General features: G+C 29.0%; 5 protein-coding genes and 1 long non-coding RNA gene across 7 annotated transcripts; 3 read left to right on the top strand and 3 right to left on the bottom strand.

The window, feature by feature from the left end:
• The first annotated feature begins 1,617 nt into the window (after positions 1-1,617).
• Positions 1,618-38,763, top strand: Rad23 (UV excision repair protein Rad23). Its single transcript, XM_067270899.1, has 8 exons — positions 1,618-1,816; positions 16,142-16,220; positions 24,583-24,662; positions 26,872-27,083; positions 30,931-31,114; positions 31,478-31,577; positions 35,351-35,688; positions 38,087-38,763. The coding sequence occupies exons 1-8, from the start codon at positions 1,751-1,753 to the stop codon at positions 38,195-38,197; spliced, it is 1,170 nt and encodes a 389-aa protein (XP_067127000.1). The 5' UTR covers positions 1,618-1,750; the 3' UTR covers positions 38,198-38,763.
• A 12,748-nt stretch (positions 38,764-51,511) lies between these two features.
• Coa7 (Cytochrome c oxidase assembly factor 7) lies at positions 51,512-55,390 on the bottom strand. Its single transcript, XM_067270951.1, has 3 exons — positions 55,167-55,390; positions 54,952-55,091; positions 51,512-52,046 (listed from the first exon to the last, which is right to left on the bottom strand). The coding sequence occupies exons 1-3, from the start codon at positions 55,264-55,266 to the stop codon at positions 51,558-51,560; spliced, it is 729 nt and encodes a 242-aa protein (XP_067127052.1). The 5' UTR covers positions 55,267-55,390; the 3' UTR covers positions 51,512-51,557.
• Positions 55,391-65,019: 9,629 nt separating this feature from the next.
• On the bottom strand, positions 65,020-65,956 carry LOC136975822 (uncharacterized). The gene is made up of 3 exons (XR_010880830.1): positions 65,900-65,956; positions 65,330-65,840; positions 65,020-65,256 (listed from the first exon to the last, which is right to left on the bottom strand). It is a non-coding gene; the product is annotated as an uncharacterized lncRNA (long non-coding RNA).
• A 4,490-nt stretch (positions 65,957-70,446) lies between these two features.
• On the top strand, positions 70,447-81,548 carry LOC136975823 (uncharacterized). 2 transcript variants are annotated; one of them, XM_067270969.1, is made up of 6 exons: positions 70,447-70,581; positions 70,758-70,875; positions 78,055-78,180; positions 78,286-78,340; positions 78,956-79,090; positions 80,853-81,548. In XM_067270969.1, the coding sequence occupies exons 1-6, from the start codon at positions 70,556-70,558 to the stop codon at positions 81,494-81,496; spliced, it is 1,104 nt and encodes a 367-aa protein (XP_067127070.1). In that variant the 5' UTR covers positions 70,447-70,555; the 3' UTR covers positions 81,497-81,548. The 2 variants fall into 2 exon arrangements, with proteins under 2 accessions (XP_067127070.1, XP_067127071.1); XM_067270970.1 differs by lacking the exons at positions 70,447-70,581; positions 70,758-70,875 and adding an exon at positions 77,869-77,926.
• Positions 81,549-83,841: 2,293 nt separating this feature from the next.
• On the top strand, positions 83,842-86,174 carry LOC136975764 (T-cell immunomodulatory protein). Its single transcript, XM_067270856.1, has one exon. The coding sequence runs from the start codon at positions 83,949-83,951 to the stop codon at positions 85,704-85,706; it is 1,758 nt and encodes a 585-aa protein (XP_067126957.1). The 5' UTR covers positions 83,842-83,948; the 3' UTR covers positions 85,707-86,174.
• A 6,257-nt stretch (positions 86,175-92,431) lies between these two features.
• On the bottom strand, positions 92,432-212,197 carry Cadps (calcium-dependent secretion activator 1). Its single transcript, XM_067270864.1, is given in 33 exon segments — positions 92,432-95,544; positions 97,319-97,464; positions 99,041-99,145; positions 100,674-100,799; positions 103,116-103,199; positions 105,816-105,890; positions 106,189-106,224; positions 106,310-106,427; positions 108,470-108,625; positions 111,809-111,950; positions 112,020-112,176; positions 119,096-119,113; positions 126,363-126,472; positions 127,925-127,948; positions 131,102-131,225; positions 132,994-133,057; positions 134,941-135,042; positions 141,945-141,983; positions 149,439-149,626; positions 149,957-150,093; positions 155,406-155,597; positions 157,498-157,606; positions 161,019-161,085; positions 162,395-162,534; positions 165,924-166,035; positions 167,373-167,494; positions 167,568-167,658; positions 170,187-170,306; positions 180,788-180,960; positions 181,077-181,157; positions 191,549-192,288; positions 192,291-192,586; positions 212,052-212,197. Coding segments are annotated over 32 exon segments (4,188 nt in total). The 5' UTR covers positions 192,385-192,586; positions 212,052-212,197; the 3' UTR covers positions 92,432-95,348.
• Positions 212,198-253,229: the final 41,032 nt, after the last annotated feature.

The raw sequence follows: 253,229 nt of genomic DNA on the forward strand, positions 1-253,229 counted from the left end.
TTCAGTAAATAAATATTTTTCTTCCACTTACTTAGATGACTCTGCATTTGAAAATATTCCTTAGGAATCTTTATTAGATATTTCTTATACTTATATAAATAAGAAATATCTTGTAATGAAGATTCCTGAGGAACACTTTCAAATAATTGTTGAAGACATTATATATATATATATATATATATATATATATAGACTATATATAGACTATAAAGACTATATATATAGTCTTTGTTTTTGCTTGTTGCTAACAAGAATGTTTTTAATATTAATAATAATAATAAAAAAAATAGAATATAACAGTAAATAAGAATGTAAAATACTTTCCTAAATATAAAATGCCATTTTACATTGGTTTTTATTAAACAATAAAGTCTGATTCTAAAAATATACTAGAAGGCATAAAATTAATATTGCATAATATAAATATTAAAAGCTGAAGCATGTTGGACAAATTCCAAAAACACTTAAATTTTTTAACTTATATTTAAACATATTTTTTCAATTTAGAAAAAAAAAAATTGAGCCCTTGTTTGCTTGTTGATATTTACTATATGCAAGATATTTATAAAAAGCAATATTATATCAAAACAATCCTTTCTTGCTGAAAATTTTCTTTAAATAACTGTTAATAAAAATAAACACACGTGAATTTGTGTGAGAAAAATTGGCTAAAATTATCCTCCTTTATAGATTTATCTATTTCCCAGGTATTGAAAACATTAAATTATAAACAAAGAATTTGAAAAGAAATCAAATCTAATGACAATTTAACTAATGCTGTAAATTAAACATGAATTTAATACTTTCTATATAATGTTTAGCATTCATTGCCTTGCCAATGATAAACATTATATAGAATTATTTAATATATTAAATAATATTTTAAATCTTTTAGATATATTCGCATATATCTAAAAAATTTAAAATATTATTAATAAAATAAACATATTTTTCACGAATTTCCATCGATGTAAACAGATCAAATTTTATTTTCACTCAAATATATAATTTTTAAAGCTCAAGCCATTTTGAGAATAAATTAATGCTGAAACGCAAAACAACTGAAAAAACAATGTTCCAAATCAGTCGGATAATTGAGTAATACTGGTTATTTCAGTGCCAGATTCACTAGAAATAGAAGTTGACTTATATATTGCAAGTTCATGCATTTTGCTAAATAAGCAAACGTAATTTCAGTAATTTTACTGTGCATATTTAAGCCTTAAAATGAAATGCGGAGATTATAATTCGAACCATTAAAAAAAAAAAAAAAAAAAAAGTGTAATTATGCAACGTTTTTTAAAAAGTAGCATAATTCCACCGGCCATTTCACAGAAACGAGAAACAAAAATTTATTATACAGATTTTAACACGTTTCGATCACGAAATGGATGACAAATGCTAACAATAGCTTGCTTTTCTCATACACGTGGTTTATCAAATTTAGAACACCTACCGGATGTGGCGTCACCGAAGACGAATTGTTTTTATTATAACGCATTAATTTACGAAAGTGTGAACGACGTTGAAAAAATTAAAATTATACATTATTATAAATAAGCGATATTATTATCGTTTAAAATTGAAAAAATCAATTGAAATTAATAAAATTAAATGGGACAAGAGCAGATGACGTCAGAACTTTCATGGCGACTATTCGTTGAAGTTGCTGACTTGTTATGAAGATAACGCTTTTAATTTGTTAACCCTCAATTAAGAAGTAGTCATCTATCAAAATTTGCAATACAAAATGATTATAACGTTAAAAACTTTACAACAACAAACTTTTAAGATTGAAATCGATGCTAGTGAAACGGTAAGTTACAATTTTATTCAAACTCCGGCTTAGGCTTAACTGTAGCATGCAAATACCATTTTATTTTCTCTATAATTTATGCATCTCGAGCGAAGTTATTACTCAGTTCTTAACGTCTCTTACGTATTATTCCAGTGTACGTTACACAAAAGAATATAAATAACGTTTATTTTTAGTCAGCAGCTCGATCAGATTGAATTTTTTTTCACAATACACACGAACGGCTTTTAAATAAACAAAATAATAAAAATCGCAGTTATTGATTAATCACTCTTAATTATACACGTTAATATAACGTAGTTTTACTTTATTTCCATTATATCTGGTGTGGTTACACAAAATACAATTATTTCCTTTTTTTCTGTGTATTTCAAATATTAATTTTTGGTATTCGTTCAGAATTACTGTGTAATAAATGAAATTTAATGAAGAATTACATACATTCCATCAATTTTTATGAAAGAAATCAAAAAGATTTATACGCTAGTCTTTCGATTACATCTTTTGTATCTAAAATTAAAATATACATTTTTTTTTCCCCTTCCTTAATTAAATAAACCGTAGTTTTTTCGGATAAAAAATTCATTGGGTTTAGATGTATGCCATTTTATAGTTCGACAGATAATGACTCTGCATATAAATTATTTAACAATCTTAATGCTGACAAAAAGGAATCCGTTAGATCAGAAATAATTTTGAAATTTGACGTTAATACCGAATGGAAATCTTGGCAATTATTATAAAAACTCGAAAACAAAATATGCTTTTATTACTGTTTGAATTGAATATAATATTTTTAACTCATCAAAACATTTTATGGTCTTCTTCATCTTTTCCCATGTTTATATGGGTTGGTGTTTCCTTCTCTAATGTGTTTCCTCTGTTTCTTCCTATCGAGGGTGGCTTCTCTTATAAGTCCCCTCTGATTTGAGTCTTCCTGCAACTTATCTTTCCAACTCGGCCTTGGTCTTCCTCTCTTTCCTTTCGCTACCAGTTCTCCGACCCTCTTTCTGACATAATCTTCGCTACTTCACTCTATGTGGCCAAACCACCTAGACCTGCATTCTTGAATCTTCCTGCTCAAGGGACTTACCTTAACAGTTTTTGTTATTCTTAGTACATAGTAATATTTTATAGTATTTTGGTAAAAAATGAATTTAAGTTGTAAAAAAACATTGTTAGTGAAATCTACTATATAAAACTGAAAAACTGGGCAGTCTCTATCACGGTATGCCAAAAACAGCCACTAGCTATTATTTAAATTAACAATAAATTCAGTTTTTTGCGTAACAATATGAAAATAACAATAAATGCAGTTTTTTGTGTAACAATATGAAAATAACAATAAATGCAGTTTTTTGTGTTTTTGACTGTTTTAGTAGTGTACGCCATGAGAGTGCATGTTAAGAAGGGATTTTTTAAAATTCTTCCCATGGGGGTGAGGGTTAAGGATTACCCTGAACTTGGCTTCTACTGTGCTATTTTAGGTGCAGTTTTTGTGTTTTCAACTGCATTTTAGTAGGGTACGTCATGAGAAATTCAGTATATCATTATTTTTATTTATTTTTATTTGTAATTTTTATTTTTAATATGAATTTATTATTTATACCACGGAATGGCACCGCTGCTGCTAGAACACCCACTAGGAGGTGTCCCGGGCTACTAGTAATCAAATAACTTTCATAAAATGAAAGTTATTTGAAGATATATAAATATAGAATTAACTACACAATTAAATTTGTAACACAATTAAAAATATTAGTATTAAAATACAGTGAAGAATTTTTGAGGCTGAATTTTAGTTTTTCAGTAGCTATTGCTTTGATTCTGATGGCATTATAACAAGTGGAAAAATATAAATTCTTTAAAGAAATCATTAAACTACCATTAATATAGTAAGAAAATTGAAAAATTTAGTTTTTTAAACTAATTATTAGAATTTATAATTAATAACGACATAGATATACAAATTAAATATGCATGCATATTTAACAGACATAATTATGTAATAAATAATGTACAGTACATATATACATACATTTTATTAAAAGAACATACATATATGTATTAAACAAGTCTTCATTCATTGTCATTAAACAGGTTTTTTTATTCAGCATAAAATAATGTTTGTTCAAATTGTAATGCTAACATTTCTGGTAGTTCCTTTACCTTTCTGATGTGTGCTTTTAAATTAAATTTGTTTAAATAACTAAAAATGTTTGAATTTAAAATTTGTTACATCACAATATATTTTAAAGAATATTTAAAATTAGATAGCTTTAAATTTCATCGAATGTCATATTTTTTAATGATGATATTATTTATCTAATTTCCAGTACAGTATTTGTTTATTTTTATTATTCTTAGTACATAGTAATATGAATTTAAGAGACTTATTGTGAGAGTTATGCTTTGATGAGTAAAAATTTGTTTTATTTTATGTTAAAGAGAGGCTTGCTTATTTAAATTAAACAGATGTATTTTTGTTCATTTATCATATTTATCTATTTATATAAATCAACATCCTTTCATACTTATCTTCAGTGTAAAATAAATGCACAGTAAAAATGCTTTATTGCAGCAAAAATATAAGAAAAAGTTCAAGTTTTTTTGCATATTGTATACTAATCATCAAGAATCAAAAAATTCCAAATGAAAAATAGCTATTTAAAGAATTGAACAGATTAAAATCTGTTGCTTTATTTTGAAAAATTATTCTTTACAAATAAACATAAATTAAAAATTAAAAAAAAAATTTTTTTAAATTTTTTAGAACATCATCTAAGGGTACAAACCCATTTAGAAATACAGTATTTGAATACTAAAATATTTAAAAATGGTTGAAAACACAATGTTTATAAATTTTGTGAATAAGAAGTAGGATAGTGATTTGCTTTTTGTCTTTGTTACAATATGAATCTAAATCATAAACCCAAATGTTTGTAGCAAAAAACTGCTTGTATTTTTGTAGACTCTTGTAAACCCACCAAATTGCAACAAATACAGTTGAAGAGGGACAGATAGCCTGTCTGAAATGCATATCACTGTCATAATAAACCCATGTCTACCGATATCTGTGCGATTATTTCGACAACGTCAATAGTTGTGATAAGTCTTCCATTGAACCAAAAACTTAGTGCTCATAGATTCATAAGAAGTAGGACAATAATTCAAGATGGATTGTGTTTTAAAATTTTTAAATTGAATTGTGAAGTTTTTTGAAAATTATGAATTGTTTAGCATTTTAATTAATATTTATTCAGTTTATTTTGAATTTGTAAACTGAATACAGGCAGTCCTCTACTTACGAACATTCGAAGTTACGAACAAAGCCGACAGATGGCGGGTTAAAGTGCAGTTGGTTATTTTTTATGTATAGTCAAGTTTATTTTTGAAGTTTTACATTAAAACATTTACAGTACATACATATGTACATTTGTAGTTGTTTTAAATGAGTAATTTTAATAAATAATGTACTGTACATGTGATTGATTTGAATTTATACTTCCCTTTAACAATCTTAATTCAACATTATTCAAGTAGCCTAAACATTACATAATTGTAAAAACAACGTTGTATTTGAGTTTTTGCGCCAAACATCATCTTTTCAACTTTGCAAACGACCGCTACGAATGGATTAAGTTTGTAAGTAGAGGACTTACTGTAATAGTTTTATTTTGTTATATTGAAATATACCATAAAACTAAAATTCTTTAAAACATTTTTGCCTGTGTATACGGGTTTTTTCATGTAGGTTAGAAAATAAATTTCAATACTTTAAAATCTGAATTATATTCAGAGCATTTTTCTGATTAATTGCTAGAACAAAAATACAGGATGTTCCATAAGTTCAGAATCATAGGAGTTATGTTGATCTGTGTTTATCCTTTTATATGTAAAGTGTGTGTTGAATAAGAAGAAACAAATGCAAATTATTTTGATGGTCTAGGACAGGGATGGGCAACCCGTGGCCCTCGGGCCGCATGCAGCCCATAGTAATATTTTTTGCGGCTTGCATAACATAAAATATGAATAAATATATCAATTTCCCAGCTTAATGAGATATTCAACAAAAATTCAAATGTTATTTTCTACAACTTATATTTGTGAATAGTTTTTTTGCAATGAATTTAGTAAAAATTAAAACAAGAAACCGACTAACAGACACATGGAAACGAATTTAAAACTAGCAGTGACTAATATTTGGCTAAATATTTCTGATATATTACGTTTAGATTAGTGCCAGAAGCTATATTAAGTATACCTATGCTAATTTATAATTATATATGAATAAAGAATTGCAATTTACCGACAGTACCTCCTCTTTTCTCTTGTGTGCAGCCCGCGTCAGTTCAAAAGTTTTGAAATGCGGCCCTTACGTAGAAAAAAGTTGCCCATCCCTGGTCTAGGACCTGCAGTCAACTTCAAGTCACAGAAGAGTTACAGGTTGCATCCAGACTTTCCATCATCACATCCAGAGGTCTGGATGTAATCTGTTAAGCTCTTCAACAATTTTACACTGACTATTGGTCCAATCAATAGTCCATCAAGGTAACTTGAATTTCCTTGTCCTTACTTAGTGCCATGCTTTACATGTTAAAGAATAAAAAAATCAACATAATTCCTATGGTTCCAGATTTAGGGAGACAGGTATTTTTTTAGTAAGCAGCAAATACTTTAAAAATTTCCAAATTGAAACAAATACCTCCATTACTAATCAGTTTGAATATGTAATGATTTTTCTATAGATTACTTCTATTGTTTTACTAAGATATTTTATTTCTCATTATGTGTTACTAGTAGTCAATACTAGTTGCTTTCAATAGTATTTTTTTTTCTTTAATCTAAAATTAATTTGTGATTATTTATCATAAATTGCTTGTTTTTTTGAAATTAAGAAATTTTAATTTAATAAATGTTAGCTTATATCTATAATGTAGTTTTTGGCAGGAATGTATCTATAGTGTAGTTGAGGAGTGAAATCTTTTTATGGGAGTCTGAGTCATTTTTAAAAATACCTAGTTGGGAGTTGTGTATTTTTCTGTCAACTCCCCATCCCTAGTTTTTGGTTTATTTTTTCACTAGTATAGAATAAAATTCTGATTGGTAAAATAACTTACTTAAATATACAAGGAACTTAATTTTTTTCAATACTTTACTACATAATAAAAACAAAGATTATCAATATAATTGAAATATGGATATAATTGCTAAGATCTTTAATAAATTTTCTTAAAAATTCCTGTAGTAAACCGAGGACTAATTTAATAGGAATTAATAAATGTAGATATTCCTGAATGTTTTTGGTTCAAAAGATCAATTTTTAGGAGTTTATAGCCTTATTAATTGTCTTTCTATACTTTAGTCTTATTTTAATATTATGAAGTATGGATTAATATATTATTTGTATTATAATAAATTTAGAGAATAAAAAAATAAAACAGAATGACTGTCTTATGATTGCATGATGTTTTTATGTTCTCATTTCAGAAATATTGTTTTTTTCATTTGGTTTTGCAAAGGAAACAAATAATATACAATTGTGATTTAAAACTTTTTTCTATATATATATATTGATGCTATGTTAACAGACAGATTAGGGTGCCTTTACTGGTGGATTATGAAACTTGGGTTGTCATGCAAGTACAGTGACTAAGAACACTTTTTGTAGATGGCCATGGCTTTAATGTTTATATGAAATATTAAATAAAATTAATTTACTAGTCCAATTAACAAGTCAAAATGATAATATACTTAAAATTCTAAATTTTGTGTTGATGTTTTAGAAATAGAAAAGTTTCTACTTTCAAATTTAAAATCTTTACTGAGGATTTCAATATTTGATTTTTAAAGCTTAAATTAATGAAATTAGGAATCCTTTAATTAATATTTTTAAAAATACTTGTTTTACTATATGTTAGTGGACATGGAAATTGCATTACTCGTAAATTTAAATTGCGGGTTTCATATTCATTCTACTTTTCATGCTTCTTGTCTTTAAGTGATAATACAGGATCAATTCTTTTTCTATAATAAATGAAACATAAGTAATACATATGCTTGACACTGCTATTTCTTCCTACATTTGTATATGTAATGCAAAATCTTATGATCATTAAATGATGATAAAATTTAAATTTTTCTAAATTTTTAAGTTAAAGTTTATCAGTAAATAACAATAGTTTTTCTACCATTTAATCAAGTCTGAATAAAGATCACCAGGAAAAGATTTTTGCTTCAACTTTTTCTGAGCTGCTATAGCAATTTTCCAATTCATTTAGAAGAGTGTTTACTGATATTTAACAACATTAACTCCAGGACAATACACTGTGAAATCCTATTTTAACATTTCTTAATTTAATGCTTACCCAAATTATATGTTCATTTTTATGGAACATTAGTTGAAATTACTAAAAAAAATTAACTTTGATTTCAACTTGGTTTAGGTGTTTCTTGATTTTAAATTAAATATCAATTTTCAGGAGTAAACTTTTTGGAACCACATAACAAAGGATATTATTTACAAGGTCTCAAATTTTTTAATTTTGCACCTTTCTCCGTCTCCATAAAACAATATAGAATGCAAATGCTTGTTCACACTTTTAGGATCTAATCTGCAAACCTATTCTTTTTTACTTTCCCAGCTGTTATATATAATAGATGAAAAGTATGGCAATCCAGCAAAAAATGACCCCCCCAAGATTTTTACATTTTTGGACTAGAATACTGTGAAACATCAAAAAATGCAAAAAAATTCAGGCATGTTTTTTCTGTATATATGAATGTTTGTGTGTGTGTGGGGTACAATTTTGTTCATCCTGTTTGAAGCTTAATAACTCCTGTGATTTTTGTTGGAAATTTCTGAAACTTTGCAGGGAGGATTGTTTATTAGAGGGATTGATGCTATTAAATTTTGGTGGTTAAAGGTCAAGGGGGTGGGGAGATAATGGAGATCATGTGTATTTTCAATAGGTTCGAACTTGACAATTTTACTCGTTATTAGCATTTACAATTTTTTATAAAACTCATCCCTACCCTCAAAATTAAGCTTTTGCCATTTTATAACAGTTAAAAATATAAAAACTTGTTTCAATAAAATATAACCGATGGCATCATCAAAAATTTTAAATGTTGCTGGGAAAGTTGAGCAACTCGTTGCTGGTTTATTTATAATTTCAAGTCGATTGATATTTAAGATTTTTAAAAGAAAAACAAAAAAACAATGTTTGGACCATAAATTTAAAGGATCTGATGCTAAAAAAGTTAAAAAGTACTGGTTGCTTTCTTAAATTTGATACTATAATTACTATATTTCATTATATACTGTACTTTTTAAAAATTGTTTTCACATGTATTCACTAATTGGGCTGCAGTTAGCAAGTAGACCTGTAAATTCCCACTGTTGCCCTAATCTGTCTTTCTCAAGAATGGAGTTAGATAGATGGAAGATTAGGTGCAGGAAGTTCTGATTAACTATATACAATCTTCTGATGCAAACCAGAAGTCATGTTATTTCAATTCAAAAATTTTTCCCTGAAAGGTGTTAGGTAGATGATTGGCATAACTCTATTGTTAGAGGACAAGTATGATGTAAGGAGCAAGTTACTACTAATTTGGAGAGCATATATTTCAAATTAAATAAATTAAAAATATGATTAAAAATTGCAGGCCGGCATTATGATGATGTCATAGTAAATAATTTCTTGTTGTAAATGTAATTGAAAAAGCCATCCGGATTATTATTATTATAGTATGAGTGAATCTTTTTGATGGAAATTTTTGCATTAAACAAAAATAGCATCTAAGTATGTATTAACTCTCTTATTTTCCTCCCCTCAATGAGAAGGTATTTTATCAAATATGTTTACCATAGATTGTCTTTGTCATGAGATTTTATCAAACATCCTCTTTAAATTATGAGTTTTGCTAGTTCTTAATTTTTCCTAATTATCTAATTTTTTTTCTCAGTAATTCCTACTTTTTCTACTTTTTAATCCTTGAAACACTAGGAGCACTGAAATCAAAATATTTTTTTTACAGACCTACAAAAAATTAGAAATATTGCATCATCTATAACAGGGGTATCCAACCTTTTTGTTCCTCTGGACCACATTGGAAGAAGTCATGGAGTTTTGGGCCACGAGTATATTATATATACTATATACAAAGCTCCATGACTTCATTGGGCCACGAGTATATTACAGGCTATATACTTGTGGCCCAATCCTTAAATATACAAGTATATTTAAGGATTAACATGTCTAGATTATAGTAATAAGTATTAAAACTTTATCACGAAAAAGGATATTTTTAAAAATTACTTCTATAGACACTCAATTTTTTACTTAGAAAAAAATTCATTTATAATAAAGGAGTATTTGGGTCTCTAATTAATAAAAAACCACGAAACACCATTTTAAAGTGCATTTTTATTCAACTAATATATTTATAAATAATATGTAGCTCAAAACGTAGCCAATGCACCAAATGATATTCTTTACGCCAAACTAAAAAAAGGGTAGCCAAATTTGGCGCAAAGTAGCTAAATCTTGCAACACTGGAAGGAATACTAAATTAAACTGGAGTTGGGACTCAAAGGATTATAGACCCAAATGTTGGGAAAGGAGAGAAAGGACAAAAAATAAAGAAGTGAGAAAGGTTGGGAAATTAAAGGTCAATATTTGCGTAACGGAAGGTCTATTTAACCTTCCTCAATACTTTTCATCTTTTGGCCTTTCTCTCCTCTCCCTGAATTTGGGTCTATAATCCTTTGAGTCACAACTCCAGCTTTATTTAGTATTCCTTCCTCATTTACACATTTCCAAGTGTTTGAAAATATTTCCTTTCCACTCAAAAATAAAATATGTATAAAGGTTTACAGCTTTGTGAAACTTCTTTTTTGAGTTTATGCTGTTGAATTAAATAAATAAATTTGTTGGTTTTGTTTACATGTTTATTGGGCCACATTGGAACTTGCCTTGGGCTGCGAGTTGTGGGTTGGACACCCCTGATCTATAACTTCATAAACAGGAACACTTCATTGGCTGATGAAGTCTATAATGTTCCTAGTGATTGTATCATCTGTTGGTGCCTATGAAAGATAACACTTTTCTTAAGCAAAATGAATAATTTCCAACTATTAATGTCTTGTAAAAAGTCCATAACTATTGCTTTGAATGCCAAAGGTTTATCCTCTTATAAAATTGCATAGAGAATGCATTTTCATCAGTGAACAATTACAAATTTGTTACATCAATGTGAATGTGAAAACACTTGAAAGAAAAACTGAATCAAGATTTAAATATATGAGAATGCTGTGCTAAGATAGGATTATAAACTGTCTCATCCTGCAAGAACACACTGCTAGTTTTTCTCTGCTGAAAGTAAAGTAGGAAGAGAGATAGATATAAAAGCAAGTGCATGAACTATGTTACATTCTGTGCAACATGGGTTTAAGAGCCCATTGTTTGTGTAAGAAGGCATTTTGCAGATAATGGCTTATCTGGACTAAACAGCATGTGGACTGATCTTGAAATGTAAGGTTTTTGGGATGAATCCAAATTTAACCTATGTGGATCTGACAGCAATCTCTGTTTGGCATAGAAAAGGTAAGATCTATAGCATACAATAAAGTTACTAGAGTAGGAATGCATATCTCTATTAGCAGAGTACACTTTATAAATGGGTCTGTGACTGTAGTGCTACAAAAACATCTTATCTAACAATCTTATTCAACAATCAACGAACAATTTTGTGACACAAAATCTTGCATCTTCCAGAACAAGTCTGTTATGTCACTGTGCTAAGATGGCAAATAATCTGTAATGTTGCCTTTCTCTATAGTTAATTAACTTTGTCACTTAAACTGATACACAAATTATTGTTTAAGTAAAAAAAATCTTACAACAAAACCTTGTCAGCTTAGGCAGATCTAATCTGACAACAGTTCTGAACTCAATCCTATTGAAAGTTGCAGAGAAAACAACCTGTGATTAGACAGCAATTGCATGAGTAGGCCTATAGTAGAAAAGTTTGTTTTAGGGTGCTAGTAGTAGGGAAGAGTTTGGAATGTACAAGCTTGGCCTAGAGTACTTGAAGAAACTCACCTCCTCTATGCCAGAGTGCAGCAGAGCCCTATGAGGTATTAGAATCCCATTCAAAGAAAATATAACTTATTTCCCTTCAGGAATACTTACATCAACCCTTTTTTTTTCCTTACTCCCATTACTGTGACAGTCCTCATCAACAGTATTGATGAGGCTGTAGTGTGAAACAACACTTAAGTTCAATGTAGCAATATAAGTAATAAACTTTTTTCTTCATATTTTATATATACTACATATGTTATAGATTATGATTACAGCTTAAATATGCTACTTTTCATATCTGTTGAATGCTTTTTGATACAAGTTATATTATAGGTGATACAATTTCCATGGCTACTACTGTATGTTTAACAGAAATATATAATCATCTTGATTTAATTTTTGCTCTAAATAATGCAGTTGATTTTTGTTAGATATTACAGTTTCAAAAGCTTTATCTAATAAGTTCATATATTAAATTTAATTTTGCATTTATATTATTGAAGAATATAAATAACACTATGAATATGATTAGAATATTTTCTAAATGTAAAATGAATATTTTAATATATTAATTCTTTTACAAATGTGTTCTGAAAGTAATGAGATTTCAGTTTTTTCTCTTCAATCAACAAAATATGTTCTTAAAATGAAACTTGTCTTTTTAATGACTTTTAATGTATCATTTTGATAAAATTTTAATCCCAATGTTCTAGCCACTTACCAAATGCCAATTTCAAATATCTTTTAACATGCTATTAAACATTTGTGTGTCAGTAAAACTAGAATCTGAGATCCATGAGTTGATTGATAAATTTAGAATAAAGTTGAAATTTGCAAAGTTATGAGAAATTAATTAAATATGTAATTTTTCAATTGTAACTTATGAAATTTGTTTCTGTTGAACTATTGCATTGTCAAGTGGAGCATCCAGCCATAGTCTTATATATTTTTTTTTCTTTCTTTTCCTTGGTTTTGGTTTGGAGAGACGTAAGAACATTGTAGCAATTTAATCATTATTTTGATTTGCAAAATGATTGCCTGTAAATAATTTTAAGGAAACAAATTTAAAATATCCTTTAGACCAGTTTTCAATGTTTCTCATGTCAGACTCCTAAAATCCCACACTGTGATGGACTGCAGACCTCTGGTTAAGAAATGCAGCTTTAGACCTGTGCTTCAAACTTTTTTGGACTACTGTCCCTTTTTTAGCACATGTATTTTATCAGTGTCTTCATAAAATCAGTTAAAAATAATTTATTAAAAATTAAATTTTAAGCATTATTTTATGAACAAAAAATAATTGTCCAAAAGTATTTTAAAGTAATTAATTAATGTAAAAATAAGTAACAAGAAGGATGGACCTGATGCAATGAGACTAATTTTTCCACATGTAGTGCAATATTAGTAAGCAGCATCCTTTTTCTCTTCATCATCATTACTCTCGTGCAAATTTTCTATAACCATATTATTACTAACTTTTTGTGATAAACTAACCAGTTATTTAAATTTTAGAGCTTACCAGTGAATATGATATTACAAAAAATTGTTTGTTTTATTTTATATCTAAATTTACACAAGTAAAACAGCAAAGCTATTCTTGGGACGAGACTGTCTCGGAGAGCGTGAGCAATGCATGTGCAAATCTCGCACTTGCACCAGTTTGTAGAAACAGTCTCAACATTTTGTATTTTATTTTGACCCGGTTCTCAGTCCCATGACTACCTACAAGTCTGGTTTATTTTGTGTGCATGATTTGGGCACCAAATTGAAACTCTGACATGTACTCCTTCATATCTCTAAGGTATGCAGCCGTTGACAGCAGTGTGATTTTAGAGACGAGACATAGTCTTGTTGAAAAGACTGAAGTATTTTTGCAATGATTGAATCTAAAATGTATACAATATACCCAAAATGCATTTCTGACTCTTTTGGAATCCCTCTTCAGTTGGTATTTATATAAAGATGATAAAGTAAAATATACATAAAAGTTACATTAAAAGGTTTAAATAGCCACAAAGACATTATAATTAAAGAAACTGATGCTATCTCATATGTGCTATACAATAGATTTAATCTTTTTTTTGTTTTTTCTATAATCAATCCAGTTGTGGACTGTGGTGCACACAATTAACAATAATTAATAACAAATTACATTTAGCATTAAGCAATAAAGGTAATGTGGACTTACTATTGATGCTTCTGAAGGATTGATTTAAACATAACACCAAAAACAATTGCTATGATATACACTTTTACAATCAGTTACCAGAGAAATAGCCATCACAGTTCAACAAATATTATGTTGCTAGATTCTTTGTGATGAAGAACATGGCATGAAGAAGAAATTGGCAACACTTTCATAATAATCTTAATAATCTTATTCAAAAGCTTTGTTGTCAAAGTTTTGTGGATATTGCATGTTTTAGTGTAATGTTTAAATATTGCCATCTTGCCCTAGCTTCCCCTATATGTTATTAATAAGATCACTCTGTTACTGAGTTTTAAACTGGTGAGTTTTATGAGCAATACTAATTTCTCTAATAATTTTATAATGAACTGATTACTTCTTCAATAGTTAGTTTCAAAATTCTACACAGAAAAAATATACTTATGAAATGTCTGGATGTGGTGGTGGTGGTAAATAACAATACAGGTATACCTCGTCTTACGTCGGTAATTGGTTCCAGGAGAGGCGACGTAAGTCGAATTTACTTGTGTAGTTATGACGTAAGTCGTAGTTTCGACTTACGTCGTAACTAAACGCCAATAATGAGCACTTAAAGACCGCTAAATAAGACGAAAACACAGGAACACAGATGTTTTCATGTTTTGTTCTCTACGATTTATGATGATTATATTAACATTTACTGTAAATATACATATTTTAATATGATTTTGTGTGCTTTTAACGCTTTTCTAGTGATATTACGACTTCAATGTTTGTGGCGGACGGATTTAAAGTCGAATAAACTGATTTAAACTTGATTTTTATTTTTCCATATACTTTTTTGACAAACGACGTATAATCGGGAACGACGTAACTCGAGGTATACCTGTACTTAGTAAACTCTCTTGCAGCTATTGCCTTTTGGAAAACATTGCAAAAAGTATGTAGTGGAAATAGTAATAAAAGCAGTAGTAAAAGCATACTGAATGAGACTTGATAGAATGTGCATGAGTATTTGTCACATTGTGCAAAGATTGTGCAAGTTTAGTCCTGTTCAGTTTACTCAGTTCATATGATTGCAACTTGTATATTTTCTCACCACATTTACAAAGAGAAACACTATTTTGATGCCTTCTAAGCATAAATCATATTCCTCAAAAATTGATTTTATAGTTTGTTTTAAATTTAGTAGTAAAATTTTTTGTTTTAAAAGAATTTTTATTTCTTATCCAGTTTAGACATGCTCAGCAGAGATAAATTTGTAATTTCTTTTATCTTTCAATGTACCTAATGTATCTTTACTTTCTAGCACCCCTACCTCCCTTCCCTCTTCGTGTCTGTCTAATTCAAAGTGATTCACTTTGGAAATTATTGCTTTAGACATTCTTTCCTCAAAAGCCACATGCATATTTAAATATGGTGGACTCTTGTTTGTGTTAACTATTGATTATAATCATCAGTTTTGGTATGTCAGCAGAAACCTACAAACTCTTAACACTGTCTAACCCTACACTAATGTCAACCCTATAGACTGTCCACTGGGTTTGATGCTAACAAGAGTCTACTGTATTTCTGTATGAAAAGAACATTGTTTTCAAATGTTTTTTTGATTAACCCAAATGTGTACTCTTATTTTTCTAAAATAAAATTTTAATAAAATTTTGTATTTAAATTCATGATAGATTTATATATATTTATAATCACATTAAAACTAGGAATTAGTGACTGACTAAATTAATACTTAGATATGATCTAAATCTTTCACACATAATATCAGAATAATTCTCTAAATTCTATTTTATGTAATCTGTCAATTGTTTTATAAATTTCTAAGTAAAAATTCTTATATTGTAAAATTTCAAGTTCTCCCTCCCCACACAAAAGTCCAGAATCCAACAAACATTTTGCTGGATTCTTGGTTTTTGGGTAGGCTAATTTATTACAATTTAATTAGCATTTGGCTATTGTCTATTTTTTTTTCATTTGCTTAATTATTAAAATTGGTATATTATTAGTATTTATATTTAAATGTAATCAAAATAAAATTTTATATATCTGTTTTTCCATCAGGTTAAAGCATTCAAAGAGAAAATTGAAACAGAAAAAGGAAAAGATTATCCAGCTGGTTGTCAGAAATTGATATATGCAGGTATGAAAAAATGGACTTTTAATAGAATTACAGTTTGTTTTTGACTTAATTAAATAATCTAAATTATTTAATTAAAATTATAACTATTAAATTTTATTACGAGATGACACCTAATGCCTCCATCTAGGGTCAAATTGTTCAGTAATCTATAATTAATGTAGTTGTTATATAGCCCAATGGCATATTGCAGTTGTTGGCTTTATGATAAATTTTAGTCTTCATTTATATGATTGATTGTGTAAACATTTCATATAATTCAAATGCATATTTATAATGAATTTTGCCATTTAAATTGAGGGTTAGGTGTAGTTTTTATCCCTCAAAGCATAAAACAAAATTTCTTCTATTTTTTTCACATTACTCTTCAAGAAAATATTTTAAATATTTAGGAACAATGAAGAATAAAATGACTTACACTATAAATTATACTTTAATGGCCTTATAATCATTAATTATCATATATAATTTTAGTTTTATGCTACTTACTAATTAAAATTACTGGCTTGTGTGTGTGTGTAAATATCAAAACATGAATTCATTACATGTTAATCTATTAAAGAGTTGTTCATAATCAACTTTTGTAAAATTTGATGGATTGGCAATGACAGCACATCACTTTTATCATTGAATTGTTTTTAGTTTGGTTTTACTCCATAAATAGCTGCTCTTATGTTGAAACAGAAAATTGTAAGAAATTTAAAGAATATAAGAATTGTCAGTATGTAGTGATACTATTGTGGAACCTTATTATACAGCTAAGACAATAATTTTAAAAATAAAAAAATGTACATTATTGTAGTTATATTTTAATATGAATGATTTGTCACACATTGAAGTTAAGCAATAAAAAGTAATAGCAACAAATCATTTTGTAATATGTGTTATCATTTTGAACTTTATTTTATGAATTACAGTATAAGAAAAATAGTAGTATATTCTCTTACAGCAGTGTTTTTCAACCTTTTTCATTGAGTGGCACCTCTGATTTGAAAAATAAAAAATCATGGCAGCCTTGACCGGCAGCGGATCTAGAATCTGGGAAAAAGGGGGCTAATGGAGGGGGCAGATGAATTTTTTGTGAAAATGAATATTATGCGAATGCTGGGGTGGGGTCCGGAGAGGGGACTACCTCCCCAGGAAGAAAAATTTAAAAAATTGACAGTTTTAAGTAGCATTTTTAATGCAAAAATAGTGTTTCTACATGTTCAAAATCAAAATTTAAGTCCATTGAATTTTGTCAAAATACTGATAATGAGTTATCTTGAACTACACTTAAGTAAATTTCCAAGAAAATGCCTAAAGGTCTTAAGCTTTGCGACACCCCAATCGTGGTGCCGTGGCACCCTGGTTGAAAAACACTGACTTACAGGTTTGTCTTCAATAATGCAGAACCTTGCTTAATCAGGAGTTGAATAATTTTGTTCTGCTGTATATTCTTCAAAATTCAGACTTATAGTCTGTATAGCTGTTTCATTACTATGAAGTGTATTTTTAAATCCATGGATATTAAGAATTTTACTTTTTTGTGCAGGTTTTATTATACTGTTTTAAAGTTATCAGAACCTTTATTTAACATTTTCTCAGACCAACAGATTTCAATCTAAAATCCTGGCAAAATTAGAATAGTGTTTTGGGAAAATGATAAAGAAATCAGTTGCAATGAGTGAAATTAATATTTACATCTCATCTAAATTGTTAATTTAGCTAAAAGATGGTGCCTAACATCTAATTCTAGTACCAAATTACCCTTAGTTTCTAATTATTAATTATATCATCATAATAGTCCAATTAATTACAGCAATCATTTAGCATAGTGTTATATTAGACGATGAGAATGAATGGAATGATGACAATAGTTATAGACAATAAATTTAATAGACAATAATAATAATAGTTTTAATCACAGAACAGAAGTTTTTTTATTATGGAAGTTTGTTATATTTTGAATAAATACGTAAGTTATGGCTAAAGTCCATGAATCAGATAAAACTACGATTAATTGACTAATGCTAGCTTTTTCCAAGTCTTTTGATTAAAGTAAATCAATCTATTAATTTTGAACTTTATTCATAAAGTATGCTTTATCCAAGTTACAAGCAGATAAAGCTGGCATTATCCAAAAATGGATGAACCAAGAACAATAATTGGACTTTATCTGGAAAATATAAAGTCTATCTACTACTGTGTGGATAGAATTAAATATAAGTGCTGCCATTCTTTGGGTATGAACATTTTTTATTGAAATGTTAAATATTTTCAACTAGTGATGGTTAATCCTGAAATGCATATCAGAATTTTAGGAATTCTACAAACGGGGTGATTCAGAAAGGATTTTACAACTTTGAAAGCAATGAAATTTTAATCAGACTTACAGAATTAGTTGAGATTTTAATTTATTGCAAACACAGTTTTATCTTGAACAGATGAAGTCATTTTGGTTCAATGTCAGCACCATTGATGACCATATCAGTTTCTGTCTGAATTCAGTTTCTTGCCAAACTCAAAACAACATAACTGCTGTCACTTTGATAACTACAACAGTGATTAAAGGTTTGACACAGTAAGATTTCTAGTTAAGGATGGAATAAACACTAAAAAACTTTAATCTTCCATCAAACCATGAACAAACTTAACCCGGTAGGGGTTGCATGTCCCATTCTGACCTGCACACCTTGTATTATGATTTGCTGAATTGTTAATAATTATGTTTTACTGATGTGACTCACAGTAGCTTCCTATATCCTTTGTTATTATCAGAACATATGGCCATTACTCACTTTTGCAGAATGCATTAAAAGATAATGGCTTTTTGGGGTCAGGGTTGACCCACAGCAACCCTTGACTTCTGCGTAAATTTGTATTATTAATGTAATGTAAATGTAATAAATATAATTTTTTTAAATCATGAAGTGACATACCTTTTCTATGATAAAAATAACTTTTATCATCACTAATTGTTTCGTGTTTTTTTTAAATAGTTGGAATTTTTTAGATACAGTAGAGCTTCGATTATTCGACTTGATTGGGGTTGGTTGGATAACTGAAAAAACGGATAACCGAAAAGTATGAAAAAATACATTATTAGTATATCCCATGTAATTTGTATAGGGCTATTAGTATATCGCTATTAACCTACTTTGCGTTGAATTTTCATCGATGTTAAGCCTAACAAAATTTTTTAAAAATAATAATCGTCGCTATTGTATCATTAAAAATGATTTCTTTATTTTCCACAAAATAAAGACAAAAATAAAAAAATTAAGCATGGTTTAAATACTGGCCTTCCTTTCATGGTCGAGCCAGTGTTGCCAGCTAAAACACGCAAAAATTTAACAAAAATAATATTAAAGTAGCCAAAACATAGCCAAATATTGTAGCGCCACATCGTTAGCGGACATTTGAATTTGCTGACTAGAACGCAGTCGGTTAACCGATGTGACGGATAATCGATGCTCTACTGTACTTATAAAAATTTTCTCCAAAATTTAACATGTAAATTCAAATGTTAATAAATAATTAACTAAGGCTTACAAAGTTAACATATATGTTTATTTAATTACTAAACAGAATGGAAAATAATATTTAGAAGAAAAAAGTGAAAAAAAGTTAAACTGTTAAGATATAAATTTATATTTAAAATGCAGTTTGAGGTGACACGCAGCAACCCCTATGAATTGTCAAATGATACGACCCCTACGGGTTAAAAACTAAATCATAAGTTTTGTACTGAACTGGAACTATTTAATATATATTTAGGCACACAATGACATCTTTTGTACTTATTCCAGCAACTTAATCCAGTTGCTGGAATAAGTACAAAAGGTGTCATTGTATGCATATATATAAAAACTAAATCTTTAATGAAATCCAGAAGAAAAAGTAGAGGTGTCAAATCTAGGAAAGAGGTGACTTTGCTATTGGTCCTGCTCATCAAATGGACTCTGGAAAAGTCTATTGAGGAAATCTTAAAGCACCTTTTCACTACTGTACAGATGTTATCTTGCTGAAAGGGCATGTCTTTTTGTGTCATTGTTGTTTAACTTAATAAACACTCACTTCGTTTAACCTTAATATCCGGTACTTCTTGATCGTCCAAACAAACGTTTTCGTCCTCTCCGAGGACTGGTTTTGGACGATCAAGAAGTACCGGATATTAAGGTTAAACGAAGTGAGTGTTTATTAAGTTAACCAGTATTTAAGTCAAGTAGATGTGTTGTTTAACTGTTGAATGAAAGACTTTTCTAACAAATCTAGATACACAGTATTGTCAATTTTTTCTCCCTCCCACTCATGAAAAAGAGAGGGTCATACATTTTATCTTTGTTAAGAACACAAAACACATTCACTTTTGAACTGACACAAGCATGTTCCACAGTTACTTGTGGACTTTTGAAGCCCCAAATTCTTCCATAGTAGGTGTTTATCACTGAGATGAAATGTCACCTCATCACCAAACATAATGTCTTTTCTTTCTCACTCCAAGGCATGAATTTTAACAAAGAATTTGTTATATCATTATATGCATATTAGTAACATTTTGTGGCATTGCAAATTTTTATAGTCTTAAGTGAAAATGTTTTTATAAAAATTACAAATAGTTATGAAATGTCAGTTTTGCATTTTACAAAATGATGTATTTTGCATTGATTTCCTAGGACTACAAACAAAACTCATCCTTACTTTTTTTTTCATAGTGGAATTAGAAACTCATAGGCAACTAGGGGGATTTGTCATAGCAAAAAGAACAACTAGGGTCAATGAAATTTCAGTATCAAGAGTAAATTGTAGATCTATTTAGAGGATCCCTACAATTTTTACTAATTGTGGATTTTGTTTTGTTGAAAAAAGACACACAGCAAATACATTCCAGACCAGTTTTGAAATGTACTGTACATCTCACTGACAGAATTTAGTATTATGGTACTAAGCAAGATAAATTTAATTTTTTTTGTAAATTAATGCCTCAAGTGATTCTGTAAATCTTCTGATTAAAAGTCTATATGCTTTTAAAGTTGTAAATCCCTTTTTGAATCCCTTTGTACATTTTTTCAAGTGACAATGTTTTATTCATGTTTGTTTTTCAATTGCCTAATTTAGTAATTATAATATATATACATAATAATAAATGTTTTATAAAAAATAAAATTATTATTATTATATCAGTTATTAGATTTTTGTTAATTCATTTACGATGATAGATTCATGAGTGTAATTAAAAGATTTTAATTGCAATAAACAATCCATTTGTTGTTCAATACATTTTTTTTATTGAAATAGTCTATATGAAATTCCTATACTATGTTGTTTATGAACAATTGTCTGAACATATGGCAATTTTTTAATTTGAGAAAAGGCATGTATGAAGTAATATTCATTTGCACACTAATATTAATGTTGTTTTTTAAAATAGATAACACCTTCAAACAATTGTCAAGAACTGTTTGAAAGTTTTTTTTTTATAAATTAAAATTTTAAATTTATATTGTATGAACAAAATTTGTTAGAAATTTAAAAATATTTTGGCAAACCATGAAAGTACCAATTTTTGAATATATATTGATGATTTGCCATCATTATGCTAAGAATATATGATGTATGAATATATACTAGTTTGATGAACAAAGCATTTTCGGCTTCTGTAAAAGTTGAAAAGCTTTGGTTATCAAACAGAACACTTAAAATTACATTTTTTTCAATACTAGAAAGAATCACAAACACATTTTAAAAAACTTTTAAAGTTCAGTAACCAAATTTTTAATGTAAAGAATTTTTTTGACAAATGTTTTCAACCCTAAGATCTCCCTCAAGTCTTTAATGATATTTCAAATTGGAATGTGCCAAATAGCTTTTCAAAATATTTTTTTAAAATTGAAACACAAACATAACAATATGTAATAACAAAAATTAAATGGTAGTAAATATAAATTTAACACCTATATAAAGTTACATATACTGTGTAAAAATTTTAGGCATAATGTAATACTAAATAATAAAAATTAAATTATGTTGGCACTCCCTGGGTTTATTGTAAAAGCATTGCCATGCATATGAGATTGTTTTTCTGTCCTTAAAGCTAATACATTTGCCAGTCAGGTCAGCCTTGTATATTTCTAAGGCTTCTATGTGATCTGTTAGATTGCCTTATTAATGTGGCATTTTGGAGATCGGCTCACACATCATGCTCAGTGGCGTAAATGGACAGGGTGGTGGTATACCTTTGTTCAAAATGTCATACTGATGTTCTTGCACTCTTTTTTTTTGTATTGAGCATTTGGTGGACCCAATGTACAGTACACTAAATTCCTTTGGAATCTGTTGTCCCTCACAGGAACACTGTACACCCCTGGAGCTCTACATTTATCAGCCTTGTCCTTCCCATTGCATAATAAATTTATACATCTTGGGAGCTCTCTTGTATGCAAGCTTGGTACCTGTATTGTCAGAAATTTTTTTATACAAGGTATGTAAATACTGGTTATATTCTATCACAGTGCACCTGGAGTTAGGATTGCATGTTTGACCTCTGTTGGGTGTTGGAATTGTTGCATGTGGCTTGCTGGTTGGAGTAGATGTGGGCTAAATTATGTACTAGGTCTCTTCTATACATATGTTTTATAGCTATGTCTTCCAGATGCTTAACTCTATTAACGTATCTTCTCAATTAGTATGGTGTGTATAGGCCCATCTTGTTATTGCATGGAAGGCAATCACTTCATATGAAATAGGGTCGGCTGAGTTTGCTGGAATAATTAATAGTAAGTAGCCGTGTTTGTAATAGATGCTTGTTTCTATGTGGCCCTTGTTGAAATGAATGTTAATATCTAAGAAATGAGTGCTAATACTAATTTAAGGGTTAGATCATAAGGATTATTATTCAAGTGTTGTGAGAAACCATTTATGACTGGCTCAGTTTTCCAGAGAACAAAAAGGTCATCAAGGTATCTCTTGTATACAACAATGTTCGATATGAAATCAGATATGACTTTTTCCTCCAATTGTCATACAACCAACTTGCATAGGTCACTTGAAATGGAGCTGCCCATGGGAACTCCACGTTTTTGTAAATATGTGCTGTTATTAAATTGGAATACCAAGGTATAACACATTAGGTGTGTGAGTTCTAAGATCGGTTTTTGGTGAGCATGTGCATTAACTCTCCAAGTAAAACATCCCTAAGAGCACAGAAGCACGGTTGCAGCTTTACCAAGGAGTATAAAGAAACAAAATCAAATATCATAATATACACTCTATCTGTTAACTCTACCTGCTGTAAAATATCTATCAGATCAGTGGGATTCTTGATAGTTAACATATAACCTTTCAAATGCTCTGATCTAAAGTTGTTTATTGCATTTTCTAGTAGAGGAATTGATCTTGCTTTATCCACATTGGGTCTAAAGGAAAGTGTTGGTTTATGCATTTTAGTGAAAGCAAATAACTTAGGAGTGTCTGGTGAGGCAACAACTGTCCTGCTTAATTACATTATCAATGGCCAGAGATGTGTGTGTAAACTTTGTGAACCTGTAACCTGTCTACATAACCACTGTCCACCGGTTCACAATCTATGCCAATGATGTATAGATGCATGAAAGATTGGTAAGTATCTTCTTGTAATAGAACGAGAGCTCTGCTTTATCACCTTTATATGGTGAAGTGTTCATCTGCCAACCATTTCTTGGTTTTATGAAAATTGTGCCAAAAACTGCTATCTTGAGTCTTGTTATTCATGGAACAAATTTTGGAGGAAGCTGTCCATCTATAGCATTCTTTGTAAACATACTTCATGTCGACAATGAATCTTTTGATATTAGGCATCACATGCTCTGGGTACAGTTTGGTAATACCAGGTGCATACGTCGGACCATATGCCATGGTGTTAACAACGTAATCTGGGGGTGAAAAGTTGTCCCAGCAAATTAACAGTGTAATGGGTACCACTTTTTTTATTTAGTTTTTCTTTTGTAATTTCCAATTTAAAATTTTCAGAAAAATTTTGGACGTGTTTTGTACAAGTATTTCTTGAAAAATTATAACCATTCTGTTCACCTCATATAGTAAACACGGACATTTTGCTCGAATAGAACATTTTCCAGATTAACCAATTTTTCGAGTTTAGAATACTTGTCTCTTCTTGATGTTTGTACAGCCTTTCATAAACATAATTTTCTTAGCCTTGGTAAAAAACACTTAAGAACAGTGATTCCAAGCAAATGCAATCATAATGGACTTGAAAGATGCTAAACAAAAATTAGACATTACATTTCATATTTGTTGAAGTCTTAATTTTTTTTCTATATATATATTAATGCTATTAGTTCAAAATCTAGTTTTACTATACATTAATTATTCTGTTTAATTTTAGGAAAGATACTTAGTGATGACACTCAAATTAGTGAATATAACATTGATGAAAAGAAGTTTGTTGTCATTATGGTAACCAAAGTAAGTATTAATGTTTGATTTTAGTAATAGTGATTATTTTTATATATTATGTTACAAATATTGTTAAAAAATAATTATGCTTTATAATTATATTTTTATTTATTTCACTGTAAAATAAATATTGGTTTTACATTAAAAATAACAAAATTACATTTCTGTAATATTTTTAGTTACTAATTAAATTTTTAATAATAAAAATTATCATTGACTCCTTCCATTTTATAAAAATTAAAATGTATGTTTAAATTTTTTGTAATTTTTCTTTAAAAAAAATCTGTTTTCCTTTCTCACTAGTTTTTTATGTAACAGACACTGAGGATGAAAAATTCCCTCAAAAAGACTTAATAAACCTAAGTTTTCAGTTTTAGTGAACTATATCTGTTGTTTTTGTTTATAATTTTATTAATATTTTGTTTTATATTTATAAATTTGGTAATTGGTTGAATAATTACAGTGAAATGATATAAAAATGAAAGGAAATTGAAAGTATGAGTATCTGTTTTCTTTACAACAACAGATTCTAGTGATTAAATTTTGAGTATTATTCTGAAAGTCTCTTCTTTTTTCCTATATAAATGTACATAATCAGCTTAATATTTTATAATAATTACTTTATAACATACTTAAATTATATTAATTTATAAAGTTTTTGCTTTGATCTTCTAATATTAAGATACCTTTTGTCATTTAAAAATATTAGAGAACAGTCCCAAATACAGATCACAAAATATGAATTATTACAATAGGAAATTTTAAATGTACTTCAAATGTCAAGACCATTTATAGGTGATCTCTATTACAAGTGCAATATAAATTTTAATCTATCATGTAATATGCAAAATCCATATTTTGACTATGTACACATGCATGCATAAACTAATTTTTTTAATAATTGCTTTAATATTAAAAAATTTATTATCAAACATCATTTTATTATTCAGTTAAATATTGCTGACAAAGATCAAATTATTATGATAAAATTCGAGAATTTTTTCTTCAGATTTATATTCTTTTAATTTTAAAAATTAAATATTTATTAAATTGCTAATTTTTTAAACATATTGCTTAATTTCAAATTTTCCACTGGTTTTCTTTAATAATTCTGTAATATTACTTAGCCAATAAATATCATTTCAGAACTGTTGTATAATCATGCATATGTAATAATTTTTCAAAGCTAAGTGTTTTAAATTTTTTAGAATAAAATGTTTCATATCTTACTCTGTAAGAGGATTTCAGTATGATGAATACTGCATTCCTTTCAAATATTATAATGTTTTTAAAAATACTGCAAAAAGTATTCTGTTATTGCTGATCAGTTTTTGACTAATTAGAAAAAATAAAGATAGCATAATTTATGTTAATATGCCTAGTCCTCTTTTTGTGTCGTGGATATGTTCCAAAGAACACCGTGTAATATCATGTAATGCACAGTATATACATCCTGTAGAAAAATGCTTGATAGGATGCATAGCTTCAACGGAATGAAAAAATAAGCAATTTACAAAAGAAACATGAGCTTTTTTATTCTAACAATATTTATCGTTAACATTATATGTACAGTACATTTATATAGTAAACACAAGTAGCAAAGGAAACATAATCAACACAGCAATCTCTGATGTTTATACAGTATTGTATTGTGCTTAAAAAAGATAAATGAACTCTTGATTTAGAAACATGTAATTTTAAAACCAGTCTTTCAACAAAGAGTTTCTTTTTAACAATAACACAATTTTAACAAAGTTAAATTTAAAAATTTTTACATTCCATCATTGGCCAAGTGGATAAAACCAGTAAACACTGGTAGTTAGTTGGTTGTGGGTTCACACTTCTCCAATAGGCTGGCCATATAGAAAGGTGTGAACCTAAAAATTTTCAAATAAACTGGTTTTATTATATATTTATTTTTTTTACATGAGGGAATTGATGGTGTGAAAAGAGGATTAGTTTTCTTTTGTCAACTGTGTTGTTTCAAAATTGCATGAAAAGAGGGATAGGTATACTTTGACTTATCATAAATAAATACTTATTAAACATTACACTAAACTTATCAATGTTTAATAGATAAATCAAAATTTGTTAATTTTAAATATTTAAAATGAACATTTTTAGGATATCACAACAACATGATTTATATTTCATACAGCATTTTTCTTCAGAATTTAACCTATAAATAAATGATTAATGATTTTATTTAATCATTTAGCCAAAATTAGGTACAGATTCAGGTGATACTACAAGTCACGAAGCCGCAGCTATACCAACTACTCCAGCAGTTGTTGCTGGAGCACCTCAGTTTTCTACTGCTACTACTTCTAGCACAACTGTAACAGAGAATAAAGCTGCTACTTCTGATAGAACAAGTGCAGAATCTAAACCAACTGAAAAAGAAGTAAATACAGAATCAGGCAATAATAGGTAAGCAATACAAAACTCAATCTGTTAAATAATAATAAAATCCAATTGTTAAAAAATTTGGATGTTTTGTGTGTGTAGTTTTTCACTTTTGGATCTGGACATAAGTTCAAAAAGTACAAAATTTAAATTAGGTTCAGTAAAGTTTATCGATTCTATCATGATAAGAGTAAAACATTTTAAAAGTATTTATCATTGTTTTAGTTTATTTTATTTAAATGTAATATTTAAAACTACAAATATATATAAATTTTTATTTATGTATTGTAATACAAAAAAAGCAAAGTGTTAAAGTTAAAGCAGCTCCTGAAATAAATTTTAAGAAGTAAAATTGTCAAAGTTAATTTTTGCTGTTTTTTTACTTTAAAATAAATTTTTATTTGAATTAAAATTACGATAATGATTTTTACATGTTTTATATCATTTAAAAGCAATTGCTGAAATTTAATGGATTATGATTGATTTTTTAATTAATGACTTTAAATCATTTAATCTAATTATAATTTAGTGAATATTGGCAATTAATTCATTTTGTGTTAATAAATTATAATGCTTTTTGTAATTGTAATTAATTTTAAATGTAAACGAATTAAATTGTTGTATTGGATTGAAACAAATTTTGGAATTTTATTTTATGATAATTATCAAAATATTTCACAAATTATCATCTGTCACAGGTTAATTAATAGTCTCATAAGCTGTAAGAAATGTTTTGTTATGTTATAGGTGATAAAGTTGATCCAGCTTATGCATACTCTATCATGGTATATTTTTATATAAGTAAAAAGTTTTAATGTATTCTTCTTAATGTTTTGGTTACACATAATGTCAAAATATTAGCTCTCTTAATTGCATTTCCTGCTTCTCTAATTGTTTAACTGTTAGCTGTTAGTCTAAAAATGTACAGTATGATCCATTTATTGCAATCATTTAGGACTTGTCCATGTTAATGATAACTGATGAATAACATTAAGTGAGGCTATAATTAATAGAAATTTTTGTTTTATTGATTGGCATTAAAAGGCATGTTAAAACAATTTAAAAATGTATAGAAAAGATTATTAATAAATAATAATTAATAATTCATCTAGTGCATAATTGAAATAATAAATGCTTAAAATTTAAATTGCTGTACTGTGAACAAATAGTGATTTGAAATGGTTAACATTGAATGTTTAAAGCTTTTGTTAACACTGTTGATAATAATTCATGTTAGACTGATTTTTAGTTGTAGCCATTGAAGTTGATAATGCAAAAAGCTTAATACATTTACCTATAATAACTAAAACTGAAACTTTTATAAAATTTCTTGTTATAGTCAGTGTATTTTAACTTAATATATTTTGGGGCTTTCTTTATATAAATTTATTCATGGAAATAATAAATTTTGAAAATCTTTTAATTACATGAATTAAAAGATTTTTTAAAACCATATTTATTGATTACTATTTGCTTTTAGATTTTGATATGTATGTATATGCAGGGTGTCTCAGACCACTTGTATACTCATTTTAAAGTAGAGTGAAATAAGTTTTTTGAAATGTCCCAAAAATTTTGATAAATAAATCGAGTATGCTATATTGAATGGTTTTATCTTGAACATCCTATACTGGCTAGAAATAGTCTACCCAAACCAACAGTTTAAGTTTATAAATAGAACAGAATATTTTTTATTTCAATGAAAGATTAAAAAATGGAAACATTTTGTTTCACATTTTTGTTGAAAATGTCTCCACTGACCATGACATAAGCAATATGGGTTTATGTTGTGGATTGTGTTAATGGTGGAATTAGTATTCAATGTGAGCACCATTGTCTGTGATACAAATTTCAACTCTAATTGGGAAGATAATTTTTAATTGAGGAATTTAATTTTCATTTAAGGATGGAAATGCCTCACCTATCCTGAGTATCATATCCTTATAATTGGACATTCACAGTAGACCAAATCTTTGATCTTTCCCCATAAATAGTAATCTATAATGGTCAGATCAAGTGATTTGGGTAGATAATTGATTGGACCATGTTTGGTGAGCCACTTGTTGGGAAAAATAGTGTTCAGTACTTCATGGACAACTGTTGATGTGAGTTGGATATTCATCTTGTTGAAACTAAATGTCCAGGCATAATTGCAGAGGAAGGTGTTCTAGTAAGATGGAAGATCTGTCTACAGCAGGACTGCATGTGAAGTACCACTCAGATTTCCTTCAAGGAAAATAGGACCTATGATCTCACTTTCAATAATGCTGCGCCAAACATTTACTTTTCAAACATGTTGTCAATTTCACTTTTCTAAACAAGTGAGAATTATGTCATGACCAGTAACATTAGTTTCGGGTATTGACAGATCAGTCACTTTTAAATGTACATTCATCAGAAAATACAATGAAAATCAGTTGGTTGTTGTTTAATCCAATTGCAAAAATGTAAGTTTCTGTTGACAGTCATCACAAATCAGTGCTTAGTGCAAGAATATTTTGTAAGAGTGAAACTTGGCATCTCTCAAGACATGCCAAATACTGGCATGAATATTATCAAAATCTTTTCAATGTCTGATGGAATCATGACAGTTAACTTCTACTGATGTAAGAATATCTACTAATCATTTCTAATTGGTTGAGTGATCTTTTTATTTCTGTTATGATGAGGCTGAACATCATTATCAGTTCTGATTCAGTTAGCCAAATGTGAAAAAAAAACATTCTACAAATGAGGAGTATGAGATGGATAATGTGCATAACATAACCTTTTGGCTACAGTGAATATACCTGGACACTCATAGTCAACAACATATTGTATGCCTCTTCATTCAAATAAGACATTGCTAGATTGGACAATCCCTGTGACAGTGATCTATCTTTAAACTGCAATGGAACTATAGTACCTTGCCACTCACTCAGATTAATACCAAGAAAAAGCAATATGTATGTGCATATTACTTATGTCATAGTCAGTCAGAGTTATTTTCAATAAAAATGTGCAACAAAATGTTTCCATTTTTTAATCTTTCATACCAAACTGAAATAAAAAATATTCTGTTCTATTTATAAACTTAAACTGTTGGTTTAGATGGCCAATTTCCAGCCAGTACAAGATGTTAAAGGTAAAATCATTTGATACAGCATACTTGATTTACTTATCAAAAGTTTTGGAAATTTCATAAAACTCAATTCACTTAATTTTAAAATTGTTATATGGGTGTCTGAGACACACACATAAAGGAAAGTGAAAACAAATTGAAACTCATTTTTCTCACATGATAATTACTCTGGGATATAGTAACTACAGTGTTGTTCAAAGAATTTCCCCATGGAATTCAATGCACTTCTGCCATCATTTCTACCAATCCTTGAAGACGTATTAGCCCATAATTTGAGACATTCTTCAGCAATGTCACTAATGCTTTGACTACTGCTGTTACTGCTGCACTAAAATGAAGTTACAAGAAATGGTTTCTTGTAACTTCATTTTAGTGATGAGAATAGAAGGCACAGGATTCTGGTTTGAGCTGTGAAGTGGATATGAAGTGCAGATGTGTTTTCTTGGTCAAAAATTCAGTCACAACATAGCAATGTGTGAGTGTGCATTGTCATTTTGTTGTTGGCAGGTTGTAAACAATACTTGCTCTACACTATGTAGCAGTCAAGAAAAGCATCGTATATCTGTTCAGTTTTTGGACAGATAAATTGATAACCCTTCTTCAATGATATAGATGGAGAATTTATTACTCCACTACTTTTGATAGGAAAAAAATTCATTTTCAATTTGTTTTTACTTGCCTGTGTACATACATAGAATTTGCTTGAATTTTAGGGAGTTATCATATAATTATGTGTATTTTTTTTTGCAGTGGTACACCAGATAATCCTACAGCTTTAGATTTAAGTGTTGCAGAATCTGCTCTTGTTTTGGGAGAAGACTATCAACAGATGGTTCAGCAAATTATGGAAATGGGTTATGAAAGAGAACAAGTAGAAAGAGCTTTAAGAGCAAGTTATAATAATCCTGATAGAGCTGTAGAGTATTTGATTTCTGTAAGTTCTACTAAATTTTACACTATATTTCATAAGTAATAACTTGCATAATAATATGCATAAGTCCAAGAAAGTCAATATAATACATTGTTTTCTAACTAAAAATATAAAACCAAAATAAGTTTACTGTAATAAAAACATATAGTAAAATTTCTCTAACTCAGACATCTGTAACTTGAATATTTCTTTAAACATACTGATTTCTGATTTACTCCTGATTATGAAGTCAACTAACAGTGCCCACTAAAATAATACTTTTGTTGATTTAATACATACTAAATTCATAAATTTTTATACTTAGTTATATAATTTACTGTCATATATTAACATTTTAAATATAATAAAAATACCTAACTATTTCAGGGAATTCCTACAACTTACCATGAACCACAAGGAGAAGAACAAGCCACACCTACTCAGACTCCAGCTAGTAATCCTAGTACAAATCCAAGTCAGTCAGAAGGTAATACTAAAAAATAATGATCACTTTAAATATTCTTATTATAGCATTAATAAAATATGCAAAACTTTTTAAAATTAAGTTTGAATATTTTGAATATGATATGTAACATTCCTATAAATTACTGTCCAGTAATGTAGAATATTTTAAAATTTATGTCAAACAAAAAGAATACAGAATTATTAATATTAATTCTATGTAATTTTTACTATTAACATCTTTCAGGGTCTAAATTCACCAACTTTTTTTCACTTAAATTTCTTGCTTTTATGAAAGTTTAAGTAATTATCAATAATATTATCTATAATTAATAATATAGCAAAAAAGAAGTAAAAAGATCTTAAATTTGTAAATTGTACTATTTATTATTATTTTTTATGTTGTGTTCACAAAGTTACTGTATCAGTTCAATAATGGAATTTATTCATTTTTGTTGACTAGTTGGACATTCAGTACTGAATTGTCCAGCTAGTTTTATAATACCACATTCTATCATGGAATGGTATTAAATTATTGGTTCTCTGTTCAAATTCACAACTTCTATTGTTGGAGTCATCAAAATTTTGTAAAACATAACTATAATTATAAAAATCTATTACTTTTTTAAAGTTTAGAAACCTTATAAAACTATCCTGCTTTTATCTGGTGGATACATTCCAAAGAACACCATGTAAAACAAAAATTGCATACATTACAGTACATCTTGTAGAAAAATGCTTCACAGAATCCACAACTTCAATGGAACAAAAAATAAGCAATTTACAAAAGAAACACAAGCTTTTTCTTATTCTAACATCATTTATCATTAACATTATTTGTATGTAAATGTACAAATACAAGGTAGCACAGGAAATATAAAATCAATATACAGTAAGTATTGTCTGATGTACTGTACATATAGTACTGTACTGTTCTTAAAAAAGGATAAATGAACTCTTGATTTCAACAAAAAGAATAACTTTTTTACAATAACACAATTTTAACAAAAAATTAAATTTTAAAAATTTTCAAATAAACTGCTTATACATATATATATACTGTGCGCGCGCACGCGCATATATATACAGTGGGTAATAGGTTAATGAATGGTTTAGACTGCAAATGAATCAGACACAGACAATGAACACACGTTTGAATAACAAACATCTGACAGAACAAATACAAGAAAAAAAGATGCATTTAAGATTTGTAGAACTATATTTTAATGGCATCTATACATGGTTTATGGAATGAGACTTTCACAGTTGTATACATAACCTGTTTTGCAATAGTTAGTTTCTGTTCTCTGAATTTTTGTAAGTGCTTTTCCAAACTTTTTATTTAAAAAACTGATAATAATTTGGGGCCTATAAAGAGTAGTGTCAAGAACAATGTTCACTATAGAAACTAAGCAAGAGATAATAGCCAAGGTAGAGTGGGCAGATGTCTGATGTTACTAGGCAGTATGGTTTCAACAGCTGTACAGTAGGCACAATCTTAGCTAAGAAAGATATAATAAAAAAGACTCAAGCAGATAAAGGAGTAATAAAAATTACATATGAGAAACAGAGATGTGCCATCCATGAAAAAATGAAGCCATCCTGAAAATTTCTTATGTAGTGAAATATCAGCTAAATTGGTATGAATTTCAGACTAATAAATCATACACAGGATGATCTGAAACATACATAAAATGATTAATACTTTCAGAATATAAAAATAACTCATTTAAACATCAATACTAGTTCAGTATTATAACAAGGTTTACTAATATGAACATTTTTGTCTGTTTAACTTGGTGTTTGAGTTAGTTTTCTTTATTAAGTATAACCAATTTATAGAATGGAGACTGCCTTTCAGAATTCCTTTTTTCTTTTTTAAAAATGTTAAAAAATTATTTCGTTTCTAATAAATGTATAGTGTGTACTGTTTTCCTCTCATTTAAGAATGAGTTGCTGGAAGTTCAACCAATTTTGTTGTGTAAGCCATTGTCAGAGAATTCCATGTTGCCTTTACTCTGGCAATTAACTTCTCTGTTTCCTGATTGTGACCTATTGAACACTATCTTGAAGCCCTATCCAGACATGCTCAATCATATTTAAGTCTGGTAAAATTCCAGGCCAATCCTTCCATACTTTTTTGAAAGATTCTCTCAATGAAAGAAATGATTTCTTTTGGTTTCTTGTAATATTGTCCATTGACAGTAGTCTTTTCATCAATTATATATGATAGCAGTCATGATCTTCAATGACATCTTTGGTCTAATTGGAGTGTGTACAGATATTGCCTGATCTTATTCTTTGGTTTGCTGATTAGATTGAGGATGAAGTTCAGTTGGACTTTCATCATTAAAAAGCACATGAACACTTATCATTCTCCCAGAAGTGTGTCTGCTGTATAACCTTCCTTCATCAAACATTGACCAAACTACTGATAATTTTTTTAAAGTTGGGAGTAGCATTATTGACTCTTTATATGCGGTTTTTTTCGCCCACTCTGGATTTCACTTAGTGACCAGCAGTGGTGTTACTTAACCTTATTCTGAAAATGTTCAGAGAAGTTCAACTTTTTGTGGCAGACTGAATTCCTATTATTGTCAGAAAGTACTTAATTAATTTTTCTTTTTCCACAGGTTAAACAGAGGATAATAGAAATCACCACCAAATGTGACACCTAAGCAGTGTAGAAAACAACTTGGCTGAGGTTTCTCAAAAAAAGACATACAGGACTAGCCAGTTATAATAAGAGAATGCAACTAATTTATTTTTTTGGAGAAAGCCTTAGCCAAGTTGTTTTCTATGCTGTTTTGGGTGTCACATTTGAGGGTGAGTTCTACTATTCGTATTATTTGATCTTTCTTTTGCCAATTTGTAGGTCATTTCTTTTATCCATGGAATCGTCTTGGTAGGATAACCACTTTTTATGATCTCAAACATATTCAGCATACTTTCTGGCCAATTTGAGTGGTTTTTGTCAACTCCTGAGCTTTTTTGAAATTGCATTTATGGAGAAGCCATTAGAAATCAAAGCTTGGATCTGAAATTGAATATGCATCTAATAGACATATCTGGAAATAATTGAATTTAAAATCAAGTTAAAAATCATTATCACCGAGTGATATATAATGATTTTAAAAATACAACTTTACAGTATGCATATCTAGAAATTAAGCATAGAAAAAAATTGCAGTAAAGTTCTTCTCCATGGGGAAAACTTAACCTACCATTTCTATACCAGAAAACTGCATGAAATTAAGTGATCACAGTAAGAAGCAAAGACAATATTCATCCATCCGTTTGCCATAAAATTTTCAAAAAATTATTAGCGATCTCTTGGTCTGTATAAAAGAGATATTAAGAAAAAGTAGTTTTTAAAATCAGCACTATAAAATAGATTCTTTAGTAAGCTAACACCACAACCAGAAAGGGATGGGAATTGTACCAATTGTACCAGCAGGAAGGAGTGTTACAAAGTGCATACAAAATATGAAACATGAAAATAACTAATAACAATAGAGGAATGCATTGATGTAGAGAGACTTTCCAATCACCCTGTATATTCAAAATAAATAAATATATACATTAAATGAACACTAAGTTTATAAAATTGAAATTTTATTAACAAATTATCCATTTAAATTATTAAAAAATGTCTAAAATGTGTATATATATATATACATTGGAGTAATTAAAAACAAATTCTGAAAATAATGTTTGTATTATTAAGTGATTTGATATTGTAATTATATTTAAACAAAATTTTTAAATAAAAATTATAATGGATATGGTACATTTTAGGTGATCCATTAGCATTTCTCCGTACTCAACCACAGTTTCAACAAATGAGGCAAGTTATTCAAGCAAATCCACAACTGCTAAATGCAGTTTTACAACAAATTGGTCAAAACAATCCACAATTGTTGCAATTAATTTCACAAAATCAAGAAGCATTTGTGAGGATGTTGAATGAACCATCATTAAGTAGTACTGGCAGTGGTGCTTCTGAGCAGACAACTGGTGGATCTGGTGGTGGTGGAAGTGGTCCTGGAAGTGGGGCTTTAGGACAGAGTGCTGGATTACCTTTCGAAGCATCCATGGGTCAAGTGACACCTCAAGATAAAGAAGCTATTGAACGGGTATGTGAAGTAATCTTTATTATATAAACATTTTGAAAATTAAATTGTAAATTTATCAATTATAAATCATTTTAATTATGAACAATTATGTTATTATTTACGTAAATTAAATTAAACAAATTTAAAAAATATATTTTTTTAAAAATTAAATTCAGTAAAAAATAACAAGATTACAGTTAAGAATAAAAGTTATCCTTTTTTGGAAATAAAATATCATAAGTTGAACATATAGTATCAAATAATTAATTATGTCTAATCATCTGATATTTACAAAGATTTGTGAGTAGAAACACAAGGAGTATTTGGCCCAACATAAATAACTGTCACTACTTAAGTATAACATTAGCTCACTATCATTTAAATTAAATGTGATAACTGGGAATTGCTTATATTATAGAATAGAGACATTTTTAAAGTGGAAAGAGACTAAATATTAAGGCCTTGGTTTATGTAAAAATATCTCAAACTTTTTATGCCCATAAAGGTATGTTTTAAAAACAAGTTATTTATGACAATTGCTGTATGAAAAAAATTCCAAGACACATGAGTGCACTTAGAAGTGAATACAACAAAATCTTTTAAGATATTAATCTTGAGACTGAATTATTTTAGTTTTCTTCTATGTAACTGCATAAAAGAATTAAATTTTGGCCTTATAAGTTAAGAATTATCTGTGAACTATTTTTGTTATTTAGTTTCAAATGGTCTTCCTCAAATTCAAAATAAATAATGTTCTTGGTTTTAAATATATTTTTTTCAATAGATAGCAGGTGAACACTAGAAAAAGCACTGCCTGCCAATTTACTGTCATCAACTCTGATTTGTGGTATTGCCAAACTCATCACACTACTCACAAATCTTTTTATTTAATTTCCTGATACAATTGTAATCTATAATTTTTAAACAGCTGTTGAATTCTATGAGAATAAAAATCTAATTTTTAATTTTTAGAAATATTTTTTTAGATTGATATATTAGGGGTTATATAGTTAAAAGACTGTACTAAAACTTTTCAATTGCATTTAGAATGATTTTTTTTTATCATGAAAGATTTGTCTTATTTTGAATTATGAAATGAATTAACTTAATATATTTGACTTTATCTATATTGAAAAAGCTACTGAAGATGGTCTTGTGTTATTGTTTAGTTTACTTATAATATTAAATAAATGAATGTTAGAATTTAAAACAAAGTTTATGTAAATTCAAATTGAAGAAACAGAAAATAATCTTTTTTTATTCTATAGTATTTTGTATATAATATGTTAATAGTCAATAACTAAGGTTATGGTATGATTTTAAAAACAAATGGCAGTTGATATTTACCTGACTATTAGTTTTTTTGGATTCTAAGAAATAAAGAAAATGTATCTGCTCTGACTACATAACTGTTCAAAATAATATTCATCATTTTTAATATAGAAGTGCATGTAGTGGTACTAATCACAGAAGCAATGAGACACTCTTTTTTGCAATGGCTTTGAAAACATGCTCCTCATAAGCAGCAATAGCCTCTTTAAGAATCCCAAAATTTTTTTAACATTTGGAATAGTCATATGAAGCCAGATCTGGGTTATTTAGTGAATGGCTAAGCAGTCTTACTTGAATAATGATTGTTTGCAATGCACTAGCCACAAATGTGGTTAATATGTTACTGCAGCACAGCAGCACAACAAGATTCCTCAGAATCTGGATTTCAGTTGCCTCTCCACAAGCATTTGAACAGTTATGAGCAACCAGTGGCCTTCAGGCCATGAGATCCTAATATGCAGTCACTTGGCTTCATCAACATACTTTTTTAAAGCTTTTAATTGGAAATGCTTTAGGCTCATTTCAGCCAACCTCAACCAAAAAGACATTACAAACTTTTATAATGTGACTTTTTAGACTTTCAGATTGTTATAAATTAACAGTCTGTTCCTTTTATTTAAATATTTGTTCTATTTGCACATTCATTTTATATTTATGTATGTTCTATTCTATATTCTAAAAGTTTGTAATATTTTTTTGGCAGAGATTGATTCAAATGAGCCTGAATTGTTTTCAATTAAAAATTTTAAATAATTTTTTGTTTCCTTAATTTCTTTAACAAGCAGGAAGAATAAACATGTTTAAAAAGTTGCCAAGTTTCAGAGACTGTATACATATTGGATAATTCTAAAGCTTCGAATGTGAAAAAGAAAAAAATTATAAAATATTTAAAAAAAAATTCATTTGACTATAGCTTTAAAGGTATACTGAGTTATTTTTTTTAATATTAATATATGTATTACAAATTAAAATTATCATCAAAGAAAACAAATTTTTGTTTCATTTTGTATTCTTAATGGTATGGATAATTAGTCTTTTCAAAATGTTATTTATGTCAATAATAATTTTTCTGTTTTCCTTTTTACAGTTGAAACAACTAGGTTTTCCAGAGTACCTCGTCATACAGGCATACTTTGCTTGTGATAAAAATGAAAACCTTGCTGCGAACTTCCTTTTGTCGCAGAATTTTGATGATTGACCTTAAGTGTTTCTTCATGTGTGCAACGTATATAAAAAAAAATTGAAATGAGAGAATAAAAATAGATTGTTTTTTTAATTGTTGCTCATTACAGGAAGAATATATTTAGGCTTAAATGTTCTTGCTGTGATCTGTCCACTGGTGATTATTGAAACACCAGTCTATGTAATATGCCTTAATTTTTGAAAGGCTACAAAGACTTGTTACATGAACACCAGGCCATTTGCTAACCACAGCTAGTAAGAGAACAGTGAGCTCAAAATTATAAAATAAATGCAAATTTTTTCCTCTAAGCTGAAGTAGAATTTAAAAAAAATTCTGTAGAAAATGAGATACTCTGGGGCTTTGTTAAATATAAACATATTTCAAAATTATTCTTGATCTTTTTATATTAAAATTGAAGATTTATTCCCATGTTTAAAATATAACTGTAGTTATATGCTTGCACCATTAATAACTTGTGTTGGGGTGGCTAAATAAGAGTTTTCACTGTTGTCATTTCTGCAGTGGAAAGTTAAATTTATGGTTTTTGTTGTCAAGCCTGCAATAAAAAATACATCAATGTATCTGCTTTGTTAATATGTCATTTCTCTTCTTAATGATACTTTATTTCAAAAATATATATTGTATTTTCCTTAGAAAAATAGCAAATTCTTTAATTCTTTTTTAAGCAAAGCAATTATACTGCTATTTATCAAACTTCCTATATTCTTTTCTTCTACATTTTTTTAATCTGACATTTTTATTTTGATATATTTTCTGTAGTATGAATTCATAAATATAAATAATCATTAAATTATTTCCTAAACATTAAGATGAATCTTTGAACTTCATTCTGACAAACAAACAAATTTCATTTTTATAATGTAAAATATTCATTATACAGACAATATGAAAGGCATTAGTTTACTGACCATCTTTTATTAATTTGTAATGAATGCCATATTTTGTTGATTAGAAAATTGATGGGTATATAAATAAAAACAGATATGTACTAGTTAAATGTGTAAATTTTATTTTCAGTAATTTTAAAGGGTTTAACATTAAATTGTTAAAATTATTTTTTTATGCTAAATTTAAAATTATACATACATAAGATTATATATCGAGTAACTATTAAATAGATTGAAAATTTTAGGCATTTTAATTTTGTTTATTAATAATCAGTAATAATCATAAAAATTTTGCTTGAGTATCTTTTCAGATAAAATTTTATTATTTTAATTAAGTCGTCATAAAATTAAATAGTCAAACCTTGATATAACACCCTGTTTAAATAGTACTATTTTCATAAAGTATTAATATATAATGAATGTCCTCTTTATAAATATTAGATAAAAGAACCCTTTAGGTAACTGTGAATTAATAAACATTCAATTTTATATTACAAGTACATTGTTATCACCGAATCATGTAACTTTCAATATACAATTTTCAATGTTGATTCTTGAATTTAGGGCTAATATCATACATAAACTGAAATTAGTGCTAAATCAAGGTTTGATTGTATTCTGTAAATTACTAATAGTAGTTTATTAGATACTGAAAAGAAATCAACCAATAATTATATACAATCAATTATATTGACTGTCAAAAAAATTGATTTTGAATACATTGTGATGATGAAAAGCATAAATAGAAAAATTGCAAAGAATGTTGTTAAATTTATAGATAAATAAGTTTAATGACCATTTGTTTTGCACGTTTTATATTTGTGCTTGAGTAAATTGAAAAATTTCAGTAATTTCGTAAAATTTACCATTTATAATAATAAAAATTTTGGCTCACAAATACTGTTCACTCAAAAATTATATTAGTTTATAAAATGTTATACTGAAAATCAAATATTTATTTATGTCAGTCAGTATTTGATGAAAAATATTTTAATAAAACAAATTTTGTGGGTTTAAAGCATTTTTAAAAATATTTTTACATTGCATATTAACATTCAAATAGTATGAAATAGTACATGCAAGTCTTACTATGGTAAATTTTTATTTTTCACATAAAGTACACATTGCATAAACTTTGATAACTATTTCAAATGCATATCAAAATTTTAAAACCATAATTATTTTAAAAAAATACATACGACTATAAATTATTTCTAACTTTTTGACTACTTAAGATGCTTTCTTTTGATACTATTTACTCCATCATTAACATTCAGACTTAAAACATAATCCTGCTAATAAAGTTTAAGAAATTGCCACTTATTATGATTAAATGTTTTTTAGAATGATATATAGTTTGTTTTCAGATCAAAATCAAATTGAACAAGTTTGATCTTATGATGAAACATACGTTGTCTCAAGAAATATTTAATTGTAATAAATGACTTCTTGAACTCTAAATAACTTTAAGACTACTAATAAACAAAATCAGTTTTGTGATTGAAAAAAATTAAGAATTAAAGCAGTGGTTTCCAACCTTTTTGTACCTGCGCCCCCTTTAAAAAAAATTGTTGTGCCCCCTTAATTTTTCTAACAATCTAATTTCATAAATACTCAAAGCGTGCTCGGCTCCAAACGCGAAAGCGAGATGTTCTCGTTCCAGCAAGAGTATGGATGGATGTTTTAGCATTTGTACCCAAAAAATTTGCGGCGAGGATTGTGGATTACGTATACCTATTTTGCTGATTCATTTTTTTGACACCTATTCGACTTTTTTTGGTTTGTATTCGAAAATGGTATTTTGGAAACAGCTGCATGCCCCCCTTGCAACAGTCTCGCGCCCCCCTAGGGGGCCCCCCCACAGGTTGGAAACCACTGAATTAAAGCATTTTCACTTATTGAAATAATTGATTATTCAATATTAATTAAAATCAAAAGTTTCTAAAATTCTAAGTTGAGGAAACCTATAGTTTTACTTGAAAAGTAATGTTTTCAGACCCATAGAACAATAAATGATAAAACTGGAAAATAAGTACAATTCGGTAACTTTGTCAGTACAGCAGAGTAAAAACTGCCATTCAAAAGTTTTTAGCCTACACCATAACTATAATTGACAGTTGAGTTTAGAATAGTATTTTAGATTTTAGAATACTGTCAATCAAATAAAACTATTTGTTTCCTCAACTTGGAACAAAGTTCAAAATTTAATAAATAAACTAATAAGTTTCAAGACAATTCTTCTTGGAACAATTAATAATGACATGACCTAAGATGACAATAGTGATACAGGAAGTCCTTGTTAATTTGAAATCCTGTTAGTTTGTAAATGTACTTTTGTCCCAGCTGGGGTATAGGGATTTATGTGTTAAGGAATTTGGTTAGTTCAAAATACAGCTGCTTTGTAATTTGAAGTGAAAATTCTGCTTGAACTGTGATATACATATGTTAATTCATTTATTTAGATCAAAGTGCTTCCATACTATAAGAAAACAATAGACCAAGAACAACTCTAATCTGATCAATATGGCTCTGCTCTTACAGTAACACATTTTCTGGTGTTACCTTACCCACGGACTACCTTTTTTTTTCTCTTTTCTCATAAAATACAGTTGATCTTTGGGATTGCAAGATTGGACTTTGACTAGCAGATTGAGATATTTGTGGGGCTATAGGCTACTACATTTGGGCAATTTACTACTTTTTGGACCACTTTAAAAATAATTTGGGCTACATTACAGGAATTCTGTTTTACTTTCTGTAAAATTATCTGGCAGCCTGAGAAGTTTGCACTGGACATGTGCTGTTTACCTGCAGTTTATTTATATTATTATTAATTAACGAAAATAGCATTGTGTATTTGTAGCTGTATTCCATTTGTTTAATAAATTACATTAGTTATGTGGCATTTGGCATATTGTACAGAAATATGTAAATTTTGGATATTTCAAAACTTAATAATTCAAAGTTGTGATTATTTTGTCCCTTGAATTTCAAACTAACAAGGATTTCCTGTAATACAAAATATTGATTGACCTTAATATTTATTATCTCATTACCATAATATACTATAATATATGGATGGTTTGGAAACTTCTCAAAATCACATAAAATAAAATGCAAAATGTGGTTGAATTGTTTGTTTTTTCGATATAATCTCTTAGAATAACACACTTATTCCAGCGGTTCCAATGTCTTCACTCTAGCAGAAAAAGCCAATTCATTCAGTTCTGCAAAATAGCTATTCACCTCAGCAATGACATCTTCATTTGTGTGAAATTTTTTACCTGCCAGTATTTTCTTCAGGTTTAGAAAGAAGTGAAAGTCACTAGGAGCCAAGTCAGGAGAATATGGGGGATGGGAAGGGATTTGGAAGTGAAGGTTGGCAAGTTTTTCCTGGGTAGATGAACAGAATGTGCTGGTGCATTGTCATGATGAGAAAGGATTTTCATCATGATAATGAGGCCTTTTCTGCAATAGCAGTCATCAATTTCTGTAACAGGTCACAATAACAAGTAGCCTTGATGGTCTTATTCTTTTCCAAGTAGTCAATAAGGATAATTTCCTTGGTATTCCAAAAATCCCCATAACTTTCTCTGATGAAGAAACCACTTTTGCCTTTTTTCAGAGATAGTTAAATTGTTGTTTAGTTTCAGGTGGAAACAAGAATCTTATGTTGTTTAGTTTCAAGGATATGGTAGTGGACCATGTCTTGTCTGTTATCACATACAAATGCAACATTTCCTGTGGATTTCTCTGGTAGATGGCCAAACACTCCTTGAAAGAATGTCCTTGTATACATTTTTGTTTGGCCATGAGCAAACACAGTACCCATCTCACAGAGACTTTAATCATGCCTTGTTCTTGGATTAGGATTTTGTACACTTGGTGAGCAGAGATGCCTATGACCTCAGCAATCTCTTGAACTTTCAAGTGAGGGTCAATCAACTGTATATTGTGGATTTTGTCTACATTTTCTGGGGTAGTAGTGGTGTGGGTTATCTGCTGCAACTATTTTTCACATGGTCTCAGCCAAGTTTGAAAAGCATCATCTGCTTGCTTACTATCAAATATTACAGGGTGGACTCCTTCAAAGCTTCATCTAAATTGGGTTTAATCTCAGTGACATTTAACTCTTTTATCAGGTACTTTATCATAGCACATATTTCTGTTTTCTCTATTTTCTTCTTTGTAATCCACATTCACTGCTTCCATCATTTTCCACAGCATTTTCTATTTCCTCTGTGTGACAAAATGTTGCATACACGACAAGTAGTGATGCTGGTTCCTGATTCCATCTGTTTCATGCGGATAAAATTGCCACCTATATGCAATTCCAAGAATTTTCCAAACCACTTATATATAGTTTACAAAGATATGCTGTTACCAGATAGCAATGGCAGGCTCAAAACAACCCAAAGAGGGGGCCAACTCAAAAATTAAAACTATTTGAATAATTATAAGTACCTTTTTATTAAGATGTGCAAGACAGTTGTATTGAAGATGGTCTGATATGCTATATTTTTCCATTAAAATGTTTTGGAGTTCAAACAAATAAGCCCTTCCCATGACTAAAAACGAAATTTAAGTTCCTGTAATCCTTTGATCTGCCCCTACCAGATAGTACTGTACGTGTTTAGGAATAAATGTACAAAAAGTATATTTATGAAATTAATGTTAAAATGTTACAAGTTAACTTGCTTTTTATTTATTTTCTTAATGACAAATTAGCAACAACATGGCAACAGACAACAAGAACATTATTTGAAGTTAATATTTCACATAAGAACTTTGAACTATTCATCTGTCTACAGTTGGAAAGAGATCAATTTTAATGAAAATTTTATATCACTGTTTTGTCTTGACTTTCATATCTAGCTATTAAAATACAAGTAAAAATTCAACTTGCATTTATAATATATATATATTAGTGAAAATTCTAAAATATATTTTCTTAATTCAAGAAATTATGATACAATATTTTTGTTATATTTATTTGGAAAATAAGAACTTCATGGAATTTAAGACACATCTATGTCCAGAATTTTAAATTTCCATTAGTTTAACATATGGATGAATTGCAGATATATTATTTCTAATATTCCTTATATATAAGAGAATTTAAATCAGTAGAATTGAATTTATTAATAATGATAATTTTATAAAGTAATGAAAGTTACAGGTACAGTAATTGTTTGACTCAATGTAGTCAGTTTATTCGAATGGTTTCCACACGAATTGGAAAAGCACAATGGTTCTTAAATGTATTTTTAACATATGTATTCATTTCTGGATAAGTATAAACTACTATAATTATGAAGAAATCTGAGAAAATAATAAGTATTTTCTCTATTTTTTACTATTTTGTATGTTTGAAGCAGTGTTTAATAGGTGGAGTTGTTAGATATGTGATTTGATTTACAACTATCATTTGGCATAAATCAGACTTACTGTATTACTATTTATCATAATGAAACATGCATTTGCTAATGTAGTCAAAATAATGGTTGCTGTTGTGTTTTTTGATGAAACACATTTTATAGTATTATTTTTCTTTATAAAACAAATTTATTCAAAATTATTCATTTCTATCATTATGAAATATTTAAAAAAACATTGTCAAGTAATGTAGCTTACGATGTAAATAGAGTATAAATTAAATATATAGTTTATAATACAAAATTTTGTCAAAATCACTTTTAAGAAAGTTGATTTTCAAATATACTATAAAAATTACCTTAAGAGATTACTGTAGAAATTAAGAGTTTTGTGATCTTGGTGCATTTTAAAATCATGTTATCTACTTATAAATTTTAAGTTAAATTCATATAATATAAATATCACGTAAGATACAGAAAATTTAAGGATTTATCAAAATTGAAAATGCAAAAAATACTTTTCAGGTAATGTCATATAAATACATTTATAAATTTGTTTACATAGTTCATTTTTATTGACATTTCCAAAGTTATTCTATATATTTAATACAGTAATAGCAAAGATTTTCTTTAACTTCAGTATTTATCTGTAAATATTAACCAGTATGGCAAAATTTGTTTTTGTTATTTAATATTTCTCTTAACAGACCAATTTCTTTGAACAGTTCAAATTAATTACCTTTATCAGTTTGTTCATTGTTCTTATAATAATTAATAAGTTTACATTTGTAGAGTGTGACTAAAAATACTTGTCAAGTAGCATGCTTATTGCTTTTATTGTGCTAATCATTTTTACTTGCTACTGTTTATACAAAAAATAAACTTAAGATTGTTTAAAAAAACAAATCAGTCCAATTCTCGTATAGTTTGATAATTTGAATACATCAGTTGAATTTTTGGTATTTTTATTTACAGTTTAGTTTTGAGAGTTAGACTTTAGTGGTTCTTTTTAAAACATATTGTGTAAAAACGGATCAATTGATTCACTAATATAACACGATAAACAATGTGAATGAATACACGACATTTTAATTTTCTCCAGTTATCTAACAAAATGTATTTAAGCCAATTGTTTTCTCACTAATGACTGAAAACTTTTATTTCCACTCCCAACATATAGATATTTTGATATCCATATAATCAAAGTAATGTATACATATTGTATATATGCCTTCTGTGGAAACTATACATGGCATTTCTTCAAATGGAATATTAGTCAAGTTTAGAGTAATATATTAAAAAATCAGAAGCTAAAAGTAAGTTTAAAAGATGTCATGATACATCTCCACCATTTCACAAACAAGAAAAAATAATAATCAAGATGTTAAAAAGATTCAAGAAAGTTTACTGTAAATTAAACAAAGATTTTTTTTTTGCTGATTGTTCTCTGGGCAGCAAATGTTTAGGATTGTTTTCATTGTCAACAGGTATACAAAATGACTGACATAAATGCATTTACTTTATCATGTTAATGTAGTTGTAATTAAAAGAATTCTTGTTTAGTTGAAATTTTGTTTTTAATAATTACTCTCATTATATCCTGGTCATCTGGAATGAGTAAGATATACATTTCAAAATGATTTTAAAAAGAAGTTATCTTAATCAAGAATTAATGGCTATTGCAAATTGACATTCCTTAGTTGCATTACAAATATGATACATTTTATTTAACTTCTCTTGATGGATGTATTATTATTTGCAGAAAGAAACTTTATTACAAAAATAATTTAGTTTGAATACAGGAAATCAGTTTCACTGTTATGACAACTGTTCAGTACATGCTTATAAGAAAAAGGTCATAAAACATAACTTCATCAATACAAATAAAAAATAATAATTTAATAATTAATTTAAAATAGATTAGGATACGGCAATCTTTTCAATATATCGACTAAATTTAATATGACATCATTATAAAAGGATAAAAAGCTTAATTTGCAAATTTGACACACACTAACGTAAAAATGCTTTCGCCTAATAAAGTAGGTGTAATCCTGTGCCGATAGCCAATGCATCGAAGGGATATCATAATCTTGGTTTAGCACAACTCTTAAGCGCAAGAGTTACGTATAAGAAGTGGCGTGCCGTGACATTTGATGATAGGGAAGCTGTTTCTGTAAGAAGCCGACTTCCAGGGGCAACCAGTTAATTGCGCGTCAGTGATGGCCTAGGGTCCATTCGTACGTGCGTGGTGGCGGAAGAAACCTACCTGACAAAATCCGACAAAAAAGAAACATAAAATAAACATATACTATGTACAAAATAGTTTGCTTTAGGACAATCAGCCGTTCGGACATCGTGGGTGTCGATGTGGTTCTTTGATGGTCGATCGAAGGTGGCCCCGGGACAGTAGCGTTGACAAGTCTGTAGGGCACGGGGAGACTTCCTCTGTTGGCGTTGGGGACACAGTCTAAGTCCGAAGTGGCACGGGTCACAGGTTGTCACAATAGACGAGAAATTGTTTTTTTTTTTTTTTTTTTTTTTTTTTTTGCGCGTCGACACACGGCATTTTGGTTATTCGGAACGTTAATCCAGTGCGTGGTGTCCTCGATTGTCGGGGATTATATCAATCTCCGCTCTTTCTTTTTCCATTTGATTGGTCATTCTCCCTCAAACACGCTTCCCGAGTGGTTGGTCCCTGGTTACTAAACGTAACGAGACTCTTACCTGGAGCGCGAGAAAAGTCAAAATCGAAGACTAATTCGATCTTCCACCGATCATAGGACGACTTCCTTTCGCGATTTACGGTTTCTGCCTGGCAGTTTGATATAAACAATGGGTGTCCGACTACAAACGACTTTTACCTATGTTTTTTTAAACTAAGAAATTTTTCTCTAAATTAACCATTTTTTCGCGTCTTTCGTGACGGGTCAGACCTGTCCGGTACATGACATTTCCATAAAAGTTTTAAACAAATACTGAAAATGACAAAAATAAACAAATTGTTTATTTTAGTTCTAAAATACAAATAATACATACATAATACAAATTGATACGATACAAACAATGATAGAAAAACTTAGTTTATAAAAAATTAAAAAAACAACTATTCGGGGATTTTTTCCGCAAAGTCGTTAACTACTTTTATCATAAAAGTCGCTGGTCGTCGACTCCATCAACGTATTTGAAAGCTCTTTTTCTATCGAAAGCAACGCTAGCGACGACAATTTTTCCTCCGACCGAGTGTTCCTGGACAATGTATGAATTCGCTTCGTGGTCGAAAAACTGCGCTCAACAGACTCACTGGTAGATGGTACCATAAAAATTAATGATATTAAATCATATAATTCTTTTAGTACGTCTTTGTTCGGATCAACATTAATTATAATATATTTTATGTTTAAGAGTTACTTGTCAATATAGTCCAGACTCGAATCTAAATACAGTGGTACTGTACCTCGTATAACGTACTGTACTTAATCCGTTCTAGGTGCACGTCCGTTATACGAAACGCATTTTCTCATAGAAATACATGTTAAAACATCTAATTCGTTCCGCAGCATAAAATAACCGTACTGTATCATAAAAAAATGAACATGGGGTGCGTTCTTTTATTCCTCCGGGTAACTCTGCGCGAGCGACACCGTTAAAAAATTCCTGAGGAACGCGTTCCTAAATTCCAGTGGGAGTGCACGCCGTCGAACGGCAAAAACGGCCGCTTGTAGCAGTAGTTTACGGTGGAAAGCAACATGGCGTCCTCCATGGCTAAGATAGTTTCGTTTCCGGGTCCATTATGTGGTTTTATGAATGAAAATTTAGAAATTGCGGAAGCGCGAGTTAGCGCACGCGGTGATGTGTCTTTACGAATTTTTTCCCAGGCTATTTTGAATGCTCTTTCAACAAATAATCCATTTTATGGTTAAATTGGGACCCTTCTTTTGCCTTTTAAAGCTCATAGTTTAGAATTATAGATTCCTCCATCACGATACTATTCGATAGTGTTTCGCCGCTATGTTTCTTTCTTTCACCGTCGTTTCTAAATGTCTACAAACAGCAGCGCACTCCCGTAGTAGCGGGGACGCAGAGCGACCACTATTAAAGAACGCACCCATGGAGCAGTCACCAATTATGCCGGAAAGTCCGTTGTTCGCAGCCAGTCCGTTGCTAGAGTCACGTAACGGCCAAGCAGAAAGTCCGTTATTCGAGGCGTATGTACTGTACGTTATACGAGGTACCACTGTATTGCGATTCACTACGTAATTTAGATAAATCAGAAAAATTTCCCATAAAATTTACTTAATTTAAGGAATTAAAACACGCTTGGAAAAATTGTATTTCATAATATTAAAATTATTAACATCTAAAAGTGATAAAAATTCTAAAGATTTTATGTCTGAAAATCTGTCAATAAAATTACAGTATAATTAAGAGAAAATTATAATTAAATATAACTTTGCAAAAAACGTACATAAAAATAACATTGAATACTCTTTACTTTTTTAAATCTTAAACAATTCACTTAGATAGACAACTATTAGACAATTAGATTCACTTAGACAATTCACCCCTACCCAGTGGCTAAGGGATAGAATCGTTGGAAGCGTTACACGTGTGTAGCTTCCACCAGCTAAACCGGCTGAGGTTGGTGCTCTGTAAAGCGCATGCGCCAATTCCCTCTGGCTGCTTTACACCATTCAGTTATTCCCGCCGTGGAGGTTGTCTCGTAAGCGCTTCCATTCCGCCACTGATATTCGAATATACAATAGCAATCTTATCGTTTTTTTCACATGTAGTATAGAAATTTGTAATAAGATACATAATGCAGTTATAATAAAATATTAATTTTAATTAATTCAAAGTACGTTAAAATATGAAATACAAGGGAAGGTCATTGGAAGGTGGAAGCGGCGCTTCCACCGCTTCCAATGACGGCACGCCACTGCTTTAAACTTGTTGTATAAAACAAACTTACAAGTTTGTTTTATACAACATTAATTAAACTAATTTATGCAATTTTAGTTAAATTAATGTCGTATAAAACTGACTGCTCGTACAAGTTTGTTTTAAACATGCGACTCAAAAAGTCCCAAAATGGCGGCTCCAGTACGCGTCCTAACCTTCTTATATAGACCTTGCTCTGCATTAAAGGATCCATGTTCGATCCTGAGTTATCTCAGAAATGTTCTTGAATGGGTTGATTCGAGCAGTTTACAGTAAAGTACAATTCTTGCTAAAACTAGTTATGCTTCGATTCCGTACACTTAACAGATTTATTGCGCAGTAAATTAAGCTTTATTTTAGCTAACAAAAGGTTAAAACACGGCCCTTGAGAATTTCAATACAGTACTGTGTGTATGGATCATGGTCCCCAGTAGGGTACGCCAAGTTTCTCTTCAAAATCCTGTCTAATCTTAGTCATCCTCCCGAAGTAGGCGCACGATCACTTGCGATCTTACACGGGAAAAAATTAAAATTGCTGGTACCGAGAAATTTAGCAGGAATTAAGTATTTATAGTGGAAATTTAGCAATTTTATTATATTATAGGGTACGCAACTTATAATTATTTTCGTCTTAGGGGCACGCGATCAAAAAGGTTTGGAGATCATTGATATAGATAAGCCTTTATAACCTTTATTGAGCAAAGGGAGGAAGCGCGCTTCTGAAATATTTTCAATAAAATCGAAGTTAAAAAAATTCGAACCTTTCATCATCGTGTGATATGGCCTTACGAATCCACAACAGGTGCGCTACAAGACCTTCTTAGTGTACACAGTGTGGAAACAAATGAAAATACTTCATTGAAAAGTTTCATTTTCTTCTCTAACATTAATGATGAATATTTATTTATTAAATTGAAATTCTTTGTATATAATTTTTTTAAATGCTAAATTAATGGTATTTTATCATGCTTCTCTGGTCTCATTTGGCAATTTGAGTCTTCAATTTCATTAATATTTGCTATTTTGATTATGGAGCTAGTCTGGACTGAAATATATGAGTCTGATTAAATTTTGTTTTATGTATAATTTTATAAATCAGAAATTTGGCAAAATTTCACAAAGTTTGGTCAGACTCTCCTATATATCTTTATTTCAGTCCAGACTAGCTTTACCATCAATTTCATCTTAGTATTCCCAATAAAGAATATTTTTCATCACACTATGAATGATAATGCTACCAATTATATATTTTTTACTCTGTCCTGTGGGCACTAAGATGGTCTTTTAATTGTACTCATTGTACTTGGGTTTGGCCAAGCCACAACAGGTTTAGTTGGATGGTGAGGAATGGGGCATGACATATGTGAGACAACATAATACATACATTTGCATCTTCATGTTCATAATCAAAAAAGGATGAGCAACAGACAAAAGATGGCTGCAATCTTACAAATCATCCATTCAGCAACTTTCTCCACACTTTCCTAACCAGACACACTCATGCCACTTCTAGCATGCTTCCTCACATTTCTCTTTTTCACTCAACATCTTATATTCTTTCAGATACTCATCCACTTGTTCCAACCAAGACTTTCTTGGCCTTCTCCTACCATGCTTCCCATCCAAGTTTCCGACGTATACTGTCTTCAATAGTTCTTTTGTTCTCTCAATGTGGACAAACCACTGTAGAACTGATTTACTCCCTTTTGAGTGACACTCTTTCACCCCATGTTCCTCCAGCACTTGTTCATTTCTCGCAAAATCTCTCTGCATTATGTCACGCACTCCTCTCAAATACTATACTTCATCTTACATGCAGTAATGCACACCCAGATTTGATTCCAGGTCCCCAGAGAAGTAGGTTAACATCATTATGATATTTAGGAGAGGAATTTATAAAATGATAAAAATATCTTAATAAATAGAAAAATGTATTGAAAATAACTAATTATATGAAATAAAATTATTGTACCAAATGCTCATATATAAACTTATTTTTCTCAGTATTACATGAGAAGAAACTAGGAGGCATTACTTTTGAATCAAATCTCATATCTTTCTGTATTTAAGATTTCTATATACAAGAATATAATGTACTACATACATAAATTATATATAACTTTTTATTGCTAATTTTTTTACTAATAAAATTTAAGTTCCTTGTTCAAAAGTTATTGTTGGAAGTTTATTTTGAAACTGTGTTTGAAGATCAAGTGCTTTAGCTTTATATTCGGCACCTAATTTTTCATTTTTCTGTACACCTTCTCCTTTGGTATACATCTGACTAACATTTGCACATGCATACATATTCCCTAAATCACAAGCTTTCTCTGAATAAATAAATGCTTTCTTCATGTCTTTTGGTACTCCTTCAGCCCCTACGAAATGAAGTCCACTAGCATAATAACATCCAAATTGATCATTCTGTGAACATGCCTTTTCCAATAATTGTAAACCTAATGGATAATTTTTAGGTACACTATCATCTTTCTTAGAAGTTAACTGGGCACCAGCATGAAAACAACTTTCAGGATTATTTTTTTCACAACCTTTCATAAAATATTCAAATGCTCTTAATTTATCAGCTTTTTCATCACCTGAAAAGAAAAAAGTCAAATATAAATGATAAACCATTAAAATCTATATATTAAAAAGTTTTAGGATTTATTTTTAAAAAACAAATTAAAGTTATAATACTATAGTGACAATTTCTAAAGTGGTATTATCTTATTTGATGAGTAATTGAGTTGAAGTGATTTATATTGAAAAAGCTAAACATCTATATTATACTCTGCCTGTACAAATGCCATCAGGTGATGAAATAATTCTACTCAGTTCTATATTATACAAATTTATTTCATAGAGAATGTTTTCTACAAAGTGAGGGAGAGAGTCCATAGTGACTGGATACACATACACTACTGTTCTCACAACAAAGAATGAAAAGCCATTTTCTAGTCTGTCTGGCTCCCTAAGATCCCAAACCCCAACCTTCCTCTTAAATATTAAATTACATAGACTAAGTGAAACTTCTGTTGACCTATCATGTTTTCTCAATTCTAATGTACACCTTTTTTGGACTTGGACAATTTTTGAGACGTTTTTGGTCTCAAAAATTGGGGTATATATTAGAATCACACACAAAGTTGACTTAACGCAGCCTTGTTTGTGTCATTTGCTCTTCACTCTGCTTGGCTATTAATGTGTATTAATGGCATCAGTATGGTATACATCCCTTCCATGCTTTGATTTTAATTTTGGTTTACATGATGTGGTGGTCTTTTGAACTGCAAGCTGAGTGAACAATGTCCAGCAGACAAATTTCCTATAAAGCTGTATTTAAGAATAGAGTTATCTACTATGCCGAAGAACATGTAAACAGATATTTCACAGTGTAACACTTACATAACATTTATCAGATAGTAAGTTTGACTGTACCTGATAATGGAGTCATAAATAAATATATTTGAAAATGCACATCATGAAACACTGCAAACATCAAAATAAAATGCATTAAGTTTTTTTGCAGCTGTGTTTTCAATGCCGGGCACACATTGTGTTCACAAGATACCGACTTCTTTTTTGGATTTTGATATCACAAAAATCAGATGCATATTAGAATCTAGAAAACATGATATTTATTCAATGGTAATGGACACACCTCCATATCAGTTATTATACTGACTGAAAATTTGTTGAAATTATATTTATTTCAATATGACTGAAATCATATAACAAATTATATTTCGGACAAATTTTTAAATATTTTGCCGAAACTATATTACAGTTGAAATGAACAATTTCAGTTTTTATTTTCTATATCATTAATTTATACATTAATTAACTTTACATTTCATATTACTTTTTGTCAAAAAATTATTTTTTTTTTACTTAACTAAATAAATATACGTCATCATTAGAATATCTCCATTCATTACCTTTTTAAAAAATTTATAACTTGACTGATTAGTCTAATACAAATGGAACTAATAATAAAATACAAGAAAAAGTAATCAAATATACATTGACTACCATAACATATTTAGACAGACACTTCTCCAAAACTATAGATCAGCTGCATCCAGATTGCATACATCTGCTAGCATTTTAAATTCTTTGGCATGCAGAAAGCAACAATTTCTGCTACAATGCCACGCAGTGCAGAGCTTATAGACTTTGAGATAAGTGAAATTCTAGAGTTAACATGCTTTAAGAACTTCATCACAAATTGAATCATATGCAAATGCTGCTCCGAATGAGGTATTAGAATCTTATCAGTGCTGTTATCAGTTACCTGTTTCTTAGACTGGTCTTTCAAATGTTGAAAAAAGGGTTTGTCTTTTTGAGCCACCGATGGGTGTTTAGTAGTTAAATGTCGTAAAAGTTTACTGGGCACCATCGAATTATTACTCAAAGTTTCTCCACAATATATAAAGCCATAACATACATAGCTCTCATCATATTTTCGATTAACAAGCTTAGGTTTTTTCTTCGTTGACTCTGCTTCTTGGGAATCATTATCATCACTTGCAGTACATTTAAGGAATTTATCCATTATATACACATACATGTATTAGGGTCTATTTATTTGTAATAAAAAAAGTCAATTACGTTCCCGACGACACAATCACAAACTAGCAGCTAGTTACTGGCGAAAAGCGATTTGTTTCAGTTTACAACAGCGCGTGGCAACGATGACTAAGTGGGGCACAGCATTACAATATCACATTGACACACGCATGCACGCGGTGCGCGGGTGGGCTGACCCGCTCCTTGCGCAATGAAGCACTTCGCTCGCATAACTCTCAGCTACGTGTAGGTGCATTATCTTCACAAAACTTGACATTTTTCCATGGCACACCAACTATTGACCACGGTACTCCAGTGTGCTGCGGCACACACTTTGCAGAACACTGCTTTAGACCATAACCATATAACATTTTTACTTCTAAGAACATGGTGACCAGAGGAGTAAAAAAGTTAAAGGAACTGATCATCTACATGTGACCCTTTGCAAGATACAGCAGTGTAGTGTATGGTGTATGTATATATATATATCCTAAAGTGATCTTGTGTTTTATGAGCTTTTAGCCTACCTAAGTAAACTTCTACCAAAATCCATGAAGATGATTCAAATTTTCAATGAAGTTTATTGCACTTCACTTTGACCTCTCACATTGTGTCTATGTTCTCTGTACTATGTACTATGTCTCATCACAAAAAAAAAGTGTTAAATGTATGTGAATATTATTATCTGCTGGTTAATGTGTTAAATGGTGTTAATGATACTTGTTTGGGACGAGGAAAGTTTGCCCTCCCAACCACTAATTTAAACATAATTTTTGTAATTTACATAGAGGGGTTGCGATCACATTATACAAACCCGAAATGCATATGTAAGTCTATCGTAAATAAAAACAATTTGCTAATCAGAATTTGCTGTGAGATACGTCTACCAGATTATATGGTTTACAGAGACGGATTCACATTGTGATACCATACAGCAAGCCGATTATATACTAAGAAGTTTATTAATACATCCTACGCTTTTCCAAGATACATAGCCTCCAAACTTATAGCAACTTTTTCCATAGTTATTCTCTTCACAATTTCTTTTATAAACTATAGCTGCTTTTTTAAAATCTTTTTTAACCGCCTCTAAGAAGTCGCCGAGACGATGACATCCTAAATATATTATAAAATAAGACAAAAAAATAAATTGATAAATAAAACGCTTAATAATGACGAAATATTCCTTGCCATCTGGTTTCTTTTCGTAGTAGCATTGAAATCTGTATTCGATTCCCAAGTTTTCCAAATATTCTCTCACGTCCTCCTCATTTTTCCAATCTACAGCCATGCTTGTTTTCGTAAATCACGTTGCCAGATAAATAAATCGCCGCTTCAGTAATTATTAACTGAAGAAAACTTCTTTCATTAAGAATAATTAGAGTAAATTTATAACTTAACATTACATAAAATAATTTATAATATTTACATGTTTTGATAAATATTCATCAATTTATAAAATTATCAAAAATTCTTCTTATCACAGTGTTGCCATTTTGTTAAACTCCACTACGGCCAGATACTGGTCTTTGCGCGCCAATAGTTCTAATGCTACGATAGTGGCGTAATAAATATTTCCGCCACGTGGAGCGCTTCAATCGCTTCACGACGTAAGTTTGGCTTGAGCGTAGGGAGAGTCATCTGTAAACATTCGAAATTCTTTTAATATGAAATTTTCTCGTTTTTAACTCAGATATTGCTTTTGGCTTTTATAAAGGACTGCTTAAAAATACTATTTTAATTCGGTTTTAAACATTCGTAAATGTCGTTTATATTTATATTTCTATTAACTGCCACTTTCACGATTTTAGATTTTAAATTGATTAGACTGTTTGCTTACAGTTTGTGTTCAGCTTTAAATATTTTTGGGAGTTTTCATTAAGGGGAAGAAAAGGTAGTTCAAATATTTATAGTTAAATTAATTTCTGAACATTCTTAATTTTACTTTGCCGGCTGTTATATTTACGTAACGAGGAAAAGCATTGGAATCGTGTCAAATTTGACCCTCCGAGTTTTTTGTAAAATCTCCACGTTTTCAGACCTAAAGTAAAAAGAAACAAAGGAAAAAAATATTTCGTGTATGTGTGTGCTGACGTCTATAAGGAACAAAATTTATAGCTTGTGTATTATTTTAAAATATCATCATTGCTCCTTAACATTAAAGGGGTGGGAGATAGAGGGTTGTCATGTGTCAAATCTCGAGAGAGGTAGGACTTAATGATGTTATTCGTTATTAACATTTACATTTTTTTAAACTCATCACTACCCTAAAAATTAAGCTTTTTACCATTCGATAAAAATAATTAAAAATATAAAAAGTTATAAGTAAAGGTTTCTTCTTCTAATAGTGAGACTAGTAGTATTTATCAAGTCTTTCTTACTTATCCGTAATTAACAGAGACCGAGATTAAAACGGTTTACTTTATTTCGCCTATTTAACAATGCATTTCAGATTGGTAATTTTCCAATTCCTCTTCGGGTTCACTGCTTCAGTGTTTATAGATGTTGTCTACAACAACGAACAAAAGGTTAGTTCATGTTAGTATATTTTTGTTATTCAGAATGATGAATACAGTACACAATTTGTACACATCCTAATGGTACAGTTTCTGCATATCAGTCTCTTGCACCTACTGGCATGTTTTCTGTCTATTTCTGATGGGCCTCCATATTACATCTTAGAAGGATTTTAACTTTGACAATGTGGTTCGTAACATGTAGTTTGCATTGTAAACATTTTCACAAGTCGAAACCAAAATTTTCACTAACAAGCTAACTATAATAAAAACACAAAAACACTATTTATATTCAGCAAAAGAAAAAAATACCTTATGAAAAATTCAACGTACCGAGTAGGGTAGGGATCAAACTAACCTGAGTAGGCCTTCACTATAAATAAACAATCATATGGCCGAGAGTAAAGCCCCTCATGAGCTGGTACTGGCTCGTACTTAGATTATAAAAATATTGTTATATTGAGGGTTAAATACTACACTTACTATTTTAAACCATGATCTTACCTTCTTTATAATAATTAAATAAAATCTAGAAAATAGCTAAATTCGAGATGAAACAATCTAGATTTATATCACTTATCTAGGGTTTCTCAAACGGGATTCCGGGATCCCGGGATCCCGGTTGTTTTTTTAACCCGGAAAATTTTTCTTATCCCAGGAAATCCCGCAAATTTCTTAAAAATTCACTTTTTTCTTATTTTACGTTAAGGTTGAGGAAATTTTGCAAATAGAAAGTATAATTAACTCATAAACTTTCAGAATACATTTGTATTTATTAATTTTAAACCTACTTATTAGTTTTTTTTTAAATTTTTGCTGGTTATGGCACGTCACAAATGGTCAATAACCAATACGTAGCTTATTTGTGGCAGGACTCTCAAAATTCTTTACTAGTAATATCTGGAATAATTGTGCTTACGCTGTCTTAATTTTTAACCATGCCCAGTAGCTTCAATGACTGCGTAACGCCAAGTTGTGCAAATTGGGCAAGGATACAAACGAGTACAAAGTCTGCGAGTATGAAGTTTTTCTTCCTAACCTGATTATTAAAGACAAACGAACTGCCGAATTATTGGGCTATGATGTTTCTATTAAAGTAGTCGTGGTAGACAAATCAAGAATACCAGGGAACAAAAGTACTACAATCTCGAAAACGAACTAGAATTCTTTCAAGATACAGGTGAAAAACACATATTTGTCTTCTCTTAAATGCATTAAACACGATTCCAGTCACATCAATTGAATCGGAAAAGGCATTCTCATTACTAAAATAAGAATTAGATTGAGTGATCGGAGTATCGACCATCTTTGCTTTTTAAAATCTTATAAACATTTACAATATTTTGTATTATATTTTATTTAAAAAATCAAAAATTACCTTCTAAGTTAGAAGTTTGATCTAAATTAATTTATCTTTAAATTTTCAACTCAATTCAAAGTCATGTTTTGTTTTTGTATGCAGTTTCCAGCAAACTTTAATAATTTTTTTCTATTTGTGAAAATTTCTACGCAATTCAAAAGTAATTTTTAATATATATCTTACACAACATTATAAATATGATTTTCGAGGTTGCGGAACGTATTAAATTACTTTAAAAAACGAAAAATAATTATATCATTTGATTTCATAATATTTTGTATATCTTAAAAATAATTAATTTTGTCCCGGGATCCCGGGAAACAGTTCACTTTTATCCCGGAACCCCGGGACAAGCAAAAGACCGGGAAATGAGAAATTTTACACTTATCTAATTTCCTAAATCTCAAATCTTGGGACAAACAAAACAAACTAGATTTAGATGAGAAAAATAGATTCTAAAGTGACATTCCTGCCCAACAAGTGGAATAGACTTCAATGTTTTGACTTAAAGTAAGATGGCGGTCGATAGTATCTGTCGTTGCCATCAAAAGCGCTGTAACTGTGGTCACAATAAAGTACCTAGATATCAGAGTAGCGACATACGAGTCATCGCCGCCATGTTCTGTCGACTATCAACACGTGGTCTATGGGTTCACATTAAGAATGACGATTTTTTTTAGTATAATAAAGCATTTTTACGAATAAAATGGTTTATTAAACTAAAAAAAAAAAATCATTTCTCCACGTGTTGACAGTCGACAGAACATGGCTGCGATGACTCGTGTGTCGCTACTCTGATATCTTGGTACTCTAGGTCACAGCCACTCTATGTAGTATATTCTAGCTCGTTAAGAAACACCGTATTTTCGTTTTCATTTTACCTGTTAATCATGAAGTAATCCTAATAACAAAAGTTTTATTTGCTACTAGTAAGCGTCGTTGTCGAAACATTTTGATTTTTACTATCATACAGTGCAGTAATTCACGCTTCTCTGTGACGAGTTCAACGCTACGTGTGACTTTATCTCCAAGTCGCTTTCTCCAGTTCGATCGAGTCGGTTTAGTCGTACTGTAGTTAATGACAACAAGATACGTCATCACCTCTTCTCGCTCGCTTGCGTCTGCATAGTCGCACCCTCAGTGTATCGCTCTGGGATCCGGAAATGAATCCAGATGAGACGAAAAACCTATGAAATATGCCGGATGGGCGAGCATTTAATGTGTCAACGTACCGCTCTGGAGTCCCGAAATCGAATCCGGACAGGTTAAAAAAAAAAAAACGAATTTTTTGAAGGTAGTCCGTCCCTCACCATCCGTCAACCACACTGTGGGTCTGGCAAAATCAATAAAGGAACTTGTTAAAAAAACCCTCATTCATGCGTAAACACTCTTCATATCTTCAAAGTATAACATGCATAGGGCTGTACAAGGTATTCTCGGGTATGTTAATTGATTGCATGACGAATTTTTGCCTTAAGAGTTTCATTATTTTGTGGTCGAAGAGTGTGATGTACGAAACGATTTTCGAACACCACACTTTTGCGTCGCTCCATTCCACTTCAAAGATGTGAAGCGTGTTTTCTGAATGAATGAGAGCAAAGCGAGTATAGAACGAAGCTCACTTGTGCGATGTTATCTTCAAAATATAAATGGCAAATTATGTTGTTTGAAATCTTGTATATGATAATTTGTTAACAATCAAAAAGTTAATCGTCTATTTATATTCCTGTCAGATCCTGTATTTACTATAAGGAAAAACATCTCAGAACTTTTGAGTATGGTTCGTTCGTTCTGGATACGTCCAACCTGTACCTCGTCATTCCTCCACTGCATTGTAGGTTCCGTCAAATCTTCAATGGGCTCTTAGTGTCCACAGGGTGAAAAGAATGTTTTTTAAAAATAGTTTTTTTATTGAGAATATAAGGGCGCGTTCGATAATTCTCCGCTAGATCCACTGACCTGTTCGATAATGCTGGCAGGTAATGTCTTCGTGGATATACTTTTTCCACGTTTTAAGAAGATATTAGAAACGGTGAGAGGATAGAGGACACGGACTTTGAAGTTTGACATGAATAACAGTTTCTGCAAAATGCATTACGACCTTGCTGCAACATTAATTGCTTTAGCATGTTAGAGGTGGGTTAATTTATCCAAAACGTTTAAATCACACTCATCAGAAATAAATAATTATTAATTAATCGCTAATTACTACCGAGAAACATTTACTTAAAGATGCACAAACATTTTTAGCGTAATTTACAGCCCATCTTAGAGTGCATTTGTAAATGAAAGATGGAAACGTTTGTGTATCTTTAAGTAAATACAGTCATAAGATGATCAGTAGTTATTTATCCTAAATTATAGATTTGACTGCTAATACAGAATTGTGAAGACTAACTACATCGTAAAACATTGTGAAGTAGTATCTGCTTACGAAGACTGATAGAACACATTTTATGTAACAAGTCGTTGCAGTTTCTACGTAAAGAGCATGCAAAAGAGATGCTAGCTTACATAATTCATTATTGCGTTCTATTGAGAATGTGCCAATACGCAAAACAAAAAACATCCAGTAACCTTGCTAATAACGAGTAAAATCTTCATTAAATCCGACTTCACTGAGATACGACACGTATCTCCCTTGACCTTTAACCACCAAAATTTAATAGTATCAATGCCCTTTATGCACAAGATACCATGCCAAATTTCGTTTCTTAATCATTACCTATTCTGAGATATTAAACGAAATAGACACCAGCACGCACGCAACCACTAAATGTCCCCCTTTTTTACTTTTTTTGGGTTCAGGGAATCTGAACTCAAAAAATCCCCGAGATTTGCAAAAAATAAAACTGGGGAGTCAAATTCGATACTGTTCCAATACTTTTCCGTGTTACATACTAACAAGTCGGGAAAGTAAAAAAACCAAACATTTATAATTTGCTGCAATTGATATAACATTAGTTGCAGCAATTTATGAATGAATTATGAAAAAAATTACTTTGATAACGTCGTCTTTTATAATAAATAAAAATATTACTAAAGAATTATTTAAAACGGTGGAGTCGGTTTTTATTTCATTCACTTAATTGTATTATAAAAAATACATGGAAATACAAAAATATCAATATCGTCTTCGTGGCGTTAAACTAAAATACAAAATTGATAATACTGCGATTTTAAATTATTATTATTATGTTGGGTTAAGTGAGATATACTCGGTTAACACCGGTGGCTGTGTACTATGCCGGACCAAAGTCAAGGCATAGTAACCAAAACAGAAATTAAAGAAGTGTATCAGTGTGTGTGTCTGTATTCAGGAATTTTCTCACAATATGACATGTATTCAATATAGTGGCCTTCTGTAGAGTGATGTATGTGTTTCTATTCAATTCTAATGTGCCCAGGCTTTTGTGTAGTGTGTGTGGTATGACACCTGTAGAGGAGAGAACTACAGGTACAATAAGCACCCTATCCATCCTCCACAGATGCCTTATTTCCTGGGCGAGTTCTGTGTACTTGCTAATTTTTTCAGTGCATGCGTTTTGTATATTGTGAGTGTTTGGAATGGATATGTCTATAATGTATGTGATTTTATTGTGTTTGTCAATGAGTGTGATGTCTGGTCTGTTGTGGTAAATTGTTTTATCTGTGATTATGGCTCTGTCGTAGTACATTTTGTGCGTGTTGTTTTCCAATACTGTCTGTGGAATGTATTTGTAGTATGGTTCGTGGATGTCTGCTAATTTGTGTTTCTTTGCAAGCTCTTGGTGTATTATATTTGCTACTTGATTATGTCTGTGTAAATAATCTGTCTGTGCCAAGAGCTTGCAACCAGAGGTGATGTGTTGTATAGTTTCTGGCATGATGTGACATTTTCTGCATGTGTCATTTGTGAGTGTTGCATCTTTGAGTATGTGTTTTCTGTAGTTTTTAGTATTTATGACCTGATCCTGTATGGCAATCATGAATCCTTCCGTCTCCCCAAAGAGGCATCCCCGAGCTAACCAGCTGTTTGACGCAGTTTTGTCAACAAAATCCTGGGCCAGATCGTAAGGATGCCTGCCATGGAGTGCCTTTCGAGCCCACGATTGCTTAATGGTGTCTATGCTTTTTATATGTTGTGTTGTGTCCATATGATGTGAGTGTAAGTTTAATGGTGTGTTATTTGAGTCTGCTAGAGTTACTGCTTTATGTAATTGTGATGTTTCTTGTTTTTTGTAGAAAAACTCTCGCAGTGACTGTATTTGTTTGTAGTGAAGGTTAACTATGTCAATCAGGCCACGTCCGCCATCTTTACGTGGAAGGGTTAATCTTTCTGTGGCGGATTTAGGATGATGTTGTTTATGCTTAGTAAGTGTTGTTCTTGTTTTCCTTTGAGTTGCTCAAGATCTGTGTGAGTCCATGTATAACTCCAAAAGAATATGTGAGTACTGGGATGACATATGTGTTTATTGCTTTAACTGTGTGTTTTGCATTTAATTGTGTTCTGAGAATAGCATTTAACCTACTTTGGTATTCTTTAATTAATCTTTGCTTTATTTGTGTATGTTCTGTTAGTTTGGCCTGTTGGAATCCTAAATACTTGTAGAACTCGCCCTCTTCCATGGATTCAATAATGTCTCCATTTCCAAGTGCAAAATCTTCTTTCTTCAGGATTCCTTTTTCTATGTGAATTGTTTTGCATTTATCTAGGCCAAATTCCATTTGTATGTCCTTGGTGTATGAATGTGTGATTTGTAGGAGTTGATGAAGTTGTTTTTGTGTGGATGCATAAAGTTTTATGTCATCCATGTACATGAGATGTGACAGTGTAAACTGTGTTGTTTTTTTGTGTCTGATATTGTAACCATATTGCGTGTTGTTTAACATGTTGGATAATGGGTTCAGGGCTAAGCAGAACCAGAGAGGACTCAAGGAATCTCCTTGAAAAATTCCTCGCCTAATAAAAATTTGGTTTGTTTGTATGGAAGTGTTACTAACCCTGAGATGTAGTGTTGTTCTCCAGTGCTGCATAGTGTTTTGAAAGAATGCAATGAGTGATGGATGTATTTTGTACATGTGTAGAATATGTAGCAGCCAACTGTGTGGAACACTGTCGAATGCTTTTCTGTAGTCTATATATGCCATGTGTATGTTTCTGTGTTGTCTGTGTGCTTGCCGTAGAATGACTGAATCTATGAGTAACTGTTCTTTGCATCCCCTGTGGTTTCTACGACAACCTTTTTGCTGTTCTGTTAGAATGTTGTGTTCTTCAACGTGTTTGTATATTTTGTTTGCGATACAGGATGTCAATAATTTGTAGAGTGTTGGAAGACATGTAATTGGTCTGTATTGTGTGGGGTCTGTGGTATTGTTGTTTTTAGGTTTCATGTAGGTGATGCCCTGGGTAAGAAAATTTGGCATGTCTTGTGGATTGATGATGATGTGTGTTAGATGTTTAGCTAGTTCCTGGTGCAGTGATGTAAACTTTTTGTACCAGAAATTGTGAATGTTGTCTACACCAGGTGTCTTCCAGTTGTGTGTTCTGTTAACAGTGTATTGGAAATCATGTATGCTTATTTCAACACAGGGCATAGTTGGTATGTTGTGCAAGTTTCTGTTCTCCTCCTCGATCCAGCCTGCATCAGCATTATGCGTGACAGCACTGGACCAAAGAGAAGACCAATATGTTGTGAGTTCTTCTTCTGTTGGTGTGCCACTGTGCTGTGTAACAGTGTTTGCTTTGTTATTGATTTGTCTGTAAAAGAGTTTTTCATTGTTTGTAAATAATTTATTTTGTTGTTTTCGTAGTGTACATGTTTTGTATCGTTTGAGTCTACGTGCTTTGGCAGCAAGTTTTTGTTTTAGTGTATCAATGTATTCTGTAATGTGTGTGTTGTGATGTTCATGTTTTGTGTGTGTTTTTATTTTCTTGAAAATGTTTTTGAGCTGTTTCCTTAATTTGGGTGTTATGTTGTTTTTAGCGTATTGTGTCAGCTTGCCTAATTGCTGTCTAATGTCATTTATTTGTATTTCTATTCTTCTCTGCCAGGCAGGCTTGTGATAGAATTTTGTTTTCTGTGTGTTTGTCTGTGATTGTACTTTCAGCCCATGGTGTGTCACTACTGTGACTGCTCCAGCATAAACTAATGTATGAATGTCTGCGAGTGTAGAAATTGAATGAATGTAGTGTGGTAGTAAGTGAGTGTTTACGTAATTTAGTGTTTTTCCTACTTCCTTTGACGTGTTGATTTTTGGTATTCGTGGTCGTTGTGTGGGATCTGTGCCTGTATATTTAGTGAGTGTTTCCTGAAATATATGTGAGAGTGTATTAACTAAATCCATGTCTATGTTATCAGTGATGGATGAGGAAAGTGTCTGTAGTATCATTAGTGGTAATTGTTGTATGTGTGTTATTATCAATGCTTGTTGCTGGATTATCCTGACAGGTTACATGATCTTCATTAATGTTAGATGTTTCTGTCTGTTGATGTATTTGATCAGCAACCTGTTGTTTGATAAGTTCAAGTGTTGTTTGTGGAATAAGGTTGTTGTGTATAATTGTTCTTTTTTGATCAACAACCCTTTGTTCAGTGACAGTGAGGTGAGGATACTGTTGTGTGAATCTATGGTGTAGTTGTTGTCTGTATGCTGTCATGTTTGTTTCGAGTTTTGTGATGGTGTAGTAACTACGGATGATAAACTTGTTCATTTCTACTGTCCATTTCATCCGTTGGCGTGGTTTTCCAGTCTTTGTGGTCTGTGGATGCATTGCCACAGAAACACCAAGGCTGGGTTTGTTCCTCACATCTGTTGAGGGCATTGCAGTAGCCATGCTTGGGCCGGTGCTGCTTTCGCCACCGGTAACCAAGGGAGACTGTGGCCTATTTTTCGAACGTGAGCCTCTGCCTAACCCACGAACGCGGACCTTGTTAACCCGGGCGACGTCCGAGCCGGTATCACACTTTGATCTAGTTATTACCATAATAAATATCTCCACAGAATGTGGGTGTGGTCACTCTTAGCTTCATTTCTCCCCATAGACCTTACTGGCATGGGTGTCCCTACCAGGAGCTTATGCTCCAGCCTGCATTGCCCTATGGATCAGTAAAATTACTGGGCTCTCCCACCACGACCAGGTGGTGACCACGGGAGAGTTATTATTATTATTATTATTATTATTATTATTATTATTATTATTATTTTAGTTCTATCGAAATAATTCATTTCGATTTTGTTATGAGTATTTAATGAATAACGTATTACATCATTATTTTCGGTTTTATGTATCCCGGACACGACACATCCGTTCCGTCTGTAAAAATATTTTTTTCCACTAGCGATGCTTTACACACGGCACACAAGGAGCACTCGTTATGCCAATTTCGGCCTTCGAAAGATGTATAGCGCCTTCCACTAATGCCTATAAATATAAACAAAACGGAGTAAATACATTTAATTCTGTTGTAAGTACAGAAAAATTGAATAAAGCTAACCGATAACTGGTCTGTTGCAGCCGCTGCATCTTTTTGCAAACAAATTTCAGAAGCATTCGACACAATACAGTTTATCGTCCTTGTTGCTATAAATAACGTCGTCGGTGGTAACAATTTTATGGCACTCGAAGCAAGGTGAACTAAGCTTTTGTTGATAACAGATGCTGCAATGTATGTCGTTACCTATTTGAACGAAGCCTTGGTTGCCAACGAAATTAGCGCAGGCTTTGTCCCATTGCTTGTCTCGGTACGTTAACATTTCTGTACTCAAAAATTAAATTTAAATATATTTTTACGCCGATTTTAAATTACGAGAATATCGAAATGTTCCTTTACTTGCTCGAAATATTTGGCCACATTTGTCGCATCTGGAAACGAAAGCTGCGTTGTAACAAGCTTCGCAGTAGATTTGGATATTTTTCCAGGCGAAAAATCTTTCTATCAACGGAATGCCGCATTTATTGCATACAAAGCATTCTTCGTGACAATGTTTATCTTCGTAGCAGAGATTCTAAAAAGAATTTTTTAAAATTTCATAAGTATTTTAATTTTTATTTATTAATATCTTACGTTGGAACGTATTGCTATTGCTCTTCCACATTCGTGGCAAATATTGCAACGCACTTCGTAAGAGCCGCCGCAAACTACAGGAAACGAGAGCTAGCGTACGCTCGGTCGCGCTCCCAAGTCCCACCTTTTTTTCCATGATGCTATGGGCCATTTTTGCTAGATAAGCTACTCGGGAACGAAGCAGCCGCAAACTACACAACGTTTGCTCGCATAACAGCGGGTGAAGAATGGACGATCCTCTCTTACATGTTTCTGACTATTTAGAGATTCGTCTCATTTCCAATGGCAAAAATGATTTGGGTGCCAGTCTTTTGACATTGATTTGATGTATTCCCTAAAAATCAGCTGAAAATCCAAGAGTACGATATTAATTTTTTTATTTGTAAATTTTTAAAAAAAATAATCTAAAATCTGTCATCTCGTCGCGGGCCGCGCATCGAGTTGTTCTGCGTAATGACGTTGGCAGTAAATTCTTCTCTCTAGAGTACAACAAATCAAATCCACCAATAATTCACCACATACCGAACACAGGAAACAATTCCGATGGAATGGATTCTCTTCTAATTTCGAATTGACTACTGCTAAATCTCCAAGTACCTAACGGTCCCTCCACAACCGTACCATTCCCGAATATAAAAAAATCGTTTTAATTGAAGTAAAATTTAAATATTCTTCTTTGCATCCCTACCGAAGTACGTTCCACAGCATTTTTGACGTAAGCGATATCCGTTGCTGTTGTATCATTTTTGTTAACAAAGTCTATATAAAGCTGTTGATACTCTTCCTCTAAAAATTTACAGAATTTCATAGAAAAGTCTTGATCGGGAAGTTGTATAATAGTTGATTTTTTACGATGTTTTTCATCAGGAGTTTCAGATTTAGGAACTTTTCCTAAAGGAATTCGAATTGGATCTTAAAATACGAAAACCAATCGAGTTGACAAATCTGTAACTTCAGTTGAATTATAACTAACTCCTTCTCAAATTACGGGAGTAATCAAATAAAAACAAAACCTTTAATAACCAGTAACAGAACTTTAACGACAAATTCCGAACATTTTCGGCATTCACCAAGGCCTGCCTCAGGTTTTCTTTAACGAATCAGAATTCCAAACTGGAATGTTAGAACGATAATGATAATGTTCGAAACTTCAATTTTTAAAATTTCGAATATCTCATAACGAATGCCGAATTCATACGATAGATTGACTAAAATTCGTAAAAGTGCGACAATGTTACACATATATATTTTTAAGATGTACAGTACAGTACATAGTGTATAAGATGAAATTATTATAAGCTAACTTTACCCTAATTTAATAGCATTATATGCTCCAAAACACATTTTTGATGTATGACAGTAAGTGCAGTTTGAGATATAGGAGATATATTTAATAGCATTATATTATAAAAATCATCTATCACAAAAATCCGCCATGAAACGAAATTAATAAGTGAATCTCATTTAAAATGGGCGAGGCGTTACCCTCGTTGTGACCACAGAAAAGTATCCTGTTAAAGTCCGACGGACGTTGAATCAAAAGAAGAAAAGCCAATTCATGTAAAAACTGAAGATAAATTATAACGACTTTTAATTTCGATGTGTTTCAAAAATATTTCAGAAAAAATTACAGGTGATACGAATCAAAATGAATAAAATTTCAATGAATATAATATGGATATTTTTAAATAAAGAAAGCATTTCTTAAATAAAGTGTGTTTAAAACAACAGTTTAAAATGAGTGGATCGTATTGGGCCTGTACCAGTAGCGCGTTATGGTTTTATGGTAACTGCAAACAAACTTGAATTAGGAGGCTCCACGTATAGTGTTGACTTCAAACATTTGTCTTTTGTGCAAACATTTTCTTATATAAGATTGTCTTGGAGCTCTCTGTTGGTAGAGACCCGAGGAAACTGCCCTTTTTACCCGTAGGATAACGCGCCACTGGTCCGTACAATCGTCGAAAAAGTCGTAAAATTATCGATCAATATAATTTGTTTAGAATTGCTAAAAAAATTTCGATAACTTGCCGAAATTCTCTCGTCTCTTCTCTCTATGACTTTTTATTGAATGTTAGAACAATGCTAACATTTTTTCTTCTCTTACAAAACAATATATGTTAATTATTGTTGCGGCCGATGAAATTATCGTGACGTAACAAGTACGTGCACGAACTTTTACGATTTTTCTTTTATTTACTTTTTCCGCCCCGCGTGCATTAAGACCTTTTCCATACCAATTGTGAACTGGCAGAGAACCATATCGCTCGCTACTGGATTCGCGTATGTATAAGTCGCAGAATACAGTTCACGCAAAAGAAAACCGCGAAAAAAGCGAGAAACGAGAAATCTCGCTAGCGAGAACGAATTTCATGCGAAATATCTGACAGAGAGTTTGATATTTATGGGGGCTTGCCACGTTGCGCATGCGCCTTGCGTCTTTTTATCAAGAAACGGCACAGCGCGCCGTTGCCGTTTCTTGAAAAAACTGATAATCATTTTTGATTTAAATCGATAAAGACGCATTTCTTTTAAATTACAGTACTTTACATTTTTGAATTAAGAACTTTTTACTATACTTCAAAATTTATTATTAGCAGAGTCGATAGATATACTGGTCCTTGCGCTGCTAATAGCTCTAATGCTACGATACTAGCGTAATAAATATTTCTGTCACTTTGAGCGCTTCAATCACTTCACGGCGTAGGTTTGGCTCGAGCATTGGGAGAGTCAGCTGTAAACATTCGAAATTCTTTTAATATATTTAATTTTCCTATAGAATAACAGTTTACTTGGCCACGAAGAGTTCTATATTTTTTCCTATCATTATACAGTATGTTTCTTGTGATGTAGCACGGTGATTCAAATAAATAAATTATTCATGGTAATATATTATAATTGTAAGCATCAAATTTATGCGCTGCATTCTTAGCTTATGAGCCAGCTGTTTTTGAATTTGAACATGCGGATTATATTTTCTAATCCTTAAAACTCGATGGCAGATGGCCAAAGCTGTTGTTGTCAGTTTACTGCTCTGAGTCTCCGGGATCAAATCCGGACGGGTCGAATAATTTTTTTATTTTTATTTTTTATTTTTTAACTCTTTTCGCCCTGTGGGCACTAAGAGGGCCTCTTTTAGTAGGCCCATTATGGGTTCGGCCAGGCCCACAATGGGGCGACCGGGTGGTGAGGGACGGGGCCCGACATATCCGAACGGACCACCCCCGAAAAATTCCTGGGGATTATTCGACCCGTTCGGATTCGATCCCGGGTCCCCCAGAGCGGTAGGCTGCCACCTTTACCGCTCGGCCATCCGGCCGTCAATGGGTCGAATAATAGGAATTTTTTCAGGAAAAATCCTTATCTTGAAATATCGGGCATCATTTTTTACCACTCAGCCGCCTCACTATAAATCTGGATGAATTCACGATGAGTTTGATAAGAAATATTCGCTTAGAAATAGGAGTGAATCATCACGATAACTTGTTACGTGATTTTGATGTCCCTTCCTCTAGCTTTCTCTTTTCTGCGGAAGCACTTAATTGCATTACTCGTATATACTGTATATCCGATATAAAAATGGCTTACGTGTATTTATTGTGATCTCAAATATACGTATCTATGAAATTAGCATATTATAACTATGAGGATCATTGTATACTTGTAAAATTTATTCATAATCGTTTTCGATGCCACTTTTAGTTAGGATGAATGTATCGTTAAGATAGCTAACATCATATTATGATTTAGTCCCAGGAGATAAAATCCCTACTAGTTCGCCGGGCCATTTTATGTCTACTTTAAATAATGCAATCACACGCTTCTTCTAGAAGGAAAAAAAGAGAGAGCGATGTAATAAAAAGGTCCTCTTAGTGAGCAGATGGGGTCCTCCAGTGGTCAAGCAGACGGCCGGATGGCCGAGCGGTCAAGGTGGCAGCCTGCTGCTCTGGGGGACCCGGGATCGAATCCAAACGGGTCGAATAATCCCCAGGAATTTTTCGGGGGGTGGTCCGTTCGGATATGTCGGGCCCCGTCTCTCACCACCCGGTCGCCCCATTGTGGCCTGGCCGAACCCATAATGGGCCGTCTATAAGAGGCCCTCTTAGTGCCCACAGGGCGGAAAGAGTTAAAAAATAAAAAAAAAAAGTGGTCGAGTTGATAAAACCACTGAACACTGGTAGTTGGTCGCGCGGTTCGCGCCTCGCCAACGGGCTGACCACATGGAGTTTTTCGGGTTTTATTCACGTTTTTAACACCCAAATAGAGATCACTTTCTCTTAAAAAGTCCTCCCGGGAATTATCCACGTGTTGCAGTTTACAAAGAAAATCAAACCCAGAGGGTGTCCGTATGACGAAAAAATTTTTTAAAATATAATTGATCTATAATAAATAAATGGATTTTATTTTATTAAATCATATTACCTAAATTTCGATTTTATTGAATCTAAATTTAACCACAAAATAATTTACAATTTAACTATTTTATGTTTACAGTGTGTTAAACTGGCAACGTCTTAACTACATAACCACGTGGTCTAAAGATCGGTAGCAATAGATCAGAATAGCCAATTATACGTTAGAATGTTTCGAGCACGTGTATATTAAAATTAAAATTATATTTAATATACAATAACCAAAATAGTTATTGTGTTGTAAATGTCTCAGTCAACTGTATATACCGGGTGAGTTTCTTTGAATTTCGTGGCTTAATTTGCTTCAATTAATAATTTAAAAAAATATTATGCTGAGTTACACGGTCTTTTAGTTTCTAAATATGCTGTGTTTAAGGTTAAATGATATCACTTTTTATTTTGATTTTAAATTTTCATGTTTATAAATTTGATGTTTTCTCCTCTAGGAAATTTAAATGCCCTGAAGATTTTGAAGAGATCAATTTTGAAATTGAAGAAGAATTATGTGAAGAAGATGTCAAAAATGAAGATAACGAACTCTGGTTAATTCAAACACCTTTTGAGGTAAAAACCGAATAGTTTTTAAAATATTTCCCAATAGAGCCTTATACTACGTTTGCACACAATCCACGACTCACTTTGATCTCGATTTACCTGCAATCTGGATTGTGACTGTCGCCAGTCAAACGTCGTGCTGTTTGCACAGGCAGTCTGCTTGAGAACAACCTGGCTATTACACGCAATGATAAAACTGACATAACTACGCGGTAAGTCATGAACACCAACAAACAAAATGGAAGTTTTGGTTAGAAATAAATACAGTACTTTTTCTTGACATTTATCTAATAATAAACAGATGTCATCGTTTCTCCAAATACAGTATCTTTTTTATTTTTCTGTCCATAGCCCGATGCGTGTTCCGCCGCCATTTTGTATTTTCTCACACGCATGGGATTGTGGGATCTCTCTTATGACTGGATCTAGTTTCAAGAACTCTCTGGAGTCAATTGTGATTGAACCTCGTTTCAGTGAGATTGAAACGGTCGAGGGAGGTCTCACCAAGACATAGTCGCCAGCCTTGGTCACAATCTAGATTGAAATACTCAGTACGAATGGGGTATTAGCAATGCATTGGCAACTGGGCAAGTGCTTGAAGTATAAGGCATGAGATGCATGTGCCACTCACACCTTGCAAATATTTTTGCATTTTGTAGTAAGAAACTAAAAATATCAGGCACTCTGCCATAATTCGTGCCACTCTAATATGTTTCTGCAATTTCCCATCGGTATACAGCAATTCCTTTTAAACCAAAAATTAAAATGTTGCTGACAGATACAAAAGTTCCAAACACTAAGAATCATTTTTCAGCAGCTCATAAAATGTGTCCTGTTGTTCTTTAAAAATCGTTTGGTTCTTTGAGTTTGAGAATTTGGTTTAACACCTGGGCTGTGTTCAGTAATGCAGAATTCTTGTTAAGTCTAGTTAAGCTGCGATGTTGAACTCGTTTCTAGCTACTGATTAACTCCTCCCACCGCTAGAATTTTAGCTAGTTCAGTCAGCTTCTTTTATCTGTGCTAACTTCTACTAGCGACGTCATTGCTTTTGTCTCATCATACGATTTGCAAGATGGCTGCTCGTGTTGGACTAAACATGTTTTATTATAACAATTACAATCTTATTCTCTCATTCAAATCATTAACTCATTCTAAAATTACTTCAAAATGTAAAATTATCATACGTCGGTATAACAGATTCCAAATACATTTTAACAGAAGGCAACGGTCCATTTTGTTGATTACAATTAATAATTGCTTCATTAATTAATTTTATCACGATCTGATGCATCTTTCATTTGAATCATTGTATTAGTTACTTTATCCTTTTCAACCAGTTCGTTTGCGACAATTGTTGCAAACATAATTTCAATCTCGTCCACCATTTTGCTCGGTTGTCTAACTAAGAATAATCGTTCGATGATGCTTAGAACATTCTTAGCTCTGCCCACTAAGCCACTTAGAATTCTTAGATGTTCTGCGTTAGGCCGCGTTTCTTTATGCAGCGCTTTACAGCGAACACACTGAAACTGGTTTCTAATTGGCCAACACTGCTCATGACGTCATTTCACTACACTCTCGCTGCATTAAGAAATGTGGCCTTACTGAACACGGCCCTGATCTCAAGATAATCATTTTTCATTTGTGTGCAATATTAGTAAGATTGAGCTGCATGCTGTCCTGACATTTTTTCAAAAAGCTTACAATTTGAAAGCCAGGATTTGATGAAATTTACGATTTTGACAATTTGATTCAAAATTTCAGTCAACTTTATACTGAAAGTTTTTGCAACTAGTGTTCTATGTGTAAAAAAAAAACAATGAGTTATTATCATGGATGAATTTTCATTCAAGATTCTGGTGATAGAACTCTTATACTTCGTTATCATTGTTGCTGCGCTGTCAATACATATGCCACAAGTCTTCCCATGAAAGGCTGTGGTCATTAAGATAATAATCAAAATGAAAATATCCTGGCTAGAGTTGTAGTTTGAGGCTCTTTACAAAACAAAAACTGCTCAATGAAATCTTTATCATTCATAAATCTGCCAAACCCAAGGAGTTAGCATTTGGCAGTAGTGTCAGTACTCTACTTGTACAACAAATTAATTATTAGATGTGATTTTCTCTATGACTTATTCATTTATATTGAATGACATCTCTAGATATCCTACAGCAGATTATATTGTTTGACAGGATAACTTATTGAAATCCAATCTCTAGCTTCTTCAAGTATTGTTTCAAATATTATTTTGCAGGTTGGGTAGTGATTTACTCCCCAGTTGTATGAGATTTCATTTGTTTGTTACTATCAGTTTTTCAATTTTAAAAGAAGCTTCAAGAGCAGTGTCAGGTATGGTAAGTCTTTTAACCATTCTAAAAGCTGTTTTCTTTTGTCTCTCAGATGTGAAAAATAAGATAAACTTTTACCAGTTCATCAGGATACTTGACGATAAAATGTTGCTTCAATTTGCTGGATACCCTGACCTGATTGCTGAGTGTTTCTCCATAAATTATACATACAGGATGAAGGTTATCATTGTCATTGTTCCATGAAAATTCATATGATAAATATGTGTTCAAATTTATTCTTTTCTTTAAAAATGAAATCGGGTTTCCTTTGTTATCTTTTGAATCTGATGAATTGGGAGAAACTCCAGGAATTCGATTGATGATTTGACGATATCGAAAGGATTGAGGAAATAGGTTCTTCGTATAGTGAGGTGACGGATAGACGTTTAATTAGTAAGAGATTTTGTTCATAGTTTCTAAGTATTTGATTTGTCGAATTTTTAAAGGGGAATTAATATTAAGTTAAGCTAAGTAGCTGAGTTTATTGTTGGGTTGACTTGTTGATTTTCGTTAATAAATTTTGTTTGGATTATCTACATCTATGGAATGGAATGGATTATACATTTGTATGTAGTACATTCTAGTTGCTAATTAAATATATTTGAACTTTTTGATTTGACTTGATATTTTTCGTTATTATTACTAATTTTTCGGTGCACGCTTAAAAGCCCAGGCCTGGCAAACTAACCTCGAATCCGCGTAAAGTACCCGTTAGGTTAACGGAAGTTTTACCGACCGCAGTTAGTGTCGGTTTCCTAAGATACTAAAAAATAGTACTTTACAACTCCAACACTCAAAACTAGCAGTGAAAGCCAACAATTCAGTTTCACTGTCTTGGAGTTTATGTTTTTTCACAACAGACTTATCTGTAGTGATACGGATTGTCACAATCTTCAGGAATGAGAGTATCAATCTGGTCGAGCACAAGAAATGACCTACTAACAAAGTTTTTACTTAATGACAACTAGAACACTACAAAAAAAACTACAGCACTAATTATTCAGATGACACATCAATATTCCATGGAAAAACTTGTTTGTAAATACAGTAAATAGCTAATAGTGAGGTTGTGGCCGAGGTTTTCATCTCTAAAACGTGAACACCGAACATCTCTATCTTGTAAGCAATATTTGACATTTATGTTTTAGAGATGAAAACTTTGGTTGCAATCTCGCTAATGAAATCACTGTGAAACTTTAAAGTGACAAGTGATTATCTTCTTTCGTATCTCCAGCTGAAACATTGGGAATCTGCTACAGACTGTAAGTAAATTCAAGATCACTATATGAAAGTTCTGTACTCTTCTAGAATACAGATTTCCTGGGTAGTGGTCTTAAATTTAGTTCCCATTTGTCAGACACTAAAAGATAAAACTTTCTTTCAATTCTTTTATTTTCATTAATCTCATGCCATTCCAAGTACTGTGGCATGCTAGTAGGAATCTCTGACATAGTGTTTTATGTTTGCAAAATGTTTTCTTAATATTTTTTGGGAGATAGATTCAGAGTTTACAGCTAAAGTTATTCAATGCTACCCATTTATAGGAAAAATTACGAAAACAGGATTCTTTCAGGAAAACTGGGAAATGTCAGGGAATTTTGTAATAATCAGTGAAAGTCATATTTGGTGTTAAGTAGGAAATTTATTCATTTTTATGAAAACTTACAAACACTAGATCTGTAGTTTAAAACAAAGGAGTTTTTAAAGCTGAAAATGTTTTAATAACCATTTTGTGTTTTCTGATGTTATGCACATGTACACAAAATATGACCAATGATACCATTGTTTTATGTATTGAAATATAAGTTAATAGAATATGAAAAGTTAATAGAGTTAATTTAACAGGGCTTATTATATTATATTTTTTTCAAAAAATCAATTCAAAGCATATTAAAATAGTTGATTATTCATTTTGAAATATAATGTAATGACATGTATACTGTATATTAAAATTATATATGCATTTTAAATGTAACAGTGTATGTTTTGTTAAGAAAAATTTGGAAAATAAAGTCTTTGCCATTTAGTATTAAATGCTAATTAGGCTGCAATTTGAAAAAATTGTAGACCTATAAATTCCCACTGTCGTCTACCTGTCCTTCCATAATCTCATGAACAGAGTAAGAGGGATGAATGCCGAGACCAGATATGGACATCTTAGGGGCAGAAGGCCTGATTAACTATATACGAACTTCTGGTGTAGACCGGAAGTCACATGATTTCAATTCAATACTTTCCCCAGAAAGGAGTTAAATAGATCACCAGCATGACTCTGTTGTTGTCAGGAATAGTATGATGTACAGGGACAAGACACTACTAATTTGAGATTGATAGCATATATTTTAAATTAAATAAATTAAAAATGTGATTAAAAATTTTAGCCTGGCAGTGTGATGATGTCATAATAAATAATTGCTTGTTTCATTTTAGGTTTCATCAGTAATTCTTTGCATGGAATATATACAGGGATGTGGGAAGGGGGAATTTTCCCAGGATCAGAGAAAACTTAATCATATGAAATAGATCCTTGTTATAACATTAAAGCAAGATTGAAGAAATATTTAAAACTATAATATATCTAGAACAATTTGTTTTCTTCCTATTTTAAATATGAATTTTCCAAAGTGAATAAGAAAAACCAGTATATTTTATGTTTTGTAATTTTATTATTGATATAAGTCAATGTTTTGATAGAAGGCAAAATAGAAATAATACTGTAGTGGTACTATGAACCCAATATGAAATCTTACCTATTATTCTTGCCATGTATGACACCAAATGTAATGTTAATTAAAGATTGACATATTTTACTTTTTATAATGTAACTAATTTTAAGTTAATAAATTAAAGGGACTAAAGAAGAGGGCAGAAAAGTCCAACAGGCATATTTTTAACCTTCTTAACTAAAAGTTTTTAGAGTTGAATATTGCTTCTTAAACAAGAGAACTAATACACAAGTTCTAAAAATCATAAGTATTCATGTATCTAAACATAGAAAAGGTACAGTAAGATACAGTATTTAATAAAAAATATTTCAATGAATATAAAAATTAATCAAATGGACAAGGACGATTAATGTATATAAACTTTTCAAAAATTACGTATTTGGCGTGAAAATTATCATAGCGATAAATGTATATAAAATATTCACGATTCGGAAGACCTCTTTAAATGTTTTTACGTAACGAAGCAGATGAGAAGCCGCAAATAAAAGGTCAACTCCATCCATAAAGACTGTTCTTTTCCTGATGTTGTGAAAGAAGGACAGAATGTGAAGACTGTTGTTTCTTCTGAGTTGTGAATATTTTATACAGTATTTCATGTTTTTGTATTTAAAATTGGTTTAATTTATTGTAAAATTATATTTATAATGGATATATAATGGCATTTGGTATTTGTTCACAAATTTTGTGAAAGTATTTTATTATATAAACTTTCTGGACACATTTTATATATTTTATATACTAACTGGCCGCATTTTAGATTTGTTTACACATTAATGTGTTGTATGAACTTTTCAGCTCCATTATAATCTCATGGGATCTCTATCATGTATGTGGTCTGCTGTTAAGGGGAATGTTATTAAGTGCCACTTACCTGTAACTATATAAAAGAAATTCTGAAGATGATCTAAAGACTTTGTTAGTAAATATGATCTGTTTGTCTGAATTTTAAATATGGCATGTTACAAAGAATGTAATCCATGTATTTTAAAGCTAAATTTCACTAAATATGTGTGATAACTATGAGATTTCAAATTGCTCATTTTAGATGAATTAATGAAAGCATAAAAGTGTGCAAAAGAAGATAAGCAAATAATTTCAGTCCAGAAGTTTGTAACATTTGATTATTTGATATATGCAATGACTTTCTTAAAATTTCAGTTCATACTAATAACCACAGTTTCTCCACAAAGTAAAATATTTAAAAATGAAAAACAAAATATCTCTGATTACAATTTAAAATATTTATATCTATAAACAAATTTATGAATAACCATAGTTTTTAATACAGTAGTATATATTTTATATTTCTATGTAAACTTAAGGGAAATATACAAAAAGTTGACCAGCTAACTAACCTATTTCCTACTAGAAAAGTGTAGTTGATTGATTGGTCAAGTGTCAGTAGTTTTATGTAAGTTAGTGATGCCCAAACTTTGTGATTGGCAGGTCAAATTGTGCATACGTTGTAGTTAGGCAGGCTGCAATTATGTTTTATTTTCCATTTATACAAAAAGTAGGCTTATTTCTATCATTTATAAGTGATCTGTTGAGTAGGTTTGTGGATTAGATTTGGTCTGAGGGCCATAGTTTGGGCACCACTGATATAAGTGTTCAGCTACTAGTGGTATCATAGAGTAGTTCTATTGCAATGGCTCTCCTAATAATAGACTTAGTTACTTGAAAGTGATAGAGAAACAGTTAATTTAACATGTTCATGGCGTCAGTAGATAAACATTTAGGCAGCTGCTGGGCGTTACGAGTCATGGGTGACTCATAATCTATTTTAATACAGGGCAGCACGAGTCACCCATGCTTCGTACTGTTAAATTAATATATTTTATTGCATATAAAAAAATAATATCAATATATCAAATATGATGTTTGTAGAATAATGTTATCAAAACATATGCGCGCCCCATGGAAAAACAAGCAATTATGTCTGTAGCCCTAACTAGACACGTCCATACGAATCACATGTGCCTCGTAATGCTGTGAACATGTTAAATTTAAATAAATGCATGCCAAGGAAAACGAATTTGGGTTTTATTAGAAAAATCAAGTTAATAATTAATCATTAATTTTATTTATTATAATTATGTATTTTATTTCAGATGGATATTTCATCATTAGAGAATAAAAGTATCTCTTTGAATAAGAGAACAGTTTTTAAAGGTGAAAACAGTTTACAAGATGGAAGAAATCATGAGATATCAGCCACAGAAATTATACCTGAAAATGTAAATTGTATTTAATATTATTTGTGAATTTTTTAAAATTGTTTTGAATTATTTAAAGAATTATTTATTAATAATTTGGTTAATGTTTTTTATTTGTTCTTTCAGCTTTTAAATTATCAATTAATTCTTCCATCCAAGGAACATAACAAATTAAAACCAGGTAATATAAAAATATACCTGAAAGATTATTATATTTATAAAATACAGGGTGTTTCAAAATTGTCTTTATAACTTTGTAGGAGAATTTATTCAAAGGATTACACGATATTTTTAAATGCACATATTTAGTAATACTCATCAAGTTTCATTTACATAAACTTTTGCACCAAAATTCCCACTACAGTATGATTAACCGATTCCCAGGACTGCGGATTGGTCAGAGTGCACCAATAACATGGCCGCCTCATTCCCCAGATGTAACACTTTTAGATTTTTCTTGTGAGAATTTGTTAAAAATTGAGAGTACATGCCACCCTCGCCTACAAATGTGGTTGAATTTTGAATTCAAAATACTATTGCAATTGCTCAATGACACCCAAGAGAGACACTATGTGGGAAGAATGGATCGACCATCTGCCACATAACAAATGGAAGTCACATTGAACCATCAAGTTTTACATTGATTGACTCTTTAAGTGTTTGACTACATTTTGATGTTCTAAAATTACATTTCTTCAATCTTTTCATCAATATCTAACTCTCTAGTCATAAAGCTATTTTTGAAACACCCTATATTTAGTTAATTTTACTATATAATGCATTTTTCTCATTGTAGTGCCAGTATCTTTTAGGGGTTATTTGGAAGTAGTCGAGACTTTGGATTTGCCAGATGAATTGAATATTAAAAATGTTAATAAAGATATAGCCAAGTTTGACAATTTAAGACAACGATTTCTGCCGTTTGGTTCAAGTAAGTTATTTTTTTTAAGATTTTAATAAATTAACATTTTAAAAATAAGAGTTTTCCAGTATACAAAGTCTAATCATTTAATCTGTAGAATAATGCTAGATTTTTCTTTCTTTTGAGGACTTATCATACTTGAAATACTCTCCTCTCAAAAGGCCCTTTTTACTTGATCACCCCATCTGACTTATTTTTCTTGCTGCCCTACGAATAAACTTCACGAGAAATATATACCTATATACAAAAGGTGTGACTTATAATTTATATTGTATGTAAACAACAAGGGGGAAAAAGGGTTTCTTTAAAAAAAAAACAAGAAAATGGACAAAATAATGATGATAACAATTTCAAACTGGGACACCAAAGCTATTGTCAATAATCTTGTTCAAGATAAAATAAAGTTATTTACATGAGGGATCTTCCTGACAGTTTTTATCACACAACAAAAAATATTTTTGGGGAGAACACTGCCTCTATACCTCTGTCATTGCTAGATCCATGTGTCGTGTTTTCTGGAATCCATTTTTAGACAAAAGTTAGAGAGTATTATGATTCTGTGTATCTCATCAGATGTGAAATACTTTACTTTCAGAGCTTTCTTGCAGGCATTTAAATAAAAATACAGCATGTCCACAAAGTCTGTGTCGAGTTTTAGAAAAAGTTCGATCCTCCACAAAACTCGGCAATAATATATAGGTAAAAACTCTCTAACCTTGAAATTCTCCCAGCAGAGTGATGAAAGTCCTGAAAAACAAATGCTTTCAGTTTATGTCTAAGACCTGCTTCAGGTTACAACTTTTGCAGAAATGAAATGCCTGTGGCATTTTAGCTCTAATATGAGGTCCTCAGCTCTAATTATAACACTGGCTGTACAATATTGGCAGTATGTGGTTTAACATTGATATGACAGAAACTACTTTACACTAGTGAGTTATGTGTGTTTTTGCAAATACAGCAATGCTTTATTGTGAGAATCTCAGCATATTCTTCATTATTTAGAATTGCTCCTTGGACACAAAAATTGCAAAGACACAATCTATGCTTTGAGGAATACAAATGATGACAATTTATGACTTGTTTCTTTTTGAAATCTCCAGATTAGATGATGTGAAAAAGTAACAACTTTACTCATATCTAAACTAACTTCTTAATCGTTCAATGTCCAAAACCAGAGATTAACAGTGTTTTTTCTTTTCTTGTGTCATGTATCCTGGACGCTAGAATAATGCTACGTTCAAATTGTTCTAGGCAAGCCTTGTTTTTGCTATAAATATTTTTTAATAACATGAAAAAAATCTCAATAAATAAAATGCAACTACTAACTAGTTTTAGTTTATTTATTGTACAGAGATGTAAATTATAAGTTTTTTATCAACATCTTTTTGTTGTTAAATTGAATTTAAAAACTATATTGGATAAAAAAGTGTTCTGTTAGCTCATATTTTTATAGTTTATATAGTTCATATAGTTTAGCTATGAATCAAGATTATAAGTATAAATATAAATAATATATATTATAAAGGAGCCTCAAATTTAAATATGGTAAAGGTTTCATTTATCGTAGCTTTTGGCTTCTCTATGTCGATCTTAAATCGGTGTGTATTATAGTTATTTATCTAGTTCCAATATCATTATCATCATTGCTTTCTATGAAAATTAATTTTTATTTTTGCATTGGCATTAGATTAAATTTTTATATTATTATCATCATCCTTAGACTTAATTAATTATAAATAAATTATATTTTAATATATGCATCTATTTGCAGATGATCCATTGCCATCATTTATTAAAAATGAAAATGTTAAGAAGAAGAAGAAGAAGAAAAAAGAACACGCTTGTAAGGATACTAAAGATTTCTCAACAAACAAACAGAATTCTAATGACAGTCTTCTTGAAGAGAGAGATATTAATTTTTCATTGTATAATCAGGATTTAAAATCTTCAGTAACAGAAAACAAAAACTCATTGGAACAGTGCACAAAAAATTCACCTAAGAAGAAATCAAAAAATGAGGAATTTAATAAGTGTACTCAGAATTTAACAGTTTTACCTAATCAAAATGTATTTAGTTCAGATAGTGATGAAATATGCTGGCACCCAGAAGACAGAGAGGAAAAAAGAAAGTCCAAAGAAAGAAGGAAGAGAAAACACGACACAGATTTAACCGAACTTCATAATCACGAGAAACATAAAAAACGAAGCCGGCATTTGGATGATTTATCTTCCAATCAAAATAATTCCGTAAATGAGTTAAATTTGTCAGAACCCTCTTCACTTTTTATTAATGAGCTGAATCAGCATCCTTCTAAAAGGCCTAAGAAAGAAGTTGACTCTGAGGAAATCATGTCTGACAGTGTCACAAATACTAAAAAGACTAAAAAAAAGAAGCATAAAAAAGATAAAGTATGAATGTATAATATCATAATAAATACATTTCTTTATAGAAATAATTTTTATAAAATTTAGTAGTATTGTATTTATAATTTAGAAAAAATGTAAATCATGACTATTCTCAGTGGTGCATTTATAAATATGTCATCTATAAGCCCACAATATGCAGGTGCCTTAACAGTGTCATTTTGCACTGAATGATTTTTTATAATTTTAATTCTGCAAAAGTTGTATTTTTACAGGTTTTTAAATATCATAATCGTGAAAAAATTGCCTAAGAGGGGTGGGCAACCCTTGGCACGTGCGAAATGAAATCTTTCTAAATGGGAAAAAATGGTATGCTATTTCGGCTTACACAGATTTTACTGTATACACACAAATGAATCTTAGACTCAGAAAAAATAGAAAAGAATTTTAATATGTATAATATTCAATGACAGGGATTTGAAAATGATTGCTCCACCGTAAAGAACCATAGCTCATACTTCGCCCGTCTTAATGAAATTTATCAATAGATAGCATTAAAAATCAAATGTAGTGGTGATTCAAACCTGTCATTTTGATACAAAGTCAGTCAGTGAAAAGACACTGAATTTACGCACAAAAGAATTGTCTAATTTTACACTGAATTTAATTTTCGACGGTGCATTGTTTAGTATCTTTTATAATTCAAATAGTTCCAAGAAAAGAAAATGGAATAAGTTTTCACAAATTTTCAAGGGATCTAGTACAGAGAAATGTGTAAAAGTAATCAGCAAACAAAGTTATTAATTTAAATATGTATGTATATACTGTTTTGCATTAGTTAAAACAATGGCAGTGTTTAAGGTGAGGAAAAATTTTCTTTTGCATTTTAGCTAATTTTACTAAAAAAGTAGCAAAATTTTAGAAACCATAGCTAACATTTCTCATCCGTGAGGCTGCCCAGAACAACACACAATACATTATTGTTTGAATATTTGTTTACTCTCATACATACTTTACAGTACATTATTACAGTGTAATGCACTACCAATATAACCATAAATCTATCATTACAACCCACAAGCATCATACATTATTGAACAATTCTCGGTTTTGAATCGCACCCGGCAACAAATGCCAACGAAAATCAAATTCCCATCTTGGGGGCCATTTATGGAGATGTTTAACAAGTTAAATAAATACAACACCTTACTTTGTTGCTGAGAAGAATATCTATTTGAACACAAATGTTTTCAGCCCGATTAACAGGCCATCCTCAGATCACAACTAAAATGGAACTGATACGTTCCTTGCATGCATGGTTTGGACGACTACCTTCCCAAACCGTTAAGAAAATAAATCAACGGGAGAACGAGGGAGTGGAGTAAGGGGAAGAACAAGGGAAGAAATGTGGGTGATGTCAAGACACACAGGACAGTTTGCGATGGCACGTAACAAGAACGGTTTGGGTCGTCTAAACCATGCATGTAAGGAACGTATCAGTTTCATTTTAGTTGTGACCTGAGGATGGCCTGTTAATCGGGCTGAAAACATTTGTGTTCAAATAGATATTCTTCTCAGCAACAAAGTAAGGTGTTGTATTTATTTATGTGTTTATTTGCTGAGTGCTATTAAAAAAAATGTTTAAAAGTTGCTGATATTTTTTACATCAAGACAGTTTCCGATTGGAGTTTGACATCTCACCGAAACCTTTCACACTCAACAGTGTGCACTGGATGTGAAAGAACAAATTCAATAACTTGTATACGAGGGTAATCTGATACAAAGTCATTTACGACTACTGTATCACATTCTCTGTACTGTAAAGTACACTTAAATAAAGTGGATGTGAAAAAGTCCAGTGGCTAGTGTCAACATTTCATAGCGTCTCAAAAAATATATTAGATAAAATTATTTTTAATATTTATTATGTTTATTTATAATGATAATACGCTTGGACAATACTTTCTCAGTAATAAATTCAGCACTTTAATTTGTTTAAACGGACGGTAGGATTGCCAAACAGTCAAGGTGGCATCCTACCGCTCTGGGGGATCCGGGATCGAATCCGGACGGATCGAAAAACCCTCGTTCCTCATTACTCGGCCTACCCCATTGTGGGCCTGGCCGATTCCCTAATGGGCTTGCCAAAAGAGGCCTTTTTAGTGTCCGTGGAACGGAAAGAGTTAAAAAAAAAAAAAACTCTACGGAAGAATTTCAATATCGCGCATTAGAAGCGGGGTCGATTTTCTAAAATTTTATTTTATAAATAAAAAAAATTCATATAAAAAATTTTCCGTTAATAGATATTAATTTTATAATTTTTATAGCCGCCATTAATAAACTTAATTTATTTTAAAAAATAATTCCGCTAGAAGGCGCATAATTTGTTAGTTTCGGTTGCGGAAATTAGCAGTGTTGAAATGGCGAAGACGTGTGCGACGTATTTTATTCACGAAAGTAAATTAAATGCGAATTAAAGTTAAACGGTAAGCAGTTTAAAAATATGTATTCGCTAATTGCTATTTTGTTTGTTTGTTGGTCTTACGTTGGAGGAATGAATAATATTACTTCTAAGGTGTTCGGAACCGACACGTCAGGGTTGTTAGCAGCATTTGGAGACTTTAATTCTGACAAATTGACTGATATATTCAGAATATCAAATGACAGAAGAACTGTGGATATTCTATTCGGCCGCGACGTGGAGCCGATACTACAGAAATCTTCGGTTAAATGTAGATTTGATGCCAAAACAATTATAACGAGCGTCATGCCGTCAGATTTCGACGGAGATAGCAAAATGGATGTACTCGTTACTACTATCGCGTCCGATAGCGAGAACGAGACCAACGAAGTACGCATACTGTGGGGCAATAAGAGTAACTTGGACTGCGATGAAGATACGCACTTCGCCGCCATCGGTCAGCCTCTCGTGTTCGATTACGATGGAGACATGATTGCGGATCTGTTCGGGATGAACGAACGAGGAATCAAGACTGTTTGGACTTTCGGTGCTGGAAGAAATTTTACGGAGATTCGTCTTGGCCACGACGGGTCAAAGCTTGCCGTACCCCACTCTTGCGCCTTTGTGGATCTGAATGGCGATATGGTTGCCGATCTGTTCGTGACCTGCGAAGAGTCGATACAGTATTGGATAAATGATGGGGGAAAGTTTGAGTTGAACGTGTCCCTTCCGTATCCGAAAGATGCGGTTCTTCACGGACAAGTTACTTTCGGCGACATAAATTCGGACGGAGTTTTGGAAAAGATACTGCCCGTCTGCAAGGATCCCTTGTGTTTTTCTTCGTCGATAACGGTTTGGGATGAGATGAAAGAGGATTGGGAAACGCTGTTTTCGGATTTCCAGAGAGACAATGTCACATGGGGATTTAGGCCGCTGGGTAAAACCGTGTTGGAAAAATCGACTTATCCGATCGTGTTGAGAATGGCGGATTTCAACATGGATGGGTATCCGGATTTTTTAGGTATCGTTCAATCAAAAGTAACAAATATATCAAAAGCAGTTCTTTTAATAAACAAAGAATGTTCTACGTGTCCATTTGGTAGAACTCTGCATGCGGATTGGACCTTAGCTGACTTGGATCGTTCGAATAATAATGTACAGATAGCAACATTTTACGATATATTCCAAAATGGAAAAATGGATATTCTTTTAGTAAGTCAAAATAATAATAAATGGCAAATAAGTGCCGTAGAAAATATTGTTAGTTATGATGCTTATTTTATCAAAGTGTTGGTCTTGAATGGTTTGTGTAATGTTGACTGCGTCGATGGAAACGTTCCTTACGGAACTAATTATCCCGGAGCATTTATTAAATATTACACTACCGATTCGGACAGTAGTAAACGAAGAAGTTCTGCCGTTCAGTTACATCAGTCTGCGTATTTTTCTCTTCAGCTGCCTTATAGTGTTTTTGGTTTAGGAGAGACGCCAAACTTTGTTGATAAATTATACGTGACCATTCCGGGATTTTCTAACGATAATGTTCGTAAACACGAATGGAATCAAATAATACCAAATTCTCAAATGGTGGTAATTCCACATCCTCCTGATAATCCAAAAAAATGGGTAAATAAACTATTTGTTACTCCCAGCAGACTAGTTATTTTAACTTTGCTGGCTCTTGTAGGAACATGCATTGTTATCTGTACTATAATTGGTTTACTTCACTGGAAAGAGAAGAGGGAAGATCGTAGAGAAAAACTACAAGAAGCTCACCGATTTCATTTCGATGCAATGTAATAAAATTACTAAAAATGCATTTTTGTCCATCGGTATATAACATATTTAAATCAAGCCGATTCAAAGATATTTTTACCGTTTTTTATGATCAGATTCTAGTCCAAAGCAAGGTCATTATTATAAACATTGAAACATTGCAGCAATGTTTATATTCTTATCATATAATTTGTTTATTAATGATCATTATGAGATTTTTAATACAGAGGCAATTGATTCATCTATATAACTGGATGTAAAATATTGTGCTACATATTTTGAAGAAAATGGAATATTGAAACTTATTTATTAAATGTGCACATTTAATTTAAGTTAATTTTGTAATGTATTAAATAATTCTCAAGAGAATTATCAGTTTTTTTTTAAACTAAATTTTAAGAAATTTGAAATATCTTCAATTGTAAAATACTGTACATTGTGTAATCAGTATCAGAATTTCATTAAAACAAATATTTTTTGATAAGATGAAAATGTTTATGAAAATGCCGTAAAAATATAATATTTTGCTAAGGACAAATATACCATATTTACTCGCATATAGGACGAGATGTGACTTTAAAGATCAAAATGAAGAAAATTAGATTTATTAATACAATTCTAATTTTATTTCGTTTAATCACAAGTAAAATATCAAATGAACATAAATGCACACATTATTCCACAAAAATTGCTGGCATTTTAAACTTTAAGGAAAAATCTCTTAAAGTCGACAGCATAATTTGTTCGTGTAAAGCTGGACAATTGGGAACCTTTCTTTGCCAATTCTTAACAGTCGAATCCACTCTCTGTCGATTACACTTAAAAGTTTGTTCGAATTCTGATTTCCGAATAGTCATCTGTTTTCACGTGGGAAGGGATTAAAACTTATATTGTGCACTGGTGTGATTTTGGAATTTCAATCTGGAATTCAATTCAAAAGCTTTGCTTTTCCTATTTCTATTCATCTTTACTTCTGACAATATACAAGAACGATTCAAACGACCCAGATAAAATACTTTTGTTTTTAAATACAAGAGGGTAAGCATAAGGTAAAAAATGAAAATACACGGTTCACAAAAATTATTCGCAAAAACGCAGTCTTTCGCTCGCGTGTATAGGACGACCTAGGAATTTGAAGCTGTGATAAATGAATAAAAATCTCGTCTTATATGCGAGTAAATATGGTATATTAATCATAATTAAAAATACTTTTAAATTATAGGTTAAAAATTCATAAAGTCATTCTAATCATTTTGTCTAATAATAATATATTTTGAGACAGATTTTTAATTACAAGAAAAGCTTAAATTTTAAGCATGTGACCAAAAAATACATGTATTTATCCTCTAATAGTTCATATATTCAATGATATCACAGATTACTCTAATTTACTGTCTTATGTTCTCGTTGATATTATACATAATTACACTCACAGTAATACATTTGCATTTATAATCTGATTCTTCCAGACCACAAGTATTGCTTATGAATTTTATTTTTCATGTTTCATTTATAAAGCAACAATATAAACAATCATACATTGTTAAATTAGATGCATTCCAAATAAGAGCGTGCTTTTAAAAAGATGTGAAAACTAGTGCATTTATAACATGAGGATGATCCCTATTCAATTGATAACCATTTCTAAACATCTAACTTGATTAATAAAAATAAAAAAAGTAATAATTTTCTATTGATTATAAAGTGTAACTATCCTATGTTTAACTATCTTCTGTTTGACAAGGATAGAGCGATGTGCTGGTGCGTCACCGTGCCATTGTCGTGCACCAAAATTGGATGTTGCCACACAGTAATGTGGCAACATCCAATTTTTCCTCATCTGCCCCAGTCTACAGACATTTCACACTGCAACTTTTTTCTCCTACCACATCTCAAAGGTGTGCTTCACTGTTTGGGTGAAACAACGAGGTTTCAGAGGCGGCACTCCAGTGAATTCTGAAAAATGTCTTCTGGAAATGTTTTCGGCAGTGGTACGAAAGATGGCAAAAGTGCATCCAAAGCCAAGGGGGATTATCCTACAGTATTTTGAAGAAGGATGTATTTAAATGAAAGTTATGTTCACTTACATTTGCATACTTAGTCCGAGAAATTATTAACTATGGCCTCCTATCATTATATTATTACAGGATTCAAGTGTAAAACTCACATAGAAAATACTCTCAGATATGATTTTTAATGAAGCCATTTTATTTATATTTAATTCCTGACGTCTAAAAATTCTATGAATAAATACAAAGCATTTAGATAGATTTTTCTAAATATGATTATTGTTATTAAAATAGTAATTTTGATGTTTATCAACAATTTCCAATTTGATTACTACCTTTTTACTTAAAGTGATTTCACTTTAAAATGAAATTTATTACAGGACTGGATCAATCGAGAGTAAAAAAAACAACTGTCTGCAGAGATAAAAACAAAGTCTAAACTTTGGGTTATCCAGAAATTATGGTTCAGTACTGTAATGTTCTATGAATAACTCTTGAGACGTGTTCCAAAGTAAATTTGAAATTGGATGCAGATTATTTGTCAATTATAAATTGCAATTACAACCTCTCATCCTAGTTTTTTCTTTATCTAAACTCACCTAATATCTTTTAAAATCATGAAAAATCCTTTATGCTCCTTACGTATTCATCTGCCATTGTGATTTTTCTGGAAACCACCAAAGACGTGTAGCCTATGCCTCACCTTTAATTTTCTTCCATTTTTATACACACCCAATTCAAATTTTAATTGATATAATTAGGCACTTTAGACACTTCAAACATCAACAGTGTATAAATCTATATGCTTTGTTATACTACAATTTATCAATTCGTTATCATACAAGGGAGCTCATCCTTTGTCGCTCATGTATATAAGTATAACAACTGTATAATTCTTTCTAGCCTGAAGAGGGATTGGCAAAGTTCCAATCTGAAATGCATTGTTTTCGATAAAGGACAATTTTAATTGGTGTTGGTCTCTGTTTCACTCTGAATATACAAGACTTTAAACTGTGATCTAAAGTATTAATATGTGATAGTCTCATTGTTTCAAAAGAAAATAATTTAAAATATAATTAAAAATTGCTCATTATATTTTAAATTTAAAATACATGCTCTCCACCTAAGTAGTGGCTTGCCCCTATACATCATACTTTTCCTGTTAGCAATGAAGTTGTGACAGTCATCTAACTCCATTCAGGAGAAACTTTTTGAATTGAAATAATGTAACTTCTGGTTTGCATAGGAAGTTCTTATATAGTTAATCAGGGCCTCTATCCCTAAGGCTTCTGTATCTGGGTCCCGAATTTCATTTATTTAACACCCTTCTGGAGATTAAGGAAAGACAGACAGGCAAATGACAATGGGAATTTATAGGTCTACAATTTTTTCAAATTGCAGTCTAATATCCGAGTCACAAAAAAACCTGAAGGTTATTGAAATAATAACTATTATTATTATTTTTGAGGCTTAATGGGCTAGATGATTCCTTCCAAATACTTTATTTTCTCCATTTTAATTGTGCTGCAATTTTCGAAAATTGTAACCTATAAATTCTATGCCTGTCCTGTATGTCCTTTCTTAATCTCGAGAACGGAGTTTGATGAGCAGCACGACTCCATTGTTAATTAATTAATTAACAGGAAAGTATGATGTACAGGGACAATAAATAACTACTTGTGGCATTTTAAGTGAAATCTCCTTGCTGTCCAGTAATAAACTGTCTGCGGACTATAATTTGAGTAGCGTTAAGTGATATGTTTTTTTCATGGCATCTGCCGAGGAGTGGGTTGTACTGTACAACATTTTTATTTTCATTTTTAGCAATTTTCTTTGTGTTATACACAGGAGAGTAAAGTAAAATATTACCATAATACAAAAGTCACGATTATCATTCAAATTTTTATTATAATTATTCTTAAATTAAACAGTACGCTAAGATATGTACAGATAATTCTTAAAATACAGTATGGAGGATTGAGTGTGGGCAGGTACTGCGTAAAACGAAATTACACGTAAATTTGTGCCGTATCCAGAATCCACGTATATCAGTTATCATTTTTAAGTTGTTTTAAATGGGAAATCTCATTTGAATAAACTTTGTCCCCTGCCTGCAGTGGTGTATCCAGGATTTTGAGAATATGGGTGCTGCTCAAGACAGATTTGGAAAGACTAAGTCATCTTGCCCCCCCCCTTCATTTTCTAGAAAATGCTACTCAATCACCCTAGAATTAAATACTTATCTTATTGAAAGTTATATGATATGCATTAATATATTTATTTTAAAGTACAAAAGCAATCACTGGATATATTCCTACTGACCAACTAGATATTAATTCTCCTAATTGAATGCTGCTAACATATTACAAGCAAGAACAAAAATTTTTATATAAAACTGTTATTTACACATTTATGATGATGATGTAGTAAAAATTAATTGGAAAATAAAAATACGTTTGGGAAAGTCAGGGAATTTAAGACAAGCATAAAGATGAACCTTGAAAATATTCTAACTCCTGATTTGCAGATTTTTATGTTCCATTCATTCAATATTTGAGCTAATTTTAGACATGTATGAGAACTATAAATATTTGTAGGGTCAATGTGGGTAAATATGAGACAGTCCAAAAAATTGGAAAATATGAGTTGTAAAATTGGACTTAATCTGTCCGGTACTAATACAAAATAAAGTTTATTTAGCGCTTTTTAACATAACTTTTCTGAATGAAAATGACTATGGTTTCATTAAGACTTTTTAATTTTTAAGAAACATTACAAAAATAGGTGCAAAAACTTTTCTGTCAGTTCAACTAACTTTTGCTCTGTATATGTCTGCAAAAGACATGAATATTTAATTAGAAATTTGTATGTAGTGTATGAATGCAGCTTTCAGCTGCTAGTTGGTTTTTATTGCATGTATCATCATTTGTCTGACAGTGAGTTTTGTGCATTTCAAAATGAGACAAACTAACTTTTTACTTACCAGTCATTAATTTCCATGAAACTTTTTTTAAGTTCAGCCTGTTAATATTTTTGAAATGTAATAGGTCTACACCTAATTTAACCTTAATGTTAATACAGAAAACAGCAGGGCTATAGTTTTATTTTCTTCATTATTTTTTATTCCATGCTAATTAAATAAATAATCAGTTGCGTTCCTAAAGCTGTGGTCACACCATGCGATTTCCAGCTGTGCAGGTGACCACAACTGCAACAAGCGCGAATCGCGTGTGTCTTCTTGTGGTCACACATTGTTCACAGACGTTGCAACTCGGAAACACATATAATAAACCGATAAAATTAGAGTAGCTTGCTTTTGACTACTTTCATAAGTTTACTGACATTTTACGTTCTACTTCAGAGTATTTATGGAATTTTAGCCACTTTTCTTATTAAAATGGCAAGCAGTTCCTTTTCTGGAATGAATAAAAGAAAAAAAATTATTATTTTGATAGAGCTGGCGAGAATACACGAAAAGATTTAATTCTTCGTTTTATCGAAGATTTTAATCCCACAGGTATTCGTGAGCCTGAATACTATATATACCGCAGTTTTATTTACTAATTTGCATTATATTCTATTTCTTCTTTCCTATAGCCTACTGAATTATTAACCCAGTTTAGTTATTTTTTTATTCTTTAAACATTTAATTTAGGCCTATACCATATGTATATAAAATAGTTTGTATGGTAATATACTTCGTTCAAAAAGGTTAATAAAATCACATAGTCATAAGCCTATGTCTTTAAAATTTTGTTTTACACTTTTATATTGTACTAAACTACAGAATAATTTTAAATGATGAATATTTAAACTTAGATTACTTACTTCAATTAAAAAATTTCACGAGAAAATGTGAAGATATATAATTTTTTGTACAGCTTATTATCTTAAGAACTAAATATCATGGAGCAATGTTTTATACAAAAATGTCTTGCATTTAACCTGTAGTACATCATTATTAATGTCCCTGTTGGCATAGGCAAGTCCTTATGGTGATATAATGGGTGTCTCCTTTTTCACCTCCCAGTGTCTCATTTTATCTTTTCGAAAGAAAAAAGAGACACATACAAGAGACATAAATGACAAGGTCTACAGATGAATACTCCATTAGATTTCAACACCATCTGTAGATCTTGTCATGTATTTCTCTTTGTAAAATACTGATGCAAAAGTTTTGAAAAGTGTCTCATATTCATCCATGTTGACCCTATATAAAAACTTTAGAAATTTTTAGGATAATTAATATTAAAAAATTAAAATTTTCTGTCACCCAGAAATTGTATATTATTAATTTCCTTTAATTTTTGGCTAAAGCATTTCAAATTCAGCTTTATGAAAATTTGGTTTGATTCATATAATATATTTGGGTTGGGTTGGGATATAAATATTTGTTACAATATTTACAACTTCTATTTTATCTATGGCTTTTCCAAAAGATTCTTGATTATAAGAGGATACGGTGAAAGTATGGGATGGATTCAACAATATATTACACGTTTAAAATGCAATTCTTGAACTTGTGATTTTAATTACAATTAAATGAGCAGCAGCACACGCTACATTTTGTTTTATCCTGAAGCAGAAGCAAAATTTACTTTAAAGAAATTTTTAATATTTATTTATTTAGTATCAGCCCTGTAGTATATATCCAATAGAAAGCACACAATAATTAATAAATTTTAAAATATAATTATCATTTTTTCCCCTGATAATGTAAATAAGATTCCAAACACAAACTGCTTCAAGACACACCTTTATTCCTAGAGTTGTTTCGAAATTTAATACATTTGTTAACTGCCATCCGAACATTAAATACAATCATAACAAATGCATCAATACGTGGTCGTCGTGTTCCACAATAGAATCTCTCAGATCTTCAGTTGATGGCGAAAAATATGACACCGTGTCAATGGTTTGTAACCGCTGAACAGAATGTAAAATTCTCACCATAGTATAACAAGAGTGTACATACAATAAAAAGTTTTGATCTCAAGTCATGCTTTTAGCTTTATTATGATATATATCATTTAAGACACTTTCAAACCATAAATGCCTTTACAGTACTTTTACAAATTATTGTATGATAGGGATATTTCAAACTCAACCAGAATATTTAACATAAAAAAAAGCAGTAAATTTCATATCTTAAAAGTATATAACTCAATATTCCATACACCAATTTGTATATTAAATATTTTATTATTTAAAATATCACACCAAATTGATTAATATTTCATAAAATATATGAAAACTTAATATAAATGCATTTACAAGTTAAAAAAAAAAAAGCAAATTAAAATGTAATAAATGCAGAGTTTCAGCAAACTTTAGACTAAGCAATATTGTCAAAAAAAATTTCATAGTCATACTTTACTGTATATATGTATATGTATATATTAAAAACTAATAATTACGCAAATAAATTATCGTCGTTTATTATTATTATTATTATATTAAATGACAAATTTAATTGCATAGTTTTATGTAGTTTATGTCTTATTGCAATATCGAAAGAAGGCAAGTTCATCATCTGATATAACAATCTCAAGCTGAAACCCTGCGTACAAAGAAACAAAACTAGAAAATACTCGACATATCATACTTAAATGTTGGCAGATTCCACAAATGTAAATAAATTTCAAGTTTCATAATCTTACTATTTACATTATTTATATATTAAAACTTTTAATGGTGAGAGAAAATATTTTACATATAAATACAAGTACTGAAAACAAAAAGTACCTGATATTATTCCTGATTTAACAATAAAATTATTAAGTATAGAAATTTTAAATATATATATTTATATATATATATAATATATTTTTTTCCTTCTGTAAACTCTCTGGGGAAAAATATGTATTTTGAATTATTTGAATCAGTATAATGATGTATTGTGGTATTATTATTTATGTCCACAAGTGATTACTTTAATCTAGTAGTCTCCAATTTAATATATTTTATCTAGAATTTATCGCTAATTTGTTAATTTCGATAGCATATATACTGAACAGTATAATCTTCACATGCTGTAACTATGTTAATTATACTGTTGTATATATTAATCAAATTTATCAATCCTATGTTTTTTGCTGCTTGGAGACTTTCTGACATTCAATCAAACTAAATCTTAGTCTTGATTTTTTAAATTATATATTTATATATATATATATAATATATATTATACATGTCATTCTAAAGTTCTTTGATTTGATTTTTTTTTTAAATTATCATATTTGTTTCAAAAAGTGATACACTATATGATTCAACAGATAGGAGTGATCTAATTATGTAGAATTTGCTACAGATCATAGATAATTTACATATATTAGAAAACACATTAATAAACAACTATGTAATGCAAGAAAGACCGATACAAGATCTGGTGAAGAACAAGCACAGTATTGCAGATGAAGTTGTCTGCTGTTTATCCAGCAGTTTTAATTTGCAGAATGGTCAACATTATAATTAATTTTCGTTGTTTCAAATTGCTGATTTCAGCACCTTTTTTTTTTATATATATATATATTTTTAAATAATTAAGACATACATTTTGAGGAAAATTCATTCAATTATACATCAATAAAGAATAGACTTGGTATATTTTTATAATTAATATCATTAAGAGAGAAAATTAATGTCAATATAATTCATCAACAGTTAAATTTATATAAATTATGTTAATTATTAATTTAATATAATAAAAAGAAATATGACTAGATCTATAAAAACAAAATGTTTTTATATAAATTTATATAAAGATAAATCAGAACTCCTTTTCATAGGAAGTGAGTTGAATGTATATATATATGATTCACATTATATTGACTACATCTATATAAAAGAATCACAATTTAATATACATAACAGTATGTGGATGGCATAACAAATATGAGCCTAAAATACTTCCTCCTCCTTTAATTATCAAATGGAATTGTCAAATTTAAAATTTTATTGTTAGTTTATTATACAGAAGAATGGATTATTGTTGTTATCTTTTATTTAAGATACATCTAACCAGAGTAGATGGCTATGGAAAAGAAAAATTGAGATCTTAGTTAAAATGTATTAACATAAATAAAGAAAAAAAATGACTAGAGTTTTGATTCTATCTACAGCATAGTATTTTTTTTTTTTTATCACTATTGGAATTTACACAACTGATGGCTGAATACAGCAGTGACTTTCACATAAATGTTCGATGAGATCAGAATACATGGAATGTAGAGGACATTGGATGTAAATGCATAGTGACTAGCAAATCTTCCCTGACTGTTAATAGAATTTATTTGCTAATACTGATCTGCAAAATTTCACACTTGTGGAAACTGTCATAGTCTTTACAATATCTCTTTTATTATTTAAATTATCATTTAAATAAGTTTGACTTATCTAAAAATCAATAACTTTCCAATGACTAGTCAGATAATTAAACATAGGTTGTGGAATTTAATAAATTTTTTTAAATTGCTTTTTTGACTAATCTTTATAATGTTTCGGAGTCGTTTTGATAACGAAAATCGGTATGCTGTTTGGAAACTTGCTCTCGATCTATTTGGTTTTTATATATAAATAAATATGAGCAAGATTGGTTTGGTGACTATCAATTATTGAATTTGCAGAATTGTGCTGCATGTTAAAAGTACTTAAAGAATTAAAAATTCAGAAAACCTCCCGAAAGTTTATTTGCAAAGCCACCCATTCCACGGCCAATGGTAGTTATACGTCCAACAACATTTTGCGTAGCATTTTTAATGCTGCTGACGTATCCCTCTGCACCTTCTTCTTGGCTAATGGATGCTACTCTTGCTTTGGGAACTCCTTCTTCAATACCAGTTTCTGGATAATCTCTTAAGTAAAATAAACATATAATAATAAATTAAATAGAATAGTTTTGGCATTTAAGATATTCTAACTTGTAAAATATTAAAATTTCTACATAGATTCCACCACCAGTTATAAAATTTCCATTTATTACAAAATATATAGTAATCATAAGTCATTTATTGTAATTTGCTTTCCTTAAATATATTATAAACCATGAAGTAAAGAAAATTATCATAAATTTGATAAGATTTCTGCAAATTAATATATTTTTTATTATTTGCATTTCTTTAAATTAATTTTTGAACTTTATAATTCCTCTCTCTCTCTCCTACTTCAATTATATAACTAATTCTTCTCAACACCTGTAAAATATAGTAGTACAGTAGACCCCCCTATAACACGGAACGTATCTACCGTGTTATAGCGGGGTCTACTGTATTCAAAAAAATTATTTGTCAGTTGAAAGTCTGTAATCAATAGTTCTGGAAAGTATTCTGGAACTGAAAAATACTGTATTAACCTGCAATCACATGTTATAGCAGCAATCTTCCACAACTACTAGCTTCTTCATGCACATTTTCCACCAAATTGACTTACATAGCTGTACTTTCGTAATATCCTCATTTTACATGCTATCCGTCCGTGTAAAAATTTCAGCTGAAAAATTTTTTTACACTTACCAAAGACAAGCAAAATACTGTTGTGGAAAATTGCTGCCTTATGCATGCAATCACACACCATTGTCACATAATTGCAAGCATTAAGTGGCAATTTTTCTCTCTGATGTTTTGATAATCTGATGCCAATTTTAATGACATGATTACTGCAGAAACTTCATGCATGTTTGTTAGCTATGCAAGATAATGACAGGGTGATCTGCAACTTGCTATGACCCTGAATGCTTGTCTCTGTAAGATAGCCTGGAGTGTTATGATCTTCGACAATTTAAATGTTTTTATGGCTTCATTTCATGCCTGCAAAAAATAGAGAAAAATCATATCCTGGTCTTTCTAAGAAACATCTCAACCCTCCCATCACTAATTTCCAGGTGAACTTGTTTTACACTAGCCCGCTCTATTGCAAAGTTTAAAGAGCACCCTGTGGGAACCTGGTCAGGGACATTGTTCTGTAAACTAAACAATGTGTGACACTGAAATTTAGCATATGCAGAGATCGCATTATAGGATTTATCAGAATAGCAATCAGGTAAAATATAATTACATGCGAAAAATTACTGCCTTATGCATGCAATTTGTAAAAAAACAGCATGTGATCACAAAAATTAAATTAAAAAATATTTTTAGTGTTAACAATTTGTTAAATTTGTGAAGTCACCCTATGTTGTCATATTTAAAGAGTAGTTGGATCAATTATGCATAATACTTACGATCTTTTGTTTTGCGTTTTATGATGTTCTTATGTTGCAGAAAACTCGAAAAATGATTTATTCAATGTTTTTTCCCCAATTTATATTTGTAAATATTTTAATGTATGCATGTATATTAAATTTAATAAATTATTAAAGATTACTTATATTTAAAAATGTTATTCATTAGTGATTATAAGAGTTACTATATATTCAATAATAAATGAAAACAGATAATTTGGAATCATTTAATATACTCACTTTTAACTATTTCATATTATTTATGCTGAAATTATAATAATAGCTTTTGATATAAAATGTAACAAAACAAATATGCTTTATGTTTACATAAATATAATATAAATTACGCTAAGAATATTAGAAATTTCATAAAATTAAAAATTTTTCTGTTTTAAATATATTTTGCCTACTCTGAATCTTCTTTCTCTCGGTTTGCAGCTTCTGATACAGATGCAGTTGCGTTTTCCAATTGTAAACGACTACTAATAGTTTGATAAATTTTGGAATTTAATTTTTCTTCTTCAATTCCTTGTAATTCAAAATCAGAATATAATTTCTGAAAAGAAATGATGAATTTATAAATAAAAAATATGATAAATAGGAGGGAAAACATACTTCATTTATTAAAGTCCAAAATAGGATTTATTTTAATAGTTCATAAATTTCTAATATATTTTATTTTTATAATTATCAGATATAATAAATGTATTAATATATAATCATTTTAGATACATTTATGAGACTAAAAGCTTTTAAATACTTTTAATATTTATGAATTTTGGGTTTAATGAAAGCAATTTGTAATTCAGGAACAATGTACTAGTGAAAATACTTAGTAGTTTTTCTTTCACCTGTATTTTTATTGTTATTGCAATTTATTAGAATTATTATAGAACTGAGAAATGATAACAATTTCAGAAAAAGTAACACTGAAAAAAAGAAAAATAATGTTGCAAGAGAAGGCAATGTTATTTGTAAGTTTAATTGAATCAACTGATGAGAAAAGTTCATTTCTAGAAGCTATGGAAATTTACTTTATAACAATGAAAAGAACAAGAGAGTCTACTAGCATTATAATTACCAAGTTTCATGTCTTAATTGTCAATGAGACTAACTAACCACTTATCAAAAATGACTTTGAAAAGTTTGTCTTTTGTTGGATAGGCTATAAATGTATAATAATAATAAATCTTAGGTTTGGAGGACCTCCATGGTAGGCATCCCAACAATCTCAGCCAGGATCATATTGACAGAACTGACTCATGGATTCCATTTTGGAGAGATGGAAGGGTTCATGAATGCCATATGAGGCAGGTTATAAATATAAGAAAGTATAGAAAACACATTTAAAAGACAAAACACTTGTAGGAAATGCCATATTATAGGTAAGACTCATCACATTAGGTTACAAGCTTTTAACACAAACCAAGTAATTACATTAATATAACCAAATAGCAAATGTAATACATCAAAAGGTTGCACAGAAACAGAAACACAAACTTCTATACACCCAGGAACCATACTACAAATACTCCTCACACAGTCATACTGTGATTGTTCCATAATCACAGATAAAACAATCCATATATCAATATCCCTAAGCCCAATGTATTGATACTGATCTAAACTCAAACTTTGTACAAAATTTAGTAGTCAGAAAATTAATTAACTAATTCAGAATGTACAGAAATACATAATATCAACCTGGAATAAGATTTAAATTATGCAGGAGTTGCATGTTTTATTTTTATATAAAAACAATTATAATATGTAGTTATTTTTTTTACAAGAATATTACCTTTTTTCTATGTCTAGGATCAGTAGTTTTTTTAAAGTTTGAATAAAAATCAAGGTCTACAGAACAGTAGGAAATATAAATGAAAAGCATGTTTTAATTACACTATAACTATAATTAATAGTATCTATTTTTTCGGGTGCAAATGTAATTTATGTTTTGCTAAACTACTTTTAAAACGAAGATATTCAGAGTAAGATGTCATTTAATGTTCGATAAGTTTAAAATTATAGTAGTTAATAAAATTTTAAAAAGTTTCACTTAAAAAGCTATTGTCATTAAATCATACGTATTAATAACACAAAACTGATTTTAAAAATATAAATGAGAAACTTACCTTGCCAATATGAGATAGAGCTGATAATTGAAAAGAATGAAGACCGCGGTCAATACGTTCCGACAACCAGGTACATAACATTTGCATTTGAGATGCATACCATTGCTTAAAAATAAAATTGTATATTCATATTTAATATCTGATACGTTGATAATTTTATTTGAAAAAATAAAATTACTCTATTCTTATGAACAAATAACCAAATAATGCTTTAATGGAGTTTAGATTACATTTTATGAGAATTGGTAGTTTCAGGCCAGTAGTCTATCATCAAATACTAAAACAAAAAAATTCTCCAGTTTGAATTTTCTGTTTTACAAGTATTTGAAGATAGGCTACTAGCCTGAAATTACTAATACTCAAAACATTATTTGGTTGAAAACAGGAATGAAATTATTAAATATAGCAATACTTTTATAATGTATTGCTATATTTGAAATGTATATTATACTTGAAGCACATCATTCCAAAATCTATCTTATCCACTTTCACTTAATTTTCAGTATTAGTAAAGTCATTTAAAGCTTTAAATTTGACAATGCTAACATTGGTTGGTATAAACAACATGCAGAATGCTGTAAGCTTATTTTTGAATGATAAAAACATTTTATTATGACAGTTCTTTACGACGGAATTTAGAATTAACTCTCTCATCTTCAACATTAACAATAAGTTTTTAATCGTGTTATTTGAAGTTTTTATTTTAAAACAATAATAAAGTCAATTTTAAAATAATTGACTTTTTTAACTACATTATCAATTTAATAATTATGGAATTATTTTAAAATTTTTACTTTTAGAAAACAAAAAATAGACTAAAAATAAGAAAATGAATTTAAATCATATTAATTTAGGTTTAATTCAATTCCCAATAAAGTACTAAATATTTAAAAATTAATCTCACTGATGTTGCAAAATAAAAACAAGATTGTTCTTCATGGTTAATTTGAAATATTATTATATAAATTACATGAATCTTGTAAAACTTGTAAAATTTTTCTTCTCTTGTTGAGACCAGATTTCATGTCTAACAAATCATTATGTTCAAATAGCTATTTCTAATGTAAAAATTTAAATTGCGTGTTAAAATACACAGAAAGATGTGAAAAAAATTGATTTAATTACTCTTCAAATAATTTTGTGCGCCTTAATGCAAACTTATTGAGGAGTACAAAAGAAAATTGAACCATTCTTTTTATGAAAGTAATAGATTGCAATAACAGGAAATTACTTAATAAGAGATAATAATTTATCATTTATGTTTGTTATTATTTAAGTATAATATGCTGCACATGTAAACAGAACAATTGTAAAAACTTAGGGTTATAAGGTGGTGGTTGTGAGCACTCCCACCACCACCTTATAACCCCTTATAACTTCCCCTCTACATGTTTTTCTCCTAAAATTCATTCACAAAAATTAGTGAATTCTAAATGCCTATAAATGTTATTACTATTTAGTTATTATTTGATGTAGTTTTTACAACTGGTTTTGCTTCTCAAAAACTTTTGAAATAAACATTTTTTGTTAGTTAAGTAGCAGATTTGAATCATTTTAAACTATCTAGTAAGATGGTTAACCAATGCAATCATAAATTTTTAATTATTGTTATCATTTAAATAACGTAACATACCTCAAATAAACTTAATACCCACAGTTCATCAGTCACTTTTTGACGTAATTGCTCCATACTATTACGAGCAAAATTAATATATGCTAATCCTACTTCTCTGCCAGAACTTGACATGCCTTGCCGATACTAAACAGAATAAATTTATATAAATATCATTAAAAAATAAAATATCAAAATTATCATAGTGACAATAAAAATTACAAAAAGTGATGGGAAGTTTTAATCTTAAATGTATGGAAATATTTATTAAAAAATAAAAACTACAAGGAAATACTGTAGAGAAAATTATCTAATTTATTATAATTAAAAATGTATTTTAATTACATTTGGATATTACTATTTAATGTAAAGTTAACCTCTATCATTTATCATCATATTATAAAGCTATAACATATAATATGACATTCTTTTTCTTGGTCTTTCAACTCATCATTTTCTTATTGTTGCTAGATAAAATGACACTGTGTTTTTTCCATACAATTTTAGGAATATGAAAATATTTATAAAAGAAATATAATTTATATTTCAAGCATATTGCTTCTTGTCAGATTTTCCACTTTAAATGAATATTCTATTATCATACAAATTTATGATGATATAAAATAAGCTATATCAAAATTTAAGTGCAGCTACTAGCTTATATTTATTTCTTATTAATATAATGATTCTCCCACAACAGTTTACATTAAGATTATAAATTTAAAAAAATTCAGCAACAAGTTGCTTAACTTTCCCAGCAACATTTAAAACTTTGGCACCATCCATTATGATATTTTATTAAAAAACGTTTTCTATTTTTAATTAATATAAAATGGCAAAAAGCTTAATTTTGAAGGTAGGGATGAGTTTTATAAAAAATTTTAAATGCTAACAACAAGTAAAATCATTAAGTCTGACCCTACTTGAGATATCACACACAACCCCCCTCTTTATCTCCCCATCCCTTGACCTTTAACCACAGCATAAATCCTCCTAATACACAAACCTCCCTGCAAAATTTCAGATATTTTTGACAAAAAGCACAGAAGTCATTAAGCTTCAAAGAGGGTGAACAAAATTGTGCCCCCACACACTAATATCCATACATACAAAAAAACCCTCCAATTTTTCTTTTGCATTTCTTGACATTTCAAGATCCAAGTCCAAAAATGTAAAAATCTTGGAGGTTTATCTTTTGACTGAATCACCAGACCAGTGTTTTTCAACAGGGGTGCCACGGCGCCACGATTGGGGTGTCGCAAAGTTTAGGACCTTTAGGCATTTTCATGAAAATTTACTTAAGTGTAGTCTCAAGATAACTCATTGTCAGTATTTTGACAAAATTCAATGGACTTAAATTTTGATTTTAAACACGTAGAAACACTATTTTTGCATCAAAATGCTACTTCAAACTGTCAATTTAAAAAATTTTTTTTTTCCTGGGGAGGGAGTCCCCTCCCCAGCATTGTGCATAATATTCGTTTTTGCAAAAACTTCATCTGGCCCCCATTAAGCCTCCCCTTATTCAGATTCTAGATCTGCCGCCAATCAAGGGTGCCGCAATTTTTAATTTTTCAATCAGGGGTGCCACTCAATGAAAAAGGTTGAAAAACACTGCACCAGACTTTCCTTCTGTTATATATAACAGCACTAGAAAGTACAAATGTTTAAGGAAGGAGTAATACTATAATTTTAACTTATCCAAGAGTGCAATTTTTCATTGGCAAAAATATTTATTTTGGTAGCATAGAAACACATTTCATCTTATTATCACCAACATTATAAAATCCCAATTTTTCTGACATTGTTATGCTATATTATATTGGGACAACTTCACACAACTTCGACACAGAATTGCAGAACAAAAGACATTTTTGCAAAAAAAAAAGTTCCATGAAATTAGAGACTTGGTTTTATGTCACAATTTTCAAGGATCATAGAACTGAAGGCAGGACAGGCAACATACACATATTGTTCCTGCTTGAAACCTTGTTCGTTCTCTAAACCAACCCATCTACCATCTCCAGGATGTCATTCTCTCTTTATAAAAGGCTTACACTTAAAGAATAATAAAACAATTTAAATGGGAATTAAATACTTAATTCTATTTATTTGTGTACTTTATTTATTTGATTTAAATATTTAAAATTTGTATTCCAAAATGAAAATTTCTAAAGTATTTTTGTCAAATATTCTGTTCAGATATCTATAAATGATGAAGCTTTAATAAAATAGATGAAAGTGCTTTTACTACAAAAAGCTTATAACATTAATTATTTTGTAGACAAGTTTATATGAAATTCCTGATGTTATAATTTAAGTTACTTTTATCCATTCAAATAAATATAACAGTTTCCAACAGAGAACATATATTGAGAGATTGAGAGATGTAATTATTGTCTTACCCGGGCCCCTTTATCGAGAAGGCCGGCCCTGACAGTTACATAGCATGATATTAATTACCGTTAAAGACAAAATCGGTGCTAAGAGGCTGCCTTCATCATAACGAGATAACTTGTTTAATGTTGCTTCTAATACACTGGTAAGCTATAAATAAAAAGTTTATATCAATTTATAAGAACATTTACTACTTATAATGATGGTGCCCAAACTAAGGCTCTTGTCATACATTAATCTGACCTGCAAACGTGTTTGACACACCACTTATAAATGATAGAAATACACCTCCTACATTTGGTGTATATTCTATATACACCAAAAATATTTGTAGCCTGCCTTCGTATGACTTATGCATAATTTGCCTGACAGTTGAAAAGTTTGGGCACCATTAATTTATAATATCAATTGTAACTTTTTAAATAAAAAAAAGTGAAAAATAAATATTAGTAATAATTATTTATTACCAAAATTGCAGTGCTGTCTGAAATGTATACAAAATATCTAATCTTTGTTGCAGCAATTTTCTTAAGTGTAATTGAAAGTGTAATATTAATTATAGTTCAGTTAATTTATTAAAAATCTTTCAACAAAGCAGGAATCTCCCATTTAAAAAATAAACAAGAAATCCACTTATATTTTTCTATAAGTGGGCTTTTTGTTTATTTTTTAAATGGGAGATTCCTGCTTTGTTGAAAGATTTTTAATAAATTAACTGAACTATAATTGAGGATGTAATATTAAATATAGAAAAAGTATTTCATTTTGATAGATATATTATGGAACTGAAAGAAATAGTCTTACATTTTTATGCAGCGACATCATCCAATACTGTGTAAATTGGATGTTATAAAAGCTTTTTATTACTATAATTTCTCCATAATATTGAAGATATTCAACAATCTTGATGAATTCTTAGTTATTAAAGATAACAAATTATAGTATAATAGTTTGTTTAAGTTTTATCTGTGAATTTTGTTCAGGACACCTGGAGGTTTTTACAAGTGTGTTATATTAATTTATGGTATATTGTTTATTTTAAATAGTGTTACAGATATCTTAAAGTAAAGTATTAAGTTAAGCAAATTGAATTGAATTATTAAAAAAATTAATTAGAATTATTGATATGATAATTTATTAGAAGAAAGAAAAACATCAGTTAGACTCAATCATTACTGACTGTTATTCTAAAACTATAGTCATATGTTGCAATTGTACCAATTGTTCATATTAATCGGCACTTTAATAGCTTATTGTTTTGGTTAAAGTTGTTCAGATCAAACACAAGTTTGTTTAAAGAAATTATCATACAGGAAATCTAGGCAATTGGTTAAAATAGATATGCATTTTGGGCATTGTGCCCCTTATCATCCTTTCCTTAACAAATATCTGGTAAGATAAAATTATGGTTTAAAATTATGCTTAAAAATGTTAGTTTAAATTCTTTACCTTTTTAGTCTGTTAAATTTTAAATTATTATAATTTAAAATTAGATAGTAGGTGATTTTATTTCCTTCACCTTTAATTGTCCAGTTACCAAATGCAATTTACTTATTTCTCAGTGTGATTACTACTTTGAGTTTTATGTTACTTAAATGTAAAATTATAAAATTTTGAATTTTACTTTTATACAATAATTTTATCTTATCAGATATTTATTATGGAAAGGACTGAGAGACAACAATGCCTGAATTGCATAGTCAGTCCTTTAACCAATAGAGTATATTTTAATCAATTGCCTGGATGTTTCTATATGATAAGTTTTTAAAAACAAACTTGTGATCATATTACAGTAGAGCGTCGTTTATCCGAATCAATTGGGGACTGGGGGTTGTTCGGATAACTTATTTTTCGGATAACCGATTATGCACGAAAAAATATATTAACCTATCCCACGTTGAAATTTTTCTCTGTTACGTGTTGCTTCGTGTTGAATTTTTGTCGATGTTAAGCCTAAAGTAAATTTTTTAAAATAATAATCGTGGCTATTGTATCGTTAAAAATTATTTCTTTATTTTGTACAAACAAAATAAATATATTGAAAAATATAAAAACAAAAAAATTATACTTTAGAAGTTAATCTAGTATCAAAAATGTTCGATTCAGCAGGACACAGTCCGACTGGAACGGTTTCGGGTTAATCGATGTTTCTGTTGATCAGCTTTCGGATAAACGACACACTACTGTAAGTTCAACAATGATCATGTCTGATTCTGTGATTAACAGGATAAACACCTTTGGTTAGCACTATTCCAAGAAAAGGTAATTATACATTTTTAATTTAATAATACACTCAAAATTAAAAACACTTTCTTGCTAATTCATAAGTTTTGATTGTTGTATAAAAAAAAAATTAAATTAAAGTGCAGTAGAAAATTCTATCATTATGAAATAACTTTACTTTTTATTTTTGTTAATTTTTAATAAAACAAAATTTTATAAATATCATTCTGTTTAATAATTTGAAGAGTAAACTATATAACATTTTTTTCAATTTTAAAAGCTTTACTTGACACTTTATATAAAGATAGAGTATAATATTAAAAAAATATAAATTTAGTATATATTACTATTACTTTTTTTACATTTCATTTGCCTGCCAATCATTTTTATTTTTGGATATAATTTCTGATTTTGATTTTGTTTATCTATAAATTTAATTTGATCTAAATATTTTTATATACTACTAGTGATGTAAATAAAACATAGTATTAAAGCAATAAATTTTTGGCATCGAAATTTAAATCATTTTTTAACGAAACATACCTTATTTATAAGACCAGTCATCATTAAATTCAGCGTCTCATCCACCAATTGGTCAATTTTTGCATGGTATTGATGCTTGTGTAAAAATAAAAACCACATATGTAGTTATATAACAATGATTTTAATATTATCATTAAAATAAGCATACATATAACCTATTAAAATATTATAAAATGTAAATTTTACAATATTTTAATAGGTTCTCTCTCTCTTGGGACGTAATGAAACATTATTTCAAAAATTTTGACTTGCAAAATGTAAAATCAACAATGATTATAAAAAATAAAATACATTTGGAACAAATTATATGAAATATATTTGAAATGCAAAATGCTAAACTTTTTAGTATATTCAAATGAGAAATGTAAATTACCATGTCAACTCCATCCACAGTACACAATTTCAATGACTGAAACATTAAAAAAATTAATTAAATATAATCATCTTAATCGAATTAAAATTGTTAAATTGACTAAATTGTCACTATTAGGTACCTGATTTTTTGCTTCTAATACTACGTTGATCATGGCACACATCTCTGAAGGAACTATATAATCGGTGCTAATCCATCTACTTCCTTTTCGTTCCCACTGCTGAAAGGCCTGAAGTGTTCTGTAAAAGAAATGATAATAATATATTGTGTTAACATTTTTATTATTGTTAATGAATTGTGAAATGTTTAATATATCACTTAATATAGGATAATACTTTATATACATAATAGGATATTGTTTCATATGAAACTGATACACACAAATTCATGTTTTTGCAAACAGCAAATGGTTAGGATAATCCTTGGATGCACAGGAGTAATTCTGACTATAAATGCATATGTGACTATTTTCGTAATGAAATTCATTGTAGATTTAAAAATAATGATACAAAAATTAGAAGTAATTTTCTACAATGCATATTTCAGAAAAATTATTCAAGATAAAATGAAAGTAAAATAAATTGTTCTAATGTGGCAATTAAATGTAAAGAAATATTTGATTATATTTGAATACCATACATAACTATGTTCAAAGAATTAGAACAAAAATACCAGCACTGTAGTCCTCCAAAAGACAACCAGAATGATATGTAAGAATCAGATTAAGAGGTACTAGGAGTGTTAAGGTAAAAATATAAATAAAACATTTTCAACACATCTGAATATTTTCAGTTAATTGTGAATGGTTGAATAAGTGTCTAGGTGTCTAGGCAATCATCTGAGACTACTTGGAGTGGAGCATAAATTTTTATGGAATTTTGTTTAAACAGTACCTGCTGATATACAGTATGGTCTTGTCGAGTTCAAGAATTACTCAGAAACAATTAACTCACAGATATTCTTGAACTTGAACTTGAAAGGAGGGTAAATGTTAGATTTGAAAGACATAACAATTTAGTTTATTTGTCCAAAACCCGTTTTAAGTGATTAGCAAAGTAACTGATTACATCCAGCTAATATTGCTAATTTTTAGCAACTTATTAAATATAAACTTTATTCTCTTATTTTTAGCTATTTACCTATTTGTAAGTGTTCTCACTAAGAATTCTCTTTCAATATATTGAGATAATTTGTTAAGTTTACAAATAGTACAGATATAATGATAATTTGACGAGTGAACTCTCTATATTCAAGTTCCTACTACAAACAATGATACTCTTTAATACCCATTGTGATATCCCAATTGAGTAATTCTGGTACAACAAATTTTTCTGCAGTTGCATTTGTGAAAAATTTGAAAATTGTGCTATTAAAAATGGAAAGTAGAAATTAAGTCAATTTCTAGCATATGTCTTAATGGCCTATCACAGTTGTGCAATTTAGTGATTTCAATGCAATCTTATGAGCATATTCTTAGTTCATTACAGTATTCATTACTCATTTATTTTCAATGCTGTCTGGTTTTTATACATTAATATTTTAATGTAAAGTGTACAGTTATTACAACATTTCCATTGTTGTCTACAATAAGTAAAAGAAATGTAGTTCATGTACAATTCCTAATATAAACAGGCACTATACAAATTTATTCATTACGTTACTTCTTACAAATGTATTCTTCAATAATGTCATTAAGTATTTGTTAGATTTAATATCATGCTAAAATAATGGATAGATAAGTAAATTGACTTTTTGCAATCTTTTAGTGTCAGTTGGAAAAATTAGTTGAGTTTATTTAAATTCACTAGAGAAAAAGTTAGAATTTTTCCCATATGAAATAATGGAAAATATTTCCCAATATTTGAACTGTTTTCAGGAATGTATTATATTCAAATAACAAGGTATTACTGTATATATACAAGTTACAATATAAGTAAATTTTGGTGAAAAAAAATTACAGAATCTTTTAGAAAATGCTGTGTAATATTTGAATATTTTTTATGTAAATATGAATTGTGATAAAACATAATTTATAGTATATGATAAATTTTGCATAATGAGTTTTTTAAACAATTACATATCAATGTCACTAAGGATGTATATAATAAAACAAAATATTACAAATTCTGTAACACAAAAACTTTAATGTCTAATTATTTATAAACTTCTCAAAATTTCAATAATTAAATTTTAATTTACTTTAAAAATTGCAAATAGATCAAAATTATTTTTCAGTATGACATAAAATGTAATAATAAATATTTTAAAATATTTCACTTACCTATTTATACATGATTCTAACATATCACAAGCCATAAGTTTTAACCTTTGTTCTAAATGTTTAGCAAATACTTCATCTGGCCAATGAAGATCTCTAATAAATGTTTGTAAAGCATCTAACTTCCAAAATAAATCTTCTGAAGTACCACAACCATGGCTGAAATTTAAAACTATTTGTTATTTACATAGTTTTTTGATTCATAATCACATATAACAATTATAAAAATATTTGAACTATTACTTTAAATATATTTGCTATATAATAAGCATTCATTTATAACACTAATCAACAAAATAAAAAAAAAACTTTTTGCAACAGAGATGTAACATTGTAATTTATACATGCTGATTCCAAAAATGTCATTAGTTTTTCCACAACCATACAAATTTCCACCACAAGTACAACACGAGAAGCTGTACATATATGAATGTATGTAAATGCAGTGAAAAATTCACAAGTAATAATATATAATAATAGTTTATCAACTCAGATACATTATCTTCTGATATTTCAATGGTCAGTTACTTTGCAAATAAGTAAATAATGTAACAGAGCAGTAGTTTTGTGAGATGTTGAATTTTCCTATTGCTGAAGGATATGAGAAATATAGGCTGTTTTCAACAGTTTAAAAATTGATTGTCGTCATTTGACTGCATTGAATTTACCATATACGAGGGCTGTTCGGAAAGTTCGCGGCCTCAAATAGAACAACAAACAAAATAATGTTAAAACTTCTTTTATTTTTTGATGTAGTCTCCTTTGTTAGCAATACACTTATTCCAGTGATGTTCTAGCTTTTTTATGCCATCACAATAGGTCGATTTGTCAAGGTGTGCAAAATACTCATTCACTTCACAGATGACTTCGTCATTTGAGTAGAATCTCCTTCCAGCCAAGAATTTTTTTAGGTTTGGAAAAAGGTGGAAGTCACTGGGGCCAAATTACGTGAGTACGGTGGATGTGGAACTAATTGGAAGTGAAGTTCATTTATCTTTTGTTCAGTGATTCTGGCGGAATGTGCATGTGCATTATCGTCTTGGAACAGAATCTTTTTCTTCTTCAAGTGTGACCTCTTTTCTTCGATTTCTTTCTTCAGTTTTTCCAAAAGTTCACAGTAATAAACAACATTGATGGTCTTTCCTCTTTCTAGGTAGTCAATAAAGACGATTCCTTTAGCATCCCAAAAACTGAGGCCATCACTTTCCCCGCTGATGGAACTGTCTTTGCCTTCTTTGGTGGTGGCGAACTGTGATGTTTCTATTGCTTTGACTGTTCTTTTGTTTCAGGAGTGTAGTAGTGGATCCAGGTTTCGTCAGTAGTCACAAACTGACACAAGAAATCCCGTGGGTTTTTGTGATAGAAGTCCAAACACTCCTTTGACATCAAAGTGCGAACACGTTTTTGCTCGGTGGTCAGCAAATGTGGCACCCGCCTTGCTGAGACCTTCATCATACCCAAATTTTCGGTTAGGATGTGGTGCACTCGGTCGACAGAGATGCCTGTTGTCTCAGCTATCTCACACATTTTCAAACAGTGATTTGCTAACACCAAATCATGAACTTTGTCGATATTTTCTTCAGTGACAGCAGTTGACAGCCGTCCGCTGCAAGGGTCATCTTCCACTCTCTCTTGCCAGATTTAAAAAGGGCTGTCTGTTTTTTCACAGTGGTGTACGAAGGAGCAAACTCTCCCAAAACTTTATCCATGTCAGCTTTGATTTAAGATGGGGTCAACCTTTTTTTGTCAGGTATTTTATGACCGCACGAGTCTCGGTCTTCTCCATTTTTGACAAAGCATGTGCACACTGACTATCTGATAAGCTGTTGTGGAAAAACTTTATGACAAATCAAGCGGAAATTTGTATCATATCTTTAGCAAAAATGGCTGAATTATTCCCGCCAAAAATTAAATTGATCGCAGCGCCGCATATAGGGAAGGCCGCAAACTTTCCGAACAGCCCTCGTATGTAACAAAATGTATCCAGAGAATTGATACAAGTATGCCACTATCATTTCATTATGAACGACATGTATAGCTTCTCTTGTTTCCTTTGTCCTGAGCCAGAAGCACACACATTAATATGCAGACCTTCCTTATTTATGGCTCATATATACTACGAAGTCAACAGTCATGTTGCGAATCTTGGAGCTAGGACAATTGCCAGCAGCACAGAACAACACTGACAAAGCAATATGTTATGCAGAGATTTGATAACTCCTTTTCAAATGATATTGGAGTGGTTATAAGAATAAAAGCAATCATAGACTATGCTAGTCACTGCTTCTATATTTTACATTTTTAAAATTGCCATTTGACACAATCAGTCTAAAGTGATTCTTGGAAAAGTTTATTCGAAGCTCTTTGTTTGATTTTTTGTTTTCTAACTGTTTGGCATTCAACACAGATTAATTTCTCGATTCTTCTTGACGACCGATGTAACTGGTAACATGTCTTCCAGTTTTACATCTGAGACTGCCACCCTAACAAGTTTAGTCTCGAAAAACATTCAATAAATCCTAGACTTTTTAAACTGTGTTAGAAATTTATAGTAAATATGATTTTTTAAAAGTTCTTAATAATAATAGTTTAATTTTTTTTCAAGATTATTTTAAAATTTAACAGAAATAATTTTGATAATATCTGTAGATCACTTGATATTTAAAGAAATCAGAGATTGTCCATTTTCCAAATTGATGCTTAATCTAGCCTAAAATTTACAACATAAAATTTAATTTTTAAAATAATTTAATTATTTTTGAATCTACTAAAATAAAAATTATACATTGGATCAGGATGAGTAAGGGATGACAATATGGTTTTTTGTGAGAGTGATTACCATAACAAAGATAGAGTATATACTGTAAATGATAAATAAAGTAATTGTTGTTAATGGCATCATTGTTGATTTTACTAAGAAATGAGATATTATAGATGCTATTTGAGTGTCAATAATTTAACTTTCATCTGTAAAAAACTTGCCATTTTATAGTAATTAAAAATATAAAAAGATTTCATAACAAAATTTCATAATAGATGGTGCCACACTCAATTTTATTTATTTTGCTTAATAATGTAAAAGTTATTTTTTAAAAATAAAAACTTGTAACAGCTGGAAAAGTTATGCAATTTGTTGATAAGTAGGTTCTTGATAAAAAAAATTTTTTGAAGCTTGATTTAAATTTACATTATAAATTCTGGAAGAAGTTTTTAATAACATTTAGAACTATCACAACTTTCATTTTCTAATAAAGCAGCTAAATCTGTATTTAATCAAGTAGCATATATTCATTTTATATTCATTATTCATATTATAAACAAATTATTTTCTTAAAAACATACCCTTTTATTTCCCATCTTTCTTTCTCGTAACCTTTATGAAGGGATTGAGCAATCGAAGATTCCATCAAATCAACATATCTCACAACTTGTGGAGCAAAGGTATCACGGAGATGTTGATGGAATCTACCTCCGCATAGATTTTCTATTAAAAATTGTTTAAAATTTAAAATAAATTACTTTACATTTGAAACATTTAAATTTTAATATTTACCATCTATTCGTAAATAATCATTCAACACTTGAAACAGAGGAAAACTATCCCAGGTATCCGGTGGTTGCTGAGCTAGTACAGCATCCATGTCAACAGCAAACAATGACCAAAATATTTCGGCATGTTCGACCAAGAGGTCACTAAACCAGGCAAAGGCCTGTAAGAATGTAAGTGAAATAAAAGAAAAATAGTGTAATTATTTTATACGGATCAAAAGTTGAATGTAATAAGCAATAAAAATGAAAAGCATTTTGTTTCTTAATTGAAATATTAAAAAAAATAATCTTAATGAATATAAATCTGATTTAAATTTACTTTTTATAAACATCTGATCAATAAATTAAACAAGTTTTGATTATTGAATTCAAAATTAAATGAAAAAAAATTAACGTTAAAATTAATCTCACTTACCCGATCCTATTCCAGATGAAAAATGAGAACACAGTACACCAGTCACCATGGAGAAAATATAACACATTACACAACAGAAACATTAACTCCACAGAAAAGTGAGCATTTATAGCCAGCCAAAAGCCACAAAATACAATTTTCATATATATAAATATATATATATATATTTCTTTTATATATATATATATATATATATATATTTTTTTTTCTTTTCTTAAATTTAGTCATTACATGCAATCACTTAAAACATAAAACAAAGCTGGCTGAATTTATATTATTTTTATTTAAAACATTATAAATCACTATATAACAACAAATCTAAACAAATTTAATTTAAAATTTCTCTCAATTTGTTAATTCTAAAGTTAAATTATTATTTATTCTGATAATATATTATCTAATACTAATGAAGCAAATGTCTTAATATTAAAACATCTCATTAATTTGGTTCATACAGTCTAATTAAATTATTTATTAAAAAAAATCTGGCAACAACTCATTTTTATTATAAATAAATCTTCAATTAATCTCAAATTTCATGTAAATCCTTCTTTAAGAACTCGGTCACGTTAACGTACCTTGCAAATTTTACCCTTTACTTTCAAATCTTCCGACCCACCATTTTAACCTGATGAAATTTAATTTATAACTTATAATTCTTAACTGAAGAGAACTGAAATTAGAACATCTAAAACTATTATTTTTAGAAGATTATGCCCCTGAAGATGAGCTGAGAGATCCAAAAGTACAAGAGAAAGTTTGCAAAGTATATTGATGCAATTGACTTTTCTGATAAAGCAGGATTTATTTCAATTTGTTTTAAAATATTATGCATCAGTACAATGACAAATTGCTTTCATAATGATGCAATATTGTGGAATCAGTGTTAAAAAAAATATAAAATTCATTACAGAAAATAATGACATCTGCAATTTATTTTTCAAGATATTAAAAATAATTTATATAATTATATTCAGCTGTTAAAATTAAAAAATTCTATATTTTATCATTTCAAAAAAAAATTATTGTCACCTCCAAGCTTCATCATTTAGTTCTTACATACTTATCATCACATATTTTACAGATTTAATGGAAGTTAAATTTAATCATTATGAGTATTTACATTAATACACATGTGAAAACTCATTACATATACTATTTGGTGTCAATTTTTCTATTAAATTTGTAAATTTTATGAGTAAATTGCAGTCTCCTTTTATGTAATTAACAATTATCAAGTACACCATATCATTCACATTATTAAATATTATAATACAAAGTTATGAGTTTAATGAAGCTGAAAGACTGGTTTCCACGTATTCCACTTCTCAAATGATAAAAATGACATCTCACCAAACTTCGTGGCAAATTATTTTATTATGAAAATGATATAATATTGATCCATTGAATTATTAAATCTGCTGGATTGTACTTTGCTTGTACTGCTTTAAGTAAATATTATGACACAGGAATAGCATATGATTTGTATTCATAATGATCATAAAAAGACCCTTCATGCCAACAATCAAATAAAACAATTAACAGTACAGTGTTGTGGCATTACAATCACAATTTATAATTAAGACATACTTGCTAGTACTTTCGATAGCTTACAGTTACGATTTTCAGGCAAAAAATTTTTCAATGCTATTTCAGTTTGTTCTGTATTCCATCCACGTGCCTTGGATAATTTGAAAAAGTCTGTTTGAAAGCCGAACGTTTGAAAAATTAACTGTATTTGATTTCTTTCACCCGAGGATGGTGGCTGTAAGCTATCAAAAGTACTAGCGAGTATGTCTTAATTATAAATCGTGATCGTAATGCCACAACACTGGAGTGTTAATTAATTAATTAGATTCAATTTTGTACAGAGATAATAGAACTTTGTGCCCACTTTCTAGTTACAAATGTTGAAACAATAGTGTGTCTTCTACTAGTTAAGTAAATATTTTATAATAAAAAGACAAATTCTAAAAAAATAATAATAAATAAATAAATTCTGCTAGCTTCAGGAAGCCAAAATGGCCATAAAAAGTTTCTGAAGCTAGCAGAATTTATTTATTTATTTATTGACATGGTGTTTTATAACCTTTCATGCTAAAAAATATTTTTGCCAAAATGCTTCAAAATACATAGAAAGAAATTCAAATTTAATTCTGATGTTTACTCTCTGAAATTTTAAACAATACATTTTTATAAAGCTTATATTTAAAATAAATATATTGAACATATACAAATAATTTAAAACATCAATGAAGAGTTGCCAGATTTTTTAACGTATCAAACATACAAAATATAAATAAATAGAATTATTTATTTTAAGATAGGTAATTTCAATTCAAACATTCTCATTTTTTACCATAATATCAATAGACAATTCAATTATTTTTTGTTTAATATTTAGAGTAAATATATACTGCTTTAAAATTCTTAAAGCATGAAAAATTATCACTTTTTATGAAATAAATCTGTAAGAAATAATAGAAATTGTATAAAATCTGAAAAACATTTGAAATGAAATAATTTTATTTTAATGAATTTAGAATTCAAATAATAGAAAGAACTCAATGAATTTTTTCTATTAGTTTTATAAGTTTGATATTGTCCTGTGCTAACTTTGACAATATACTTTACAATTTTATACAATATCTAATGCTTTTAAGTTCGAAACACCATCTGTTAATGAAGCATTTAGAATAATTTTGCTTACATTTTAACATGAAAACAACAATTAAAAAAAGCATAAAGATCAAATATATAAGAATGATATTTAAAATGAAAAATTAAAAAATAAAATTTGTTATATGAGTTATGTTTGCAATTAATTTTTTATAATTACTGTATATTGAGATAATTTTTAATATTTCTGTCGCAAAAACTCTTCAATTCATATAAAATTTGACATAAAATACTTTATCTAGGAGAAAAAAAATGGTTGGAGTAATTCTCCTTTTTCTATTATTTTTCTGCTGAATAGTAATTTAAAGGTATGTGTACTCTTGGCAGATAGAATTGCATTGGGTGCATGCACTTGTTCTATTTCAATAGCAATTTCAGTATGAAAAATATCTGTAGAGAATTAGTGGTAATGATATAAATTACGTGATTCTTTATAGTTTTGTCATAGTGAAATTAAATGCCTTTTTCAACTGATAAATAAACTAATAAAAGAAATGGATACAAATGATAGTGCTCCCCTAAAAAGAAAAAAAAAAAAAAAAATAGAGATTTCTGTTAATAAATGGAGTTTTGATAGCTGATTAGCAACCTTGACAATATGAGATGGGCAGGCGGAAATATATACCTCCTCAAGAGTGCAAAACTGATTTCCTCCCATACAACTTATGTGAGGCTCTGGACAGGTCCAAACCATCACTATAATTTGTGTTAAGATATTTTTTGAAAGAAAAAAAAAGGAAGCTAGAAATATTTTTTGTACGAAAACATGATGCAAACTTATAAACAATAGAAAAATGTAAGTCCTAAATAAGTCCACTCTAATAACCTTAAATAGCTTCGCAGCTATATTCATCCACAAACGTTTTCGGTCCCTTAGGACCTTCTTCAGGTGGGATATAAGCAGAGAGTGTCCCTACGAACTAAACTCCCGTTATGTGTCCTAAGATTGATCATCTCAGTTTAGATCAAATTAAACTTCAATGTTGACCTCTCCTGCAATCTAAGTTGAGATCTCATTACATATAGTAATGAGAGATCAACCACTTGAAAAGTGAGAAGAAAGTGACCAATCAGAATGGATGATCGAGGATGGAAATTAATAAAAAAAATCTGGATTTCAAGGACAAAACGCTGATTTCTGTCATTTTTACTGTCAAAGTAACCCATGCACTCCTCTCTCCTTGTTTTGTGTGCTATCGTCCTGACTTTGCCCTGTGTTCGCTTTGTCATCATCCTTCATCTGCTGGACTTGCTCAAGACACAGCACCGAGACCATCGGCACCTACAAACCATCTCAGAGGCCAGAGGAATTCACCACAAACTTTCAATACAGTGATAACTAAATTGAGAAAGTGTAAGCCCACCTTATATAAAATAAATGGGTTTAATTTGTAAAGATGCTTGTGTCAGTATGTCCAATGCCACTACCCACATACCCCACATACAGTTCTAAATCCCTCATACATCCTGATGTGAATTTAACTAACTCCCCCTTTCCGGGTCGGTACATCTCACATTTACCCTTTCTGTCCATCCTTCTGCCAAATGTGTGCACGTCCATAACTAATAACACATGCAAAATTTTTCGATCCATTTTCTCTAGTATGTCTATCCAAGTGTGCACTTACTCTAAGATAGTTGAAAATGTTTGTTTTTGTACTTAAAATAATTGCTGGATAAAAATAATTTTTGTTTTTAGTTATAGTAATTGATGTTTAGAAGCTATAAAAGAATTTTTCCCATTTTTTACACACAAAAATAAAGATTAATATATATTGTGTTTAAAAAAAGTAAATAATACTTAACAATCAATAAAATCATCATATGTAATTTTCTGTAATATAATTTATTTTGCAAACTGTAGATGTTTGTGATTTATAAATGTAAAACAGAAAAACTGTATACATAATGTAAAAAGAACTGACCAGATCTGTGTAGATGCATTAAAATATAACACATTGGAAGACATTATATCATTGAAACAACTATATTAAAAGAATCAAGATATGAGATGATTAAAAAAAGATAAAAGAAAGTACATATTTTTGAGCAATTTTTGATAAACTAATGAAAGGAAGATGAGTAATTTATTAATCTTTTTGAAGATAAAAATTTTTTTGGATTTGTGGTTTCTCTCTATTAGAATGAGCAAAGAACTTGTTATAGAGACATCTATTATCTCTCTCTGAGGAACATATAAAGAGAAAGAAATGAACTGGATGCATGGATGTGGTTACTTACATGACTGTACTTGGCTGTTTCTTCATAAAAAAAAATCAACAAATGAACTTTATAAGATCATTTTTGAATTTAAACAGAGTAAAAATTAAGATGTATTTGACATATTAAGATTGCTGGTAGGCATCAAATATAGAAAGCCTGAAGAAGAAACGAAAAAAAGGGAGCATAACACCAAAATTCAGAAATGAATATTATATTCAGAAATATATATATATATTCTTCATTATTCCTTGGCAGATAGTAAGCTATTTCACGACAAGATTGATATGAAAAAAATATTTCAAATAAAAATGATATGATTAATAATAAATTTAGAATATGAAGTAGACAAATTATAAGATTTTTATGAAAAGTTGTAAGGAAGAAAATTTCCATGATCATTAATTAAATAAATTTTATGTATTAATTTAATTTTACAAATATTTAGGTACATTTATTTTTACTGTTTTTATCCACATCAAAAATGTTGAAATCAGCCTGTAATGCAGAATGATTGTCGCTGATGATTCTTTATGTCTATTAAATGCACAATAAGACAGTTTGGAGAAAGAGGAATTATTATATGACGACGATAAAACAATTTTGGATAGAACACTGCCGAATAATAATAATTTAGATGTTAAATGCCTAGCACTGTCAACTTCTAGAAGAAACACAAATACTATAAAGATTACAGAATTCAGAGTACAGATGTAAATTTTACAATTAAATTTTGGCACAGATTTTATCTTCAATATAAAATAATACAAAGAAGGTAATTATAAATAGTTATTATGAAAATTAAATAATAAGATAAACATTTTACGAAAGTTTTGAAGTCTTTTTGAAGATGTAATATGTTATTAATATGAAATCTGCAAATACATTAGAAATTTTAGTGATAAATTGTATTAAGTTATACTAAACAGTGAATTCTGAATTTAGAAATTTTAGTGATAAATTGTATTAATTATTCTTTTCTGATTACTGCAATAGACTAACCATTGACAACAATGGTTAGTCTATTTTTCTTAATAGCATATTACTAAAATATTAAGTTCTGATTATCTTCACACATTCAATTAATTATTCACAGAATCTTTTAAAATAGTTTGAAGTTTTTTAAACAATACTTCATTTTAATCATCAAATGAAAAATTAAACAGGATCAAATATTGTGTATCTTTGTTTATTTTTTTATTGACTTCATTAAATAATTCTTTAATTTTTTATTTTTATTAAATGAAATTTTGAAAGTTTAAAAATATTTATCCAATGTATATTATTTAAAAAGAGCTATTCATTAATTATGTAAACAGTTTAAGAGGAAGAAAGTTACAAAAAGTACATTATTTTACAAGATGGGAAGGGAAGGAGATCAAGGCATTGTCTACATGGACTTTTTTAGTGGTATTAGTGGCGTACAAATCTGTTCCGATAACCATACTTACCGGTCATGTAAATAAACTATTGCTTAGAAAATATTTATAGAACTTTCTTATTTCAGGGAGCCCATGAACTATTGTACATATAATTAAGGGGAATGGGTTTGCTGAAAGTACATCATCGTATACAGCAGTGAGATAGAGTCAAAAGTGGCTAAAACCTATATACATAATAATGGATAGCTCCAAATTAACTTACTACTTAAAATTTAATTCAGAAATAGGATAAATTTTAATTGCATGAAAACAAATTAATGAGATTACTTATTAAATATCTTACATAAAAAAACAGCAATAAGAAACGGCACATCACAAAATTACACTCACCGATTGAAAGGCCTGAAGAAGCAGGAAAGGACAACATCAAGGAATGGAGGGAAGAGCAAGGAAGAGAGAGCACAAAACAGCAATTAGTGTACAATATTCAACAACATATGCATATATGGGAGAAGAAATACAAATATCACTAAATAATAGCATGCAAAAGTCCACATTGGCAAGGAAAGATAACATACATTTTACGAAGTGTTACAGTTTCATACATTGTGTATTCATGCTTTCAAACAGTGGTGTGTGCAATACCCAAAACAGCATATAAATTTTTGATTACTTACCTTTTATTATTATGCCCCCAAATACATACCATTAACATTTAAATTCTTTTTACTTTGAATATTTAATGCAATTTCAAATTGTCAATAATGTATAAATGCTCAAAATTTAGAAAACTTTTCTCAATACATTTTGATATATCAACATTTAGTGTTTTTTCTTTAAATTAAAAATACTATCAAACAGCATTAAGTTAATTTACGTTTGCTTGATAAAAGTTTGATTTATAATAAAACAAATTATTATTAAAAACTTTTGAACTCAAACATAAAATAATTTCCAAAGAAAATACCAAAAGACAAAATGCTTTATTTGTGTAGATATTAATAATATATTATGATTTTAAATAATATAATACTGTTTAGTACTTGATTGCTTCTTATTCTCTTTACTTAGGTCTTTGGAAGTAAGCACAGAATTTCTATGGAGAACTTATTGTATAGGAACAGTTAACAGTGTTCCTGTACAATAAGTTCTCCATAGAAATTCTGTGCTTACTTCCAAAGACCTGAATATAATATTGTTATTTAAGATGAATTAAAAGAAGCTAACAATTTTATTTAATTTCTGTATAGAAAGAAAATTTAAAAATTATATGAATGCTTTTAAAAAAATCAAACCATATTTCATTTAATTTAGAATGGAACAAGGAAAAACACTTGGATAAACTCAAATATTTTGAATTATTATGTTCATCTTTAGGAGAGAAATTTCAGATGTAGAACTCAGAATTTTCAAAGGCAAGTTAGAAAACCATTCTTACTTTTTAAAAGATTTTATCTTAAAAACATATAAATATTTTGACATTCCTAGGCTTAGATTCCATAATTATGTGAATTCAACATAAAATACTGATGACAAAAATAAGCCCAAGTTTACTTTTCAAAAGTTATTAATAAAAATTACATCATTTTCATCAGAAGAATTATAATAATTTATTAGTTTCTTCATTGTCAGACTCCAATATCTAATTATTATTTTCATTCTCTTTGCTTTTATCATAATTGAAAAAACAAAAAAAAAAAAAAAAAAAAAATCAACATTTCACACAATTGTATTATTTCTTTTCTTTATGAACAGAACAATGTATGTTTCTTATTATTACTATAACAATAAGCTAATCTATCACATAAAAAAAATATCAAAACTTCTTTTTGTGAAGAACAGGTGAATTTTTCATTTCCAAAACTGTGATGCCAACAGTACAGTATCCAATAATCAGTATAATTGATACAGTAGTCCCGCAAATTTGACTAAATGTGGATGAAGAAAGTGACAAGTTACTGAAAATAATGAGGTTTACGGACTCCAGGTGGAATATTCACAGCTCAATACATTGCTACATATTAATCTATTAAAAATCTTTTCACACATTCAGAGCAAAAGAAAATCTACAGTACAATTTAACATAAAATAATTACTATTCTGCAAAAGACATAAAAATTTACCTCCAGACAATGTCTTATTACATGTATATATGTAATAAGAATAATATATATGTAAATTCATGTACATATTAACTATAATATACAAATAATGACTGTTTCTATTTGTAGTTAAATTTTAACTAAAAAAAAAAAAAAACTATTGGCTATTCAGTGGTTACTTTTGCATCATGGCATTTTACAGTGACACCTTGGAAAAAGGGTTATATTCTTTGTTAAAACATAAAACTGATGCTATTATTAAGTGTCCTCAATGAAGAACAATAACTTATTTGATCCTAGTGTTAAGTTAGAAAAAAAATTAATTACAGTAGTGTGTCGAAAATTGGAACGTCGTTAATTGAAATGGCCGGAAACTGGAACGATTTTCAGTCGGACTGTGTCGTGCTGAATCGAACGTTTTTGATACTAAATTTACTTCTAAAGTATAATTTTCATGTTTTTTATATTCTTCAATATATTTATTTTGTTTGTACAAAATAAAGAAATAATTTTTAACGATACGATAGCCTCGATTATTATTATAAAAATTTTCGTTAGGCTTAAAATCGACGAAAATTCAACACGAAGCGACACGCAACGGAGAAAAATTTGAACATCGGACAGGTTAATATATTTTTTCGTACATAATTGGAAATTGGAAAAAATCACTACTTGGAACGACCCCAGTCCCCAATTGGTTCCAGTTATCGACGCTCTACTGTACATGTATTTTCTTTTCATGAAGGACACAATGAGTTTTACTGAATGTCGAGTTGTCAAAAGTCCAGTTTCCAGGACGCTACTGCATCTGTACAATTGTTTTATTAGAATATTTTAATATATAACTTAAATAAAATTATAAACAAATGATTAATAAATAGTTTTGTGATCTGGTCCCTAAGAGAATTTTTTAAGATTTTAACTTGCATTTGAAATGTCTGAATACTATCAATAACGTTTGGAAACATTCTGAACGATTAACTTGAAAATTTACATCTGCAATTATTTAAGGTTTCAAATAAAGCATTTTGTTCATTTGGAACTGAACCACAATAATTGGATCCTAAAACAATTTTACTTTAAAACATTAAAATATTTGAATTAAATCAATAATTTTAACAAACAAATAAAAAATAATTTAAAAATGTAATTATAATTGTAAAATTTTGTATTGTTTTTCCCAATATTAATTTATTACAATAATTTTTCACAAGAAATTGACAAGAAATGAATACACCATTTGTGAAACTTTTAAGAAAATGTGGACTTATTTATATTATTAATAAAAATAGAAATTTTTAGTTAATAAAATTTAAAACTTATATTAATATACATAACAACATGAAATATAAATAACAAATATAATGTGACTAATTTATTTATTCATTTCTTTAATGTTTTAAAAAATGAAATACATTCACAAAATTAAGAAATATATATTTGATAAGCATAGTGTTATCTCTAAACCTTTTGTTACCTAATTTGGTAATAAATAATACATAAACGATTGTTAAAGAAATCAAGAAATAAATTTTTGAAAAAATTACTTTAGATATTTTTTTTATTAGTTTCCTTAAAAATAACAATTTTGTTCATCTTATATATATTTGTATTATCTCTGTATAATTTATTAATATATTCAATAACTAGTTTTATGTTAACTAATTATTGTTTTTTGTAAAATCTGTACAGATTTTAATGGTATTTTTGTAATTTTAGTGATTATTTTATTTTAAAATGTCAGATATTTTCTGACTATTTGTAAACTATAAATTAATTTATTGTGAAATTTGGTCTAGAAATAGGTAAAGCCACTATCAAGAAACTAACTAGTCTGAAAGAAATCAATTAGTGTTTGTTTACTTATTATCTGAATGCTTTTCTTCAAAAATAAAATCATATTTAATTCTGTTCAATGACATAAAAGATACCATTGTAAATAATAATCATAGTTATTTTTAAATAATTTTTTTTTATGATTTTGCTATCAAATATGTAAATGTTTGTATATTTTTTTTGAGAGTTAAATAATATAAATTATTCAAAAGTTAAATAGTTGTTAGAAATTTGTTATTTATATCATAATTTCTCTGTATGAAAAATACGATAAATAAAGTAATAATTTATATATATTAAACTTAAATAAAAGTAATTGTAATGATGTAATGATATAATGAAATATATATTTTTTGTTATTTAATATTATACATGATATTTTAACAATGTTTATTAAATTTTGGTAATATTTTTATTTCATATGGTATGAAGAATATTTACCAAATGAAGATGAACAAAGTAAAAAGTCATTTTTATTACTAAAATTTGAGAATTAACTTCAATTTAAATTTTATTTTTTGCTTCTACTTTGTATTAATAGAACTTGAAGCAGACAATTTACAGAAGAAAACACTAATGATAAATAATTTTTATGACAAGATGCCAAATAGTTAAATGAAAGTAGAACTTACAAGAAGAGCAGCACAAGGAATTTGGTGATGCTTTCCTTGTACATTGTTTTCACAAATTACATTCATTGTTTGTATTTGAGAACTTGATTCTCAGAAACTCATTTGATTCTTAAAGTAATCAATTCTGCTTATTGGTTAATTCCAACAAAGACTATCATTAAAATGATCTTGTGTCTGTATGCCCTCTTGACATGTGATCATTGTTTCTCCGACAAAAAGTTTGAAATCATTCTTGGAATAGTTTGTCATGTTCTGTGTTGACCCTTATATCTGAAGATAAATTTACTTACTTATCTACAAGTGGAATCTTTCCTGTTTTATCCAGGTTAAGTTAAATACTTCATAGCCAAAAACTTCTATTTCCATATTCACTAGTTTAGTGACTTAGAAAATTGTGCTTTTTCCGAAGATTTTTTTTTCCTGTTTAGGCAGGTTTCTATTTTAGAAAGGTTTTACTAGACATAAATGTTAATTTTTTTCAAATTAATATGATAGGTTTTTGTTTATAAGTTACTTAGTTCTGAATTTTGTTTGTTCTTTCAAAGAATTCTTATATTCTTAATACATTATGAATGATGGGTCTTGTAGACAGATAGAAATAGCCAAAAATGTCAGAGCTATTATATTAAAATATTCCAGTAAATCTAGATGCATTTACTTTCATTTAACTTTATGTGAAATGTTATTCATATTATTTAATATCAGAATATTTCATTTTATTTATGTAAATATTAAGTAATCCTGATGTTTATATCTAACTGATCTTCTTAAATACACTTCTTTTTAAAATAGTTTTTTAAAAATGAGGTCTAAATTGGTAGAGAATGATAATTCATTATTTACTTTTGTTTTTTGGAAGCATTTTTTTCATATAATGCAAATGAACTTGGATATCAGAAAATATTTATGTTAAAATATTTAGAATAAGTTATATGTCAAATTATATAAAGGTGTGGCAATAAAGTTTGAAGATTGATACTGTTATGTTTATGTTAGATAGTTTAAATGCACTAATATCACATGTCATAATAAACTATTTCAATTAAGTTTGATTTTTGTCATATTACAACTAAAAGGAGGTAATGAAATGAAAATTTAACAACTTTGTCTTCATGTTTAGTTTTATTATTTTGCTAAAAAGTAATATGTGAACATCAAGCTTTGTTTTAAATTCATGAAAATCATAATTACATTATATACAAAATTAAATTGTTGTGTGTGGTAATGAAACTTTAAGTTGTAGCAATATCTTTGAGTAGTATGAATGATTTAAAGATTGAATCATAACAACATCTACATTTCTAAGAGATGGTCATCCTTCTTGTGATATGAATACAGTTGTTAACAAACATGAAATTGTGACAAGAGATCATTGAATGTCACTAAGAATAATGACAGATGAAATCGTTACTAAAAAACATAATTTGACAAACTGTGTGTGAAAAAACGAAGATCTTTGCTGAATTTATCTTTAAGATAATCAGAAGCACAAAGAATTATATTAAACATGAATTACTTCTTTCAACTTAGAAATAAAATACATTGAAGATATAAAAAATTTTGTCTTCACACTTAAAATTCATTTAAAAACAACCTTGATTTCTTAAGATTCATTCCAGGTAAATGCAGTTAAGTATTTGACCCAGAGACAAAACATTAATGCTATTTTGTCTTTGAGACGAATACTTAGGTTTCAGTTCAACTATAATGCAGTTCAGTAAATGAACGTCAGGAAGTTTCATTTCCAGATCTTAAAAGTTTCATTTAAAAATATAGGCTCAAAATTATTCTGATGATCATCTATTGACAAAAGGACATGATCCATAAAATATGTACCTGAAGGAAAAAGAATGAATAATGCTTCAAGCTAGACATTCCAATGCTTATTGAAATATTTCTCAGATGAGGTCATAGTTTCAAAAAAATTAGTTGATTTTTACTATGATAATGAACTTATCCATTCTGCACTGGAATGAAAAATTTTCTGTTGTGGAGATCAACTATCTGTTCTCTTTAACTGATCTTGCACTATCTGACTTATTCTTCTTTATCGACATAAAAATTACACATAGAACTTTCAAAATATTGAAGACAAAGAAAAATATAATTGCCAGTCCAACTTAAATATCCTCCTTTTAAATGATTTTGCTAACACTTTTCAAAAATGTTTGGAATGATATAGCAGATTCATTTATAGCAACTTGTAAGAAACCTATGAAAAACCAGTCATTACATTGAATTTTCTCAATATTTTCTAACTTTGATGGGAAGATTACATTATATAATTTTAAAAGTAAAGAAAAATATTGCCAGATAAATTAACCGTTAACAATTAAATGACAGTCATATCAGCAAAATGAAAAATAAAACAATCAAATGATAGTTACAAGATTCTATGATTGTGCATGTACTGTACTTTATAATTATCATTATTGGAATCTCTTGTTATATCTAGAAAGAAATTGTAGCAGTTTTTTGTGTCTACTTAGTGTAATTTTTTCCACTTAAGTATAATTTCAATATTAAATTATTTATATGGTTTTTTATGTACAGTGTAATTTAAAAAAATAATAATATTTTTTTAAATATTGACACATACTTTCATTTAAGAGATTAGTCTGATTTTACTTCCAGGATTGTTGATTTGATAATCTGAAAGCCACTCCAACAAGATTTCAACCATTTACATAGTTATTACATTGATAGTAAAATATTAAGTTTAATGAACAATTAGGACCTTTTCTATTGATCATTATATTGTGGCAAATCATGAAATTGAGAGTCACTATAAAGCAAGTCTACTGTATAATAAATGTATTCAAATAAAAAAAAATGATTTTTAATTAAAAAAAGTAGAAAAAGTTGAAGATTATTGCATCAATCTGGGAACTTTATTGCCACTGTATTTCTTACACAACTATTATGAAGATTCTTTTATGTAAAATCAGATTTGTTAATTTTTATATATTTTTCAATTTCAAAATAAATATCTTATATAAAATTTACCATTATTAAAAATATCTAATTAATTAAAAAAATATATTTATACAAATATATAAAAATTGAATATATTCTGCCAACCTCTGCATAATGTTCATTGTTTTGTTGAAGTAAATCTACACATAGCTCAGCTAAATGTATCAAATCTTCCAAATTTTTATTGGATTCAACTGGTTCTTCATTGTTTTCATCTACATCAAAATATAACAATAAGAGAAATATCTTTTTTTTTTATACATTCAAATAACAAATTTAAAGGAAAATAAATAAATCCATCATCATCAACAACAATGGCAGTATAAGAATATATAAAGATTATAACAACTCATATAAAAAGTTTTCTATTAATCATGAATTATATACAATTGCATGTTGTTATTAAAATGAAGAGAAATGATTTTCCATTATAAGATTTTACAGCTTTTATCACAAATTAATATTAAAAACATAATACTTATATATATATAAACATATATACAAGATTTTTATAATAAATTATAATGATTTGGGTAATTTTCACATTTAATTATGAATTTTAAATTAAGGATAAAATTTTTATTTTAAATTTATATTAAAAAAGTAATAATATAACTAAATGAATACACTCTACTATGTAGTCACAGTTTTAAGGCTCTATTCAGTACACAATTGAAAGGCAATAAGTTTATATAATGCAAAGCATGTATCATGACACTTAATATTTCACAAAATTTTGGATTTTAGTTAGTATTGTATTCCAAATTCTAGCCAAAACATAATATTGATAAACATATACACACGTCTAAATATTATGGATGAACACAAATGCTAGCAGTCATAGAAAGTCTTGGTGATAAGCCTGTCACAACATTGTGAATGGCTGCAATGTAGTTCAAGGTCTCTTTGCCTGAGTATTGGTAAGCATTTTTACCCATTTGCCAGCTATGCCCAACTGCTGTGTGTGTCTTTTTCACCGAAAACTTACTTTTATTGCTTTGATTCTTGTAAAATTCTATAAATTGGTGGATATTATCCTCTGTTAGACAAAGAATAATAAAGTTCTTGCCATATATGTCTGCATTCATCTACAGTTCCCTCTATTCATATAGCACAAATGTCATCTGGACCCATGTGTATATGTGCATATCTGAGGTATGAGACCCTGGGCAAAAGCCTACATTGCCTAGATCTAAGACAGCCAATGTTAGTATGTTTTATACTAAGATATATACTATAAATATGAAAATCTTAGAATTAAAAAGTAATGAAAATATTTGTAGTGGTTATAATTTTACATATGATATATGGCAAACCATCAATTTATGCAGATTCTATTATTGTAAAAATAATCTGAAAATAAATTATAAATTTTTGTTTCCAGATTTTTTTTACAAATTTATAATTTGTTTGTTTCCATTCATAATTCTGATTCATTTTTGAAAACAAAATAGTTCACATATTTTCAAAACTATTCATAAATTTAGTTTAAAAATACAGTAAAATTAATAACAGTACTATAAAATAATTTCAAAGAATGCCTATTACTAAATACTTAATTATTTCATATCTAATTATGAATGACAGATGATATAATAATGTTAAATTAGCATGTTAGTTTTTGTTATTTGAACACTTTCAAACTAAAAAAATACAATAATATGTACCTGGTTTAGGTGCTGATTCAGCTCCTTTTCAGAAGTGAAAGCATTTCGTTCAAAAAAAAAAAAAAAAAATGAAAATGAATTAATTTAATATAAATAACAAAGTTTATTTAAATTAATTCTTAAAACTTTAAATAAAAAATATTAAAAAGTATATATATAATCCAGTTCTAATGATTATTTAACATGATTTAATTACAACTTATTAGTATTATGCATTCACTTTTTTATAGTCAGTCCTTAACTTATAAACTCCCAATCTTACAACCATCTGTACTTATGACAACTGGAACTGATGTATTAAAAAAAATTATTTAAGTCCAAGCAATTGCCATGCTTATTAATGGTATGGTACAACAATTAAGCATTAAATATGTAATACTGTAATGGACAATAAGCATGCTTTATATTAGTGGTGGACCAAATATTTGGCATTATTTGGTGTTTGGATAAAAACTAAACACCTATATTCAATATTCAGGCCAAATACTTCCTCAAAGCTGAACTAGTCAGTCAAATGATCTCATTCTGGTTCAGGAAGAGAAAGAGAAAAGGAAAAAAAGTAAAGCATAAAATAGAATGAAAATAACATTTAAAATATGATATTTAAAAATATTATTTATTCCTCACCAAAACAAATATAAGTTTAATAAATGTTCTTGAGCAATTATTATTTATTAATAATCACAATTCAAGAGAGATAAATTAATGAAGAAACATTAATGCTTCTGCATTCATGAGAAGTGATTTACTTAGTTGTCATAAATACTTCCAGCTTTGTCGAACATAATATATCTTTCACTAAATACAGTACTTGCTGGGGCTGCAAATATACAACAGACCTCAATGGCAAGATTTAAATTTTTACATTTTACATATACATAATGTATACATTTTTATTTTAAAATAATATATATAATTTTATTTAAAAAAATTATTATAATGTTGCAAATGTCATGTTCAGCTGATACTGGTGCCTAGTGCTATACCAGACTAAAGCCAAAGCATAGCTATCCCAAACAAGTGTAACATTAAGTTGTGTTACTAGTAAATGTGTCAACATCTAGAAACTTCCTAACAATGTGATATGTATTCAATATTGCAGCTTTCTGTAGTGCCATGTATATGTTTTTATTAAGGTTTAATATTTCTAGACTTTTTTTATAGTAAATGTGGTAGAGAGAGGAAGAGAGGAAAACAGATACAATAAACACTTTATCCATCCTCCACATCTGTCTTATTTCTCAAGCAAGTGGTGTGTACTTGTTGATTTTTTAAGAGTGAGCATTTTTTATGTTATGAGTGTTTGGAACAGAAATGATTATTATATAAGCAATCTTACTGAATTTGTCAATGAGAGTGATGTAAGGTTTATTGTGATGAATTGTTTTATTTGTGATTATGGCTCTGTCATAGTATACTTTGTGTCATTCTCTAATACTGCCTATGGATTATATTTGTAGTATGGTACCTGAATGTTTAATAATCTGTGCTTCTGTGCAAGCTCTTTGTATATTATATTTGCTATTTAATTATGCCTATGTAAATAGTCTGTTTGTGCTAAGAGCTTGAAACCAGGAGTTATATATTGTATTGTTTCTGGCAGTGTGTGGCATTTTCTGCAAGAGCCATTTGTTAATGATGTATCCTTCAGGATTAGTTTACTATAGTTTTTAGTGTTTATGACCTGATCTTGAATGACAACCATGAACCCATCAGTCTCTTCAAACAGACAGCCCCTAGTCAGCCAGTAGTTTGATGCAGTTTTGTCAACATAGTCCTGAACTAGGTCATAGGCATGCCTACCATGAAGTGCTCAGAATGTAAATTTAAAAATGTGTGGTTACTGTCTGCCAGAGATAGCTTAATGTTTCTTGTTTTTTGTGGAATTTTTTTGCAGTGCAGGTTAACTATATTAGTTAGGCCACAGCCACCTTCTTTATGAGTTATTATTATTGTTGTTGTTATTATTATTATACAATAATAAATTTTTTAAAAGTAAAAATGTATATAATCTTTATTATTGAATAGAAGATGCTGCTCTGCATATTATTCTAAGGCTCAGAGTCTAAACCTTCAGTTTCAGGCAGTTCCAAATAAATCAGCTGAAATTGATCAAATATTTGGTATTTCATAGTCATAAAGGCAAGAATATTTGGTATTTGGCAACAGTAACATCAAATAAAAGTTCAGTATTTGGCCAAAAATCTCTATCTGGTCTATTCTTACTTTATACAACTCATAAAAACTGGCAGTACAATAACAAAACAAACACTATACAAGAATTCCAGCAAATAAGGGCCTCTAAACTGTGGCCAAAAATGTTAGAACATTACAGTTATTTGCTGGAAATTGCGTATAAATGTTAGTTTCACCTTTATACAACTCATAAGTTCATACATTTAGTTATAACTTAAATTTTTTTACAATAGCATCTAGATTCCCAAAAGCAAAAACAATGTAATACTAGTAGGACTACTTGATCTGCCATTATCACTAGGCTGCACTTTGAAAAAATTGTAGACCTATAAATTCCCACTGTCGTCTGTTTGTCTGTATTTCCTTAATCTTGAGAACAATGTTAGGTAAATGAAATTCAAGACCAGATAGGGAAAGCTTAGTGGCAGGAGACCCAGATTAATTAATGGATACTTCTGGAAGTCACATTATTTCAATTCAAAAATTTTCCTCTAAAAGGAGTTAGACAGATGACTGGCATCTATTGCTAACAGGAAAAGTATGATGTACAGGGGAAAGATAGTATAACGAGGTGAAGAGCATATATTTTAAATTAAATAAATTAAAAATTGCAGCCTGTCATTGTGACAATGTTACAATAAATAATTGCTCATTTTAATGTCAACTTCACAATAAAATTAAAGTGAATTAATAGTAAATAAAATAAAAATAAAATCAATTCCACAAAGATCAAAATATCCTTTGATATAATTTCTGATCCCTTTGACTATCTGCATGTGTTTATGAATCTTTGTTAATAAATTACTACAATTAATTAATTAAAATATTAAATATTAGTTCAAAGTGCAATGCACTTAAACATTTTGTTGTATATAATGGTATACACAAGCAATTTCTATTATCATAACGTGTAGTTAAAAACATTAAATAATTAGCTATCTTTTTTATATTCAAAATAAATTAAATAAAAAGAATTCCAACCTTCATTCTTTGCTTGTTCCGAAATTCGAGTATAATTCACTAAAGCTGCATTTTCAAGGCACTTTTTAATGACATTTCTTACTTCTTCTGGTGCTGCTGGAGTCATCACATCTTTCATTAAAACCTATATTATTGAAAAACTCTATTATACATTTAAAAAAAATAATTACTGTATTTAATTTATTTATAGTAATGACAAGCATAAATTCCAAAACCATGAAAATCGTTAAGTACTTATTAAAATAAAATAAGTAATTGAATTCAAACATTAACTAATCTTATCAAAATATAAGCAAAAAATTTATTTGTAAATTTATGCTTTTTAATTCTCAGTTAAATTTTGAATTAGATCACAGTATTTAAATTACAATAAATTTTAAATTTAAACTATAAATTCTTTTTTCAGATAATGCATAGGTCAGAAATGAAATATTAATGTATATAATAAACTAAAACAATAACTTATTAAATATTAAATTACATACATTTCTTTAATGACTATATATGTATATGTTTTTAGGTTATTTTTATCTCATGAAATATATATAAATTAAGAAATTTGTATCTATTAGGAAGCTTAAATTTTAAAACATTTTAGTCTTTAATATTTTGATTAAATTCTTACTGGAGGAGAAAAAAATAAAAAAATAATTTTATTTGCTTCATACTGCAATACGAAATGAGTCATGGATGGAATCCTTTATGCATTGAAGAAAGAACAACACATTCTTATTTTAAGTGAGATTTTAAGATTTATAAGATATTTTTTTAAAAATCAGTTTACCGTCATGTTCTCTGCAGTTTATAATCTTACATTATGATGTCACATATGCCATTATTAATTCTTATTTGTTATAATTAAGACAAATTATGTCTGAGTTTAAAAGTTTTCAGTATTTTAATTAGTAGTTTTAAATTTTATTCTGTAAATATAGACCTTTGTTGACAAGCAAAAGACTTGAAGTACTAGGATTTAATGTAACTGTTTAAGTTCTCAGCAACAGAGTAGAGTATAGTTAAATTTGATAAATGGAAATAATTAAATATATATATATATATATTGTTAACCAACATATAATAAATGAGTAATGAAAACAAAATTGTTTTATTGGAGCTTACTTACATTGAATAATAGTTTTAGAAAACTATATACAAGTGAACTAGTTTGATAGCTAAGTTACCTAAATTTGTTTATCTAACATCTGAATGATGTACAATCTTATTCCCCTAAAACCTTCTACTAACTGTAGGGGCTCCATAGAGGCTAGAAAACTTAGAAGGGCATACACTACAACCATCATTCAAAATATTAATCTTGTATAAATTAGACTCTGAGCTTGTGAGGATTGCATCCCAGGAGAACTACACATTCCTTTGAGATCAGGTATGATGTCTGCTTTTCCCTACAGACAACACCACAATCTTCTTTTGGAAATTCTTTATTTATAACCTGAGGCCTATCAACTCTCTAACTCTATTGTACCCTGACCACTGGAGTAACATCCACAACCTCCATTTCATAGTGGAAGTGGTCACTCTACTCCCCTAAGCAGCAAGTTATCTTTGGGCCAGCACTGACCTCAGGGTCCTTCGCTATTAATTATTTTCCCCTTCAAATGTCATTTGTACATCCATGCTTTCTCTGTAACTTCCAAATCCTTTCTTTCTCTAGTACATTTTGGAAGAATAAGGGAAATTATTTTTTAATGTAAATGAGCTCCAATAAATCATTTTTTGCTTACTGTAATAAATAAATTTCATAATCATAAAGAAGAGACTCATCTCTGATAAAGTAAAGATTAAATTATATTATAAAGAACAAAAAATATATACAAGATGAATTTGTAATATATACAAGATGAAAATTAAATTCTATTAAAAATTTTACCTACTCTTTCTAAAAGAGATAATGTAGCTTTTAATGATCCTTCTGGTCTACCAAATGGAAAACAGTACCTATAAAAAATTATTTAATTTTAATAAGATGCAAAGATGAAAGATTTGAATTTTAAAAAGAAAATTTTATAGTTATCTAAGATCAGAATAAATGTGCTATTGATTCTAAATCTTACTTTCCTTTCTAAATAAAATTGTCTTTTGTATAGTTTGGCTATCATTGTGCTATTTTTGATATCAAACTATTTAATTCTACTACATATACAAATTTCAGCAGAAGAATTTCTGATAAATTTTGAGTTAGGTAATGGATGCAAATATGCATCCATAAAACAAAAAACTGAATTAACTAAACTTTAACTAAATTAATTAAAAAAAAAAAAAACTTAATTAAATGGATAGACAAGCTGAAACAGGAAAGGATAACAGAATATAAAAATAAAGTGAGAGTTTTCCATTAACTTTTAAGAAAAATTTAATATATTATTTGGTTTTTCATATTAATTTTAATAGTTGGCAAATTATTCTATTACAACAGATACATTTCTAATCTTGTCTTATGATACAAGTTGAATTAACATATAAACTGAAAAATCATTAGATTCTCTTCACAGACCTCTTAAGGTTGCCAAATGCCTTGTAATCTAATTAGTGACATGCATGAATGAAAAATCATTTTAAGTTTCAAAACACTTTTCTCTCGTTTTTTTCTAGCAAATTCTTTAATTAAATCAAATTTATTTCTTTATTTAAATTGTATAAGTTTAAGAATTCCAAATGTTGTAATACCATGATGTCATAGGAATGCAAGCAAAACTTGAAGTTTTAAATTTTATGTTTTAAGTGATGTTTATTTTTACTTTGCATTAGGTTTGTTAAATTTAACATATAATTGTAATTTTGTTTATTTCTGTATTTATTTATTTATTTTATTTCAAATTTTTTGTAAAACCGTCATAAGACTGTCAATGATCGTCATAAAACCGTCAATGACGTCATAAGAACACAAGCAAATCTCGACGTTTCAAATTTATGTTCTAACTGATGTTCCAATTATGCTTAACCTGAAGGCGGCCAATTAAGATAGCCAAAAAACGTTAGTTCATTTGATTTAATTAAAGAATTTGCTAGAAAAAAGAGAGAAAGGTGTTTTGAAATTTAATATAGAGAAGTTCTAGCTTATTGCCCATAGAATTGAAAAATCATTTCATTAGTTAACTAATTCTCTAAAAGCTAACTAGTTTTTGTTAATTATCCTTTTGTATTTTGTACTATACACTTCGCTGACATTATTTTCTGAAATAAATTTTATCAATGAAATCATAAAATATTTTTAAATCCTCAAAATGTATCACTATATAAACGTTTATATTATATATATTTATACATTATATGTTAATATATATATAAATGTTTAATTTTATTGTTATACAAGTTTATAAGCAAAATCAACACTATGGTAAATTGAAAAAGTAATTGTAATAATAATATTAAAATATAAACATTATTTTTAAAATAATGTTTGTAATGTTTTCACAATGTTTATATTTATATTCCTATGGGGGCCACTGCTCCCTAAAATCCACCCCAGCTTCATGAAAGAAAAAAACATTTATTAAACAAAAGTTATGTTCTCACTATATATAAAAATAGGTATATAAGAGCTTCTTATCTCAATGATTATTAATGAATGAATCTCAAATACTGTGTAGTAGAGATAACAAAAACTTATCAAACTACTATTGAGGACATCAAAATGATACTTCTATCAATAGTAATAAAGTTGCATTCTGTTGATAGACATGTCATTTTGATATCAATAGCAGTTTGATAAGTCTCTGTTATCTCTACTACACAGTATTTGAGATTCATTCATCATGAAAATAGGTAGTCAGAATTCATATAGTTATAAGCAGAATAATTATTTTATAGAAATAAATTACCTGAAGTGAGTAATTTGATTTTCTAATAGTATTCGAAGTCTTTCTTTTATTTCGGCAAACATATCTTTTTCTTCTACGGTGACTGTTCCAATTCCATCAGGCCTTTTTATTTACAAAGATTTATTAATTGCCTTATAAATAATTGAAATAATTTGATTATTATTAAAATGGCAGACCTGTTTTATTAATTTTTAAAATTTTACTGATTTTATTTTAAAATCCAAATAAAACAAACTTTGTGCTTATATAATTTTGAGGAAAATTTTATCTGCCAGAGCAACCATAAAGAAAAAATAACTAAACAAACAATATTTATAAAAAAATAAACAAAAATTTTATAATTCTATATTAAATAAAATATTAATATCTGATCATTTCTAATTAATAATAATAATAATAATGATAATAATAATAATAAAAAACAACATTTCTAATTAGCATTATTAATACTGAAGCTAAATTAATACTAAATTTTCTTCCCTTTAAGCTGTGATATTTTCAAATCATTATATAATGATGCCTGTTATCATCCATAAGTAAACAGAAACTACTATTAAATCTATGAGGCTAATTTTATTCAAGACTGAAATGTTACTTGTATGTTTTTCAAAAAGAAGAAGGAAAAAAAAAGGTTTTTAATACATAATAATTAACTGTATCATGCATTTATTATTCAGTTAAATCTGATTCACATAAATTTAAGAATAAGCAAATTTCACTTAAATTACAATATTTAAAATTTTTTCTATATAAAATCATCTTATGTAGAAATATAATTCCAGTTTCACTTACTATAATTTAAACTTAAATATTCTCTTAAGCCATTCAATGTTGTCTGATTACATTTCACTCTGACACAAATTTATTTTTATGCCTTTGAAAATCATCTGTTTATAAATATTAATTGATGATAAATTTATGTAATAAACTAATTGCTAATGTCAAACAGTATCCAATTTGTCAAATTAAAATCCTCAAAAATTCATTACGAAACTATGAAAATCTGCAAGTGAAAGGTACTGCATGATAGCAGAATGATGCTATGTATATCCATTTCCAAGCAAGCATTAACAAAACTTGTGATGCTTGCTTGGGAATAATCAATGTTTATATTACTGTAGTAGAAAATATTAAAGAAAAGAGAATGAAGATACATAAAAGAAGTGTAAAAAAGTCCTTGGTATAAGAATAAAGCAAAGCAGTAATTGTGTCAGAAAAACTAAAGCATAAATAGTATTATTGAAATAGCATTTGACAAAAATTCTTTGTGGACTGAGTTTGTACAAAAACATGGATCTACTTTGCTTTTTAATAATTGCTGAAGAATTAAGAATTACATGTTCTAAGAAGATGGAAACCTTGCTGCTGAATCAAAGAAAAGGATAAGATATCATTCCTATGTATAGAGATATTCCAGATAGAGATATCATTCCTATTTGGATGCGAATATTTAAAAAAAATAATAATAATAAAACTACATATATGTATATATATATATATATTTGAATAAGTGAATTCTATCATTGAACAATGCTATTTGGCTAATTCTAATTGATTTCAAATTTTTGAAGTGGAAAAAAAAAGCCAAATTGAGTTTTTCTTAGAATGTGAATAATTCTTTATACAGTTTAAAAATCTATATCACTACACATAATACAAAACTAAAATTTATGTTAGCACAAGTAAATTTGATTTTGTTTTTTACTATTTTTATGTATTGAACACCATATTTATCTTTTGATATTTGAGTTTTTATATTTTAATGTTTTTCTAAACTTCCTAAGCATTGTAAAAATAAAGTTGTATTTAATTCATCAAATTTAGAATGTTTGATATGAACTTAATTTAACATACACACACACACACAAAGTTCTAATGAATCTCTTATTTATTTATTTTTCATTTCATTATTGAAGAAAATGACGAATTTTTACAAACACAGCTGCAGGATTTAATTTTTTTGGATACAGATTTTATTAGTTAAATAGTATATTTCTTTGATAACTTCTAATATCTCAGTTCAGTTTCATTAAAAAGCTATTACACATCCTTTTCTTCTACTAATGTCTGGCTTAATGGAAGGAAAGAAAACTATTGTCTGCATTATCCAGCAAGATTATCTTTGGTAAGAATAAAAAGATTTTGTCTGTCTTGAAAATGAAAAAAGTAATCTCTTTTATGTTTTATTTGAAAAAAAAAAATTAAAATTAATAATGATGTTGGAATTAAAATATTTGAAATAACTAAGATTATAATTTGGGTGATAGACAAGTAATTTGCATTCTAATTAATTTCTTAGTACTTTTAATGTCAAAACTGGAACAATCAGATGCATTAATAAAGATTTCTACTGTGATATCTTAGCTTAAAAATATTGTAAACAATTATTGGACAGAGATGATGATAAAAAAAAATGAGGTACTTTCATATAATGTAAACTGCCATTACATATTTCTTAAGTATTAAAATGAATCCAAGCTGAGCTTATTAAACTTTATCTTTTAATAGTTTTATTATATAAATACGTTCTTTTCATATACTAAACTTTTACATTTTGCTATTGTTAAGTTTCAATATTTTCACTCTTTTTGGAAGTGAAGTGTTCCTGGAAAAATGGCAAGAAGTGTGATTTTAGAAAATCATTTTTTCCCCTTTAATAGTTTTTTTTTATTTTGTTTTATACAAGACTAGAATTTCTCATTTTCCCCTTAAAATGATCTAGTGATCCTATTATCTTTTATTAGTAAAGTACAGGTTCTGTTCATACATATATATTTTGAGCTACTAAATCTTCCCAAAGCTGGTTATACAATATTAAATAATGCCAATAAAAACCTTCAAAATGTACCAGCAAATAGAAAATTAGATCGTTTAGCATTCTAATTCTATCAAACATTTTTGACCTGATGCAGATCCTACTGGGATTGAAAACGTTTGTCATAATGTATTTATATTAAATTATATTTGCTGGTATTTAAAGGTTTTGTTGGCATTATTTAATACTCTGAGCTACAATGATGTTTATCCAAGCTATTACATACATTCATTGTTTTTCTCATGCATTGAAAGCCGGTCAGATGACCAAACAGCACAGAATGTCACCACGAAGGATCCAGGATCAAATCCTGGTCGAGATTGCTGCGAAAAATTTTTCACATAGAACCACTTGTGTCTAACACCCATACTGCACCAGTGACTAAGTGTATTCGATCCCTAAACAGATTGGAGTCACCACAGTCAAAAGAATTTTACTGATTCTGACTTCACAACACTGTTTAAAACAACATATATCTATCTGTCAAGAAATGTTTTCAGGATGTCTTAGGTGAAAAACATTTGTGGAAAAATAGTTTTTGGCTAACTAAATAAACTGTTATATTTTACTTTAATTAATTAATTGGTTATAATAAATGATGATGTTAAGATTTATGTAATTTGACAGTAAATTATGTAATTTGATTTAATCTTGTATCTTTCTTACATACTTTATTAAACCACAATAAATCTTTGTGTGATCTAAAGGTAAAATGTACACTACATGGTAAAGGTTTTGGAGCTATTTATATATCCATAATAACATAATTGACAAGTGAGCAGGAAGTTATATAATAAAAAATAAAAATTATTCTGCTTGTAAGATTATTGTAATGGAAATTTACTCTGGCATAAAAGAATATCTAATATGTATGTAGAAATTCATTTTAATGAGAATTCAGATATTGATGGTAAATTACAAGAGGAAAAAGATCATTCTAAGTAATATTTTCATTATACATTCCAATATCAATTTTTTAAGATTCGAGCAAGCAATAACCACATCTTAAAGATGAAATGTATTGAGTTTCAATAAATCAATAAGGATCGAGTCAAGTACAGTACATAATTAAACTATTCTCAAATTTATGTGATAACAGAAGAATTAAATGTTTAATTCCAAAAATCTCAAATTATTTTTATAACAGAATTAATGCAAGTTGTACAAATGATGGTAAATGAAAATGTGTTGTAATTGACATCTATATGATATGTATCAAATTTTCTAAAAATAAATAATTTCATTATTTTTATTTCAAAATATTTAATATCTAGTTCATATTCACCTATACTAAGTGATTACCAGTAATAAAGATGTTTATAAATGCTATACAATTAATGAATATCTAGCAAGAAACTTTTCTTGCTGGATATTGGTTATATGTGTATTTACGTATATCCCGTAGCTGAATTTATAACAATGTTTCTAAGTGTGTCAGTTTATAATTATCATTGACATAATCAAGGTTTAGGTGATTTCTCATATTAAATAGAAACTCACAAAAAGTTATTAGTGAAAACTACTCAAATGTAGTTTATGTCTGATGCTATATGTTCCATAGTTAAAAATGTATTTAAAATGTTTTGTCTTTAAAAAAAGCTCATAAGATATTAAGACAAAAACTTTTGAAAAAATAAATTATTTCATTTAAATTTGAATGCAAATGCAAGATGCTTTAAATCACAATAAATTACCTAAAAGATATTTTTTTTATGTAATTAAAATTTAAACTTTTCACAATGCTAAATTCAAAAATAAAACTTTAATTATGGCTCAATAAAAGACATTAACATGAAATTGAAATAAATGATCTATATAAAAATAAGAGAATGTGATATTATTATTTAAAAAATGAAGAAAAAATTACTCAAAATATAGCTTAATTATGGAAGCAAAATCAAAAATGAAGAAACATCTAAATTATTTTTCATCAATAATAAAATTTAATGTAAAAAAATCTGACGCTAAATCTTTTTTATGACATTTTTTTTCCCCATTCTTTTAATTGGTTTCAAGGTAAATGTTTAAATATCATGAAATATTATATATAAAAATGAGCAGTTATTTTTCACTCTCTCAAATCATATTTAATACATATATTACATATTAATCTTTCAAATTTTTCTTTTGTAAGATTTACAGAATAATTTAAATACATATTTACTATTTTTTATAAATAATTTCTATAATCTCTACATCCTCAGAATTACATAAATTATATTATAACCTCCTTTTTGTATATAATACATTCATGTAAATATATCTGCCAAACATAAATTATATATATACATACAGTTAGCCCTCTGTATCCACAGATTCTGCATCCAACCAACTACAGATTGAAAATATTCAAAAAAAAAAAAAAAAAGGTTCCAGGAAATTGCAAAAAGCAACCTTGAATTTTCTTGTATTTTAAATATTGTGTGTTATATTCTATGTATTTCTCTTTCAGGTCATAAAATAAAGCAATCTGTTGCTGCTGTCATGTACTATGATAGTTACACATACAGTGGTTGCATGTACAAACTTTTTTTCTTGTCATAATTCTCTAAACAATACAAAATAACAGCTATTTACATAACATTTACATTGTATCATGTATTATCTAGACATGATTTAAACTATGAAGGAGAATGTGAGTAGGTTATATGCAAATATTATGCCATTTTATATAAAGAACTTGTGCATTTGCAGATATTGGTATCTGCAGGGGTCCTGGAACCATACCACCATGGATACTAAGAGACAACTGTATTATAAATACAAATTATTTGCCTTCATCACTGCTTAAATAAATTAGTAATAATACAGGCCTACGTTTCTCTTTAATCAATTAATTGCTTTTGTAAAATAAATTTTTCAAATTTTACTTGAAATTAAAAAGTTATACAGTATATAGTAGGGAAAAAAAATCAGAACAAAATTAATCTCTGAATTACTGTAAAAATATTAATATATTTAAACAGATTTAAGCAAGCAGTAAATTCTAGAACTAATATTTATGGTAGTAGACAATTGTTCCTAATGATATAAAAACATATTAACAAAAACATTATATATTTAGTACTTATTACACTTACATTATAAAATAGACAAAAATATATTTAATAAATTATTTTATATATTTAAGATTATATAAAGTATAAAATGAAAAGGTCCTAATAATTATATAAGATATTTTAATACCTTTAAAAAAAGGAAAAAAGTTCAAAAATTTTTTTTATTATATATGGTAAGTTATTCCCTATTTTGAGCAATTTATTCTTAAAATACTTCAGTTCCAAAAAATGATTAAATGTAGAGACTGACATGAATTTTAATGAATATTTTATTTTCTTTGAAAATTTTATATATGATGTTTAGTAAGATTTAGTAAGTATTTTAGTTTTTCTTTTTTCCAAAAACCATTGAAAAAAAATTATAGCTTCAAATTGTGATAAATTTAAAATTACATATTGTATTTGTCAAAAAAAGTTTTATAAATGTAAATTGTATATTTCCAAATGAACCAATATAACAGATGTAAAATTATAGAGTTCAATTAATTCAGGTACAGTGAAAGTTAACTAAAGGAAAAGCATTAAATACTTTTGGTTTGGTGAGAATCATTTAAAGGAGGGAAACGGTAAACTTCAGGGAATTAAAGAATATTGTAGAGGGAAAAATTTACAAAATGGTCAATTAATTTTGCAATGGTGTCACAGCGAGCAGGGAAGAAAAGGCTCAAAAGGTACTGTAACCTATGCCATTATAATGGCAAAGGTAACAATACACATTAGATAAGGAAAGTATTTAATAGTAAAAAAAATTTGCTATTCTTGTTAATAAAGCACAACATGCGACTACCAAATAGTAGTAGTATTTAAAATCTTCATGCATTTTTATAAATTATTTAAAGAACAACTTTAACATAAAGTTAGGAATAAAGCACTGTGTTCACTCTGCCAAGCAATTTAGCAGACTAATTACCACACATTACATACTCATGTATATCAAACTATCGTTCTAAGTTTTCTACGTTTATTGTTACTCTGGCAGATTATTAAATAATTCTATGTAAGTAAATTCCTTGCAGTTGAACACAGTTGTATCATGGGTAAGATAAAGTTGGCTGCAGGAAAGTGCAATAACAGATAATAAGTGCAAAAATGGACAATATCATGCATAAGGAAGGACAGTAGGCACATACCTCACATCTGTGGCAATCTGTCCTGCTGGAGGAGCAATACTTTTTGTGTGCAAGTGTGAAATCAATGTCAGTACATAATAATGGTAATATTTATATATTTAATTGTCTAGTGTTGTATTTTCCCAAATTTTTTTTTTTATGTTTGAATGATTAAAAACATTTAAAAATTTAATTTTGATAATTAATAAATTTAATATTAAATTTAACCATAATATTATCATAACCACAAAACTCACCAAATCCTATAATAAGCAATCTTATTTCAAATAGTTAATTTTATTTTTTACATAAATAAAAACCATTAGAATAATTATTATTCCATTTATGATGATGATTCAAATAAAATTTTAAGTAAATAATATCGTAATGCATTTCTATCAGTTATATTTATTAAATTAATGCACTTCAATTAATTTTTCATTGATTAGACAGATTTATAGTTCAGCTTTGATATTAGTTTAGAATTGTACAGCAATTAGTAATTTTAATTAGTTTATTTGATTATTTTCTTTATAATTAAACATTTAAACCAGAATTTACATATTAATAAGAAATCCAATCAAATATTTAAAGTGTTTCAGAAAACAGAATACTTAAGAATCATATATTATTAAAGCAATACATGCTTATATTTGTTTTGTCTTTGAAATTTTTTAATTATTATTTGATATATTGTTCATACACAATAATAAATTTCCTGTTGGCTTTTATAAATATTAATACTCCAATTTTATGATTAATTCAAATCTATCCAAGTTAAGAAGTCATTTGATCAACTTAATTATTTTTTTAAAAATTATTTAAATTAAATTCATAATTTAAACATATATAAAATAACAAGTGAATAATTGAATTGTTCACTAGGTTAAATTTTTTTATTAAAGTCTGGACTTTTAGAACTCTTATCAAAGTTAAATTAATAATTTTCATTATAATCAAAGCTGCAAATATTTATATTAATAATGTTATGATCCTGTGACTTATTTAACATGGGAGATCCTGAGTTAATCACATACATATTGAATATTCTAATTCTGTAAATGCAATTCATACGTATCCATTAACGTACAATTTTCATATATTTTTTCATAGTATAGTTTATAGTTATATTTTAAATAATGCATACTATTTAAGCAGTTTATACTGTGAGCAATTTTTATTAATATTTGATAAAATAACCAGAAATTTAAAAAAATTGAAGAAGATTTACTATTTTAAAAAGTTTTCATTTTAATTTGATTTTTTTATCTACACATGAAAATGTATTGATTATCATTACATTGTTGTTTATATTATCCACGTATTAATTATTGTGCGAAATTTATTTTAAATTTAGACTATTAACAATTCAATTTTAAACTTATAAATTTTTTAACATTAATGACTGGTTTCTTTTACCTTGAACATTATCTTAGAAATAAATATTCATAAAATCATATATTGAGAAATAAAGTTTATTTCAATAAAAAATAAAGGAAATTAATAAATTTCTAAATAATGAAATTATTAGAATCATATTAAATTAGAAACAAAAAAAAAAAAAAAACAGTAAATGATACATTTAATAGATAATCAAATCTGTATTTCGTGAACAATAATTAAAGTTATAAATTGATATATTCCGAATCTGAGAAATTGATGTGAAAATAAAAATCATTAATGTATAAATGCAAATTTTTTTTTTTGATTTGTATACAGTAATTAAAAAAAAATTTAATACGTTCTGAGAAATATTATATATTATATGAATAAATCTGATTCAAAAGAATATATTTTATAATTAACAAATTCCAAATAGTTATTGTTACAGCAAGATATTTCCACATTTTGATATTTATGAAATTTTTCAAGCTTTATGAATTATAATTCATGAATTTAAAACAGTAGACATTTACACTCTTCATTATAAATATTGCTTTTAACAATTTGCTGATATAATATAATTTTATTTTTCAAAACAATTACAAGTTAATCTTTTTTTTTATTTAATATTGTTTTAAAATCATTTTTTAACGCATATACCTATTTGAAAACTATGTTTTATTCTTTAATCTCATAAAATTTATTTTCAACTACCATATAACAAATATTCATTGCCTGTATCCAACTTTTTGCAGCATTATTATTATTATTATTATAATATAATATTCAAAAATTCATGAATTTTAATCTTGTCATAAGAATTTTTAGACTAATAATTAATGTATTTAAAAGTTTCCATATGACAAAATATTTGCAAATCTAAACAATTACAGTTCATATTCTAGAAAATACCTAATTTGTGAATTTTAAATTAAATAATATATTGAATGGATGTTAAAAGTTGAATAATGTGCCTAAATAAATTTATTTTTTCAAAAGTATCATGAAACAATTTATGATTAAATTCAAGAAGTAATATTAAAAATATTAAATGAAAATATAAAAAATAAAGAATGTAACTCAACTAAATATTTTAAAGACATAATAGAAAAAGAATCCAGTCAATTAATAGTAATGGCATTTTATTTGATTAAAAAATCTATTAACAATCAATAAGAAAAACTTATCAATAATATATTACAATAAAGCTATTTTATTTATTTTTTAAATTCCGATATATGCTTAATGAAGTTGAGTATTTTCATATTTTTATCATAACATTGAATTGCATTACAGATTTTTATTTTTATACCTTCATCCTATTTCTATAAGTATTCAAAAATTAATATATTAGTAATTATAATTTTGAGTTATTTTTATCCTTAAAATAAATTATAAAAATTATTCTTTTATGAATATAATATAAAATGTTTTTTATATCAAAATATACCATACAAATAAATATTAATTTTCACCCATTCAAAATTCTTACATAATACTAAATATGCCTTAATTAATACATTTCTAAGTTTAACTGAAATTTAAAATTTAACATATCTTTTGTAAATTACTTATATTTATCTAGATAAAATTTTGGATATTTGCTTTTGCATTATCAAACTATATTTATAATATAAAATAATGGTTAGCAACCTTAATTTGTTAAACCAAAAATTTCTCATTAAATTTAATAAAAGTTTGGTTTATATTACAGTTAACTTTTTTGTAAAATCATCTTTTGTATATTATTTTTGTAAAAACATAACATTTTTAAGAGAAAATATTTGAGCCTTGTAAATATTAAAATCATGTTATATGAAATACTAATGAAATCCTGTAAATAAAATCACAATAGAAAATTTAATATTGTCAATGATGATCAATATATAATTAATTTTCAAATAGAGCCAGACAGAATGCAAATAATAATATTCTCTCTTTGAAAAGGTAATTTATTTTAAAAACATCTAAATTCCTGTTTCCAAAGAATAAAGAAAATAATAATATAATATAATTTTGTATTTGATAATAAATAATTTGTATTATACTTCAAGGAAAAAAGAGGGAAAAACTCCCAAGGTTTATTATTAGTTGAGAATTAGTTCAGAAAACTTACTTTTCCAGAAAAAGATATTTAGCAGTTTATAGAATATATAATTTTAAATACCTTGGAAAAACATTGCTGAATATTTATTTACTTTCAAGAATAAATTGTTTAAAAACTGCATAAATATAATAAAAAAAAAAAAAAAAGTGGAAAATTCAATATAATAAGTAATTTAGACAAAATTTTTAAACTAAGATAAAGTATTTAGGTAGCAAATATTATAGCTGATATTAAATTTTATTAGCTCTCAGAGAAAATTTTTAATCTTTAAATTAAATTTATTCAGTATATAGTTTTCCTAATGTATACAATTTATTTGAATTATTTAAAATAGTACATAACATTACATATGAGAAATCCTTACATATTGAGTTTTTAGTATTTTTAATTAAAATATAAACATAACAATATTAAGATGCTAGCCACTATTTTAAATAGTAATATTTATGTATAAAGTAATAATTAAAGAAGATCATTAGTAATATATTCATAAAAAGTGTAATTGTACAAATTGCTCATTACTTTAAACTTTATATAATTTAGAAATTATTATAAAATTGTAATATTTATGATATCAAAGTATAGACAAGATAAATCACAATTGCACAGGCCATATCAAAAATCACAATATTAAATCAATATAATACAAATAATAAATGTATTACTGTAATTTATATATTATCTGAATAAATATAAAGAGTAAAAGTTGCTGATTTATATTGAGAACAAAGTATAATTCAAACAAGAGCTTTTAAATTATTACTCACATATATTAAAAATTCAATAAAATGTCAATTCTTTTAGACTGATTTTAAAATATATTAAACTAATCATTTTTATTTAAATATACAAATCAATATTAGCTACATTATTACGAAGTTATATTTTGTAAGGATTTAAAGAATACTTTCAACATAATTTGAAAAACTTCTAATTACACTATCTCAAAAGTGATAATTGATACGACCCGTGTAAAAAATAAATATTTTCTTTGTTCAATTAACATCTTTTTAAATATTGTATAATGCATAATTATTGTTTAAAACATTCATCAATTCTTAAATAAGTGAAATGTTGAACATACTCTTCAAATTCAATTTATATGGCAGTTCAAATCTAATATTAATTTTCTTTATCATCATTAAATTTTAATTTATTCTTACTTATCAGAATAAATTTCTTATTCTTTAAGAGAACATTAAACAAATTATTTTTATTTGACGTCTTATACAATATATTAAATCAGAGATTTCAAAAATAATTGTTATAGAAACCAATTTATTTATTAGAAATGTTTTTAGATTAATTCAGCTTGGCATTATTTCTACATGGAGAACTGAGGCTGGATTAAAAACCAGTTTGGAAATATTTCCAATAAATGCTTTGGTTTCTTTACTTTAGCAGTTTAGTTTTGGAATTTTGAATATGATGCTGAGTTAATGCAAATCCATTATAAATCAGAAATGTTTATACAAATGAATTATGTATCTTGGTTGGTTAAAAGTCTGTATTATATAAAAATATATTTATTATGTTCCACAATATTTGTTTTAATAATCTAAATACTTTATAATATCTGTGTATCTGCTGATAATGAGATCAGAAAATGCTGAAAATGCAAATACAATTTTTAAAGACTATTAATTCAGAATAATTTATTTTGATTCATTAAATAAACTTTTTTTAAACATATTACATGATTTGGATGATTTAGCAATTATACATTTAAAAACAGCATAAATTACTCTAAGAAATGCAGTAGTATAGATTTTATACATTAACTGAAGCTAAGTATTGAAAATGAATAAAAACTGCATCAACAGAATTTAGTATTAATTATTATTCCAAAATAAACTATTGATTAATCATCTCATGTTTAATTTCTAAATAATTAAATATTTTTGGAAAGAGAATGGAATAGTTTTGTGTTAAAAAGATGGGTTGTTTTCTAAGGATTATTATATGGCAAGATTTTTAAACACTGTGTAATTTTTGGTATTGACTGTTAATATTTCTGAAGATAGGTTACAGGAACCTAAAAATGCTTGCATAACAGTAAATACTACTTACTTAGTAAATAAATACTAGTAAAAATATAAACTCCAAAGAAACAATTTTTATGAACAGGTAAATATGGAAGTTGTTTGATTGGTTGTGTTAAGTAAGTTAATTAAATGTTTTCATTTTATAATAGTAATAAAGTAGTCATTTTTAATAATTCTTTTAAACTTGAAAGTTTAAATTAAATAACTTTTAGTTAAGATGATATATTAAGTTAATTTTTTAACATTATTATTATTATTTTTTTAATTCTACCTGTGATTTATTTTTGCATAGATGATATTCTCTCAGATTTGATTCCTTAAAAAATAAATTTTTGAAAATTTATCTGTTTGTATTTATCAATAAAATTTTATGAAATTATTCATTTAGATTCAAATATAGATGTAATATTAAAAACAGTATTACTCAATTTTATTTTTTTCACTGAAATAAATATCTGCAATAAATAAATATTAAATAATAAATATTGGTGAGGAATATTGCATGAAGAGTATTTTTGGCTGAGGTTGATTTGATTTTGTCATAACAAACTGAGGTGTGTATAGATTTTTAAAAATTAAATTATTAGTACATAGGTTAAAGATGAATTTAGAATTGTTTATTATACTTATGTCTTGAGTATTATGGTCAAGTTGTAAATTCTGATTATTTATATATAAGTTAATACTAACAGATATTTGAACAAGACTAATATTGTGACTTTACTCTTGTTTGTGTTTATTAAGAGATTTAATGAGGTAAAAGATTTATTAATTATATTTATGTAATATTATTTGGCAGAAATTGATGACTTTGATGTCATCAGCATAGGCATTGATAAAGGAAGAAGTTATAAAAGAGATTTATTAATATATGTGATGAAAATAAATTACTAAGAACAGAGCTTTGGAAAATACCTAACAACGAGGAAATTGATAAAAATGTAACACATACTTTTATTTTGTAGTTGCACAGTATGTAGAAGTTATTAAACCAAGGCAGAATTGTGTTATTTATTTCAAATTCTGAGGATAATTTTTTGAGAAGAATGTTTGGGGCAAAGAATCTAAAGCTTTAGCTATGTCTATGTAAATGACAAATGTGGATAATTTTAATTCAAAGTTAGATAAAATTACAGGTTAAATTTCAAAAAGATTACTAGTAGTAGAATGATGAATAATACCAGAATGTAGCTGTGCTAATACAAGATATAATAGGGTAATATATGGAACATATATGGATACATGTATACAAATTTCAAAGATCTTTAGCATAGCTGGGGAAAGAGAGAGAGAGGGCAAAAAGAAACAGGATCTTTTTTTGGCAATACAAAAATTACAGATAATGTCTATTGTGAAGGGATAAAGCAATACTAAAGTATAGAGAGGGATAGATGAAGACAGACAAACATTTACAGACTTTAGTTTTTGAATTGTCAATGTTCTATAAAATATTAGATTTTGAATATTGCTTTAATTTATTATATATTATAGAGAAACAAAATCTAATTGTTGCTAATGTACTTTAAACTGAGGTTGAATTATCAATAAAATTATCCTTGTAAAATAACATACAAAAATTGATTGATTTCCATAAAGATGAAGATTTATTCTGCACATATATGACTATAAGAAAGCAGTGTTGTATAATGAATTAGTTTTTTTTTTTTTTTAATGTATACTATATAAAATTGAATGCATGAAAACTGAACAGATATTTTAATAAATCTAAATTTATATTTTGAACATTGTAGTTTTCATAAAGCAGAAACTTCTATTAAATTTAAAAGATAATAAAAACTACTGATCATTTATTAAGGTTTAAATGAATTTATTCATCAAAATCAAATAAAATTCTATCTTAAATTCCTTATTACACAAAGCATTTAAATTTTTATATTTGAACTGTCATATATTATATTAACAAATTACCTAAGAGTATAATTGAAATGTAAAACTTTAAATAATGAAATTTATATTTACCTGTTTCCATGTACATGAGAGGCACAAAATGCAAAACTGTAATGAATTAAAGTTGGATCGATCATGATACCTTTTTCTGCTCGATCTAATAGATCATTTAAATAACATAAATGACGATAACAACTTCGTACACCATATCGAGCAGTATATTCATCTAAAACAAATAATTGCCCTGGACTGTACCAACCCTAAGAAACAAATAATGTTTAATACAAATCAGAATGCATTTATATTAAATATTTTATCTACTTTGTAAAAATTCACTTTTGATCATTAATTAAAAAAAATCAAAAATTTTAACAAAATGTTTTAGGATAGAAGCTTCAAACTTACAATATGTCACAATTCATATTATGATCTACATTCACAGTATGTCTTAACAACATTTTATACACATTTGTTTTAACATCTTGATAATATAAATATTAATTTTTTAAGTATATAATTCTATTTTAAATAATGTTAAATAATTAAGAAAATCAGTATTCAAAATAAATGTTTGATTAAATTATAATTACCAAGGAACAGAATATATCAGCTAATCTATATTCCAATGCTTGGGTTTGAAGTAATCTAAATAATGCATGATGATTAAAATTGCATGGGTCAGCAGAGATAAATTCATCCATTCCGTGTTTGCGAGCCCTGTCCGCATCTATTTTAAAAATAATTTATTCATTTTGTAAAATTTTATTATTATTTAATTTATAAATAAAGTTCTCTAACAATCTAAATTAACACTATATCAATCTGTTCAATCAATAAAATAGATACAGAAACAAGCATTAGAAGTTAAAATTAGTAATCATATATGAAAGATCAATGATAGTAGTAATACAGATTGGACTTCACAGTGGAAAAAATATCAATCTTGAATGATATAAAGCTTATCATTTGAAAAAGCCTTTACAATGATTAAAACTAAATTATTAAAAGATTAAATTTAAATAATAATTTAACAGTTAAAATACAGTGAAACCAAAATTCATTGTTTTCGTTGGGAAACCTGAAAACTCTAAATAAATGGGAAAACAATTGATGCAATAGACTGCATAAAATGAAAAAAAGCATCTCTATGTATTTATAAAATCAAAAAACTGGTGATCTTTTTTCTATCATCATCTCCAACCTGTATTTCTTTTTAAAAAAAACCCTTGATCTTCATTTGTTTATCATTATTTTTCACTTTCAAACTAAACAATAAACTTCCAATATTCAGGATGTTTGCTTGGTTTCTTTTGGTGATATTGTGAAAATGAACATATGAAAATGCTCTCACTTAAATGTATGAAGTATTTTGGTAAAACTCAGCACATCACTGTCACCACCACCCCTTTCTCTGCAGCTCATGTCTTACATGCTACTTGTAACATATTGTTTTAAAAATGTCAAATGCTGTAACCAATGCATACTAACATTTATGCTTATGATGTTGATCTTTCTTAAAAATGACCAGTCTAAGAATAATGATCTTCAGGACTAAACATATTAACTAATAGATGCAGGAAAACAATAAATTTAAAAATAAATGATGATTCATGTTTAATTTCCATAGTTTAAACAGGATTTGTTCAGAAACTCTAGAAATTGAATGATGTTTCTGAGAAAAAAATTGTTTCTGGAAACAACAGATTGAGATTTCATTGTTTAAGTTTCTTCTCAAAATGAGAGCATACATAAAGCAAAGTTTAAATAGAAATAAAACAATTTTAATCATTTTGTTGTGAGCATTATGTAATTCATTTTAATACAGTGGAATATGATTAAAGTTAGTAATTGAAGTTTGAGGTAAATATGTATTATAGTACAAAATAACTTCTAATGTAGAATCATTAATATAAAAAGTATTTAATAATTCTGTATACTAAAGATAAAGACGAATTTCTGTAATGAAAAGTAAGTAGGGAAAAAGGTAACTTAAAAAAGTCATTTTGTTTTTCCAGTTCAGATTTTATAATTATAATTTCAATTATGCAATGAAATCAATCTGTAAAGTTCCAAGACTGATTGATTCTATTGAAGAAATACCTTAAGTTATCAACTTTTTATGTTTTAGGGCAGTGATTCTCAACCTTTTTCAATCATATATTCCCTGAACCTTCTGTGTATAGACTTGTAGCCTTACAGTACCCTTCTTGCAGACCTCTGGTTGAATAACTGCTAATAAAGATTAAATTAGACTCTGTATATTTATCTTTGAATTAGGTGGTGTAAAGATACTTTGTTACAGACAGACTGAGTTGTAACAATGAATGAACAAAAACTGAATGTAAAGTTTTATTCAAGCTGGACAAGAATGCAACCAAATCTCAAATCTTTTGCACTAAACATATGGTGATGCATTAACATCACATGCTTGTGTATTTGAATGTATACATGTTTCAAGAAAGAAGAGACCAGTTGAAAAAATTATGTTAAACTATTCTGTTGCCTCATGCACAACTGAAAATGTTAATTGTGACAGTAATCTTTTGTTAAGCAAATTATTAACTGAAGATTTGATGATAGTAACAAACAGAAAAACAAATAATAGAAAAAACCCTATGCATGGGACCTGATTTACAAATTAAAAATTTTTTCATAATTTAGTTTAATTTTTACCATATAGATATATAAAGTAACACAATACAATAGTCTAAGGAATAACTGAATGGATTCTATTGGTTATACAGTATATAAAGCATTTTTTAATGAGTCTCCAAATATTTTTTATTAGGATATCTATTGTAGTATTGGAAAAAGACTTCAAAGTTACCATCATTTACAACAGGTTTTTCAGCTGTTATTTGGTCTTCTTTTGAGCCTCGCAAGACTACATCTTACTGTCAATGGCAACCACAGACAATAAAAAGGGAGGAAGCACAAGCTATAAAAAAGGATATCATGCATTATGCAAGAATCTTCAAACTGATTCAACGTAGAATCAATACTCCCACAAGGTGATGCTGATTGCAATCAGGGCTTACTTGGCCTTGAAAACAAAGAACATTACTTGCTTTCAAAGCCAAGTTTTGGTAAGCATACGACAAAGTTGCATGAGACAATACACATAAATCATTCATTAGTTTCTTTGTTTACAGAATACGCTTGAAGTCATTCATTTTCTGTTGTTTGTTCATAATAGAATTTGTGGCTCCCTTGAGATTAGGTCCCCCCAATTGCTGTCACAAAGTTTTTACATTTATATAATGGCCAAGAGTTTTTCTAGTTTTCCTTGATCATCTGCTTCTTTTCAGAACTTAACTATACATCAATAGACAACATTCGCTTTCATTAATTTTTCTGAAATCTTCCAATTTTATTATATTATTTATGTGGTAAACAGTCAATTTGTGTCTCTTGAAGTAACAGTGCTTTCTTCTAATTTCTGTATGGTTTATACATATAACTTATACATTCAAGAGATTGCTCTTGAGAGGTTAAGAACCACCACTAGCAATCTTTTAGATAGAAAGACAAGTGCTTTACAGAAAGCTGCATTCTCTTTTCTAGGATAAGCCAACCAATGGAGTGTCTTCAGTCAATGTTTTGAAAACAATTACAGTGGGTGATTGGTTTATGAACATAATCTGTTCCAAGATTTTGTTTGCTATCTGAATTGCTTGTTAACCGATTATCAATTTACCATAGGTTTCTATGGGAATTTGATTAATTCATTCTGGAGACCCCAAAAGATAAAAAATATATACCTTCTTACTATGTTTATTTATATGTAACAATAAAAATACATTATAAACTCGTCGAAAGTGCTAGTGGTAATAAAAAAGAAATAGTTTAACGCCGAAATCAGTGAAGTCTTTCTACCGGAACCCAATAAAAATACATATGTACACAGTCTTGCATTTTTATTAGTCATGTTTTTCCATTTGTGGGGGTTAAAGAATCTGTCTAATATCGTTTGCTTTTCTCTCTTCTTCAGGATTTTTCAGTAGTAGTTAATAGCATTGTAATTGTAGAGATCTTCAAGCCTATTAACCTCAACTTGGTTTGGATTCCATTCTAAGACTTGTTCTGACATCCTCTCACTTCTTCAAAAGATGTTTAATAGCAGATATCGGTATTAATCCTCTTTTTCAAAAGAAAATATATCTCACCAAGTTTCTTGGTGTTTTCCATTCAAAAATTCTTGGTGTTCTTCTGTCGTCAGATCAGTTTCTATTATGAGCTCTTCAATGTTCTTTATTTCTCAGATGTGATTTTTGTTACTCCTTTAGCTGCTTGAGTCTTCTTGATTATACTGTATCTTTCTTAGATAAGATTGAACTGCAGCCTACTGTAGATCTGTTCAAGCCACACTACCCAGCAACATCAGACATCTTCTGCCCACTCTCTACTTTTGCTATTATACTCTCACCTTTCGAAAATACAAACTGATGCAAAACTGACAAGTGCCCACCCAACAGTCTTGAAAATACTATAAAAAAATTGTGTCAGAAAAATAAAAAGCTGAAATTACAAGAGACAGTTTCAAAGTTCAAAGGAATACTATCCAATCAGTATATACCGGGTTGAGTGTCGATTTCAGAGTGCGGAAACGTCGACAAGTTTTGAATTGTTGCCTGAAGACAAAGGAAGACCAATCGGTATTCATTATTTTACTGATGTTTGTTCTGTAAGGTGTTCGTTGTCCAATTTTTTCGTAGTCTGAACTGTTCGTTAATGGATCAGCCACTGTATCTTTTTGTAAAACAAGGGAATTCATACTGGAGAACTTTTCTGGAAGAGACCAGATGGATTTGTATGTGTTAGGGATACTTATTTCTAATTCCTTCTTCAAAAATACCACATTCAAGGATGAATTTTGTGTAAGCTATTGCTAGTTGTTTGGTACCTGTTCTTGTCAGAATTTCATCAGTTGATTTTGTTGATTCTGAGACTTCTTGTGAGAACTGGTCCCTATAGCACCTTTGAGAGTGCTATGGAAAGCACTTCAATCAATCACTCTGATTAATGCACATGCATTGCTTACGTTAATTATTGTTGTTAAAATATGCAAGGATTAAAATGTTAAAAAGTCACTATTTCACTTCTTAGTTTACTGATTTCTAACTGTAAAACAGCTCTCTTTTCACAAAAATATTGTTTATATATATCCTTATAAAACATTTAAAAAATTTCTACTACATTCTTTTGTTAATCTTCCATTACTTTCCATTAAATCTCTTCAGTAATAAAACATTTTTAAATCTTCACAAAACTTCTCAATTCATTTATTCTTATATTTTCTCAAACTTTTTAACTCTTTTCTATTTTTTTCTGTCTGATAACATTGTTAATAAAATTTAATGAATTGTGTTTTCTTTTGTATTTTTTTTTTTTTAATTTTTGAAAAATTCTCCTCAAATGGGGATTAAAGTCACAAAACCATGTGTGCATAGGCTTAATGTAAATAGCTGGATTGACTACCTTAATGATGGAAAACAAACAAGATGAACATATTCAATAGTTGGCTTTAGGCTGATAGTCACAATGCTAAATATAAGTATTACTTTTGCTTATTTATGTAATAATTTAAGCTCATGTAATTCATTCTGGATTGACTAGTGACTACTATGTCAAAATTAGAAAATTTGAATTTTTGTGTAGTAATAGTAATTGTCACTCTAGACTTTATCCTAATCATACTATCATCTTATTAGATGCATGATAAACTTTCTAAGGCAGATTTCAGGAAAAAAAAAATGCATCTTATGAGACAGAAAAAACGGTACATATTTTCAATATGATTGAACTTTACAATGTATTCAGTAATAATTAATTATAAATTTTTGTCTTTTATGTAGAATTAAAATTAAGGAAAATAATAGTTAATATGTATCTCAAACTTTTGTTACTGTAAACTGACTCATCTATTAATTGAAGTTTTTGATATATATATTAATTTACAGCATATAAAAATTTGAATTTACATATTTACAATATCATTCAAATTTTAAAGTATTAGATTATTGATTATTTACAACTCACCTCCTTGTAATCGAGAAATGGTTGAATTCTTACTAGCCAAAGGTTGAACAAGTGGAGTTGGTTTATGAGATTGTCCTGTTGCTCGATACATTGCCATGACCCAGAGGTGACACTCATTTTCGTCTTCACTAGCAAACAACACACTGTCACCTTCTTTTACAGCATTAAAGAAGAAGCGTCCTCCCTCCAGATCTAAATTACAATTATGGTTTAATAAATAAATACTTATAGTTAATAATAATTGAAAGTTATCTATTTTATGTTATGTAAGAGGTATTCAGGTCAGGCAAAAAACACATGAAATTTATGTTCATATTTTTTTGTAAATGCTGGATTAGTTTTTTCAAATTCATAAATAACATTTTTAATGAGGTACTCCTTACATCTTACAGATGTATTTAATTTTAATTAAAATAATAGATAAATTAAAAATCATGTAATAAATACATTAAACATTCTTATTTAGAAGCAGATTTTAGAAATTTATTTTTATTACAAATGTCTCAAAATCATTTTAACTTCATACTCAGATATATTTTTTGAAAGTTTTAAAATTCAATAATAATAAAAGATTTTCGATGACATTCTAAAAAACTTTGATTTTATGAAATCTGATGAAGTTGAAATATATGAAGATAAATGTTAGAAGTATAATTCAAATAAAAAAAATTCAGCAATGAGTTGCCAAACATTCTTGTCAATATTTAAAACTGTGTGTGGGGTGCCATCTGTTATGATATTTTATTTAAAAAACTTTTTATACTTTTAATTATTATAAAATGGCAAAAAGCTTAATTTTGAAAGTAGAGATGGAATTTATAAAAAATTGTAAATGCTAATAACAAGTAAAATTGTCATCAAGTCTTACTCTACTTGAGATATGACACGACTCCCCCTTCTATCTCTTCGCCCCGTTGACCTTTAACCACCAAAATTTAATAGTATCAATCCCCTCATATGCACACCTTCCTGCAAAATTTCATAAATTTTTGACAAAAATCACAGGAGTTATTAAGCTTCAAACAGGGTGAACAAAATTGTGCAAACACATACAAACATCCATACAAAAAAAAAAGAAAAAAACCCTAAATTTTTTTGCTAGATGTTTCTAGCAAAAAAATTTAGGGTTTTTTCTTTCTTTTTTTCTGCTATTTCTAGATGTTTGCAGGTCCCGAGTCCAAAAATGTAAAAATCTTGGGGGGATCATTTTTAAACTGATTGCCATACTTTCCATCTGTCATACATAACAGAGCCAGGAAAGTAAGAAAAAAAATGATCCAGATTAAATATTTATTTTTTATTGAAACAAATATTAATTATGTTTCCATAAAATTCAACAATCATCTCAAGAAGTTCTTAGTTTTCTTAACTAATTGAATATGATAACTAGTTTCATATAACTGGCAAATCTTTTTGTTTGATTATTTATTCATTTAATATTTATTATATTTCAAATTAATATAATTAATTTATTTGATATAAAACATAACAAAGCCATAAATAAAATATTAATATTAATTATTTATGAGTTTTTTTAAATAAATCAAATTTTATTCTCACTTTTTCATTAAAAGTATGGGACCATCTATTAATTACATGAACAGTTTAAAGGGAGAAAGGGGGTTGTAAATGTACATCATTGTACATGATGAAAGGGAGGTTGAGGCAGTGCCTATGTGGAGTCTGTTTTAGTGATATTAATGAAAAATAAATTTTTTCTTATAAGCCTAACTTAACAGACATGTGAATAAACTAATATTTATAAAATATTTTAAAAACTTTTTAAATCATTTCTTTGATGTCAGGAAAGGTTCATGAACTATTGTATACACAAAGAAAAGTGAATTTGCCAAAAGTACATCATTGTAGACAACAGGAAAGGAGAGGTGTCAAAAGGCTTCAAAAATGTACATGTAATCAATGGATGGCTCCTGACAGAATTCAGATTCTATTATTTTGTTCTTAGAAAATAATCTTAGTTTAAAAGAAACATTTTACAAGTGTTTCTAATATTATGTATAAAAAAGGAAAAAATAAGAAAAAAAGATGTTTATATTCATTTATTATAATTACTATTGAATAAAAAATTTACCTGGCACTGGTTCAATATAATCAACAGTATAACTATCTAATTGCATCATTTCTGTTGGTTCGCATTTTTTTTCTCTGAAACTACACATTGCAAATGTGTATTGAGAGACCTGAAATTTATAAAAATATAAGACTATTTTTCTTAAATTAGTTTTTAAAATATATGGAAAGTTTACTGAAACTATTCATATTTATACCAACAAACAAATTTAAATAAAGACAAAATGTTTTTAATAATAACAGAAAATTTATATTAATACTTCATTATAATTTGGATATTTTAAAACTATTTTATTTTTTCTAAAATAAATTTTTAAATTACAAACATAAAAAACTTAATTAAAAGTAATAATAAAAATTGTTAAGGAATAAATGTAAAAGTATCTAGAATTATTCTTATTCCAACATTACACAGGATATATAGAATAAATTATAAAAATCATCATATTATTACAAACTAATGATATTTCTTCAAATTAAAACAAATAGAAGTTGTTTAAATTACTACAGTATATGAGTATGTTTATTTAAATAAATATAAAGACTAGTAAAAATAAAATAAAAAATTCATTTAGTACACAAGATAAAAATTTATAAAATGCAATAATAATTTATAGTATTTCTATTAGATGTCAAAACTGATGTGCTATTATTGAAATATCTTTCAAAATTAACTAGGCACCTAAATCATTTTCCTTCAATAACATTTTTGTAACTCACTGGAGTGTTGTATGAAAAATTTTTTCAGAATATCAAAAGTGGCTCCTAAATCATTTTATAAAAATATAAAAATCCATAAACCTGATTTTTAGACTAATTCCAAATGATTGTCAGATTACATTGGGCTATACTACTGCTACTAATTACTAATTAAATGTCTAATAATTTTGCATAGAGATAGGCATTAGGTGCCATCTCTTGATAAATTTAATAATTAATTTAGTAGGTTCTGGAAGAAAAGAATTGACTTAAAATGGGACTCAAACCCACAATTCCTACTTGCCATGCAGATGTATTCCCAGTTATACTATGCAGACCTCCATCCAATCTTCACTTCTAGAACTAATTAATTTAGATGTAACCATACTGGTTAGTCATGGAACCAACTGGGAACTATGATTAAATTATATCTAAATTAATAGTTCTGGAAATGAAGATCAAAACGAGTTCCAGGTAGCATAACTGGCAACATGTTCACACGATATGTGGGAATTGTGGGTTGCATCCCATTTTGGGCTGATTCTTTTCTTCCAGAATTTTCTAAATTAATTATTAAATTTATCAAGAGATGGCTCCTAACACCTACCTCTAGGCCAAATAGCAATTATATATTTAATTAGCAATTAGTAGCATTATTATAGCCTGATGTAACCTGGCAATTGTTTATTATTATTAAGTCATTTTATGTTTGTTATGTTAATAAGTCTTCTTAACAACATTAAAATGTTTATTTGTAGGATAAATGCAAAAAAACAAAGACACCGACAGATCCATTCACTTCTACTTATGAATATGGTGTTCTTTACTATCTGTTGGTCCTTCAGTAAATATCTCAAACATATATTGAACAAAAGATCAACTTGAAACTTAGCTTAAGATGTTTTAGTCTATATAATAACAATGAATAGTATCTGGCTGTGATAGATCAACAAAAAGACTAAAAATTTGGGTTATAAAGATAATACTGGACTGAGTAGCTCCACAGAAAGTTTCATTTTTGATTTAAAGTATTGATGGAATATACCTGGATTATAGTTAAACATGAGTAAACTTACTTAATGATTTATTATAAAGTGTGTAATTATTGACCATCACATTATATTACATTTAATATTTACTTCTTATATTGTACCATTAATAAAGTTAACTGAGTGTTTGGAATTGAACAATTTTTTAATATACTATTTCAACCATTGTGAGTCAAGAATCTTAAATTGGTGACTAATTGTATTTTATTATTCTGGATTTTAAACTTTAATTGAACTACTTTAAAAAAGATTTTATTCATTTATTTCTTGCATTTGACAATACTTTTTAATTATTAAAATTCCTAATAAATTGTATCATTTTATTCTTGGCACACTGAGAAAGCAAATAAAGAATGAGACGAACTTGTACAAAATATATGAGAAACTGTTTCGGCCAATAAAATACTATACTATATTATACACCACTGCAAATTATAGTAATTGTATTAAAAATTTCGCAAATGTTAAACAAATATGTTAATAACAAAACCTATTAGCAGCAAATATGATAAAAATTTATTTTTATCAAATAATAAAATATAAAAATCAATAATATCACCTTTTTTATTTATGACAATACAGTTGACTCTGCATAAATCGACACCCAGATAACTTGTCACCGTAGGTTAATTAGTCAATTTTCTGTGGTCCCGGCCGACTTACATAGGCAATAATGTTATTAATTTAATAAAAATACAAATACGACTTTTACAAAGAAAAAACTTTGCATGTTGTTCTCCTTCTTCACCGTTTGCACCATCAGCAGTCCTTGAACAATTCACACAAATTTCGGAGACGACCTTTCTTTGTAGACTGCTGCCTTCGCAAAAGAATGTAAAACAGGTAAAGCGTCCTCTGGTGCTAATGCCACAATCGTAAAAATTACATTTTAAGTAAAAATCCAATATAGGTACGTGGCCGGCTATTTACATTTAATAATATAGGCTATTTACATTTAATAAAAATATAAATATGACTTTCTTTGTAAAAGTCATATTTATATTTTTATTAAATGTAAATAGCACTGGCCACGTACCTATATTGGATTTTTACTTAAAATGTTATTAATGTTAAAAAACTCAGTTTACTTGACATCGTTTAATCGTCACCACTGGATAAATCAACATACTTTTTCTGTTTCACACTTTTTTGACGTCTGATAAGTTGACTCCCCTCCTGAAAAAATGAGTTCATACTGTACAATAAACTGTGTAGTGTGAACTCATTTTTCTGGGGGGGTTGACTTATCAGAATTCTAAAAAGTGTGAAACAGAAAAAGTATGTTGATTTATCCAGTGGTGACGAGTTAAACAACATTGAGTAAACCGAGCTTTTTAAGGTTAATAACATTATTGCCTATGTAAGTTGGCCAGGACCACAAAAAATTTACTACGTAAGCGACGAGTGACGAGTTATCCGGGTGTCGACTTATGCGGAGTCGACTGTAAATAGTTTGTTAAAATACATTTGAAAACTTTAAGAAACAGATCAGAAATATATTTAAAATGAGATATTTTCAATTTATCTCATCATATTTTGTATTTATATCAATACAAAATGTCATTTATTGTCAACATCAAAGACGATTATATGTTAACTTTTATATATAGTTTGAAATGCCAAATGATAAACTATGTGATGAATAGAGACATCAATTTTAAATGATCGTTAATATTTCATACAAAGCTCATTTTGTTACTAACATTTTATTTACATCATTTTTTAAAATTATGAATAAAAAGTTTGATACGATTTTTTCAAGTAACAAACTAACCTGTACGAGTACAAAATATCGCTTTTTCCATTTTTTCCATACTTGTTTTCCTTGGGCAAATAAGTAACTGAAATTAATACATTAAAAAATTTATGTTAAATTATTTATATAAATATTTTTACATAAAAAGTTTAAAAAGAAGTTAACAAAAACTTCCACAGATGACTTTTTATACTTAAACTTTTCAGATATAGATATGCTTTATTTTAAATTTTATTTTAATTCAAATTTGTATAATTTAAAGAAATATGTTCCACTATTGTTAATTTTTATTTTTACATTAAAATGAAAATGGCAAAAATAATTAAATACAAAAAAATAAAATGAGATAAAAACTGATACATAGTTAATTATTTAAAAAATATTTTTATTGTTAAATCAAATTACTTTTTCCATTAAGCATATGCCAAGATATATGCCAAACTATAAAAATATATATGAATGCTTATCAATTAACATTAACTTAACCAGTACTTTTATACTTATCATATATTTAAAATAAATAATGCAATTTCCTTTATGTTCAAACATTCAGCTTATGAGAAATTGCATTTATGAGGAATTTTATTTAATACCTTCAGATTATAAGCAATTACGAAGATTTTTTTGTACTTATGAGAAACAAGGTCTCTCCCATTCACTTATTAATGTACAGCTTACACTCACCTTCTGCATCAGTAGCATATCTCTGTAAACTTGTATTTTATTTTTTAATTCTGTTTTTTGAACATTAAGAAGGCCTCTTTTTCGCATCCATCATAGATGGACACGAAAAAGAGGCCTTCCATCCATCATACAAGAGAATTTTAAGGAACATATTACTCTCATAAGCTGAGGAAGTGTGTGTTTCATTTTTATCAGATAAAATAACAATTTTGACAATTTGTTAAATACTATTTTACATTTAAAAAATGTAATTATCATATTCACAAAATCAAGTTAAACTATGAACTTTTGCTAAATAAAATTACTCATTCATACTAATCTGTTCATCTCCAGTATTAAGATATTTCACCTATAATTATTTTTATTTGTAACAACAACAAATATCATATATTTGAACTTGCTTTTTGAATTTCATGGCCACTTATGTTAATTTTTAACAACATATAACATTCTTTGAAGTATTAACATGTTTAATATTGTACTAAATATTTTTCAATTAAAATCAAAAGCAATGTAATTCAGAAAAATAATTTATAAAATGTAGTACAAATTAAAAGAAGAAAATTGTATATTTTTAAATTTACCAATATGAATTTGATTTAATATCATCATCAGCTAATTATTATATCAGTTTTTCAAATTAATGAATAATATTTATTGATTGTAAAAATAAAATCTTTCATTTTAAAAATAATAAAATTAACACTTACCCACAGTGTTTCATATTTTGAGGTTTATCCATGCGGACAGTGATTTTAATACGCAGATCTTGATCTGGAACATTTTTTGGTACTATCATTTTATACCATTCTGGAGATTTTGGGCTTAAAGGAGTTGGTTTAATAATTACCTAAAATAAATGTAAATGTTAATTATATTTATTGAAGAATTTTACTTTTTATTAATTTCTATTATTTCTAACAAATGTTTTACAATAAACCTACAAGAAAAAATATGCAAACAAAACTTCCTTTCCTGCTTAAAACACAATGTAAAATCAAATACATTTATTCTTTCATTGTTTTATATGTTTAACAAAATAGATGGATCGAAATCAAAATACAGTAAAATATCAGTATGAAAATTGGAGGATCATATAGGTCATGCACAGCAGCAAGCTATTGCCTTTACCACTAATTTTGACCATCTTGCTGAGTCCATTTGTCACAAAGTTTATAGTCAGCAGCTGATGTGCAAAGCAGACAGCAGTGACACTTATAATCATACTCCTTTTCTAGTTTAGCTATTGTTTGTTGCTGAAATAAGTGTGTAATTTTATACTACATGTATAATCAAAATTTTTCCCATAAACTCCTAAATTATGTCATAGTATTCTAATATGTTAGCTAATATATCATTTTATCATAAAAAGGCACAGGCTTTACATTGTTTCCTGCATCTAAAATGATAATCTCTGATTCATCTTGTACTGTATTAGATGAAGTCAAAAATACCATCTTAGATAATTGTACAGCAATGACATTACACTACAAATCAGATTGAAATTTTCAATCTGATTTGTAGTGTAATAATCCCAACTGTAATACATGAAAACATAAATTTGTCATAATTTATGACAAATTTATGTTTTCATGTAAACATTGATGCAGAATCCATTGATAATGAAAGATCAGTAATTTAGAGATTTCACTATAATACAAACAACAACAATGCTATTTTATGAGAGGTCTATTCATTTCTTCCTATTAAGCATTTAAATCCAATTGAGTAGATTATAACATTTGAATATTGAATCTCCAATAGAACATTCAACTTTAGTAATGAGCTGAGAGAGCTTGAAAAATGTTTAAGACCTGTATTTAAAATAACAATTATTGTTGTATATCTAGACTATAGGGTCAAGATTCATTAAAATGATCATTTTCTTTTATAAAAAACTGAGTTTTTATTTCATTAAACTGAAATCTTTATTACAATATTTATTACATTGAACCATTTTTACATTAAAATATATAGTAAATTGGGAGAGAATTGAAAATAAATTTGTTATACTGATAATTTTGTTATACCAGCATTTGTAACAATAAAATTTTATTATACTGTATATACAGTGACAAATCTTTATGTAAGTGAATAAATCAAAAAGCATTAGAGACATAAAATCTGGTAAAGAAAACACTATTTGCTAGCATAAAGTGCTTTTGATAGAAACTTAATTGTTTCATGGAATTATGTATGAATTGTTTCATGGAAATCTTTAGGCTGGATAAAGAAGCAATACAGCATAGAAGCATCATTATGCATTTAGATAGCAGTATGCAAGAGTTGTTGTGGTAATTTCTCCCACTCCTCTGCATGGATAAGCAATGGGACAACACAGTAATGGTGAATTACATTCAATAATGTATTTTCTGAGAGTATCCTCTGCCTGTATTTTAGGATTTAAATCTGAGAGCATGCTAGCCAACATATTTGATGAATATTCTCACTTTCTAATAGTTCATCTACTGCTGTTGTAGTGTGGTTGGCACTGTATTATTTATGAAAATGAATCTCTCACCCACAGCACCATAGAATATTCAAATTTGGTGAAGCCAATCCATATCACAAGCCCAGAAACACTGTATCTGTCACTTTTCATAATGTTTGCGGCATTATTAGTGATGTTATGTTGTTTTGTGCCAGATCAGCAAACATTTATAATTTGATAAGACTCTAAAATTACTCATTTGTAACCAGAACCTTATACTAGTGTTATGCTGACCAATCTCTATAGGTGCAAAATCATTGCAAATGTATTGTATGGTAAACTTTGGACATAAGAACATATTACACTAATCTTTAGGCATATAGTCTTCCTTTGTCCAAATGTCTTGCAACATTTTTCTAATGATATCTGCATACCCTTGCTTGCATATAACTGGGAAAAAATCTAATTTGCAATATTGTATTGATTGTTTTGCTGTGAGCAGTATGTTTTAGTCTTCCCATTCAGTAGTAGAGCAAAGATGATTTAACTAATCTAATGCATGTTCATGTTTCTCAAACCATTGACAGGGATCTGGAAACAACACTATGAGAAACTCCAAATTCTCTAAAGACAAAACAATGTTCTACTTTATTCAGTTTTCCAATAATTTTACCTTAGGTAAAATCATCTACATTAAAAAAAATCTAGTTCTTTGTGCCATAAAAAAATGATGGAACTGATAACACAAACATAGAGGCAATTAAATGCCTCCCAACTGTAATACATTTAACATATCCATTTGTTAAAATTGAAGACACAGTCTGCCCAAAAGGGACCACCATTTATTTTTTCTGTGTTCCAGACAATACACATTGTTGGCGACTGATCTTTTGGACAGACTTTGTCTTCAATTTTATTAAATAATAATCTCCATCAGATGAAAATTTACAAATATCCATTTGTTTTATATCATCTCAATTGCTATACTGTAACATCATCAACTGGGAGTGAAAATTTTACAGAAGCATTCAATTTCTATCACTTCTCAGTGCCATACATTATCCCAAAAGGACTTTGTTGAATTAAGTTGCATATTTTTCCAATATCATATTTGTTCTTAAGTTTTAGACACCAGTGTACATATATTTATATGAGTTAATATGAAATTTATTTTTCTTATGGGCATCTTACAAGTTAGTTTAATTCATCATGCTTATTAGATTACAGTTGTCTGTGAAGAAAAATATTGTTAAGTGCAAATATGTATTTTCTTTTCATACACTACTATAAGACACCAAGTGCAAATTTCCTATCATATTTCTCAGAAAAAAAACATATAATTATGGATAAAAATATTTCAATGTGACCAATTTAGAATGAAATATGATAGAAAAACTAAATAATTCTATTAAATCAAAAATAATATTCACAATCATTGCTAATAACACACAACAACCTAATTCAATTATTAATGCCAAACAAACTGCTAGATTATTCATCAAGCTGTAACAAATCTAATTTAATGACTATATACTGTATAAACAATTTGGCTACGAGTAGACAGTTAGGCCAACTTCTAATAATAAATTTAATAATTAGAAATAAATTTAATTTAAATTTAGAGTATTCTGGAAGAAAAGATCAGCATAGGGCAGTACTCGAACCTGCAACTCCTGCTTATTGTGCAATATGCTGCAGTTACACTACCCGACCCTATCTGATCTTCACTTCCAAAACTAGTAGTTATTTAAGTAATTTAGATATAACCATACCAGTCACTCATTGATAATAATATAAAGTATTTTTACCTTTCCTAATTCTTTATCATCTAAACTCAATAAACCTGGACTCTCTGTATATAATTTTATTTTAACTATAGGTAAAGGATGTGTGGTGGTGAAATCCCCTTGTGTATCCCACCTGTAAAAAGAAATATTCATTCAAATATATATATATTTATTATATGACATAAAATCAAAATTATTGCAATTCTTTTTCTTAAATTTAATTCTTAAGATACATTGATGCATTTCTTTAGTTAATATTGTAATTATACTTAGAACAGAAAAAGTGGGTATATCTACAGCAGCAGTGGCCAACCTTTTTGAAAGCAAGGGCGCAATTAAAAATTTTCATGAATGTTGCAGGTGCAACAATATGTAATGACATTGTGGCCAACCTGGCAACATCTTACCGTGCCCCTAGATTTTTCCCTATGTCTCCTGGTCAGCCATTCTGACCATGTGCATGGTACTGCTGACACACACTGTACTAGAGCTCCAAATAAATTTGTTTTACCTGTTAAATTCTGTGTTTATTTCGTCTAGAACCCAAAACATCATATATGTTTATTGTTAAAGTTATTTTTAATTTTTTTTAATTCTTAATTATACTTTCTTAAATTTTTTTTTCATTTAATTTTTGTCATTTTTAATTTTGATTCTTTTTGATTTTATTTTATAGGTTAAAATAATAATAAAAATGTGTAATAACAATTTTATTGAACGACATTTATTACATAATACATGAAAAATTAATGAGAAGGTTGAGACTGTATTTTGTGACATAATTTTTCAAAATCAGGAGAGTAATTTGATACTGCTACTCTTAAACTATCATTCAAATTTTCATCCATATAGAGTTATTTAATATCTCAATAAATAATTACTTGAAAATTTCAATTAATAAATAAGTAATAAGTAATTTCAAGAAAATTCTGCTTAAAAGCTGGATCATGAAATTGATTGGAAATAAAATAAAAAAAATTATTTTAATTTATTGGGAATCGTGTCATGGGCGCATAATAAATCGCTTACGAGCGGGCTTGGCCACCCCTGCTAAGCATATGCATGCCAACAATGTGGACCCAGGCTCAGAAATCTCTGGTTATATCCTTGCTAATAATACTTCTGTCTTGGTTAGCATAGTTTATTTTACTATCAGAATATGTTATCTACTAAACTTTGAAATCACATATAATGCATAAGGGAGAAAAAAGTACTGTAGAGTGATGAGAAATATGACATATAAATGTGAAATCATATAAATGAAAAATGTATAAATGAAGTGTTTTATAATGGAAAAATACTGTGCAGAAAGTATTTAATGCATAATTGCAAACAGTGTACAGTACAAGTGAGAAAGTATAAGTACTCTACATATAAGCACAAAATAGAAATTTTTAAATTATTTTTTAGATTTAAAATATGGATTTTATATTATTTATTTATGGAAAAAATTAATTTAAAATTCCTTACATGGGTTTTGATGCTTCAGCATGATCTGTTTGCAACTTCTCACCACCTTCAACTTCCATTGTACAATATACAATTCTATTTGGTGCTAATGATTTTAATCCTTTTACTTCCATTACTACAACCTGATAAAAAATTTTTTTATTTAACAATGATTAACAATATATCAAATTTCTATATTAAACAAAACATACTTACTTCTAAAGTAAAAGATAATACTATATCAAGTTTTGACAACATTGTTTCACCATCTTCACTAAGACCTTCTTTTGATAAAGATGATTGACTTCTACATATATGAAAAAATATATGAACTATTGGATATTATTATGCGCTCATTATAGTAATTCAGAAAGAGAATATAACGCATAATCTTCCAGTAATTTACAAATAAATTATAAAGCAAATATCTGTTTCAAAACTTTCTTTCAGTTTTATTTATTAAATTAAATTAATTAATTACATATAAATGAATTATTATTAGCATAAAAACAATTGTCATTTTAAAATGACTAAAAATATGTTTTCTTATAACCACTGTGACAATATATTTGACTAAATTCATTAAGTGTGATAATTTTCTTGAATACATCAATATCACATGTTATTTATTATATTTTTGTGATAATTAAGAAAATTATAAATGTGTAAAAACAACCTGGATATCTGTAAATTACAAAAATATTTTAAAGAAATTTTAATTAATAAATTATCTAATAATTTACATGTCAATTAGATAGGACATAACTGAATACAAATTAGAGATAAATAACGATAAAAATAATGACAATTATCATGTAATAAAGAACCCTTAAGGTACGTTAATTTAGAATAATGTGACACTAATGGTAGCACTGTGCTATCATTAGCGTCATATTCTAAATTATTAATTTATTAGTTAAAACTCTAAATTATCATATCTGTAATATAAAATATTACCTCATTATTTCAGATATATAATATAATAATATATTTAATCAGGTTTGTTATAAATATTAGTTTTATACATAATTAGCCATTTATTTAAGAAATAAACAGAACTATTTTTATGCAGTTTATTGACATTGATGCAATGAAAAGAGACTCCCAGATAAATTGTGTCTTTGATCCCCAAAATGTCTTAGAAGCAAAAATTTGTGACCAAAGCATATTGAATTTACCCTCTATTTATTGTTTAGCTAGCTCTGTTGTACACCGATTATGTACATTAGCTCTCAGATAGAATGATTCAATGAATCTGGACAGTTGAAAAACCCAGAAATTTTTCGGAGGTGATCTGTCCAGATACACTGATTGCCTCATGCAGACCTGAAAAAAAGGCTATCTTAGTACACAGAGGGCAGAAAGAATAAAACTAATTATTTATAATATTTAGATTTTAATTTAAAAATTATAGTTTTCATGTTGACTGTAGATATTCTCAAATTTTACTTTAATTTAGAATTTAAAATATTTAATGGTAAGCTGTAGCTTTCTATGGGAAGAAATATGTATTAGATTAGATACATCAGAATAAAATATGCCTATAACGAGTCCACTACTATCTTTAATATAAGCATTGAAAAATTAAAATAAAGGACTTATGACAACCCTAGAGTTAGTTCACCGGATGATTTTTAAATTATTTTTCAGAAGTCAGTCATTTGAATTTGTCATCTGGTAATTACTTTTTATCATTTTTGGCAAAATAAAAATAATTCATTTAATATAAAACTAATCCTAATATTAAAATTAAACATTTATTAATAGCCTTTTTGAAGTCTGTCTTTGATATATTTGATATGTATATTAAAAACTAGTTAAATATAAAAGTAATTTAATATTATAAACTGGAAAATTTGACAGATAATTTAAATTACATATATTAATGTAAAATAAACATTAATCTGTGAGTAGTAAAAACATCATTTCATGTTAACTTCAATTTGACAATGCTATCATATTTCATAATTTATCACTATAACCAAAATAGAGCTTAATTAGTTTTATGAATTCCTAAACTGATTAAGCATATTTAATTCTTTTATGATCTATGATAATGAATGATGAAATATAACTTCAATTGAATAAAAGATTACTTGTCTGTCATATTCCTAAAAAAAGAAAAAAAACATCACAATCATCTGAACTTATTACTATTAAAGATTAGGACAACATATACGTGACCTACAATGGAATGAAATATTTGTTTATTAATCAAATAAAAATAATAAACACTTCCTAATAAATTGTTTCCACATCTTATTTATTTGTAATTTCTATTTAGACAAAAATGAATACATTATTAAGTTCTTTATATATATATAAAAATTAATTATATTTGTCATATATTATAATCAATTTTATTCTAAGCACAAATAGTAAGAAGATATGAAATTAAATATATTCATTTTGAACGTTAAAGAATCAAAATCATTCTGTTAAACTATATTACATTGTTAAAAATTTCAATTTAATATTTAATTTTGAGACTCACAATATGAATAAATTAATTTAAAATAATTAATTATATTTTATCCAATGTTTATTTATTTATTTATATTTACTTATTATAAGAATAATACACAAGTCTTCATGAAAAGTGATGCATGAAATATTAATGGACCCCAACTAAAAAATCATATCGGTTGCATAAATATAGCAATATTTCAGCAAAAACTTGAACCATAATAACTAAAATTTTTTCAATAAATTTTTAAATTAAACAAAATATAATTAAATGAAATGTTGAAGGAAAAGAAATCTAAAAAAATAGGGAAGTGTAAGAAATTAGCAGAACTTTTGCATGCGTAAAAAATATAAAAAAAATTTGCATACATGGATGTAAAAGCAATCATCAAAGCTTCATAAATGATAATCCATATTGGAGCTTGGAGATAAGATGATGCTTTATGCAGGCTATTTTCAGGAAAGAAATTGGCAGATGCTGATAGTAAGCTGAAAAGTGATTTTATGAAACAAAAAATAAAAATAAAATGAAAATAATAGTTGAAAATAAAAAATTATTCTAAAATATCTTAAGAACAAATCATAAGTGAATCTCTAATAATTACACTGCAGTGTTTCAAATTAAAAATATAATAACTAGTACTTAATTGCTAAATACTACAAGTTTGTACTACAATAAAATAATATATACATTTCATATCTACATTTTAATAATTGATAATTTAATTCATTATCATGCATAATTAAATCTACAAAAATTATATTAAAAATACATGCAAAAAATCAATAAGAAAAGCAAAGAGTTCACCATCAACTCTGGGGTCTACCTGCCTTAGAACAGATGATCTGCGCCGACTACGTGAACAGGCAGCATGAAGGAAAAGGATAAGATTATGAACACATTACATTGTTTTTTTTATCGAGGCCCATTGTAATTTATTTTGTAACATATAAACTTGTAGCATAATATAGAATAGGGAAATTTTAAGAGATGAATAGTATCAAGATGTAACCCACAATTCCATGCATCAACAAACATTTGAGAATTAGCACAGAGGAGAAAATTTTAATGGATATAAATGAACAGCAACACCATCAAAAACATTTTAAGCATTGAAACCACCATAGATGCATGCAAAGAATGCAAAATAAAGCAAAAATCATTTACCTTTGTCGACTAAGGCAGCAGCATAAAATAAAAAAATTATAATTAGAATTTTTAAATTTCTATTATGTGTAGCTGCTTTTAATGATATAAATTTAACCTATTGGCATACTTCTAAGACAATCTGACTGTAGTTCTCATCTATCATCTATGATTTAGTTATTGTTTCAATTGATTCATTTATCATTTGTTTAAATTTTCATTTTATAATCTTTTATTGTAATATGCATAGAAAAATATTCAAAACAAATAAAAATGTACTTATAAATCAAGCATAACTTATGCTGAATTCATAAGATGTATTCACTGCCATATTCCAGTTTGAATAAATAGTAAGAAACATTAATCTTTAACAGTAATTTAAAATTTTTTAAATTTTTATAATGATAATATAATTATAGTTGTTCTAGATTCTTATTTCTTATTTTTCAGCATTTTAAAAATTAAGATGACAGTACGCCAATGGGTCAAACATTCTAATTATTTATATTAAATAATATTTTAAAAGCAAATAAAAACAATAAATTAAATATTAGATTACAAAAATGATAACAAACAAATAAAACATTTATATTTAATAAAAATTAACTTTTTTTTTTATTAAAATAAATCAGCATTATCAAAACAAATAATTTTCATAACACAAATAATAATGATTTGAAAGTTTTATACGGTAATCTTACTTATTACTCAGCATAATCCTGATTTTCTAAATAATTAATATTTCATAATTATGATTTCAAGCAAATATCAAAGAATAAATTTAACACCAGCATATAGAATGATAATCTACTTTCTTTCGCATTGTATAGATTATGGTATACTAAGAAAAAGAATTTAACAAACAGCAATTATCAAAGATAAATACTGAATGACAGGTAATATCAATATATCTCACAAGTAAAATAGAAGATACTTTTAATGTTAATTAACTTTGGTTAAAGTAATAATATATAAAAAAATATAAAAACACAGAAATTATAAAGTTTACAAGTACAGCACTTTCAACAACTTAAAAATTATCACTGTCAGGAAAAATCTTCTCTTGAATTTTGCTTGATGATGATAACATTAATACTTCAATTAAAGTTAATTAACATCAAAAGACAATCTGCTACCTTAATTGTTAGTAATTATTGAGAGAAATAGTTTTAAACTTTACAAACCATAAAAAATTATAATTGGATATTAAAGTATAAAACGTAAATGATGATCAGGATGCAATAATTCATGCATTTATCTAACATTTTAAGTGATAAATTATCAGTTTTTCATGAGTCTTAATTTACTATCCATCTCTGTAGAATAAATAAGATTAATATTCAAAGTATAGGTATACAAATTTAATATATGGAAGAATTATACAAATAAATTTGCTATTTAAATTTTTTAAAGCAAGTTTACAAAATAACAAACAATGAATGAAGACTACATAAAATTTAAATAATACATACAAAAATTAAAAGAGTAAATAATTAATCCATATTATTTACTCTTTTAATACAAATTAGACTAACTAGAGAAGACTATGAAACATATATAATAGAATTGGAACAGCCTTTGCATGGTTATTTTGGCACTAAAAAGTATCCTTAGTAAGGCCCAAGTTCTACTTCTGCATTTTACTAAAGAAAAATCAAGATTTAGATCATGATGACAAATTGCTTTCAGGCTTAGGGAACCAGTAGATATTGAAAAAACAAGTAATTTCCATTAATGTACAGTACATTATATCCAAAAACTGACAGTTTTTTGAGAAAACTAGCAATTCTCAATTTCAACAAACTTGAAATATCCCAAACCTTTGATAGTTGGCAGGCAGTGAGAGTACTTGTAGCGCGCTTGCACATAAATTCCATATTTGTGTGTTCGTGTCTGCCGAGAGTTTTTGTCTTTTTTTAATTTGATATTCAAAATATCTGGGTCCATAGTTACAATGAGTTAAATAACATCTTTACAGTTACATACTTTTACATCTCTAGCAATTTATTTTTATCAATGCTAAGATTTTAAATATTTTATGTTCTTATTATAAAATCATTAGAATCTTTGAAGTAGTTCTATTAGTCTGAAGAAAACTTTTAAATAAGGTTGAAAATGTAAGTGTTGATGACGACAATTTGCTGGGATAAAAGTGTTGTGTAACTTATTTTTTTAATTTGGTTACTTTTTTATTTCTCACTATGAACTATAATGATTTTCAAGCTCTGGTAAGTGTGAAACATACCATTATAGAATCTGTGGTTGAGTGCTTCATCTCTTCTATCTCATGCTCCAAGATATGACTGTTGTGACAAAAGTACTTTGGCAATTAAAAACTGCTTCAGTTACTTTTTGTTTATACAATATATCAACTATAAGAATCTAATCATAGAAAGGATTATTTTTCATTTTTTAAAATGTACATTTTTAATGTTTATTTTTTGGTAATTTTTAGAAATTTATATTCAGAAATTTGAAACAGAATGTTTTTAAACTCAATAAATCAATTAATTTATTGAATTTAAAAACATTCTAGACTTTTCTAACCATTCATTTCATTTTTATTTTTTGAAGTTGATTCATCATAAATGCAAAAATATAGTATTTAAGAATAAAACTCTTTGGTTCATTCTTTGATTAAGCAATTTTGATTATTTATTCAGAATTAATAAGATAAAAAGCATTGAAAAAAAATAAAGTTATATAAAAGACTGAATTTATTATTTGGTATGTTTTATCATAGAATTGAACTCATATATATATATATATTACATTATTACACTTTAACATATTTTTTAAAATTACTTTATATAGACAGAATAACAGAATATTCTTTGTGGCAAGCTTATTATGAGACTTTTATAAATAATTCTAATAAACTTAATATAATGTAAATATAATAAACTTATTTTGTGTGTTATTTGAATATATTTCAAATCAAACATAAATTCACATTTAAAAAAATAATTTAAAATAAATTTTTAAAAATTTTCTTAAATCAATGATAAATCCTTATAAGATACCAACGTCTGAATATTTGCTGAAAAATTTTATTATAGATATTTTAATATTTACACTAAATTTATAAGGGATAATTAATACAGTGTATAGTATGTCCTTATTAAGTTACTACAGTGAGAGTACTTTATATAACTAAATAATATATAAGGGTGGATTAAATGAAAACAGGACAGTAGCCATTATTTATTTTCAAATGTAATCACCAAAAGTACACAAGCACTTGTCCCACTGTTGCACCAAACAGTGAATACCTCGTTCATAGAAAGAGTTTGGCTGAAATTGAAACCAGTTTCGAACAGTGTCCATGATTTCACTGTCCGATTTAAAACGTTGACCCTGCAATGCTTTTTTTTAGCAGACCAAAGATGTGAAAGTCACGTAGTGAAAGGTCAAGGCTGTATGGTGGGCATTCCAACACACTCCACTGAAACTTTGCAAGCATGCTCAGTGTGTGAATAGCCATATGTGGCCGTGCATTGTTATGAAGAAAAAGCACTCCAGAGGATAACATTCCTAGCCGCTTGGCTTTGATTGCTGCACGCAAACATTCTAGGGTATTGCAGTACTGATCAGCGTTGATCATTTGACCTTGGGCCAGGAACTCAAAAGTGGACCTTTCACATTGAAAAAAACATCAGCATGGTTTTGGACTTCTTTGGCAATGGGGAGCTGGGATGTTTCCTCTGTTGGCTTTGTTGTTTGCTTTCTGGTTAGTAGTGGTGGCACCAAGATTCATCACCTGCCACAACTCTGTCCATGAAATTGTCCTCAGCATGATATCAGAGGAGATGCTGCAAGGACAATCCCATGCAAAGCCACCTCTGATTGTCTGTGAGATTGTGTGGCACCCACTGTGCACTCAGTTTCCTGTAATGCAGTTTCTCCATAATGATGGCACAAACAGAACCAAAACTCACACCCACCTCCTCACTGATGTCCTTTATTGTGCATCATCTGTTTGCATGGATGATCTGGTCAACTTCATTCACCAAAGTGTCCATGATGACGAGGTGACTTTGACCAGGTCACGGATCATCTTTCAAAGAATCCAGTCTCTCGCGCACCCACATACGCATACACCAAATTATGACCACTGTTCCGTTTTCATTTGATCCACCCATATATATTGAGTATATTAATATTTTATTACTACAGTTATTTTTGAAAATAATAAGAGATGGCACCTAATGCATAACTCTAGTGCCAAATTTATTTCTAATGTATAATCATTTATCCAAAATTTAGCCAGATCACTTACGGCAGTTGTTGGTGTATTTGCTTATGATATTGGGTTTTGTTTGATGTATGTTTGTATATATATATATATATACCTTGCTGGGGTTGTAATGGCTGACTGAGTGCTTTGGAAATATTTAAATTATTGATAACTATTATGCTTAATAAAGAAAAAATTTATAATTGTATTTCATGGATACTAACAACAAGTTTTAAGATCATATGGATAACTATGGATAAAATTTAAATATGTTAATGAGAATATAAGTATTTAAATATATAACAATCAATCTTTATAAGAAAACTATTAAAAATGATGTAATAACATTGTGATTAAATGAAATCACATTCATATTGGTCAAAATCTAATTTATAAATAATAAAGACTATACATATATATTAAAATTTTGATTTACCAGACTAAGAGTAATAGATAATTATTTTTGTATTATCAAATGATTGTAAACTATAATTTGTGTAAATGTTGAGTTTAAAACAAAAGTACAGGTAATTCTCGATATATACAATTAATTGGGTTCCACAAATATACTGCATATATCAAAAATACAGGTATACCTCATCTTACGTCGATAATTGGTTCCAGGAGAGGCGACGTAAGTCAAATTTACTTGTGTAGTTACAACGTAAGTCGTAGTTTCTACTTACGTTGTAACTAAATGCCAATACGTTGAGGAAACGCCAATAATGAGCACTTAAAGACCGCTAAATAAGACGACAACACAGAAACACAGATGTTTTCATGTTTCGTTCTCTAGGATTTATGATGATTATATTAACATTTACTGTAAATATACATATTTTAATATGATTTTATGTGCTTTTAATGCTTTTCTAGTGATGTTATGAATTCAATATTTGTGGCAGAAGGATGTAAAGTCGAATAAAATGACTTAAACTTTATTTTTATTTTTCCATATACATTTTTGACAAACAACGTATAATCGGGAACGATGTAACTCGAGAGCAACGTAACTCGAGGTATACTTGTACAATCAAAATTAAAAAATACAATTGAAATTGCACATACAGTATCAAAGTTAATAATCAATGAGAAGAGAATTAATTTGTGAATTAGGTCTTTAAGAATACATCTGAAATTATTTTTACATTTATATTCACTTGGACAGAGTAAAAATATGGGAATAAAGAAATGTTTATTGAAAAATTATTAATTAATTAATTAAAGATTTTAACAAAGTACAATATAGTTACATATAAAAATTTTAAAAAGTTATGGAAAATAACATTAAAAATTGATAGTGAATGTTTAGACCAACAACTCAGTAGCCAAAAAAATAAAAAAACATTAAATAAAAAATTTTAAAAACCAAACAAAATATTTATCAAGTGTTACCTGCACAGTTAATACTTTTTTTTTTATTGTAGTGTTTCCTGAAAAAGCTGAAGAATTAAAACAGAAATTACACTAAATGTAAAAATAGAAATCAAACTATCCAAATAAGACCACTGCACTAGGAAAATTAAGTTTCACTTTTTCCTACTAACTAATAGTGAGCAGGAGGGACGAGAAGGGGTTGGTTCAGCATTACAAGCTCTGAGCTCTGTCAAGTTGGCAACATTGAATTTACAGTAATACTTCGAGTTATGTAACACACGACTTACATAAATTCACAGTTACGTAAAATGTAAATCTCAAAAATTGAAAAAAATCTGAGTAGATGTAATTTTACAAAGAATTATTCTATTTCAAACATTCATTCATTCTCTCTCTTTCTTCCTTTCACACTGTACCAATTTATTACTTTACTGCTCTGCTAATCCTTTACTTTTTGGTGTAATTGTCATTCTTTCTTGTAAACAATTCTATTATACAAAAAAATAATAATATATGTGCAGTACACTATAATAATAAATACATTATTGAGTTATTAATTATGTAGTTACGCTTAAGCAATTTACAAATTTGAATTACATAAAATTTGAGTTACGTAAAGGTCTACAGTCCGCATTACTTATGTAACTCGGGGTATTACTGTACTTCAGAACAGACTCATATTAACCAAAACATTGCACTAATAGAAATTGCATATATCAAGGTTTACAATTTTATTGCTTTAAATATATAACAACAACAATAAAAAAATAATAAAACATAATTTATAAAAGTATTGCATTACAATGAATCTGCAATACCAAAATTCAACTTTCAAACAGCAATGACCTTTAATTTTAGATTATTTATATACTCTAAAATATTTAAGTGTTCAAAAATATAATGATTAAAGGAACACAGAAGATTTACAGAAGAGTGTAGGAAACATAGCACTTAACAAGGTGAAAGAGATGTTAATGTTGACTTTGGTAAGGCTGGTGTAATATTAATTGTGAGAAGAGACAAGGATATTATCATTGTGCAAAAGATAAAAATTTATGAGGAAAATCCAAGAAGAGTTAATTTTAAAGATGTAAAGATCCTATTGCCGTCCTATGATAGTGGCCAGTATTGAAGAATCAGTGAGACGAATTTGGAATACTTAAATGACTGTAAATATTATGTGTTTTGAATGATTTTTGAAATTGTGTAGAAAGTGCCATTGGAGATTCATAATGCAGATATTTGAATTTAAGATTTAGAACAAATGTTTGAATTTAATGTAACATTTGATAGGAATTCAAAACTTACTAGATTTGGACCTTGATGATGGATGAGAAACATCTGAAGGCACTTAGTTGAAAAATTGATGGTAAGCATACAACGATGTGATAATTGTGATAGTATGGAGTGTATTGATAAAAATAGAAATTAACAATGTTAGAATTTAAAACATTCACACAAAAATGCAATCATTAATAATTTAGTCACGATCATTTATTTTTATTATCACAAATCAACTTATTTTTTTATATTAGATATTGTATTAAGATTTTACATTTCATGCAACTAAAAAGAATCTATCTAAATAATAAAAAAACAAATAAAATAGTATGTTCCATTGGAAATTAATGGCATTATTAACACAAGTATTCAATATCGTAGATCATTTAGTCAAATTACTAATAAGAGAATTAATAAATGTTAAAAATATATATGTATTTTGCAAAAAGGAAAAAAAACACAAAGATCATTAACATTATAAAACATAATTGTGATTATAAACTTGTATTCATTATGACTTATTTTTATGTAACAATGTTTGAGTAGAAATATGTTGTTTAAAAAAATAAAATATTCTTGTCGTGAGACAGGTTAGTTTTACCCTATTGATGACTAAAATATTCTGTTTCAAAATAAATAAATCCTTACTTATTTTTAATATAACAATAAAAAATAAAAGAACAACACTAAATCAATTTCCTATATGTTTAAAATCCTTGGATTGGAAACTACCTATATATTAGCATGTACCAAAAAATTTCAGTCACTGTTTTTTTTGGTAGTGTTTTTTAAACACACTAACAAACACTTTTAAGTTATTTAATATTAATCTGCATTTTCTACATAGCTCTACTCTATTACATATTCATGTAATATATAGATTATATCTCATATAAGGCATGTTCTTGTAAAAAATTTTTTACTTGTATATAATTCTTAAATGCACACAAGAATTACAGAAAATTATATATATTTATTTAAATTTAGACTTCCATAATAAATTTCTGTTATAACTAGAATGCTTTTGATGTTAATATTTATATTCTGAATGATTTTCATAATTTTTCAGTTTCATATTCCCTAAAAATTGATTCAACGAAGCAGAAAATACAAGGTTCTTGGTGATGTGTTCTAATTTTATATCATTTCTTGAAAATAATTTGAAAAAATTATTTTTAGTATTACAGTAGAGAGTCGTTTATCCGAAACAATTGGGGACTGGGGTTGTTCGGATAACCGATTATATATGAAAAAATATATTAACTTATCTGATGTTGAAATTTTTCTCCGTTGCGTGTCACTTTGTGTTGAATTTTTGTCGATTTTAAGCCTAACAAAAATTTTTATAATAATAATCGTGGCTATAGTATCGTTAAAAATTATTTCTTTATTTTGTACAAACAAAATAAATATATTGAAAAATATAAAAACAAAAAAATTATACTTTAGAAGTTAATCTAGTATCAAAAATGTTCGATTCAGCACGACACAGTCCGACTGGAAAGCTTTTGGTTAACCGACGTTTCGGTTGACCAGCTTTCGGATAAACGACACTCTACTGTATATATTTATTTTGAATTATTAATAAAAACGTCTTTTAATAATTTTTCTTTTAGTTTCCTTTAATTTTCTCATTGCATTACTAATCTATAAATTATTTATCTTCTTCAAATGTTTTATAGTCTTTCTTAAATTTTTGTACAGAAATAATTCTCTCAGAAATGATCTAAAATTTGGGTTTTATATTTCCAATAATAAATAAAGATATAAAGTGTTCCTTCATTTTGTTGTTTTTCACTTCAATTCCCTTCTGGAAAATTGCTTAAAAATAACTACAGTTATAAAAATATTGAACTTTATTACTTAATTTCTAAGAATGTCTCAAAGCTATTCAAATAAACCATATTTCATAAAAATAAAGTCAAAATTCAAACTAAAAAAAAATAAAAACTAATATTTATACATATATATGTAAGGACTGTTCAAAAAATATCCAGACTACTTCTATAAATTAATAATAAATATACTTACACAATACTGGTGACTTAATCTTCTCTTTAAAAGACAATACCTTTAGCCCAGTATTGTTTCCATCCTTGAAAGTATTTCTGGAAAACTGTTCCTGAATTTTATAAGTTATTTAATTTTGTATTTCTTCTTTTAAAGGAAAGAAAACTAAAAAAGTCATGAATCATTTTTTATGACTATAAGGACTACTGCATTCAAGTTATGCTGTTTTGTCAAAAAATATTATAGAATTGAAGTGTAAGTGGAACAATATACTGTCAAGATGAAACATCCATTCTTTAAATATTGATTTTATCTGTCTTTTTTGAACTAATCATGAGAATATCTTAAAAATCTTTTTTATTAATTGTTTGATCCCTGCACATACTGTATTTACAATATTCAATGACATTTCTAAAAAAAATAAAATAAATACAAACAATACAATTGAAGAAAGAGTAGCAGATCTGTAGTCTACTGCACTTTCATTGTCGAAGTGAAGACCTTTTCTATCAGATACTTGCAATTTAATTAAATTGAACTCATAACAATAAATCCAGTTTTATTGATAGAATATTTTTGGAAAATTACTGCCAGCACTTTCAGGTTCAAATAAATTAGAAGTAACTTTTAGATAATGTTTAGATTGCTTTACTGATATTTCACTGACTTATTTAATATTAACCAACAGATCAATATAATGCTGGAAATGTTGATGAGTCATGATGTATCTAAACATTGGCACTTTATTCCAACATATTGATTAATGTTATTCTTGAGCTACAATTGTAGTCCAGATACTTTTTGAACAAAATATATATATAACAAATATAACTTATATACATAAATTGTTATTATATATTTTTATATTTAAACTCTTTGTTAAGCTTCTTGTTTGAAAGCAATAATTCATCATCTCACCTGTGATTATAACGTCTAAATTTTTGTAAACCATATTTACTGTCTGAAAAATTCCCTTTAGAAACAGGTAAACTTTCTAAATTAACCATTAACTGATTAATTGATGAACGTAGTTCTTCAATATAAAGACTTTCCATTTCTTTTAATACAAACTTGGGCATTAGTTTGCGATTCTACAAATTTATAAATTTAGAAATAATTAAAGTTATTTAATAAACAATAAAATGTTAAGTTTCAAATACTTTCTTACAGATAATCAATTCCTAAATAATTTTTTAAAATTACATACTTTTTCCATTTCATTAACTTTCTGAACACGTCCATCCAACTCTCTACGAATTGCTGCTGCTTGTTCATCTGCTGAGTCTAGCTGTATTATATAAAAATAATTTAAATATTTAAATACATTGTCATAATTATTATAGTAATTAAGAAAAATCATAATTTACTGAATGAAAATGTAAATTCAGAGAACAACAACAGAAAAGGGCAAGTGATTTCTGAAATATAACCAACATATAGGTATCCCTTCTACAATACAGCATTCCTACAACATGGTTTGAGAATTTAAGACATCCCCATACAAAATATCATAATCTTAAGTACAACATGGATTTTAGAATATAAAAATTTTCATTGTTGTTTCATGCCTTTTGCCTGGTTTTCTTTAATGTGAACTGAATGTATAATTTTTCTTTTTCCTTGTTTTAGCTTTCCTACAAACCAAGTGTTGCTGTCATCAATTATGGTGTGCTAAATGAACCCGAATGTCACTATGTATCCTTTTATACATTAAATTAAAAATTACTACATAAAATGATCTCTATGATAAATGCAAGCAAATGCAAATATCAGATTTTAGGAAAAAAGTAGAGAAAAATCAAGATATTGCTGATACTTCAGATTAACAACAACAACAGGAAAGCTCGGATGACAATATTTTGCCAAAAAGAAAATGTCCTCATTTAATGGTGTTAGCGGCAAAGAAGAAATAATAACCTTCAACACTTTTGAATGTGATTATTAAAGCAATCAATAATTAATTAACAAACATATTTCCTTTAATTTCAAAAAAGAATTTACGTTTGCTAACTTTTGGAACTTAACTCTATGTTTTGTATTAGTCCTTTGTTTCGCATAGCACAGATTTGCAGAACAAGGTTTTTTCCCAGATCTTAACTACAATGTTATACAGGGATATCTATGCTCCAAAAGTAATCTTGTCAATTATTTATCAGTTTACCACCTTGAAAAAGATCTGAAAAAGTAAGTTTGCCAATTCCTGTAAAGTTGATTTCAGGAATTAAAAATTTTGGGAAATTTGATAATTTTTAATCTCAGTAAAATCAAAACACTGTTTTGTTTTAATTCAAAACTCAAAAGTTGATCATCTTGTCAAGTAAATACAGGAAGAATAGACCTCAATTTAGGAGTCCCAAGAATTTAAACATTTTTGCTAAATTCTGGGAGTTTTCTGGTGTGTTTTAGAGAGATGGCAACCTTATCTGAAAGTATCATTGAATAGATTATTTTAAATAAGTTTATTAATAGTAGTTGGACAGACATGACAAATTTACATGTGAATTTGTCTAAGTGTAACTTCTTACTAATTTAATAATCAAAAATGATAGTTTAATTAATTTAAAAAATAAAAATGCTTTTATATGCATTCCATGAAGTAAAATTTTACAATTATGGATAGAATTAACAATTATATATAAGAGGAAGGAAATAAAATAGGAAATAATTTTTGTTTTTTTTTGTGAATTTGTTAACTTCAATGCTATATACATTTTAACAGTTACAGGCACATTTTATACTAAAGATTTACTATTATTTAAAACTGTTTTTGTGTTATTTGTCCAGCATTTTATTACAGATATCATGTTTCACTATAATCGACTTTTTTTCCTTTTTATAAATTATCTATGATGATAAAAAAACTCATTTAAAGTGTATATAAATTTTTGAATATTAGAACACATTCTTTCTAATTTTGATTCATGTAGAATTTAAATGCATAAGCTTTGGTTATATGCCAAATATTATCAATAAGCTTCCAGATCATACTTATTTTGATTTATTCATCCATTTTTTTATATATAAAATTATTGACTAACTTCTGAGAAATGCAATGTTGAATAGTAATAACACTCAAAAAAAAAAAAAAACACCTTAATAATTACATTAACTGCTTTAATTTCTAACATTTTTGGCCTTATTTTATCAATCTTTCTCAAGGGAAACTTACAAATTGAACAGCAGTTGCATTCAAATAGAATGATAAATTTTGAACATTCCAGAATAAACAATTTAAAATGTTAGTACTCGATCTTGTAAGTTATAAAAATAAAATTTACACAACTTATACAGAATTATTTCCAAAAGGTCTGTAAAATGTTCAGAAGGTATCTAGTAATATGCATTTATTTTCCTAAAAATATACTTATTGGATCACAATGAGTTTCACTATAGAATATAACTTGTTTTCAATACAACTTGGTTTTTACAAGTTGTTTCACAGTGTACATTTGTTCCCTAGTACTGATTCATGTTTACACTAATGCATGCATTTATAATGCATCAAACACTTCGCTTCAAACAGACTGAAGTAAAGTGTTTTGTGAAGTACATTAGTTAAATGCCAATCAGATATAGATAGCCCAATGCATTATTTAATGCATAAAAATGTCCATATAAAAATTTTACTTTTATCTAGTTTAAGCAGTAAAACAAATAGTTTTCTGCTTACTGTCTTAATTATCATTTTCTTAAACAGACGAAACACCTAAACCAGCATACCTCAAATTAATACTTTTACTAACATTTTCATCTGTTTTTAACAGACATCTTCAGGTATATATAACACAGAACAAAATAGACAAATTAAAATCAAATAAGCTTTTACAAACAAATTACAAATTCAGTTTAAAATTATTTCTTGATCAAATTATCAATTATTCTGAATTTGGAACCCCTTTCTTTATAAATTTTCAACTTTTAGAGGATATCCTCCAAAAATTTCTGAGATTTTTTACTGCTTGGATTTGATTCCAGATCTCCATAGAAGTAGGTTGATGCCTTACCTACTTCAGTGATCTGACTGTCTATCATCATCATCAAGAGGGAAAAAATGTTCTCAAGTCTGTAGATTTTCTTCTTTTTATTGAAAAAAAGAAAATGTACAGACTTGAGAACATTTTTTCCCCCTTGATGATATTTTTTTAGCCTGGTTTTATTGAGACCAGGCTAAAAAAATAGCCTTGTCTTTTTTTCAACTTGGTGTATTTTTCACATTGCATTTGTAATCTGTGATGCTAAAAGTTGGCAACCATAATTTTAGACCAATCTTTTTTTTTCACATTTAATAATTTTTTTCTTAAAAATTCATTTTAATGTTCACAAAGTTGCAACAATTTAGTTATTATGCAAAATTTTGACCTTAAAAGTAGCTATTTTAATAAATAATAATGGATCATAATACTCTCTTAAGATATGGTTGAGGCATAGATTATGTATGTTATTATTTTATATATATATAATATATGTATATGCAATCTAATAGATTTTTTATACATAATGTTTCATTTTAAACACCTTAAAATGAAACATTGCAAACCTTTATCTAAAATTTCAGCAAGAACTATTCCTAAGAATACATAAGGGTTTACTTTAATAAAATAAATTATAAAAATGTAATTCAATTATTTATTACTAAAACTAAAAAGTCCGTACATATGGCTTAAAAACAGTTGAGTAAGACAGGTTTTCAAAATGAAATTTTAGAAAATGATAATAAATAAAGTCCTCTTTGAAGGCTACACTAAGTACAGCCTAGCCAGTAACCTATCCAGTCATTTTCGAGATCCTTAAAGTTCAACATGATAATCTAACATATAAGCAGGAGTTTACAGCAAACCAAGGATGGTTCGAATACTTCAAATGGTGTCATAGTTTTCATAATGTAAAAGTCAGTGGTGAAGCTGCAAGTATTAATAAGTTAAAGCCTTTTTTTTCCAATTACCACTCTGAAAACACAAGTTTTTAAAACTGTCAGCAAACATAAGCTTCCTGTGCATTATTGGCACATATTATTAATAAGAAGGCTTAGATAACATGTACAAATATCTAAACTACCATCAACATACTTTTTGTTACACAACCGATTTGCCTTGCCCTCTTGAGTCTTAAAAATTGTGGTCTCATCCATGGCTTTGTTGCGACAGACCTCCCAAGCATTTCAAGGATCTCTGTGGCAGACTTCTGGAGTTTTATGCAAAATTTAATATTTGCTCTTTGGTCAATTTTCAAATTAATTCTCAAATTGCAGCATGAAATATTACAAAATCATGTGTACCTGGCATTCTAGTTTGAAAACCTCAATTACAGACTAACAGTCAAATGTCTAAGGTAAATGCTATCAAAATTGCAAGTTGTGCCACTAACTGAAAAAAACCAAGAACCACTGCTAACAAACATATCTAAAGCTAAATTAGTTTCAGAATTTTTAATTATGAAATTTGGCATTAAGCTAAGCATTTAAGCTTCCGTCTTGAGCTGAAGTTAAGATTACAATTAATTTTTAAATTTAATGGCTTTAGATACATGTTTGGCTATCAAATCAAGTTTTGGTTTATTCTGTAAATAAAAAAGTGATACTCTAATAGAGTATTATTCATAAATATTCAGATCAAAATGTCCAAATTCTTCACTCATTGTCAAGCAAACATTTCTAACATTAAAAAGCAAATCTACAAAATTCCAAAAACTAAAACTAAATAGAATAAATTTGAATTAAAAAAATTTAGTTTAATATAATAGTATAAGTTTAGTTTGCATTAAGAGTTTTCCTGGAAACAATTCTGCAAAGTCAAGTATTCAAATCCTTAAACTCAAAAACACTATTTGATAAGATAAAAATACTTTGCTTAAAACTGCTTTTCAAAAAACTGACTTTAAAAACATTGAAAATTTAACAATTTTCTGATATTAGGTTTAGTGGACTCTATATAAAATACAGTCTAAGAATAGATTGGATCATATTTGATATAGCTATAAAAAGCTGTACTACACTTCTATGCACTGAATGATTGCATGTGGGCTGGAGTAAGGAGAGTAAACAACTTTGAACAAGTGTGAAAAAGCATAGTGAGTCAACTTCACAGTGCTGTTAGTTCATAAGAGAAAAAGTATGAAGTGGACCTGTTTTTCTCACGTCTAAAAAATGGAAAGCTTGAAAGTGTAGCATATCAATCTGATATTTTTAGTAAAACTGAAGATGGAAACTGAATCTTTTCATCTTCTAAGTAAAGCTTAGAGATGCATACATGTTTCAAACATGTTCAAATGGTTGATTTTCTGCAGGTCAAGTGTGTTCTTTGATATTAATATTATAATTTTGAAGCACATTGTTCTAGAAGGCACAGCAGTAAACCAATACCACTATAAACATGTTCTGGAAACTTTATGGGAAAGGGTCAGAAGAAAGTGGCCAGACTTGTGGCAAAACATTTCACTATCAAGACAATGCATCAGTGCATTTAGTGGTGTCAGTGAAGCAATTTTTGGCCAAGAAAGACATCGCACTGTTTGAACACCCATATTACTCACCAGATCTAGCTCTGTATGACTTATCTCTTCCCTAAAGTGAAGACTGAAGGAAACCTGTTTTGACTTGGTTTCTGCAGTTAAGAAAAAAGAAGGAAAAAAAACAGAGCTTCTGCATACCCTGACAGAAACTGACCTGCAGCAGTTATCATTAGTGAAAGATCTAAATGCAGCAATATGTGTATACAAAAGGAGTATACATTGAAGGAAACACAAGTAAAATGAAGTTTCCAAATAATAATTAGGTTATAGCATTAGTCCTGTTATGTTGTAGCCACACAACACAACTTTGATTTATTCAAAATTTAAAATCACTGAGTTTAACAATTTGAACCCACTTCTTGAGCTTCAACTTCATTCCAAAGAACAAAAAGAATATATTGCAATGATGTTGCAAAATACAAAAACCATTCAAATTTATTCTATTTGATTGAATGAGTTTGAATGTGTTGTTAATGTAAAATAAATTAAAACATTTCTTAATTTCAATATTTCATTTAATAAATAAAACTTGTACATTAAATAATTAATTTTCCATAAACAAGTGTCTTACTTATATTACAATAATTATACATTACAAAGCTTTTTCTTATCAATTGTAAAAGTTTCATATTTGAATTTTAATTCATACTTTTATTTAATATATACAAATATTTTTAAAGTTAACAGGAAAAGTTTATACACACGAAATATAAAAATTAATGCCATTTCAATTTCAAGATCATCTATCAATGAACAACTTTATTTTTATAAGAAGGTTGTTCATTGATAGATATTTTCTTATTTCAGTTAAAACATTTAATGTCGAGAGACAATGTTTCTTACATATTTTATGAGTTACTATTTTGATGTATGTTGTTTTACTTTTATTAATGAAGAATTTTTAAATTCCTTGTTTACACCATTTCATCATTTACTGCCATATGTCAATACTAAAATTTGGTATTTCAAAAGTGAAATATGTTCATTAAATGAGAAAAATAGTTTTCAACCTAGTTCTGTATACTATATAATTGTCATGTATTAATAGATTACATCTGCAGCTTTGAATTATCCTTACTTCAAGAAAATATTAATGCAGAACTCTTGTAAAGGAATCAGGACAACTTATTCTTGTTAGAAAAAACAGCTGTGTACATCCAGTTATGAAATACATTTCTTTATTCAGTTCCCATAAGTTCAGTGAACATTTTTTTCAAGAAATTAATAGTCCATTTGTACACTATCATACATCCTATTATTAAATATAGATAGTTTAGTTACAAAATAAAAATAAGAAGATAGTTTTTAACCTTAAAACAGTTAAATAATGCTCAAAACATGGATTTAATATGTTTTGTAACTCTCATTTTTTAACTTGCATATGTGAAAAGGATCAAATATTTATCCTTCACAATGCAAGTTTGTTCCAAAATATTTGAAAATAAATAAATCAATCTGGATGTGTGTTACAAGATTTCTATTGAAATCTTAAAACAGAAAAGAAAATATTAAAATAATAGCAACCATATATAATACACTGCATTTAAATTGGCTAATTTCCAATGTATTATTAATATTAATTTTGCATCTCAACAGATTCTTTGATATAACAGTGAATAACTATTTACTGAAAGATCAGGAATTTCTTCTAGGCCGTAATTACAAAGTCATTATAACATGAATACTTGAGCAGCTCTTCCAGCTAGAAACAAGAACAATTATATAATAAAAATTTAAATATATGTGTTAATTTTTATAATTGAGTGGCTAGATGGAAAAAAATTTATCCCACAAAACTACAAAAAACAAAAGTTAACAAATTTGGATTTGTACATCATCAATCCATCTTCAGGTTCAGTTGCATGCCCCCCATGATTGTCCACTAAAATTAATAAAATGTTTCTTATTAGAGTACTGGTGAATTTAAACACAAATCCTCCTTTTACTCGAAAACTTCCTAATATGGGATACACTGTTTATCCACCAAGTCCCTCAATTGTTACTGTAAATATTTATTTAATTAAAATATTTAATTAATTAATATATACTTTTTATATCACTTACCATTTTATATTTTTATCAAATTCAATTTCTATGCATAACAAAAACACTATTTGATGTGAAAACAAATTTTGCAGCAAGGAATAAGGATGGCACTTTATTATTATATAAGGAAAAATTAATAGATTAAACAGTAAAAGCACATATTACATGATGATAAAAACAGTTAACTGGAAAGAATAAAATGTTACAAAAGGATTATAAAAGTATAAATTTTATATTGTTCAATTGCATGTCATTTCATAGATTAAAGCTGAACATTACAAACATACTCAAGATATTAAGATATTTAATGTATTTAAACAAAGCACCATCACCTTTCAAAATAGTTAGTTTGAAATAAAGAGTTAATATTTATAAACTGAACAATTTCATTACACCAAATATTGCCTGTAATAGTATATTTTTTTACTTGAATCTTTTTATATCAATATCACAGATAAAAGTTAAATTTATAAAGTTAAATAATAAACTACAGGTTGAAATTCCTTTATCCAAATGCTTGGGATCAGATTTTGGAATATTTGTATATTTGCACCCATAAAACAGCTTCAGGATGACTGATTTAATTTTTTTTTTTATTCTTCTGATCCTTATTTAGGGATTTTTATTAATTTTCAATAAAACAACAAATTTTCATGTCTGTGTGAATATTTTTTGTAAGGTATTATAAGGTATTATAAGGTAACATATAGGTATTATTTGATCTCTTCAAAGAATACATACATATTTGTTTAAATTTTGAATGTGTTCTGGTAAACTAAGTTAAAAACAAATTGAACTATACTCAGAATATGAAAAAGTCATGCCTATTGTGTGTGTGTGTATATACACGCACATTTCGCATAAAGTTTATCAGCTGGGTGACAAGAAAAAATCATCCAGGCAAGGTGCCCAGCAAAAGGCACTTGAGAAAAACACTAGAATATTTCCAGCCCAGTACTTTGTGAAATTGTCTATTTGTGGCACATCATGTCAGAACTCGAAAAACTTTCATATTTTGAAGGGTTTTAGATAAAGGATTCTCAACCTGTATCATTATTAATAATATAATTTTACTGATCTAATATGATCAGAAAAATTATATTATTCTTCATACTTTCTATAAGTACATTATACAATGTAACTGTACAAAATATTTTGTAATTTTTAAAAACAAATACTACTAAATATCATCTTAACCAAAATATGATTTATAATATTTGAAATCAGTTTCTAGAGAAAAAATGTTTAAACTGTGGTTAGTTAGCAGAGTTAATTTTATTCAATAATATTAAAATAAATTAAAATGAGAGTAATGTGTAAATCTAATTTATTTTAATGTTCTAAAAGTATTCTTTCCTCAAAACTGTTGTATATTATAATAAAGTTCAAGTTTGTAATTATTTCAGATATCACACATTTATTATTATTATTTTTAATAACAGCAATGTACCTAGTTCTATTAAAAATCACTGTCAAATCAGATTTTTTTTTTTCATATTTCTTGTAAAACTGTTATTAGATTTGCAAGAGTTGGAAGCTATTAAAAGCCAAATGATTGCTAGATTATATCAGGCTACTATTAATAATTAAATGCTAAGTAATTCGGCACTAGAGATAGGAATTAGGTGCCATCTCAGGCTAAATTTAATAATTATAATTAAATTAATAGTATTATTAATAGTAAGATAGCCTGATATAATTCAGCAATCTTTCGGCTTTAATATATAATTATCGGCTTTTAGATGGTAAAATATCTTCCAACTATCAACAACATTCATGTTCCACTGAAAAAATATTTATTTTTGTATCAGTATCAAAACACTAGTATTTAATTGAAATAATACTGATATTTCAGTGGTGCAAAAATTATCTGGTATATCAGTTGTACAAGTCATATAATATTATTTAAAGTTAATTACCATATTTACTCGCATATAAGATGAGGTTTTATTCATTTTTCATTGCTTCAAAACCTAGGTTGTCCTACATGCAAGTAAAGTATTCTTTGCATTTTTGCAATAACTTTTGTGAATCATGCTTACATTTTTTACCGGATGCTCACTCTCTGGTGTTTAAAAACAAAAGTATTTTATCTCGTTTCAATTGTTCTTGTGTATTGTCAGGAGTAAAGATGAATAGCAAAGCTTTTTAATTGAATACGAATTTAAAATTCCAAAATCACACGGGAGCCTGATATAAGTTTTAATCTATTCCCACATGAAAACTGATGATTATTCAGAAATCAGAATTCAGAGAAACTCATAAGTGTAATCAACGGAGTGGATTCAACTGTTAAGAGTTGGCAAAAAAGTTCCTGATTGTCCAACTTTACATGAACAAATTATTTTGGAAAACAATTTTACAATATTTTTCCTTAAAGTTTAAAATGCCAGTAAATTTTGCGGGATAATTGTGTATTTATGTGCATTTGACATTTTATTTATGATTAAACAAAATTGTATTAATAAATCTAATTTTCTTTATTTTGATCTGTAAAGTCACACCTCATCCTATATGCAAGATTGTCTTATAAGTGAGTAAATACGGCATTTCATTGCCAAGCCTAGCACAGGACTTTTAGAAGGATAAAATTTAAAAAAAAAATTCATTTTCATAATGTACATTACTATTTTTACAATGTAAGTATATAGTTTAACATACCATAGACTAAGAAGAAACTGAATGCATTCAAATAGAGTTATATACAACATACTGTTGTAATAATGCAAAATTTTTCTATTTAAATTGTCAAATGGAAAAAGTGAAACCTTCAAAACTCATGTACAGTACACAGCCTTGATCATTGCTATTAATTTTAGAAAATAATAGAACAAATTCTTCCTTCAAAATTTTGTTAAAAATGTCCCATCCTTATATAATGGCATTTCTAAGTTTATATATAAACTTATATTCATATAATATTTGAGAAAATTTTTATAACATCATGATCTAAATATACAACAATTTATAATAAATGTTATTCATATGTATTAAAAAACATTTGCAACAAAAGCAATTTATAAATAATAAACTAAACAAAATGTAGAAGGTTATAAAATTTAATATATGAAATAACAAATTATCATAATAATTATATAAGTTTAATATATTAAAGTTAATAATTACCTGTAATGCATTGTATAATAACTGATGTTCAAATTTTTTCACTCCAAGAATATTTTGAAACATATCATACAGTTGTTCTTTACTTAATATAAGTTCTGATGCAATATTTTGTTGAATTCTACTTTGAGGTTTCCGTGAATCCTCATCACCTCGAAAAATAGCATCAAACTTCGTCATCCAAGAAGTTAAGACAGTTTCTTTACTTAAGCCATCAATTTCAGGTAGACTTCTAACTCTCTTTTCAATATTATTTCTAAATACTTCACGAAAATCATGTGCAGAACATGCTCCACTTTGTACCATTCTCATTACTCTATCACTTTTAAGAAACACTTCAGTGTAATTTTGAACTGCATTTTGGAATGCTTCATCTGCAGCTATTTGTGTTTCACCTTTTAAAAAAGATTGAAAACGACCTAAAATTGTTTCAAGTTGTTGCTTTGTTACTTTAGTTTGTCTACGAGTCATATCTGTTGGCTGTTTAGCATTAAAAGGATATGCAATACATCTTAAAACAAATACATATAACTGAAGACGTTTTTTCCTTTCTTCTTCCTCTTTTTCAATTGTTTTTTCTGGATCTTCTTTTTCCTTTTCTTTCTCACTTACAAGTGATGGGCTTGGGCTAGAAGGACGTTGACTGTTGGTCCATTGCTGTGATCCACTACCAACACTTAAAGTGTCTCCAGCACTTGAAGGAGAAAGGTTTCTCGAAACACTACTGCTTTGAGGCAACTCCAATTAGTTGAAGCTGGTGGAAGTTGTGTTGCCTCTGAACTTTCATCTTCAACAGTTTCATTATCACTTTCTTCTTCTGATGACGATGGCTCTAACATGACTTCAAAGTGAACTGTATAATAATTTCAAAATACACTTTTTAATTTCAGATTAATATGAACAGCTAGTGGATATTTTACAATAGAACTTTTCTTTTTCATTTTAGATTATATTCTTATAACATTTTCATTAAATTTTAATTTTTTATAGCTATATTGTTGATAGCCCTCAACTCCAGAAAAAAGATTTTGGTAGATTAACCTGCATAAATAAAATAAAATAAATTAATTATATTATTAAACTAAATATAATTAATATTAATTTTTATGTTACATTTTAAAGAATTGTAATGCTTACAAAGATATTTATAATCATTTCTTATTAACTTTTTTACTAAGTTAGAATGAAATGTTAAATTCAATTAAAAAATTTACAAACAAATAAGAACAGATGCAAAATGAGTTAATAATAAATAAATATGTTATATTGCTATTTTTATATCAATAGCATAACATATTAATATTAATAGTACTATTCCACAACTACATTAGATAAAATTCAGAATCTACAAATATATATTTAACAATAAGGTGAAACTTGGTTACCAACACTGGGCCAACTGCTTCCAAAGACAAATTCTCAGCCCAAAGGGCTGAGAATTTGTCTTTGGAAGCAGTTGTCAGCCCATCAGTCTGAGTTACAAATTCCCCATATTTTTGAAATAACTAATATCTTTATTGCATCGCCTTTATTGGTTTTATGATCAATATTAAAAATCCAAAGTTTGCTTGTATGGCAGTTTTTAGAAATTGTCCACTCTGATACATTAACATTTTCTTTGAGATCAACATTGCCATTCGATACAAGAATTTCAATGGAAGTTTTAAATTTCTGATTAAGTCATAAAAAACTTTCTCTCAGAAATTGCTGCTTACAAAATTTTGTTTTAAAATGTGGTAGATATATAAGAACTTCCACTCTTTGGTACAAGAAAGCAGACTTTAAAGTTCTTGTAAATCTAACTCACATGCCAAAATCACACACTATGCTATAGGCCAGGAGTCTCAAACTCAAACACAGCAAAGAGCCAGTCAAACAGATGTATATCAAACAGGCTGTATTCAATATTATTCTGTAAACCAAAACATACTGTAATTAAAATAGACTGTAGCAAAGGCCCTTTTATTGCCAGGCCTAGATGTTTGAATTTTTTCTGTTTTAATCCCCGCAAGATTCTAGAAACATTGATTTTTTTTAAAGAAATTATTAAGGCTGCAGGCCAAATGCACAGCCTTAACAGGCCATATCTAGCCCATATGCTGCCAGTTTGTGACACCTGCTACTAATTTTTGTGATTTTTTTTCTACAGATATTAATCTTTTATATAATACTTATTATATATGGTCCATTACAATGTACTATTACTCTGTATTCCACTTTTTACTACTAGTAGTCTATCTAACAGGAAAAACCTATATAAACCTATTATTGTGATAATGAAGATGAAGATTCAATACATGGTTAGAAGTGTCACAAGTTTTGTCAACAATCTCTCTACAACTTGATTTTATTTCTCAACCTTTGCATTCCAAAATCAGCCCCTTCTCTAGTTATCAAGTCAGCCTGTAATCTGTACGGTAACATTGGCAAGTAAGACATTCTGTAATATTTTTTCTTCTTATTTAATATATTTCTTTTAAATTTGAATTAATAAAATCAAAAGTTCCTACCGAAAACATTAAATAAAAAATTATAACAATAAATAAATATCTGCTTACAAAAATTATTTTAAGTCATTAAAATTTTAAAATGAATAAATAAATAAATTAAATTGTTTTTGAAAAATGACAGATTTACTAACAGAATAAACTTTCAAACTTTCAGCATCAAAGTTACGATATTTTCGGATTCTTATTAAAAAATAAAATAAAAACCAACTTCATGTAGTACAATAATACAATAAAATACAACCAAACAGAATTAACAATAACTTCAAACTCCTATAGCATAAACAACTAGTTTAATTGATTTTGCTTAAAAATTAAATTAGAGAAAATGTTTAGAAGCTGAACAATGAAAAGTGAAGAAAGAAATGAAAAATGAAAAGAAAGTAATCAGACAAACACAGTAAATATATGGTTGACAACTAATAATGCTATTTATTATGTGCCAGAAATACAGGTCGATTCTAAAAGATGTCCCTGATTTCAAGTATTTATTATGAGAGATGTAATAAATCAGTTGTGATGAGACTAACGTTAATTGACGGAGCAAATCAAAAAGTCATATATCTGTGCCGCCCATTCCGTACTAGTTGTGCTGGTGTGTTAGTCCATTTTGACATGCAGGCAGTGTATGGCAGGAACTGGAATATGAGCTTGATGTGTGTCTTGTTATGCATGGATCACACATTAAACATTTGTAGTGAAGTGGACAGAAGTCGGTCTTTGCATATGTGTACTTTCTGTTTGCCTCCATTTCATTAAATTATCATCATTAAGTATTGGATCTGGGAACATAATTTAGATCCCCTGTCCCCTGTCACCTTGTGTCCCATCACCCTGTATGTTAAAAATACATTATATTTAAGCATTATTTTCCAACCTGTATGGAACCTTTGAAATGAATTCATCATGTAACTTGAAGAATTAATATGCAGAATTAAACCTGCTACAAATATATGAGAGAATATTAAAAACAAACAATCTCAGAAGTTAAAACAGCAGAAGAAAAGATTAATACATCATTTGACTTATTATTAAAAAACACTGGGCTTTGAGATGTTTATAGATAATATATTTCAGTCATCAATTTAAAAAAATTCAGCAATGTGTTGCCTAACTTTCCTGACAACATTTGGTGGTGCCATCTGTTATCATATTTTATTAAAAAACATTTTATATTTTTAACTATTATAAAATGACAAAAAGCGTAATTTTCAGGGTAGGAATGGGCTTTATAAAAAATTGTAAATGATAATAATGAGTAAAATCATCATTAAGTCCAACCGTACTGGAAATACACACGACCCTCATTATCTTTCCACCCCTCAACCTTTAAACCACCAAAATTTAATAGCATCAATCCCCCTAATAAACAAACCTCCCTGCAAAATTTCAGAAATTTTCAATAATGAGCTTCAAGGAGAGTAAAAAAGAATTGTGCCCCCCACACCCTCTTATATTCATACATACAGGAAAAACCCCCAAATTTTTTTGCATTTCTCAATGTTTCAAGGTGTCTTGAGCCCAAAAATGTCAAAATCTTGGGGTTCATTTTTTGACCAGTTGCCATACTTTCCCTCTGTTACATATAACAGCCAGAAAAGTAAAAAACTGTTTAACAAAAAATGAAAAAAAAGACAAAAAGATGAAACAAGGTGATCCATTTGGGATGTCATAAAATTAAAAACGTGTATAAAATAAAGTAATGCAATTAGAGGTTACAAAATGTTATATACAATACATACATTGGAACTTTTCAGTTCTGGAATGGTTCATGTTCATTTTAGCACACTACTGTGTGGTGATGCACATGTATGGGAATGCAAAATGGCAGTCAAACTGGGATTAGTGTATAGTATGGTATGCAAAATGGGAAAAAGTTACCTGTGTCCAGAGTGTTTGCAACTAGTTTGCAAGTGTCACTATGCTCCATCACATTAGGACATTGAGAAATGGTACCAGAAATTCTTGCAAATGGGTCTGACTTTGCCTCACACTGGAGGAAGAATGCAGAGAGACGAACACTCAGCAGGCTATGATTCAGAGTCCACAAAAATTGCTGCACTGCTTATCAATTAAAAATGACATTCCATACAATACATATCAGAATTGTGTATTGGTAATTAAAAATGTTTCCATGCCACATACAGCAACTGAAAGCAGTGCAGCAAATCATGCCTCAAACTAATGTATGGAAATCAAGACAAAGCTCTTCTGTAACAAAGCATTTTACATTTTCATATCCAAGAAAATAGTACATGATTAAAATAGTAAGAGAAAGTGAAAGATATAAACAATGTGATAGGAAAGTGAAAGGAATAAAATAATAGTTTTATAGGCCATTGTATTTGATCCTCCTACAATCAAAATATTAGTTTTAATTTGAAAAAGTGCTTGATTCACTTGTTTAAACAAGCTCCTTTTTTGTGTGAAAGAATGTAGGGATACCTACAGTATTATCAAGCTCAGATATATGTCAGTTTTGTGGAATTAACAGTTAATCATTGCAACATCTTTTTCACTGTACAAAAATTTCTCACATTAGGACTGGACTTAATTATAAGCTCAGCCATGTTCTTTACAAAAATGATATTGTACAGGGTGTTCCACTCGGGAGTACAACTTTAAAAATTCAAATTACTCATGAACGCATGCATGTATCATCATGCATCAAGGTTCAAAATATTCCTTATTTAATGAAAAATTAATTCTGTGTCATAAAGAGGCGGGCACTATAGTGGGCACTGCTATAGCAGCCCTGAATGTGGCAGCGGCCGGGCTGTGCCAGCCAGGCCTGCAAACCATCAGAAAATTGGCCAAAAAATTGGACTTCAAGAAGGTTACTTCTAACAGGACGGGGCAACGTGCCATACCTCTCATGCCAGTATGGAAGAGATCCAATCATTTTTTGGAAACAGGGTGATCTCAAAAGGTTTGTGGCCACTTCGATCGCCCGATTTAACTCCAAATTTTTTTTTCTATGGGGATATTTAAAGGGCAAGGTTTATGCAAGCAAACCCAGGACCATCAAACAACTGAAAGCAAACATCAAGCGTGAAATTGCTGCCATCGACAGTGACATGTTGCAGAGGACATTCTCAAATATGGAGAGTCGCATTTCCTAGTGCGTGGACGTTGGGAGAGGACATTTTCAGCACCTTTTGTAATGTGGACTTGTTTTTTCCACTAAATACAGTATTTTCAGTTCTTACAGCTCGCTTTACATTCACGCGTTCGCAAGTAATTCGCATTTTTAAAGTTGTACTCCCAAGTGGGACACCCTATACAAAACTATTTCATAACAGATATTTCTACTTATATGTTATTTCCAATTTTTAATATGTTAAATAAAATTTTAGCTAATGTATTTCCCCTATTTCAGAGGGTTCTAATCCTTAAAGGAATTAATAAATTCAATTTGGTTCAAGTCAATAGTTTGATAAGCTGCAAGAAAATGACTTATCACAGCTGCTATGATTCAATGTCTCAAATACAAAAATGTAAAAATATTAATGCAATTCTTAATTTCATAAAACTCATTACAGAAAAACTTTTTTTTAGTCTAAAATATATTTAAACTAACTTTTATTGCCAATAATTAAAACATTAATTTTGTAAATAAAATCATAAAATTAATTTTATGATATTTATATTATAATTAGCTTATAAAATTATGTAGATGTCAGTGGCAAAAATATTTATAAATATAATTTAATTTTGTCAAATATATAAGACAAAATTGTTGGAATTAAATGTGATTTCTAAGGTCTGGATACTTATGTAATATGTTTGTTTCCTGTCGTATATCCAACTGAGAGTTGGATATATGGTGAGATTTCTGTGCACTACAAATCTCAAAAATGAAGTCTTTATTTTACATGTATACGACACATTTAGACACTTAGAAAAAGGCAAAAATATATAAAATGCGCACTAAATATTTTTGAATCTCAGTATTTCTCACCTCTGTATAATGTCATTAATGACTTTGGTTCAACAAACAAACACCTAGTTTGTTTGTAGCTATGTGAGATCCAAGATTTAAACACATAAAAATACCTTTACCAGTATACTTTAAATTAATACATCTTTACTAATGTTTTCATCTGTTTATAATGACTTTAGATGTAATCTGTTCAAGAAATAATTTTAAACCAAATTTGTAATTAGTTCATAAAAGCTTGTTTGATTTTAATTTGTCTGTTTTGTTCTGCATTCTATATACCTGAAGATGTCTTATAAACAGATGAAAACATTAGTAAAAATGTGTTAATTTGAAGTATTCTGTTGTAAAGTGTTTTGTATGTGTTCAAATTAATATATCCCAGTTATTGGAAAGTTATCGACTGGAGATGTAGATTTTTTAGTAATGAGTTGTGACACAATAAAATCTGTACAAACAACATTTTTTTAAAACATGACCCTGGATTCTTAAAATATCCAACATACAACACATGATGCCAGCTGGGGGAGACTTCTGACAAACACTCAAGCACAATACAATAAAATTAAACACAAAAACATAAACACCCATACAAAATATTAGTTAAACACAAGGCTTAATCTAACACGAGGACAAGAAAATTGGACTAAATAATTAAAACAAACTATTAATTCAAATATGCAAAAGGATTTTTACTGGTAGAGGGCAAAAGTTAGGGATAGAAAGAAAACAAAAGGGTACCCAAGTCTTTTGTTGAATCAAGTCCTTTTCAAACAAAAATTGGAACATGTGTTCCTTTTTCTACTATCAAAAACCTGAATAGGGAAGTCTTCCTCTCTCAAAAGAACCTTCAAAAATCCACAATGTCCTGCAAAGTGTTCAAACTTCTCAGCTACTCAGACTGCAAAAGTCCCTTGCCATAAAATCTCTACCTTCCTGCTACACTGAGCCAAATATCATCTCTCTTCTGCTCTTGTCCAAAAAGTAACCCTTTGATGGGATAATTTAATAAGCTGAATGTAAGATACCTTCTGTCAAAACTGATTTGGGATTGATTCTAACATGACGATATTGTTATCCCTGAAATAGCTTCCTGGCATATTATAATGCTTTGTGTGACTGTCTGAATGCAGCTTTACACATAAATTAATTCATTCTACAATAAGTACACAAACAATACAAAAACTTACATGTAGTATACATAGATTACAGGAAAACATTTGACAGCATCCTAAACTTATGGTTAATGCATACACTACATCTATAAAAATACATTCAATATTCTACATTTCTAGAAAACACAATGTATCAACAGAGAACAACACTACACCTCAGACTTCCCAACACACATATCAAAACAAACAAAATACACATAGGAAACCTGCCTGAAAAATGCTTTGCTTTAAATCTACTCTGGCTCTGTTTGGGCTTGAACCTTCTGTCCAATAAGTTAAACAACGCAAACTACATGTACAATATCAAACAAAACAGACCAAAACAATAAATATTATCTCACGTACTATATATTCTGACATAAAACTATACTTCTACACAAGCACAGTTAAATCACTTATTAATATTACAAGTTACACTTACTCCATGGCATAACTCTTGGGCCCTTATGTGAAAAATTTTCTGGGCCCCTGATTTACAACACTCCAAGAAAAAAGTGAAAAGCAATAAAATAAAAAAAAATTTTATCTTAGTAATCTTGAATGAAATTTTATTAAAAATATATTTTCAAAATCATTGTGTGTTTAGGTATTGATTGGAATATCTGGTAAACTGTTTATGAAATATCATTAAGTATGAAAATTTTTGATGTAATTCTTGATGTTGGATAATAAAAATATTATGTTATATAAAGATTATTGCTTAGATTAAGAGTGAGTTAACCTGATTGTATGGATCAGGTTAACTCACTCTTAATTTAAGCAATGATCTGATCTAAACTTTGCATTTGGTGCAATGTTGATATTGTACACAACAATATATATTGTACTGGAACCAATATTTAAACAGAACAGAATAAAAATACAGTAAAACATGTTAATAAGGCCAGTCATGGGATGGTAAGGAATACATTTTTGAAAAATGTGATACCCCCCACCAATATCACATATCTCAAGAAATTCAGAACTAGTTCCCACAATAAGATTGTATGTCAGTTTGTTGTCACTAATAACGGGACCAGATTTACATAAGGGCATTTGGGGCCAGGGGCCAGGGCCCAGGGCTCCACAAAACTATGTTTAAACATAGTTTTGTGGAGCCCTGGGCCCTGGCCCCTGGCCTGTGTGTAAAATCCAGGGCTCCCACAAAACTATGTTTAAACATAGTTTTGTGGGAGCCCTGGATTTTACACACAGTTTTCCCCATGTGTAAAATTTTTTCCTGAAATTTTCCGATGTTTTATAGGTTTTTTCCTGGGTTTGGCTTTCTCTGCCTGTGGTCCTCATGATTAGGCCACACTAGGCTGTCGCGGTAATAGAAAAAAAAAAAATTGTGGCCTAATCATGAGGGGCACAGGCAGAGAAAACCAAACCCAGGAAAAAACCTATGAAACATTGGAAAATTTCGGAAAAAAATTTTACATAGGTATTTTTCAATTAAATTAAAATAATTAGTTTTACACAATAAAATATATGTATGTTTACAATAATCTTATTTTTAAATGAAATTTACAACTTCCTAGTTGAAATCTAGTTGAAAGTAAAGTATTTTGTGTAAATTTTCTAAATCATCAAATTTACCTACTCTTAAGGGAAGCCCCAACTGTATTTGTGCCCACGGGCCTCTGATTGTTAAATCTGGCCCTGACCAATAAATTGAAAGTGTTTGTCTTGCAAGAATAAAAAAATCATCAAATCATCAAAGCAAATCATCAGTTGGCAATCAAAACTTCATATCTCCAATAATGAGTCAAAACCACATTTTTGCATTAATGTATTTTAAAACCAATTTCTATATATTGCCAAAATCTCATAAGTGATGTGTATTTTTTAGGCACTCTCTTTGACTTTGTCAAAAAATCTCAATCATGTACTCAAAATTTTGATCCCTTGAAACAATGTTTTTTTTAGCTCTCTTGCAAAATTTTAGGAAATGCAGATATGAGGTTCTGATCACCAACCAGTGATATGTAATTTCTTTTGTTTCTTATTTGAATTTGCTTTCTGTTGACAGTTTTTTGTGCATAGCACAGTGGTATAGCTTTGTTTTTGTATAGTTCCAAGGGTATGTTTTTACAGAGGCAATAATCCTCAGTATCTATTTTCTTTTTTAATTTAAAGTTTAAATATGTAAATCTAGTTCAGCAGAATGTTTAAGAGCCTCCTACAGCTTTGGACCCCTGTATAACAGCATACCTTGCATACCTATTTACACTACTGCACTTACTCCATTGACATTGAAATGGAGTTTAACCTACACTAAATCCTGGACTCCATATTACCTGAAAACAAACTCGGAAACAGAACCCAAATGTAAACAGAATGAAAACAAAAAGTTTTCATTATGTTTACATTTGAACTGGACTGAAATGAATGTTACATGGAAATGCACAACATGGAAATGTTTCCTATTTGAAACATTTTATAACTAAACAATTCCACTTTAGGATCTCAGAGCAGTATATCAAACTTTCCTACTGTTCATTGCAAATTTCAAACCAATTGCTATCCGTCAGCCTTTTAATGACGTATCCTTAAATTCTTTACATTTTTTGTCATATAGACATCTATATTTTCTAAATTCTTAGATAGGTTTAAATCAATTCTCATTCTCTTTGCTATATTTTCTGCCACTATCATAATCAAATTACATGTGATTATGCGTCACAAATCTTCATGTTTTTATTGGTTGTGATATGACAGAAAACCAGAATGAAAACTTTTTGTTTTCATTCTGGTTTTCTGTCACATTGCAACCAATAAAAGTTAAATAATTTTTACTCTGCTTTTGACCTTGTTTCTGTCAAACTGAACATTCCAAAACCGAAAATTCAGGCTTTATAGTCTTCAACCTATGGCCCACTGGCAAAATATGGTCTCCCAAAGTATAATTATCCAGCCTATGTAACTTGTTTTCACTAACACATTTTATCATCAATATTTGGTTGATGATAAAATGTGTTATGGACGTTCAATTTGGTTAATGTTGCCCCTAATAATAAAGCCCCTAAAATGTGGCTGAAAATGTTAATATATTAAAGTGTTGCTGTTGGAAAAAGTATGAATGGTGTAATTTATTATACATAAGTTCCAGCTTACAATTGGAAGAGTGTAACTCTCATTTAATGCATTGTTTTCTATATACACTTATACCTCACTATGAATTCTTACTTTATGAGTTACTGTTATGAACAAATTAGTCCATAAATGCAAGATATATTCCTGTATCTCAAGTAGTCACAGAAAAAGAACTGGAACAATATACAGGAAATCCACATTAGTTTGAAATTCAAGGGATGAAATATTTGTGACTTCAAATTATCTGCGATTTACATATTTCTATACAATATTCCAAATGTCATGTAACTGATGTCATTTATTAAGCAAACAGAATACAGTTACTTATACAGAATGCTATTTTCATTAATTAATAATAAGCTACAGGTAAACAGCACATGTCCAGTGAGAATCTCACAGGTCGCCAGATAGGTTTTAAAAAAGTAAAGCAGAATTCCTTGAAATGTAGTCCAAATTATTTTGAAAATGGTCCAAAAAGTAGTAGCCTGGGGTCTTACAAATCTCAATCTGTTATTTGTAGCTCAATCTTGCAATTCTGAAACCCAGCTGTATTTTGTGAAATAAGAGAAAAAAGGGATAGTCCACTTGTAAGATGACACCTGATAATGTGTTACTGCAAAAGTGAAGTCATACTGACCAAATCAGAGTTGTTCATGGTCTATTGTTCTCTTACAGCATGGAGGCATTTCAATCTAAACGAAGAAGTTAACATATGCATATCACAGTTTGTACAGAATTTTCACTTTTAATTATGAAGTAGCTGTATTTCGAACTAACTAAATTCCTTAACATGTAAATCTCTATATCCCCAGCCGGGATGATAGTATGGTTACAAACTAAAAGGATTTCAAACTATCTGAGTCTGAATTAACAAGGATTTCCTGTATGACAATTACCTTACATTTCTTTCCAGCAGTTAGTTTTTGAAGAAAATAATGTTTTGAGGTGCTTCAGTGGTCCTCTTCAGATAAATGAATGATATGACAAAAGTTCAATTCACTTTCCATATGTTTGAAAAGTTTAAACAAGCTAAATCCAATAAAATTTGATTTAGCTTCTATGCATTACAAAATTTCAAACAAGCTTCAACTGTTCTTTCAAGCATAAAACCAAATTGCTCCAAATATGAAATGCAAATTAATATATTAAAGTATGATAGTCATCTTATCCCTACAGATGATGTAAGTTGAACAAAGCTTGCCAAGTGTGTAGAAGATTTACTTTGTCTTTACTGTTAATGCAACTTCCATTATGCTCCTGTTTATAAATTTTGATGGTTTCTTGAAGAAAATGCTAGTTTTCTCCAAGAAACTAATTGCTAGAAAAGATATGAAAAGTGTAAGGTAATAATAACAGCCCAAAACCAGCCTGATCACAAACAAATCATCATATTCATTGACAAACAAAACAGAATCACATACCTACATTGTAGATATGTGATTCTGTATCAAATATCCTCAACATACAAAATACAAACATTAAAAATAAAAACAGCAATTACTCTAACTTGCCCACAAAATAAAGCATCTGTGAAGAATGGATATGAAATGAGCAATTATTTATTGATATCGTCACAATGCCAGACCGCAAGTTTTAAGCATATTTTTAATTTATTTAATTTAAAATATATGCACTCCACCTCAAATTAGTAGTTGCTTGCCCCTGTACATCATACTTTTCCTTTAATGATAGAGTCATGCTGATCATCTATCTACCTTTCAGGGAAAATTTTTGAATTAAAATAATGATTTTCATCAAAATCTCATATAGTTAATCGGGGCCTTTTGTCCCTAAAGTTTCCATATCTGGTCTCGTCTTTCATCTAACTCCATTTTCAAGATTAAGGAAAAACAGACATATGGACAGACAGTGGGAATTTATAGGTCTATAATTTTTTCAAATTGCAGCCCAATCATCGCAAGTGCCATACAACATGCCAGGAAACATTAGGTCTTCATAATCATTTTAGAAATTGTAAAAATGGTTGATTTCTATTTACTCAGTGCGGTTTTTTTTATATTTTCAGTGGCTTGTATTTTCAGAGTCTAGCTTTGAAATAGCTAAATATACATACAAATAAATCTATTTGTATGTTTCCACATTGATCTTGATTTATTTCAGTGAGGTAATTGTAGGTGTTGATTTCTCACTTTGTTACAGATTTTGATAAAGCCTTTAATAACCATGTCTTGTACCTACAAGTCTAGATTAGGTGAGAAGAACCACAAGAATTATGAAATAGAAATTATTTAGAGGGCAATTGTGAAGTATGGAATTCATGCTCAAGCAAAAAGTATGCTGAGAAGTATGAAATTCATCACTTAGTCCTTTACAGATATGTAAACCAAGGTGACAACATGAAGAAACAAGGTAGGCAGACAGTATTAACTTCATAACAAACATTTTTACTAGAGATTACAATTATGTCATAAATGGGATGACTCTACAGATACCCTTGCATTAAGGCTCATAGTGAAGGATTTTTTAGCTTGTTTAGGGAAGACTGTAAAACAATTTAGGAATAATTTGTCTGATCTAAACTTCGTCTATTCATTTCTGCAATGTCAAAAAGGTTTTTTTCAATGAGAATGTATCAAAACAACAAAATAAATGCCAAGCAGACAAATCATTTAACTATTAAAATATTATGGCTGAAAATATTTAATTATTTCTAGGTTTTGAAAATATATGTTGTTCCAATTAATGTTTTTTTTCGAGAGTGAGAAGTTGAATTCTCAAAAGCATTTCAAATTAAAAGTAACAGATATATTTTACTAGATAGTTATGTAAGATGGAGTTTTTATTTCCTTGTGTTTAAGATTTTTAATGGATTTTGTTAAATCCCCACCCATTTAACATTTGGAAGTTGGAAAGTATGCTTTTAATTGGCTGTCAAATTTCAACTGTAAAACTTTCAAATTTGAATTTCAAAACCAAACTATTCTGAAACTAAGTAAGTCTAGTGTTTCATTTTATTACGTCTCAATTTGTCTAAACTTTTTGATAGTTGGCTACAACTTTTCAGGAACAATAGCAAATCATACTGTTTGTACATTATACGATGTATATAATTACCATATTAGATATTAGATAAGAAATTCTACTGGTTACATCAGTCAACAGCAAGAAAAATTAAGGCTTCAGAAGAGGTTCATTTCCACATTTACACAGGTGAAAGTATTCAGTACAACAATACTAGACCTGAATCTGAAATTTATCCTGCTTCCTGGAATTAGAATGGAATACAGTATGCATTATACTTTTAATGATTCACTTACATCCAAGAAGTGTGAGGAAGCTAAAAAGCCTAAGAGGAAGGTTGTAGTAACGATGATTAAGGCGAGAAAGAAACTTGTCACGAGGCACAAAAGCAATCCATGTGTGGTAGATCTGGCAGTTATGTTTAAAATATCGAAGTTGATAGCAGGCAACCAGTAAATGCAATTTTTATTTTATTACATAGTATTTATGTATTTTATTTATTTATTTATTTATGTTTAAATTTATTATTTAGGGCATTTAACTGTGTTATTTTGACTTTAAATTATGTATATGTGCTGTTTAAGTTTATCAAAATGGATATTGTTTTAGGATCGGGAAATAGATTAATTTACTTTCTATTATTTCTAATGAGGAAAACTGATTTGAACTTTGAACAATTCAGAGTTCTAACAGTCTACTGAAATGAGCACCACTGTGCTTAATTCTTCTCATTGCACCCATAAAGGGATTGCAGAATTTGGATATCTAAGCATCCATATGTTTGCATGTCTCATATCCTAGAAAAGACATCTTACGGTTGATCAAAAAAGTAATTCTGTAGTTAAATAATCTGTACCTGACAATGAATACAGTGTGTTAATATCAGACAAGTATAAACAATTTGTATTAAGCAAGGAGAATGATGTTTGTACTAGGGTTGAATACTTTCAGGAATTATCTGAATTGGTCTTGATAAACACATTCATCTTCAGTTGTACTACATAAAAAATGTAGCATTGCTAAACTTGCAACACTGACATTGAACAGAATGGTAGATCTATCCTCCAGAATAGCATATCTTATAATTTTCTTCAAGGTAAAAACTCACAAACTGAACTGACTGATGAAACAGTTGGTAAACAACAACCTACCCAATGTATTACTTGGAAAAGACTTTGGCTCGAATTAATATTTTTAATGTGAGTAGTAAAATATTAACAGTCCTTTAGCATATCCATCTAATAAACTGATAACAGTATTGAAGATCAATATTATCTAAAACTGTTTCAATACAAAACTATCTTAACTGAATAATAAGAATAAATAATAAATCAAATCTTGATTTAAGAAATTCAATATGTTTATATCAACTTAAAAATTAATTTAAAAAAATTGATTATTTAATTTCAATAAACAATTTCAATTATACATTTGAAAAAAATCTAATTATAAAGCTATTTATTTTCATTTGAAATATAATCTAGTAATGAAAAAATATTTAGAGAGATTTCAAACGTAGCAAAAAATTGTGTTCTATTATTATTTATATTTTAATTATAGATGTAATATGTTTAAAAAGATTCAAACTTATTTAAAATTAATAAAAGAACATCCAAAAATATAACTAGGTAACTTATATTTAATAATTGCAAAGTAAAATATGCCATTTAAATTAAATCATTAAGTTTATATATAGAACTTAAAAAAAAATTTCTGGGCTGAGATATAAGGAAACATTTTACTAAAATAAATTTGATCTTGTTACATCTTTGAAATTTCATTTCACAAATTTAATTAGAATTAATATAGACTTACTTTAGTTATAACTTAAATTTATAATTTATACGAGACTTATAATTGCAGAATTAATGCAGCATTATCATATCATTACAGATATTTCATTTGCTAATCATTTGATGTTAATTCTATTAGTATAAATTATACTATTAATAAATATATATATATATATTACATACACATATATAAAAAATATATAAAAATCATCACATTAATTACCAGCAATATTGAAAATTGTTATCAAAATACTGTAAAATACTGTATGAAATATAATTAATAGATATGTGTCTCACTGTTTTTCTATTACTATAAATAACCCTTTCTAAACAAAACAGCAAAAACTATTTTAGGTATAAGCCTGCACCTAGCACTATCCACTCCAGCATCAATCCATCTATTCCAGATAGCTTTCACTCCAAACTCTTATAACCTACATGTACGTAAAACCAACATAAAATTAAAATATACCAAATATATATCTACAAGATATTGCAAATCAAAATTCTCATTTAACAAATTTAGTAATTTACAAGTTAAGAAATGAAATAAATCACAATACGGGTTTTTAATTAAAAATTTTAATGGCTCGATATTCGTAAACTCCAAAAAATTACCATTAATTTATTAACTTTACCACAAAACTTTGCAACATAAATACATTTTACAGTGGCACATATACTCCTACGGGCATACATTTTAAACAGTGGCGCACACACTCCTACGGGCAAAAAAGGGTAGCGGGCCAGGGCCTCTAAACAATCTTTTATAAGGGAATATTTCCCCAAAAAATTCCCGAATCATACACGGGGTCCCCTAATTCAAATTCGCCGGGCCCTATTAAGCTGTAACACGCCACCGATTTTAAATGCGGAGAGCCTTTTTTTAAAGCTATCTTCATAATGCTAAAAATGGTATTAACATAAGCTGGTTTAATTTAATAAAAAAATATATAAAGTGTAAATAATCTCAAATCTTTTTAAACGCTGGCAATTTAACATATAAGTTACTTTTCCCTTCTTATTAAAAAAAAAAGAAAAGAAAAAAAAATCAAGGTGAGAGAAATATTAAAACTAAACTATTTTTAGAATAAATATTCGATTATTATTGAATAAAAAGTAGGAAGAAGGAAGGAAAATAGAAGAAAAAAAAAAAAAAAACAAAAGCAAAACATTTCCCATTAATCATCACACCCAAACATCAGAAAATATTTGATTTTTCACATATTCAATTAATTTTTCCATTACATAAGAAAAACACAGGATAAATTCCAGTAAAAATACACCAAACAACATTGAAATATATTATATAAAAATTTTAAAATCTACTCTCAATATTCTGACAACATATTTAATCGCTGTTAAATTACATAGGTAATACATTAAATTATCCTATAAGCCGATATTATTATCATAATGAAGCTGTAGTAGCGTTTGTAACAGGCTGCAAAATAAGGATCAAACTAGTAAATTTTGCTAATAAAAACAGAAATTCTACGTCGATGCTACAAGTAATCATCAATTGCACGATTATTTATCCCTTTACTTTATATATTAAAGAGAAACGACGTCGAGTAAATGCTACGTATATCAAAACAAACACATTTTCCGTTCGGTTTACTTTACTTACGACAATTTGTAAGCACAGTCGACGGACACCTCGCAGGACCTTCCGAACGTAACGGAACCTTTTGCCATAATAGAGGTCGCTCGTTATGTCGTCAAGAATCGCATCCGGTCGGAGCGTGCGCAGTAGATGAAAGGGCGTTGTCTATTGCATGCGTCATTTATGGACGAACATTGCGTATAATTTTATATATATGCTGTATAGCTCTATAGCTGTAAATTTAAATGAATACCAGAATGACGCGTTACACGCGAATAAAAAAAAATTTTTTTCAATAGTCATTAATAGCCGGAGAGAATAAATAAATATATATATGAAACAACTGAGAAAGTTTTTCGTAACACGATGTTAAAAAAATAATAATAAAATATTATTACGCGTTAATAAAGAGGAGTAATTAATAATTTCGAATTAATTTTCTTATTTTTTTCCCGTTATAAAATTATTTATTTTAATTTCGTGCGATAGATGGCGCCGCTTTCTATGAAGAATATTATTATTATCGAGAGAAAATTTTCCTTCTAGCTTCATTATCGTCGGAATTTCCATATTAACCACAGAATGATGGATATCGCCCGAAGAATAATTTAAGCCATGATATACGATAGTTATAAATATATATGACAAAACTATAATATTGAAATTATTTTTAAACTCCTACAAAACTATTTGAAATTACTGCTGGAAGTAATTAAGTTACTAAAATAATTCGAAAAGTTAAAAAATAAAAATAATAATAAAAAAATGGAAAAATAAAATTGAATTTTAGAAAATATAAACATCGAACTGTTTTGTTATTAATACGTCATTATGTTACTATATTTTTTTTTTTTATACTATGGAGAGTTTTATTATAAGATATTGAAGCGAGTTTTTATCAATAAAATCTAATTTAACGTTAAATTTGAAAACTTGCAATTTGAATATTTTTTAAAATATTTATCTCGAGTAAATGTATTATTTGTCAGTTTAAAACAAGATATTTTAAAAGATTAATTCTTTAAAACCGGCTTCCTTTGATTAAATCTTTAAAATCTACTTCCAATTTAAAAAATTTTTCCTTTGAATTTAATAATAAAGCCTACTTCCAATTAAGGTTGAAAGTAGGTTTCGAAGAAAAACTCTTATTGTAAGTAGGTTTTTCTAAAGGAAACCTTAAGAATTTTTTCCTTTAAAATCTATTTACAAGAAGAATTTTTCCTTTGAAACCTACTTTCAACCTTAGAAGTAGGCTTTATTGTTAAATTCAGAAAATAATAATAATAAATGGTAGATTGTAAACAAAAAAGAAATTTATGAATAGTTAAAATAAACTTTACAAAAGTGTTCCTGCAAATTTTTATCTTCCTGGTTGTTTCCCGTTATGAAGAATTAAAGCGAATTAGAATCGCACCCTTAATGGAGATTTCTCCTGAACGTGTTAAAATTTAACTAAACATTTTATTGGAGAGAAAATTGGATTTTAATTAAAGTTTGTGTAATTAAATGTGTTTATTCAGATTTTGCTCGAATGCCTAAACTGTTTGTTTAAATTTAGTAAAGTTAATAGGCCTTCGGTACAGAGATCCAATAATAAAATCGTATGGAATAATGGAAAGAGTAACTAAATTATGGGAAGTTTTTTTTTATTTATTTTGTTAATATTTACGTATATATAAACCTCCGAAAACTGTCCTTCTAAGTTATTAATTGTGATTAAATTATTTTAAAAAATATTACAAAAAAACGAAAATGAAATAACATTTTTGTTACTTAGAATTGAAATTGAGATTATGAAAGATAGGAGAGAATTCTGAGTACATTAGCCTATTAGCAAATTCGTCGAGCGCTGGTATGGGGCCAGGGGTAGAGCGGGCCCTTTTTACCCTTTTACGGGCTCCTTTTATCATTTTCTGTTTTATTTTTGAACAAATGAAATACGTTAATAAATAGCAGTCTTAGAGATTTTTTTTTTTTTTTTGTTACTAAGAATAACATTAATTTATACCACGATGGGCCCCAAACTTTTCCCTGGATCCGGAGAGAAATCCCCAGCTTGTCCCTCTCCACCGCCCTGATTACCGGTGCTAGATTTTACATTTATTCTGGCCCCAAGCTATAAAGTATAATAAAAGGCCCTCCTCACCATTAAATAACGATACATCTAAACATGTGAGCCTTAAGCTCATAATGCGAGGCCCTAAGCTGCAACTTGATTAGCTTACGAGCAAATCTGGCCTCATATGTCAAGTAGGACAGTATTGAAAGAAATAATTAATTTTTTTTATAAATTTATATAATAATTAAAATTAAATAAAATTATCTTGAAAATCACATTAAAAGTCTACATTTCAAATCTAAAAAAAAAAAAAAAAATGAGTAAATAAATAAAATAAATAGAAGATTAGTCAATCATTCAAACAATGCACATATACTAAAACCATATGTTTATGACTCAAATAACTTAAATTTTAGAGAGAATTTCAAGTATTTTTTTATTTTTTTTTGAATTTTCTACTTTTATAACTTTTAAAATCATTTTAAACCTTGTGTTAAATTATACCCGCGTATAAATTACGTAACGCAGTTATGGGTGGGTAGGTAGACAGGTAATCATTACGATGCGTTACCAGGAGATGGAAGTGTTTACAAAAATGTTACGTAATGCTAAAGTCTCAGCTCTTGGGTAACAGAACGATTTCTGAAGTGTTGCATAGCGAACCGTACTGTTTATGTCACTACTTTGTAAGTTATACACGTAATTAATAAAATAATTGTTACGTTCGGTACCGCATGCTGTGTATTATTCCTTACTATAATTAAGGAAGTTGATAGAAGATATTAGTATTTTACGTATTGGAGGTTACGTAATTTTTGGAGGAGTGTATTTGATGCAGTGTAAAGCGTTACAGCGATGAGATTGTAGTTAAAAAGTATAAAAGTAACGTTACGTAATTTACGGACGATCCCCATAAGAATATTCCCAAGAATAAGTGCACTTTGTTTTTATATAAAATTTAGATCTATATAAGTGATATAGAATCGAAATTAAATTTTAACGGGGAAAAAAACGATAACACATTACAAAACATAAAATTTAAACCCGAACAAAACAAAATTTTAATTATATTAATGAATTACAATAATTAACCTTGTAAAGTAATAAATCAAAGGTATTTTATAAATCTGTTTGGCTTTAGAAATTTGTATAAACTAAATGATCTTAAATTAAAATATTTATCAATTAATAGATTTTTATCGTAGTAAAACTAATACGTTAATGAAATATGTTTAGTTACGGTAATAACAGCTGGAATGAAACATTTTAAAATAAATTATTAATAAATTTTAACCTAAAAATTTTTTAAATGTAATAATTTATCAAAGAATATTATGTATGTTTATATTTATATTTATCTTACACTTACCTATATTCGTCTAGTACAGTACATATGTCAAGGTAAAGGTTGGCAGAGTTTATTATATTATTTGCTATTGAATTATAATGAAATTTTATATATCATTTTATGTACAGATTGGATTATTCACAGATGTTAGCAGAAGCTTTTACGGCGGTTACAACTTACAAATCAAATACTATTTAGTTGTTTCATTGATAACAGAAATAATTACATTCTTTTCAATTAACAGTTTTTAATATGAAGATTATAATAATCAAAAAGCTTATAATCAATTTAAATAAATAAATTATATAGCATAAGACTCAAAAAGTCTATATTTTACTTTGAAATATCTTAGAAACATTCTAAAAACGTTAAAAGTTTCTAAATTAAAACGGTATTTACTTTTGTTATTAATTCTTGTAAAGAATTGAAAATATTATCTAATAATTCATATATGTACATTTATTATCGAGTAATACATCATAATCTTTTGTTTTATGCCAATATCCAATAAAAGCTAAACAGATTAAGCCTACTGTATCCAATGAATCGATATCGTATTGACAGTTCTTCTTTATTGTTATATCGATGTTCAATAGAAACAAATATTCATATTTCATTTTAGTTACGCAAAGCACACACATACATACCTATATTATATAATTTTTTTAAATATCTTATATATAACATAGACTGCAGTCTACAGTCTAAGAAAGAATTTAGAAACTCTCTATGAAGAGCCTTTATTTGAAACTCTTTCCATCCTGGATGTCTTAAAATATCTAAAAGAGTTTTTTTTTCATGGTGGCCCTCACGGATTCGATTAAAAGTGGCGGGATGATGAAACCTAACAGAATTAAACTATCCGAAACATGAAAATATCTGAGAATTAGACCATAAACCCGAAATCCATAAAGTGGCGGGCTAATGACCATACCACTTCGGCCATTGGCGGAAATCAAGCGTCTACTGTCGAGTCTTTCAAGATGACATCGATTACAGCATTGAACAAAAATCCATAAAAATATATATTTAACTTTGTATCACGTTTCTGAAGTGTAATTTACCATCTGTATCTCGATGAATCACAGGACTACCACATTGTAAAGATATGGATCACAGGACTACCACATTGTAAAGATAAAACATCCATGTTCTATAGGCCTACCCAATATTATGTAGGCTACAATTATTTGGTCTTCTGGTTTCTTATATTTCATGTTATAAAAAATTATTTTGACCAGATTTCTAATACTAAGCAATGGGTATCTTTATTTGTAACATTTAAACAAAAATATTACTGTAATAACGAAAAATCTATGTAAAAAATTATTCAATATGGCGACAGACGCATTCGACGTAATTATCTTAATCGCTTAGCGCTATGCCAATAAATAATAACGTATGTTAAAGTGAAAATGATAATCAAATAGACTGAACTAAAATTAAATATTAGAAATTTTAAATCTAATCGGTTAATAACAAAAACAAAATATTGTTATTGAGCCTTATATAAGAGATTTTTATCAAATACTTAATTGGGATGCAATTTTCAAAAATTGTAGGCCTATAAATTCCCACTTGCGTCCGTCTCACTGCTTGTCTGTCAGACTGTTCTTTCTTAATCCTCGAGAACGGAGTTAAAATTTTGGTGGTTAAAAGGGAGTGAAGTTGTGGGAACAAAGGAAAAGTTATGTCATATCGCGAGTGGAATAAGACTTAATGAAAATTTTACTCGTTACTAGCATTTTTACAATTTTTTTTTTTTAACTCGGCTCTATCCTAAAGATTAAGCATTTTATCTTTTTATAATAATTAATAATATAAAAATTATTTTAAAATAAAATCTCATAACAGATGGCGCCACGCACAACTTCGCTAATGTGTCTTAGCATTTTTTAAACTAAACATTCTTATTAATGTTGCAACGAATAGTATATTCGGCCTCAGGCCGAATACCGAATATTCGGCCAAACTATTCGGCTTGATTAACGCACGTACGAAAATTGGCGCGCAAATCGCATTAGGCCTATGGCAAGGACCCTGCTCTCTATTGGCCCGCTGTCACTACGCTTCGCCAATCGCGTTAATTCTTGACAGTTGTAGCGGACAGACATGAGCGTAATGGCAGTATGTGATAAGTGATAACATCAAATGAGGATAACAATGAAATGACTGAAATGACCTACACGTGTAAATAACGGAAAAAAAACAGAAAAGGACCGTGAAGTGAAAATGTGAAATTAAATATGAAATTGAGTGGATAACATAATCAAACAAGTCAAGGCAGCTTATTGGCGCGAAGTTCGCGGCCGTCAATGCCAAATAATTGTTCTCATAGCAGTGCCGTAGCTAGGGTTCTCCGGGCCCGGTGCGGAACTACATTTGTGGGCCCCCGAAAAAAATTTTCGGCAGGGGTGTCCTTTTTTGGTAATGGTTTTCCTGTGTAATAGGGGCCCAGCAGCTCGAGCAGCTAAATGCGAAATTTTGCTTTGTTTTGATTGCCGCAAAAAATTTTTCGGGTCTTTTTTTCCTGTGATTTTGGAGGCCCCATGCGGTCAAACGGTCGTGTGGGAGTGGAAAGACTCACTAAGACAGGTTACCATCTAAAAAACCGTTTAATAAAAATATAAGGTTCTTACAATTCTCCTCAAAGCTTGGACACAAACCAATTCAGGGAGAGAATAAAAAGTCTCTTTTCCTTCTTTTTGATGGAATGTGCCTCGTTCGGTTGAAGGCTCACTCGGTCCCACGTCGACGTACGTTTCGGTGGAAGCCCCGGGGCGTGTGGCACAGTCTCGAATTGAAGATTGGAGAGAAGGATGAATCGGATAGGAACCTGATGTCTCCGGCGGCGAGGGAAAATCCGGGCGCCGACTAGATGGTGGTGGTTATTCCGCGCGGTAGCGAATTCAGATGACTCGTAATCACAACAAAAAATAGACAAGCATGAACTGCGAACCAAGAAACTCGTAATAACCAAGAACTCGTAGACGGCCGGATGGCCGAGCGGTAAAGGTGGCAGCCTACCGCTCTGGGGACCCGGGATCGAATCCGAACGGGTCGAATAATCCCCAGGAATTTTTCGGGGGTGGTCCGTTCGGATATGTCGGGCCCCGTCCCTCACCACCCGGTCGCCCCATTGTGGGCCTGGCCGAACCCATAATGGGCCTACTAAAAGAGGCCCTCTTGGTGCCCACAGGGCGGAAAGAGTTAAAAAAAAACAAAAAAAAAACCAAGAACTCGTAGTAACCAAGAACCCGGATGTCCTCCTTCGCGCGGTTTTAAAAGCTCGCATCTAAGGGCGCCTCTCATTGGTCTCTCCTTGTCACCTGGTGACAATTCGAAACCTGATGGAGGGCGCGGGAGAGGTCAACGTCGCGACTAAATACGACTCCTCTTCATCCGTGCTTCCTCGACGTTAGTCTTTTCTATTGTTTTCCAATTTCACACAAAAAACTTCTATTGTTTATTCGAGATATTCAAGCTCTCCTATTCGCGTCTAGGAAGGAGATCTTTACATTTTCGATTAATATCTCATATTCGGACCTCCCAGTCGATCCCCGTTCGGACCCTCACACTCGTGAATTAAATTATTCATAGAGAATTATAAGAGTAAATAGCGAGGTTGAGGCCAAAGTTTTAAACGCGAAAACGTGTACGTCGGACGTTCAGCGCCGCTTTCCTGTAAGCCTAGAAGTTTGACAATGGCGTTTGGAAAGTCAGTGGAATCATGCTCGACATTCCAAACGCCAGTGTCAAACTTCTAGGCTTACAGGAAAGCGACGCTGAACGTCCGACGTACACATTTTCGTATTTCGAACTTCGGCCTCAACTTCGCTTTTGTTCGGACGTTCCCGATTACCATTACGGACAAAGGACACCCCACCCCTGCCGAAAAATTTTTCGGCAGGGGTGTCCTTTCCGTAATGGTAGTGGTAAATGGTAATTCGGGGGGCCCACAAATCTGGTTCCGCACCGGGCCCGGAGAACCCTAGCTACGCCGCTAAACTCTTCCTGAAATTCTGAGCGTGAAGACATTATTAACAATTAATGTGATTTAAGGTATCTTTATCGAAGGTATTTTTATTTAAAACGAATGCAGCAGAGTATTGATTGTCATAATGAATCATCATTATTATTATTTACGATCGTAGGTGCAGAGATCGTTGATGTCTGATATCTTTCTCACAGTATTTCCCAATCTTCTCTATCCATTATTACACTTTTTTTAAATTTCAAATTCAGAAGTAATTTCTGTAGAGTTATTTTCACAAAGTTAGTTAACATCAGTTTTAAGTTTTAAGCAAATATAATTTTTTGAGTGGTAAACAGTTCATTTCTGGGTTGAATTGGAATTGAAATAATGCTGTATCAAACTGTTATAAATCTTTTTAATAAAGTAAAATTACATTACAGATGGATTCTAGTCCTATCTTCACTGCTTGCCATGTCCAATCACCAGGAACAACTATTTCCATTGCAGAGACAACCTTTTCTTTAGAGGCCATGCCTCTACAAAAATACAGTATATAAAACAGTTTAAAATGTCCGCAGGGTGACAATTCCAACACAATTAAAAATAAAATATTTCTTTATAAATCCATTGTGCAATTATCAGATAAGAATGAAGTATAGCACGTAGAGGAGAGGAGGGTATTGTGGAATAGTCAGGAAACATGGAATACCGAGGTTTTGGCTCTGTTGCTGCTATCACTTGGGAATACCATAAACTACTCAAGAAAGACTCCTATGATGCAGTGCAGTGAGAGTTGACCGCTTGTTGTTGTCGTACCACTCGCTACAGAACAAAGTGTGTTTTGTGATTTTCAAGAGTTTTTGCAAGCAAGTTTTCAAACATTTTAACCTACTAGTACACATGTGACTTGAACATTGATGTTAAGCATAATGTACACTAAAAGAATTGTAGTTTGTTATACTGTGGTCGTTTTTTAGCTGACAATGTTTTGTCCATCAGTGTAAAGGTTCATTTTCCAAGATGGCGTGTCGGGTATTATGGAATACTAGGTATTTCATAATACCCGACGTAAAAGTATAGTATTCCATGCAACTGGAAAACAAAGACGCTGAATGTATCTTCTGTAACGGAAAATTCTCCGAAAATCAACGAGAGGAAATTTGGATTCAATGCTTCAGCTGTTCTCTGTGGGCTCACCTTGACTGTACCGGAGCAGAGAAAGAAAATTATATCTGTGACTTTGTAAATAGACTCGAAGCAGAAATGACATGCACATAATCTTAAAAATGTGGTTTTTATAGTTAAAAATAACTGTTTTATGAGATATAATTAGTTTTTAAATGGTTTTTAAACCACCTATTCCATATTACTCAACTATTTCATAATAACCTCCATTTGTGACTTTTTATAAATAAATTTTTTTATAACAAAAAAATAAATAGTATTTTTTTTACAAGTGACAGTTCATTACGACTAGTTATAGTATGCACTCATGGTGATTTTGGGGATTTTAATCAAAAACCAGTAAAGTTATTTTTAGAAATGTAAATGGCAGTGGCGTGCCGTGACATTTGATGATAGGGAAGCTGTGTTTCTGTAAGAAGCCGACTTACAGGGGCAATCAATTAATTGCGCGTCAGGGCCCGTTCGTATTCGTTTGTTCGATAAGCCAGTAAAAAACCGTATACTTCTTTAAATGTATTTTTAATAGATTATCTGACGTACTTAATAAATAAGAAAGTTCAATATAATTACCTCCGTTATTAGATTCAATAAATTTCCTATGCCCTCTAAATACCAATTCTTGCTTTGAGAAAAAACATATATATCTATTAATCGTAAATATCTTGTTATAATTTTCAATATTTATTTTATATTGTCTACCAATGTTAAATTCTATTCCTCTTTGATTTCCAAATTGCTTCAATTTTACGAAAGAATCGTCGTTCGTCATAAATTTTATCGTCAAAATGTCGAAATTTTTTTGTCGACGTATTTATATTTAATTTAGGCATTGGTCTTTCTCCTTTAATAATGTTTTCTTTTTCATTACATGGTCTTGAGCCAAAACTTTTTAAAATAAATTTTTTAATCACTAGCCACGATATAAGGGCTAAAATTAAAATTATAAAAAAAACTTACTTGGTAAAACAAAATGTGTGATGAATATACATACCTAGTACAAAAAATTCTTCAAGTGTATGAATATACTTTTAAAGAAACTTATAATTAAATATAACTTTGTGAAGAAACGTACATAAAAATAACAAAATATTCTTTACTTTTTAAATCTTAAAACAATCCACTTAGTGAAATAGCTCCCTACGAGTGGCTAATGAATGGAATCAGAGATGGTCCAGGTAGGTGTGTGCGTGCCAAATCCCGAGAGTGCCGATACCGGTCAATGTCAAATGCCTCTTTTGTCGCATCACTAGTATATATCAAAGGACGCGACAGGGTTGTTGTAGGTTTTAAACGTTTCTCACCATAGCTGTAAAAATCTAAATATGTTAGATTTAACAAATTGTCCGTCGTTCGTTTTCTAACTAATTCGTTTTAGGACCAAGTGTCCACGGAAATTTCCAAAATTTACAACTCTTCGGTCACTCTCATTGAACTGGAAAAATTTCTGCGTTTATTGCATCTAATATTATGAAGAGAACAGACCCCACTGTACTCGGCAAGAGATTGGTTCGGTTAAGCTTTTGTTTAAGTAAAACTTCGGCTCTTTCATCAGGGTTTTATTTATGTTTCTGATTCCCTAATCGCTTAATTATTTAATTGCTTCTTAATTAGAAATAAGTTGAAACCAGTTACTTTGTACTTGAATATTTGTAGTCTTGAGACAACCGATACATAAATCGTAAATTTAAGGAAAATAAATTCTAGAGCTTTTTTTGTACCATTGTACGTCTCATTCATTAAATTTGGTTGTAAATGATGCTGCCAAAATAACAGTTAATTTTTTAACACTGTACTAGAATTGTACACGTTTTTTCTGCATTCCCTTACAGATGGGACATACTAAATCGTAATATCACCGGTTTAACATTGAAATCCGTAAGTAATATAAAAGGGAGAGCAGAATAAACGCAGAATAAATATATCAAATATTTTAATAGATTTTTTTTAAACTCCTGTCAACTATACAGAACTATTATAAAAACATTCCAGTAAATTCCAGTCGGTTGGGTTAAGTTATAAATCTAGTCTAGGGTGGGCAACCTTTTTTATAACATGGGCCAGAATAAATTTTACGTTTTTTCCGCGGGCCATAGTAGTCAATTGACAAGGCGTCAATTCTTGTAACTTGTAATTTTTTTAGTCTGCAAATATGAAATAAATAAATAAAAAGTTAATTACTACATTTATTTCTCTTAACGTTATCGAAAATTACAAAGAATTGGAAAAATAACTATTTATTAAATTGGAAATATAACTAATTATCTATTAAAGATCTCGCGGGCCGGATAGAAACTTTTCGCAAGCCGTAGCTGGCCCGCGGGCCGGGGGTTGCCCGCCGTTGATCTAGTCTACTCATGATTCGCATAATCGGACGAGGGCGGCCGAATATCTAGCAGGCAGGCAGGCGGCTAACAGCCCACAACCGGTCCGGGATATAAAGTAGGACTCTTTATGCGTGTGTTGCTTCTTCCAGCTAAACCGGGTGAGATTGGTGTTCTGTAAACCGCATGTGCCAATGCCTATATAATCTGGCTGATTGGAAACTGATTCGGTTTCGACACTCTGAATTATTCGAATATACAATAGCAATCTTATCGTTTTTTTCACATGTAGTATAGAAATTTGTAAATGATACATAATGCAGTTATAATAAAATATTAATTTTAATTAATGCAAAGTACGTTAAAATATGAAAATTTATATTTTATAAAATACAAGGGAAGGTCATTGAAAGGTGGAATCGGCGCTTCCATCGCTTCCAATGACGGCACGCCACTGGTAAATGGTATTCCATAATACCCTCCTCTCCTCTATATATACACAATGTAGAATACCAAAAGTAAAGAAAAATAATTAATTAATGCACAAAATTTTATTATATTTAGTTACAACAAAATTTAATTACTTCGATTATTTTCATGTTTTCAGGAAAATGTCTTTGCGGTATCACCAACAAGTGCAATGTAAATAATGTAAATGTCTTGCACACATCGCCAGTAAACTAGTCTGGTCCCCTCTCATAATTTTGTCTGAATTTAAAGGAGGTGCCAGAAATTCGGTGATATACCCGTAATAAAAATAATGAGCTCAAATAAAAATTAACTGTAACATACATTTCACAATTCATTTTTATCTAATAATTGCTCAATTTATTCACGAAATTAATGTAGTATTAATTCAATTGAAACCCAACTCAAATATTAACTAATTACCATTCAAAAAAATGATTTTACATTTTCTAAAAATTACCATTTCTAAAACAGAATTTACTTTTCTGAAGTTGTAAAGGTGTAGATGAATTCCTGAAAGTTCCTTTAAACTGGCTCCATTCTATCTATAGTAAATAGTATTAAGTTATTTAATTAAATGTATGTTTCTATAATATTAACGAGGCAATGTTTGTTTATAGGTTGTAGTTATTATCATGCATTACCTTGAAATAAGTAGGAACATCCTGTTACAGTTAAAATCACAAAGACAAATGCAGAAATAAGATAATTATATTTCATTATATAATTATTTAATCTAAAGAAATGTTAAGTGTTGTATAAAATCTCTGAAATGTAGTGTTCGAACCTCTTGAATAGCTAAATCATCAAAATGGTTGTACCAACACCAAATAAATTGTGACACCTCGTTTCTCATGGATACCCGAAGCTCTGGAGTCAATGATAAGGAGTCTAAAGTGATCCTGAAAAAATCCGTCAACCATTGATGGTAAAGAGTTTTCTTCTTCTGGAAGAAATAAATTTTTTCTCTGTCAAGGCTTTTTTATTCGGATATGTGACTTTATACCGAATACGTCTTTGTCATCGGAAATGACTTTCATCCGACTACAGTTTAATGAACTGGATCTGACTTTTCATTCCGGCTTGGTTTTTTTCCCTTTCCATTTTACGACACTCGGGCAGATACTTCGGCACCACACGAGGACTCGTTTTTCTACTTCAGTTAAAGTCCATAGAACAATAGCAGTGTGACGTCCGTCTACCTTCGCCAAAATGACAACGAAAACAATTGGCAGTGGTTCGATTCATAAATCTTGACCGGGTGATACAGGGTACTCGAAAACTTTAATAATTTGCCAAATATTTCTTGTTATCCGAATTTTGATTATACAGAGTATTCTGGTCCACATTATTTTGGGCAATCGAAACTACTGAATCAGTTAAGTAAAAACTAAACAAAACATGAAAAATTTCCAAGCTTTACATGCCATTAACGTACTTGCAATGGAGAATGTCTGAAAAATCTTTAATCTAATAACTTGATATTTTATTATTTAGAATTTATAAAAGCTATTTTGCTTTTTATTTTATTAAAAATTCGGCATATTTGTTTCATTCAGTGCCATTCATTTAGAATATTTATTGTTTTTGTTCAGCCATTTTGTTTTAAAAATGGATGAACAGAAACTGCTTTGATTTAATTAATTAAAAATTCAAATCTAACAAAAATAAAAGAAAAAAAAAACAACGTTTTTAATAATATAAAATGAAAATAAATATTTCTCTCTTCAAATTTGAATAATTATTAATATATTATTAATTAATTAGAAATTTAAGAAATTGAATTTAAATGATAAAGAATCTGACCATATCAGTCACAAATATTGGATTTCTTAAATAAAATGACATTCCAGATGCCAATTATAAAAATTAAATATTAATTATAAAAATTGCTTTACTTTTTAATATGTATATAATCATAAAAATAACGAATTATTTATTAAATTATATATTAGTTTTAAAAAATAAATAAAAGAATCACTAGATGGCGACAAACGTAATTACATTCACTTTGTGGAAGGAATTATTTTGAAATTAATTATTTAAAAGTATTTATTAAACAAATTTTAATTTAATATTCCGTTTAATTTAAGTAAAAGTTTAAATTAAAACATTTATTTAATTTTTATGAAATCATATAGTGACTTCTATTTTTATTATTTTTTCCAATAAAAAAGTAGAAAATGCATAATAAATTTTTGTTTTATTTTATTATCTATTGTAAATTTTCTTCGTCGTTTACGGTAATAATTTTCGTGGTTTTATATAATTTTAATTAAACAATAATAAAATCGTGGATCACGTGACTGTAGGAGTAACCTTAAGCGTAATTGCAACAATATGGATGAGGAGTTTCGTGATCCGAAAGCATTTACAGCTTCCGGATGCTCGTAATTCAACGTAACCATTGAATTGTTTTATATTAATTTTTTATAATATTACTTCTTTCTTTAAATAATATTCAGTAGATAATAAAACACAAAAATATTTTTGCAAATATTTTTGCAATTTTTTAAAATTATTTATTTCTGTATTGTGATTTTTTCCTCCTGTTAATTTGCTGATTTTTTTTTTCAATAGAAATATGGTCAAATATTGAATTATTTCTTTATGTAAATCTTAATTATTGCAATTATTTTCTTTGTTTTGTTACGTACAGCAAATAAAATCTCCTTGAAAATATCTTTAAACAAGAAAAACAAGCAATTATTTATTATGATATCGTCACAATGCCGGGCTGCAATTTTCAAACATATTTTTAATTTATTTAATTTAAAATATATGCTCTCCAACTCGAACTAGTAGTGGCTTGCCCCTGTACATCATACTTTTCCTTTAACACTAGAGTCGTGCCTGTCATCTAACACCTTTCAGGGGAAAAAATTTGAATTGAAATAATGTGACTTCCGGTTGGCATTGGAAGTTTTTATACAGTTAATCGGGGCCTCCTACTCATAAGATTTCCATATCCTGTCTGGTCTTTCATCTACGTAACTTCGTTCTCGAGATTAATAAATGACAGACAGGAGGACGAACGCGAGTTGAAATTTATAGATCTACAATTTTTTCAAATTACAGCTCAACAATGCAAGCGATTTTTCTTGAAAGCATTCGCAGAAAATTTTCCAGGGGAGGAGCAAAGCTTGGAGACAATTGCATTAATAAATTTTTAATTATTTAATTATTTGGGAATTTTTTTCACAAGTAGATAATAGAATACAGTATTGCATCAAAGGTACCATGGTCGAGAGTGTAAGGCTACATATATATAAGAAGATAAGTGCACCTTTTCCTTCGCTCATGCTTGAAATGATATATAAATAAATAATAATTATTGAAATACTTGAATTTTTTTAAATGTTTAGGATTATCTTTAACAATTGTCTAGTCATTAATAATATGTTTTTGTATCTTCTCCTACTGTATAAATGTTATTTTAATTCTAACAAAAATTATGACACATTTTAAAATCATTTTCTGGACAATTTTAGTTGAATTATTTAAAGAAATTAAATTAGAATTTTTGTTTAAAATTTCGCGGGTTTTTTCACTGAAAACAATTTCTGTAACACCAGGTAATATAGAAAAAAATGCTGATGAATGATGATCCAGTGTTACTACAGCACAATGAACAGCGCGGTAACTAGGGAAATGCAACGGGTGCATCTACTACAAAGGGGCACTGAAATGAGGCATAAAATGCCTCCTTTTATATGTATATATTTTTTAATTTTAAATTTTACTTCCGCGGTGGTCGATTTCGTAAGACTTTTGGTTAAAGTTGAAAAATAATCGACCATTTCTAGCATATTTTTAAAACATTTTTTCTATGAAAGGGGGGGGGGCAAAAATGATATCTTGCACAGGGGACGTGTAAAAATAGTTACGATATGGTAATAAATTAAGTACATAAAAATATATGAATTGCATAATTGTTTGTGGTGTCTACGTCGATGCATTTTTGACAATGGTAATGTCTATTTTAGTACCTTTTTATCTGCCTATTTGGACGTTTTTACTGCCTAAAACTCCTTCCTTTACTAATAAATTTGAATAACAAAACTTGGTATGTCCGTATATGTTACAGGTAAATTTTCTAGATTTCGTATAATTACTTACTAATAAATTCATTTTTATTACCATTAAAAATTTACAAAATTCTTAAAGTAGGCACTTTTAAAAATTTATTTAAATATCTCAGCTATAATTCTATATAAATAATTATTAGAATACTGTATTCATTAGCTGAGTTTATAAGAGTTTTTATAAATCATTTATCGCTTATAAATAATGAGCCGCATTAATTAGGCTGAAATTTTCAAGTTGTAGACCCGCCGGCTGTCTGTCCGTCCTTCCTTAATCTCGAGAACGGAGTCAGATAGGTTAAAATCGAGACCAGATGCAGAAAGGATAGGGACTGGATGTTCGATTAACTATAGTATAAGTAATTAATTATATTACAATTAAAATTCTAAGGCAGTTGATATTGAAACTTATGGAAAACTGAATTTGTCGTTTTCAATAAACTACTATCCCATAATACATAATATAGAAATCTTTATTATGACGTCTAATGTAGTAGTAAATATATATAATGGAACAATAAAAAATGTTATTCTACTACAGAAATAATCGGTTATATCCATTAAACAGAATTCTACTTGAAAGGAAATGTGAAATGAGTCAGTGTATCAATAGCATATATTTTTACTTTCCCGGCTGTTATATATAACAAAGGTAAAGTATGGCGATCGGTAAAAAATGACCCCAAGATTTTTACATTTTTGGACTTAGGACACCTTGAAACGCAACCTCGAGAAATGCAAAAAAATTCGGGGGTTTTTCCTGTTTGTATGAATTTTTTTTTTTTTGTAAATCTTTCCACCCACTAAGAGGGTCTCTTAAAGCAAGCCCATAATGGGTTCGGCCAGGCCCACAACGGGGCGGCCGGGTGGTGAGGGACGGGGACCGACATATCCGGACGGACCACCCCCCCGAAAAATTCTTGGGGATTTTTCGACCCGTCCGGATTCGATCCCAGGTCTCCAGGGCGGCAGGCTGCTTGACCGCTTGGCCATGCGGCCTGTGTATGGATGTTAGAGTGTATGTGGGGCACAACTTTGTTTACCCTCTTTGAAGATAACTCCTGTGTTTTTTGTCGAAAATCTCTGAAATTCTGCATGGAGGTTTGTTTATTATGGGCACTGATGGTTAAAAATCTAAGGGCTACAGGCTAAAGGTCCAAGGGCTACAGGCTAAAGGTCAAGGAAGTGGGGCTATAATAGGGATCGTGTTTATCTCCAGTAGGGTCGGACTTATTGACGATTTTACTCGTTATTAGCATTTACAATTTTTTTTTTTTTTATGAAACTCATCCCTACCTTCAAAATTAAGCCTTTTTATAATAGTTAAAAATATAAAATGTTTTTAATAAAATATGATAACAGATGGCGCCACCAAAATTTTAAACATTGCCGGGGAAAGTTGAGCAACTCGTTCATGATTTATCTTTTTATTCTGAATTAACTATTGTTTGAAAATTAACAATTTATATTATAAAAACTATATTATTTTAAAATAAAATTTATATTAATATTTAAATAATTTTATTATCCTTGATCACAGCCAAGGCGCTCTCCGATATGATCATAATTTTTCACGAAAAGATTGGAATCGTGCCACATTACAATAATAAAACCGTATTTGAAACAGTCGACGATAGATTTATTGTATTCTCGACTTTATTGATTCTATATATTAGGTAAACTGACTAAAAAATAATTATTTATCATTGATAAATCATGATACATATGATTAGGCCCACTAGTGGTTTGATCATTGCTTACATAATATCATTGTATTGCCTCAAAAAGGATAAAAATATGTTAGAAGAAATGAATCATATTAATATATTATATCAATGTTCTTGCAATAAATAAACTTAAGCTTATAAATTCAGAAAAAATAAATTTAAAATCAACATTGTCATGGTGCCATTAGCTTGACAATGTTATGTTCCGTTATCCATTTCAATTCCTCGAAGTCAGCCATTGCTATAGTAACTTTTTAATCAAAACAAATGAATTTCTAAACGAAATTAAAATAATTTCAAAGTGATTTCATGATAACGTTAATTATTTCGAAACACAGGAATTATAATGATCTAACGTCGAGAAGAAATTAAAATGGTTTACGAAATACATGTATACAAACTGTAGCGAGGTTGAGGCCGAAGTTTTGAACGCGAAAACGTGTACGTCGGACGTTGAACGCCGCTTTCCTGTAAGCCTAGAAGTTTGACAATGGTATTTGGAATGTCGAACATGATTCCACTGACTATTCCAAACGCCATTGTCAAACTTCTAGGCTTACAGGAAAGCGGCGCTGAACGTCCGACGTACACGTTTTCGCGTTTAAAACTTCGGCCTCAACCTCGCTTGTATTTCTAACTTGTAAACTTGTAAATCAGCAAAAAGATTTTTTGGGCTGCAATTATCAAATTGCGGCGCACTTTCGTCCATTCACCTGTCTGTCGTTAATATGAAAATCGAGACCAGATTAAGAGACGAAGGTTCCGATTAACTATATATGAACTTCGTGTCTAGAACGGAAGTCAAGTGATTTTAAATATTAAAACGCGATAAAAATTTGCAGCATTGTGAAGATGTCACAATAAATAACTGTATTTAATTAAATTATTTTAAATTAATGCTTTATTTAAAGTATTCATGTAATTTTTACATTTTTATTTGTTTTTGGTGACATATATTTTATAGGTTATTCACAGAACGACATCATTCGTGTTTAATGCTCATTTAGGTGATGGCGACGTAAGCAATAAATAATTGAAAACAAATATAATAAGGTTTCAAGTCGCTTATCTCGGCATAAAAACATTTCTTGAATAAGAAAATAAATTTGAATTTTATCTGTTTATAACGATAATTAATAGAAATGCTTACGTTTAATTAATTTCATTTTTAACGAATTTATGACATTTACAGCAGATAAAAACCTGTAAAAAAAAATGCCATTCTCAATTAAATATTGTCCTAGTAGGCAAGTTCTCATTTTGTGAAAATAGAAATTACAAATTTTTTACAAAATAAGGACTTGTTTATACAAAGAATTGATGAATTATTAAAAATTATATAGCCTGTTTTATATATAAGAGGGAAAGTATGGTGATCATTCAAGATTTTTTTTACATTTTTGTGATTTTGTTTATCCATTTGATGCTTAATAACGCCTGTATCTTTAGTCGAAAATTTCTGAAATTTTGCAGGAAGGTTTGTGTGTTAGGAGTATTAATGCTCTTAAATTTTGGTGGTTAAAGGTCAAGGGGGTGAGGAGATAGAGAGGGGGTCATGTGCCGTATTTAGAGTGGGGACGGACGTAATGAATATTTTACTCGTTATTAGCATTTACAATTTTTTATAAAACTCATTTCTACCCTGAAAATGAAGCTTTTTGCCATTTTATAATATCTTTATGTATGACTTTATGCATTTTATAATAGTTAAAATATACAAAAATTTAAAGTAGAATCTCATAACATATGGCGCCAGGCAAAATTTTAAAGTTTGACTCAAAAAGTATCAATACAATACGTAATCCGTTGCTGGATTTTTATTTTCTTGCAAAAGAGAGTGACAGATGAAATTTATGCCATAAAAAGCATTGTCTCAGTTTAATTCATACGCCAATAGTTTAAAAAATATATATATATGAGATTTCTAAATTTAATATATACGATTGAGAAATAGCTAAATCGTATAAATCATGATACATTAATTATACGTTATTAATATATATAATTAACGTTACATTTAAAAAAAATTATATCAAAACTTACTTTGATATGGCTCTGAATTGGCTAGTTTTATTACATATAAACTGTACGCTCTAAAGAATAGCCAGTATGTTATTGCTCGATGTTTATATAATACAGTAGATTTGCGTTAATCCGACAATTCCTTCCACAGAGGAATGCCGGATTACTGCGTAGGCTTAAAACCAGTCAAAAGAAATGAATGATGTAACCTGTCGCGCCCTTCGTCAACGATTCTTTTTGGAGGTAGGCGTGCCAAAATGCAATACTAAAGAAAACAGGATATGTAACACGATTAATATTTGTTTTTTAAAAAAATGGAAGCGCATAGGCTATCATACTGGAGGGTATGCCGGATTAGAGAGTCTACTGTATATGCAATAGGTTTTTTGAACCTTTATGAACGATACAGTTTATTTTTTTAAGTAATAAAAATTATTTTGAGTTGTATATTATACTGTATTATATTATACACAAAATCTAAAATTTCTTTAAAATTTATTTCCTTCTTTTTTAGATATGATATCTTAGAAAGTAGTTGTGATAATTCATTTCTAAACAAAGGTTATCAAATTTTTCTGTTTGTCTACCTTGAGAACAAGAGATTATGTTTTGCTTTAAAAATAATATTCTGTTAAATTTTAGTCCTTTTAATTTCTCTTCCTTTCTATGATCAAATTAACTTATAATAATAAGTAAATAAATAAATTCAATACTTATTTTTTAAATCAAATTAAGTAATTATGAAATTTAATTTTATCCCATTTCACAAAATTTGAAATGGGATAAAATAGAGGGTATGCCGGATTAGAAAGAGTCTACTGTATAAAAACAGAAATATTTGAATAAAAAATAATTTAATTTATTTAAAAAGGTGAAACAATTAATGTTTTAATAATTGGAACAAAATATTGAATTTATTAATTATTAGATCTTTTATTTAATAATATAACAACAATAATTATTATTATTTTTACAAGCTATTCTTATATCATACTGCATCAGTATCTCAATTTTAATGATAAGCTACTAAATAAAGGTTTTATAGATAAGAAAATCGAGTGAATTTTATAATAATTCCGATTCTTCCTTTCAGATCTGTTCACTATAATTAATTAAAAAATATAATTAAAAATAAGTCTTAGAGGAATTTTTTTTAAAATTTATTTGGGAAAATCTTCACGTCAGAATAGATTTAAATCAATAATCTAAGATATATTTAAGTATTTATTTATTTATTATTATATAATCATTGAAATTAAAACAAATACGGATTCAAATTTATATAGAATAAGGCTGAAGTTTTGTTCTAAATAATTTTTATATGAAGTAAAACGTTAAGTTTTATTCCACACAAAAAGTAAAAATTTAGAGGAAAAAATAATGTCATAATCTGAAAAATATCTAATCATTTTGTGTAATTTTTTAAAATTTTATTATAAAAATATAGCCCATTTATTATTTGAAAATAATTAGACATTTGTTGCGGGTAACAATATATTTATTTTTAATTGATCACAAATAAATAAAAAATAAATTATTAAAATTCAAATAAGGTCAGCGATTGAAATTACAATAGATGAATTTATGGTACATCCTGTTTATCCATTGTAATTATCAAAATGAATGAGGTCAGTGAATGTTGGATAAAAACAATTTTCGATAACCTAAATAAGGCTTTGTTTTCTTAGCCAGCCAAAACTGCTTACAATCAAAAGAGGTCTAAGCAGATGATGTATAAATTTTAATGTACACAGATCAAACTTTAACTTTAATCCGATGACTTATTTAATCTCATGTTCTTAATCATGACGTATGGGGACATTATGATACTACCCTTAACCAAAATGTTCCCATTTTTTTTTAATGTTTCCGAAATTTTACACAAATAAAAACACCAATTTGCCAATTTTGCCATTTTTTAATTTGCCACCACCGATTTTGCTTTCTCTGATTTGCTTGTTCGTTCTTTGCCCGAATTTTCTCCACTGTTTTGCTCAAATTTGGGAGGCAGTTGGCATCTCTCTCAACTGTTCTTAATGTAATACGAATGTTCTTTAGGGCTATATTAAAAATTTTTATAAACAAATTTTCTCTACATGTTTTAGAATATAAAATTTTTCATTAGTTTTGGAATAAAATTTAGTATATTAAGTTCGGAAAGAGAAAATGTCTACAACGAATTTTTATAATAAATGTAGAAGAAATCCTCCTTTCAAAATATCGTTTTATAGAAAATGTTTTTACACAATGCGAATTCACATTGTTGCATCCAAGACTTTCGATCAATGTTAATACATTTTTGATTCAACATTACGAACATTTATTCAAAGTATTGTTATCCAAAATGTGTTTTTGGTAACTGCGATTCCTCCAATGAATGAACTCCTCAAGTTTCGGATTAAAGATTGCTTTCAACACAAATGTCTTCTGTATCAAACTGATCGACATTATGAATTAAACAATTCTAAATATGTAGAGAAAATAATTGCAAAACAACATCAATATTGTACTAAACAAATAAGTAGTGTAATTAGATAAAAAATATTTCTAGGAAGCTTTTTACCAGTTGAATTGCAATAAAAGGAAATACAAGGTCTAATAAGGATGCATTGAAGACAGTAACAGAGCATTAAACATTATGACTTTCCTGTTTGAAAATATGGCAACATTGTCGCCTATGTATATGCCTACGGATTTTATATCGTTCTTATCTTGCCACTTTCCCACAAGCATTTAAGAAATACACACGTCTTCGGAATATATCCTCGGAATCTTCGACGTATGCACAGAGGGCAAAATCACTGACTCAAAACCAATCATTTGTAGATTTATATCTTCCTGTACCGACCTCTTCAATTATAAATGTAGTATTATATAATTCATTAATGCGTAGATAGATTAACATTGCTGTTGTCTGTTTGCCTGTCTTTCCTTAATCTCGTGAACGGAGTTAGATAGATGAAAGCCGAGATCAGATCTAGAAAATATTAGAGACAGATGACTGATTAACTATGTATAAACTTCAGATGCAAACTGGAAGTCACGTTATTTCAATTCAAAATTTTCTCCTGAAAAGAGTTACATAGATGACCGGCACGACTCTGTTGCTAACAGAAAAAGTATGATGTACTTTACAAGGGCAAGACAGTGTATTACTAACTTGAGGTGAAGAGTATATATTTTAAATTAAATAAATTAAAAATATTACGACTATAAAATATGATTAAGAATTGCAGCACGGAATTGTGATTTTGTTCCAATAATTGCTCGTTTCATTTAAATCTCTGTAATCTCCTCATGATATTTATTAGATATATTAAGATAAAGTTCTATTTATAATTTAAAATTAATGTACTAAAATCACTTTAAAAATCGGAACATATAAAGTCGGGACTATAAAGTACGCCTATACAGTTTCAAAAACAATTTTATTAATTTTTATATTATGTTTATTTTAGATTTAATTATTAAATTTAATAGTATATTATTATGAAAGCTGTTTACCAATAAACTTATAAGTTTTATTAAATTTTAGATATTTTTTTTTACAAACTTTTCTATGCAAGTCGATATATTAAAACACCTTTTAAAATAAGACAAAAAGTAAATAAATAAATATATTTAAACTATTTCTATTTCCGTTATGCTAGATTTTTCATGTTGCATGCAAACAAGTTGAATAGAAGAAATCGTGTTTAATTTTACGCAAGAAATATTCTGATATTTCTTGCGTAAAATTGCATACATATTCAACTTTCAATGTAAAACACGTGTAGGAAATATCAGGTTATTTCCTATACGTGTTTTACATTTCGTTTTACATTTCAAAGAACATTTCAACTCAATTCTCGTTACATGTAAACGGACGTCGGACAGAGAATGCACGCATTCTAATGCCAAAACGGTAGCAAATTACCGACAATTGACGGATTGTATTCAGTGTCGGAATTATAAATGGGCCCGCTGGGCATTTATATTCTAAAACAATAATTTTTGTTTTAGAACCAGCAGGTAAAATTTTGAAACTAATGCCTTATTTCTCCCTTATAAAAAATTATTAACTGAATAAATAAACATTGAAGAAGTAATTCAAGTTATAATAAAATGATATACAGTACAGCAATATGAAGTTCAACATGCACGAAATCTGAGACGAAGATCGCCGTAGCCTAATGTGCCTAGTGAGCCTAGAACCCTAAATTCGAGACTAATTGTGTTTCGAATCGCCAATTTTAGCATTTGTATGTATGTATATATTTTTTCAAGCAGAACTCTAGCTTATCCAGTAGGGTACCAAGAACAATTTTGTAGTTTAAGGAATGTCTGTGAATAGAATCTGTGTGACAATGAACGTACTTACACCTTCTATAAAATATTCCAAGACCATAGAGCAGGGATGTCCAAACCGCGGCCCGCGGGCCGCATGCGGCCCAACGCAAGTTGCAATGCGGCCCAATGAACGTGTAAACAAAACTGACAAGTTTATTTTATTTATTTATTTATTTCAACGGCATCAACCACAAAAAAGAAGTTTCACAAAGCCGTAAAACTTTATATATATACTGTTGAGATGGCTATTTTTGGGCTACTTTTTAGAAAATTTTGCTACTTTTTTTTTTGCTCTTTAGCTAACTCCGGCCCATAAATCCAAGATTTCGTCCAATGTGGCCCAGAGAATCTGAAAGGTTGGACACCCCTGCCATAGAGTATAATACACAGGGACTAAACTGGAAATTCCTATGTCATCTGTCGATTATAGTGCCGCAAAACTAGGTCATATACGTTATATTTTAAGTAAATGAATTTACTTTCAAATACAGTAATTGCATTACAGTGTTTATAGTTAAAGCACACAAAAACAAACGAGTTTCTGAATTATCCGAAAGATGAATTCGGATCAAGTTCCGATAGTTGAGTGTTCATTTACTTTTCTATCTTCAAATTATTGCGAGAATTTTTTAAAATACAAATTAGGATGTCTAACATTTTGACATATTTTGGCGCCTCTTCCAGTTCGCCGATCGTGGGAGTTAACTCTCTGTCTCACCTATCAGAATAATTCTCTTATCTAGCAAATACATAAGTTCTTACTTTGAACATCAACGTTCTGAAGACTTTATTATAGTTATTGTTAGTCGTATCCAAACAAAAACATCTGAGATGTAAAAAAATGACGCCAAGTAAAAATTTATGACAATTTAGACGACGGTCAAAATATTTCTTAGCAGTTTTTCTCTGCTAAAGATAAGCTTAACGCTTAAAGGCGAAATGTAAGGTAATTACAAGTAAAAATCTTGTGGGTATTGCTTCCAAATGCCAAGCTTATCTTTAATAATTGTTTTATTACGTCAAAACATACGATCGCTTTCGATACGCCGTTTAGAAAAATTGTTATAAAAAGTTTTAATTAGCAGAATTTGGGCTTTTGTAATTCTGAGTAACTTTTTGAATAAAATTCATTTGTTTCCATTCAATTTTATTTTTATAAGCATAAGATTGAGCCGTAAAACTGAATTAGCTCTATGGCAAACTACCGTGAATTTTGATCTATGGACTCGAAAGTTTGGCGCGAACCTCGCTGATAACGAGAAAAGGCTTAAGTTTAAAATTTGAGCTTTTGAGACCCAATAGTTTTTCTCTAGGGGCGTCTTCAATGCCAGATGAAGTTAAAGAAGAAATGCAGCTTTTTTGGCGATTTTTACACTTTTCAATTGCTTATATTTCGACAATCACTTCATAGAAAATCTTGAAATTTTGCACACTGCCTAAGAAAGCAATTTTCTTTCGAACGAGATATTCGGAATTACTTCAGGTATTTGGGGAGCGAAGAAATAGACCCCCGAAAATCGGCAACTCTGATTCCTGTATAGTCAGTCAGTGACTTTTTTACTTGGCGGGGAGTCACTGCCGTGGCTCCTGATAATCTGTTGCAAACCTTCATTAGTTTTTCACTTATTAAAAAATATAAATTGTGTAGCTAGAATATGGTCTAATGTTTGTTTTCATAATACTTGAAGATTATCTGACATGTAATATTCTGTTTGCTAGAGAAACTATTAGGGGAATTTCGTCAATTTAAGTGTTTTTTTTTTTTAAATATTATTTAATTTAAATTAGCACAAAATATTTTCATAATTTATTACAAATTTTAACTTATTCTTACTTGAGGAATAATTTATTTTATTTTGTTAAATTTTATTTTGGTTTTGATTTGTAGAGTGAAATCTTGGATAGATTCAGATATTCGTAACTAGAATATCTGAACTTATATCAATCAAATTGATAATCAGAATTTATCGATATCAAATTCAATAAGACAGTTCCGATTTTACTTTCCTGGCTGTTTGTTTTTTCTGTATGTATGAATGATAGTGCATGGGAGATGATTTTGTTCATCCATTTTAAAGCTTAATAACTCCTGTTTCTTTCGTCGAAAATTTCCGAAATTTTGCAGAGAGGTTTCTATATTAGTGGGATTGATGATATTAAATTTTGGTTAGGTTAAAGTTCGAGGGGTGAGGAAATAGAGGGGAGTCGTGTGTCGTATCTCAAGTGGAATCGGACTAAAAAAAGATTTTACTCGTTATTAGCACTTACATTTTTTTTCTTTTTTTTTTAATTAAATAAAATTTATTTCTATCTTTACAATTAGACTTTTTGCCATTTTATAATAATTAATAATATAAAAAGTTTTTTAAATGAAATATTATAATAGATGAGCCACACACAATTTTAACTTTATTGCCGTAGCGAAATTTTTTCAATGGGGGAATAACTCATTATTCACGTGGAAACGATAGATTAGGTAGAAACACTTTTCTATTTTTGTTAGCTAAATGTTGTATTAGCCATTGTCAGCAGATAGAGGTTATTGTTTACAAATGATAAAAATATTTCCTTTTAAATTAAAATGATTGATTAACAATTATCAAAATTGCAGATGATTGATTAACAATTATCAAAATTGCAAATGATTGTTAATTAACATAATCACCTTTATTTACAGATGTTATTGCAACTTTGCAGTAAATTCTCCGCTATTAACTTATTATTAGCAGCTATTGTTTTACGATAAAGAGCAATGACTTTATCATGTTGCCACTTCTGATAAGCAAAATAAGCAATTGCTGCCTGCAGCTGTCAGCACATTGTATTAAATAAGTTGTTTAAACACATCTTATATAAATTTAATTTATTTATATTAAATACTTATAACGGGTTATTTGTATACAGATTAAATAAATTGATTACATTTAAAACATTAAATTATTATAATTATTATAATACATATTATACGTTAAAGGTATTTTTTATGATTTTTCTGTATAACTTTTGTTTATTAAGCAGCATAACGTAAATACAGAAAATATAGTTCATAAATACTACTAACAAATCTCTCAGTCATTATTGTGCCAATTATAAAATCTACAGAAAATTTATATAGAATATTTAGACTGAGTCATATATTTTATTCAATACCGAATGTATCAGATATACAAAGTGCCTTAACTAGCTTTTCATATGCTATATAACAGAGGAAAAATATGGCGATCGGTCAAAAAATGACCCCAAAGATTTTTACATTTTTGGACTCGGGATACCTTGAAACGTCGAGAAATGAGAAAAAAATTTGGAGGTTTTTTATTGTGTGGATATAAGTGTGTGAAGAAGCACCATTTTGTTCACTCTCTTTGAAGCTTGATAACTGTTGTGATTTTTATAGAAAATTTCTGAGATTATGCAGAGTGGTTTGTATATTAGGGGGATTGATGCTATTAAATTTTGGTGGTTAAAGGTTGAGGGTGTAGGGAGATAAAGGTGGTCGGCATTGGCGTAGCCAGGATTTTGTTATGGGAGGGATCTAGTAGAGGCTGTAATTTTCTGGGAGGGGCACCAGGTTAACTGGGGGGGGGGCGTGCCCACCCATGCCCCTTCCTGGCCACGCCCATGGTGGTCGGGTAAGGTCGGACTTATTGACGATTTTATTCGTTATTAGCATTTAATTTTTTTAAAAAATCGATCCCTATCCAAAAAATTAAGATTTTTGTCATTTTATAATAATTAAAAATATAAAATTTTTTAATAATAAAATATCATGACAGATGGCGCCACAAATGGAGTTTTAAATTTTGCCGGGAAAGTTAAGAAACTGGTTGCTGGATTTTTTTTTATTCTGTCGCGTCATGTAAATTTATATAAGAAGCAACTGTCACTAAATAATATAAGAAATTAAGTTTTATTTTCCATCATTCCGAATTCGAAAATTTAGAGTCTCGCTGATATAAAAGCAGGCATAAATTACATAACACGGATACTTCTTTGACAGAGAAGATTGCTACAGAAATAATATTTCAGCAGTTAGTGTTCGACGAAGTTATACTAACGGTAATGCATCATATGCTGTCTGGAGAATAATTCTCAGGTAAAGACAATGGAATTAAATTTCCAAATTCATTGTATGAATGGTAAGTTCGATGGCACGCATCAATTCATAAGTTGTAGGTTTAGGTGTGACATTGTAGTATCTGCTTTTGAAAGCGAAGAATCATTCTTTTATAGGATTAGTAAGTATGCTAAGTATTTGTAATTTATGGATTGCTTCGTCAAATATAACGTAAATATTTCAGAGTGATGAAATGTTACGTTGTCCATTATTAAACAGAATCTCGAAAATCTGTTCCTCAGATCGTAACGGTCTGAATGTTGCAATGTTTACGTAGAAAACACAAATAATTCAGAGTTGTACAAGACTTTCACAACCTTGTTTCACAATTCTGGTTGGAGCCAAAATAGCAACGAGATTTATATTCCTCCCTTTATTCGATGGTCCCAGGCGGATTTTAATTCTCACGCATCAGTAACAAATTTTAATATCATTGAAACTTAGCATTTTTTCGTTTATATGCGATAGTTTGATGAGAATCTTAAGATGATAACTCCATCAAGCACAATTCTATATGTCAAATCTATTCATAGTTCTTCAGGTTGCATCTCCTCCTTTTACTTCACTCGGCAACTGCGATATAATGCAGCCGGAAATATTTACAAAATATCACGAAACATCTGTAGCATCAAACTTTATAAATACCAGAACAAAAAAATTTGAATAATTTTCGCAAGTGCAACGTACTGATCTCTTCATAATTACGCGAAATCATTCCGTTAAATTGTGGGATTTGTTCTCTCTATTTTGCATAATGAGTAGTATTTCCTGCAAAACCACATGCTCATTTGTAAAATCTTTTTGCTAAACTCAGTGTAATCCCAGCATTTTTGAAAAAAAAATAAATAAAAATTTAAACTTCAACTAAAAACGTTATGGAATCGATCTCCACGGTAGCAAAATTTAAAATTTGAAAATAAAAATATAATACTAATGATTTTTATACCTCATTTCAGGGCTCCTCCTTTGTCCTGAACCCTGAATGTTGCATCTGATTAATTATGGCTCTGGATATATAATTTGTTTTATGATGAAAGTATGTTTAAGTATAAGAAATATATTTAACGTTAACCTTGAAGTATTTTAACTAGAAAATTCGAATTCGGAAAAGATTTCCGATTTAAAGTTTATTTAAAAAATAACTTTTATATTATTAATCATACTATTAATAAATAAATTGCGTGGCGCCATCTGTTATGAGATTTTATCATAGAATAACCTTTTATATTATTAATTATAATAAAATGGGAAAGCTCTTAATTTCAAGCGTAGAGATGAATTTCATTTAAAATATAATATATATAAAATGTTAATAACAAGTATACTCTTCATTAAGTCCGATCCCTCTCGAGATATGACAAATGAACCCCCTATCTTCTTGGCCTTTAAGCACCAAACTGTAATAAAATCAATGCCCCTTATATACATGCTACAATGCCAAATTTCGTTTCTTAATCATTATACCGTCTCTGAGATATTAAACGAAATAGACACCAACACACCCACACACATTCATCCAAGGAGTTTTTTCTTTCTTTTTTTACTTTTTGGTTCAGGAGGTCTCAAAACGTGGAGATTTGCAAAAAATCTGGAGGGTAAAATTTCACACGATTTCAATACTTTCCCTTGTTATGTATACATAATACACCGAAAAGTAAAAAGCTATATTTTAAACAATATTTGGTTAATGTTACCGATGGTTCCAAAATGGCGGCTCGTCTCTGATTCCAGCAAATAGAAGAAAGGAAACATTGGAGACGCACGTTCTAACCTAACCTAACCTATTCTAATAATTTTGTTGGTAATAAATGGTAATTTATTAGAATAGGTTAGGTTAAGTTAGAACGCGCGTCCCTACTGTTTCCTTTCTTCTATTTGCTGGAATCAGAGACGAGCTGCCATTTTGGAACCATAAGTAACATTAACCCAATATTTAGTTTCAAAACTGTTTAACATTTAATTCACTGTAATATAACTACAATATTACAATATAAGTTATCATGGTTACTGTTGGATGCATACTGAATGCTATAAAATTAATTTCTGAAACGATTTTTTTATAAGCTGTTTTTATTGTAAACGAAAACTAATGAATAAACTCCTTAATATCTTAATTACTTTATCCTACAATAAAATAAGAAAAAATTATAATAAATATCAAATAATAAGTAAAGAGTAAAATAAAGTACAGTATATAATCGTTTCCAGGTTCCCTGAGAGGTAGGCTCCTTAATTGCCTCTGACGAATTCGATTAAAAACAAATATTTGTTCAATATGCTAACAGGAGACTAATTCAGAAATGATAAGTACTTACTTTGATCCCTCTATTAAATTTATTAATAGAAATAGACATTCAAAACGATCCAGAAAATGTCTGATAAACATGGTAGAAGAATACTGTAACATGGTCAAAAATAAAAGCGCGAAAAAAGCTATCGACTAACTAAAGACATACATTGCATGCGACTACTGTATGAGACATGTTTATGCATGTTCATTAATGCTAAAGATTAACTGACGAGTCAACTTTCGCTCATGTTTTGCCATCTAGTGACAAACAACGATTGAACAACTGCCATCAATATATATTAATCCAATTATATTCCACTGCCAACAGAAATCCTTCAATATTTTTAAATTGCAGCCCAATCAGTCTGAGCGGGAAAGATCTATGTCAGATTAAAGGAGTGGAAGGATATATGACAGTTGACACATGGATTTGGTCTCTTTCGGCTGTTTCTTTTTTTTTACTTTTTTTTTACATTTTTATACTATCTTTATCATAAATAATTTTATTGTTTTACTTTTTTAACAAATTTTATTACAAGTGACGTATCAAATATGTTCGTGTACCTGATTTGGCCCGCGAACATATTTGACACATCACTTAAAAATAATAGAAATAACTAAATAGATCTATGCCTTTTTTATATATATCTAATATACAAAATATTTGTGGCCTTCCCAATTATGGCCCACCAATCGAAAAGTTTGAGTCTCACGAATAGATGAAATATCAAAACAATCTTACATTTCATCAAAAATGAAAGAATTAATGGGGGAATTTGTTTATTAAATGTAGTAAAACAAAGTTATCTTTATTATTTTGTTAAGATATAACAATCCCGATAAGTATTTATACATGTCAGTAAATTAATTTTGCTTATAAGATCATTTTTATATAACTTAGATTTTATCATTATAAAGATCTATAAAAACAAGGACGAATTACATAACAGGTTTCATTGAATGGGTTTTAATTACTTGTTAATTATTATGAAATTTCCTAATATAATTTATTTAATACTGTAATACAGCGTATCATCAAAGTAAATTATATTATCTTAAGCTTAATTAATATAGGCCTAATGAAATCTGTAGGAAGATAATAATAAGTTTTATTGAAAAAATATAAAACTACTAAATATTAAATATACTTATTTAATATGTGATGATGAATGTAGAAATCCGTGTAACGAGAATTAGTTTCAAAATTGCGGAAGCAAAATAATTTAAGAGAAAAATTACATACAAAAGTTATAAATAAAGTTGAAAAAATCAAAGTTTTACATAATAAAAATAAACTTTTAAAAAATATTGTGACCAAAATAGTAGTTCACTCTATCAAGCGAATCATTTGAACGTTTTATTCCTCTATTTTCTTTTGAAAACCTAAATATTTTACTTAAAAAAACACTGTTTTAAATTACTTTTACATATATCTTTTAATTAAATATGATAAATCAATGTGTCTTAATTTAACATAATCTATAACGAAAAATATTCAGTCTAAACTATTGTATCATTAGTAAAAATATACATATATAGTATATATAAAACTGGCGTCAAAATCATTAAAAAAATAATGATTATTTTGGCTTTACATTCAAAAAATTTTCCAAGAAATTTAAATTATAAGTCACGATACCTTGAAAGAAAAAGAAAAATTAATTTAACTTTTATTACATTTAGGCTATTAACAATTGATAATTATCTTAAATAAAATATAAGAGTAAATCTATTTAATTTAATCGCTTGAAGCAGCGACAAAGAAGAATACAGTCTTATAAAAGAATTTACAAAATTAAAATATAAAAGTCAAGGAAATAAATTTTACAGTGTACAAAGAAAATAATTATAGTTTACTACAAACGAAAAAGATGGATGAGAAACAATTTTCGAAAATTAGGAAAGTTTTGTTTTTCCAACGTAGAAATAATTTTAATGAACAAATTTATTATTGTTTTTTTCCTATTTTAATTTTATTTATTTATCTATTAAAGTGCGGGATTTAGATTTAAAATTGTCCGTTTTTTTTTAAATTACAGATTAATTTTTATATCAAAGTAGTAAATGAAAAAGATTGTAATAATTGATTAGTAGGACATGAATGAAAAGATTCACGAGAGATAAAAAGAACAATAGGATAAAACACGCGACCTGATTTAAGTACAGCAAGAAAAATTCAAGTAAAATTGTTCATTGGCTGTAAATATTACTGTTCAATTTAACGTTAAACATTATCAAATACAAAGAATTGCCCAAGGACACGAGACTTGTAAATAAATGTATTTACTCTGCCTTAGAATAAATTCAAATGCCTTAGGCAATTTCTCTATTAATTTTACGTAATCAATATACCTTGCACAGTACAAAAGTTGATAGTAATTTATTGACAATGAATATAAACATAAAAAATTACAATGAGGTATTATTATAAATTCGATTAAATTAAAATCTGCTGCACTTACACACAAGAAACAATTCGCATATTGTGTAGCTTATTGTTTTATTTTTATTAATAGATTAATAAAGTAAGACTTAATAAATTTCAATGATTTATTTATTATTTTGAATACTTAATAATTTTTAAATTAAAAAAAGAAATTATATATTAATGGAAGTTAATCTACATGATATAATGTAGGTGACGGAGAAAGCACCTTAAGAATAACATTACTTTTACATAAACCTGTAGGTGCCTCTTTATTTAAAATGCAGGGATTGTTCTAGTGACCGAGAATTCGAGGAGTGAAAGAGATGGAATTATACTGATAATATCAAATTTATTAAATATAATTAAAAACATAAGTTGGATTTCGAGTTACAAAGGTAGAGGAATATTTCGAAATTAAACCCGAAGCCCTAACGTTTCTGAGGAAGAGGATATAAAGTAAACGAAAATATATGTATTATTATGCGGGAAAATTTTAATTTTAATTAAATTTTTTAAAGGTGATAGTTTTATGCTAAATCTATTTTCATTTAAATATAAAATTTAATGTTCGTTCCTTCTAAAATTGAAAAGGTGAAGACATGACTTGCCTAAGATACATTTAACTCTTCATTATAAGTATTCAATTTTATGATTTTGTTAAGTTATTCATTAGTAAAACAAGTCAATAATCATTAATATTTAATTCTATATTTTAAAAAAATTTATTACTAAGTGATTCTAAAATTTTCAGATAACCTATTGTTAAAGTTTTCCAGTTATTTATTGTATACGATGACTGATATATCAAGGAATTTTAAATTACTATAATTATGTTAATTATTATTTGAGAAGTATGCGATGTACTGTACAGTACACCAATCGATAGAGTGGTTGTCCGAGTTTCATCTCCCATTCAAATGTCTTATTGTTTACACCTGTAAGAAATTCCGTAAACAAAAATGGCGACTTCCTACAGAGAAGGCGTTTTGTGTTCTGCAGTTTGTAAAGTTTGAATTACTCATCATTGTACAACGCGAGTAATCTGGAGGGGCTGTAAAAATGGGACTGCTGTGGAAGAACTGGTAACGGATAAGCTGTAGGAGTATAGGTAGAATTTGAGTATCTGTGGCTATAGAAAGGCAGATGATGGAACTCCAAAATTCAAAATTGTTAAGTGGGCAAACTGAAAGAAAACCCTAGAAAACTGTCAGAGTATGAAAAATTATATTAAGAAATGAAATATGCATTATACTAATGAAAAGTGTTTTTTACTATTTTTAAATTTGTAATAGACCAATGAAAGGCTTATCCAAAATCCTTTTATTAGTCTATTGCAAAAGGTGCCATAAAGCTTGTTCCTGGTGTCAAATGCTCTAGCCACGGCCCTGGTTGGATGTGTGCGATGTGATATTAGGTGCACACATTAAGAAATTATGATTGACAAATGTGAAACATGCCGTTTTCTAGTGCTTTAATTTACACTGTAACATTCTTAGATCACAATTAACATAATTTAAAATGGTAGCATTTTTTTTTAAAATATTTTTAAAGAATAAATCAAATATTAAAGTTTAAATAATTATTTTATTACTATTTTAAACTATGTTTTTGCAGTTGTTTCTTTAATTTATATTGCTTTCTTTAATTGCGTTTCAATTTGAAAAAATTGTAGACCTATAAATTCCCACCGTCGTTCGTCTGTCATTCTGCAATCTCTAGAATGGTGTTAGATAAGTGAAATTCAAGACAAGACGTGGAAAGCTTACCGATAAGAGGGCCACGATTACCTATATACGAACTTCTAGTGCAAACTGGAAGTTACGTTATTTCAATTCAAAACTTTTCCCCTGAAAGGAGTTAACAGATGACTGGCACGACTGTATTGTTAAAGGAAAGGTATTGTATTGTTATATATGCTATGCATATAGGCATAGCATATATAATGTACAGGGGCAAGCCACTACTAATTTGATGTGTAGAGCATATATTTTAAATTAAATAAATTAAAAATCGCAGCCCGGCATTTTGACGATGTCACAATAAATAATTGCTCGTATCATATTTGAATTTAATGCTGTGACATTATTAAAGAGACAAATGATAAATATTAAAATTATTATTGTGATAAAAAATCTTAATAATATTAAATATTTTCGGTGAATAAAAATAAAATTTATTTTTATTTTACTTATTTATTTCTTAAATATTTGAAAAATCTTGAAATAAGTTATTGTTAATTTAAAAAAAACTGTGCAATTGTGCAATCTTTGGTTTGTTTTCTCAAAGGATATCAAAGATTTTCATAGAAAACTACTGACATCGAACGAATAGAAAATAAGCTTCTACCTCAAAATTTATAAATATTTAATATAAGAAATTGCGATCTAAAGCAAGACGATTTTATCTATAATATTATACATGAAAAGCATATAGCCATAGACACCAAATATCAAAAATTTGAGGAAGAATTTCAAATTTCTAATATTTTAATTTTTCTTATTAAAGTTTATTTATCACAATACATTTTTACATTAAACATATTTATTTCTTTTATTAAAGTACATGCCCAGATTTTAGAGAATTTATATAAATAAATCCTGGGTGCATAATCTTGAATTATGTAAAGAGCAACATGAACAACTTAAGAGTATCACGTTATACAAACTCTTTCAATGAGATCATTTCATTGAACGAATTCATACTATGTGATACCTACAAGTTCATGTTGTTACTCGCGTAATTCGAATGAGAATTCTAATAGACATTTCTGAATTATTAATCAACTATAATGATTATTGCGAGAAATGTAAGCACGTTAATGGAGTTTTATTTAGTTCATATGTAATTTTCTTCTTCTTTAATTGTTCATCATGTGGATGTGACAGCAGCATTGAACAATTTATCATTTCAACATTCGATTATCTCTTTATTAATTGTCGTGTTAGGCAATTTCACTTCAGTTATTAATGATAATTCTTATAGTTGAATCTACTTTTAAAATTCTCTACACAACTTTTATATAATTATTTTTCATTTTATTATAATTTTTTTCTTACACTTTATTTATTTTAGATTTTTATCGCTCATTCTACAGAAACTCGCGTATTTGCCAATACAATAGTATTGTCAGAAATTCTCTAATGTCAACATTGGATATCTTTTTTTTTTCATTTCATTGTATCATTATTTTATTTTATTTTTTAATTTTGTAGCTGATATCGAATTGATCCATTAACAAATGACATACAATCTTCATCTAGTGATAAGTATCTAAGCGATCCAATAACTGTTCGTTTCATATTAAACGAACTGATTATTTTGCTGCTTGTCTCTTAAAAGCACTCGTCATTTTGGAATAATAAGCACGAGAATATTTGTATAATTTAAAAATAGGTTATAAACGATTATACTGTAAATTATATATATACTAGCAGGCGCGCGGCACAATCACGCCGCTAATATATATATGATACAGTCTTTATTAAACCTTGAAGAGAGATAATGGTAATGGCAGTACTACCGGTTTGTTAGAATTGTATGATTGGCAGACCGTAGATTATGCTGAAATTACAAGAAATTAATTATGATTGGCTTTGTGTGACATTTATCGATGCTCATTTCTTTACATATATGCTATAAATAGATAGATAACAAACATGTAAATCGACAAACGGAAAGAACATTCGTTCCTTTCTTCTAAATCCGCCATTGGTCTAGCTTATTAATTTTTTATTACTTATTTTATTGTCCACGTTTCCGTCTTCACTAAAGATAGCGCTTAAATATATAAACTTTAATTTGTTCCAGTTTTACTTTTCCAGGAAACCAGCAACTTTTCCTTTTCTACGACCTATTTCTATTACTTCAGTTTTACTCGCAGTAGTCTCCATTCTTTTGATAAATAACTTATTAAAAATGTATTATGAATTTTGCAATATTATCTATAAACATATAGCTGTTAAGATGAGCATACTCTCGTTTTTTTTTTATCTTTTGTTACGAGGATGAAAATGCTTGTATTAATTATGTTAATTATGTTATGCTTGTACAGTTCATATCTATAAAATAAATAAAGCATAATAGAGAGAACTTAACGAGACAAAGGAAACGAAATTAAAACAATTTTTTAAGAGGAAACATTTATAAATGTAATTGATTTACAGCATGAGCATCCGCAGAATTTTCCGGGGGTTCAGCCCCTCAAACTTGAAGACAAATAATTACATCAATAAAGTTTTTTCACATATAGATTATAGAATGAAGAATGCGTTATATGTAACCTTACACCCTCGACCGTGGGATTGTCAAGGGTTTACCATCAAAGGTCGAGGATAAGCTTACATATCTTAATCACGCTTGTGTCCCGTTTGTCTCCTCTGCAGACGACCATGATGCATAGCATCAAAACCATTGCATACTATAGAATGGATGACAGAACATTTCAGAACCACATGAGAAATTAACAAAACTTCGTAAATTTTTAAGACTTTTCTTCAGATTTTTCGTTTTTCTATTTAAAAAATCTTCTTGACTTTAGGTATTAATTAATAATGTTTCTCTGGAATTCTTTATTTTAAATATTAATTTCCGTATGTAGATTTTTCTTTCTTTCTAATTTGCAATTTAGAGATCGAATTGGAGTTAAAATAACTGAACCAGACTAATATGAACTATTATATGGTAGTTCTAAAGCTCTAAAAGGCCTTAAACGGAATGCATTTAGAGATTTTGTGATGTGTACTGAAGATGACTTTTACAATTACGAAAACATTTTTCCTTGTAAAATCCTTTGTTATTCATTTAAAATGAGAATTTTATTCTCTCAAATTCTATCAGATATGCATAATATTTTTGACTTCATCATACAGACACGCTTAGTGTTGGAAGACATCCAAACAACAGATATAATACACTGATAATTCTGAACACAATGAACCTCTATGAGCCTTTTTTTTTATAGGGTACTGGAGTAGGCATTAACTTAAAGCATTCTGATGGCATTAACTGCAATCGAACCACAACTACAAACCTGTTTGAGAATAGCAGTATGTCGAGTTTTGCAGTAATCGGATACTTCTATCTGCATGTATAACTTTTTTGTCAATGAGTATATTTATAAATCGGACTCAATCTCTAAATTAAGAATCAGATAAAACAAACATACTCTTCCATTAGCAATGGAGTCGTGCCGGTCATCTATCTAACACTTTTCGGGAGAAAATTTTTGAATTGTAATAAGATGACTTCCGGTTTGCATCGGAAGTTCATATATAGTTAATCGGGGCCTCCTTCCCTTAAGCTTTCCATATCTGTTCTTGACTTTCATCTATATAACACCGTTCTAAAGATTGAGGAAAGACAGGCGGACAGCGGGAATTTATAGGTCTGCAATTTAAAAAAATTGTAGACCTATAAATCGTGATAAATCTCCGATGACATCATATTGGGCATATTCAAAATCTCAGCGTCAATCCAATGAGACGATGCCGGAACTGACGCAACAGCTGGAGTTTTTGAGTAAACACAAACGCTGACTGTCTGAAATATCGGAAAGAAAAACAAGAAAATGAAATGACATGGACTTCTACGTTACGTTAAATTTATTTTTGAAATTATTTAATGAGAACAGACTAATGAAAAAGTCAATATTTCGGAAAGAGAAAGAGGGATGTAGATTTTTTAAATTTCCGTAGAAGTTTTAATAAAACTAAATCAATCCTAAGATTACACTTACTTTAACAACTAAAACAAATTACTGTATTTGATGTCTTACATAAATATACTGGTATATTAAAATATTCTACTAATATACTAACCTAATCTTAATTTATTCAGCGTACATTCATCAGCGAATAAATTAAATTCAACATTGTACAGGCAAAAATACAACTCATGAGTTTCGTGGTGGCTTCCATCTTGTTTGCTGACGTATCGAGCACCCGAAAAAAACACTTGCAGTTTTCTGTTAGCACCGAGGCTACTTAAAGCCAAGTGACTTGCACGCCATTTTAACCCAAATCTGTCGCCACTTGTTTGCTGTAATTTTACAGTTAAATTTTAGAGCGGATGAGTGGTTGTTCTTTAGTTAATTGAACGAATTATTCGAAATAGTTATTGGGTTTATTATTATTTAATGTGTATACCACGCGTTGAGTGTTGTCCTAAAAATGGCGGGTGTCAGCCTGAATTCTAGAAGCTCTATGTAGCAAACTGGCAGCAATCGGAAGTTGCCGGAGATTTTGAACAGAGGTGCTGACAACGCGTGAGATTTTGAATATGCTCATTTGAAAATGGCCTGGAAGGTAGAAACGAAATGACTATAGACGAAGTACGAATGTAATCTTATTTCCACGGTAGACATTTTGTTCGGACGGTATCGTATTTCTCGTGGGTATACCACAACCGCTGCTAATATTACAAAGATACTAGAATAATAAGACAGTGATAAACGTGAAAGGTAAGTCATCGTAGGCGATCATTATCTACAAACCTAATGATCATTCTGCTTCCTTCACTAGTTCACAATCATAAACATCGTTGAATTTACAGCCAAAAATTAAACAAAGCATTGTTTTTCTTAATAATAAAATGTTAACTTGATAGTGATTAGTACGTATTCGTAGATATAGGCTGCATCTAAGTGGAAGCCAATGACGTAGACAGTTTCATGTAAAACGGACTATATCATTGCTTATTTAGTTGCTTGAAAAACTTACGCATGCATCTATAATGCACGCATAAGTTTTTCATTTGCTATATAAAGTGCCAATCTCCTCCAGTACTAAATGGAAATGTGAATAGTTTTGTTCTTTTGTCTGCCAAACTAATAACCGGTATTTCAAGTCATCAAAACCGGATTTCCGGCGGTCATCCGTATTATATCAATATATATATATTGTATATAATAATAAAATATATATCTGATTTATTTATTTGATACATGTAAATTTATAGTGTACAGAAATAATATATTCCTGATGCCAATCTTAAACAATTAATAACAAACTTAAAGCATCAAGAATAAAACAATTCATTTAATTCTTGAAAAATGGTGAAGAAAGAATAAGCTGTATGGAAAGCTAAATATAAAAATGATTTTTGATTGTATTCAGTATCACTGATAAAATTATTAGATATTTTCTAAGCAAATAAACTAAGCTCCGAGGCGTAGGCTTTTCTGCTTCAGCTTCACAGGAAGACACAAATGTGATGGTGATAAGCTTTTAAAGTTTTGTTTAAAGCATGGACTTCATTTTTTTTAAATACTTGTCCTCTTTTAGTGCCATAGAGCGGAGAGACAGTGGCGTAGCTAGCATGGGTGACACCTGGGGCGGATGTCGTAGTGTCACCCAAGTTGCACCGTGGGTGTCACCCTCCATAACTCTTTTATAAAACACTATCGGATTATTGAATCGTAATATGTCCGCACTCGAGCAAACTTGAACGTTATATCGAATAAGCGATGTAAACGCATAGGTTTAGGTTTATATTGAGTAGCGTGAGTCCGTTGATCTTTTTTTTCTATTTTTTTTTTTAGGCATTGGTTTTTGAGCCGATCGAACTTTCCATGACTTAATGTTAAAGCGCGTCATCAGGGTTTATTTCGCGACTTATTTTTCCATATTCGGGTGTCACCCCTGAACAGGTGACATCCGGGGCGGACCGCTCCCAACGCCCCTCCTCGGTACGCCTCTGTGGAGAGAGTTAACTCTCTCTGCCCTGTGGCACTAAGAAGGCAATTTTATCATGCCCACTATGGATTCGGCCATGCCCACGATGGGACAGAGTTCGTGCCTGACGTATCTAGAAGGATCACCCCTAAAAGTTCTTGTGGTTTTTAGACCCGTTCGTTTCCAAGATCACTATAGCGATAGGCTGCTTGGCCAAGCGCTCGACGGAAAAGAGAGAAGGGAATCCAAAACAACTGCAATGGAAATAACATATACGACCTGCAATGTGGAAGGATTTTTGACTGAAGCAATGTTTCATTTTCTCCTTTTTAATAAATAGATTCAAGATAATAGTACTATTATCAACTCGCTGTTATAAGCCATCTTGATGGATGACGTTTACCATCGCTCGCAATTTATTGGCTACGCTTTTCGCTATCTGGCAATTCGCGGGATGGCCAGCGAAACAACTCTAAAGAGAATCAAAAGAGATTTTTTCGCTAAGCGAAAAAATCTCTTTTCTCACACTGCTTTCCCTTTTGCCAGCGATTGTCTGTGTGAACTAAGCTAAACTCCCTTTTAAAGAAATTTGGTTAGCGACCAAATATATTGTAATTGTCGGACAAAAGGTGCAAATGATTTTGTTTATCTTAAAATGAAATTTATTTCAAAACTATGATAGGGACATCGTGCGACTTTGTCGTATCGCGATAAAATTGAGGCGGAGCCGGAAAGAAAGGGCGATCCTTGCACTTGGTAGGTACGAATAGGCGAATCTTTCACCATTACCGTCATGGAGAGACGATTCAAGAACAAAGCTAACTGACGCCGATTGCTTTGTTCTTCAGTTTTGTTCATTTTTCTCGCAAATGTTTCGATAGGTGAGCTCTAACGTGCCAGAGAGAATAGACGTTGTCACTTTGACCCCGCCTCATCTAAAAAACCCCCCACTATTCCGGTTTTTTTATATACTTTTTGGATTCCTGATCACAATTAATGGAAATGGCAAAGTTTTATTAAAATAGGCCCTACAAATTTTGAGAACGAACTAAATTCTATAAGTCATATAGAAGGCACGATAGCGACCTTGGGATGTCGCTTTATCGCGCGCGCTTGTGCTAGCGATCTTCTATCTCGAAGACGAAGTCATCCTTATTTTTTATTATATTTTTGGATTTCTCATCGTAATAAATGGAAAATCACAAAGTTTTATCAACATCGATCAATTAAATTTTGAGAAAAAATAAAATTCTATAAACCACATAGAAAAGGCTTCGCTAGCATTCCGCCTTAATTGCTTAGGTGTTTTAAACATTAAAAATTCAACAAAATTCCCCGACATCTATTTAAATTGTAGTTGATGGATTTATTAGATGGCAAATAACCATGTAGTCAAATGACAACATTCCAAGCCGTTGTCTATTAAATATCATTGTCTCATTCAATAGAAAGCAATAGTGCCACAAGAAGTCACACAATACGGTTGGATTCATTGATTTACTTATTCATTCTTAGCCTAAAGTCTCCTACCAGGCAACACATCTGTTATAAAATAAACAAAGAAATAAATTACCAAAAGATTTATCGAATTTAACACTACACAAATAGAAATTGCTATTCAATTATTAATAAACCAGCATATTGCTCGTTGCTCTCGTAAAAAAGTCTATTTTTTATTTTTTAAAACATTGTTTATTTTTTATTTAAAAGAAACAGACACTGTGGTCGCATAAGGGTCGATTTACACACAACAGTGACGTACCGGCACAGTGACCGTTTGGTGCATAAACATCGATAAATATCACGCGTAGCCAATCAGAGTTTCATCTACGACACGTGATCTGTATTCTGTCAATCGTACAAGTGTCGTACATGAAACTCTGATTGGCTATGTGTGATATTTATCGATCCTTACTGCACTGTGCCGGCACGTCACTGTTGTGTGTAAATCGGCCCTAACAGAGCACTGTACGGCGCACGGAACTCTAGTTAAGTATTAAAAACGCCTTTCACTCAGAGGTCTGAGTGAAAGGCGTTTTTAATACTTAAAACGGCGATGTCTTCATTACAAGAACAACGCGTAATCATTCGTTTTCTGCACTTGTGTGGAGTGACATCCACCGAAATTCATTGCCAGTTGAGTGACACATGCAGAGATGGTGTCATGGATGTGAAAAATGTGCGTTTGTGGGTGCGACGGCTCAAAGAAGGGCGAACATCGTGTGACAACAAACCGAAACATCCATGCCAGCGCATCAATCGGTCTGACAACATGATTGAGCGCGTGAAGCAAGTTGCTTCACGCGCGCAATCATGTCATCTCGAATTGCTTTCAGCATTGCGAGAAAATCGGCCGGAAAAGACTGCACGTGCGCTCTTCCATCAAGACAATGCTCCAGCTCTTGGACGATGTTAACAAAGGAGTTTTTTCATGAAAACAACTTTGAAGTGGTTTCTCATGCTCCCTACTCACCTGACCTTGCTCCTAGCGATTCTTATCTTTTTCCAACGATGAAGGACACTCTCCATGGTCGCACATTTTCCAGTCGTGCCGCTCTAGCATCTGCGATTTTCCAGTGGTCAAAACTAGACTCCCAAAGAAGCGTTCGCAGCGGCCATGATGTCACGGCGTCGACGTTGTGAAAAATGTGTACGTCTGCAAGATTATGTTGAGAGGTGACGGAAGTTTCAATTTTTTTGTAAGTATTTTGTCAGAAAAAAATGGGAGACCTTAGAACTTAAATGCACCATGCATGTACTTAACTGAATTAAATGAAAAATGTGGGAAAACAAAGCTTCGTTCAGGTGTTGGCAATTTGTATTCACACACAAAATATCTAACAATATATAATCGGTATATAACGTTTTAATCGCTAACGTTAGTGATCCTAGAAATTAAAGCACCGCTGCTGTATACACGAAAACGAGCATTCAGACTCAGACTGGCACTTACGTTACATCAAAGTCTTCGTGTATTGGCATTATCATTGCCTCGGGATTTGTGTACAATGGCAACACTAATGCCTCGGGGTATGGAGTATAAAGAAATGGATAACAAAGAAATCCGTGCCCTTTGTCCGGCTAGCGTAAATGAAATACAATAAAGATGATTGTAAGGAATCGTAGACTTATTCTTTTCTTAGTTGTTAACGTAAAACATAATAGACACGTCTCTCTGTTTCGTTACGTTACCTGCAATTACGTACTGTACAGGTGTTCGCACGGGCAAATTGACTTTTATGATTAGTTACTCAAGTATCGACATTTTTATCTTTCTTTTTTCTAGGATTGTATAAAATGGGATATTTTTACTTTAATAATTAGGTTTACGTCTTTTCATAAGTTTCCCTCCATTTTTCTCCTCTTGTTCCTGCGAGCACACGAAATATGGAACAATTTTGATTGGCTCTACATAAGATTCAGCCAAAATCAACTTAAAATCGGTTCTATCATAACGACGTTTTGCTCCCGAAATAGCTTCCTGGCATGTAATAACGTTATTATATAACGTCGCTTAAGTAAGGTTACATGTATTGTACAGTACCTGTCTGAACGCAACTTCACACTTGAAAGCGCCAGCTGTAAACTAAACAGATGGTTTGTTTTTAATTGACAAGTCGGGATTGCGCGGTAACACGATACGTGATAATTTTAATTATCTGTAAGGTTAAAGATTCATTCTATAACACATGTTGATTATATTAATTAGTTAACTGTTTTGATGATGTTTATTATGTGAATTATTAAAATCAGATATTATGATCTTTTTCAATCTTAAATTTTGAATGTAACTAAATATAACGTTAAATAAATAAATATATATATTTTTTTATTGAATTTAATATTTAATACCAATGAGTGAAACAATAGTTTAATTCTAAATTTAGAAACTGGGGAAATATGGTCCAAGTGGCAAAATTAGCGCTAATAAAAGTCTGAACGTTTGTAAATCATCGGCATTGTAACTAGTCGTTACATGATTAGGTACTATGTATTACTGTGTATCAGAGCGCGCTTGTAATTACGCTACATGATCTTCATCTTCTTTATCATCATCATCATCTTCTTCCTCTTCTTTTTCTTCTCCTGAAGGTTATGATGTAATTACCTGATCGATGTACTTAAATATTGATGATTCCGACTCAACCAATTTACTGTACTTTAAAGCTCTTCAAAAAAGTATTTTGCGTACTCATTTGTCATTCTGGCCTGATCCCAACATACAATTCAGATGAAAGTGAACCATTTTCGAGACTACAATGCCAAATTCACTATTAATTCGAACAATATTACAATGATTCGTCTAATAGTATATCATTATTCGCTGAATTTTTAAGGATTATTGGACTGCAATTTGAAAAAATTTATAGATTTATAAATTCCCACTGTCGTCGGCATTTCTCCGTCCGTCCGTCCGTCCGTCCTTTCTTAATATGAAAAATGGTGTTAGATAAATGAAATTCAAGACCAGACATAGAAAACCTAGGGATAGGAGATCCAGATTAACTATAAATGAACTTGCAAACCGGAAGTTACATTATTTGAATTTAAAAATTTTCCCCGAAAAGAGTTACATAGATGACT

The sequence above is a fragment of the Centruroides vittatus genome, unplaced genomic scaffold (assembly GCF_030686945.1).
Source record: "Centruroides vittatus isolate TY-2023 unplaced genomic scaffold, ASM3068694v2 contig_388, whole genome shotgun sequence".
Lineage (NCBI taxonomy): Eukaryota > Metazoa > Arthropoda > Arachnida > Scorpiones > Buthidae > Centruroides > Centruroides vittatus.

Coding starts and splice junctions, on each gene's coding strand:
- Rad23 (XM_067270899.1), top strand. CDS start 1,751: ATGATTATAACGTTAAAAACTTTACAACAACAAACTTTTAAGATTGAA. Junction 1,817..16,141: donor AAATCGATGCTAGTGAAACG/GTAAGTTACAAT, acceptor TTTTTCCATCAG/GTTAAAGCATTCAAAGAGAA. Junction 16,221..24,582: donor TCAGAAATTGATATATGCAG/GTATGAAAAAAT, acceptor GTTTAATTTTAG/GAAAGATACTTAGTGATGAC.
- Coa7 (XM_067270951.1), bottom strand. CDS start 55,266: ATGGCTGTAGATTGGAAAAATGAGGAGGACGTGAGAGAATATTTGGAA. Junction 55,092..55,166: donor CTACGAAAAGAAACCAGATG/GCAAGGAATATT, acceptor TAATATATTTAG/GATGTCATCGTCTCGGCGAC. Junction 52,047..54,951: donor GCTATGTATCTTGGAAAAGC/GTAGGATGTATT, acceptor TTTAATATATAG/ATTTTAATGGTTTATCATTT.
- LOC136975823 (XM_067270969.1), top strand. CDS start 70,556: ATGTCTCAGTCAACTGTATATACCGG. Junction 78,341..78,955: donor ACATAACAAATTAAAACCAG/GTAATATAAAAA, acceptor TTCTCATTGTAG/TGCCAGTATCTTTTAGGGGT. Junction 79,091..80,852: donor ATTTCTGCCGTTTGGTTCAA/GTAAGTTATTTT, acceptor ATCTATTTGCAG/ATGATCCATTGCCATCATTT.
- LOC136975764 (XM_067270856.1), top strand. CDS start 83,949: ATGTATTCGCTAATTGCTATTTTGTTTGTTTGTTGGTCTTACGTTGGA.